The following is a 285,469-nucleotide window of genomic DNA, read 5'->3' as shown; positions in this document are numbered from 1 at the left end:
AATAAGCAAAGTACACTGTCTGATACGGTCTTATAATGGCAAAATTCAAGTTTCAAACTAATGAAGTACAAAAAGTTCTTTGCAATGAAAAAAATATCAAAAGATGAAGTGGATTGAATCATTACACTGCTGATATGTTTGCTGTCTGTTTCAAAAATACTTTCGATTGAAATAGTACATTACTATACCAGGGAAGTAATTTGATATTTCGAGTAAAAGAGTCCGAGTGCTTCAGCCCGAGTTTACTCATCGTGACAGAAAATATCAAATTATTTCCTGAGTGTAGTATACAACGTTTTATCTGCCTAGCACGATAATCTCGATGTTATCCCTCTAGGGCAAATTTGTTTACCTCGATATATCTGTTCTCGGCAGATAAAATAGCGTATGCACATCTGTCATAAATGTTTATTTTGACGATTTGGATTATGTACCACGACTTCGACTCGACACATAACTTCCAAATCTTCGTCATCATAATCAAGTGAACATAAGGTTTAGTTCGTTATTGTTTATGTAAGTGACAGGCGCTTGATTAGACCATGCTTCTCAGACATGCTTCTCAGAGTAACACTGATGGTGTTGGAATCTGTATTACCGTTATTTCCGAGTAAATTTAATATCTAGAATAGAAAAAATATTTACTCGCACCACTCTGTGGAAATTATTCATTATCTGATTATCTTTGCGTTAATTTTCATTTTCGTGGTGCGAATAAGATAGCTTACGTAGTTTTACGTTGTGAACATTATTATTTTGGGATTATAGTCTTTAACTTCGTCGTTGGAACACAAAATTCTGATTACCAAAATAAGAATGTCCTAGCAACTACATAAACGATGCTATTATACGGTAATGCAAAGAAAATCACCACTTCAATTCCTGTCTGTTCCAATACAAAGACGAAGTCAATAGTAGATTACTTTTTCGTTAGGCGGTTTTCGTTTGCCGAATGGGAAATTACAGATCGAGTCGAAGGCGAGGAATTCAACCACACAAGACAAAATACTAATATCTTAACCATTACGTCATATAATAATATTGACTATTGGCAGTCAACTGCGAATAGTATCAATATTGACTGTTGGCAGTTGACTGCGAATAGCATCAATATATTGACTGTTGGCAGTTGACTGCGAATAGCATCAATATATTGACTATTGGCAGTTGACTGCGAATAGCATGTGCCTATTTTAATAGCAAAAACCCACTCGGAGACGAGTTTACCGCTATTTTAATTGAGTTTCTGTTAATTGAGTTAAACGAGTTTCTGGATGGGGACGGCGAGTCAAAATATGAAATTAAAGTTGTTAATTTATCACTTTGTATTTATCGATTTCTTTAAATAATTGTTTGGTTACTCTTTTTGATGGTAGTAATTAATAGTTATTTTCCTAACGCATGGCATTTTTTTTAGCAAATGACAGGTTTCCGGCATGAGCCGGAGGCGAGTTCTGAATCGAATTCACTAAAATAGTATGTTACATACCAAGGATCAAAAAGGTGTGTTTTAGACCCAGGTGGAGCGACGCGAAGCGGAGCGGAGACTAAGGACGTTTTCACCACCGTGGTCTAAAACACACCTTTTTGATCCGTGGTTTGTATACTATTTTTCTTCCTGGAGTACCAAAGTCACATTCCGAACAAAACATAACAACAAAACTGAACAACATACCGGTGCAAAAGCATTCCATATTAATGCCGAAAGTAATCCGTATGAATGCCTAAAGAAGTCCGTTCCGTGTGCATGTATTCTCACAAATGTCGAAAAATAAGCAATCTGTAGGAATGCTGAAAGACATTTGAATGAATGCCGAAAGCAGTCCGTATGAATGCTGAAAGCAATCCTTATGAATGCATTGTCACAAAACACTAAAAACATTACATTCGCGTACATACAACAACTTGACACATTTGGGAAAGAATAAAGATAGGATCGAAAATGACATAAGCGGGAATGAAAATTGAGAGAAAATAGTAGGGGAGAATGTTGCTCTTTCGGTACTAAATTTGGTGAGTGAATGTGACGGTTTTGGTACTACAGGAAGAAAAAATCCCTTTAGCATTTATGTTAGGAAAAACGTTTTTCCTAACCATTGGTGGACATATATGCGATGAAGTTAGGAAAGTAAATTTGAAAATCTGTTGTATAGCTCGCTCCAGTAAGCATGCATATACGTCTATTAGTTGTAAAAATTTTGTTGTCATTAACTATGTGTACAGTTTGATGAAATGATCATTTTAAATTAAACATTTAATTGTAAGCTAACTTTCCTACCGCAACATCAGCAATATATTTGCGATATTTTTTGATAAGTGTTTTATAGATGAAAAAAGAAGAATTAGTTCAGACCACGCGCGTCTCTAGTTTACTTGTTATACTATAAGAAATGTAAATGTGCCAATATAGAGGTGCCAAAATGTATTAGAAATATTGTCCGGCTTGATAGAACTAACTGGATAAATGCCAAATTAAGTAATAGTGAGTTAGCCTGTTAGTCAGAACTTATTCGTAAATAATTAAAAACAATTTTCAAGCTAGATGTGCCACTCGAGCTGAAACTTTAAGTTAATGATGTAGACCAATTTATTACCAATGGAGTGGCTTTTGTATAAGTAAAATGCTAATTTACGAATGGTGAAATTGAATGGATTATGTATTGAATATGGTTATAGGATTAAGACATTTCATTTTAAGTTGTAACGTTTGATACCATGAGATGCTACATTTATGAAAAGTTAAGGATATTACTGTTTAACCAAATTGAAAACAATAAAAAATAAAAAGCCAAAAAATTTCATTGTAAATCTTTACGTCTACAAGAAACACAACGTCATCTGGTAGTGGACAACCACGAAAAAACTAAGCACTATTCCAAAAGCATGAAGAGTTCAGTGATTAGATTATATTGCATTCTGATGCGTTCAAACTTCATATTATGACCGAGGGAAGAAGTACCATCCCCATCCCTCATCTTTCCAGTTTAAATGCAACCATTGAAATAATTCAAAGTTTTACTGATTTCCTTCCGATTAACAGTTTAATGTTTAAGTTTTCCATCATAAAGTTCCATTTGAAAGATTTACCTGTCCAATTCACGACGTCACTTACGATCAGTGATCTGAATGCCATTCAGTGAATGGAGTGAATCCAAGTGAATCGAAGTTCATTCTTGTTACTATGTGTCATCGACAGCCATGACCAAAATATAACATTAGCCTTTTCTTATGTCTTATGATCACACGAAACAACATTGATGTTAAAACTACTGAAGTAATAGATTTTGCATCAATCTCAGAGGCGCGGTGTGCTTTTCATCTGTGAAAGATTAGACGATTTAAGAGAAGATAAAATCGATCCGAAGTATTACCTGGATGGCAACATCTTGTGCAATTGTCTATTGTATTGCAATTCGATTTTAACTGAAGTTTAACTTGTGACAACAATTACTGCCATCGACAATAAATAATTCGCCGAATGTTTTGTTCACGTTGGAATTTTCAGTACATTTCATTACAAATATTCTTTATATTGTAATAGACTATCGTAATTACACCTCCGACAACATACCTCAAATATTTTTGTTCTCAAATTAAATACCTAATTTTATCGTCATGACCGAACGTGTGCATAGCACGGAATGTTTTTATTTTTGCTATTCAACAATTTAAAGATAAACATTATACGAATTGGAATTGTAAATATTATCGTAATTGCATATTTTATTGATGAATGATTTTGTATTTGGGCGCCATCGCACCATGCAAAAAATACATATCCAAGACTGAGATGCAATTTATTTATTTCAAATTTGCAAGAATGTTTTTTTTTTCTTTCTTCTGTTGCTGTAGTCTGTGAATATTATGAGTCTGACTGTTTACGTTAGGGTGCAGTATTTAAAAGAACTAGCTAAAGAAAAAAGTAAAAGTTGATTTATTGTTAGCTTATTTGAGAATTGCGTTGTCTCCACTCCACATCTACATTTCAGATACTCTTGAAAAATAAAACGAACAAAACAAGCAAGTGTAGTCGTTAAAAACTTGTAAGCATTCCAAGGGGTGAAAATTAGAGCAAATGAAGCGGTATTCACGCGACAATGTGATTGCAAACCAAACTACTCCCACCATATAGCTTTTTTCATTCACTGAATTAAATAACATTTTGAGGCTTACTACTTGCTCCCCAAAACTACTATGAATAATGTAGACAATTTGTGCTTTACTATCTCCACGGCGTGGAGTCCACGCTATCCAGGCATATAAAAATGAATTTCTTTCATCTCTTTACACGTCCGATTTTTGTATTGAAAAAAAAAATGGTTCTTAAAGTGGAGCTCTTGGGAAACCCAACAGTGACAATACAACCTTGTTTGGGTCAATATATCTCCAGTAAAAATATGAATTATTAAGTAACACTTCTCAAAAGCCTAAATCGAACGAATTCAGACTTCTCAGTTCTCAGCTTTATACAAAATTTTCCTCACTGAGAGAATTAGAAGGCTGAATTCGATCGATTTAGGCTTTATTAGAACTTCTTTTTTTTTACTCGGGGCGTATTAAATCTAATGAAGTAGAACATGTTGTGGCGAACATCAGAAAGTAGTCTATAAACAACCGAAGTAATAGATTTAATGTATCGCATTACTACGGATGTATGAAAGATTACGTACTAACCTTGTACCAAATGGAATTGTGCTAACGATTATATCACATTGGTAACGTCCTAACCTTGACTTAAGCTTCATAATTTCAGTAGTTGCAGCGTGTTTGGTGACTGCAACGATGTACACACTGAATTGATCGTATGACGTACATTAAAGGCTAGAATATCAATGTAACCAATTTGCTACCAATTTTCTTTGATTGATTCATTTAAATGGAAAAAAATTAGCAGCAAATGCAAGTCTGACATTTTAAGACAATGCGAAAAGAGCTGAAAACAAAAGGAACTTTACATTGCTATCTAAACCAGCAGTTAGACACCACACGAAATGATTGTGCAAAAATTAGCATTGCCAACGCACTTCAAGCAAAAGTGGTACTCTACAGTGTGTCACACAACTGTACAACACTGTAAAAAAAACAATTTCATACAAAATAGTACTCTATTTGGTGGCTGTCGACAATAATCGCTTTTGCTTGAAGTGTGTTTGCATGGCGCATCAGGTGGATTTTGAAAAAAGTCGAGAAAATTAGGGTTTATTGCCATTTTTCATACGTTTTTGTAGAGTGCGTCAAAATGATGAAAATAGTAACAGTTCGGATGGTGTCTGAGAACCAAAGTCAGAAGAGAAATCTGATTCGCAAAAATTACCACATAAAATCGGTTCAGGAACACCGTGACTCAGGACTCCGGAGTGCTAACGTAATTCATGACAAAACCACTTAATTTCGATTAACCTTTCCGAGCTATGAATTTACAATTATAATAACAAATAATCAATTTGTTTAAAGCAATTTGAATCATCCAGCAATAATTTGCGTTTCATGAGCAAAAAAATTTCCAAGTCTGTTGAGTGGCATTAACGAATGATTAGTCGAACGTTGCAATCATAACTTACAACAACATGTCTCCGATTCATAGAAATTTTCTAATATTTTTCTTCTTCTGCAAAATCAAAAATTTCGGTGCACCCTTACCACCGTTACTGTCAGACGACGAACTGGGTACGGTCGTTCTGTACTATAACAGTCCGTAATGTATTTTCATTGCTAACAGTCTGCACTTTCCTATCTTTTCTTTTTGTGCAACGAAACATTTTCAAATTGCAGATTTATCACATCCGAACAAATCATCTCACCAAACGTTTCTCTAGTCAGTTTTGCGCCTGATCTACCCACAAAGTTGATCATTCATGGCTACATAGCGAATAGGTTTCACGGTTCAATAGAACCGGTAAAGAATGCGTATTTGGGTCGAGGTGATGTGAATGTTTTACTGGTCGATTGGGAGCAGCTCGCCCACAAATTGTATGATGAATCAAGGTCCTATGTACGTCAGATTGGTAGTCGAATCGGAAATCTGCTGTCGCATTATATTAGGTAAAATTGTTCGACTAATAAGACATTTTAATCTCCGTATTCGTGACTTTGTTTGAGTGTTTCTAGAAATCAAAATGTAAGTTACAGCGACATACATGTGATTGGTCATTCCTTAGGTAAGATAGTAAGATATTCGCAAGAAACAAGTAGGTGTTTCGCATTTAAAATATTCTACAATTTCACAAGGAGCGCACATCGCTGGTAACGTTGGAAGATATTTCAACGGTCACCTTAGGAGGTAAACATTACTAAACTCTCAAATTGTTTCGACTCTAATTCAAATATTCAAGAATAACGGGCCTGGATCCTGCAGCACCACTTTTTACTAATTCTTCGATTGACGCAATTAAACAGTCCGACGGTCAATTTGTTGATATAATTCACACCTGTGGCTATTCGTTAGGTGAAATTTGGGCGCGGGGGCACATTGACTTTTATCCAAACTCTGGAAAATTTCACCAACCAGGGTGTCGTAAAGATGATTTATTGCAGCTGTGTAAAGTTCACTATTTATTACATTGCATTGGTCAATTGCAGATTTTTTTTAAATTTCTAGTTTCATGTAGTCACTTCCGTGCACCACTATTTTATGCGGAGTCAATCCTATTCCCGTATTCTTTTACAGCAGCCAAGTGTACGTTTAGAGAAATAATGGCCGACTCACCGAATAAGTGCACAAACTCAAACGAAAATGTCTATATGGGAGATATCGTCTCGATGGAGTAAGATACTTTTGGGTTTTCTTTTGGTTTTCTTTTAGAAAAACATTTCGTCAGTGTACAGTCAGAGACAGTGAAATTTCAGCATAAATTTGCTTCACCTGTTTTTCAGCTGATCCACACATAAAGGCGTATAAACAGTTTTGATTGTTTGTCTGGTCAGCTGAAAAACAGCTGAAACAAAATCATGCTGAAATTTCACTGACTCTGACTGTAGCTTTTCCAAATAAATTTTTCACAGAAAATATTTTTCCAAAAAAAACCTCCTATCTTCTTGAAGTCAGAATAGTAATTCTGAATGATTTTCGTAATACAGCTCTCGGGGATTATATTATCTAACCACCAACGAGATGTATCCGTTTGGAAGGGGAAATTACAGTCAATATGGAATCCTCTAAAATGTAGAAGTTCAAAAGTTCAACAAGCTGTTACAAATTGGTTCGTTTAAATAGACATAATGTACTGATAAATACAACTTTTTAAGAACTGAAGTAAAAGATCGATGAGCAATGCTATTAAAAACGGCTTCTATTGTTTCGACAACAAAAATTCTTGATCCCTGGTTCTTGTTCTCTTATATCACAGAATGTAAGTCAAAACAATTTTAGTAAAGGATTTCACATCAAGCAGAAGGTAAATTTGTTCAACAAAAGAAGTAGCAGAAATAATTATTGTGATGGTGTGATGATTTACTTGCCTTGTCAACCTTGATTCGTTATCAGAAATCAGTTCAAGTATAATTCATACATATCTTGTCAAAATGGTATCAAAATGATTGTTATGGTAACAGCGTGATGACCAGTTAGAAATTCGAAAAGAAAATCGAAATTGTCAGACACGATCTTCTAATAATTTATTATTATTTAAGTCGTTCATGTTGAAGAATTCAAGAACTAGAAGTGAAGAACTTTGTTCCAGGCGGTAATATTTTGGTTAAAAATGAAACGAATCCAACTCTTCTGGTTGGTTTCAGGCGCGCTGAATTCTGTACGGCTAATAGGGCACATGCCTCATACGACCATATTCGTATGAGACGTCGGCATATACAATTCATCTGGCTTATTAGTACTTTTTACGTTTCCGAATTTTTCTACAATCGTCACTACAAACATTTGCCCCATACGATCCAACTAAAATTCGGCGCGTCTGGTTCTCAAATTTGAAATGTAGAAATAATGGAAATTATGCTCCTTTCGTACTTTTACATTATTAAACACTCCTTTGATTCAGATCGTCATACTTCCATAATTCTCAAACTAAACCATATCGAGGGTAACATTACTAAAGGGCATATCTCCGATATCTTAGAAAATAGTAAGCCGATTTTGATAAACTTTTTTTTCCTGAAAGGTAATAAAAAGCAATGAAAGTAGATAAGTAGGTATGGCCAGTCCATACAAGTCGGAGCACATACGGATTTGCATGGCGCCACCTCAAACGAACTCATTTCTAGTGGAAATTTGCACTAGAAATGAGTTCGTTTGAGGTGGCGCCATGCAAATCCGTATGTGCTCCGGCTAGAACAAATTTGAACGTTTGGCCATACCTATCTATTTACTTTCATTGGTTTACCCCACGGCTAGTGAGTGCGTTCCATTCGGCGAAGTAGCCTACTGTTTTGCAATTATTTCAACTCAATTGTCAATTTCTCCAAGGTTCTGAAAGAACAGGTTAAGACAACCACGAAGGCGGGTGACACAGAAATCGATAAACGCCCTCAGTCCAGATTGTGTGTGAAATCAACTTGAAGAATATGTTTTTTAGGAAAATTCGGAATTTTGTTTTTGTTACGTTGCCTTTTTCATATAAACTTCGTAGCCCCTGAACTCAATTTGTGTGTCACCGCCTTCGTGATCAACTCAGAGTTGTGTTAACCTGGTTCTTTCAGAACCTTTGTTTTTTTAACAACCAATTTTTAGATTGTTCTTTATGAAGTTTTATTCAAAATTTTATTAAAAAAACAATCTACTGCAAAATCGTCCACAAATAATTTTTGAAAAAAAAAACTTCTTCCAAATTACGGCAGAATTTGTGATGAAACAACAGAATCTACTTTCTCAATAATTTTATTCGTTTATTTTGTTGTATAATAATAATAATTTTCCTTTACATTTTTAAAAACAATTTCAATAAAAGATAAACCAATTCAATAAAGATTTTCACATAAAAATACAAAAATAATTAAAAACAAAAAAAAAGGTTTCTATAAATTCATTTCAATCGCGCAAAGAGTTTTTTTTTATTTCTCACAAACTTTTCGAATTCTAGCTGGATAGTTCGACACAAAACGATCAGATCCGTTTAATTTCATGAACGCACTGAAAAGCTCACGATACGCACAACGGAAAATTGATTATCAGAATTTATAGCGATTTTCATATTCATAAATAACTCTATTGGAAATTCGGGGCGGGCGGTACTGCATTAAAATAATACGAAACAAAAATAAGCAAGAGAACGATTATAGGAAGGTTTTATGTTAGTAAAAAATTGAGTTCGTCACCTCTTATGATTTTCTTCTATTTTTAAAAGAAATGCGGATGTAAATCTCCTCATCCTCCTTTCATTGGGATTTTTTTTTACTAATTTCAACTGAAAATTGACTTCTAGCTATTGACTTCTACGCTGATTTACGCTAATTCATTATATTGTTTTCAAAAGTTTATTGTTTTGTCTTTTTTAAATGCTACAAACGAACATTGCCACAAACACATTGAATCCCGCACCTGTGACTGTCCATCAATTTCTTGATCACAAAAATGAAACAATTGACTTCTTTTATGTCGAAATGAAACGTTTTTTTTTCGATAAGATTTTTTCTTAAAAGATTTTTTTTCTGTATTTTTCCTCTCTTATTTCTCTCCTTTCTCTCTCAAAAACGAAATTGTTTTTCCACTAAATTTGATGTAACTAAACGGCTAAAATTAAAAAAAAAAATATTTTTTTTACCTTCCCATTAACGCACGGCGGTATCGCAACGCTCTAGTTCGATTTTGCGATATGCTACGACACGACGAGTTGTTGTCAACGTTCCGAGGCGGCCACTGTTCACAATCATTCGTTAGCTAGCTGAGCAACGATCGGATTTCTTTATGTAAATAGCAAAGATAGTCAACGTAACTGGGCGCACCATGCGTACCACGGTCCTCGATCAAAAAGTGACGCAGAACACCTTCCAATTTGTCGCGTTGTCGCACCAGAGTTATCTGTGGGAAGAAAATGTTTTATTTTTTTTATCTTTTGTTGAGTTTAAAATGGTCGCAATTGGAGGCTGTGGCTGTTATCGTTATCTCGTCTACTAAGGCAATCTTTATGAACGATACGCCCTAACCTCTACATTTTGAAAGTCAATCATTCGACCAATCGATTCTCAAAAATACCCAGAAACAATCACCGATGCCCAAGATTCCCATTTCAAATATTCGCAAGGCGAGACTGACCTTCGGATGGAACTAGCAAAACAATAAAAACATATTTCTTACCCGCATGGTTCGAGGCCGTTCCGCTTGAATGCTGTCGATAATATCGCGTATCCTTTGCGACAACGGATTATCAAATACCGGCACACCACAACGATCCGTATCAATTTGTTGCGAACTCGGTGCGCCAAATACTGATTGTGTAAATTCGGGTGCCAGCGACAGACCCAGCCAAATGAACATGTGAATACCATTCTCCAAAATGTACGCTCCATCGTCGCACATTTTCTCAATGGTCGTCCGAATGGGCGATGGTACATCCGTATCGTTAACGTCCACATCGTGGATGGGTATCAAACGGGGATAGAAGTACGACACAGACATCGGCAAGTCCATAATCGAAACGAATTGCATCACATACGAACGATCGTCGCATGTCATGTCAGAACCACCGGAAATAGCATCATTTTTCATCAAGCATGATGCATACAATGGCAACAGTTTCATGCATTCGGGAAGAATTAATTGACCGGCAGATGTGGGCGATGCACAATTTTTCCGATAGCAGGCGAGTATTTGCGCACAACGGGCTTCTAAACTGTCTTTTACCGCCTTCGGTGGCGTTTCCACAAGTTTGAATATGATCTGAAAATATGACGAAAGCATGAGTTGGTGCATTACAGTCCGAAACACAGACTCCGAACACTAACCTGTTTGGCAAAGAACAAAACCATCGCGTCCAGGTCACAACACCTAAATAGATCAGCCATTTGCGTACATGTCTTGAGAGCCAGATTTAGAATCCTCAATCGTCGTTGTCCACTGCATGATGTGTACAAAAGTGCCACCTGAATGTAAACATTATCCTCCGGAGCCAATTTATCGTCGTGCTTAACTTCAATTGCGATCGATTTATCACAATCGATGGCTCCGATTTCCATGTCGGTCGTATTCGACATAAAGAAGTGACCGTAGAAATCGGTTGGTCGTACTCCCGTTGACGTTCGAACACGCATCACAGAATCGAATGCAATGGGTCGTGAGATGTTTTTAATCAGATCGTTCACCACCCGATGACCATCCATATCCGCTTGGAAGTAAGTGTATTTGTAGATCTCACCGCCAGTCAATCGGCAAATTTGTCCAATCGTGGCCAGGTCAACGTACGAATTATTGAAAATAAACAAATCAACAGCACAGCCAGCTTGAACACACTCCTGACCGAGGTTATTGTATACGTTGGTCTGTGGCGTCAGAACCGTTTTCTCTTTCTCCGTGCCGAGAACATTTCGATCATCGCGATTTTTCAACTTTCCTGGCGCATCAGCTATCGGCAACGATGAATGTAAAACGATAATTTTGCCGGCACATTCGGACGCTTTCAGCGCTTCCAGGCCAGCTTGTATGGCCGGCAACAAAATTGTTTCCGTTTCACGCGTTTCACCAAACATTGCCGGTATTTGCTCCATCAGCGAATCGATAACCGCACCCGATTCTTCCGGGTCACACAGAAATCCGTCCAACAATGGCATGAACATCTCGTGCACATCACCGACGACCATCATTTGCGGCTGAGCCAAATTCGATTTGCAATTGTAGAAGTGTACGGTGTTGTTGTACGTTATGAAGCCAACTTTCATGGCACTGCGATCCATTCCTTGGTCAATCGGTAGATTTCGTATGATTCGCTTCATTTCACTGCACAGCAGATGCACCAGTCCGGATTTGATGTTGTTGTACGACACATCAATTACGAATATCATTGCCGGTGGATTGGGTGGCTTGTTGTTCTGCGCAATATGAGAACACGGTTAATTGATAATCAGTTTGCACGGAAATATTACACTTCAAACATACCCGACAGTAGTCTTTCGTAGCCACGAATTCGTAGGTGCCCAATACCAATTCAGGTCGCTCATATTTATCCGTTCGTTGTCCAGTATGATCTAAGTGCTGGAAATACTCTTGCGGAACTGCGAAACGACACAAAATCAGTTCAGATCTTCGATTCGACGACAAAATGGTTACCTTCAGTGGTCGCTTTGCATAGCAAACACTGGAATCTACGTCCGGCGTCAATAAACTGCATGTTGGGTGACATATAACCCTTGCAACGAATGCATCGAATCGGACCGACTTCACCGAAATTGACTATTGGCGGAACGATTTCGCCCTCTAAAGTCTTGGCATATGGAGAAATTATTAGCGCAAATGGTACTGCTGTTTGTTTCATCATATCGGCAGTGGCAGGAACATTGTACATGGTCGAACTGAACGAAATAGAAATTTGCTCTTGTTACACACGGCCTCAATTAGTTGCAATATTCCAAAACACAATTACCGAATGAATCGTGGTCCAGAGTTGCCTTGATCTTGTGTTATCGATTTGGTTGTTACCAATGGTGGTACTAATCCTGGCTGACTTGTAACAAATGGCCCAGTCATTGCACGCTGATTTTCAGCCATAACCTGCAACGAGGCATTGAATGTTTAACAATGTAACCAACCGGAAAAATGTCCGGCTTACTCTATGTGACACTTACTTGAATTGGATTTGGCATTTGATCTGGATCGAGCCTACGTTGTTGCTGCTGAGCTTGAGCTTGAGGAAAGTTTCCTGGTGGATTATACATGCCTTGATTGCTATTGAAATTTCGTTGCTGAGGCTGCATGCCTGGATATGCTCCAGGCTGCATTGGTTGCTGTTGCATTCCCATTTGTGGATGCATTCCAGTTTGTGGTGGCATTCCAGGTTGTGGTGGCATTCCAGGTTGTGGTGGCATTCCAGGTTGTGGATACATTCCAGGTTGTGGTGGCATTCCAGTTTGTGGTTGCATTCCAAGCTGTGGAGGCATTCCTGGTTGTTGTTGTTGTTGCATTCCCATTTGTGGATGCATTCCAGGTTGTAGTGGCATTCCAGGTTGTCGATGCATACCAGGTTGTGGAGGCATGCTTGATTGTGGATGCATTCCAGGTTGTGGTTGCATTCCAGGTTGTGGCGGCATTCCATGCTGTGGAGGCATGCCCGGTTGTGGTGGCATTCCTGATTGCGGCTGCATAGCAGATTGTTGATACATACCAGGTTGTGGAGGCATTCCTGGAGGTTGTGGCATGCCAGGTTGTGGACGATTTACTTGTTGTAAAGGTACTCCAGGCTGCGCAACACCACTTGGTGGATTATTTTGGATGAGTGGCTTTGGAGGCATTCCCAGTGGTGGAATTCCAGGTTGTTGTTGTTGCATTCCAGGTTGTTGTTGTTGTTGCATTCCTGGTTGTTGTGGCATTCCTTGTTGTGGTGGAATTCCTTGTTGTGGTGGCATTCCAGATTGTGGAGGCATTCCAGGATTCACAGGCCCAGACTGAGAATTTGGATGCATTGAAGAGCCTGGTGGTGGTGGTTGCTGACCGGGAAATTGCGACCGTTGTTGTTGACCAAGAAATGCATTTGGATTAGGATGTGAATGTTGTTCGCCGATTGATTGCTGCTGAGAATTTGGTGGTAATTGACTTGTAGGATGCGGAGGCATTCCATTGCCTTGATTAGGTTGACTTGGTGGAAATTGTTGTGCCGGTGGCTGCATCTGTTGGTTTTGTATTGGAGGCCTACTTTGTTGCGATTGCAATGGAGGCGTAGGCATCGCATTGTTTTGAAAATTTGGTGTAGCGTTTTGTGGGCCTAATTGTGACGGAAAATTTGGTTGCGGTGTTCGAGACAACTGCGGTGGACCACTCTGACCGTTTACGAGACCTTGCTGTGGTGGTGCATGTTGTTGATGAAGTGCATTGTTGTTTGTGTTGAAGTTGTTGTTTGAACTCAAACCAGCTGGTGGTTGTGCCGCCGGTGGAAGAAATTTATTGTGACTTCCCTGATTAACGCCGAATGGTGCCGGTCGCTCGTTCGAATCGCCCAGATTCATATTGGACATCTGACCGGTCAACTGTAAAATGAAAAAGGGTTACGTCTGAATCGATGGACTAGAAAGTCTCATTGTCCCTACATTGTTTTGCTGATTTCCATTAAGTACTCCTGGAATTTGCTGTTGTGGTGGTTGAGGCCAGCCTTGTTGCGGCGGTCCTGGTTGTTGAAATGAGTTCATCGCTCTACTAACCTTCCTAAAAGAGAGAGACAAAATTAAGTAAAGATGTCACACGGTCTAGCACGGTCAACCAATTTTGACTCGACTTTTACGTCAACAAGTTTCGTCAGACGATGAACACGAAACTAGAATCCTCTTCCTTCTAACGTGTACACTGACAACAAATGGTGATTTGAATAAAACATTTCCCCGTTCTGATTAAATTCATCAAAAAATTTCATTTCTGTTGTTAAACACTTTTCGTGTAGTCAATCGGGTCAATGTAATTGGACTTCAGATGCAATTTATGGTCAAAATCGTAATTACCTTCACGATACGCGGTAAAAACTCGTTCCAGCAAATGCCGTAGTGTTCTTGTATCGATTCAATTCCTGAATTTCGCTCGGCAAATTGTCTTTTTTCCAAAATTATTTATTTTGACCACGTCAGAACAGACAACTATGAAATGGTTTAAAAGATGGTTTTGACTGTTTCGTTCAGTTGACTTGTCAGCCACGTAATGACCGACTGTAATTTAACGATACGAGGAAACCTTTCAACCGATTGAGTTTTGAATTTACGCGGGACGATTCACTTGAAAATGAAAACTTTTTGTTTTTATTTTGTTGAATGAAAATACTTGAATGGGCCATTTTCGTTTAAACTGTCGGCGTACCACGCGTAGCATCACAATATGAGGAAAATAGTGATTCTTTATCTCCGTGTCTAAACACTGTGTTGTCTCTTTTTTGTGATTGTAACGACATTGCAAGGTGAGTACCAGTGACTACACAGTTTGCGAAAAATAGGACCATACAAAACGATTGAAAAATATTGACATAAAATGTATGAGGCATCTGTCAAATATTTTTCAGGCTTGATGTAAACCTGATGCAGTAATATTGTCCCATTCTGAATTCGATTTTAAGAATTTGTTAAATATGAAAGCATCATCGAGGTTCTTTTTAATTAGATATAAGCCATCAGGCTCAAAAGATTGATCCATCCTGCAAAAATGTGAGAAAGGTTGATGGGATTTGTGACCATAAATTCGTTATAGGCAACGTTTATGGAACAGTATTTTGTGGGATAAAGATCAAATCCCACTCAAATTAATCTAACAGATCCAAAACGGTCATGTATCGTGCATCGTGTTACTCAATATTTAACGACCTGACACGAACTTTAGTAACTATAGGTTCTGTAAGCCCGAACTTTGACAACACGAACGGCAACGATTTCATCCACATCAACATAAACCTACGCGATTTTGCATAAAAACGTTGATGAGGTTATGTCTCTATGGATGAAAGTTGACAATTATTTGACAATTCGTATGGCCTTGGAAGAAACCTATAGACTGTTATGACGGAAAAGTGTTTTGAAGGGTTTATTTCATTTGAATAAAGAACTTGCGGGATCTGTCAAATGTTTACACACTCCTTCAAGTTCGAACAAAAGAAAATTTCCCCGTCATAAGAGTCTATTTCAAGCCTTGGTCTATTTGCCGTTCAATTTCTCTTTTGCACAGGTTTCTTCCAAGGCTGTTCAAAATGTCAATCGTCATCCACAGAGAAGCCAATACAACCTATACAACCTCACTTTGAAGTTCTCACGGTCGGTTGTTTTCGGCCTGTCAAACTTCGTTTTTACCGTACGATGGAAAAAACCGTTTCAACCTGTTCACCCTGTTTGACACTTCAAAATTTTTATTTTCATTGTCAAAGAAGACGTTTTTCTGGCTACTCTGCCAGTGTATAGTTTATTATATCGGCGTGTGTTTTACTGATAGAAACTCTGTGTTCATAAGCAATTTCAGCAGTAAATTAAAGTGATTTTAATTGTGCAGAATGTCATTTTCTAATTACATTCTTGGTTTACGATTTTAGTAGAACGGTCAGACGCATATTGACTGCAAAAGCAGAGGCTGTATCTTGTAGAAAACCGATTTTTAAGAAAAAATGGATCGACGTAAGTTCGACTCGAAACGCCATATTTAATTTTGTTGGTTTTTGTTAGACACTTTTTTTCGGTCTTTGATAAAAATTCAAATTTTGTGATGAGATTCCGAGGATCATTCAATTTGGTTTTTGCAATTTAATCGGATCGACAATGACTCATTAAAGTTCATTTACGGGTTCAGTGTTAAAATCAAAAAAAAATGTACATTTTCTTGTACTCTCGATCTGCGCCTCCCCAAAGTGATTAATGTACCACTTCTTACACCTGCAAGACATAATTTTCCTCAAAATATTTTTTGTTTTGAAATTCCGAATGGTTTAGTTAATGTCTCATTGTTTTGTTTACTGTCGTAAAAATGTGTGTAGTTGTAGTGTACAAGTGTACAATTTAAGTGCGAAAATGCATAATCAGATCAAATCGTACGTAAATACCACTTGAAGGCTATAATATTGCAGTCGTGCGTAAACGTTTCCAAATGTGTGACTAAATTTTTGCATAGTTCATTGGAACGTCAGACGAACTTTTATCGGGTAATGAACAGATCTCGCCAGCCATTTAAAATGAAATCACATTTCCGTTCTATATAAATTAAATGGAATGATGGGTCATAGTCGATGGGTTTCACAGTGGCCAAGTGACCAGCATTAATGATGTTTGATAAAATTACATAGCAATATGTCATCCATCCATCGGGCCTAAAAGCTGTTCGCATTAAGACGAATCTAGACATGGCTAAATTGTTGCCTACATTTGGGGGCAAAATTATTATTATTTCGATGATAATTTTGGACTCGCATTCTTTTTGAAAAAAGTACGACCGTTTGGTGGTAAAATGTGTTAGTTTTCAGTGAAAATTTAAATGTTTGTGGTGATGTAACCTCAGTCCGAGAAAACTCACTATTTCACGAAAATTGACACATATTTCGAGTTTTCTCGGGCTGGGGTTACATCACCCTCAACATTTAAATTTTCACTGAAAACTAACACATTTAAACACCAAAGGATGGTCGTACTTTTTCCAAAAAGGATGCCAGTTCAAAATTATCATCGAAATAATAATAATTTTGCCCCCAAATGTAATAATAATGGCAATAATTTGACCATGTCCAGATTCCTCTTAAAGCTTGTTCTACTGTGACTTAAACCGAAACTGTCTAATTTCACAGAACATGTCAACTCGGCTCTGTTGAGTCATCCGTGAAAATCAACTTTCTTTGTTGTCATTTTATCCCCGAAATCGCACCTGAAATGGTCTCACATTCTTGAATTATATTTGGTTTGTCTAAGGTCATTGACTCGAAAACCTGTGAACAATGAATCTCTTCGGTCAATTAAAAAAGATTTTTTGTTCCTTCGTCGGTCTAATTATCGTATCTTGTTTTAAAGGATCACGTAGTCCGGACTCCAGACATCGTCGTCGTGATCATCGCAGACGAAGTCGTTCTAGATCCAGGTAACTTCGCTACTTTACATAGACTATAAACAGTGAATCTAAACTCAACTATTTAGGGATCGTAGCAGGGATCGAAGGCGTCGCTCCCGTTCACGGAGTAGACCAAGGTAAACCTTTTAAATTTATTGTATCAAACAGTATTCTGAGTGATTTGGTTTCCGCTTCTGTAGATATCGTAGAAACAGTCCCGATTTGTACAAGGACCTGATCGATCAAGACTATCAGAATGACAGAGACAGGTAACGTGTTTCGTTTGTGTTCTTAATCGTAAACTTGTGATCGTATTTATTTGTTATCTGTTTTGGCCGATCAGATTTAGAGGAGATCGCGACCGTAGGTATGTGTACACAAAAAAAAAGTGAAACAAAGAAATTTGTTTTCTTTTTCGTCTATCGATTCAGTGGTGTGGTGATAAGGTGGCGATAAGCGATACTTTAACAATTCGTTTTTTTTTTCCTCTATGCAGGGATCGTCATCATAGGCGTCATCAATCAACTGATGAAGCTTATTTGGAGGAGATCAATAGCAATGACAGTTTTGATAGGTACTTACCATCGATTGTGGATTGGAACTGTACGTTTCTTAACTTCAGGTTTTTTTTCCGTTTTAATTACAGTGATCAAGTGAACAGTGAACATTATAGAAATCAGGTACCAAGCAATAAAATAATAATTTTGGGATTAGCTCAACACATCACCGAAACGGACGTAAGTTGATTTTGTTTGTTATTTCTTATCTGCGTCTGCTATCTTTTACGCGAAACTCTCTTAGAAAAACGATTTGTGTTGGAATAGTTTTGTCATCCATCTATCAGTCCAGTGGTTTTAAGGATTAGTGACAGTGAATCGCTCAAAGAAATTAATTGATTTGCACGAGTCTGAGATTTTTAGAAACTTTAAATAGAAGTGCGGGCACTATTTATCATTAGATTTCGCGCTAAGAAGACCTTAGTTGGTCAAATCTTATGTATTCATCAAAAATAACCAATATTTTTGCCAAGATTACACCTCAAGTAAGGAAGCTACAAAATGAAATTTAATTTGTCGGAATCGGCGTTGTTGAAGCTCCTCGAAAATCGAAATTTTCGTTGTCGAGTTAAGAATCTTCGAATTCCATTCTTCATTTTGATGCCAATTTAGATTTTGTGCGATTGCTGAGATTTACACTAGAACTATACTCGTTCTAGCCCTTCTAGCGCTAGATAGCACAAGTCTTACAACAAATGTTTGTCGCATCGGTTCATGTAACAATCCGGTATAGGTTTCAAACCGTGGGCCTTATGAGGAACTCAAAGTGCCACGGGGCACTGGTCAACGATGTTCATAACACATAAAAAAATTGCAAGTCACGAAAGCCATCTTTTAGTTTTTAGCACTCACTCTCTTTGCTTTTTTTTATTTTCTGTCTTTCGTATTACGACGCGTGTACAACTTTGTACATCACGTGGAGAACCACTCGTATGCGTGTGAATTTGTATATCTTGAGAATTACGTTTGCTTACGAATGTGTTGCTTCGCCTTCGACTCGAACAATCGGATGCAATAATTCAATACACTTGAGTGTTCACTCCATGTCTAAAGTACTAACCAAATAAGGCAGAAAACTTCAGTCTGTTCATAAGTTTCCATCAGTGCCAGCTATGTAATTTGCAGTTGAGGTCGAGATTATGGAGTGAAATGGCTGAAGTTTCCAATTCGGCTATTTGACGTGTAGTTTCCAAATCGAATATTTGATGTGTCTGTTGATATTGTAGTACCTCGATGTCATTTCCTTCTTAGCTGTTTTTTTTCCTCGTCTGCATTTAATACTTGCTACGTAATCAACTTGATATCAAGACATTCGACCGACTAATCTCGGAACTTTAACACAAATTGCCTGTCCCTTCTCTCAAAACCTGATTTTCGATTTATTTCTCCCACAGATCAACAATGACCTCATTCACTATGGACTTCAACCTGTATCCATCCGGCTGATAAGAAAACGTAAAACAGGTAAAGACAATGAACATGATTTTGCTATAATTTGTTGTTGTTGTAAACTATCCGTTAGACATTTAAGTTGAGAAAAACCAAACGAATCGAAAAGCTGAACGGGTAAGTATGGACTTGACTTAGCATTTCAAAGCAACGGCACGATCACATAACAAAAATATTTATGTGGTATCGGCTGTATGCTAAGTCAAGATTGAAAGTTGATGAATGACAATATTGGTGCAAATTGAAATTGAAAATAAAAAAATCTCCGGTAAATCCATCACCAAAAAATCAACTAAACCAAAAACAACCAAACTTTGAAAAAATTGATATCGTATATTGTGTTTGCTCTCTTCTAAAATCTAGGTGCTAGCCGCGGTTTTGCTTTTGTCGAGTTTAATACTGAAGAGGAAGCAAGGAGCTGGATGGAATACAAGCAGGTATCATAGTATCTGGGCGCAGTTTATTATTTTATTACAAAAAAAAAAGAAAAATCTAAGCGAAAAATGAATTTTATCAGAATGTGTAAGCTCGAATTTTGCCACTTTTTTTGGCCAGGGCCAAATTGGTTTTTGTTTAGTTTGTTGGGTTGGTACACCGATTTTTTTTGTTGCACTTTCGGGCAATACTGTATTTGTAATTGCGATGCAAAATCACCTCTCATACCACCACCGACATTTATTAACTCAAATACTACAATCGTGAATACAGCCAACGCAGACCACCATTTTAGTGAAGTTGATCATTTAACGACCGCAGAATATAACCCACTTGAAAAACCCAAATGATTGTTAAAGAGACGAAGCTCTCAATGATTTGATTAGTCCTACAGCAAAGGGGACGTCTCCAAAGTCTTCAAAAAATACTGAAAGATTTTACTGAAATATCTCAGCACGCTCAGGTGTGTTATCCTTGAGCGATGTTTAACTTTCCGGTTTTATAATTTCTTTCGATTAATTTTTTGCCGTATAAGCGGGTTCGCCAGCGTATGTAATTTATGTTTTCTTACTATGTGTAACATGCAAATATGGTCATGATCGTAGTTAATTTATTTAACACAGATACCAAATGTCATGTGGAATGCGTGGAACGCGAGTGCTTAAAAAAACAGCGACTGCTACGCAATTGACATCTGATTGTTTTTTTTGTTGATTTGTTGGTTTTGTCGAGTGCTTTTCAATTTTAACATTTTCTTTCGCTTTGGTGTAACAAGGACTGAAACAGCTTCTAGTTTTGTGTTAAAATTGTTTCAAAGTCTTCTAAATTTTATAGGTTTCAGATGTGTTCGTATATAATAAGCCCTAATTAGGCCGTTAAATCGTGAATTTTGCTTTGTGTTTGAGTGATTTGTTTCCGTACAGAACTCATTCTGTTCTTTTCTTTTTTAAAAGAAAAATTTAATTAATTTGATAATACAGTAGGCAAAGTATCTAAATTGATAATTTTCCATTAATTCGTCACAACTTTTAATTCATAATTCAATCCTGAAAATTCGTCAATCTAAAAATACACTGCTCGTCCGCATTCACATCCGCAATCAACAAACGTCAAACGGTTTTCATTGTCTCATTAGATTTTTTTGTGAAAATGTTTTTTGCCTACCTATTAAACCAGAGCTCTCAATATTTCCGAAATTGTTTCATTTATTCGAGTCAATAAATTGTTTACAAGATGATTCAATTGATAATTTTTATAAATTTCGAATAAGGAAAGTGCTCTTAAAATCAACAAATCGAAAACAAAAAACAATGTTTTTATTCTTGGAGTTATTTTCAGGAAATTTATGCTACGCAAGCCTTTGAATCGTCAATTCAATCGACTGTTGTATTTAATTGATGATGCGAAGATCTTTACAGCAAATTGGAATGCATTTTGGGATCGGCAAAAGATTTAGGCAAAGTTTCAGAAAACTATGTACAGTGGGTTCATTTTAGTTCGGAACATATTTGAAATTTTTGAGAGTTCTAAAAGTCATCGATGTTCCCAGTCAATAAAGCGTTTCCAGGTTATGATATTTTGGCACAAAATTTGAAAATCCCATAGCGAATTCAAATTTCGCGCCAAAATTTCATAGACCTGGAAGAACTTAATTGACTGGGAACCTCGATGACTTTTAAAACTCTGATAAATCTGAAATTGTTCTTTCTAAAGATGAACACACTGTAGTTTATGTGGAAAATCAAATAGGAAAAGATTTCTTTTGAAGGTTGTTTTGAAGATTGTGCTTAAAAAGGTGAGGCAACCATGCTGTTTTCGGTCAGTGAATTAGCTTAGCCACACTACAAACCACTTATGCCTCGGAATAGGTAGGTTTTTGACATGAAAATCAAAAACCTGATCTGACCTGACATGTTTTAAATTTAACCTGAAATAACCAGGATTGACCTGATTCATTTGCATATTTCTTGTTAGTTTCCTTTGCCGCGGAGTTCTAAAATCGTAATTTTCGTTTAGTAGTTTCACGGAGGATATTTGCATAATAGAAGTAACAAATTTCTCAAGATATTGTTAAAATAATTTGCGAAATAGGTCTGATACAATTCACTTCAGGTCAGTGTCTGTATTTTCAGGCTCAACTCAAATCAGGTCAAGTCAAAATCTATCAGATCTGATCCAGATCATATCAGGTTTCAGGCTATTCCTATTTCAATGATTTTCGATTACACTCGTGGTGTCCTTCAAATTACTAACGAAAATACAATGAAGATGCGTCTGATGTTTATTGACACATGTTGGATTTTGTTTCTTCGCCGTTGGCTAGATTAAAGTCAAAGCTACAAAACATTTGTAATATGCATGTGGAGAGAAGTTAGTAGTCTTAGCTTCATATTTTTGTTGATTTTCAGTAATGTAATTAGTGGTCAAAAGAGCCTGATGAAGAGCAAAGCCAAAGCTCGAAATATTGCGTAAGCTAACGTCTTTTATTTACAAACCACCGCTATAGTCCAAGAAATCAACCAACTTTAGTTTATTGTCACATAGCACATCCTTCTGACAGAAAAACCAAAGAATATATTTAACGAAAAAAAGTTGAGCTACGGTTAGAGCTTAGAACTTTATTAAGATTTGAGATAAGCCTACGAGGTGTAGTAGTCCAGCCATTTTCTACACTCATATTTTCTGATATTTTTCAATTGTCCAAATTTGTTAATGTTCGACATTTACGCAGCATTTCGGAGATAGAAATATGAGATTTATTACATAATGCCATAGGTGAGGGATATTATTCCCCACTGGATTAATAAATTATCAAGCAGCATTGCAAGGTATTTTTCTAAAAAAAGCAACGAAAAACCAAATAAAGAATGAATTAACTGAAGTAACGTACTTATTTCAGGAAGTTCAATACAAAAACCAGCGCTAAGAGTGCAATAAATTTATCAGATTTATCATTTCGACTAATGGATTTTTTAAATCTTATTAAGAAGGGGTTGCTGAAATAATTCCTCCAAAGTGACTTGATAAGAATTTCTGTAGATACTTAAAGAGAGATTAGGTCAAAATTCAAAGATATTCAGTGAGCCCGGCTAACAGAACCCTCCTATTATTCAATATTAAAATAAAGATCCATTGAAATAGAGCAAAAAAACTTTTGAATCGAAAACATCTGCAACTTATTAGGAATTCCTGATATTTGTTTATTTTCGAGTAGATAAGTAGTCAAAACACATTTTAAATGAGAATGAATTAAAAACAGTATCGAACAAGCGAAGAACAATTTATATAAGTTCTTTAACTGTTTTTGATCAATAAATCTAAGTTTTATTTAAAAAAAATCGATATCCGACACTTGCGGAGCATAACTTTTCTGAAAATAACTCCAAGAATAAAAAACATTGATTTTTGTTTTCGATTTGTTGATTTTAAGAGCACTTTCCTTATTCGAAATGAAACAATTTCGGAAATATTGAGAGCTCTGGTTTAATAGGTAGGCAAAAAACATTTTCACAAAAAAAATCTAATGAGACAATGAAAACCGTTTGACGTTTGTTGATTGCGGATGTGAATGCGGACGAGCAGTGTATTTTTAGATTGACGAATTTTCAGGATTGAATTATGAATTAAAAGTTGTGACGAATTAATGGAAAATTATCAATTTAGATACTTTGCCTACTGTATTATCAAATTAATTAAATTTTTCTTTTAAAAAAGAAAAGAACAGAATGAGTTCTGTACGGAAACAAATCACTCAAACACAAAGCAAAATTCACGATTTAACGGCCTAATTAGGGCTTATTATATACGAACACATCTGAAACCTATAAAATTTAGAAGACTTTGAAACAATTTTAACACAAAACTAGAAGCTGTTTCAGTCCATGTTACACCAAAGCGAAAGAAAATGTTAAAATTGAAAAGCACTCGACAAAACCAACAAATCAACAAAAAAAAACAATCAGATGTCAATTGCGTAGCAGTCGCTTTTTTTTTTAAGCACTCGCGTTCCACGCATTCCACATGACATTTGGTATCTGTGTTAAATAAATTAACTACGATCATGACCATATTTGCATGTTACACATAGTAACGGTTTGCGAGTCAAAATTTCGCGGTAACCACAAACGTAGAAATGACTTCTTGATCCTAATGTTCCTAATGCTACGAACATTTCCGTTGGTTTGTTCAGCTATCATAGGAGTTCCCGGTAACCAAAATTTTTCTTCAAAAACTACCCGATATCCTGGATACCGCGGATCTACAACGCGGGTTGTTTCTCTATTCGTTTCTGCTTCTCTCAAAGAAGCCTTCCATCGCTGGAATATTTTGCTGAAATCGCCAATACAGCCGGACCGCAAGGAAGAAGGCCACTGATCCAATCCTTATAAAATGTCTTTGATGAAATCCAAACTATCGACTCGAACTTATTTCATAAGTCCGGTGATGTAATAGTTGTTTATCGCTCGGTGACATACAACGATTTTCTCAATGAAACCAACGATCACATCGTCACACAGTTGAGAAAATTGATTTTCAATTCGACATAATATTCTGGTAGTAGTAGTTTGTCCAATCAGAGGTCGAAATAATTTCTCGCTCTATTGCGCCGTGTGCTCTGTGAACATCAGAAATTAGGTTTCAATTTGGAAAGTGCCAATTTTGAAATGAAACTCGAAAGTTTACTATTGCGAATCACTGCGTATGAAAGGACTGAGGATTTTATTTTCGTTTTACCTCCAAAAATAAAAGTTCCTATTGACGCATCACCTGACATTTTTATCATTTTACTTTGTATCAGCAACAATTGAAATTTCTAAACATTTTTACAACTAAAAACCAACCAAAATTCTTGCAACTCCTCGAGGAGTTGCTTAAGAATGATATATGAAATGCATCTTTTGGCGAATAAATAATGAGGAGATACGGTCCCCCCATCACTGGAACACACCCGTTCTAATCCGAAATTGTTTTCTATTTTTCATTTTAGGGTGTGTTAATGGTGCAGGACCAGTATCGATCGGTGATGCAGTACAGTGTGTCTCGTGAGCCGCTTGGTAAAGAGAAAGTGGCTACGGATTGGTACTGTGCTAAGGTATGTTGCGGCTCGTTCGGGTGGAGAACCGAACGGAATCAGTTGTGATCTTAATTAAATTTCGTTTCAACAGTGTGGAGTTTTCAACTTCAAAAGGCGAGAGAATTGCTTTAAGTGTTACGCATCACGCGAAGAAAGCGAGAAGGGTGGTGAAGGCAGCGATGAAGTTAGCAATATTTTAACTAAAAGTATGAGCCACTTCCCATTCTCATTTCTTTGCCAAATTGACTGAATTTGATCGTTCGTTTCAGAAATAATGTTACGTAACTTGGACGTCCTTACCAATGAAGAAGGAGTGTTGACCGTCATGCAGGAAGTGGTACCATCATTAGTTTCGAAAATATCCAAAATTCTAATCTGCAAGGATCCATTGACGTGTACATCGCGGGGAATTTGCTATTTATCATTTGAGGTGCGTAAAACAAAATTCAAAATGTTGATGTGCTCGTTGAGTAACAAGCACTCCTTCCCCTTTGCTATAAATTTAAAAAAGCGTGAAAAATTGTTGTAATAAACAAGTTAGACACTGTTGGCCTAGTCAATGATGACGGGTTGATCATCATTATCCGCCTCCTCCATAGTTGAATAAAATTTGTATGAGTCATCGGGGAAGTATCGGATGATTCTCACTCCTGCTGTCACAGTTGCATCAAAAATAAAGTCGTGCAAAATGGATTTGCATTTCTTCGCTACTGACTGGTGAACAGAATTCTCAATAGTCGATCTTCATAATATGAAGTCCATATCCCTGATATCGGTACGTCTTTAAATTGTGACAGAGTCTTGTATGCACATGCCGCCTTAAATTGCCGTAAGGCCACACATTCTTTCACTGGACATCCACCTCCACGCCATTGCCCAAGAATTATTACGGAAAATGAAAGAATTTTTTTTTTGTGTTTTTGTGTGGTTGAACATCAGTATGATTGTTTTTCCTCCAATTTTAATGTACAGATTGACTTAATTATATTAATAATAATTAATTTACAGAATCTAGTCGACTCGATGTCATTTCACAATGCACTGAAGGCCATTGAACCAGCATTGAATATTGAGGATCGTGAAGGTGTTGTCGACAAACGATAAATTTCGAAAGTCCAGTTCATTTATTCGGCAAATTTCTTATTTTCTTTGTATGTGTGGCAGTTCTTGTGTCCTATTGCGTCGACTCCGAAAATAAACAGATTAACAAATCTGTGGCAAGTAAGCCAAGTCATTCGGATGGACCAACCGTGTCATCGTATTCGAATACGCACCAGTACACTTTAGCTGATGTACCACGATTGGCGGAATACAGTGCTAGCGTGTAAGTGTCTCATCAATGATCGTTTGAGTAAATTTTTGTGAAAATTTCAATCCAATTTTAGTTATGCATCGAATTCGGCTGAACACGACCACTACTACAAATACTACACGGACTATTACATTGCCCAAATAACCAACGGACACTACAACAATCTGCCAACAATGGGTGAAACGGCAAATTCCGGAGCTGCAGTAGCTATGTCGGCCATTCAGCGCAAACAGAAACAACAAAACAAAGTCAGCTCATCACAGGCTCCAGTCACTCAACCAATCCAAATTCCCACTGGGCTTGACAATAAGAAATATCGTAAGTGCCTCAACTGAAGGTTTTGTTCTATCTAATGGTTGACACACAAACTTTTTTGCATGATAATCAGCTGCACCAGACGTCTTCCAGTATCAATATGATGAAAGCAGCGGATTCTATTATGATTCGTCCACTGGCCTGTACTACGACTCCAGTTCGCAATATTATTACAATGGTGAAAGCGGTGCTTACCTGTATTGGAATGCTGAAAAGAGTACCTACACGATCGCTGCAACAACGCCAAGTACACCAGCTGAAGCCACAAAGTCTACGAGTGGTCAATCAAAGAACAGCGACCAGAATACCTCGAACCAAACGACAGGCGTTCCAACAGCCGTATCGGATCTGATGAATGACAGCACCACCAAAGCGTCGGAGGATAGGAAGAAGGATCCGAAACAGGACAAAGTTAAAGTGGCGAAAAAAATCGTAAAGGACATGGAAAAGTGGGCAAAACAATTGAATCAAAAGAAAGATTTGAATGTAGTGCAGGCCGCACCAGCTCCCGTACGTCAAGAAGAAGAACCAATCAAAGTCAACCGTACCGGTAATGGTGGATATGCCGATGTTGGATTTTCCATACTGGAAAATAAGGAACGATCGAAAATATCCATGGACATGGGCTCACGTGGAGGTGCTGCATCGATTGGTACTCCTCCGCCACCGCAAATCGCAAAACTAGTTTCCACCTACGGCTCCGATTCGGACAATGAGCAAAACGAGAAGCCGGCGGATGTAATGAGCGAAAAAGATTACATCGATTTCGCCAAACTAACGTGTCTGCTATGCAAACGGGCCTTTTCTGACGCCGAAATCCTCAACAAACATTTGAAAATGTCCAATTTGCACAAGGAGAATTTACAAAAGTACAATTTATTGCATGGAAAGCTGGACGACATCAATGCGTCCGGTTTATCATACCGGGATAGAGCGAAAGAAAGACGACTGAAGTATGGCGAAAGTGATCCACCACCCGTGAATCGAAGCCGGGAACGTTTCGAAAAGGAATTGGAGAAACAGAAAAGTGCCATACAGGTGCAGGCTAGCGGAAATTTAGCATCGCAGCCGATCAGTTCGAATAATGTTGGCAATCGATTACTGCAGAAAATGGGCTGGTCAGAGGGCCAAGGACTGGGCCGTACGAATCAGGGTCGCACCAATATTATCGAGGTAAATGTTTTTATCGGGAAGTGTGGCGGTGATTTAGTTTGATTAATCGATTTGTTCTTATAGGCTGAAAGTCGAGCCCCGACTGCTGGATTGGGAACGAAAACAACAAACTTTGGTCCTGGTGATGATTACAAGTCCTACATAAAGCGGATGATGAAAAGCAGATACGAACAAGTAAACTAAAAAATTTAATTTGTTTTCCATTTTCCCGACATTTTCTTTATTTGTTTTTATCGACTGTATCCGAGCTAATTTTTATCGTTTTTCCCAACTTCCAGCAATAAGAACCTGTTGTTCGATGTGGCTATCTAAGGAGATGTCATTGGCCTTTCGAAAATTGAGAATGCCATGCATTTAAAAGAAAAACCGAAATGAAATTCTTAGAGATTGTAAAGACGTAAATAAAATCATTTTTTAAGAAAAAAACAAATCTTTCAGATGTCTGTGAAAGTTTGTGAGGTGAGGGATTCTTTTGAAAAACCACCTACCGAAATCGGACTCATTTCGTCTGGGATGTAGCATTTGAAAGGTCTTAGCCTGAGGATTGAGGAATTCAAAACAGGCCTCAGATAGTCTCTAGCCACCATGGTTGCTGGCGGTAGGTCTTCAAATATCGTTAAATGGATGTTTCTCCGACTTATTTCACACGACCGTTAAATAAGTGCGATCTGGATGTGAGATTGTTAGTTGGAAAGCTGATGTGACGTACTTTCAGGACATGCCTAGTTTGATAAACATCTACAAATATATCTGTCAAATATATGATAAGATGGAGTTGGGTGAAAGGAGTCAACATCTATGACCAGTTCTTGTCGGTTGTGATGACTGCGAGGGGAAACTACTCGAGGAATTTATTACACACAATCGAAGGAAGTATCCGGTAATTAATGGGAATTGAAGGAAATACTAGAAATTGAAGGAATTACAAGGAATTGACTGGAAATACTAGAATTTGAACGGAAATGAACGAAAGAACTAAGTCTTGGCTATTCGGTTTGTAAAATACAGTTCATTCTCTGATTGTTTCCTTTCAATTCCTCTTCAATTTCGCTCACTTTCTCGTTTTTCCAGTCGATTCCTTGTAACTCCATTAATTCCTTGAATTTCTAGTATTTCCTTCAATTCTTATTATTTACCGGATACTTCGGCAACTACGAAACTGCAGTAATTTCTACGGTTTTCATTAGTTTCCTTTAAATTTATAGTAAAACTTAGAAAATTATCGAAAGAAAGAAAAGTGAAGAAAATTTGTAGAAAATTGTTTCTACAAAGTAGACAAAGTAGTAACAGAAATCGTGGAGTTATTGGAAATTAATAGGAAATGATACAATGAGAAAAAAGATTACGTCTGACACGTATAAAGTGTGGTAAGGAAGTTATACGCTAGACACGTATGCGTGCTAACGTACGTCTTGTATAAAATACGAGTGGCAAGTTTCTTACCGTAGTCATCGTATATTATACAGTGACTATGTATGGAAATACGTGTCGTGTGTAAGTACGCATACGTGACTGGAGTATAACTACCTTACCGCACTGACTTTATACGTGTCAGACGTAATCTTTTTTCTCAGTGTAGAAACAGACGAGCGAATCCGCCAAAACGGAATCAATTATAAATTAATCCGGTAATTGAAGGAATTCAAAGGAATTAAAAATTGATTTGCCACTCTTGTGGCCAGTGGTTTTCCCCCTCGGATGTCTGCTAATGTGCAACTACATGACATGCTCTCGATAACTTACGTTATCCAAGCTTTCCATTGATCGTAAAATGAGTCTAAAAAACACCCATTTATCTACCTTTGAAGATCTGCTACCAGAAATCAATGGTGCCTAGAGACCATCTGAGGCCTGTTTTGAATTCCTCAGGCCAAGACCTTTCAAACGCTATATATATATCCATGCCAGACAAAATGGGTCCGATTTCGGTAGGTGCTTTTTCAAAAGAATCCCTCTGAGTGGAATTGTGTGAAATTGGCATAGCACACAAGAAATAGTGACGCACCATCCTTTAAGGGAATTTTTTCGTTTTTGTTTCTCTTCTCTTTTTGCATTAATATCAATTCCGACGGAAGTGAATATACTTGCTTTGCATTCCAAAACTGATAGCATAATTGTTTTCGTAAATTATCAACGCAGTACAGTTTCAGTTGTCGCACCACTCAAACATGGATCACATCATTCATTCATTAAAAACAATTTCCATTGTCCTGGTCTTCCTCCTCGGCATGGGAGGCAGTGTTTTATCGGAAAAGTATGAAAAAACATCGAAATGCATTTACACAACGGTTGAGGGTGTAGAAACGTTCGAATTCGTTTGTGATCCGAACAAAGCATTCAGAGATTATTTCAAAGATTTCTCTGCGATAGCGTGCGAAAGTGAATACGGTTACTTGTTCTACAAGGAGCGCCGACATCAAATTCAATTCAGAAACTGTTATCGGAAAGAACTTCCTATAATTTTTACGTGGTACAAAGCGTGTCGTTTGTTAAATGTCTCCTCGTTGGGTCTGGAATCATTGCGCAGTAAAGATTTCGAACAAGCAACGAATCTATTAACATTGATCGCATCACATAATCAACTCATCGATATACCATCGTCGTTGTTTTACGGAGCGAAAAAATTAAGCGTTGTGGACATGTCGTACAATAGCATCAGCCAGATCGATCCGTTGGCATTCAACTCTAACAGTAAAATGACTTTGTTGAACCTTTCCCACAATTTGATTGTGGAAATTGACAATCGAACTTTTACACCTTTAACTGGATTAGAAGTCTTGGATTTGAGTTGGAATCGGGTGGCAAACATTTCAACGGGACTGTTTGACGAACTCGTACAGTTGGGGGAACTGAAACTGGGCAACAATCGGCTGAAACAACTGGAATGTTCAGTTTTCACTTATTTGACGAATTTGAAAATGTTGGACCTGAACCAAAATCAATTAACGGTTTTCGATGCAAACTGCGTCCAAAGTGCGACGTCTTTTGTTTTACTGATCGAGGAAAACGAATTGGGTTCTTTGTCATTGACTGGAAATGTGAGCGAAATAAATGTATCAGCGAACAAGATCTCCAAGATCAATATTGACGGCGACCTGGACAACATGACCGTTTTTAACACATCGAAAAATAATATCGAAAATATTGTGGATGTGATAAAACTACTGAATTCGTCGCTAAGAATTCTGGACGTTTCGGACAGTAAAATTGGTAAATTGAACATAACTACGTTCGAAAAGTTCGATAACCTGGAACGCTTATCACTACGAAACACCAAACTATCGAACATACAATACGGTACCTTCCATCACCAGCAGAAGCTACGCTTACTGGATTTGTCAGGCAATGATCTGAAGAAAATCAACTTCGAAATGCTTCACTGGAATTCGGCAAATTTGGAAGAGTTCCATTTGGATGGTAACAATTTGGATGACTTAAGCAATTTAACATCAGCCATGTACCCGTCCTTGCAGTATGTGAGCATCGACGGCAATAAGTTTGACTGCGATGACTTATCAGGAATCCAACGGCATTGGAAACGAGATGGAATCTCTGTCGTTGTTAATCCATACATAATATCAGAAGTTCGGACAACCGATACGCACGTCAATGGCATCACCTGCTACCACAATTTAGAGGCCTCGAAATTTCTGATCGTTGATGACGACAATGTGGAAAGTGCAGAAATTGTTTTGCCTGCAACCAGCACTAACAATTTTGAAGCAATTTCCATGGGGAAAGTAGAATCTCTTTTAATTTGCATTTTCCTTGTGCTCGTGTGTTTACTGGCAATCAGTGTTATTAAGAATGTTGTTCCGATATTCCAGAGAAATATTGAAGTGCGAGACGAAAGATCAACATTAGAGGAGATGTCGCTAATTTAAATAATTAATAAAAATGTTGATGTTTGAGCCATGAGAAAATAATTGGTTTTTCTTTTCAGCAAAAATATTTGGGCAACCAAAAGATTACGTGGCTTTGTTTAAAGAAATTTATGTTCTGTGCGAGTTAAATTTTTTAAGTTAGCTTTATCACTGCAGGAGATTTCAAGTATAACGTTGGCTGAAGACATCTTAAAATGCGAACGGAATTCTATTTCGGAATCGATCAGAGTTTTATTATTCGAAGTGCCTATTTTTGGAAAATTGATTTGCTAGATTTGCGAAGACTTTCCAAAATTTGATAAAACGTTTTTTGAGCAAATTTAAGCAAGTTTTGGAAAATCTTACCAAATATTGGAAAATTTCTGCAAATCAATTTTTGAAAAATTGGCTCGAATCGGGAAAGAACTTTGGCTAACTTCCAAACAAGTGGCAAATATTCATAGAAAATCCTTTGTCAGTCAAAAGAAATTCCTTCTAAATTTTACAAAAGAAAATTCTCAAATTCAGAGAAAATCCTCAAGAAATCCTCAGCAAAATCAAAGAAAATACTTGAAATACAGAAAAATCCATTGTCAAAGAAAATTTAGAATTTTTCGGATATATTTCCTTTAGAAAATGTAGTTAATTGTCGCCGTTTGCATTAATCTGTGACTGAAGCGTTGTAGCTTTTTCTGTAATGTCCCGTTAGGAATATTGTTCACTAAGTCATCCTAAGTCTAGTGTATGTGACAATCGAGAAATAACGTATTTCATCGAGGCGCCGCCAAAAATGAGTAATGAGTTTAGTGTAATTGGGTTTTTCATGCAGGAAAATGTAATATTTAAACAAATGAAAAAAAAAGATTTTGAATTAAGGTCTGCACCTGGGAAATAAAAACACCGGTAAAAAACGGTGAAGCCACAGCACTGCAGAACTGTGGTGAAGCTGAATACCGGTTCTTGGGATTTTCAATACCGGCAACAAAAGTTAAATAGGGACCATGAAAATACTGTATCCCTCAAGAAAGCATAACCTATTGGATTGAAACCTTATATGCCATAGAAATTTACCGGTAAAAACGGTATTATCGATTTTTTTAAAAACGTCGGTAAACGCAATTAAAATGCTTAGATTAATCGGATATTTAAATTCGATAATTCCCTTGACTGAAAGTCATGGGTCTTATGGATGATAAACACCCTAAAATGTTTGTCACACAATGTTTACTACTATGATTGAAAATGCATGAATGTATGACCAAAAACCTAAAATGTAGAAAATGTTTGTCACACTTTGATGATTCCTTGATAACACGATAACTTGACTAATTCTCAACGGATTTCCAAAAACTTTTTTTTAATCGACGGGGAATTGAATTCCTGTGGTTAAGTTTGAAAATGGGCTATGACGGTCGGGTGATCTTAGAGATATTCCCAAAAGAATTCTTGTCTCGTCCCTTGATAACACGATAACTCGAGTAGTTTTCAACGGATTTCCAAAAACTTTTTTTTATTTCACGGGGAATTAAATTCCTCAGGTTAAGTTCGAAGATGGGTCGTAACGGATGGGTGATCTTAGAGATATTCCCAAAAGAATTTCAATCGACGAGGAATTGAATTCCTGAGGTTAAGTTCGAAGATGGACTATAACAGACGGGTGATCTTAGAGATATTCTCAAAAGAATTTTTGTTTTGTCGCTTGATTCCACGATAACTCGAGTAGTTTTCGATGGATTTCCAAAATGTTTTTTTTTAATCGACAGCGAATTAAATTGCTGAGGCTAAGTTCGAAGATAGGTCATAACGGACGGGTGATCTTTGAGATATTCACAAAAGAATTTTTCTCTCGTTCCTAGATAAAACGAAAACTTCACGTAATCCTCAACGGATTTCAAAAACTTTTTTTATTAGACGGGGAATTCCATTCCCGAGGATAAGTTCAAAGATGGGAAATAACATAACAGTCGGGGGATCTGAGAGATATTCCCAAAAGAATTTTTGTATCGTCCCATCATAATACCGTGTTTAAGTTGAGTTATTCTTAATGGTTTTCCACAAAAGAAAATTATAAATACTAACAAAGAAATTTTTGGGTTAAGTTCGTTAATGGAATATACTGGAATAATATTCTAGGATTTATTCCAAAAAAAATTTTTGTGTAATATCTTGGTATCGATGATAAGAAAAAAATTAAGGTTTGGACGAGTGTGAACACGAGTTCCATTTTTATTTAAGAGGTTAGCGAGAAATTCGCCCCTTTCCAGGGTCTGTTAGCAGACAATAAAACTTAAGAGGCATCGGTGGTTAGCTAAAATTGTAGTATTAATCAATATAATGGAAAAACTCGCGCACGTTCGGCTGGGTGTCTCTCTTTTATAAAATAGTCATTTGTGTACCTGTTTTGGACGATTGATTTAAGGCAATTTCGCGGATTGTAGGCCGAACGAAGTGAGGTCTACAAGCGAAAGTGCCTTAAATCAACCGTCCCAAACAGGTGCACATGTGAGTTTTCATGCAGAGGGCCGGAAACCCGAGAAAATTCGAAAAATTGCCCTCATTTTCGGCCCCGAAGCATGAAAAAAAACTTTACATGCTTGCTAAGCGGGGCGAAAAAGAAATGTAAACCCACGGGGCGAAAGCTATCGCTTTCGCCCCTTGAATTTGACATTTCTTACTTTCGCCCTGCTTAGCAAGCATGTAAAACTATATACGTCACTCGGAAAGTATCTCCCTTGTAACGTAATGTACTATACCACCTCTAAAAAAAGTGAGCAGTGTAACGAAATTTTCATAAACTGCTTAGTTTTCTCATGGTTGGTCAAACTGCTACAACCAAACTCTCTCGAGCAAACAAACTACTTTTATTAAGGTGGTAAAAGAATCAAGTAGCCTTTACATGTAAATTACAGCGTAGTTATTCAAAATGTAGAATAGTGTTTGTAAAATACAAAGAAATAAGGTGTGAATTTGACACAGAGAATTGAGAGTTTGGTTGCTAGAGAGAGTTTTATGGTGAAAGCTAACAATTCGTGGTCGTTATTGCAGTCGTACATACTTGAAAAATGATTCTGGTGGAAAGATATCATCAAAAGACAGTATTTAAAAATCACCCAAATGTATACTTTTCAGCAAAGCATCGATGCCTCTGAAGTACTGAAAATACGTATGAGCCATTTTGAAGAACGTGATATGAACGAAGTTTTTTATGTGGATTGAGAATCTGTGGTATTTAAGTAAAGGGAATAAGAATCTCTAAGCTAAACTTTGCTACCGGATGCATACCCTTGTACTTTTATATAACTTTTAGTGATTTTTTTTGCTCGGATTACAAAAATCTTCTTGAAAAAATTAGTCAGTCAGTCAAGGGATCTGACCCATCCAAAAGATGGGGCCTAGTTTATTAGTAGCTACACTGGCCGTTGGCTTTTAAAAGACGTTTTTCCTTTGTTAACCTACAAAATTTTACAAATTTTCTTTTGTCCATGAAAAATGATCCAAATTCTTGTCACTAACCAACTAACCAACTGACAACACTATGTGTAGTGTACTAACGAACCTCCATAGAGCCGGTGTGCATATATGTATGTGTTTAGGTTGGCTCATTCATAATCATCACTCTTGTCATCATGTTGTGTTGTCACAATGACATTTTACTCGAACATCTGATCGATTGACACAACAATGAACACATACAAATCTTCAGAGATAAACAATTTTCTTTTTGTGTGATTCATTTAGTGAAACTCCGTTGTTTCATTGTTAAAATGTTGAATAGTAACATTGTGTAAGAATAATGGGATTTCTTGAGCGACTTTTATAATTCTGTTGATTGAAGCCGCCCATGAATGTGTGCCTTAACTCAGTGAAAAGCATCAGTGAACAAAAAACGATTCCCGAAATGTTAAAACTCATTCTACTCGGCGGTGTTCTACACCTACTATTCCTAGTCTCAATTTTTGTCATATACTTCCAATCACCAATCATTACTGGCCTTCAGCATCAGAAAAAAATCCTTGATCCACCGGCTAGAAGGTACATACCATTGAACTTTCTATACATTCAAATCGAATCATTTATCACTTGCATCACCTGTAGGCTGGTACTATTTTCAGCCGATGGACTGAGGGCTGAATCATTTTACCGAAACGGATGTGCTAACACAAAGTTTTTGAGGAACATTGTATTAAATGAGGGTATTCATGGCATTTCACACACGGGAGTACCAACAGAATCGCGTACCGGACATGTCGCTCTAATTGCAGGTCAGTGTAATGCACAACATTTACTATTAGAATCAATTGATCGAAGCGCGTCTCTATTGTAAATTAGGAATGTACGAAGATCCAAGTGCTCTATTCAAAGGCTGGCAAGAGAATCCGGTCGATTTCGATTCGGTGTTCAATAGAAGTGATGTAAAGTGCTCAAAATACTCAAATTCAATTAGTTCATTCAACTCTATTCACATATTAGACAACCTATGCGTGGGGAAGTCCAGACATTTTAACCATTTTCGAAATGAAATCGAACAATCGGAATATGAGAACGTTTTCTTACGACAAAGTCATGCAAGATTTCTCCGGTAGTCATAGTACAACGGCGCTGGACACCTGGGTATTCGATAATGTTGAACGATTTGTTAACGCTCGTCGGGAGCAATTACAATCGGATAACGAAACGGTTTACTTTCTCCATTTGTTGGGGCTGGATACGGCCGGTCACACACACAAGCCCAATACAAAGTGAGTACGAGAGAGCATTTTATTCCGGCATATGGTACTCAACTGTCTGTAATGACACAAATTTTCAGATTGTTCAATGACAATCTAATAGCTGTCGATCAAGGAGTCGAAAGGATTAACAAATTATTCAATGAGGTCTTTCCTGACGATCGAACTGCATTTATATTTACCGCTGATCACGGAATGACTGACAGAGGTGATTTTTGAGCTTCGATACTCAATAAATAATCGGTAACTATGCTTGATTTTACCAAGGTTCACACGGTGATGGAGATGACTACGAAACACAAACTCCGATAGTTGCTTGGGGAGCAGGCATTCCCAAACATACCGAGAAGCCGACTGCGACTACGGATCAATTACACAGTATTATAGGATCAAATAGAGTTCCGCGTTTTGATATAAATCAAATTGATATTGCTCCATTGATGGCAACATTACTGGGCATACCGGTACCAGTTAACAGTTATGGTCAATTGCCACTGGAATATTTAAATGTATCGGCGGTAAGGATTCGGAGGGCGGATGAATCGGGACTTATAGTACAAAATACAAAATACCTTTTGCTTGTAGTCTTACACAGCAAAAGCAATGTTCCACAACGCTCTACAAATAGCCGAACAATACAAACACTTGAGGAACGAGTTCTTGACGGGCTCGTTAAGCAAGTACTTGAACGACTACCACACATTCGATGGTAGTCATATGACATCGGCAGAGATCCAAATCAATAGGCTTTTAGATGCCGGAAAATATGACGAAGCGGTAAGAAGCTTTGTGCAAGGAAATATTTGAAATTGAATACATTGCTTCCGAACAGATCCAACGAAGTAAACATTTTTTGGAACAATCGCTAAATGGAGTGGAATTTTTCCAGTCCTATTATCAGTATTGGCTGTTAACAGCCGTCGCTCTATCCATGATTGCTTGGATTTGCTATTTGGTGCAAGCACCTCTGCGGACCAGTAGTAAAAACGTCCTTGATGTAAACTTACAGATTAACAGAAGCTACAGCAACGTCGCATTGTTTGGTCTATTCCTCGTGCTAGTGTTCGGTTACTGTTAGTATTTTTATGCTTGGGTCCTAACAGTGAACTCATTCCTCGTCTAACTTCCAGGTCAAAGTCTGTCAATATCAACAGCGCTAATATTCTGTGCCCCATTTGTATGTTGGCTACCGATATCTTTTACATCAATACTGAATGTTGTAAAAGACATTCGAGTTTTCGTTTTAATCGCAGCTGTGGAGTCTTTGGTATAGATTTGCAATTTCCAGTTACTTCTCGAGATTTCGACTCAAATTTTTTGTTTCTGTTTCTACCGTAGGTGTGGACATTTTTCTATCGGCACGTCGTTAGTGTTCTTCTGGTGCTCGTGCCTATCTACATTGTGATTTCAAATGGTTTGTTTAGTTGGATCGTTCAGTGGATGTTGAACTCTGAATTGTTTCGTGATTTTTAGATGATCGAAAACGGTTTTGCCTAGTCAATAAGAAGTGGCTGTTGACGAACATTATTCTGTCCGTGTTTCCTCTGCTACCTATCGTTGGAAACAATGACAATCACAGCACGGAACTTTTGTAAATATTTTTTGTTTCTAAGATTTTTAATAGGCAATTGTGACCACATCCAGATATCTGGAGACTAAATTCGAATTTTTAGAATTTCAGGAATTGTCCTTTGGTCAATAAGATTGTGCCACTCACTGTATCAGAACTACAACTTTTATAAGATGTGCCATCTCATAACATTCACTGCGGCATCATCATGCTTACTTATTGTCCACTTCAGCACCGGTCTGAACATCGTATGCCAGATAGTATCGTGGATATGTCTGAGTAAGTTAGGGACAAAATTTACTTTACGACAAACATCAATTTAAAACTGAATTCCTTACAGTCAGTGCGTTTACATTACCGCTACTACAAACGACTGAGCGTCGACTGGAGGCGGTAATTGATGGACTAAGTATTCCGTATCTGTTGATGTCATTGTCATACGAACCGATATTCCTACTGGTTTTGTCACTGAATTTGGAATATTTCGTTGAAATGCATCAGGGGACGGTCAATGAGAACCAAAGTTTTGTAAGTTTGGATATCTGTGAACGATAAGCCGCCCAATTCATCGAATATTTTTCAGACAAATATGACGAAACGTTCGGAGCCGAACACGTACACGAATGCCTTCACTTTCGTATCCTTTTTATTTCTAACTGTTTGAAGTCCAAGCGTCCCATAAAGAAAACAAAATTTCCTTAACCGAAACCTCTACAGATGCTGTACGTGATGCTGGCATTTTTCGGAACGGGTAATTTCGCCTCGATCAGTTCATTCGATCCGAACAGTGTGCGTTGCTTTGTTGCCGTGTTTGCGAGAGCTCTGATGAGCGTTCTGGTCGTAATTAAATTGGTCATACCATTAATACTGGTCGTTTGTGCATTTACTGGCGTTTATGCAGCGTATAAGGTTGAGACCGCAAATAGAAATCCTCAAAATCACTGACACCATAACAAACTTTCGTCATTCATTTGCAGCTTCCAATGGATCGAATTTTCCTCGCCATATTGTCCATTTGCAACATCATGGGCATCCACTTTTTGTTTCTCGTAACGAATAAAGGTTCCTGGCTGCAAATCGGCACCTCCATATCACATTTTGTGATCATCGAGACCACAACCGTAGCGCTATGTGCGCTACAACTTTTAGCAAAATGGTTGATGGAAACGGAACTGAATTTTGTACGCGCCAAACAACGGTCATCGGTTTACAAATTTGAATAAAATAGGTGTGCGCGCAGCGTCCGTTTACAAATGTATTTTTACTCTTTCGTTTCATTTTTAAATACAAATTTCTTGTCCATCATTTCTCTCACCCGTCGAATTATTAAAAGCTGACTGTCAAAAGAAACTCGACTAATTGCTGCAGTCAAATAATACCAAACATAATGCCCCCTGCCCTGCCCCTTAATATCATTACATGCTATACTGTTCTTCCCGCCTAAAATTAACGTTTTGTAACAATCGAAAGACAAATGAGTGGCTCCGGTGAACTATGAAACGTGATGATGGCCTCGATGAATATATCTACATCATGGGACATTGTGACGACGGATCGCCCATCGGAGGTAACTGTGGCATATCTACGCCAGCATCAACAAGCTCTGCGGGTGGTTGGCCGTAATCGTGAAGCTGAAATGAGAAACATTTAATTATCGCATCTTGTGGATCACGGACACATTTCCTTGGAATGAATGGGAACTTCAGTTTTACCTTTTTCATATTGTCCAGCACTTTTTTGAATCGATCCGATTTCACCTCGGCCGAATCGTTTGGTTTCTCCTGCTCGAGATCGGCGCAAATTACTTTGAACAGTTCCTGCTGCTTCATGTATCTGTGGAGTTCAAGAATTGTGGTCAGCGGCTTTATGCATAGTAGCGATTCAAATGAACGTGGGCACATGACATTCTCAGTTCATCATCGAGATTTACAAATTATCATCATCTACCACTGCTTGAGTCGATAGCACGTAAGATTGGAACACACTCGACTGATTCTATGGAATTGAACCAAAAATCGTAGATCTTCCTCCAATTCGTATACTGATGAAGAACTGAAGAGACCCGTCCGTGCTACTTCAGTGGCTTTCAGACTACCAATAGTTTTAGGCTTACCTCTCCTTATCAGCTGGATCGATCTTGTCACCGTTTTCAGCCAGCCACACGGGATACTTCTCAAGTAATTCGTTTAAACTTGGTAACAACACCTCCGCTGACAATAAACTTTGCATCATACCTTGCACAAACGGTAAAAATGGATTGTCGCCGCCTTCCTACAGTTTGAATTGTGTTAATTTGATTTGCTATTGAAAAAACAACATCGACAGCTTACATCGTTCATTTGTAGTCCCGAGAACATTCCTGCCAAATCGGCCGGTGGCATTGAGGCATTTAAATTCTCTGTACCTTCCCTCAGGCCCTGTTGCAACAGAAATAACAATCACGAACCTGATATGAAAAAATCGTTTTTTTCAACGGATCACTTACTTGAATTGCTTGTGTTATACTGTCCACAAATTGAGGTTCGGCTGTCTCAATACCGTCTCCACTCATCGCCATTGAAGTGGCTTCTGCAAAAGACCGAAAAATTGAAGACAATTTAGTCGAGTTCATTTTTTTAAAACAAAATTTTCGTGTTCAATTAACCTGCTATTTTTTGTAGACCTAAACTGAATTGTTCTGCACTAGGCATGCCATCGTCTGCTGTCGTTCCGAATAAAGAGGCCATATGTTGTTCCAGCAATTGAGCTTGTCTGTAAGGAAAGCAGTGTCATCTTCGTAAATCAAAGGAATTTCTTGGTTAAGTCGAGTTATTTGAAGGTAAAATCTATTATGTACAATGGGGAGAGGGAAAACGGTGAAATTGATAAGGAGATCATAGACCACATGCCTCTGTTTAGAGACTAATACGATTTGTGCTGTGATATTTAGGCTGAGGGCTCATTCATGAAGTATGCCACGTGTGTGGAAGCGATCCAAGATATGGTTGAAAATGTGATAGAACGAGATACAAATAGTCGTCACGCGTGACATACTTTATGAACCATCTCTGAGTAGTTGCTTTAGTTTCGTACTTTAATCGTTGAATAGAGAACGATCTTATGTAACGCACAAGACCGTATTAAAGGTACAGGTAACAAGCCGGCAGACGAAAGAGGATTTTTAGGTCAACACGGCGTAAAAGTGGTCACAAAGTAAATTATTTTTGACGGTCGGCAGGGCATCTATTGCTAATCACAATTAGGATCTGTCGATAATTGGTAGCAAAACAACAAAATGACGCGGCAAAGAATGTTTGAAAAAGGTTTGTGGTTTTCATTCATTCACTTTCTCTTTGATGAATGCAAGTTTAAGGTAAAGGTAAGATGCAAAGGTCACATGCGTGTGTGTAAACCGTACAGTACACACTATTCCAACACACATAACTGTTGTTAAAACAGTGTTGTACTATTTAATCAGTACTTGTCGCGAATGAAGAATCGCGAATCAAAAGGTTGAACAAACTTCTTAGATTAAAAATGATTTCAATTAAACTTACTTCATCATCATTTCATCATTCGGTAAAAGATCTTCATCCGGGACTGATCCAGTAGTAGGAACCGTAACGGTTGCATCTTTAGTTTTATCGAAATCTTCTAGCACACCTAAAAAAATGAATTTCGTTTATTTTTAGCGCAAAAGCGCTTTTCCTCGATGCATTACATAATTTCCTTTTTATTAAAAAATTCTGTGTGTCTCTTCGCTCTAATTTTTTTCAAAAGTAAACACACGAACACTTTTACTTACTGTCTAGCAGATCGTCCAATTCTTTGTCATTTGACTTGGACGCTTGTTTTTCCTTATCAGACGACATTTCGGTGAAATGCTAAATTAAAATTAAATTCCAATAAAATGTAAATTAACTTAAAAAATGAATAGTTTTGTGGAACTAAAAGTAGATTATTAATGTTTAGGTTAAAAGGTAACTCTGATTAGTATGTAATCGCGCGTCTGACAGTTTTGACGTTTCCACCTTTTTTTTAACGAAAAAGAAACGTCTCCCCGGTCTCCCCGCCCCGGTGAAACATCTGTTTTTTGGATGTCGTTCATTTTAACTGTTCGTAGTTCAACGCAAGGTTCTGAAAGGCCAGGTTAAGACCAATGAACGCAATGAACGTCAACACAAGGTATGGTCGAATGTCAAACTTTGTATGGAGCGGATGACATAGCGATTTCATATAAACAAACTCACTTCTCATGAGAGGTGAGTTTGTTTATAAGAAATCGCCATGTCCTTCGGTTTGTTTGAACAGACCATACATGGTTTATACTTTCATTGGTTAAGACACTCACGAAGGCTGGTGAAACACAAATCTTGACAATTCAGACATGTATGTTGTTTGAAAAGTCAACTTGAAAATAATTTTTTTTTGATAAGTTGAAACCATATAAAATTATCCAAACCTAGCTACAGGAAAATTTTGTGTTCACTGCCTCCGTGATCAACTCGAAAGTTTCGTTACCTGTTCTTTCAGAACCTTGGTCCAACCGCAGATATGTTTGAGTAGTTGCAAGAAGTCATCGGTCGATAAACGAGGTTCGTTGAAGAAACTATTTCTTTCAGGGGCGCCGACTTCTAAGGATAAGTGAGGCTTGGGCGTCACTACTCGAAATTTTATTGATACTAGGCACTAGTACTTTTACATCAAAATGAATGAGAAATGTCTCGGTGGCATCATTACTCACTTTGCCTACTCACGACGACGCAAAAGTAACAGATGCGAAATTTGTCTTTTGTTCTTTAACATTTGAAAGTGACATTCACGTCGTTATGTGAAGGCATAGTCACAAATACAAGTCGGCGCCTATGGTTTCTTTGTGAACCAACTTCATTGCTATGACATTTCATGGATATTTTACCAATGAATGTACATACCAGGTACATTTATCTTTTTTATCATTTTATCATTTTATCATTTTTTTTTAAAATAATGTGAAAATGGGTGCGTTTTATATTCATTGTTTTTTACCAGAGTGAAGCTATATCACTAAAAAATGGAGCGCAAAGTACTGAAAAAAAATGTGGCGCCTCCACAGGCCAACCGATGTATCCTCATCATGTGCAGAATATTATTTGATTTCGGAGCTTTTTTCCAAGGTTCTGAAATAACCAGGTTAAGACAACTCTGATTTGATCACGAAGTCACACACAAATTGAGTTCAGCGGCTACGAAGGTTATATGTAAAAGGCAACGTAACAAAAACAAAATTCCGAATTTTCCTAAAAAAACATTTTCTTCAAGTTGATTTCACACAAAATCTGTACCGAGTGCGTTTATCGATTTCGGTGTCACCCGCCCTCGTGGGTGTCTTAACCAAAGTATATAAACACTGAAGGTAATGCAAATCCACAGTTACACACGGATCCAAACTTTCAGGTGAATTTTAGCTCCGTTAAAACTTTTTTTTGATACCAACATCGAAAGTTGATACTTTCGCCCTCGAAATCCGGGGCGAAAGTAAAAAAATGCAAGTTATGTGTTTGAGCGGGGAGAAAGAAAGAATACATAAAGCGAAAGTCAATATACATAATGCGAAAGTCGACTACATAATGTAATAGTCGACTCTTGTCAACAAGTGTACTGCGATCAAAATTGAAATAAAGCGTGCGCCAGTGCGCTTATTGAAATTAACATACGAAGTTGATACTTTTTGTTGCTGAACGATTTGTTAGTTATTTGTTAATTTTTGTGTGTGTTGTTGTTGTGATGGCTAAATAATTAAATTTTTTATATACCAGGGGGCTGCCGCCCCTGGACCCCCGCATTTTCTGGCTAAATGCCTTCATATTTCAACATTTTGTTCTGCTGTTTCCGATACGTATCAACTTTCGATGTTGGTATCAAAAAAAATAGTATGAACGACTCGGGGCAAAAATAAAAAAATTCAACCTGTGCGATTGAGGCCCTTGCCTTCGGCGCGGTCATCAACTCTCGCACACGGTTGAATTTTTTTACTTTCGCCCCTTGTCATTCAATGTACTATTGAAGAAACATTTTAAAGTGAACCCATTCCGTACAGAGATGCGCGTACTAAAAAGTCTGTCAAAATAACCTTCAATTTGTCATTTAAAGGTCAGGACGGGCCGATAATTTTCAGTTGATTTTTTCATACAATTCTCCTATCTGCGAACCGACTTGTCTCATCAGCAATTCTACAAAAAACAATTTTACGATCAGTTAAAATGGCACTCAACAAATTGAGCATCGAAAATGTCGATTTGGCAGGAAAACGTGTACTGATGCGGTAATAATCGAATTTCTCCACTCAATTCAATTGAATAATGTTTCGTCCATTGCATTCGTAGTGTCGATTTCAATGTTCCCATTAAAGATGGCAAAATTACCAGCAATCAACGTATTGTAGCGGCACTGGACAGTGTAAAGTATGCCCTTGACAAGGGCGCGAAATCAGTCGTAAGTGATTTGAAATACGTTCCCAATGTCAATCGCTTGAAAATCATTTTAATTCCCAAATGGTCAGGTATTGTGTTCGCATTTGGGTCGTCCGGATGGAAACAAAAATCCAAAGTACACATTGGCCCCAGTAGCTGCAGAATTGAAGACTCTGTTGAACAAGGACGTTCTGTTCATGAACGATTGCGTTGGTGCCGAAGTGGAAGCTGCATGTAAAGATCCAGCAGCTGGATCCGTTATTCTATTGGAAAATCTACGATTTTATGTAGAAGAAGAGGGTAAAGGAGTGGATGCCAATGGTGGTAAAGTCAAAGCCGATGCAGCCAAAGTGAAAGCTTTCCGAGAGAGTCTACAAAAGCTTGGCGATGTTTACATCAACGATGCATTTGGCACTGCACATCGTGCTCACAGTTCAATGATGGGTGAAGGCTATGCTCAACGTGCAGCTGGTCTCTTGATGAACAAAGAATTGAAATATTTCTCGCAAGCGCTGGATAACCCACCGAAACCGTTTTTGGCCATTTTGGGCGGAGCTAAGGTCGCCGACAAAATTCAGCTGATCGAGAATTTGCTGGACAAAGTCAACGAAATGATTATCGGTGGTGGAATGGCATTCACTTTCCTGAAAGTATTGAATGGTATGGAAATCGGTGGATCGCTGTTTGACGAGGATGGCGCCAAGATTGTTCAGAATTTGGTCGATAAGGCTAAGAAGAACAACGTTCAATTACATTTACCCGTTGACTTTACCACTGGGGACAAATTTGCCGAGAATGCAACCGTAAGAATTTACCTAAGACACCACAAATTAGCAGCAAACAATTTCACTGAGACCCTTTTCTTATAGGTTGGTAACGCGACAGTGCAAGAAGGCATACCAGCTGGTTGGATGGGTCTTGACATTGGTCCAAAATCACGAGAACTTTTCGCTGCTCCAGTGTTGCGCGCTAAATTAATCGTCTGGAATGGTCCACCCGGCGTCTTCGAATTTCCAAATTTCGCCAACGGTACGAAAGGTCTCATGGACAATGTTGTAGCCGCCACGAAGAGCGGATGTGTCACGATCATCGGTGGCGGTGATACTGCTTCGTGCTGTGCAAAGTGGAACACCGAAGCGTTAGTTTCGCACGTTTCGACTGGTGGTGGAGCCTCGTTGGAATTGTTGGAGGGAAAAACATTGCCCGGAGTTGCTGCTCTCAGCGATAAGTAAACGATTTAGTTATAGGTCTGGAAGTTAAAACACGTTACGATAAAAGTGTATGAATTGGATTGGCTGTTAGACATTTCGTGGAAATTATAAATTTTAAGAAATGAAACAATTTTGATTTTTTTATAAGTTTCTTGGCGAAATCTTGGTGAAAAGGGCGCTCGGAATTCGTTAGCTGTCGATCGTTTTTTTCAACATAGTATCTACAAGAGTCGCGACGTTCGCATCTTTACGTCGTTTCTTTCAGAATCCAGTTTATGGCAGGGATTGTCACTGCGAGCTTAATCCTTTCGTTACGGCTCTCTTCAGGGGCGCCGACTTCTAAGGACAAGCGAGGCTCGGGCACCACTACTCGAATGATGAGCACCACTACATCTTTCCAGTTTTACTTGAAAGAGCAACACTACTCCCAGATTCGCTTGTTGTATGAGCACCACTACTCCCAAGCACAAGTCGGCGTCCCTGACTCTCTTGGATGTTAGACTTGTAGAAGCGGACGTCTGTAGTATTCCACTACTTCCATCGATTCAGTCGATTCACTTTGCTGATTTTACTGTGGTTTTTTGGCTCCTCCTCTTCCCATTGGACCGCAGGTAATATCAATTGAATGACTTCATTGTCATTCAATTTCGATAATTTTCTTTTGTTCTTCCCCCATTTTGATGGCAAGGTCTATTGGTTAAAATGACACGGATGTTTTAATTTTATCTTGGCACAAATTGCTCCACGTACACGATGACATAAAACCTTCCATTCAATTTGACGAACAAAATTTATTGGAATAATAAGATTACAAGAAAAAACGTCTTCGGCCTTCCATCGCATGCCGTTTGTTGGTAATCATCCACTCATAGTCACCGCACTTGGTGTCAAAAGTACCTTCCTGCAATGAGCGCAATTTCAAGGTAAATCTTGGTCCCAGTTCACGCAATTTGGCCCGTTTCCCTTCTTTCGTGAACTGGTATCGATGATGCCGGAAGAAGATGTAGTCACGTTGATTGTGGAACGTTACGGCGCGACGCCCCTTGAATTCGGGATCGTGATGGAACAGTGATCCCAGCATACGTCCACAGGTCAGACCCAAACGTGTCGTAAAATTATTTAGAATGACCTCCGGTCGATGCTTCGTGAATTCCTCGTGGCTTCGTTTGATTTCTTTTGTGATTTTCACGTTGCTGAGCTTGAAGTGAGCCGTTGGACCATTCGGTAGGTGAATGATTAGCCTTGAAGATTAAAATTTGATTTTTTTAAAAATTTAATTACGAGAATGTCGTCTATCCGCTGGAACTTACATTCCATTCGGTTCGCGATTGTTTTCGTTGATTACGATTACATCAGTGAAATTAGCGTTAATTGCACTTTTGACCATTTTTTTGATGGACGATCGATTCCGGATCTTTGCCCATGAATTCGGAATTATTCGTGCCAGCTCGACGCCAAATTTTCGTGTTTTTGTTAGCGGATTGTCTGCATAAGTGATCAGCACTTTCGGTTCGATTTCTCGATTGAAATATTCACTAAATTGATCCGTTTCCAATTCGAGTCGCAATTCTTCCTGATCGGAATCTTCAAGATTTTCGACGGTCGTGTGGTCTGTTTCTCTCAAACTTTCAATGGTGTGTCCAGTGCCTGAAAATAAAGTTTTTTGGGTGTGATTCATTGTTGTTCAGCGTAAACATTCGTTTCAACTCACTTCTCGGACCACCGTCTTCCTTCCGTTGTCTTCTGGCTCGTTTTTGCAATTTCTTCTTCTGTTGCTGCTGCTTTTTGTACAATTTCTTCCGAATTTCCTTATTTTTGATGACATTCAATGGATTGATACGAAACTTGGATGAGTTAACCTCACTTTCATCTTGTTCGTTGCCGCTGGATTCATTATTATCATCACTACCGTCTTCGTCACGCTTTCGTTTTAAACTTCGCTTTGGCTTTGAAACTTTTTCAGCTTCCGAATCGCTGCTGTCACTAGCCATTGTAGATATTAATTTAGGATGTCGTGGAGAACGAACTGATGGACTCAGTGCAAATTCAGTAAATGTCACAACAGAAACATGCACGTTTTGTCGAGCTTCTTTTTTCTTTCCAGAAACTGCTGCTTGTTTTCTGAGACCATATGAACTGTAGGTGTTTCTGTTCACTTTTTCTAAATTATGATCAGAGCGAGGAAGCCGAAGACACCGAAGATCAGTTTTTGATAACTTGCCTTGGGGTATTGTCAAAATATTTTTTTCTCTTTCATCATAATGCTTAGTTTCCTCTTACCAAAAAAGTACTCCCGTGAGAGACAAAATTGAATTTTTTGAATTTTTTCTTTGTTTATTTGACAGTTTGCCTTCTCACGGAATACTTTTTGTTGAGTGGAATGGACACTTAATACTCTAGACACTATAATGTCAATGTGTAGATCGGAGTGGATGGAGTGAAATATTTTCATGTGTCGGACCGAAACCGGAGTTTTGCAGTAATTTTCTCGGGTTTTCGGCCCCTTCTTACATGAAAAGTTGTATATGCATCAGTTGATTTTGAGCATTTTCGCTTGTTACTTCATTATTGTACAAATTGCTTAAATATACCGTCCACAACAGATACGTAATAGTTATTTGCGAAATGGCCTAAAATCAATCGTCCAAAACAGATACCCGAAAAAAATTTCATGTAAGGGGTCGAAAACCCGAGAAAAATCTCGAAACTCCCTCATTTTCGGCCCCGACACATGAAAATAACTATTTCATGCTTCGGAGCTGAAAATGAGGACAATTCTAGATTTTTTTTTCATGGATTTTCGGCCCTTTGGATGATAAATTTATGTACCTGTCTTGAACGATAGGCTTGTTCCAGCCAAACGAATTTCATCCAATGAGACATAACCTTATCAATATTTATATGTAAACCGATTTGTATGGATGAAATCGTGTTCGTTCGGCCAGTGAAAATTCGTGGAAATTCATGGAACAAACCTGTTGATTTAAGGTGCTTTAACCTTCGCTTGTATACAACAAGGCTCTGAAAGAACAGGTTAAGACAACTCTGAGTTGATCACGAAGGCGGTGACACATACTTGAATCAACTGCTTCGAAGTTTATATGTAAAATGGAACTTAACAAAAACAAAATTCTGAATTTTCGAGAAACATATTTTCTTCAAGTTGATTTCTCACACTATCTGCTTATAAAATTTGGTGTCAGCCGCCTTCGTGGTTGTCTTAACCTGTTCTTTCAGAACTTTGGTATACAATACACTTCGTTCGGGCTACAACCCGCAAAATTGTCTGCATCAATCGTTCAATCCACATACGTAAATAACTATTGTCAAATTAAAACGAACAACGCGGATATTTTGACAGCTGAGTGGCAGCTACCCTTCTCCTTTTCATTTTCGTTTTGTTGGGACTAATTTTTAGGATAATACTTGTGGCAATTTTGATTAATAGAACTGTAATTCTATAATATTCTATAGGATTATAAAAGAGGGGTGATGGCACAGCACAGAATATTTTTCGAATACAACAGGGCTTTTATCAACCCCTCATTCTCAGTACGTTTCTTTTGATAAAAGGTTACAAAAGGTTCAGTTTTGGTTTGGTGTTAGTGCCCTTCGTGAGTGTTCTTTCAGAACCTATCATCAGAAGGCATAGAATAACTCAAACTCATTATTCTTTGTTATTTAAATTTTGAAATTAGGACAGCTTGGGATGAGGTGATCCTCAGAACAAACAAGGACGAATTATTGCTTTGTATGAAACCATAGAGTGACACAGTGTTCATTTTATATTCTTCGTTCTTTACTTCCCATTAATTCTTTTATGCAAATTATATGGCTTGACATAACCAGACCAAAATTGCGTGCACCGTTAAAGAAGAGTGGGCAATATTTCTTTTGAAAACAACATGGTGGAATGTTGACTATTCGCGAAAAGCTTTTTATCTTTCTTGAAAAATCAAATTTTTAAAATAATTCGCCTACCAAATCGTACTGTGAAATCGTTTATTCCTATCAACGGAATATGAAAATCAATTGTGTCCGCAAATTGCGCACGGAATAGTGGTGCCTGAGACATTTTCCGATAAATTATTAGAAACAAATTAAATCAACGCATTTGATAATTTCCCTTCGGTGCGGTTCCAGTTCCATGTACATCAGTTTATCGGTATAAAAAAAGTGCTAATGCCATTGACTGTGTCGATTGATTAAAGAAATTTGTGAATAATTCAGGCTCTGTTTGCCTGCAAACAACAATGTCAGATATTACCAACCGGAGAGTGCCCAATAGTGATAATGGTCCAAATCTTTAAATGTCAAAACTACAGCTTCAGTTGAATAAAATAGTAAATAAATAGAAACTCAAAATGGGTACGGAAGACTTTAATTCGGTCGAATTTGAACAACGTCTGACGGGATTGAAAGATACCCAGGACAGTATACAAAGCATGTCAGCTTGGTGTTTGAAAAACAGGACAAATCACAAAAAGATTGTGAGCAGTTGGTTGAATGTTCTCAAACAGGGTAAGCATCCACAGCAACTACAGTTAAAATGGTCGTAAGAATCCCCCATGTGGTGTTCGATTATCATTTGCGTGCGACTACGTTATATCAGTTGACATTATTCCATTAATTTTTATGAAACACTTACTGTTGAACATCGAATTGATGGATGTTCTCATACAGTGTTGGTAGTTGTGACACTCCTCAAAGATTTAGGAAGTTCTCCGATTTCGGAGTTGACCACTCTCTTGATGACTTTGTGTGTACAATAAACAAAGCAAAAATTCAAGTCTAGGTCACATGTCAAAGCTTCGACTTTTCTCGTATAATTATCACATCCTCTTTGACCCGGAACAGCTTACCACGAGTTTTTTCAACTCATCTAGAGTGTCACAGTCACTTTTTAGAGCTTTCCCAATGATCAAATTTAATCCCCAATTTGAGTCAGCTCGGCAATTAATGAGGGAAATTTTAGTGGTTCGGAGAGAGTTTTATGAAGTCATTCGAAATTTCGTGCACGTCAAATTGTGCACGTCAAGTATCTAATGCTATAGAATCTTAAAAATAGAGGAACATTGTCGTCTACTATGAATTTTAAGTGTATAAGAAGCTCTTCCATAGATAGGAGATTCTCCTGTGTGTTTTTTCATTATTTATTCTGTCGAAATGTAAACTGCGCAGGCATTTTTATATGACACGAGTTACCTGCTTTAGTAAAACGTGTCTCAAAGATAATTAACGTTTGAATTGTAATTGATATTTTACTCGCAACATTTTTGAATGGCGAGAATATCACCGTTTCCCTCAATTTTCTCTCCGATGATCTCGCAAGCTACACCGTCTCTAAAGGTTAAACTCTAGGACTTTAAAATGAATCCATATTTCCTGATCTGTTCAGCTCATTTAATCCAGCATTTGATGAAACGATTGGTTGCAACCAATCTTACTCTTACCCTGAATCAAATCTCCTTTCTTCTACTTTAAAATCATTTAGTGAAAGTCGAACATCGTCTGACGCTTTTCCACTTGGCGAACGATGTAATACAACATAGCAAACGGAAAAACTACGAATTCGTCGATAGTTGGGGAACAACATTGCAAAAAGCGACGACAATGGTGCGGTATGTAAATTGAAAAGCCGAGCCAAGTTACACAGAAGTTGATCCTGTTAGTGTGCACTAAACAGATCTAATCTGTGTAACGTGGTTCACACAAAGCGTTTTGAACTTCAAAACCACGATAGGTCATTGCACTGAAGTTTCGACAACATGAGTTGAGTATCAACGACTTACTGAAGAAACTGGCGGACAGTCGATGTTTCTTTATTAGCCCACTGGTTCTTCAGTAGGTCGTCGATGCTTTTCGCAGTTTCTACACTTCTTTAATATTTTGTAAAATGAATAATGGTTAGAAACGACGACTTTCTGAAGAAACGGCGAGTTCCTGAAGAAACGTTGAACAAGCGCCATTTCTTCAAGAACTCGCCGTTTCTTCAGGAAGGCACCGATATCTATGTCGTCGAAACTTCAGGGACAAGACGAAGAGTAAAAGTCGATTTCTCAAAGTAAAGTCGCTGGAGGTAAACCTCTAAGACGAACGGAACTTGAAAAGTTCACTTCAATGAATTCCTTTCGAGTCAAATTGTGGTTGTGAAGTCACAAAAGTAATTTTCCAATTGACAAATTCCTAACCAACATTTTCCACGATCGCCTTTAGCGACGAGAAGGTCAAGAATAAAATCATTCGCATCTTTAACATTTGGGAACAGCGTGGCGTTTACAATGAAGAATTTCTCGCTGATCTGAATAATCTGATCAGCGTCAATCCTATCAACCAACGACAGCAACAAGCAGAATCGGACGATGAACAGCAGGCTAGCATCATATCCGAGCATATACGAATTTGTGTACGCAATGAAAAGGAAACCGACAAGAGTTTCAAAGTGTTGTCGAAGGCTCCGTTAACCGATACAGAAAACATTCATTCGTTGAAAGGTAATGGCCGATCGAGCGCATTAAAACCTTTTTGTCGCTTGGCAGTATAGGCATGTCCTTCAATTGCAGATAGAAAACATGTGGAAGATGTGAAGCGTGACATAGACGATCACATGTACAAACTGGAGCACTACATTCGGACGTTGAACACTGAGATAAAAGCCCGAACCATTTTGATTGCCGTTTTGGAGCAGACTGACGCATTTTATCACAATCAGCGGGGGGAAGTGAAAGTTGTGGCTAATGTGAGACTGAATCATTCGCGTGTGTGTGTTGACCAGTGCTAAAGTCAAATGTTTCCTTCCGTTACAGGCATACAGAAACTTCGGTAATCGAATCAAGACAATGAAACGAAAACTGGACGAACTCTGTACGAAATTGCCGAGCCCGATACCATCGCCTGACATTAATGCGCCTTCACCCGAACCAGACAACGATTTTGATTTGCTTGGATTGAGTCAGGTAAATTGTTCGCTTGCTGTCTTTGAAAGAAGATCGTTCCAGTGACAATGCACAGGGCTCGACAGAACTTCTAACATTTCTGTCTCCGATTCCTAGAATTTCCTTAACAAGAACAACAATGGCTTTATGGGATTTGCCGACAGTGGCAACCTACCGTTCAATATAAACGATTTCAAAACGGAAAGTCCAAGGACCGAGGCCCAGCCCATCCAAGTGATCGGATCGAGCTCATTGTCTAAAGATCTCAACGAGTTTAACATTGACGAATTCTTCAAATCGATAATGCCCGACTCATATTCGCCGAATCCTCCACAACCTGTGCCTCCGGTGTCGAACGACTACAGCTTGCCGTCAATGTATGGCGACGGTCCACATCCACGTTTCACATCACCACAACAGCAAATGTCATACCGACAGCCAGCACCTCAAACCGGCTACCGACAATCGATGCCACCAAATAATCCGTACAATTCGTCAGGACCAGCTAGACCACCACCAAATAGTCATTACGGTGTTCCACCAAATCAAAATTTCAATCCATCGTTCAATTCGACCATGAGCAACTATTCGCATCCGCCACGGCCGCGATATCCACTGAATCCGAGCAATTTCAACAATCACATGCCATTGGCACCACCTCCCGTACCGCCAGCATTCGACGGAAATTTGAGTGACGAATATAATCCGGAAAATTGGGATCTGGACATGAGCTGGAACAATTCGCAAGCGGACAATTTCAATCAAACTATCGAAACACCAGTGTCACCGCCGCACTTCGAACGTGAAGGTCGATCTGACTCCGTTGTCGAGTATATCGAACATGGTCACGATTCGGAATCGGTGAATTCTACTAGTGATGTGGATCACAGACAGTTGAGACTACCGAATGTACCAGCCAGTTCGATAAAACCGGACAAAATTCGATCAGTAGATGTGGATCATCGAAATCTGATATCTCTGACAGGCTCACCGCCGATACGAAAAAGCGATGGTGCAACCCTGCCAACGAATTCGTGGAAGGGTGACATGGTGCGTTGTCAGCATTCGGTTTTTTCTTTGTCGACATTTTTTTTGACGAAGTTTTTTTTCAGGATTTTCGAAAGATTATGGAAATCACTGAGAGCTTAACAAAAGACGGTTTCCCATCGATGGATTCCGATTACCGCATCAATCCCAACAGTTGTCCTGATGGGTCAGTAAACAAATCGACCGGAAATGACGGTAACAATTCGAATAAACCGATACCCGAATTTACGAGTCCTCCGCCAACATCACTTCCTCCACCACGTTCAACACCAACTAAAGGTAACACAAGAGGTAAATATCGTTGAACAAAGTCAGATTTGGCAAGACAGTCTGCTGCTTTATTGCGGCCTTATTGCCAGTTCAGACTCGACGTGCATGTGATAGAATGATTGAAATTGCAAGAAATATTTTTGCCTAGGCGGTCATTTTCGTAAAAGTCAGAACGGCAACGACAATGTTGAAAGCATCGACATGGAAATGTCTGACGAAGACTTTGAGGACTTTCCTGATTTTGCAGATCCGTTCGAAGACGGTAAGTCGTTGCGTAAGCAAATTACTTTGCCCAGTATTTTACGGCTCTTTACAGACGATTCTGACAAAAAAGCTGACGAAAATTCTAATAATGCTCGCGAGATGAATGCCACGCCAAACGACAACTCAACTGACCAGAAATGTGAACAGCCATCCAGTCAACAAAACAATGATGATTCAAGTCACAGTCAGAATTCGAACGATCCCAATGCGTCCCTACAATTCCGACCGCTCAACATGTTCAATTCGCCTCCACCAGGTTTCATACGTCCTCCGCCCGGACCACCGCCATTGTTGAGTCCAAACTTCTTTCCGCCGCCAAACAGATTCTGGAATAATGCACCGCCCGGTATGAACATGAATCAAAACAAAGCGATGCAACCACCGTCAAATCGATGGAGTTCGCCGTCCAATTTTGATAGGCAGCGTTTCAATCGGCCACCGCCTGATTTTGCAATGGAATCTCGAACGAACAGGCGAGTCAATGATGATGAGGACAGAGAAGGCAACAGTCGTGACGATGAACCAACGGACGGTGACAACATCGGTGAAGATATGCAAAATTTGGAAGATTCACCTGTGAACGACGATAGTGATGGGGCAACGCAGCCCGATCAATCATCATCCAATCAAAATAACTCAGCAACGAAACGCCAGAATCCATTCAGTCGAAATCCATCGAATGACAACGGTGACTTTACGGTAAATAATACAAACAAACCGAACCTGATCGGTAGACCTGACGATTTGGAACAACAGCCACGATTCAATGCGTTCAATCGACAGGCCTCTGATGGTCCACCAGCGAACAATTCGCCGTTCATTCGAAACAACAACCAACCATTCAACAACCAAAACTTCAGCAATCAAATGGGCCAATTCAATCAGTCACCGACCGGTCCTCAACCACTATTTGCACCACAAAATATGAATTTCAATTCACCGATGCGAGGTAGAGGAGGTGCTGGTCATATGCGTAACGATTCGCCATATTTTCGGCCAAGAGGTCGTGGCGGTCCACCAGGTATGCTAATGAATCGTGGCAATTTCCGGCCGAATTTTCGAGGGAATAATAATCGCGGGAGTTGGTAAAGGAAATGACATTTAAAAAAAATTGATCGAGCGAAATAGAAAGAAAGGGAAAAAATTTGAATCTTTCGTTTAGTCGACTTGTATGCACAGCATGTGTAATGGAAATGTGAAACAGAAAAAAAAAATAGAAAGTTTTATGTCCTTTAACAAATCCTTAGCAGACTGAAAGACTTGTTTTGTTTTTGAAAAATCGTAAAGACTGTATGTCGCTGTCACATCAGATTCTTTTTTCGACTAAGGTCTCAATGAAAAGTTTTAAGTAAATTTGGTTCGGGAGCGGAAACGTTTTCTTTTTGGAAATTTGAGAATTTTTTGTGTGTTTAGGTTTGGGACTTGGTACGTTCAAAAGACTTCATTTTTTTTGACATTTATTGTAACGAGGAAAAAAATTCTTTACATAAAAGTCTCAAAGTCTGCCGAAACAACTGTATCATAGCTATCCTTTTCTGGAAATTGTTTAAAATTATTTTTCTTTTGCATTAAATTTATTGAGAAAAAAAAGAGAATTAAAATAAAAAAGCAGAAGAAGGAAGAAGAACACTGTTTAATGTAAATCACTTTAATGGAAAAATGAAAACTGCATCTATGGAATGGCATTTTTAATTTAATTCGAGTTGCGCAAAACAAATTTTATTTTTAAATTTTAATTTTTTCGATTCGTTTAAAACCAAATTGGAATTTGTAAGACACAGAAAATGTTTTCAATTTTGTTAAACAGTCAAAAAAAAACATTTAGAGGGACTAAAATTTGCAGGACCTCCAACACAATGTCTACTGATCTCGGCTGTCTTCTTTTATTTGAATATTGGTTCTGTGTTGCCTCTTGATGTTTTTCGGCGATCGAAAGGAATACCGGATAGGAGCTTTCATCAATCTAAAAATCGTTCTTTTCACTTCCCAGTCCTCACATCGTCCACCACATTTTTCCACATTCTCAGGTTTCTCGCAGGACGTTCGATAAAAATTAGGCAATAGTGACCGAGACATCTTTCTGAGTCTGAACGTCCAATTGTCTCTGACCATCCATCCTCGTCTGCCGTAAAATTCTGCCCACTTTCCGCTTACTATTCCTGTGATTGTAATTTAAAAACAGCCTCTAGAGACTGGGGTATAATTAGAGAAAATTTCCATCGCGATACCATCGTCTGGAAGAGGGTGTCTCAAGCTTACTATATTCAAAAATGAACAATGTGTGGTCAGCATCTGGAACGTTTGAGTAATTCCTTGATATTGAATTATCATTGTTTTTCGTGACAACTTACATCCAGTACATATATTCTCTCTCCTACTGCAATTCGTTTAGTTTTTTGCCGCTGGTTTTTTTTTCTTAATTTTTGTTCTACTTTTTGTTACGAAGTTTCTGAATCTTCGCTTTTCCCACTGTTATTCAAATTGCTTATTTTTTTGTGCCGGAGGACAATATTCTCTATATCAAACAAACTCTCAGCTCTATGTGTCAAATTCACACCCTATTTCTTTGTATTCTACAAACACTATTCTACATTTTGACTGACCACACTGTAATTTACATGTAAATTCCAAAGGCTACTTGACACTTTCACAACCTCAATGGTTTGTTTGCTAGAGAGAGTATTGCGGATGATCATAATGAGACAAAGCACGAAAGACAAATTTCAGCAGCCGCAATAGTTAATTGTGCACCGTGTCGCTCAAAGTGCTAGTTTTTTTATACGAGCGGAGCGAGCGTATTTCGATACATTGTTGCGGAAGGATGTGTCACAGGACCGATTTCGTGGACTGTTTTACTATTCTTGCAGAAAATATATAGGGTTCATAGTGTTGCACATAGTCGATTTTTGTAGAATTAACTCTGAGTTTTCTATGGGAGCGTGTTGACTTTGTGCATGATATACTTTTTCGGCAGCAAATATTTCGTTGAGTACTAAATCATATATGCAGGATGTAGGACATATAAGTTGGTCAGTGACCCATGGTCACTCTCATTTTGAGCTAGTAAGATGTCAAAATTTTAAGAAGTTGTATATGGGGACTCACCCCACACTACGATCTTCCAGCGTAAAATGTTTTTGTTAAATTTTTAGAACAGTTTCTTAATCTGACATCTGACCTGACACAGAATTAATGATTGGTATGCGGGTTTGCTAACACTCGAGGATTATCCACTTTTTGTTTTAACATCATAGATCTTTTTCACAATTTTGGTTACTTCATCTTGTCGCGTGTGGAAATTTTGTTTTCCGAGTCAAATTTCCCGCTGTCTAAAATCGTAAAATTGATTTTTCCGACTTTTTTTGAAATATCCAAAAAATGTCCAGCAACACCTACGAAATGAAAATCCACTTTCATTTCATTTTTCTTTTAGGAAAATCCTTTATCACTCAAATCTACAGTTAGAGGCAGTGAAATTTTAGCATGAATTTGCTTCCGCTGTTTTTCAGCTGATCAACACAAACATTCTGTACGATTATCCACCACAAAATTGGTTCTGTCAAGACAGCTCTCTAGCAACCGCATAGTTTGGAGAGCTGCATTGGAAAGAACCACACCATTGTTGAAGCAAAATATTACCGCAGGATTTTTCTTCAAACCCTTATAAATCTGACCTCATAAATCTGATACAAAACTTGATTACTAAAATGAAAATGCTGATCAAAACGGAGATCTGTTCACGTTTCGAATTCTTTGCAACGGTGTCCTGAATATAAGCGGTATAATTAACGTTAATTATTGATTTCTGCGTAATGTAAATATTTGTCTAGATTTCATTGCATTTGTTTGCGTTTGCAATTTATTGGCAACTGTTGCATCTCCTTCATTTCCCACCTAGCATCTTCTCGACATATCTACTGCGACAGCTCGTTTGTTTCATCGCCCGATTGCAACCTTTTGAACATATGAAACCTTCATGTTTACTGGGTCAACCGTAATCAATCGTTATTCTAAGCACTAACTCATCCACATGACTTCCTGCTTATGTTTAAGATTGACCTTAGTTTGATTTCGAATCAGAAATTTCGTATTGGAAGTTTCGTTAGAGTTTTAGCACTATTCATTATGTAAATTTCCTTTAGTGGCATTTGGAAGCATAGCGAATTTTATCTTACATTTCATTCCTCTTCCGTATCAGCTTATATTATTCATTCATCTGACTGTGCTCTTTCTGTTCATAAGCTTTAGAATTTCCGCCATTTTCAGCTTCAGACATTGCCTTCGATCTTCAATCAAGTTTTTTGATGGAACATCAGCCGCAGCTCACCGCTAATTTTGTTGTCGTAGTCGATAATAGATGACTAGCAGTAACGCTCTTCAAGCATGAATGGTACTCTTAATAGAGTACTGAAACTGGACAGTGTATCATACGAACGTAGAAACATTTTCGTGTAAAATAGAGTACTTTCTGCAGCTGATCACTCGTGCTTGTTGTTGCTAGCAGCCATTTCAAAAATGTCTCAATTAACTTTAAAACTTAACATTCACTGAATGTCATTCAGAAAGTTTAGCTTTTATTGGATTATTGCTGTAAGCTTATGTAGCTATTTGGTTCAAATGGTGAGTTAGTCTTCTTAAAAAAAAAAATAATGAAATTGAAGGCAGTATTCGTTGTCTGAACCAATATTTTCTTTCCGGTGCTAGGAGAGCATTGTCGGAATTCTAATGAGGTGACCATTTCCATTTTTCTTCTCAAGTAATGTTTAGTTTTCTTACAAGTCACTTATTGGATAGATCTTGCGCGCACTATGTGTGAGCGTAAGATTCATAGCCGAATCTTTTACAATAAATCAGAGCCGTCACACGAACATTTGCGTAGGAGGGTGCAGCAATTTAAATGGCGCTAAATTTCTTGAAGAGTAAGAGATTTAAAACCAATTATTTACTTAAGTGGTCACTACAACCTTTTATTGTTTTCTGCCTTATCCTCTTTCAATATTGGACCTCTCCAAAGTTTTCCAATCTTTTAGGTCCGACGCAACTATATCTTTCCATCTTCTTTTTGTTCTTCCTGGCTTGTGGTTACCATCTAGATGTGTTTATTTAACACCTAGAGGGGTACAAGTTCCTCAACCATTCTTTGTACAATAGGTTTAAACATAGTCTGTAAGACAAAGGCGCAACAATATTTTGATGCCAATGACTCAATAATGTTTCGTCTGATCTTAATTAAATTTAAACTTAATTTTTCTGTATATGAGAACCACGAATCAGTAGTCATCGCTTATTACTTGACATCATAGTTAGCAACATCATTTTTCATAATGAACCATTTCTTCTACCTTCCTTCAGTCTGCTTAAATTTCTTTTTCTAAGTTTTTAGATTGTTCTCTAAAATATTGTTTCCAGAACTAGGTTTAATGTTAATTTAGAAAATCTGTACACATTTCTCAACTTTCCCAAAAGAAACCGAGTCGAATCCTATATTTAAGTTGCTTTATAACATAGAATATTGTAAATTGCATTTTTGTGATATATTTTTAGTTGAACTGAAATTTGATTGTATTGTATAATGTGTAGCCTGTAAGATAACTTTCGTACAAAATAAATTGTAAATATTTGTTTTAAACACTGAAATCGGAATTTTATACTCTCTCAGAAGCGTTCAATCGCTTCTGCATATGACGGCGGTCAATATAAAGTCAAACGGTTAGGATAAAAATCCATAGAGTTTGGTGACATATTTTTGGCCGAGACATTCTGCACAGCAGGTCGTCTCATGTATTAAACGAATGAAGCTGTAACGATTATGTGAACTGTATTATACAGTGTCACACTTGCTGCTTGTAACAGTTACATATTTTCGTATCAGTTTTGCACGGTTGATTTTGGGCAGTTTCATGAGTTGCAAAAGTGTCCAAAATCGACAGTTAAAAAATATATTTATCATGTAAAGGGTCGAAAAAGGCTTTAGAAAACCTCTCATTTTGGGCACAGAAACATGAAAAATGTTTTTCAGAAAGAAATCACTTTCATTTTTTGGAAGAGCAGTCCGTATCTTCCATTGGCACATTTCTTATTGCGTCCAATTAAGGAGTTGTCTCGGGGTGAAGCTGCTCTTCTATACAGCGATTAGTGGGGAGTAGGGAACGGAACATCGACAAAGCAACATTGGACGCAATCATGGTGGATTTTTCCATGTCTGAGCGCAGCACCATAATGATACTGAGCGGATTGCTTCGGTTCGAAGTGTTTAAATTGGCTGTACCGTGCAAAGCGAAAGACGTGGCTGATATGACCGAGTTTGGGCATCCAGATTTCCGCTGGGCTTTACACGCGATAAAACGGTACAGGCTTCGATGAGAACGCGTCAATTGGGCAAAGGTCATTCGATCGTGTTCTGGGCTTCGTACGAGGCCGACGTTCGCATCTGTGTTGGCAGATATCTCTCAGTCTCCGTCTAGAATTCGAAGAAGATGAAATCGTTACCGTGCTACCTTTACTTCCGACGAGACATGATCCAGATGTACAGCCTGAAACAGGAATTCGATCAATTGGTGCAGTTGAAACAGTAGGCGTTCGAGAAGACAAAATCTGTTTAGACGTGCTAAAGGAAACATTCAATCGTATCAATATTGGGCAGCAAATGGCCTGGACCGATCAAATTTTGAATGTGAGCTGTTACTAGACCACTTGCCAATAGGACAATAAGGTAAGGAGATAAAAATCGGTGTATTATCGAGAGATATTGGGGTAGATTAATACTCTAAATCAATGAAAAATTATTCAATTGGCCCATGGAAAAACTAAAGCAAACACCGGCATATTGGTACAAAATTAAATTAGTAACAATCATCTCTCTTCGTTAGTGTAGTGGTTAGGAGAGCTGTGTATTGAACAGGAGTTTCGGGTTCAATTCCCAGATGTAATGGATCACTTTAATTACAGAGGTCTTACCGAGCAATCGTTCGTCATCGCAGAACATTTAAGCTGAGCTCTCGGCTAAGTGTAGCTACGTTTATGAAGTAAATTTAACTCCAATAGACAACTATGAACACATAAATATCTTTTATTCATTTAGACATAAAATACACAAAATTTTTCAGAAAAATGGTTTGTACTGAGATTAATATTCAAATGGATTAAATGTCAGCCAATCCGTCGGGTACATATGATAATTAAAAACCAATTCCCGGTACTTTCGATATTCTTTGTTTCCGTAATGCAACTCATTCCATCCAGGTGGATGCCGTGGATTCGGTCCAATAACAATTTTGTCTTCATTTCGATTCAAATAAGCCGCCCACCAACTGAATGTGCTATTGGCTATTATGTTGTGTTTGCATCTGGACATTATCAAAAAGTCCAACAGGCTGGTCATCGGCTCCCGAGTGTTGTCAACGAAAATCGTATTTTCATAATCTCGCAACGCCGTTCGAGCATAGTCTAAGTCATCGGAGAATATAAAAAATGTTGCGTTTGGAAGTAAGCGATGCATCATTTTCATTGCCTTTTTCTGAAATGTTATGGGTATCGAACGATTCTCATTGGAAGCCATATAATCACCTCGCCTGACATGTACACTGATACTTTCTGTGTTTTCGACATTGGCTAGAATGTGTCGTATTGGATCCTCATCGATATTCAACGTAAACATTTCCTTTATTTCGTCTCGATACTCTTTAAAGTAAACTTCCGAGACACATATATCATCCAACCGTAATACGGCATCTGTCGGCATCGAGTGTTCCCATAGGTGTAACTCCTTAAAATCGAATATGCTTCCCGACCCAAACGCTCTAAAATTCTCTTCGACGACACTTTTGGAGAATGGAATTTTGAAATGATCCATTGAAAAATGCCTCACAGTAGTACCGTGTTTTGCATCTAGAACATGATCGGGCGGCTTCAAAACGTATACGTTTGAGTTACGCTTACGTGCTAATGCATAGACACAAGCAAATTCGAAAAGTTGATTTCCGATTCCGCCCGGGACATTTGTTATTACAGGCAAACCGATGTTCAGTTTATGATCTGTCGTTTCCACTAATAAATACTTTCGAATCGGTTCATCATCCTTGCTCCAAGTAGGAACAAGGTAAATCAATGTGGCGATAAGGGATGTTACTAACACTATGCAAACTACTGCACAAATTCTAGTCGTATGTTTGGTACAGTCCATTTCTTTTTGCTGCCGGCGGTTCTTTGTTCTCTATTCACTCGTGATGCAAAAATTGATGGGATGACCAATTCACCATTCGCCTGCAATGATAAAGATCTCGTTGGTATTTGTATGAAATATTGAAACTGTTGAGCAGTTTGAATAACTTTACTTTAGCAACGCACCAGCATTTGCGCTACACTTGACAATGACACGTATCTTAGTTGCATGAACTTATTTTTAAAATCTAATCTAAGTCGAATGTATGATGGCACTGTGTAAAATCCAGATACGCAAATGCTGTTGAGTTGGCGGAAACATATAACGAAAAACTACCAAGAAATATTATTTGAAGCAGAAGTTTCCAGATTAACATAAAGGCTTCAAATCGGGAGCCAACTTCCCGAATTTATTGCTGATAAAATTGTCTAATACTGATTTCAGTTAATCATTCTTGAATCGATGAGAACTCCTACCGTATCAATGAAATAAACATTTGAATGTGTTTCTCTAGCTACTACCGTCATTAAACTAACTTTCTACAACGACGTTGTTACAATGAATCGATGATATTGTCTAAAAAAAGGTCATGAGACCTTCAACAAATTTGGTTTCAACGCTGTGTTAGTTTGATAAAATGCGTTATACGTATTATATACCTAAGAAATTTATATGTTTCACTTTACTGATTTTGAAATGAAAAGTCATGTTTTGAGTGAGGTCGTCGAAATGATTCACCATTTAGTGAAGGGCCGTGATGCAGGTCCGTTCACTTTGAAAAATGTGACAAAATTTTTTTCCGCAGAACTGAGGATCATGGCCCTACGTTAGTGAAGGGCCGTGACGCAAGTCCGTTCACACTGAAAAATTTGACAAAAATTTTTTCCGCAGGACTTTTTGACTTTTCCCGAGTTAAACGAGCTGTCACACGCCTCATATGGTTAAGATTTCATCAAATTTTCGATTTTCGTCAAATTTTTGAATTTCGTAAAATTTTCTATTTTCGTCAAATGAAAGCTGGAAGGCTCTTTCAAACGGCACTATATGATTGTATATTATCTGCTGCCAAATTCGCAACTTACAAAAGAGCTGATATCGCCCAAGACCACTTACAGCTGAGGTGTGACGCAAGTCCTGTTATCAACTTACAAAAGAACTCATATCGGCGAAGGTGACGCTTACAGAGCAGATGTTGAGTAAGGAAACTTTCTATAATTGCGAAATGTATTGCTTTAAAGAATGGAATTCAAACGGAAGAAAGCCAAATCATCTGCCACTTGTGACGCAATTTTTTTTTGTTATAATTTTCTTCCTAAAAATTTTCTGGTAAGATTTTTGTGAATAAAACGTTTGCGTATTATCCTCATCAGCTGTCATTTGCGACGCATATCTTTTTTGCGTGTCGACTCTGTAAGCGTCACCTACACCGATATCAGTTCTCACCTACACCGATATCAGTTCTCACCTACACCGATATCAGTTCTCACCTACACCGATATCAGTTCTCACCTACACCGATATCAGTTCTCACCTACACCGATATCAGTTCTCACCTACACCGATATCAGTTCTTTTGTAAGTGGATAACAGGACTTGCGTCACACCTCCACTGTAAGTGGTTTTGGGCCATTATACTAAGACGAATGATAGACTTGTCGACATAATTTGGAATTAGGCCGACATTTTTGTATATTAGCCGGTTGTGTTTAGGTGATTATCAAATATTTGCAGATTCTGTTTCTGATCTGGTTGAAATCAATCGATATTCTGAACGATGACAGGATAACTGTTTTATCGTCTGCGCTGTCCATTCAAATGCGTTGAGAAAATCCGTAGAGGAGTCGAAAAAAGTGAATTGAGTTCATAAAAAAAATTCTGGGAAATTTTACGCATAATTATGAGTCAAAAACCACTAACTTTTTAGAATTTTTCAAGGCCGCGGATCAAAAACTTTTTTAACAATTATAAATCAACATTTCAACTTGAGCGAATGACTTCACTCTTGTTCGAACTTACTATTTTGTAGTGCAGTGTATAAAAGTTTGATTCCGTCAGTAGAAGTGCCATCCACTTGATAAGAGAGCTTTCAGTTGGTCGTTTGTTTTTGTTTATGTTTTGGTCATTCACCTAGCTTTTGTTTATATGTGTCAGAGTAAGTAAGTTTCGATTGGAAATAGTACATTACTATACCAGTGAAGTAATTTGATATCTCGTATCCAGATGAGTAAAAGTATCAGAAGGCTTCAGCCCGATGTAATTTTACTCATCGTGATACGAAATATCAAATTACCTCTCGTGTAAAGTATGGCGTTTTACTTTACGAGCGAGGGAAGGGGTATTCACTAGTGAGGGAAAGGCCACATTACCTCACTAGTAAAGTAAAATAAAATATTTTCGTAAGTTTTGTCTTGCAGATGCAGCAATAAGCTGCGAAACGTCTTGCAACAAATTCGTTTATGTTCGTCAAGACCGATAAATCGAGGAAAAATCAAAACCTAATTTTATAAATTACAATAATGGTTGTACCAGCAGTTCTGCCCTTGTTCACAATATTCACGATAATATTTACAGCACTACACTATACATCTGAGCTAAATGAACAACAATCCTTTTTCTGCGGACTTCATTACCAATCACAACGACAGTCGTTACGAATGAAGAAATCGGCGAAAATTTGATTGGAATGTTATGTCTATCACAAAATAACAACTCAACACTTCACGCGACGCAGGTGGTAAGTTTAAACAATAAAGTGATGACAATGATGTCAGTGTTGATTGTACAGTTGATCAATTCAGACTGCCTTGTATTATCTGGAGATGAGTAATGCAATTTCACATTACATTCATAACACGATAGATTCACTCGACTTATCGCATTTGAACGGATTAAGTTTCATGTTGTTTAAGAGGGATATCGCCAAAATTTGAACCAATTCGACAACGATGTGTGTTTTTATGTGATAGCTCAAGATATACATAGACATCGCTTGCCAGGATAGCCGAACCATTGTATTTACTTTCACCAAAATTGGTGCAAGTTTTGGCGATATCACTCTTAAATTCATATTGTGATATTAGATTATTCAAGTATTCAAGTATTAAATTGTAACTTTTGCGTACCTTTCATTATTGATTTCAATTACTGTTCTCGAACATTTACTGCCGAAGCCCTTAACCACTTGAAACTCAGTTCAACTGAATATTAATCCACAATCCCATTTAATTGGTTTTTTCTTTCTGCACGAAAGAAATCCTCTTTAAATTGTTACAAAAAGTATTCAAAGACTTTAAACCTTTTATTAACACCATCCTTGAAGCTCTGGAAAAGTTAGCAGAAGTACTACCATTTGAATCTAACTAAAAAAAGAGCATCATCGCTCGATGTACATTTAGAGACAATGGACATGGTGTGTTTGTTCACGTCTTACGAGCAGTACAAAGTATAGATTACAGGTAAAATTGAAATTTTCATGATTTTTTTTTAATGAACACAGCTTAAGAGTATTGCAGGTAGTGTGTATATAAAAGAACTGCATTTGTCTATTGTTATTATTCAAGCCATATCAAGGAGAATAAAAGTTAGGCTTTATGCTAAACAAGCAATTATTGAAAATCGGTTTCGATACAAAATTTCCTTTGATATGGGTTTTTGTCGCCAGCAAACTATACTATTTTACATGCTACATGCGTCGAAAGTCGTACTTTTCATGTTTCAACGCCCTCAAGAAAAATCAAAAAACTCATAAAAACTAGTTACAATTGCTAAAAGTTTCATATGTGCAGAATAAGCACCAGCTGAATATCACCAGCTGGTGTACAAACAAAAACACTTTATTGTAAACAATTCAAAGACACACACAGTCTACGTTAACGTCATCTATGCGCGCACATAACACGTATGAATGAAGTAAACACATTGTTAAGAATGTGTTTTGATTGTTTATCATACAATAAGTGTGTGTTAGTAGATCAGCTGGTGTTCATTCTGCACATAGGAAACGTTTAACAATTGTATGTAAAGAAAATTTTAATCGAAACAGATTTTCAATGGTGTGTTCAGTATTAACAACCAGTCGACTGCAGATACTCTTGTTAAGATGTTATCAAGTTTCAGTTGTAAACGTTCTTCATTATTGCATTGGTTTCAATGTTGTTCTTTCAATTATCCACATGCTACAAAGAGAAGATTCAAAGTGGTCTAACGAAGTTTGTTAAATATCGGTTCTCCAGCTAGCCCTATGTTTGCGGATTTAGTTTTGGAAATATTAGAAGACGAAAGAAATTAGGCTTCAGCTCAGCATACCATTCCACTGGCGGTTCGTCAACGATATATTAACGGCTGTTCCAGCTGACAAAGTGGATGTTGTTAGAACTGCTGTCAACATGTACAACGAACACATACAATTTACTGCAGAATCATAAAATATCGTTTCTGGAGGTATTATGTATTCGAGTTAACCGAAGCGACAAAACGAATTGTTTTCTCAAAGACAAGGTCTGGCAGATATCTGAATTTTAAATCACACCTTCCAGCAACGTGTACAAACGTAACACCGTCACCTTACTAACGAAGAAGATTTTGCTATTGTCGGAACCCGAATTTCACCAAAAGAATCTGGCATTGTTGAAGATATTGGTAACTAGAAATCTATATCCGCTCAGTTAAAAAAATCGATTTTCAGGAAAAGTAAAAGGTCCAACTCCGAAATTACATTCGCATTTCTTGAAGTTGTGGATATAAACATAAACATCCAACGTCGGCATGAAGAACAACAACCACAGTGCTTTATGCGATCATGGCGATACTAATGACCACACACCATTATGGGACGAGGTCGAAATTATGGTATCGGCGAATCTGGCACACGGTGCCAGAGGAACGCACTTTTAAACTACGTAAAAGGTGAACTCACATACTCAAGTTGGTTGCTGCAAATGTTTTTTAGCCATGTCATCGACTTGTCTTAACAAACTGACACGGACTCAATAATGCTATCTTCAGCGTACAATAACGTTATCTACAGCAAGGCACTTTGGGGAGGTCACGCAGATCGCCATTTATTAGATACGCGTGACCTCCCCAAAGTATACAGTGTGTTCATATTTAAAAAGCACAATTTTAGATTTATCAGAATTGAAAAAGTCATCGATGTTCCTAGTCGATTAAGTTCTTTCCAGTCTATGGTATTTTGGCGTGAAATTAAATTCGCTGAGAGATTTTCAATTTTTGTGCCAAAATATCATAACATGGAAGCAATAAGAAACGACAAGCTCTGACTAATGAGGTCTTATAATAGCAAAAATGAAGCTCAGAACAAATGAAGTAAAAGATTTCTGAAATCAATCTTTGAAAATCTTCGATCAAATGGGTTAAAGTATTATTCTACTGAGCGATTCAGAGTTTATTTTTAACTTTTGTTAAATAGAAACAATATAAATATTTAGATCTGAGAACTATGCTAAATTTGAGCAATATTAAATAATTATGGAATGGAACACACGAATTAGCATAGATTAATAAAATGCGTGAATGACAGAAACAAATACCACGAAATCGTCTCATTGAAGCATTAATAAAAGCATTTTTAGTCATACAAAGAGGCTTTAGATCAAAGCACTTCTTCCTAGAAGTTAGGTGATAAATATTGCGATAATAAAATATGTAGAGAATGCGAGCATATAATGTATATAATGTAGGCTGTAACGATTTTGGGAATGGATTTTTAATCATTTATTTACGAATTAAATAATTTTGAAGTATGAATGGTATTCTGTGAGTACTACTACATTTTTTGACTTCAACCTCAAAGCGTCAGTTTCTGGCAACGAGGCTTTTAATTTTTATCTCGAGTTGTAATGGATTTTAAAACTTTTGAAACCTAATCCAATTTTCTCGTTTTCCCTAGGTATGTAATAAGCCACTTACGACCCAAGGGAAAAGAAAAACATGTAAATAAAATGAATCTACACCTATAAAAATTTTGTCCAGCTCAGCTGTAGTCGATGTACGAATGTACTGTACAAATTCGGGACAGGTACATTATGTTAACGTAGCAGTAATATTTACAGTACAGCTGAATCAATGTACAGTTGGGCGAACATTGGTTGTCTGATCGAAAAATAAAAGTTGTACAGAAAATATTATTCAGAATTCATAAATTTTCATTTTTAAACTAAATAGTACGTTTATTTACGTCAACTTAATTTGAAAAAAAAAAAAAATCGCGGTACATGCGATTCGAACTCGGGACCTCCGACACTTCAATCAACCACCTTACCCATGTCCCAACTCAGTACTTATGTTTGGGTGACATTATGTGAGAGCTATCTTATAATATCGTACGTCTCCGCTGTACTGTCTAGTTGAACATTAATGTTCAGTTGAACAGTATTGTGAAATCGAACTTCAAAAGTTCTCGTATTTTTATACTGTTGTGTGGTAATGTAATTTCCAAATGTTATTGGTTCAAGAAGGAAGTTTTTTTTTCTGCAAATTATTTGTTAGGAAATTGTACGATTTAAAATTTCTTCTCCAATTCATTAATTCTTAGAATAAATATTTTGAAAAACTTATTTGTTGTCTTGCAGTCAGAAAATACGTCATCCTTGCTCAAATTAACCGATTTTAACGCAAATTAGTACTACACATTTGTACGTCAAATCAAGCTTTGTTTGCAAACGTCAGTTTTTTAATTCCATGATTTTGTATGCGAATGAAAACTAAAAGTGAGATATTTTAGTTAGTAAAGGTTTTTTCTTCATTTTTTGAGCAAACTATTTGAAAATGTGTTTAGAATCGATTGGCAGCAACAGATTGTGTACATTATTTTATTAATTTTACTGTGTACATTAATTTTATCAATCGATTCTAAAGACATTTCAAAACGTTTGGTCCAAAAAAATTGAATACAACGTCTTTCCTAGCAAAAATATCTCTATTTTAGTTTTCATTCCCATTCAAAATCATGAAATACGTTTACAAACAAAGGATAACAATGCTCGATTGGACATACAAACGTGTAGCGCTAATTTAATCAGGGGCTTTTTTATCAAAGAATGTGTATATATAGTCCGGTAGCCATGGAAGTGCCCGTGTCCATGAAGGTGCACGGGATGTCTTGCGTGATTTGGATAGTTCTTGGTACCCTGAAGAATGTGTAGAGAATTTTCCAGGGAACAATATTGTAGAACATTTTCTAAACAAAAAATCATTGTTTCCATGTCAAATATGTTAAAAATTGAAAAAGGAGATATTTTGGACCACCCTATGCTGTCCAAAAAAATTGAATTACGGTTTAGGAAATTTAATTCTCTATCGATATCATCCATAAAAATACGAAATATTTTGTTCAGAGTGTTCGAAAATTATTGAAAACTTAAATAGTGCACTCCAGTCTTCCCCCTCCTTTCCCCGAAAACTAACAGGATTTCAGCTTGGCACCCAAACTTTTCCTTCTCAGGATACCACGAGCTATCCAAATCACCCAAGACATCCCTGACACCTTTCATGGACACGGGCACTTCCATGGCTACTGTACTAATAAGACCAACAAACATCGAGGCTGAGTTCTTTCGCCTGCTACATTTAAGACAAAATTCTTGGAATAATGTGTGATAACTTTCGAACAGAAGAGAAAGATTGATATATACGAATGTCAACAAATAGGTTTCTAACGTACCAAAATCATTTACTAAAAATATTTCCTGAGCCTTCGTTATTCAACTAAGCTATTATTAGAAACTTGAATTTCTGAATTTCGAATTTTTCCTGAATTGTCTTGAAAGTTCGTGCGGTGTTTAGTCTCAATTAACATTATGGAAGTTTTCATGACCACTACATTCATACTGGCATTCATTCAGCTATATTGTACATTGCACATCTGAATGGTACTTTGAATCTGTCACAAATCATGTACTGCTCTGCAGTACAAATTCGGGGCAAGTACATTTGTTAGCGTAGCAGTGTATTTGTTGACGTAACTGAACAGTAGTACAGCTTAGCTGTGCACAGTACTGTCATTACGTTCAACATTCAGCAATTGCGTACAATATACAGATAAGCTGAAAACTAATGTTCAGCTGTGTTGTAAAAAGAACTGCACAGTTACCATACCCAAATTTTTTTTTTATAGGTGTATCAGTCAGAAACCCTTACGGAAGGAAATGCATGTTCATGTGCAATGTACTTATTGATATCATTTTCGGTGTGTACAACAAAAACTAGACTCTCAAATTTTTAGAGCGAAAATGTTATGATCTTGTGGGATTCCTTTGAAAAAACCATAATCGGAGCCATTTCATCTGGGATATATATACCGTTTGAAAGTTCTTGGATTGAGGAATTCAAAACAAGACTCGTATAGTCTCTAGCTAACCTTGGTTGCTGGTAGAAGGTCTTCAAAAGACGATAAATGGGTGTTTCTTAGGCTCATTTCACGGCCCCTAAATATGTGCGATCTGGATGTGAGTGGGTTCGTTGCAAAGGTGAGGTCAATTTCTTTCGGGACATGCCTAGTTTGATAAACATCTACTAATATATGTCAGAAAAAAAAATGATAAAATGAAAGTTGGGTACCTATTTGGTACAGAATCGCTCGTCTGATCAAGTTATTTTCCATTTGAAGCTCTGTAATGGCTCTGTAGATTGTACCCAAAACTCCGGACATATGAAAAAATCGAACTCGAGGAGAAACACCAAGAAACAGAACCAGTTTAATGAGCCATAATTCACCTCAAAGTTTTGCCAATTCTCCTGAAATTATTGAAAGAATTCGCGATATTTTTCATATTTTATTACTCTTATTATAGCAATGCAATTCGGCACACATAAATCATAACTTTCTTCCAAACTCTTATACTTTACTGTACACTTCATGAGTTATAGACGTGTCTTCGGCTTTCGCTCAATATGTTTGGAATGTATCAATTAAATGAATCTATTTCAAAATTGTTGCGCTGGCAGAAATTGCATTCACATCTGAGAATCTAATTTATACCAACGACAAACCAATTACTAATTGAAACGATAATTATTTTCATTGATTTAAGATTGAATTCCTTAAATTAATCACAGACACAGACCGGCACAGATTTTGATTCAATGGGGCGATTTAAATTTCAATAAATTTGGGTTGTGGTTTTCGTGTATTTCAGAGAAATATTTATCTTCTTCTTCAATCATTTTCAAAGTTTCGAATATTATGCCACAGATGTATACAACTCGATCTATAGTGGTTATAATATCGCATGTGGTAGTATTATATACACAAGTACAATGTAGAATTATTATTCATAACCGAGCCGAGATGTTCTTTTACGTACAAAAAACCATTGCGAAGGATGTTACCATATAAGATTTCTTAAACAAGGAATTATTCTAAAGTTTAGTTTTTTTGTTGTTGTACTTATTTTGATGGTAGTGACGATGATGAATGAGAAGCATACATCTGGAACAATGTTTTTTTGCTGTTCCTGTATATTATATTACGATAAAGGAAAGCTTTGTGATCTTGATATCATATTTTCTATAGCAACGACAACCCCAGTACTGTAATACAACCCGAGAAATTTTTGTTGTTGTTCCACATTCATCGTAACATGTCAATATCAAAAGTCATATCAGACGGTAAAAAAATGTTTTGTATTTAACGTGTATGTACCACTCATGGCTATGTCATCAAAATGGCAAAAATTTTACGACTCGATATTTTTGTGATTTATGGCAGCGATTTTGTTATTTCATTTGTTGGTGTTTTGGGCGAAATTCCTAAATATAAGTTTATGGTCGGGCTTCGATGATTGTTATTTATGAGAAAATAAACCAATAACGTCGCTTACCATTTTCCCGGAATTCTCTTTCACGTGTTCAAAGTACACATAATTTCGCACCTTACAGTTGATTTACTCATTTTGCGTGCAATGTACATTATGTAAAAAAAATTCGGTTATTGAAAGAAGTTTAACCATTGTATGTCATCTGTATGCCGATAGGGATGACAAAAATAAACCAATTTAGGTCTTATTCACATAGATTGTGTATCAATCTGTTGAAAATACTTCAATTGTTAAGTAAACCGATTATGTTGTCATATCTGTTTCAATACTGTCTGCATTCCTTACAGTCGCGTTAACGCCCAGCCAAAACCTGATCTAATTTAGGTCAGATTCAGGTGCCTAATCTGATCGATAAAGAACGAAACAAAAACCTTAAATGTTATAGGTACACGTCCATTTGTCTACTGTTTTGTGAAAGCACAGACGTGCTGATTTAAGTCTTCCCCAAAACCTGTCCAACGAAATTAAAAATATACTTGCGATACTTGCAATGCAGAAACATTGTACAACAGTCGAATAACAATAAAACATGTCTTTGTATACGTAAAGGTAAGATACGATTTATGTACATTAAATTGCACTTTTATGGCTTCTATAAACCTAAACGGTATAAAGATGAGCAGAAGTGCAGACACAACGCTTTATCTATGGATACAAATGTAATATACATTTTTCTGTTGTTTTATCCCCCTAAGACAACAATAAACTCGGGGAGGTGTTCTACACGTCAGTACTTATACTTATAGAAGGTGGAAAACAAAATTAAGAAAATGGTCATACGCCAACATTAATAGTCACACGAGAGTGGTTTTAAAATTGAGAATTTAACGGGAAAATAAAAATCTGTTTTTCCATGTAGAAGGGACAACACTATACCCTGTTTTCCAATTAAAATCGCAACACCTTTCTGCAATTTAATGTATAGCATTAGACAGAACAAATGCAAAGTAAGAGTTAATGAATGTAACTCTTATGGTGCATTGCTTGGCGTCTGCCACCTAAAATTTAATTAAGAGTTAAAGCTCACGAGGATCATTATAGTTCAAGACTGGTATGTGTAATGTGACCAGGTAAATGAGATATGAATATGAAAAATCTTATGTAATAGATAGGAACAGGGTTTGTTCTTTATTCAGACTTATTACACCGTGAATGGTCGGGGTTTACCATTCACAGACTCAAGCATAACACCAATATATAATTCAATCCTATCATAACTTCTTACGAAATCTTCTACTTCACTGTTTTTAACATAAATTTTGGTACTCATTTAAGACAAGCGTTTACTGTCGTTTATGTTAATAATAGCTTTTATAGCCGTCCGTATAAGAATTACTAGTAAAAATTTCGAGAATTGTCAAATTTGACCACCACTTCTTCAAATTTAATCCATTTAATACATTTAATCCAAGAAATACATGGGATTAAATGGATTTAAATCCATTTAATCTCGAGTGCGTCACCCCTCGCCACCCCTTTTTGATTCGACCTCCATTTTCTGGAATTTAACATTTTACTCAAATATGATCGGCATCTTCTATAACGTTGACTTACTGATAAACGTGACCCAGCATACAAAACAAAATAATTGGTAACCTTAAATTTGGAAGACGTTTCCCCCATCAAAACGTCAACAAAACTCTTAAGCGATATCATCACCTCACTCTCCGCAGTAGTCTAAAATTGTCATATAAATTCAATTTTGTTTATGTTGGTATAGGCCACTGCGTTACGGACGTTCCATAAGAGGCCGAATAATCTGTTCTTGTGCCTGTTATTGGAGTGCGTTGACTCTTTGCCTATCATTAGCCTATCATTTTCCAACAAAAATTCTTCTTCTGTTGATTCTGCTACTGCGTCACACAATATACTAGCCGTTCTAAATAATATTGTAAACACAATCACTATATGCATTTATTGTACTTGCATGCATGTATATACGTATACGATGAACTTGAACCATTTTCTCTTTCCGTTATTCTTCCACAACACTGTTCGGGAGAGAAAATTTCCATCGAGTGCCAAAACATTCTGCATCACATTTTGCTCAATTCAGCATGAATTTTCACTTTGTTGTGCTCTTTCGTAACAAGATTTTCTATTTTACGAATGGGCGATAAACGAATTTTCCTCAGCACTATCATGAATGGGAAAGTCACGCATAAAGCGCAAAAGGCAGTGAATGAATGTTTGCTTTCCGAAATAATGTTAGTCATCTTTTAAACGGTGATCCGATTGCACACCTTCGCGGATTATTAGCTAACGGATATAGTTGAAAACGGTTGAAAATATTCAAAAAGAATAAAGAAAAGTTTGTTCTGCGGAGAGTTATTCTGTTTTGGTGATTTATTATAATAGTGTTTCGGGCGTCAAAAGTGTAAAATTTAATAAAGCAAACAGTTGAAGTGTTAAATATTGAAAGATTGTTGCTTAAAGGCTTCTGTGTGCACACCACAACAGTTGCGGTGTATCTACTTACAAGTGATCTATTTATTTTCACACGTAAATTTATTTATTTATTTGTAATGCGTTAATTGAATGAAAATTAATTTAAATCTGCGAGGAGAGAACACTTTCAAATTTCAACGAATCCATTTTTTCGATTTATTAAATTTTCTCAAATTATACAAACAGCAGCTTTGAAGGCACTGGACCGAAATATTTTTTTTGTATAGAAGCAAGAAATAACAAAAAAAAAAAAACATCAGCGAAACGGTAATCTCTCAGAAACGGTTAGCGATTATTAAAGCAATCGATGGATGTGTAGGAACCTGTATGTTAAAGATAATGAAGTACAAGATTTTTTGATAAAAAACAAACAAAAAAACGCCAGCGACAATTTTATCTACTCTTACAATGTAAATCAGTCAACATTTACCATAAAAAAAATTGTGTGAAATTTGTTGATCCGAGGTGAAGCTGAGGTCAATAAACACACTAATATGAAAGTTTAAATTTTTATCTCGCGTAAATTTTCATTTTGCATGATGAAGACATCAAAAAGTGCTTGAAGTATTAAAAGTACGTTTGTTGGTTCATGTATAATTATCTACTGATTTTACGTAAGCTAAGGAGGTATATAAAAATTTCTTTTTCGCTGGCTTACAAAAATGAAAGAATCTTCAATCTTTCATTTTTGTAAGCCAGCGAAAAAGAAATTTTTATATACCTCCTTAGCTTATGATTTTTTTAAGTAAATCTATCCTAGAATATGATGAAGTATTAGTGATTTCGTGATCTGTGTACAATGAATAAACAAAACGTGACATCGTGTCTTCAATGTGGAGTTACGTTTTTCAGGACTTTATGGCATCTTTAAAATTTTTGAAATTCGAAACGACTTTTTTTAAATTACAAAAGCAAAAATTATAAGAAACCTTGACTTTTGTTGTGCAAACATTGGTCATATTTCTCGAATTTTCGCACAATTTCCCAAATTTTCCAACATTTTTCAAAATATATAACAAAAATTCTTTTTAAAGAAAATTAAAGAAACTATGGAAGCGAAATTTCAAGAAAGTATGGGAACATGTTCTCCCACAAATAATCTATAGAGAAAATTATTTTTCGGTTCTGTTACGTTAACATTTATAACTATTTTATTAGAGGAGTGACTTAAGCAGGTTAAGAGCCACATACGGCTATTCATCTGATATCGATAACGTCGACAAAAATAATGAAAAGCTCTGGGCAATGTACTCTTTCATTTAGTAAAATTCATGTTTAAAAAAATTGAAGTACAAGATTTGACATCATCCATTGAAAAAATATTTAATTTTTTTATAGAAATTATTGAAAAATATTGTTGCCATCCCACTTATTAGAATCTTATTAAGAATCCAATTAGAATGAATTAGAATGGTTAGGACATCCTTTTAGTTTCATTCAACTTACAGCTTTTAAAGTGAGATATAAAATCAAGCAGACATTTTTCAGATATTCTGTACACACTGTTCTGTTCTACAGAATAATAGTCTACATCAATTAAAAATAAATTATTTATACTACACACGGTCTATTGGGTCAAATATTGGTCAAATTCTTGCCGTCTTTAACAGGTTAAACGATAACTTATTCTATATGAATTTCATCTCAATCTCAATGTACCAGACAAGTTAAAATGCGATTCCGCAATATTTCTTTCATTGCGACAATTTATTTTAATTAAATGCGATATATACGTCTTTTTGCATACTTATGACTCTGTAGTAAAAAGAATTAATTTCAATTTTTCTGTTATATATAATTTAGCAGTTCGCAATTCATAATGGCTCTGCTCGTGTGAAAATTTTCCAACTAATAAAAGTGCACTTTTTTGTTACATGGAAAGCTTTCTGGGAATTTTTTTTTTGTTTTAATTTGTGAAAATAAAAGTTTTTTTCAGGAGAATGAAAGCCATTATGTTCAAAAGTCGTTGAGATTTTTAAATCATTTATTATAAGCAGCTGTAAGAACATAATCTGACTTCTGAAATTGTACATTTAAATCGCTAATGATTCTTTAAGCACCAGCACCATACATTGTGCATGGAAAAAAATATATTCAATATGAATTTAACGAATATTTGTGGCAAATATTAAATTAATTTGTCTCAGGCTGAAACTCTCAATTTGGAAGTGGCAGCGCCCGTTTTTTTTTTTACGTTACGCTTTAGCAACGGACTAGCTATTAAAATAATCTAATTAAGTCATGAGAGAAAAATGAAAAATCGAACAGAGCTCTTCGCTCTTCCCTTGAACATGGATCGCGAGCAGCGAAATTGCAGACAAAAAATACTGTTTCGACCTCAAGTGCTAACGGCGGTCAAAGACTAGGGAGGGCTAGTCTTCATCAGTCGTTTCCGTTAGACTCTTCCCGAGACAGTAGTAAATTTTCGGTTGAACAAGCTTTAGAACATTAACAATGTAATCATGCCATCTTCCGATGGAATTGCGGATAAACTCATGAAATACTCAAAGAACAGAGCATACGGTATTTTTTACGTTGCGCTTTAGCAACGGACTATACAAACTCTTATGGTGATCAAAAGACTTCAACAGAACGAACATCGTTCTTCCCGTACCACCACTAATCGTCACGTAAAATGAATTATGATGGAGTTATCCATCGAAAAAGACACTGTTTCGGCTTCAGAGCACGGTGGTGGCCATCTTCAGTTGCTCCACCGGCTCTTTCACAATACAGTAATCGAACGGAACAATTTGAATGAAATGTTTAGTTCCTTCGACACAGAAAGACTGGAAATATCGAAATGGAATACATTCGAGAATCACTGAAGCCCTCCGCATCCCTTCAAAGTGAAAAATGAAACTTAACACCGAACACAATGACAATGAACAAGCTTTGGAAACTAGCACCGCCACAATTACCTTATTATTCTTTTCCATGTTAATCAAACGGCAGATGGAGACTTTCAAAAACAAAAACGACCGGCTAGGTTTAACAAATTACCATTATTAACAAAAAAACGAGGCTCAAAGCTCGAGTCTAAACTGCTTTTTTCACAATAAGCAAAAATACTTAAAAGGGATGTGACACCCCTCTAACTAAAGGTGTTATCGTAAAGCTCCTCAATAGTGTATACTTTCGAACTAATTTATTTCACCGGAAACGTACACACATTTAAACTAAAGCGTTTCCGCTAAAACGTAATTTTTAAGATTACCGCCGACATTTTATTTCTACTGGGTCATCCCTTTTGAACCTCACATCACACCAAACGACAATATTGTTGTTTGTTTACATGATTGGTCACCATAAATTTTTCATAAATTCGTTTGCTTTGATGAATATTTAAAGTAAACCGTTGATTGTAATGTTAAAAAAACACAAAAAGCACATTTCCGCACAAAATCTGATTTAAATCACATCGAAATCACCGAAATTATTACATTTTTCACAACCGACACTAAATTTTTGCTTTGGTGATTTGACGTTTCAAAAACAGTACTCATGTTACGATTAACGACTTTAACGACGATTCTCTTCGTTAAACCATATTCGACTAAGTTCAAGGTGGATGTGATTTGGGTGTGAAATTGAGTGGGAAGTGCTTTTTCAAAGATTTTCTTTTTGTAAAATCTTTTAAATATGACAATATTATGAGAATGCCCGATGTACGACTTTCTTATTTTTCGTATTTCTGCTGATATTTGACAAAAAATCGCGAAAAGAATCGATTAGTTTTTCAAAATCCAGAGCTCACTTAGAAATTATCACACAACCAAAAGACAAGAATTGAAAATCGAAAAAAGGAAAAATGAAAAACGAAAATTGAAAACTGAAAAAAATTAAAGAGAAGAGGGGAAAAGAAGAAAAGAAGAAAAACGTGACCGGAAAAGGCCTTCATAAAAACCGAATACAGGGTCTTCAAAGATCTTCACTGATATTTGCAGCAAACAAGTCTTTTTTTATATTTTATTTCCGTAAGTCAAAAACCAAAGAAGTAAAAGATTTTGTTAACAATAACTTGTATGGAAAGAAGTTGTTATCTCGGTGGCATGCTTGCTGTTCGTAAAATATTAAATGCAAAACATAATCGATAAGTTTAGCATTGTAAATATATTTCCTAAAATAACCGAAATACGAAAAAACACGTGCCACACTAAAATACAGTTGAAATGTCTTCCATTCTCTATCTGTACCATGTACAGATAAATTGGATGTTTCTCGAAACCGCTGTAAAAATCCACAGCAGCTTTACAAGAAAATAATTCAAGCTGACACGTATCACAAAATCTATTTTTCAGGATTTTATGTACACAAAAAATACTGGCAATATACGCCATCACAACCGTACGTTAGGGTATATACCGTGGATTATCCATATATACTATTATAGTATTTACTACTTCATGTCGTACATGTTAAAGCACAATATATCAGAAGTATAGAAATTGTGCTGTAGATTTTTATGTGTTTTTGGTAATGATACTCAAAATTTTATTGCACCATTTATTTTCTATTTAAGAAAAAAACCGCACGCGCTCATGTGTTGCGCTGTAAAATGTTATTCTTTATTTAAGCGATGCTCTACATCAATTAGACGAGAAGAGCCTCTCGACTGTTAATAGGACTACTCGACAATACCATTTTTTTGACTGTTATGTCATCTGTTATAGACAAGACATCAATAAGCGATCAGCTCTCCCTAATGTTGTTTTATGAAGTTGAAAGTATTTCCGTCAATTTGAGTTATAAATATTCGAACGTAAACCCCATGTAAAAAAATCGAGATTTATTCGAAAAAGACGTAACAGACTCAAAGATGTTCCAATTAAATTACAACAGCGATTTTGATAGGAACGTTTCCAACCAAAAAAACCGTTGAGCTCACCCTCGCTGAATAATTCTTAAGTCTCTTCTCAATGGCTTAGGTCCCAATAAAAGAAAGGACATTTTATCGAAGAAAAGCAGCTTCTCCATTGAAACCACTTGAGGAGAGGCTTCATAAGCCCCCGCACTTTGCAAGTATATTTACTCAGCACAAATAACTGCACTGCAATACGAGATGGATATCGACGAGCTTTACGAAATGCAAATAAAACTAACTCATCAGCATCAATAGTGTGCATCACTACACTTGCCAATAAACGTTTATCATGACATTGTGTATATTCGGAATGGAACAGACGATCGTTCGGCTAACCAAACAAAAAAAAGAGGAAAATGCGACTTCAAAGTCATCGGAAAATAAAATGAAACTGAGAAACTTGAAGTTTTATCCGAGGAAAGAGAGATATATTTATGTGCGCCTCGGAATGTGTATGTGCTTAGTGACGTTCGAGTTCTGAAAGTGCCATTATTTTCCATTTCCATCGAGATTTTGTGTAGGCAAAATAAATACATGTACATACGTACTTGATGATAAGTTTTAAATTCGTTTGCTCACATTTCACATGTACATTCCATACTTGTACGGATGCACTTCAACAATTTCCCCGACAAAGTTCACTTTGCAAACAACGAATTCTGTTGCGAATTGTATATGTTTGCAATGTGGAAAAACGAAGATTTTCGCTAATGTTGAATTACAAGAATCTTGATATTTAAACAACAGGAGAAAAAAACTGGTAGTTAAGACTCAGTTAAGAAATGTAGTGCGCCTTTTCCCAACAACTTTTAAGTGGAATAGTTATGTGTTAACCGAGGGGAGAAAATAGGGAATTCTACCAATGCGGCCAGAGCAAAGCGAGGACGACAATTCGCTCAATTTTCTATTCACCCCCCCCCCCCCCAAGGTGAACACAACGTTATTCATGCGAAAATTCGTATTTTGGTCAACTTTGAAGAAAATAAAATGAAATAAAATAGCGTGTTTCGGTATTCCACCATTTTAGGTGAGAAAATGATCATTTTCTCACCCAATATGGCTACCCCGCCATTTTAGGGGACAAATTGATTATTTTCTCACCTAAAATGGCGCCTCTCAGAATGAGAACAAAGGGTTTTTTTACAGTGCTTTATAGGTCTGTCCCATGTGCAACATCGAAATATTCAACATCATCCACAGACGACATAACCAAACAATGTTATTGACAAAGTGTGTGGGAAAGCTTTGAGGTTATGGCTGTATGGATGACGTTTGACAGTAAACTGTACGTTGCATCTGCACTTGGAGATCTATATAGTGGGCAAAATAAGGATTTTCACATCGCTAGCATGAAAAATATTTTTGTCATATGAGAAAAACTAGCGAAAAGTTTAGATTATTTAATTGGAACGGCAGCACAGTATAGAATAATAGTATATGAATGCGTGTTAACTTATTGTATGTGTATATACCATAAGTGTTAGATACTTCAGTTTTTGTCTGGCTAAATACAATCAGTGTATATCATACTACAGCTACACCTTGCTCGGTAATAAAAAGCTAATGAAAGGATAATCAAGTCATTAAAATTCACATCTGCGTAATTTGTGGGGAACATAAATAACAACTGCTGGTAAACAACACAGATAACATAAAAACAACATCAACTGGTACGAAAAGTCAGCGATAAAATTTTCACGAAATTTATATCACAAAAATGCTTTATCAATTAAAATGTGAATGAAGCCATGACGGAAGCTGCATACAGAGCTTGAACATACAGTGTTTCCGGGAACAACAATAAATTAATTAATTCTCATCACTTAAGTAAAGTGTGGCATAAGTGAACAGAAAACAACAAAATGCAACTCCAAGAGAATTTCTTTGTTCTTTTTGCCATTATTGACAGACTTGCTGTAATGGGATGAATTCTGTTTGGCATTGTTTTCTAGTTTCTGCACTTACTTCTGTTGTTTTATTCGAAAGTCTGTGGGCTTTTGTGCTTTATTTTGTTAACTTTGAGAATATGGACCAAAATCTTGATTCAATTGTACAAAATTGTGCACGCTCATCCATAACTTAGCGGGAATGTTGTGCTTTGTGTATTGTCGATACACAACACTATACACAATGTATAGTGTTGCACATCAACGTAAAGACAACAATGAAATTCTTAAATATATTTCTTCCCTCGTTTTGCTTTGAACTATTGACAGTAAGTAATGCGAGGGGATGAATGGAGTCTCGCTTATTTGGCACGATTTTCTGTTTTCATGTGAGTATAGTAAAGTTTCGTTTTGTATGTCTGCATCGAAATATAGAATATTCGTAAAGAAGTCAGCCATATAAAATGCAAATAAGAATTCGGACATCCCAGTGATGTTGGTGGTATATCCACGCTTGAAATTTTAAGATTACTGACACTAATTAATTCATGAATTCGAACACAACAAATCGAACGAGGCTTGTTTTTAGGTCACTGAACAATGAACAGCTTTTCGTAAAAGTCAGGACAAGGGACTTAGTGGCAGAACTACATTAATAATAAATATTCTATTTGAGAAAAGAAAATCTATCCACACACCCCCAACAATATTTTGTTGTCGTCAGTGATTTTTGGTACAATCAATTTTTATTCCAATTCCTATAACAGACACTTTAACAGACAGATAGAGGCAAAGTTAAGAGACATTTATAAAAAAGCAGCGACTCGCTTTCGATTGATTCGTATATTGAATATCAGCTATTTTCATTTTTATTCTGAAAATAACATGCCATTGCCATATAACCACGGTGCGGTTGAATGGAGTTTCATTAACTTGAAGGCATTTTAGATATTTTTTGTTATTGAAGTGTATTAGTGTGCCTATGAACAAGATTCAACAAAATTTTTCTATTTTCAACCACACCATTTGGTGCAGCGGATCCCACGGCACACAAGGCTACAGAGTGAGTGGAAGAAAATCGGCAATCGGCAAAGGTACAAGAAGCGGATCCCATGGGTGCAAAAGAAATTCAGAAATTATGATTCACAACCGATTCACAGTATAACAGTCATTTCCCATCAAATCGTGTGACGTAGACGACCTTCCGAAAATCGTAATTTCTGAACTTCAATGAGTCTCCATCAGCTTCCTTTGTATACATTGGACGTTGTAACATTGTTATCAGAATGACAACCCCTTCCAATTGCAACTCCAATTTCTAATTTTCACTCCAAATCCTTGTATGCCGGGGGATCCAAAGCACCAAATGGTGCAGTTTAAAGAAGAAAAAAAATTGTGGCTCAGAACGGATTTTAATAATATCCAAAAATATCAAAAATCCATTCAAATGTTAATAAAACTTTATTCAACCGCACCGTGCTCTGAGTAACATTCAAACCCTATTGTGGACATAAAATGATTTATTTTGTCGCTTCGTTATTAGCACAATCGACATAGAATTGGCTGAGTTGCATAAAAAAAAAATCAACCCACTGAACTCAATTGCATCAAGTAAATTGCACTGAGCTTTTGTTGTCTGGATTGAATAGAATATTGAACGCAAAACTGTGCTGAATAATAACTTTCGTCGCAAGCTCGTGTGCTTATACAATGAAAATAAATAGATGAACAACACAAATAGAAAGACACCATGTCTATGCATATTTGATTTCCATTGATAGTTGTTTTACATTATCACGGTATTAGGTTAGGGCACTATAGTTACTGACCATCAAGTGAATGTGAATTTGCTACTTAAATCAATTCTTTTATGATTTGGTTAGATAAGCTGGATAACAGTCATGTGGGTCTGAATGGATCCTATATGAAAATTGCTGCATTTCGTTGTGAAATGTTATTTATCGAAAATTACAAATGTTTGGAGTTGCTGATATTCATCAATAAATATCTCCAATATTGAGAAATTAACATCTGTGGCGTCTTGTCGAGAAATCTTTCAACATTTACTCGCCTTTATCTGAGACACGATCGAATATTCATCACACGTGTTAATGAATGTTTAATCTAACAGCCCACGTTCCAATCTCAAATGTCTGCTGCCACATAAAATGTATTTATCTAGGTTTTGTTGAATCAACAACAACAACAACAACAAAATAAGCACAACAGTTACAATATCCGTGCGTCTCTGTTGTTGTAGACGAACATGCTACAATCGTGGAATATATCATTCAATTGAATCAAAATGTTGGTCCATATTTTCAATGGTTTATATGCACGAAAGCCCATCGACGTTCAAACAAAACTGAATGCTGAATGCAGAAACAGTTTTAAAGAAGCTGGGTAAACGAATGTTGATGGCAAAAATAAACCAACTTTCCGCTGTGGCAAAAGTTTCAATCGAATAAAATGATTTCGAAAGTGAAAAGGGTAAAAGTTAACTCGATATTTGCGGAAACTTACGGCTCAATATTCTGTCCACGAAAATTTGTTGTGGTTTTTCTCATTTAAATTTTTTTTCCCCAAACTGACTAAGTCCTCAAATTATTGAGGTTTTTCTCCGGTCGAATTGTTTCGTTTTTATATTCAACCTTTAACCCAAATAAACTGAATTTCTGTATCACATCTCTGATAGGTTCGAAAAGTGTTTCAATTTAAGAGATTTAGATCTCGAAAGGTATAGTACTCACATAGTTGATTAAGAGTCTTAGTTTTGTATGAGTAGATAAGGTCGGGTAAAATTCTACTAATGTATTGGGGATGTTAGAAATTTTCAATTTTAGTGATTAGAGGACACTGATCCTCCATACATTTTGCAGAATTGATGAATGCAAAGGTTTGTGACTTCACGCTGTCAATGTTTAGATAAGAAATTGTTTGTGATTTGATTAGATAGTATCGATGTCATTGTAAATTTCAGCTGTAAATTCTATAAACAATCAAAACTTAGAAAGCCTCTTCCATATGTTGGTCTACTGGAATCATCTCATGACATAGTTTCGTACTCATAAAATTTCAAAATAATCATAGAGAAAATCGGCTTACAATGTGAATTGCTTGTTTGAGTCAACGAACTTCATTCTGTTGCAGCTTGTCCTCAACCTTCTTATCCTCAATCTTGTGACACTATACATTAAAGATGTAAAGAGTGTGTCCCAATTACACCAGAAACGGATTATCATCTGCTATTGACAACTACCACTAAAAAGAACGATTATCTCTGGCTGGGGTTTCTCTTATATGACACTAACCATAGACGAGCGAAAGTAGTTATAGATTTTGCATTTTGCATAATTTTAACAAATGAAGTAGTAGATTCAGTCACTATATGGTGCTACGATTGCCGTAGAGATCTTTAAATGCTTAGTTCTGAAATTAAATTATAAAATAAAAAGAAATTTTCGTGAAGATTAAATGGAAGTGACCTTCCCTTTATTCGAAAATCTTTTCCAGCCGCAGATAATTTAATTTCAATTTTTTCTTCATTAAGAAAATGAAATTTGAAAGTTTTTAATGTGAAAATCCGTTGTCTGTGCATATAAAATTAAATGCTTTGAACGCAGCTGGGGGCCGAGTGACCCCGTTGTTAAATTTTACGGGATAGGCTAAAAATGTATTCAATGACAGCATTTTCTTACGTGTTATTGCGAACAAATAAACACAATTTAAATGCACACGATTTTCGATTTGCATAAATTTTAATATCTTACCAGTGTTTTATCAATACCCCAACGAGCATTATGTATTTACTATCGAAAAGCAAGTGTTGCAAACTAGTGGCTTTGTCTAGACGGTTGAGGCGATGACGTGCTGTTTCCACATAAATATCTTTTTGATGAAACACAAATAACTTGGTGGCTAAAGTAATTAAGATAAAAATTTAATTAAAAATTCGTACAACAAACTATAAATCTTCTTGTTGGGCGAATTTGAGGATTCTACGAAATTAAATCAAACAACAACGTTATTAAGATTCTTTCGTAGAGATGGGACTAAGTGAGAGGGAACAGTCGACTGGTGTTTCGTATTAATGGAATTATCATTTTCAACGATACGAACAAAAAAAAAAGAAAATTTGTGGAAAAACATTGTTTCACTCTGCCATTCCATCATATCTAATTTTACGATTGTTTAGAGTTTAAAAGTTCATCGTAAAGTTTACCAATTAAATTCAACTAAACAAGCAACAGCACGACTGCAACAACTGAGCACACACACATTTTGTCGGTTCATCATTACACGTTGATTAAGTAGTGAATATAAAAGTTAAAAGAAAATGAGAAAATGAAACGACATTTTCATATTTTTTTTACGACTCCGTTCGGTTTACCAGGCAATAAAAAAGTTTTATATCTCAGATGAAGTATGTAAAAACGAATTTTTCTTATAATTATTTATGATGAATGGTGTTTACTATAATAATATCACGCTGACCAAATGGATATATTGCCGACACATTAATTATATTGTTAAGTATACAGTATGGGTTAGTGGGTAGGATGATATTACTAAACATTTTTTTTCCTTCTTCTTTTCTTTTACGACTACCGAGTATATTTGATGTAGTCGTTATTTGTGTATCACCATCGTAATTTGTTGAATTCGATGCTTCATACAATATTTATTTATGGGCACCCGTGTGGTGTATAAGTTATTATATAATCAACTCGTGTGTTGGATATTATTAAATTTATGCGGTTGAACTCTCGTGCAAGAAAAATAACTTATGGCTAAATATTGACACAAATTATTGTTGAAAGTGATTCTGATGCTAAAATATATTTGGCAAAAAAAAGTTATTTTATTATACTCAGTCGCACCAGTCAACGTTGATAATTTGAGGGGATGCGTGGGTTTTGACGGTGTAAATAAATTGTAAAAATAGGGTTGAATTGTCGGGGGGGTTTTCTACAGCAAGTTTATAGTCTGAGCTTAGTACATCAAAAATCGTAAAATTAAAATGTTAGCAGAATGTGTGGAAAATGCAGAAAAGGTCAAACAAAACGTTAGTGACAGCCACACTTCGATAAAAAAGGGATTACTATGCCATATTACAAAGTAAACTTTCATGTCTAATCTGCACCCATGAAAAGGAATTCATGTTCTCGCCAACTATTTGTTTGGTTTGTCTTTATGCCGACTATTTCGGATGGTGTGCTTACTTTTCACTTTAATGAGGCTACCTCTCATTAAAACCATGAATCTTATATTAGTAGGGTCTACACTGCAAACATACCCGTCTGGGTTTTGGATGTAAACAATTCTCGATTAACTGATTTTGTAAATTGAATATTTTTTGAGTTAATCCGAAATTACAACCTTGTCGGACTACAGTCCATGTCCTTCATTTGGAGTTTTATTATCAAAACGTTTACCAAAATTCTAAGAATTCACCGTTAATTTTCATAACTTTTTACTCCCACCGTAGTTATCTTCCGTCTGTGAATTAAACATCATCAATTAACGTTAAAGATGTTCCTTCCTACACTTTCTGTACACAGCAAAAATTTTGTCTGATGATTTCCTGATTAAAAATTAATTACAGCGTACAACGAAGCCGCCGACCATTTCAATCATTATTTTCAGTGAAGTCAATTTCGAAAATAAATCACAAATTTTCTCTCTTTATACAAAATTTTCACTCCCATTTCGAGGAAAATATAGGACAAAAACATAAAACATTTGGGTCAATTATGTTATAAAGATTGATGGTAAAGATTAAGATATAAATAAACCGATTCATTTCCATGTTTACCTCGGTTCGCGCTGCAAACATTTTCCTTTATTTATCGAAAATCATAAGCGCCTTCACTTAACACAATATTCCTGCGTTCGTATTTACCCCCGACCGTATATATTAATTGTGTTAATGTAATCACGGTAAAAGTTAATTAGAAAAACGTCTGATAATTGTGATTTATCTGCTAAATTAAAGCGATGTTTTCTTCGAGCTGTCGAATGATGTGAGTTTAACTGTAAATTGATGTGTTTATTGAGTAAACATATCCCATTCATCCACTTAAAAAGGGTTAACTTGATGAGTTTAATTCATCATCGTATACGTACAGACAATGTGCGTTCTGTATTACATTATATTACGACACATGTTCGAACTAAACGAATTCCATTCTTAAGCAATCCGGTAGATTGTGATGCTGCTTTTCAGTCCGTCTGAGGATTGTGTTTTATGAGCATGCAGCAATAAATAAGTATGATTAATAGCAAGAAAAGACGAGCTATTATTTCCGAAATATATGTTATATGCCAATCTGATTAGGGTCATTTCAAAGCGGCTATCATCGCAGAAAAACACCATATTGACATAATGCGAAACAAAAGATTAATTCAGATCCTTTGTGTTTGGTTATCGTACATTTTTGCTTGCTTGCTTACTTAGCAGAATTCGATGTAATTGGTACAAATATCTTGATGTATTCTTAGAATTGTTTTTCGAAATTTTATTAACGAGGACCGGCAAACAGGCAATTTTACTTCAGTCATAACATTTATTGGAAAATAAAACGAAAATAGAAACATCTCAAAATTAATTGGGGGAATGGATGAACTTTCTAAATGATAGAATTAGGATCCTTCAATAAAAACCATTTACATTGAGCTAAAGATACTAACTAGAGAGATAGTGTGGTTGTCATGTGCAATTCTTTAAGCCATTTTTGCATGTTAAAACAAATGAAGTAAAAGATTTTGTATCAATCTAGCGTATTCACCTCTATCCAAATGCTTATTTAGACACTTGGGGTTATAACATTCGCCTTCGGCTCATGCAATAACTCCCCAAGTGTCTAAATAAAGATGTGGACAGAGGTGAATAATCTACTAAAATCCAAGTGTCTTATGTTTGTCTTATAAAGAGGAATAGTTTCAGCAAATGCTTGTAGCTACATTGTTTACAAACATTTCCAATTAAGGATGTGTAAAATGCGCAATTTGATCTGAAGACTAACAATAACGACGAAAACCAACAATTTGCTAGTTAACTTCTCAACAAGTGAATCTTCCCGCTAGTGGTAAAGTTTGATTTTTTCTTAGTAACGTCTTTTGTTGCATGCATATCCTGTTAGTCTTGTTGGCATTACCTTATGTGGAAGTGGTTTTATGATGTGAAAAACATTCATTGTTCATCGTTTACAATAAGTTGCACGATCTCTTGCCAGAATTATTTATTTTTCTCTCAATATTGCTTTGCGTTTTCCAACGTCCGTCAGCAAATGTTAGATTTCCCTTTATTGAGAGAAAATTTAATGGTCAATCTTTCCACCTAAACTATAAAAATATTTACATGAATAGGACTTCGGTATTTTCAAACGAAAATATTGGTGCTATTTACGCAATCTAGCCCACGCTAGAAGTTTTTATAATTTCGAAATTCACTCGCAAAAGAAAATTTTCCACCCCTATTATTGATCCCAATAAGATATAAATCGAACCCCATCAGGCCTGATAAATTTTACTTTGTGTGCATAGCAACATAACTAGACCGTATGATTGCTGCTGATCTATATTACGAAAAACTTCACACGGAGTACATAACTTACTTCAACGTCGAAAGGGTTCGATAGCCGAAATTGATTTGTATATTGAATAGTTTGTACGAATAATACTGACATTACTAGTGTCCAATCAAATAGATTAATGCGCCCTAAATACCAATACTGAAGACTTTAAACAGACTTTTCACCCATTACATGAATAGAGTAACCCAGATGTCAATAGCTATTAACAAGACTAATCCTCACTACATCCATCCATAAGTATACCCTCATCCTATCAGTATTATACTTCCGGGCATTATACAGTGATCAATTTTAGTTTTTTTTCTATCTTTCTATAGCAAATTCGGCTTTGAAATGGGTTACAGCAATAACCATTGAGGACAGCTCACTAACAATGCAAAGTATTAGGGCTATAAAATTGGTGGGTGTTTTTCAGCCTTATTTGAATGTGCTATCGCTATACACATTTTTGAACAAATCTTCGATATGTATATAAAGTGGGTAATTTGATGTGGGAAAAATGATAAGAACTGGACACATAAGAGACTTTTTTATATTCAAATTTATGTGAGCTTTTCGTGTGTGTGTGTGCGATACCTTTGTGCCTCATTGAACAAGAAAATCGTTTTAAGTGGTTGAAAAGAAACGCCAACGGTGATAGCAATATGTTGTATGACTGTAGACGCTTAGAAAGTGATGCGAAACAAAAAAGGTAAAGGCAAGAGGGCATTTAATACCGATGAGATTATCATCGGGTTCTTTATTTGTTGTTTTATTATTTTTGATAACATAATGCAAGTTGTAGACTTTGAAAACTTAGTGGTAAGACTGGGTGAAGCATAGACAGTACATCGAACTTGTCAATGCATTTAAAAGCTAGGCTCTCCAAACTATTATTGGCTCTCCAGAGTCCTATAGTCTGGAGAGAGTACTTTAAACCTTTGACAGTCCTCAAAAGATATTCCATTCTGTTACTTCTTTCGATCTAAATAACTCATCAACAGATTGATACAAAGTCTTTCACAGCAAAGAAAGAACATCCACAACAAAATCTATGGCAGCAATATAGTTATAGCATATGCTACATAAAGTCCATGTAAGTCAAAGCGTACCTGTTAAACGATATAAATGCTAATTCTTTTATTAGAACGTTGGCAAACTGTTAAACTTTAGCGAATTATGATAAAAATGAAATTTCACTTTTTTTTCGATTAATAAAACACATTTTACTTGCACCGTGTAGCTTTGAGAAGGAAACAAAAATAAATTTTTCTTATAATTCGCTAATATGACATGTCCCGTTTCTGCATTCACCTATTCTAATAGCATTCTACAGATGACAAACATACGAACTTTAATTCCCTTTTTGTATCATCTGAGATTCCATGCAACAAATTTTTACAAATCTTTTACTTCATTAATTTTAACATAAGTTTTGCTGTAAAGACCACGATAGTCAGAGTTTGATGCTTATTTTTGTAGGTGTTTTAGGTAACAGATGAAATTTTGAAAATTCAAGTTCCATTTCGTCGCACTTTTTAGACGAAATGGGACTGAATCGAGTGAGGGTGAAGTGCAGCACTGCGAGGGTGGCTTATCCGATTTTATACCATTCGACTTAATTTGACTCCTCGATAGACTGGTAGAAGGAGAATAACAAAAAATTTCTGCTTTTTGCAGATGAAAGGCAATCTATACTTATAGTCAAAACAGACTGCGAACAATAATTAATCTCGTTCGAGGTGTTTATGTCGCAATTTTTTGTTCGATACTCTGCTTTTATCAGTCTATATAAGTTCTTTGTTCGTCGTGTATAAACTGCTTCCGCTGTTTCCTTGCTCGTAACTAAGTGAATTATGAACAACTACACTTCCGTTCAATGTCATTACCTTTTTTATCGCATATTCCTTTGATATACAAATAACTCTATCTAATCAATTAAATTAATGACTCTTCACAAGCGATATTTCTTGTCTGCATTAGTGTTGTGTTGAAGTAAAACCAAACTGCCTTAAAAAGCATATAATCAACAGCAATCAATCCAACATATAGCTTTAACACGATTGGAATATTTAATGTGCATTGACACATAATAAATTTCGTATTTTCTTTTAATCCACCCAACGAAACACTAATGCCGAAGCTCTGTTTTCGAAGAACCCTCTGCTGTTCAGGTTTTTAGCTCATTCGTTAGCATATTTTATACACGCCAACATATACCAGTTGGTTTTCTCTCGCTACAATAATCCATCCGTTAGGCAAATAGGTACAGTATAAGTACCACCCAATAAATCAGTCAAAACGAATTTAATCCATTTGTTTACATAAGCAAGTTTTACAACTTCCCTGAATGCATAATGATACAATAATGAAGGTAAACGAAACGAAAGCATAAAATCAGGCACGAATGAACTCAATTAAACGGGTTTTTGTGTTTAGTGGAGAGAAAGTATACCTGCGGAACTGTTCTCTGGAAAAGATTTCCAGAACAACGTGAACTGTGAGCCTCAGCAAACAGCTGTAAAGCAAAAAAAAAATATTTCGATTCGGTATAATGTATGAGAACCTGAGGGTATGTACACAGAAGAAAATTATGAGGTAACCGTCATTCGTTCCACTCAATCGGGTTATGAATGAAACGCTACCTAGCTTGAACATTTTCCTTCAATTATACTCTTATTCAATGAAATTCGGTTGGGAATCACAAGAAGTTTTCAATCGAATCGCAATTTTTCCTCAGTATACACCATAATGTCAGGCGTGTTAAAGCTTAGAAAGGGTTTTTCTTAGATCGTAAAACATAAGTTTAAAATCTTCTTTACCTTTTTGTGAGGCACATATACATCAAATCGGACACTTTCATGAAGGTGCTCAAGGATATTTTTACAATTTATTAAGGCTTAAACTTATGACACGTTTTACCAGTAGAATTTTATGCGAAATAAGTGAAGAACTTTATTTCATACTAAAGCAAGCTTAATGGCAGTGTTTCAGGATGGGAATGTTTCTTAAGAAAATTGTAAGATGGTAAGAAAATTTACTGGCGAAAAAAGCTCTCGAGACAAATTTAATCTAGAAAGTATGTTGTGAACCGTGAGGAATACACCTTCTCTCAGGTAAAACATGAGTCGAAGTTACTTTTATTGACTGTTGTTACAGCGACAATGTATCGTGAATGACTAATATATTTGGTCTAACAAAACCAAGTAATGATTTGAGTCGAAGCTTTAAGTGTTGGCTATAAAGTGCAAGTGGTCGTAAAAATGTTTGTTTTTCTTCTGGAATATTCGAAGGGATGCAGTTAAAGAGATAAAAAACAGTTTCGTTTAATTAGTTTAAAACAGATCGGTATAACAAGACTTTAAGTTGATGGCTTTATCGTTCGTTACGTTCACACAGAAGTGTCTCTATAAAAATCCTACAAAATCGTTTTAAAATAAATGAAACGAAAATTTATGATTTTCGTTAGACGAAACATTTTGTTTTTTTTATTATTTTTATCATCTCATTTTAATGATTTATCGTGTGCTGAAAATGCTGAAGCATTCTTGAGAGAAGAAAAAGAAGAACAAGAAAATTAAACTCAAAAAGAAAAATAAACAAGAATGTTGCAAGAGAACTTAAAAAATGTTAACGATGTGACCACATTATGATTGTCATTATTTGAAACTTGTTCCATGTTTTCAGTGAATAAAAACAGAATGAAAAATACGACATAAATTATGGACATTTCAATCTTACATTCACATTCTTTTGTATACGATGGAATTTATATGACTTCATAAATTAGCACTCATCCTCTCCATGGGTGGTATTTCCTCCAGAATGATCATCTAACTGATAGACTTGGCTGTTATTAAATAAGAAAATAGCCAGTATTTTTTACATGTCTTCCCAGCTGTATGTTCAGGAGTTAGATCTACCTTACCTGATAATACTAGACCCTTTCTTAACACGAACCATGATAAATTTCAACTCGACCTGAATTGATCTGAATACTGATCTAGATCAGATCAATCTAAACTTTCATGGTAAACTGATGTTCGACCTTCCATATTTTCACCTCGGGGAGTGCATTTATCTCTAGTCCGACACTCGCCGACAGTGAGTAAAAAGATTTTGTAAGATCACCTGCTCGGCATATAACTCATCTTGTTACTGAATCAATATGAAAAATTTATATGGAAACCAGTTAAGCCCAAGGACTTGATCACAGTGCTGCCCTGTTACACACATACAGAGGGTGTTTAGTTCTGAACATACTTGAGGATTTTTTAGAGTTGTAAAAATCATGGATGTGTTCAGTCAATAAAGTAGGTCCAGGTTCTGATATTTTGGTACAAAATTTGAAAATTTTGCGCCAAAATATCATATACTGGGAATCACTTTATTAACTGGGAACATCGATGACTCTTCTGATATATCTAAAATTGTGTGTACTAAAGGTAAACAGACAGTAAGGAATAAACGCTGCAAAGACAATAAACTGTCACGAGACACCTATCTAACCTATAAAAATTTTAAATCAATAATTCTGACAGACAGGCTTGTGTGAAAATCCAACATAACAAAAGCAAACAAAAATGGGTTTTCACACAAACCTGTCTGTTAAAATTTATTTATTTTCGTCAGCATTTGAACGGATATTACAATATTTGGCATTCATACAAACTACGTCAGTATATAAAAAATCTCATCCATCTTATCATTAGAGCGGAAAGTGCCCATGACTGCCGCCGCATTTCCTCTCTGAATCGCAATGCTCAGCCTTTGTCGTAGAAACGTGCCGGACCTCGGTTCGTGTGTTTTCATCGCGACTTTCTTCGACAACTCATCGAAGAACCGTATGGCTTCCGCACATCACGGGCCCATTGTCTCGACGGCGAATGGTACGAAGAGATAGCCTTGATTGATCAGTGAGCTGTATTTCGTCACCTTTCTATTCGCTTTGTCTTCCGCTGCCTTGCCCGCCTTTTTCGTGCTGAAACGTAGGTTACTAGGTGCGAAAGTGTCGGTACAAGTTGCGTCCCAAATTAAAGTGCTGCCACGTGACCAGGGAATCAATGTTATTGCATCCACTCTTTTGCCGTCGGATCTGCATAAGCCAACTGGTTCAAGTCTAGCGGGAACGTCGGCTGACACGAGGTATCGTTTGATGATGTTGTTCAATTCGGCATGGGTTGCGTAACGGTCAGCCTTCTGTCGGCACTTGAGACCATGACGTCCCTTTTTATCAACTTGTTGACCGCAGCGACATATATGTTAAAATTATATCTACAATAGTACATTTCGTACCAAGGACTAAAAGTCTTTTTTTGCGTGTGAGAAGTTTCCAAACAGAGCCGAAGGCGAGGTCTGGAATCGAATACGCTAAAAAAAGACTTTTAGTCCGTGGTACGAATAGTATTTTTCATATTGCACGGAAAAGTCGCACTTTTCGGGTCCTAGGTATTAAAATATATTTTACCACATCTGCCTACCACACCATCGAAGCCTTCCCGGGCTCAGTTCGCTATTCTGTAATTCTTTTACTCCCATCATTTGTCTACACAACAATCCTAATTCCATTCCTATCTGGATCCTATCTAATCCTTGATTCCCGCCTCAATGTCGTTTTTTCGGTTCTTAGCCCCAATGTTTGGTTATGGATATATATTGTGCACTTTATATTTACCGACTCATGATTTATACTCATTAGACTTATCTCGCAATTTCCTTGCTAAATGTCTGGCTGGATATTTCGTTTTCGATCCTGTAAATTTAACTCATAACTAGTAGTCAACAACCTCAACCACAGTGAATAAACTTTAAAAGATTTATTTCCCCCTGTCTTTGAAATCACGTATCACGAAATCTGTTATCGACCTTTGCGATTTCAACATCAACGACTTTAACAGAGGAAAATGATTTATGGGTGTAGCTGATGTGAAATAATAAATAATAAATCCAACAGTCGAAATACATACTTCACTTGCACTGTTATGTGAACACCCATAAGTATGGAAAAAGAGAAGAAGAATTGTATACATCATGCCTCTCGGAAAGGTGTCGTTAATTTAGATAATATTTTTCTTCTGCTGAGTTTATCTTTCATATTCAAGGACAAAGAAAAATTTTGATAAATGTAGCTTCAGTTTCACCGTCAGAATATTTCTCATCGTCTGTGGATAAAAAGGTATATATGCCGGTAAGTCATGCGTATTTATTGAAAATATGCTTGGAATTCGATTTTTTTTTCATGGACGTGTTGTCATGGTAGTGTTACAAGTCCAGTAACTTCTCTCAATTCAGTTGGAATTGCAATAAAATTTCATGTCAAAATTCCGACAAACAAATTTTACAATTATTATCTTCTATCATTACTTTCCAAAGCATCCTCTAGATCTTCTCTATTAACTGTGAAACTTCACTTACGCTTGTTGGATTTTCCGATAGATTGCAGTTGTTCAATTAACTTTGAGTTAAATAGAAGTTTATCAAAACCGAATGAACGAACCAGCGTGAAATTTTCTCCATGTTGAAAACACATTTCATAAATTCATTTTTCACGGTTCCGTTATGTTCGTTGTCTGGATAGTATAAATTGACTCTAAAATGTAAATTCTCATTTTTTAGACCCGTACGAAGTACTGGGGTCTTATAGGTTTACGCATACGTTTGTAACACGTCGAATTGGACTCCCTGAGTAAGGGGAAACCTATTGTGGTTGTCTAGAGATGCCAAATCCGCGAAAAAAAAAAATGTCCGTCTGTCCGTCTGTCTGTCTGCACGATAACTTGAGTAAAACGCATCCGATTTTGAAAATTCTTTTTTTTCCCGTTTGGTAATGTCAAAAGACAGGCTAAGTTCGAAAATGAGTGATTTTGGATCGACCCCTCCCGAGCTGTGGCCCAATAAGTGCTTTACGGTTTTTCGAAGATATCTCCGGACATTTAAACGTTAAACTTGTAAGTGATACGTCAAATAAAAGGTATTTACAATACCGATCGACAAAAAAAAAGTTTATGGAAATCGGATGACCGACTCGTGAGTTAGACCCCTTGGTGTGGAACAGGCACAGGGCGGCAAGCAGTTTTTGCTTGTAGGTCGGCCACATTTGAACATATTTCGTTCGTTTTAGCTTTATTAGATAGGTAAAATTTTTTATGAAATTATGTTCTCCGGAGCGTGAGCTAGGTCTTTTGGAGTGAGCTCTTATCTGGCTACTCGGCCGTACAGTGAACGTGGTGTATTTTGACAATATCTCGAGTAAATTTTGACCGAATTTCATGAATTTTTTTTTGTTTGAAAGGTATTAACGAATGTAAAGCGTCGGTACTATTTCCGGTCTCCTAATAAAATGGCTGCCGGCGGCCATATTGCATTTTATTAAAAGTGATATATCTTGGGAAAAATGGTACTTAGAGAGTTTCTGTTAACATGGAAATAATTTGTTATGTGTGTGGGGTGTTTCAGGGATTCCATATATGGACATCTATATATACCTATATACAGCTATATTGAGCTATATAATAGCATATTTATCTGTGAAATGTTTATTTATAGGAAAATATAGGTAAATATAGCGGTATATAGCTGTTTAAATAGGAATTTATGAAATTTGTCTTCGTACGGGGCTGTCTATATTGCCTCCGGCAATTTAGTTATATATGATAACAAGGCAAAGAGTGGATAATGTAAGTGATTTTAAAGGGCGAATAGTTTTTCAGCAGAGAAGAAAATGAAGTAAGAGAAATGAAGAGTTTCACATTAAAGGCTTTTGATACGAATAGGTGTTTCGTACGGGTCGGCGTTAGCTATGTTTTTGTAGTACATTTTCGTGTGTTATAAATTTTCGAAATGTAGATGACGATGCTCGATGATATTTTGCTGATTTTTTGGTAATGCATATAATGGCAGCATAAATCATCTTATCTCTTCTGCCACTAATTCGGCGTAAATATTATCTCGAACGTTTTATAGAAAAATAACTGAAAATTTTTTATTTTTAAACTCAAAATAAATAAATCAAAATTAAGTACAAAAACAATGAAAATTCAGGACACAAAATATGGTGTTGACAAAGCAACCGACTTTTTATAGCACCGCATCCACAGCATGTATTCGAATCTATCAATGCATTTCAAGCATAATTGTCATTTTAAATAGAGTTCTGAAACTCGACAGTGTATCGAACAATTTTTAGCACTGTAAAAAAATTTCTTTATCACGAAGAATGACGACGAATGAGGGCAAAGGCCGTTTAAAAATAATATCTATCATGTGGACTTACTTTGGCAAAACACCCAGCGTAGTAACAGTGTATTTGGTGTGTCAAAATATTGCTTTATTTAATACCATTAGTACCACTAATGGTATTGACGATAATCAATGGAGGTGTATTTTGACACAACAAATACTCCGTTACTATGGTGGGTGCTTTGCCATTATACAAACTATGCATACAACCCCCACCTGCTCTCAAGACCTTTGGAGAGGTATATTAGTGAAATGAAATATCATAATAACATGAGCTGCAATTTGATATCTCGTACATTTTTACATTTAATATTCACTTTTGCATTCTTCTCATTCAGTTCAATTAATTTTTTTTTAAATATTGCGAAAACAGTAGAAACGATTCACAGTTACACGAAAGAGGCGGCCAGTTGTCGCTCGTATGTATATGACAATTAAAACGACATTAATTCAAACGATTTAGTTTCGCCTTACGGTCTGTTGTCTCACTTGACATGATAATTTATTTAATTTTCTTTTGAGAATTTTTTATTATGTATTTTCCCAAGGAATTTTTTTTAAATTTTTTGACTGATTTACATTGCAAATTGCTGAATACTTTAACCGGAAAGTCTGTGTTTTGGACATGCATCTCTACTTCATAGGCAAAACATTGTACATAATTAAAGACCCATAGAACTAGGTATATCTTTGGGTGAGACCATCGATAAAATATACTGTAGATAATGAGACACGAAGAACGAAATTTCGGAAATATAGCACACATACAAGTGTAAAAAATACGAATCACAACACAAAACGACGAGAAAAAGAAAATTGAGAAATGCCGAGTTTCTACCCTATATTATATCGATGGGTTGACATTCTACAAATCTATATTTACCATGAGCCCGTAATGACTCAACTTTGTGCTAATGTACAAAAATGTAGATCATGGTCTCTTCTACATTTCCTTTTTTTTACATTCAATGGGTCTTTGAAATTGAAAAATTACCTCGAGAAACTATAACTTTTATCCACATTGGTTAGAACTTCGTAATTAAAAATAAAACGAAGTGGAAAAAAGTAGTCCCACTGGAAACGCTTTTGTAAGAGCAACACAAAAGCGTCAGAATTTTTTTTCTTTTTTCTAAAAAACAGTGTCAAAGGAACAACTACCTACACCAAAACCTCGTTTTCTTTTTTATAGTAATTGCAACACTTTCTGTTTCCACATTGAATGGGACAATAGACGCCACAGTCACACTTTCATGTTGAATAACTAGATTAACCTAAGTGTAGCATACACACAGCCATAAACTAAACAAATTGACATTCTTTTAGTATTAGGGGAACGGAATTACAACCCTTTGATACACCGTCACATGTGTGTGAGTGTGTGCGAAATTAACACACGATTTTAACATAAAAGGAAAACAAGTGGTCGTTTGTGCATATTTATTAAAGTGTCGTAACTGGTAATAAAAACGTGCTTAAGCACCAACATAAAGTATTCATAAATCTTTGCTTGTGATAATAAAAAATAGTATATTGGACCTGTGATTCAAAAATATTGCCGGATACACCTGCAATGAAGATTTGTGATATAGTAAAAGAGTAAATCATTATAGCGACATGTCGGTGAATGATCAAGTGAATTTTGTCAACGGACAGCTTTTGTTAGCCAATTACAATACGAGCGTCGGTCATAGTAATGGTTATGGTAATGGAACGGTGGTCAATTTAGCCAACGACAGTACATTCATGACCAATTTGTCATCGGCAAATGAATCGCAAAAACGGGACTTTGTTTTCGATCGGACTGATGTTAGAGTGCTGTTCATCACCCTATATTCGCTGGTATTTTGTTGCTGTTTTTTTGGTAAGTGTGCTACATTCGAGGTAACATTGCAATTATTTCCATCTTACAATTAAAACTAAAAAAGAAAAGAAAATTTATATAAAAAAGAGCTGTGGAATTTTCAGTAACATGAAGGGGACATTTATTATTTTTATACTACGTAGAGAGGAACTCTTTCATTTCTGCGAACAAGATTAATTTAAAGAGAAAAAACAAAATCCCATTAGCATCACTTTACAGATGATTCACTTTTGAGACAAAAGAAATTTAAAATTAGTTTCAAGCAAATTATACGAACGAAATTTAAACCAGACAAACAGGTCGTCAAGACGTAACAGCCGTAGAAGGTGTGTCAACGGCGGCAATTAAAATATGTTGTGCGTAATAGTACGCTCGCTTCGCTTGAAGTCGCAAAATGATGAAATATTTCTCTGGCAACCCGTGTAAGTTAGTTTTTTAAGTTGAACTCACTCGAAATTCATTAAACTAGATCTTCGAGAATCATAGGCTAAACTTTCCGCTAACTCTACATGACAAATGATAATTAATCAAAATCTAATAACTCAGTCAGGCTTATTATCTCTATAACTTAGCAATCTTTAGCAATCATACATTTAAATACTTTATTCGGGATCTAAATTTATTTTTCCGAAACGACTATATCGTGGAAACGGCGTTCGGACAAAATAACCCCGGACGAAATAAATCCGGACATAATGTCCCCTGGACAAAATAACCCCGGACAAAATAACCCGGACAAAATAACTCCGGACAGAATAACTCCCAAATAAAAAAAACGATATAGTTACTCGAATATTTTCAATACACTCAATATATTCGAATATTCATGAGTACATGGTCGATATGTTCGAATATAGTCGAGTACATAGTGGATGTATTCGAATATATTCGAGTATCTTGTCGAATATATTTGATATATGCGAATATAGTCGATATATTCGAATATAATCGATCATGTTTGCTATATGCGAATATAGGCGATACATACATACTAGTATGTAGTCGATATATTCGAATATAGTCTAGTTCTTAGTCGATATATTCGAATATAGTGGAGTGGAGTACTTAGTTGACATATTCGAATATAGTCGTTTATATTTGATATATGCGAATATAGTCGGTATATTCGAATGTAATCGGGTATATAGTCGATATGTTCGATGATAGTCTAGTACGTAGTCGATATATTCGAATATAGTCTAGTTCTTAGTCGATATATTCGAATATAGTGGAGTGGAGTACTTAGTTGACATATTCGAATATAGTCGTTTATATTTGATATATGCGAATATAGTCGGTATATTCGAATGTAATCGGGTATATAGTCGATATGTTCGATGATAGTCTAGTACGTAGTCGATATATTCGAATATAGTCTAGTTCTTAGTCGATATATTTGAATATAGTGGAGTGGAGTACTTAGTTGATATATTCGAACATAGTCGTTTATATTTGATATATGCGAATATAGTCGGTATATTCGAATGTAATCGGGTATATAGTCGATATGTTCGATGATAGTCTAGTATGTAGTCGATATATTCGAATATAGTCTAGTTCTTAGTCGATATATTTGAATATAGTGGAGTGGAGTACTTAGTTGATATATTCGAATATAGTCGTTTATATTTGATATATGCGAATATAGTCGGTATATTCGAATGAAATCGAGTATATAGTCGATATGTTCGATGATAGTCTAGTATGTAGTCGATATATTCGAGTATAGTCTAGTTCTTAGTCGACATATTCGACGATAGTCTAGTATATAGTCAACATATTCGAATATAGTCGAGTACATAGTTGTAGTCCATATATTCGATGATAGTAGACATATTCGAGTATAGAGTCAATATATTCAAATTAATAGTCGATATATTAGAATGTACTTGAGTATATAGTCGATATGTTCGAATATACTCAAGTATATAATTGATATAATTTAATAGATTATATGCTGCGCCGCAGGCCGTGGAAAATAAAAAAAAAATAAAAAAGCGGGGTCGAGGGGCGGCAGCCCCCGCAGAGGGGGGTGAAGGGGGGAGTATCCCCCCTTCAATGTCGTCATCATTTAGTCCAGGGGTTATTTTGTCCTGACCTGATCGGGGTTATTTTGACCGGGGTTATTTTGTCCGGGTTATTTTGTCCGGAGTTATTTTGTCCGGGGTTAATAAGTCCTAGAGCCCGTGGAAACGGTAGACGTGGAAATTATTCTTAACGGCTACGGCTGTCATCTGTTATCGACAACGGCATCAAGAATAAACGACAAGCTTTGACTAATGACGTCTTATATAGCAAAAAGCATGCTCAAAACAAATGAAGTAACAGATTTCAGTAAAACTGTTAAAATATGCTTTTAGTCTGTGACAGGTAAAATATTCCTGATTAACTACTGCCTCAAGTCTTAATGACAAATAACTATGTTAAGGATGTTAATCATTCTTAAGATCACCACTAATACAGCTGGAACAATTCTAAATTCATAAGACCCAATTCCTTTTCGTATTCTAAACATGACGAGTCAATTTAATTATTCTTAAAAACATCCGCGCAGATTACACTTTAAACCTAAGTTTTTTTTGTGAAATTTCCGTAAAAGTTTTGAAATTGCACAATTCTCGTTGGCCCTCAATTAAAATAATCTAGATCCAAATTACTGAAGACCGTATATAACACCCAGACATCTACAATTAGTACAAAAACCCCGACAACTGTGAAATACAAAACGAACGAATCAAAATTGTTTTGCCTAGCTTTCCGCAATAAAAACTTTTCCGTAATTTTCACGATTTTCTCTAAAAAGAAATCCTGCGTGAAAGGTAGTAAGAAGTGATGAATTTTAAGCCCAACATAAATTTCAACAAAATTAGCATTTTTCGTCGTATTCTTTAGAGGCTTTTTAGCTGTTTCGACAATATCTTTCGAATATTTTTGTTATTAATCTCGCCTTCGGCTCGGATATGCAAACTCTACACTTGTCAAAATAACCGTTTCCAAAGCTTGTTGCTTAAAACCACACTTGTGAGTTCGGCTCGTATCACAAAATTGATCCCTCATGTAATGAACTACCTCCGCAGCATCCAATGTGATCTACTATTACGCATACGATATGTTGTCAACCTCCGTCTCGTCTCGGGACTGACCATTTCCACATCTATTGAAAACTGCTACTAAAATCTTGTTGCTTAAAACAGTGTCTTTCGCAAATCTGAATAACTTCACATTGAGTATTGGATCGGTTTTCAAAACTTTAAACTCCTCCTGGCTTAGATTAGATAAGGCAAGCGCATATGACAGTGTTTTCATCAAATCGGTTACTTTCTTTGTTTAGCCATTAATTTTAATGTAATAGTATGAGACAACATTAAACGTAGATTAGACGTGGTAGTTGCTGTAGATAACAGATGGTTAACCGTTGATTTCTTGATTGAATCATGAAAAATTGCAGAAAAAATCAGGCACAGCTCGTACAAAAAAATGTCAACAGCGGCTTTCACGCTTGAAATATGCGAACGAATAAAAAGTAATTCCATTTTTTTTTATTGTTTTCTAGGTTTACGTAAAATGTGTCTGTAGGATTCACTCGGTCGTAAACAACAATTCATTTGATTATTAATTTCTATAATGAGATTTCTGCGGAAAACAAAGAGTCACATTTAAAAAATTCATTTTTGTTTACATAGCCAGTAGAGGTTTCGTTATAAATCTCAGGTTTTTAATTAAATTGCGTTCAGTCTCTCATCGCATTTTTTATATTTGTTGTAGTAGATGTGAGGTCGTATACTATTATCCTAATTTGCTATGTTCGTTTTCGCAACGTTAAAAATATTGGAATGGTTGTTTGTTAAGCCAATAAACACAACCCTAATCCTTTCCGTTTTTCCATAATTTATCCCTGAACATTTTTTGCGTCCACTTAAAAGCATTTTCCTAAAATCTACTTAAGATCTTAGCTTGGAAAGTAATTTTTCCTCTGTCAGATGTCAGGATTTACCCCATTCTGTCTTAATAAATCGATTACGATTTATGTTAGCAACATTGACATTTACCTTTGAACATACAGATAATAATAGAACTTTCACTTTAAATTAGAGTAAATAACTCTGTGTTTCCTCGAATGCAAGTTCGTGGGTTCGTGTCCTTAATAATTTCTGATCCCACATCAAATTATCATGGCTTGTTAGTAAATGTAGAGGTTCTTTGGCGGACATATCATGCTTTGTGTTTAGTTTATTAAATTATAGTTATCATGTCCATTTGGCTGGCTTGGATAAAAGTAGGTTAAATTTTCGTTATTATGTTCTTAATTCAAGCATTCAGAGGCAGAATAGCGAAATACAATTTCTACAATACGGCACCATTCAAAGTATTATCTGTCTCTTTCATCAACTGTTTTGGAAATGCGTGTATTTAAATCCCTCATAAACAATCTAATTTTAAAGGAGAGAGTATTTGATGAGAGATATCAATGTAGACAGATTTCGATTCATTACTGTTACTTCATTTGATCGTGAGATTGATATAAATCTTTCATTTCATTTGCTTTAACATCTATTTTACTGTATAAGACGTTAGCTCGAGATCACTATTTATTTTGTTTGTTGTTGACGATAGAAGATAATATAATCGTCAATAGCATCGGCATCTAGGAAATTTGGATTATCTCATTAGACGAGAAGACAATTTGAAAGACTTAACGTAAAATTGGTTGATTTGAGGATATCCCAAAGTCAATAAACATTTATGTATACGAAAGGACAAGGATCATTGTTACCCCATACCATATCGTATATATTTTTCGTCCTTGCGGTGAAGAAGATGGCATTTTTTGACACTATCTCTGATGACAGTTCAGGTGAGAAAATTTGTTTTTTCTCACCTTTAGTTTTTCCGCACGGCTGAAAAATTATGTGTTCACCTCGGAAATAAATATGAAATTCCTACTCTAGCGGAAGGCACAAACTTTCGATCATCTTCTAATATCCCATTTTCTCCCCTTGGTAAACAAATAACTTTTAATATCTTTTATAGCGAAAGTTTACGCACAAACGAACGTCATTAACATTTTTGTAGTGCCATTCGATTTGTTGTTCTATTCTAATTATTTAGTTCAAAATGTGCTTAACTCGATACAAGGTCAATTTAATGTATTACCGAATTCCACAGTTATCTCATGTTTTATTTTTATAATGTGTTAAAGTTGATGTATCCATTACTTTTATCTTGTGCACAATACTTGGCAAATTTTCAACATTTTAGACTCGTACCAGGCACTGAGGGATTTATATGTTAATTCCCACGTTTGTTAAATAATATAAATATATTAATATATATATAAATATATATATTCATAAATCAATTCACTTCTAGTGTCATTTTTCGAGCTCCTAAACGTCTAAACGGTCTTTAAAACCTTCATCTGTTACAGACGGCAAGCATATGACCTGACCAGTATTATTATCGGGTCTATTACTTCCATTGATAAATAGTATATTACTTCCGAGGTTCCAAGTTGTGTATTTGATAAGTGGGGTGTTACAGCCCTCCCCTTCGGGTCGGGCCCACTTGTCAAATAACAACTTGGAACCTCGTAAGTACAATGCTTTACGTGATTAGGCAATGTAAATGAAAATGAAACATGCCGTAACACGTAAAGTATTTTTAATGTGTTAATGTCAAATCTTGTACTTCAATTTTTTAACATGTATTTTACTATATAAAGGTATTTTTGTCCGTTATCGATAACAGATGAATAGCCGTATGTGACAGGTGGCTGCTGCTATCGCACAGAGCAGCTACGTCTGATTTTCATGATTATGATTCAAGGTGTTGCTTTGTGTGGAATAGACGACACTTTCACGTTGTCAATATTAAAATTGTAATTGACGCCCCGCGATAATGAACCAGTTATTGCTGGTATCAAATAATCAATCAATTTTGTTTAACGTTGCAATTGATGAACGATATCCCATTCAAATTCGAAATCGTTAATCAGCTTCTGCCGACCCGAGTGCTAGTTAAATGCGCACTTTGACGTCGGTTGTGATTTTTCAACTATTTTGTTATGAAAAATTGGTACTCTAACGCGATGTTCTGGTTTCTGTACATTAATTTAATTACACAAACACTTTGTCTATGCTTATGTACGTGAAATATGAAAAAATTGAATGGAATTAATTAATCAATTTTTTGAATGCTTTTCCTATATACCACCACGAATGTCCGATAATAAATCTATTTATAGGTCTTAAAAGTAAAACGTGCCTGATGTGTATCACCGCCAAATCGGAAAACAACATCAAATATTGAATATTGAACAGAAAATATATTATGTTAAATGGGCTCAATGAAAACTTATCCAAAGTTTAATGGAGTTTTACCGCATTGGTATTACGGTATTACTGTGCTCTTCACTCGAATTTTCTAATTAAATCTCGTCAAAGAATTTCTGTGTGTACTTTGAAGCGATATGTGTCTGATGCTATTAAAATTCAACCATAAAATATGAGATCGGTATTAAAAGTGACTTTGTATTAAATGTAACATCAGATTTTGCCAAGCTATTTACTGTATCAATATCGGTGCCAACTCTCATTTATTATGAAGTTCGTTAAATTAAATTCCAGCCATCAAAAACAACATCTCAATAAGCCACAAAAAGATACTTCCTATCACTTAGTAAGAGATACTTCAAAAGAATCACCGGCATCCTCACAAGCCACCGCTTCTTAAGCAAACACGCTCACACAATCGGACTGCACAGTAATCGCTACTGTAACAAATGCGGACACAAAGAATAATTTGAATGCCTAGCGTACATCACTGGAAGAGCCAAATGCCTACATAACATCATATGGAGCAACTAGCCTAATCATGATACTAGATTGCCTCAACAAAAACAAAAGTTGCAGCGGCTCTGTCCCGCCCATCCATACTAAACTTAACTAAACACTAAACACGTTTATGGTATTAAGTGAGGATTTGCAGCTTCCGCTAAATTTTCATGAATTCGAGATTTTGTTCTACTCTTTGGTGCAGTCGTTAAATGCTAATGTTGTGCATAAAATACGCAGTTCAGCTTAAACTGGCCGCCAATAATATGATTTTTTAGTCAACATTCGTGCCGAAACCTCAAGAGCTCCAGGTGATTTAAATTAATCCACCTTCCAGTTTATGATGGAATTTAAATTTATCCTTAATTCCTACATTTCCTACAAAAACGTTTCGTATACTATTTGATAAATCTAAACCAATTTGCATTTCGTTTTGAGTGCATTCCATAGCAAATGTAATTCGTAAACTTTTCTCTAATTTATCGTTTCTACCGTTGTGAAACATATCGTTGGTTTCGGTACTCCAATCAACCTTGTGTAAACCGCATAGCCCATCCAATACAGTATTAGCATAGCCTTACCAAAATAAGTTATGTTTTTGGTTAAAGCAACTCCACAAATTGTGAAAGTTGTCGGTAGAAGTGTAGGCATAAAATGTATGAACAACTGGTAAAAGTAATTCAAATTGCATGCGTTCGGAATATAATTCTCTTTTTAGTGAGGAGAGAGTGTGCTGCTCACTAAAGTACTTCTAAAAAAATCCACGGAGATTATCATATGTCACTCGAAAAAATCCTTTGTAAAGCATTTGAAATGCGGGTAATAGCATGTTACATGACGAAAATGATGAAAACCAAAGACATGACAAATTGTATTTTTTCTAATTCTAAGCAGTGATGGCTAGGCTCATACATATAAAAAAAATGCTTAAAACGTCTTTGTCATATAATTCTACAAACGCCATTATAAATAGACCACGGTAGATTGAATCTACCAACGTTAGTGATAGTGGAGAACTTAACCGGTGGCATCTAACGATGGTGTAGTACTTTACCTTTAGAAGTACTTCGATAAAGTACTTCACTATCACCATCAGAATGTAAAGATTTTAAGATTTTGCTACCGAAATTGATATCATACACAACAAACACAACTTACCGAGTGCTGATGGAAAAATATATTTTTAGCACAAATCACGAGATAAATGTAAGCGAACTCAAACTTATCAAACCAGTCCGACAAATGTGAAAAACTTAACTTCAGCGATGACACTGTGAAATCCAGTGCCGCATCTTCATAGAGACCGATTCGACTATGGTACAGGGCGCTGGAATATGATCGAAGGTAAAGTAAACACGCAAAAACTTGCCTACTTTTGCCGGTAAAAAAAGACTCAAATGGTACAAGACGCTACATATGCTAGATGCGGCACTGGTGAGATCACCACCTATTCAATTTGTTTCTAATAATAATAATAGAACATTAAGTGGATGAGACTATAGTCGATCTTACGGAAGATGCGTGTTATTCGATTCTGAACGTTTTTTTTAGGATTGAAGTTTCTCAGTGGACTTTAGGAATATAGAGAGACTTTTTGGTCATTTGGTTTTAGAACGTCGTATGATAAACAACAGCAGCTAATGTTGTCTTTTGACTATGTGATTTTAATGTTTAATGGTTTATCGATCGATTTTTATTTATTTATTTTCTCTCGGTAAGCTTTTGATGCGATTGTTTTTTTTGCTTTGAGAAAATAATTGTTTTTTATCGACTTTCTGGAAAACTTGTACGGGTAGAACTCAGGGCCTATTTTAAGGGAATTAAGTCCTCCAGACTTGAAACTTGGCATAAGGGCATTTGTTGAAATTGGAGTAGTTTCAGATGGAATTTGAGGAAATTTTCCATAAATTTGACCATGTTTTGTAGCGATTCATATAGCGCTGTAGCGCACCTAAAATAAAATAAAATAACGAGGAAAAGTTAGGAAGAAACGTGCGAATTTTTTTCTTCACTTTTATGTGTTATTCGACGCACAAGCTTTTATTAATCATTTATTTTTGGCCGAGAAATATTCCGAGCAAAGCCAGGTACTACACTAGTGAAGTATATAAATCGGGCAAGCCCTCGTGTCTCGATATATACTTCATAACATACTATTTCGGTCGCAAGCACCTCTTTTTGAGGCCCGTGTATATTGAGTGTTGGAATACATCGAGTTTTTTAAATGTAGAATTTGCAATACATCCCAAAACTTGGTATATGTAAAAGATAAGCTTATCGAGGCTGTGTCATAATCTACTACTTTCAAAGTTCAACGAATAAAAAATATTTAATAAATTATTGGGCCCATAACTCACAATATTTTTACAAGTATCTACGCAATGCGTACATTCTATCCTCGTAGATAACAATAATTTATGTGCTAAACATTATGGGGCGGGCGGTCTAAATTTAAATGGAAAAATTACTTTTTCCTGTCGAAATGAGTTTATTGTTTGTATAATAATTTCTGTTTGTATTTTTTTTAATAACACTATAAATAAGATATACTCCGCTTCTTGGAAATATTTACACTAAATGATCGTTAAAACAATCATCCGTTAAAATTTTACATGAAAGATATGAGCGAAAAACTTTTATTTTACCAAACACCGCACAAAAAATTCATATTTATCGTATAAACATCGGAGCAAAGTTTTGTGTGCTACGAAAGTGTTTATAGCATCAATTTTGTAGTTATAACTTTCCGAGAGAAAAAAAACCCACCGTCATGGATACAGACTTTTTCCATTTGTATTCCATTTAGTCAGTTCCACTGACTTTCACAGGAGATTTTCGTTTATATAAAGGAATTATGTGACTGGAAATGTGTCCAAATATTTTATTTCGCAAATAATAATAAACAAACAAGATGTTGGTTGCCAACGAAGTTCGAATTGGAAATTTTGAAAGTTTTATGGATATGGGTTAGCCAATAACGATTTTCGGAAAAGCTTTTTTGTTTTTGTTGTGGCATTTTTAGTACTGTTAACAGCCCTGGTTCAGACTTAGTTTATAATGGGAATTTTAAGAACATTTTCTAGTTACTAGAATTGCTGTCTAGTAAATCTTCATAAAAATACGTTTCATCTAATGATTCAATCCATTACTTCTGCATTTTAAAACTATTTTTAACTTCTGAATAAAAAACTTTCCTTTATTTTCTTTCACAAATCACTCTTAGGTATTGTGCTATGATATCGCGAACATCACGCTCATCGCTTTCAACGTTAAACGTTAATAAACATTCTCATTTTTATGATAAAATTCTAAAAACTCGCAATCTGCTCAAATATTAGATATATTTACAAAACTTTCGCATCCTCCATTTCTCCATACAAAAATACTAAAATCTTTCATAGAATTAGTACCAGCGCCACTATAATAGTTATTTATGCAATTGAGGTGCAAAGTACTTTATTAGGCTCTAGATGCGCAATTATGACACGGCAGAGTAAAATAAAACAGGCTGGAGCGGTTCATTTTTGAAACGTCAAATAGGTGACCTAATACACTGTATGCAAATGAACTCAAAAGAACACTTACATAAATTGAATACAATCGCTAAACCGAACTGGTGTGCATACGTTATTTTGCACCAGCTGGTCACATACAATTCCAAATGGGACCAGCTGGTGCAAAATAACGTATGCACACCAGTTCGGTTTAGCGATTGTATATTTATTGGCAAAAAATAATTCTACTAGATAATTCAGGTCCCTAGTCAAATCCAGCTCTCCAGCCTGGTTTAAATTATTCTTCCGTGGACTAATTATTTAATTAGATGTAGAACAAACAGAACTGCAGAACGATCAGTACGAAAAAACTTTATTTGAGATATTTTTCTATTCAAATCACAAATTTTGAGTGAACTGACAAATTCTACAAATTTTTCTTTTAAAATGAAAATGAATCAAATCAGCAAACACATCAATTCACCAAACCTAATGGCTCAACATAGTTCCACCTACTTTTTTTTGGCTTTGAAACATGGTATTCCGAAAAGCTCTACGTTTATTCTGCGACGAGCGAAATGAAAATTTTCGCTTTGTGAATAATTTAGCCATTTAAATAGACGATAAATATTTGTCATGGTAATTGGCGAGTCATTTAACGTGAATGTGCATTACGTCTTCTAAAACGTTTATGTTTTAATTAACATTTTCATTGAATTCATTTGATTAATTTTCATATTTGTTTGCCATACCATCTTCTGTCGTGCTTTAGATGGTATGTTAAAGTCTCATAATGGAATTGATATCAAAAGATATTGACTTAAGTGGAGGAAAACCTAATTGGACTTTCAAATTAATCAACATAGAATCAGAACGTTGTTGGGTGAGTTTCTAAATATTTCTAAGGAATATTCGCAATTTCATGATTTCCTTTACAATTTTGTCAGTTTCATCTACTCTGTTGTCGTAATATTAAATTTTCGATCAAATACTGCAGTCACGTACCCAACAATACCGATATTCGATTCACCTTTGACGGATAACGAAATTATAAAATTGGATTTGTAAGACAATTGTATTCGTTCCAGACCTGACCAAGTACCAATGAAAGCTGGACATTGAATTGAGTTTCGGAACTTTTGAAATTCTCTATGTAATTTTCGAATTGGTTTTCATTTCTTCTGAATTATAAGTATCTGATATAAAAGGTGACATGCGGAAGGTAGAAATGGGAGAATTTCTTTTGGGTGTATGTAGCCGAAAACAATGACAGTGATACCACAGGGCGTCGATTCTAGTAGCGTTCGTAACTTTAAGAATTCGTAACTTGACAGCTCTTATGGGATTTTATACACGCAACTTCGAAAATACGCGAATCGTCGCTCAGGTCTGAAAAATTATTTCACGGGAATTCGCAGTTATGTGAAAAAAATCATGGTAAGGCCGGACACAAATGTTTTATAACTATTTTTGCACATATTTCCAGCAGCATTTTCTGTGAGATTGATCCCTGAAACAACTACTCATCTGTTATAGACAACAGTGAGTAAAGTAACTGAAAAGTTCAGGCGAGTGCCTCTAATATAGCAAAATTTATAAGCTCAAACAAATGAAGTAAAAGATTATAAACCAAAATTTAAAACGAAAGAATAAAGAAGAACCAGATTCAATGATTGCATGATTCAATTTGCATCGCGATACGTTTTTTACCGTATCTTGAAGGGTTGAGTCAAAGCATTCTCAAGCACCACTTCGGTGCTTCTTCTAATTAATTGATGTCAAAGTCAGCTTCGGTGCTTGACAGTGCTACGATTGAGACCCTCCTGAAGTTGTTGCAAAAGAAGTTGCAAAATTTGTAAAAGGAAAATGTTTCTTGCAACAACTTTCGCAACTACTTCGAAAGGCTGGGAGCCGGCTAAAGTAGTTGCAAAAGTATTTGCAAAATCTGTAAAAGGAAAATGTTTCTTGCAACAACTTTTGCAACTACTTCTAAAGGCCACGATTGAGTGCATGAAAATGAACGGTATCGTGTCTGTAAATATTCATAAATAAAAAATTGAGTGAATGCTTCGAGAGTTCATTTTACTTCGATTTTCTCTGCTAATCTGTCACAGTTATATTTCGAGCGCAACAACTATAACTATTTGAATATTATATAATATCAATCGAGGGTGTATAGTATACGCTAATCTACTATTATTTCAAACAACTTATGTTTCACACTGATACCGACAACGAACTACACATAAAACATTCCTGAAGTAATACGAAAATAGTCATCTCAGTGGTGCATAGTGTTGTGTTAATATGTAAAATTATGTAAAGATAACTTTCGAAATTCGTTGAAACGGATCCATATTCACATACGTTCAACTTCATCCTGTCTGTAAAATTTTACCTGGGATAGTTTTAGTTACACACGAAAGTTATGGTGCGACACGAAACTTCAGAATGTTGATGTTGATACTCATAACAGAAAATTGCGCCATTTTTCAATCGTAAAATAAATATTTTAAGACTGGAAACGGAAGTGGCATATTTCCCTCGAATATTTTTCCATTCTTTTACAGTGGTATTACGATGATAGTTTGCTGTGCATAGAATCGTGTCGATTTGATCTGATTTAAATTTAAATTTTTAATAATTTCTTGATGTTTCTTGAAAATACAGTGCAAATGATTTTGAATAAATCATTGTGACCATGACTCTAATGCTACACTGTAGGGTTCAACATAATACAATCCATTCAAGTCAGTGGAACACCTCAGAATAAATATGAAGCATATACGATATGGCTGAATGTGATACTTATGTACATTGTACACAAAATCCTCCCCGTTCTAAGTGACACATTCTTTAGGTATATTTCATTTGAAATCTTTCATTTCATTCGCAGACATCGTCTAGTAAAAAATATCTGAAGGATGCCTCGTTTGTATACAATTTTATTCATTCGGAGCGAAAAGGCTTGTAATTTCATTATGGACTATCCGAAATCTATTCTTACGATTTCTTGTTGATTTTACTAATGTGAATTGAACGACATACCCTTAAGAAACGGCTAAAATCTGTTATCGACAACGATAACAAAAATGAGCTTTGGCTAGTGTTCTCTTATGGATAACAAAACGTATATTGAAATGGTAGAAGTAGAAGATTTGATACCATGTTACGAATTCTTAAAGTAACGAACGCTACGAGAATCTTCGCCCGACCCTACACATTTTCCATATTCGGCTTTACTTATGCTTGTGCAGAGTTCAGAATATATTTTATATTTTATGTTATTCAAAATCATAACAAACCAGTGAACCACGAAACGAAAATTGTGTCAAATGCTTTCCATGTGGAAACCAATTTTAGTTGGAAAAATTTAAACCGCAGACTCAAAAGATTCTTTTGTGTTTTTAATCGCATTTGCTAGCAAAATTATTTGTCCTATTTATTGAAAATTCCAATTATAGTTTCATCACTACGTCTTTGTCGTATCCCATTATTGGATGTTCACAGCGTGCATGGGAAAAACAATTTTCTTAAATTGGAAAATGTTTCCTTATTTAGTGAAAAGAGTATCGATTTAAGAGATCTTGGCACAAAAACATGTTTGCTTTGGAAGAAAAAAAAAATCAAAATTATATAATGTTTGATTTTTGAGAAAACTTCCTTTAATTTTCCCTTCTTAAGTTGACCATACTTCTGTTACAGAATACTTCTTTTAATGAAATATTTATGGTTGAAAAATTCACATAGTAAGATAAACAGAACTAACAAGATTTTTTAAATGTAATGCTAAGTTTAAATAATTAATATAAAATACAGTGAGAATCAACAATAAGCATACGCTTTTATGCTTTTGCTTCAGGTTGTCCTTTCGTTATTTTCATACACATAAACGTCTTTCTCTCTACACAGTGTACACTGTACACATTGATACATGAAAACAGATCACAACAGAGAAAGTTTGGCGCTAATGTTGAATCTCACTATAGTTGTTTGTTGATGAAGGAAAACAAATGGGAACGCTGGCTGCCGAGAAAAAACATTTTGTCCCCTCCGCTGAAACTTTCGTAATCTTTTGTTGTCACCGGGTGAATAAATAACTATTTCACAACAAAGAAGCCCAAAGTTTTATCTGAGCTGAGAATATAGATGTTTTCTCACCTATCTCACCATTTTGAGAGTTTTCGTCGCTTTGCATGAAAAATGTCATACGTACCTGGACTTCGCCGATTGATTTTTAGACACTTTCTCGTCAAAATCAATCGTCCAAGACATACATGCATCAAAAAACTATTTAATTCTAATCTAATCTAATTCTAACCTTCGGAAAATTATCAAACATGAAAAAAGTGGCATAATTGGAAATTAAAACGAATGCTGTCACTTTACGTTCAGAATGCATTTTGAAACAAATTCTTATATATATGCCAGGCACTACTCAGAGATTCCGTTGCTTAATCATCTCAATTTTATTGTTTTTTTTTCAGGAAATCTACTCGTCATATTAGTTGTGACGCTGTCGAGAAGACTGAGATCTATTACAAATTTCTTTTTGGCGAATTTAGCTGTGGCTGATTTATGTGTAGGAGTTTTTTGTGTTATGCAAAATTTGTCAATTTATTTGATTGACAGGTAAGTGAAATCTAACATTTTCGCTTTTTTTGTATTTGTAACAAATAATAACATTTTGAAAAGGTGGCTGAATTTAACTGTTGATTCTTTGGCCTCTAGGGTCTGTTTCTTATATAGGAAATTTAACAACTTTGCAGAATTTGTAACAGTCGCTTAGGGAGAAGTAGGTATCAAGTGATGTTTTGGTGTCACGCCAAGGCAAGACATCAAGGCCTTCATAACTTCCAGAAATTCGATGAAAAATATTATTTACCGCTCGAAGGCAACTGTTATCTGTTGTACAGAAAATGAAGATTTCGATCATTAAAATCTTAAATTGAGTGTTTCTGACTAAACAAATGCCAAAATTGAACCTCTTGTGGTTAACGTGCTATTGTACATAAGAATGTAAATCATTCCGGATAAAAAGGAAAGTCCTAAAAGTTCGAAATGGATAATCGGTTGTCTTTGACACCTTGAGGCTCTCATGTCAAACTGTTGAAACTTTCATTTTCCACTGAGATAAGCCTTATAATGTTGCTACTATATCAATTGTTGATAGTCCTTAAATTTCAACAAACAAGAAAATTCCATAAAATGAGAATATCGACGAAATTCTTGAATTCAAACTGTAAAACTTTATGGTTTAGTTGATTGCTTATCGAATTCAATTATAGTTGGAAGAGAAAGTTTCTATCCCCTTGCGGTTAACCCAATTTTCACTTGTTTGTTCTAATTTATAGCAACAGTCTCAGTGAGAAATTATCGATTTTCAAAAAAAAATCTCACATTTTTTTGTACTAAAAAATTATTTGTTTGTTTTTCAAACAATAAACCGTCATAAACAACTAATCAACACAATGCGATTCGCACATCGTAACATTTTATGGATGATTGCGAGAAAGGTTTATTAAAATCGAATGCAATATTTGTACACAAGCAACGGAATATGAGAGCGTGTGAGGAATTAATTCCGTGTTGATCTATTTAATGGTCTCATTATCTTCATTTGAAAAGTTAAAGATTATTGCTTTTGAATCGAAATAGAAATATTAGTTTGCTCTCCTTATTACCTAGTTAAAGAAGTTAAAGATTACTGGAATATTACGGAAATCCAGTTCTTTATACGATGTATTTTCCGAAGAAATGTTTCGCCCAATTTATTTCCTTTCTACATTCGCATCGAAGTGATACTAATGTGTTGTTTGAGAGATGTTGGCACATTTATGGCACAATCGAGACAAAAAAAATGTTTGACGAATACAGACGAAAATCATTTCAAATTGCTTATTCCCAAATGATTCACAGAGACATACTGTCCGTACAATATTGATGAAATTTTTCTTTTCAAATTACTTGCCCTGTTAGTGCAATGGGATTAGGATTTCCGTCACGTATTCAATATCTGTAAGAAGAGATTTACTGTCTGTTCTTTGGGGCTTTTAAGTGATGAAATTATCGTAATACATGCACATATTGAATTGAATATATCGACTTGAAAGGCTCTGTTATATTGTTCAGATACTGTACCTTGAGGTCTTGTAACATTCACAATCGCCATAGCGTGAACTCTCTTTTAAATCTGTGGGCTGCCTGTTTTTTTTCGAAATTATCGCCAGTTATCTGTAACGACTTCATAAATAATAATGGGCCAACAAGTTCATGTGGTCTAGTACAGTAACACACATGTTGAAACTAATGAAATACGAGATCTTATTTCAATTGGTCGAAAATACTTAATTTAGATCAATTTAACTAACACATCCAATAGCAGAACTGTTCAAATGCTTGCTGTCTGTGAAAGATTAAACAAGCGACTGTAAAAATAAATAAAAGAAACCACTGCTGATGGGGTCTTTATAACAGAATGCATGTGGAAACTAATGAAGTACAAGATTTGTATAAAATTATTAAGATCTCCTTGTATGTGTTTACTATGTAGGTGGAAGCACAAGGTTTCAGGAAGTTTAAAAATTTAATTTCTTCCATTTTGTAGATATTGCAGTGTCAAATACTGTCCAAGGTCTTAAATTTGTGCAAGGTGAAGTCCTTTTTCACCATACGTAACCTTCCTATAACAACATTGAATTTGACAAAAGCACGCCTGACACACGTGTCAAAAACAGAAATCAAGACCCCCTCAAAACCGGTGGCAATCCACTTGTCAAACGGTCACTACATGCACAAATTCCATAATCTATTGGTTGATAATTCGTAGATCTGAAATCTGTGATCGTTGCTAATTTGCTCCAACGCTCTCTGCTACATTAGGAAATTATTCGAAAGTATCAAGGCGAAGAATGTCAATTTTGACTCTACAAAGTCAGAAAGCTATTATTCTCTCAGTATGTCGCCCAATACTCCCCATCATATCTATAGATCGAGTATGTACAATTAATTGTTGTCAACTACATTCAATCACACAGCTATTCTATGAAACTGAACCGAAATCGAACTCGATAACTATACATTAAATTTCTATTATATTATTTCTTTCCAGCTGGGTCTTTGGCGAATTTCTCTGCAAAATGTACCAGTTTGTACATTCATTGAGTTACACAGCATCCATTTTTATATTAGTTGTTATCTGTATGGAGAGATACTTTGCAATTATCCATCCAATCACATGCAAACAGATTTTAACGCCGAAAAGATTAAGGGTAAGTCAAATATTGAATTACTGTTTTGAATTACTGTTTTAAAGTACGAATCTTCAGAATGAACATTAAAATTTGTTTTACTGTGCCGCGTTCAACTGTGCCATATCGATAGTGACGACAATAATGAGTCTGATCTGAGAGGTGTGATATCAATACAACTATTGAAGTAAAAGATTTTGTCCGAATCCATTGAAAATATTTGCTTCACAAAAGAAGTAAAGGACTCGATGCTTCTAGTGGAAATATGTTTATCGTCTCTGTCACAAAAAAAAAGAACATTTATCCCTTTATATACTCTGTGAAAGCCTATACGTACATTCATTTACAGCAAAAAACAGACTAAAATATTTTGATGGTAGACTTTCGCAGAAAGAAACTTTCCAGACAAAGTGGTCGCTAAGCGATTTCTTGTGTGAAAAATGTTCCACTTATCACTTGCTTAAGTGAAACAATTAATTTTCCCACAACCATCGCAATTTCGACAAAGTGACAAATAATTGATTAGACTGTGAGAAAGCACATGTGATGTACGTTCGATAATGGGAATATTATTTTTCGCTTTTAAATCTCGAGGATAAAAATTGTGGAGTGTCGTTTTTCACTGTTTCAAATACTTATTCAATAAATTCCAGCCCAGAAATGAAGGTTTCGAAAGTTAAAATGTAAACACACCCAATTGATATGTAATGTATTGGTCTTAATTTGTTATCGATAACAACGACAAAAAATAACAATGAGCACTGGCCAACCTGACCTTATATTTCAAAATACATATTCAAACAAATGAAGTACAAGATTTAGCATGTCTCGAAAATGGTTACATAAAAAGAAGTAATAGAACCCAGACCTATTTTAAGGAAATCAATCAATCAATTTAAGGAAAGTGGAGCTGAGGAACTGTTTTGGGACTTGTATTCCACTTTTTACTTACAGTATTGTAACATTGCTCTCACCAAAGGCATAATGATTTACAGCGAAAAATTCTCTTAATTTAATTCAATGAAATTCATTGTATTATTCTGCACCGACGCCTACATTTATGTAAATAAAATACAGCAGAGTTTTCCGAATGTTTATATAAAGTACATTCATAAAACAAATTCATTTTAAATTTATTCATTCACATCGATATCAACAATTTGAAATTACTCGAATATGTTTCATTCAAACAAATCCATCACCACTATCAATTTCCATCAATTGCATTAACGCTCTCAATTACAATTTTCCCGTATGTATTTTACATGGACACCTCCTTATTTAAAACATAATGCCTCTACTCTATCTACTACAAGGTTTAAACAGATACAACAAAAAAAAATATTTTTTAAATCGAAAAATTGTTTTTCCACTTTCAGTAACGTAAACACCATTTTTTTCGATTTCGGACAAATAATTATTTTAAAATTAAAAACGGGAGATTTTCTTTTTATTTTCATCTCGTTTCAATATTCAAATACCACAGCTGGATACAGAAGAGAAAAAAAATATTAGAAAATACAAAATTAAATATAACAGGAAGACTGCGAATGGACGGAATTTGTTATTATTTTTCATGCGTTTATTTTTACACCGCAAACTCTTTATTATTATTTAAAAAAAATAGTTTTTCAATTTAAAAATATTTCTCCAACACACAAAATTTACTATCAAATGCCTGACTATTACATCGCTCTTAAATAAATAGTACAAATGGACATGCCCAATGCCCTATACACATTCCAATTCTTTTCAAGTCCATTTCGATATTCCAGTTGAGATCACACACTTTCCGAACCGACAAAGACAATAATTTAACAATTAGGTTGTACGAACCATATTTCATATTACGAAATTTTTTCGGTAAACAATTTACTGAATTCTTTTCATATAAACAGATGAGATGATACATCCGCCCATCGGCATATTTAAAATGGAAAAATTTTCAGAATCAATTTCTTTGAAGGTAATTTTAAAATATGCCAGTCGTTCAGAAAAATAGAGGAAATCCTTTGAAACGAATTAGTAACAACTGTGCCATCAATCAATCCATTATGCAGTAATGATGATTGTTTGGAGCGAGGTTTTATATTCTTAACGAGACTCTGAACATACTTTTCTTACGGATCGAATCAAATATTTTCTTGGTGAAATAGGGGTCAATGATATCAATATAAAATGAACGATTCTGAGAATTTTTAGTTTATGGTAATAACAAGTTGACAGACTTACATAGCGATCATTTGAACTGTGTTTGTAACATTTTAAGGGTTTATTCGCGACGTACGTCTAAATTTGTTTTCGTATCACGATACGCTGAAAATCCCCAGAATCATTGATTTTAATTTGGTTTCAATTTATTTTCTGCATCCCAGAGACTAGATGTTCTAAACTATTTTTTTGTCGAATTAACCAATGAAATTTAAATGTTTTCAACATTGTTTAAAGCGACCATGTAGTCTTTAAATCTGCTACCTGTTTCAAGTGTGGCCTAATGTTTAATACAAAATCTTTTACTTCATTTGTTTTAACATCCATTTTGATACAAAAGATCACGTTAACCAGAGCCCAGCGCTGTTTCATTGAATTTTTAACTAATTTACACACACACTCCTCATCTTAAGGCCGAACGTCTTTTATGAACATTGTCGTAGATTTTTTCAGAAGACACTTTGTTTGAATGTGAGTTGAATTAAGACATTGTGAATGTCAGGTTTGTCTTGCAGATCTTTGGAATATTAGAAGAATAAAGTAATATAAAAAAAATATCCCGAAGAGCTTCAAATTTTGATATAATTTTTTCATAATCATGATATATGCAGATTACTCACTGAAATACTTCTCTATTTCAAAATTCCTCCCGGAGAATAATCTTTTGAATCGACAAAGGGCAATATTTTAGGACAAATTCTGACTAACGTTCCATTGGTGAAGTCCCAACTCTTAACTTTTACGATAACAAACGAAAAGACGGTATTGCACTCTCCACGTGTCTGGTATAAAACGAATGTAATGCCCTCAGACAGATTAATGTCAGTCGCCTGTTTATTCTGCAATGGAAATCAAAGTTTACTTTCTTTACATGAATTATGCAGTTTTTCACTAGCGACTTCATTAAACACATCGTAACGGGTACGGTACACCCACATGTCATTTACTTAATATCTTATGTCTGAACGGAATCGAAATTAAACTAATTTATCTTAAAAGAAAAATAAACAAAGAATAAATCTGACTGTACCGATGGATGGTTTAGTGTAACTATTATAATAATAACAGCCCGACGGTGTACATTTGAATTTTATAAAATTGAAAACGATTTTTTCTTCGCTTTCCTAATTATTTTTCTTTTTATAAATTTCATTACAGCTTGTAATTGTCGTGGTATGGATAAAATCAGCAGTGTATTCGACGCCGAAATTTATTTTTAGTCGAACTATAACCAATATACATACGAGCAACGAAATCAGCGAGGAAATCTGTGTACTGGATCGCAATCAATTCAATTCGAAGTTGCTTGATTTCATCAATTTTGCATTGCTGTACGTACTACCACTGCTGGTTATGACGGTAAGCAGAGTGTTTATAATTGAATATTCATTTTGTACATAACCTTCGTCGTCAGGTTTTGAGTGTGAAACATATGGTGGTTTTTAGGTGACTTAACCACCACGATTTTACTGACTAATATAAATCTTGATATGACGTTAAATGTGTTTCCGAAATGGAAAAAGCTGTACCTACCGATACCTAAATTCTAATCAACTTTTATTATTGAAATGAATCTATTGATACATTCAATCGATGCACTTAACAACACCGATAACATTAATGCACTCAACCATATGCGATTCGCTTGCCAAATCTATCCAGTCGACAACAAACCACATCGTTTGGTTACATTTTCGGTGAGTGGAATTCAGAGTTTCCACACCTCTCTGTATTTCCTACATTCACATGGAATTTGTCGTATCCCCATAAAACATGACACTAAAAACTCGTAAAAAATGTACTTCTTGCATTTCATGGAAAATGGGAAGCCATTAAAATCGTGGGAGTTCTGTAAATTGTCCTTATCGCTATAATACGGCTAAAGATAGGTAGGTGTTATATAGCAGCTATTTACATGGTATTATAACACTCAAAGTAAGCTCTTTAATTACTTGGGGTAAACGGAGCTGTAATTTATGTGTGGTGGCTTTCGTCATATTTTCTATTTTCGGATTTTGGATTCAAATTTCTGGTTTCGCTTTTACTGTGTAAATATTTATTTGTTTGCACAAAAACAGTGTTGCGGTAACACATTCCAGTCCAGTTTAGTCATTACATGTTGCCGGTTTATTTTCAAGGAAAGAGATTGTGAAATGTTGTTTTACACCTGTACGAATATATGTGAGGGCTGGTGAGGGTAATTATTCGTTTGCAACATTCGGAATTTGTATTTTCAAATAGGTTGCAAACTGAAGTTAGTAAAGAAACCGCATATGAGGGTTGATAGATGTAATATGCATAACGATAAGAGGTTCGAATCTCGGTTGGGGTAAGAATTTTTATTTCAAGTTAGATAAAATTAAGTCGAGCTTGTTACCGCGGTTCTTGCAACGGTTCTAACAAATTTGGCTCAATTTTTTTGAATCTTTAAGCGTGACGGATGGAGGGGACGAAAATTTTGTAAAATATCGTGAGATCATTTGTGAGCGACGACCGCTAGTGTTACCCAACTTAAGATTGCCAACGAAAAAGCAAAATTCCTCTGAAGTTAGGAGGTTAATATAAAATTGTAAAAAGACCTGCGTCTTCGACGTCTAAAGAATGGATGTTATATTTGGGACAAGTTCACATTTTCTATGAATGTTTTCTATAGTAAAATCCAATCAGTAAACATCCTGAATGCAGTTGTTTTGACTTTTTGATACAATATCAATGTAATATCGTCGTTTGTGGAAAATAATTGGCTCTGTAGATAACATAATTATAGCATTTTGCTGAATGCAACAATGCAATTGAAGTGCAAGCCATGAGCATAGAAGTATTTCACTAGTAATATTATCAAATGTTTTACGTCTTTAGAAAATCTGGTACTTCGTTAGTTTTAACATACTAGAAAAGACCGCATCTGGAGCTCATTTATAACACATTACGTTACCTGTATTTCTTCTGTAATAATAATCTACTAATTATGATTATGATGATTCACAGAATCGGAAAAGATTCGCCGTTACAATTTAAAGTGCCTCAATCGCAATCGGTTCATTTTAAAATTAGAAATCTAGCCATTCGTAAAAGATGAAAAACAATCGCTTTCTGTATAACATTGAAACAGCACCGCATCCAAACAAACCAAAAGTTTTGATCACTTAAACCATTTGTCATCCTCCGACATAAAATACACATAAAAATAAAAAGGAAAAACGACCATTTACAGTCGATGTTTTGCCGCTTTTATGATAAAGTGTTATTTTGTAGCCGACATGTTGTGTTAGATGGTATAATCTAAGCACAACCGAATGCTCGAAGACATACGTCTCATTTTATTGTTTTTCATAAAATTGTCGGCTGATTTATGATACAACTTTGCGGACGGGTGAAATTTCTTTTTTCGATACACGAAATTTGAAATTCGGATGGGAAGAGAAAAGGGCTGAAAATGTGTCGGCCGAGTTTATTTTAAACAAAACATTCAAATATCAAAATTAATCTTCAATTAAAAGATGTTGCCCAAACTGAAACTTTGAATCAAATCTCATCTTGGTTGAGGCTGTTAACGAGGACATGTAAAAGGAAAATGAAATCTCCCACTCCAGACGTTTTTGCAATTATGTCAGCTATAGCACGCCTTAACTTAGCTAAAAATAATTTCTCATTTAGTTTAAAAGAAACTCCATAATTGCATGATAAACGGCCTCACATCTACGTTTCAAACACAAGGCTAAGTAGACATGCAAGGCTTTGTACTATCTATCAGTGTTTAGCCTCAAGTTGTAAACGTTTAACACTGGGGAAATTACAATATGTCAGGGCCTTTGCAGAGATTTTACGAACAACTTTGTCATCTGCTTTATGTTATGTGCTCTAAATGGCGTCTTGTACAGATACATGTACTCTGAACTCAGCTTTTCTTTTTACAAATTAAATTTTACCGGAAGAATTTATTCGTTGAAAATGTGCTCTCACACACTCTCTAACTCCTAATTATAGTACTGAAGTCAGTCAAACATAAATGCTATATCCACACACCATCATTTCATATGTTACACTACAGAAATGCTGAATACTCGATATACGTCGTATGTACAGTACAAGTCAAATACATTGAATTGAATGCCAAAATTTTAAATTTACAGCTGAAGGGGTTCTTGCCAGACATTAAGTGTAACTAGGTTGCAGACAAGATCAATCCAAATCGACGTTTATTGAATTACAGCAAGTTTGACTTCAATTTTCCCGAAGAAAATTTAATTACCAGCCAAGAGTCGAACTCGATTATTGCAAAAATAATGGAAATAACTTTTCCAAGGAAAATTCAATTTTATTTAATGTGTAACCTCAATTCAGTTTCAACATTTTCTTTTTGCAAAATGGAAACGAAAAAAAGAAAAAAGCAAAAAGAACAAAAATATTCTTCTTTTATCTTCCCGGTCGGTGTGTTCTGTACGGTGTAGTACAATCTACATATTTTAGGTAATTACGAGATTCCTGCGTATGTACGTATACGTAACTCGCAGTATTAATTCAATGAAAAGTAAAAAATGGAACCAGCACCATATCCTCAATTAAATAAAAAGAAGAACTGAATGGAAGCAGAAAATTATGAAAATTCCTCCGGAGAATTAATTCATAACTTTTTCTGGGTGAACTTTACATTCCTTCTGGGTATAATGCTAAATTATTTACATTGCTTTTTTTATAACATGGAAGTCTTTAAATTCGCCTCTAGGACGACATAAAATATGCGAAATAAAAAAAAATTTGGTGGTCTCTTAGCATGAATATGTAATACGATGTAGTGACAAACCGAAACTAATTTAATTTAATGTTGAATTATTTTGCACATCAAACAGAATAGCGCCAAAAACGCCCGTTCTTTTTTTTCCACAGTCAAAACTGAATTCTCTTTTTTTTTGGGCAGGTCATGACGGTTTTTTTTTGGATATTTGATATTAAAACCTTTGTGTGTCCGACCTTTGTAAAATCAAATTTATCATGTCAAAAGTGACAAATATTTCGAATTTGAATCTCGTTTAAATTAATAATTTACTTTTAGGATGAAAATATTGTATTTATTGCCGAGGCGTTGATCCATCGTATACCTACTCGAATTTATATTTTAACAGCATCACATTCAATCTCACATACTAAAAATGTTTTATTTTTTCGTCTATTTATTCTGGTATACAACCCGTGCGGGTATGTCGGTCTAGGATCATGGATTATAATTCTGTAACCTATAATAGCATCGTTAAATGGAGAGCACAATGGGCCCATAGATTTTAGACAGTTTCATTTGTTGTAGTACGCGAGAAGCGAAGTATACAAGATACAACCCGCAAGTACCTAATTCTATTTCACTAATAGAATCGAGGAGAATTAGTAAACATTTTGAGACTAATTCGCATATTTATTTTATTTTGAAGGTCACAAATTTATGAATTCAAGCGTTTAGCGCTTCCGTTCAGAATTTGAATTTTGGGTGAATCAGTGGATGAACAAATGAATGGAAAAATAAAGCACCTTAGCACTTAAATGTCAAAGCCCTACATATTCTTATGATTTTTAGCAGTGACGCTATGACGTTTCACGAATAAAAACCGATTTAAAAAATTTGTAGGGCAAAAATTGGCAAAAGTGCTAAGGTTCTTTCAACACACTCTGATATGAAAATATCGCGAATCACTCATATAAATACGACGCTGCGTTTGATTTGTGTTTGACACTTTTAATTTTGAATTTTCAGCGGCGTGAATGATCCCAATATCAGTCATCCAAGACATTTATAATAGCATATAAATTACGGGAAAAACACGACACATAATCTAATTATTTTCATAACCCCTGAAAATGGGTCATTGATTTTATAAAAAAGAAATATAAAAGAATATCAAAACGTGACGTGTTCCAATTTCCGGTGCAAAAACATTTTCGCGAATTTCCATGAATTTTCGCTATATTTGCTCAATCATGATTATAGGATAGGCTTTGCCACGAAGAATGCTATTTTTTTTTAAAAAAGTTCTTTATTATCACTACTTTTTACGAGCTTTTTACACTAGTGTGAAATACAAAAATGAATGTGATGAAAATATTTTGTATTAAATACAGCCGTTCTATCAAGTAGAACTCGCACGGGCCTAACTAAGCCACACTTTTTAAAGATTGCAAAGGTGAAGTTAATGTCTGTGAAAAGACAGAAAATTGTTTGAGCTGTTTTTCACCATCACTAGCGTGCGTGTAACTATTTCATCTGTATATAGTCATAGGCGTACTTTTGTTTGTATGAGTGGACCAGCTAAAATATATAAATTTCAATGACATCGACTGTAGTTTTTCCAGTGTTAACAGCTCCGTAAAACTTAGGTTTTTTTCCGTTAAACATCTTTCCCAGTCTGTTTGGACATTCACTAATTCCGCGTGAATGTTTTTTCTCGTAAGTTTTTTGTAGCTTTAAAAACAGATTAATCTTGATTTAGTCACATAAAACGCTTAAATTAAGGTCTAGGTCCCTGACCGTGACTTGCGGACGTAAAATAAATTAAACTACAAATCACGATTCTCTTGGACTTTGATTGTACCGCAAGACGTTTTGGAATACCACCAAATAGCGGTCTATATGTAAGTTCATATGAAATACCACAAATCACGGCACCATAACGCAAACCTTGATCATTAAACATAATTTAAGAAATTCATTGAATTTTAATTAATTACGAAGCCCAAGAAAATGACGTTACAAAGTTAAAAATTGTCACGATACCACAAATCACGGTCAGGGGACCTTACACACAAAAACTAAAAGTAGAGTTGTACTTAACCCAACGAATTTATTAAAAATAAAACAGAACACAGGCAACTAACTTTTCCTGACATTTTTTCCTTGTAGATTCTTTATAGTCGCATCGCGATAGCGCTGTGGAAAAGCTCCCGAGGACTTGATCGGCACATTGCTATGCAAAATACATCAACTAGTTCGCCATCAAACCATTTTGTACGACATCCGAGCAGCAAATATGAAAAACGTGCGGCTGGCGTTACGGAAAGCCAGGTAAAATATATTCATTTTTCCACATAATTCATTTCGATTGTTTCGATCATATCAGTTGTTTCGTGTAATTGAATTTTATCTGAAATTTAACCATGTTGCTCAGTCGTTTCGAGTTATAAAAAATGTGTCTGCGGAATGTAAATTGAAAATATATTGCATTTGAATGGACTGATTGACGCAGTGTGTTATCAACAGCTAGAACGAAATGAGAAAATAGTTCTCTACAAAAAAAAAGGAAAACTATTTGCCTATACCGTTGCATTTAGGAGCGTGGGATATCCAGACCAGATGCGCGTGTTATACAATATCGGCTACATTGTATTGTAAACATTAAATATTTAAACTTCCTACCTCGTTCATGAAATGTAGTAGTAGAGAAAATCGTATATTCTGAGCTGGAATGAACATTAGAAAGAAAAGTTTGCTGTCGAAGTGAATTGGAAAAAGAAAAATGTTCAGTCGCCAGCTTTGCTGACTTGAATATAAAGATTTGGGGTAATGCCTGAAAGAAACGAATAGCACAAAGAGGACTGCGAACAGGTAAAGAGAAACATATGTCACTGTGAAACTAATAACACCACTTGTAGAAACAATAAAAACTCTTCAGAACGTTCGTACCTAATACATTTAGAAGGAGTTTGTATTACGGAATAGGATATAGCGATAGGAACCCATAAATTTGTTTCAACAGTATTTCATTCGAATTAGAAATGGAGACAATACTGCCGGTTTCTTTTTATTAGTTTTCATTTACTCCAATGAATTGAGCATGTCCCTCGGCATGTCCCTTAAAATTACGGTTGGCGTTTGATTGTTTCAATACGTACATTTGCTGAACAAATTACATAATTAACTACCTCTAAAGGATATGCATAATCTATTGCAAAGCCTTCTTCAATAATAAATTAGAAGTGGGCGGAAGTTGCGCTATTAATGTAAAAGTTTGGTTAACGTAATGGACATGGAGGAGTTTTTTTTAATAAGCAGTTAAACTTAATCCAAGCGTTTTGTGTTATTTTGTTAGAAAGTCAATCCTTTTAAGAACACTCATTCTTTCGCATCGCAGATCTCAATCAGTATTCTGTTTTCTTAGTTTTTTAATGTAAAATTTAACTGTAAAAGATTGGACTTAAAAAACAAGATTGGATCGAGCTAGCTTGTCGTGACATTCATAAAGTTAATTTTTGTATAGCTAGAAACGGTGCCCACCTCAGGTGAGGCATAATTTCCAAGGTTCTGAAAGAACAGGTTATGACAACCCTTGAGTTGATCACGAAGGCGATGGCACACAATTGCGTTACGGCCGCGAAGTTTATATGAAAAATGCAACTTAACAAAAACAAAATTCTGAATTTCAAAAAAAAAATATTTTCTTCAAGTTGATTTCTCAAACTATCTGTAGTTAGAGCATTTATAAAATTTGGTGTCACCCGCCTCCGTGGTTGTCTCAACCTGTTTTTTCATAACTTTGATAATATCATCAATTCTCTTTCTTTTTTTCTGTGTCAACTCTACCGATAGAGTACGTTTCAATATTTCACTGAAAGATGTCACTGCAACATAGCCAATGTCAACAGAGTAATGATTAAGTTTTTCTCGATGGATTTTAGTCAAATAAAATGTCGTCGTATAGCACATGAACATGACTTCAGGACTCCGGAGTAGTAATCAGTTTTCCTTCTTTCTCCTCACGGTTCAAATAACTTGCCAAATAACTCTATCAAAGGTTAGCATTGTCCTCATTTTTTCTATTTCTATTTTTCAATCAGCATGAATAAACTATGCGTCCAAACGGTATGCTAGAGAATACAAAAAGTTTATTAAAACATTTCTCATTTCAAGTTGCTTTCCTTTGATTGAGTCCTAATTTGATTCGCAAGATTTCTACCCCAGTGAGACACACATAAAAAGCGATTCGTCTGATATTCCTCCGGAGGCTACCGATAAATGAAGTTTTCTTTTTCTGAATAGACAAAAGACATCAAGACATTTTGTGTGTGTTTTATTAAAGAAAATTGCAATAACCGAAAGTAAAATCGAATACATTTCACCAGTCCAGGTGTTTCTCTTTACGATTCAAACGATTTCTCTTTACATGTATCTCATTTTATCCCAGGTGCATCAAATTACAGAAGCAGCGCCGCTATGTGTACATGAAGAAAAAGAATAATCAGTGGAATGAATTGCACAGTAGGGTTCATACTCATTTTCATGATTACATTACCAGTTGAAATGAAAATGGCACAAGTTTTCTGTTCATTACATTAGTTTCGTCGTTATTGCAGTGGTAATTTCAAAGGAAATTCCTTCAAAAAACTTATTTAATCGAAGTTAAATGAAACATACCACACCACAGTCTTACCCCGTCAAAATCGGTATCCTTGAAACATTTTTATTAAGCTAATTGCATTAATATAAACTTGTAAACGAGGAAACTTTAACTCGTTCCGTAAAATCTGAAGTGCTGTTAATTTATAGCGAAATGCTGACGAGAAAGTTTATTCTAAAAATGCAATATTTTCCAATCAACAGGTCTCTGTTGATTCAGACAAAGTTGTGGTGACAACCACTTGGCGAACGCAGAGCTTTCATCAACGGCATGGCACTCAACTGGCTCAAATATCCCATTCGTCAAACAATGTGCTGCGAGCTCGACGAGGTGTCATCCGAATGCTAATCATCGTCGTCTTGACCTTTGCTCTGTGCAACCTACCGTATCACGCACGGAAGATGTGGCAATATTGGTGAGTCATATTATTTTTGATTGTTTCAATGAATGCATGTAATTTGTACAAATTTAGCACTTTTATTGCACACTAAATGGCTTATTAAGACCTGCATTGGGGTAAATTTTTCCCCTAAACATTATTCTGATGGAATGAAAAATCTCAGTTTATTCCAAATACTGTAAGTTCTGTTGCTGGCTTTTTCAGAAAACAATGTATAAGTTTAGACACTTACATCGAATCCAAAGGTCATCAAATTTTCGTAGCCTCACCTCAAAATATTTAGCGCCGAAAGTTTGCTTGTCACTCATATCAATACATCGTTCTTGTATTGCATGTAAAGTTAAACGTTTCGGTGAAACATTTATGGTTATCGGGAAGAAGTAGTGTCATGTCTAAAGCGACCTGTGCTTTATAAATGAAAATCTATACAATTGACTGTTTCATTTATGCATTAGATTGCTTTTTCCAATTTGAAATGCATTTGGGCTCCGTTCATAAAATACGTAACACAAAAATCGACGATCTCGAGACTTATAGACTCTGTCACATGATAATTCCGGAAAAAAGGGTGCGAACAGTTATGGAAGCGTGATATCCCCACCCAAGCTAGATATAGAGTGAAGGTAATACCCAAGGTAGATTATATGGGCGGAGGTAATGCCATATATAAGCGAGAGATGGCGTTTGTATCTAACTTTCGTGCCGCTGCACATCTGATTCGGTTATATATGGTGTTACCTCCACAGTATATTTACCTTACACCTTACACTCTCTCCACGTGCGCTAGGTAATTTACGAACAACGACCTATTTAAATCCAATAAATAAATCAAACACATTTTCGAATTGGAACGAATCGTCGTCGCACAGAAAAGCAGATGGCTTGGTGCAATCGTATTGTTTCAGTAACAGAAATTTCAATAAATTATTATTTTTTTGGTACAAAATGTGTACGTTTTTCGGTTACTCTTGTGTGTACTAATGTCGGTATAACTGTAGTTCACCCTTGTGTTTACCAGGGCTATCGTGCCAGTTTGTTGAAACAACAGAAACGGTTTTCCTCTCTGATATTTGACAGTATCAGGGCCAGGGTCTTACAAAAAAGTTCACAGTGATTGAAAATGTACGAAATGGTATGAAACACGTGGGTTAAATGTGGGTAACAGTTCATCGTTGAGGACACGATAACTTGTGTAATTCTCAACCAATTTGGATGAATCTTTTTTTTAAATGTGTGGAATTAAAATCCCGAGGAAGTTCGAAGATGGGCTATGTGGGACGAAGGATTGGAAGCTATCCCAGAAAAACAGAATTTTACTCTGTCGATTACAGCCTCAATCGAAAAACATTACTTTGATGAAATTTGATTTTGTTGCGTAGTGTGTGTAAATCGTATAATCAGAGTTAAAGAGCAAGTGGAAAGAACAATTTCATCAGTTGATGTCCAGCTTTTAACCGGTAAACATCTCCTGCTAGCCAACTATCTTGATAGTCAACTATCAAGTTGATAGTCAACTGTCAAGTTGTCTGTGAACTATCAAATTAACTATCAAGTAGGTAGTTTTTTACTTCCTTTGCAACCATGCCTTACGCCATAAAAATGCCTCTTATCAGATGATATTCTTTGCAGGCTTTATTCCAACAATCAACAAAATATTTTACAACTTCCACGAGTGTGAAGTTTGCGTAATTCACACGTGTCGTGATATTTTCCAGGATTGAAGGTTTTGTGAATGTAGTAAGTACAGAGGGACTTCCTTTTTTGTACAAAAGAGTAAGAGAAGAACGTCTATCGCACTTTTCTATTTTGTGAACGAAGGCAATCAAAAAGATTAATAGACAGTTCATACGAGTGGGAAGTCGCTTCGCTCTGGACGTAATTCACACGAGTCATATTTTATTTATGATTTACAGTTGATTGAAAGTCTTACTGAAAATTTAAAAAAAAACATTAGGAACTCAAGGAGTGGTCAAATATCATTACTTCTTATATGGGAAATTATATTCGAGGGATTCTTTTTCCCCGGTCTACCTACCCTTCTTATATTCGACGGTTTCCAAAGATTTTTTTTTTAAGTTTTATTGCTATTGACTTTACGCAGTCAATTTGCGGTTAAATTTGACAATTTTTTATAACTGAAACAAGCTGGAATAAGTAGGCTTTTGTATTAAGAGTGATATCGCCAAGACTTCAGGTGATTGGGGAACAAGTGGTCTCCGATTTTAATGAGTGATAGCTCATTCGATTCGTCGTTAATTCTAGCGAAAAAAAAATACTTTCTGTGAAAAAGTGAGGACATGTCAGAGGGTAACGAAAACAGTTTTTTGGCAATAACTCAAGAAACAATTATTTTAAATTATGTTCGGAGAGTCCGCCTTCTCTGCAGCTTCTATGTTCCGCGGAACTGAGTATGGGATGTTGTAGCTGGCCTCACCCACTATCGTCCCACATATAAATAAAACCAGTACTTTTGTGCTGCAAGCCTACCGAAGTCTTGTAAAAAAAGTTGGTGCCAAAATGCAGATTTTTTCCTTTTTTCTGTGGGCCCAACTGCTGGAACAGCGTCTGGAACGCTTCTACGGGAGTAATTTCATATCATCTACTATTCTGTTACCTTATACGCTTCGCTATGTCGCGAACATATATCGTTACAAAATATCCAGTGTTAGTAATATCAAGAGAAAAATTATTAAATTTTTCTCGGCGGATTTTACTCAAATAAAGTGTTAGCGTGTAGGGCATGATCTCAGGACTCTGGAACAATAATTAGTTTTTTACGTGGAATAATATTTGCTACGCGTTCCAGACGCTGTTTCAGCAGTTGGGCGTACAGAAAGAAGGAAAAAATCTGCATTTTGGCACCAACTTTTTTTACAAGACTTCGGTAGGTTTGCAGCACAAAAGTACTGGGTTCATTTATATGTGGGACGATAGTGGGTGAGGCCAGCTACAACACCCCATACTCAGTTCCGCGGAACATCGAAGCCGCAGAGAAGGCGGACTCTCTGATCATTCACTATATTTTTAATAATAAATCTCGCGGATCTACTCGCACCAAGCCGTGCGTATACTCTACCTGTAGGTCTTTCCAAGGCCGACATTCGTACAACATTACAATAATTTAAAATAATTTTTTCTTGAGTTATTGTCGAAAAACTGTTTTCGGTACCCTCTGACATGTGTTCACTTTCGAACACTTTTCACAGAAAGTAAATTTTTTTTCGAAAAAGTGAGAGATACGTGTTTCCTAGAATTAAAAGGCGAATCCAACGAGCCATCACTCATTAAAATCGGAGACCGCTTGTTCCCAAAGTTACAAAAATCACCTGAAGTTTTGGCGATATCACTCTTAAATACAACGAAATTGTTCAAAAATATATTGAGAAAATTGTCAGTCAATGGATCTGACCCGCCCAAAATATGGGACCTAGTGGATAGTTTCGTAATCAAATTCTGCGTGACTCTAATCTAAACAACCTTTTCGGATAAATCGCTCATTATTTTGTAAGGGCTGTATAATGACCATTGAGGTGAAATACTAACATAATGACGAAAAATCATAAAGTGTGCAATCGACTGACACGGTAATAGGGGTTATTTCAGTGAAATAAGTTGTTTTTACTCAACAACGCGAAGTAAACTTCAATTAATTGACTTCACGATTGAAAAAGAAAACTTTACATTGCGTTTTGTAGTGAAATGTGGGACAAAAGCTTCAAAGGGCTTCTCACCCATTCATTATTCATTCGTATGTCGATGATTTGATTGTTGTATAGGTATTGAAAAACATAACTAGATCGATAAAAGTTGCGTCGAGTGCATTCAAGAACCTCTTTCAAGAAGCATTACTTTCAACATTTGTCCGTAGATATGCCCCGTACAATTATTATTATGTTAGTGAACTAAATATGGATCTCAAGATCATGCAACATGCACTTGGAACACCTCCACATTATAAGCTCTACTTTGCACGTGAATTTTTTGAAATTTATTGAATTTATTGAATTTATGAAAATTAGTAAAGTAACAAGGCCATTAACATTATCCAATGCCAACAATTAATTTTCCATTTCATTTCTTTTTTTCGTGATTCAGGTCCCATACATACAAAGGCGACTCAAACTATTCGGCACTGTTTACACCACTCACATTTCTGGTTACATATTTCAATTCCGGTGTGAATCCACTACTCTATGCATTTCTGAGCCGAAACTTTCGCAAGGGCATGAGAGAGTTGATAATGTGCACATTCAAAAAGGGCAAAAATAAATCTTCTCAGCAACGAATTCCGCTACATGTAAGTAAATCACTTTTTTGACGTCCAGACGTGCTGACTGCAATCGGCAAATGGTTTTTTGCCATATGCAAACTTTAGTGTCTAAAAATTTCGTAAGATTTAACATACCTTTTATCGGATGCGACAACAACGTATTTGCTATGTTAAGTTGTGAAGTGCAGTAAATTACAAAACTTGAACGTGTTACGAATATGTTATATATGGGTGGGGCGGGTTATCGTTGGGTGGATTACAAGACGGTTGTGGGACATTCGGATTTGAAAACTTTAAACTTATTTTTTGTTTAAACATGAGACAATTGAAAATCATACAAAGTTTTCCATTATCTGTATATAGAACCATTCTTTACCGACCGACACCACTCATGTAGGAAATCATCTGTGATGCTGTTAGATTTGTTCGTATGCTCCATGGAGGGTGATCCCCTATATTGATGAAGTGTTGTGACGGCCGATTGATTGGTGACTGATTGGACTAAAGTTATTTAAAAAAAAATTGAGGAAATTTTTTTAAGCATTTTGTGCAAAATGTAAAATTTTGGAATAAAAACCAAATTTTTTGAATTTTGGGGGAGAAGCAGAATTTTGCAATGAACTCTTTTTACTACAGTGATAATTAGTAGAAGTTAAGTTGTAAGTTTATTGATGCTCAGATGAGAATAAAACCAAAAATTGTCTGTAAAAAATATTTAGCCCAGAATTGCTACAATAAAACAACAAGTAAACAAGTAACAAGGGCTTAAAAGTCTTCAAAATAAATATTTTAAGATTGAATTATATTGAAAATTGAAAACCACAGAAAAGCATCCTAAACATACAAAACAGTATTATATCCATGAGAAGTATTAGACGACCAAAAATAATATTGATGAAAATAGCTCAATAGTCATTTTGGCAGAAGAACTTTTTTAGGTTTTATAGAAGGTTTTACAAAAAGTTTCCGAAAGGATTGACAGAGACTCTTTTAGTATGTTTATGATGCTTTCACCGAAGTGGTCGAAACGATCATTGCATCTCCGACTCTTGAGATTCGCCACTCCAATAGAAAAGCCCCTTACGTGCTTCCACAGTTCCAAAGTATCCCCAAAAAAATCATTCAATCTGTTATTTGCTCTGGATGTTACAGAATCATCTCACATGCGTCCACATCTCTGCTTTTCCATCTATGTTTTTGAACGCCCTGCCCTTGCGTTCACATTTCTATATATTCAAGCCTTCTTATCCCCTAGGTCTTCTTATCTTTTTCAACTAATCGTTTCCAGTTTATTCGAAATTCTCTCGGTTTCGCGTCGTTATGGCAAGGAAAATTGAACTTTTCATCACTCCATACAAAATGTTTTATTTTTGTCAACGTTTTTTCTGGCACATAGTGTAGTACTTGTACAAGTAGATGCAAAGTCAACGAAGTCAGACAGTCACTTTTGAAAAAAATTTCGCGTTTCGAGCGTTTGAAGCGCTTGAATTAATTTTTTATAAATCTGTCGCAAGTTATGGATGTTCTGAAAATTAAATCAGTTTAGGTGATTTTGAATTTTTCTTCAATCAGAATGGAGTGACGAACAATCGGAGATGCAGTGAATATCGATTAGAATATTTAAATATCGTGAAATATTCTCTCAATAAAATCTATATTTTATATTAACTTAAAAATAAATCTAAAAATTTATCTTAAAAATATAAAAATTTAAAAAAAACTTAAGCGTAAATGTAAGTGAGTTAAGATAACAGAGTTTATGTACAGTTTGTTAAGACTATATAAATTAAGTGCTTTTTACAAATTTCGTTTTGTAAAAGATAATTTTTATATTACTTTCGGCAAAAAAAATTGTCAGGGTCAGGGGCCGACGAAATAAATTTCTTGAAATAAGCCCTGCAATAAGTACAGTCATTAAACAGTTTGGTATACAATTTACGTATGTTGGATATTTATATAATTTTGTTAATTTTATGATCATCAAAGTCTATTTAACTACTGTTTTCACATTCATATTCTATTCTCTAAAGATAATTTTTCATCGCACAAAGTGCAACCGAGACCATCTAGTTATTCTTGGTAATAGTTTTAATTCACCTTCGTTAACCATACAAAATTACCAGCTTCCGCCATGGAGAGTTTATTCATGTCTATATTACCTTCCTCGGTCGTACAACAGAAAAGTAAATATGCTTTCGTTGTCGTCGTTCCTTCTAAGAATCAACTTTGTCACTGCACATCGTTGCTCAAATATGTAACCTTTTAGAAAGGGCAAACGTCGCGATTCAATCTGTTTCTTCTTATTTTTTAAGTATTTATTCAATGCAAAAACATTTACTTCATTTAACACTTCATTCACGACAATTTTTATCATCATTCACACTAACAGATGATTAGCCGTTTATGAAAGGTGTTTATAAAGTCATATTTCTGAACAGTCAAATCTTTCCCTCTCTATCTGTCTTCCTACATCTTTATAATTTCCTTAAGTTTGTTACAGTTACCAACTTGCTCACTCATTTGAACACACTGTTTTAAACGGCTTTTTACGGTTTAATAGTTATGCGTATGAGTGTGGTAATGGTGTGACCGTAAAAGCAAGCATCAGCACTTGCTTAAACAGCTGAAACGAATTTAGTTAGACACAAATTTGGCTGACATTGACTGTATAACAGTCACTTTATTTCACTGAGGTAGTTACGCAAATATGCCCGTAAGTCATCTTATGCCAAAAATACAGCAAAACTGTTCCAGTGATCTTCGTATAAACTTCGCATTGTGTAGAAGTATAAAAGAGTTCATCTTTTATTTTATTTTTTTAAATATTATATTTGAGAAAAGGAAAAGTCATGGGGTAGGGTTCGTTGGTATAGTTATGCGTCATTTATAAAAAAAATATTTCGTTATCTCCACATAGTTTTTACAGTCATCTACAGATAGAATCATTTTTTCTCATTAGCCTGTCCAAAAAGATTGAAACAAAAACTTCAATTCTCGAAATTTGGCACCGAATTATATATTATGTCAGTAGGACCAAACAGTCACATTCCAAAACAAAAATTTACAGAACTTAGACGAAAAAGTGGTAAATACTGTTTTCGTGTTGGCTGTCTATCTGGTGAGAGAATGTGGCGTTTTTCGTCCGCCTGAATATAAAAATGTTTTGTGATCAATAGAGCAGTCGGAGCTCATTAGTCTCTTAGTATACTAAATGAATATCACAAATCAATGAATTAAAAATTCTAGTACTTCAACTTCCCCCAAACTGGACAAAAGCCAAGATCAATCAATAACTGTAGAGAAAAAGCCCATCAGAAACTGGCGCTCACTATTTTTAGATGACTGTACCATCCCTATTTTAAAGTTTAAGCTATTTTGTGCTGTAATCTCTTTAATTTATTTCATTTTAATTAATGTTCAATTATAACAGTGCCAAAGAATTTTGTATATTAGAATTTTAAGCGAATTACAAAATGTGTTTATGCATTCAAGTAATTTGTATTTGTTTACTGCTTCGTAGCCGAAAAATAAATCGTGTGGAAAGCTTTTTACACAATACAGGTGAGTGCGTCGGATAAGTTATGTCGACGATTTTTCCATTTGCTGTAATGTACACTAACTGTGTGCTGAAAACATCACTCGCCAGCTTCACACATATACTCCAAGCCATAATTGTCTACAAATTTTCAATTGCAAAACTTTTTAAATTGAAAATGCTCATCACCTCGTCTTGGTACACCACTCAACCGATATAATTACTCACATCATCTAAAAACCATTTTCGCATTATCCATCTGCAATACAATAAATCGTTCAATCCACCTCGGCAACAGGAAAAAAAACACGTGTTGGACATTGACTCAGAGCACACACACAAAAAAATAAAATAAAATCGGTGTACCAGACATTACGGTCGGTGGCACAGCTAAATTCATTTGTGGTACTGAACATTACTTTTTTTCGTTGCTTCAGTTCGCATTTTTTTTCTTTCAGAGACACGCTTTTTATTGCTGTACGGCGGGTGTCACTTTATCATCGGTATTTATTAATTAGACCAGACATTGTATCAGACAATTAGATTTTACAGTTGGACGTTTCAGGGAGATATGTTTCAGTTTCACTAAACACTGATTGATGGCAATAAATTCTGAAAAGCGACAAAAGTGTTGTGCAAGGTGCGAGTGGACTTCAGTTGATTTTAATGACCTTGGTGAGATGAGAGCGTATGATTTACATTGTGTAATTGTTGTACTTACCAAGGGACAAATGACGGAAATGGTCCTTCTTGTGTGAAAACACTCCGTGAAGTAAAGTTAACGAAATTACGGTAAACAATTTCATTTTAAAATTAAAAAAGTTTCGTCTCTCATTTTTTTTTCTCTTCTCTTTTAATGCATTATTGTAAATATGCACGATCCAACGCAGGTATAAACGGCGCATTATTTTTAAACTTTTAAACTTTAATATGATTCCATAAAGCAATTCATCGTTTCACTCCTGTGCTTTACAGGTTCTGTAAATTAGTTTTTAGAGCAAAAAATTCCAATGAAAACCACTCATTGATGTCCAGCCAGGCCATCTCAACTGTTATTGAAAGCTTCGGTCGGCTTGTAGAGACGCCACAATTGTTTTCAGTACTTCATCCTTTATGCATTATTTTCAGGTGTTATAACTTCTCTCTGATAAAATAGCCATGAAATGTCATAGCTGTGAAGTTGGTTCGCAAAAAATAGAACGCTGTCATTAGTAATTTTATGACAAAATGTACTAGAATCATACGAAAATCTATTACATTTGAGTTTCAGTTTCCAAACAGCATTTTCATATACAGCGACGACAAAATGTATGTCAGAACTAGTGAAGTAAAAGATTTTGTATCGATTAATTGAAAATACATGTACCGTCTGTCTGTGGTAAATATTGATAAACGACACCCTGAGATAATATATTCTACACAACATCGAATTTACAATCTCGTTTTGATTATTTCGCCACTGGCAAGATAACATTAAAAAGAAATTTAAGACATCTCTGTGCGAGTCTCTACAACATTCCAAACGACAATTTCCATATTCCACATTTTATTTGCTCGCAATTTCCATTCGGTACGCTTACGAATTTATTTGCATAAAAGGTATGTTCTCCTGATGGGTTTTCATTTCGAAAAATTTAAAATAAAATGCAACCACGAGGTGCAACATAAAAATGAATTCTATATTTTCCCGTAGTGGAGGAACGCTTTACATGAATTGGTAACCGGTTTGGGAACGGAGCTAAAAAAATAATTTAAAATGAAATGAAACTTTATGATTCCCAAATGGGATATTTTTGAATAAATTTCGTTTTGAAGACATTTAATTTCAACTTTAAATTTTCTGAGAATTTTTATCGTTCGTCTGCTTATGCTTTCATGATACGCTCAGCGATTATTTACTTTAAGTTTCCTTTTTCTCATTGCATTCGAAATTATATCAATTTGCAAGTTTTTGTGTAAAATGGAACTAACTTTGTGTAGCAGGTAGAACAGTTTGTTTTCATTAAATCGTTTAATTTCCTCCTGGAACAGGTTACCGCTTCTGGTTTCACCTACAACTGTTATATAACGATGTCATGTTACACATAGAGAACTTACTGAAATAATAACCATGACTGCAATGTATAGCGCATTGGTTAATATAATGCTCTCGAGTTTTACAAACAATATTAAGTTCAAAGTGAAACTCTTTAATTTTGTGGTATGCATAAAATCAGTAGTATAGCATCCAATAAGCAGCTAATAAACACATCGTGTTTTTATTATTTTTAGTTGTTGGAAGTGGCCCTTTAGATCCCGACGATTTTCATTCATGGATGATACTAAACCTAGTACACACTTCGATACCAATTCATTCTATGTGGATAATGTTTCTGGGTTAAAGAAACAGAAAACCGAATCGAAGTAGATAAATGTTTCTAAGCTAGAACGAGCCAAAATAATTTTAACTTGTAGGTGACGTTACAGAACAATATAATAGAACACTAAATTAATCATTAAATGCTTACTATCTTAATAATTTTTTTCGCAATTCCGGTCCATAATCATCACCTTTCCATGCATCCACTTAATGTCGTTTTGAAGGTATTTATTTCACTGTATTTCTGGACACAGTGCGATATTAACTTTTTTTCGCACGCTAAAGAACCTATTACCTTCAACAAAGGCTAAATGTTTATAAATAAAAATCTTGCATTGACCAGAAATCGAACCCCCGACACCCAAAGGTTTTTGAACACAAAGCAGCGACTACAGCCATTCGGCTATAGAGTCACACAATTATACCGAACGTATTGTTGAAGCGTATATACTAAGCATTGACTACTCGATTTCATTCAACGCGTCTCTTTACATCACATAGCAATGTAGGACATGTTTTGCATTGGAAAGGTGATTATGGCCCGAAATTGCGAAAAACGTTGTATCTACCACGGTAGGTATGCCGGTATTTTTTCGCACTAGATGTCGATTGTCGACCCGAGGCGAAGCCGAGGTCGACAAGACGTCGTGTGCTAAAAAATACCGGCATACCTACCTTGGTAAACTATTACCTAACAATATATACATAGATATGGTCTACTAAATGCGCTATTAAACGAATGCTTTTATGACATTACACTTGTAGCACTGCTGGGTTCACAATGTTACATTGACAGTAAACTTTCAACCGTTCCAACTTGAAGTAGTTGTTTTGTCTGAATTTCAGTGTTCATCAATACCTGGTTTTTTATCGGGGATATTTTGTCGTTTTTTTTTGTCTGGGGATATTTCATCTCAATGCCCAAGAATACAATTATTTAAAAAAAAAATCATATTTCGAGGGAACCCTCTAATAATCTACTGCTATCGATATTTTTTGACATAGACTTAAACTGATAGCCTCAAATATTCTCCAAAAAGAAAAGGAAATATGACTGCATTTTTAACTGAAACATGACGTCACAGGAAAACGTCTCCCCTCGGTAATTAAAGAATTTCAAACTTGCGAAAGCTACACAGTTTTGATGATTGAAATGAATCAATTGACCAAATTGCTCAGCTTTCGCAAGTTTGACATTTCAAAACAATTGGAAAAGGCTCGAAAACAAAAGAGTTTTATGTCAAACTCGCGTTGCTATGTGTATCTACAGTTACGCTTCTTGACTTTGTCGAATCATTTCATCAATGATGTGTGTGTAATTGTTTTACCTCACCCTTCAATTGTGACTAACTGATGTGTCGCAATCCTATTTCAATGTGAAGAAGCCCATTTTGACTCATTTTTAAATTTAACCTTTTTATGGGTTTTATCTGTTCCATTTGCTCCACACTTTTCACTTTACATTCATTGTACAGTGTAAAAGTTAGCATTGACAACAACTTTGAAAACAATGAGTCCGGGAAACGAATAAACTTGTGGCACGGCAGAGTAAAATAAACCAGGCAGCAGCGGTCCATTTTTGAAACGTGAAATAACGGACCCAATACACTGTAGGAAAATGAAACCAAATGAACAATGGCATAATTTGAATGAATTTGATAAGCAAAACTTTGTGTCTACTAGATAATTCAGGTCCGTAGCCAAATCTAGCATTGCTGCCTGGTTTACTTTACACTGCCGTGCTTGTGGGAAATCAAAAACAAGAAAAGTTAAGTCGAGCTTATAACTTCATACGCTACACTTGTGATGCAACATTTCACCACAACATAATGCCAACGTAATAGTCTCTGTATTTAACATTCAATGGTTTTGTTATGAGCTTTATTTACCTTTGTGCTTTGTATTTAAAACTTAAGCTTCGGTGTTGTTCGAAAGCTTGTTTATATCTAGTTATTTGTTGACGAACATTATGAGTTTGTAATCTAGTTTTTTGAGTGCTATCATGGAGTCAGACAAAATTTAAAGCAAAAAGGTACTTTTGTGATAGAATTGCTACTTTTTTCATTATTGTTGAGCTTGTCATAAAAGTGGCAAAAGCAATTGATGTTCATTAGTTTAAATGTGAAACATATTAATGTTCCAGTATGGAACTTCCAGAAACATGCAGATTATTAAGGGACATGGCTATCCGTTATATGCTTGCGATGAAAAGCGAATAATCGAACGTGAAACTTCAAGTAGTACTAACCACGAGTATATATTTTGTAAGGAAATTTTAATAATTGAAACGATTTTCAAACTTTTATTTCATGAAACATGCAATTGTTGATGCACCATTACCATCAACAATTGTTTTTTTTTTTCATTGTCATTCCTCACCAAAAAATCGCTAACACTTATTCAATACGCGAATATCACCACATTCACAAGTGGCATAAGGCCAGCCCAATATCTTTTCCAACGCTGTCATTCCACAAGCGACAGGTAAACCTAAAGAATTAAGTTTGTTGCTAAGAGCTCTAAATTCATCCATTTGACATGTCTGCACGACAACCGCTTTAAACAAGTCCCCTTTAACTGTGTCGATGGCAATCCGGACGACTTCATTTTGCTCGATCAGTTCGTTGAATTTCGCCTGCCATTCGTTCAGCGGCAAAATGTCGACAATATCGTGCAGTAGACCCATTACGCCAGGTCTAGGACGGTGGTCAGACTTTGGTGTGCTCGGATCAATCGGAATCACTTTGAATAGATCGCCAATGACTTTCAAGTAGAAGTTTACATTGAATTGTAAATCGTCACAAAATATATCGGTTATCTGAATGGAGAAGGAAGGAAGAGCTAATTAGGATCAATAACAGTTGATCGGTATATTACCTCAACCCATTCGTCTATGTTCCCAATTTTGTTAAGGAGATTGTTGAAATCATCAGTCAGTAGCAACGAGAGAACTTGTACAACTTCTTCATCGTCGGTCAGTGCTTCGAGAAATGTTCCCAGAAATTCAAACGTTGGAAATGTCTCCGAAAATTCATTGAATACTGCAGTTAAACCATCAGGCTTTAGTTCATCTTCTCCACATTCACCTTCCGGTAGTGGTGGAACTGTAAAAGGGTAATTTTATTGGTATAACATAGTTTAGTGTCCTGTTATCAAAATATTTAATATTATTGCGGGTACTGTAAGTTAGTTTCTGTCAAAAAGTTGTCTTTTTGTATTACGTTAATAGGCCGTTATACAATCGAACCATTAGACATCTTGCAGTTGCTGTTAACTTTACTTTTTCATGTTCACTAGCAAATATATTCTGGATGTCCTTAAAGTAGAATAACAGATGAAAACACCAGTACAATTATCGACTCTTTTAGTTCGTGTGATCTAACAGTTTTCAATGTTACTTGCGTCACTGCCTTTCACTAACGTACGGTGATAGGTGATAGTGTATTACATACGTAGGCTTGGAGATTTTCATTTTGACTTGACGAGTGTCGTATTTGCAGCTCGAGATATTGCAATCTTTTTTTGGTAGACTCTTTAAAACGACCTAACTTTTGGGAGGTGCTGTCAGTAAAATCTTTTCCTTCGTTCGTTGCAACACACATTTTTCTATATACTAGAACTCCTAAAATAGTGAGAACACGTTGTTATCCGAAGGTTAGGCCGGAATGACCATATGTAGTAATTTGTCAGAAAACGTGAAGGGCCGCACAAGTGCGCCTTTTGGTAGCAAATCCGGCCCTGACCTGACAAAAGTGTACGTGTTAGACGACAAGTTATCGTTTAAAAAAACGTAAGCGTTGTTAGGAGAACGAATTTTGTGCAATTTTGTGTGTGGTCGAAGTCAGCGAATCATGTTAACATATTCTGGCTTTTTGTGAATTATGAACCTTACAATGTGTGGCTATCATCAATATGTTATAGTATCTTGTTACCAAAACTTTATTTTATTCAACTGAGCATAACGTGATTCAAATAAAAGACACAAGTAAAACAACAGTTCCATTTTGCATAGTCCAATGTGGTGAATATGCACAGAGATGTTTCTTTTCCATTTTTTTTTCTACTTCTTTCTCAAAAAAATAAGAAGAAAATTCATGGAGAAAATTCTTTAAATTTTCACGTACATAAGTGATTTTGTGCACGTACAACGTATGTTTCTGCAAGGACTAATCCAATCGAAAAGAACACACTCACAACTTTCATTCTCACTTTGTTCCACTTCTATGGTAAACTGAATTCAAAATGAATTGAAGTGAAACGTTTTTTTTCTTCTTCGCCGAACCGAATGCCATGTTACAAATAATAATACAATTAAATGAATGTAAGTGAATGCAAAGAGTATAACAACCAGACCGAATTATAAGTAACAGACCAAGGCGATGAACGAAACAGGAAATTTAATTTAACTAAATCGGTTTGAATTGAGCGTTGTCACGGGACTTATTGATATCAGTTGGTAATGATATCCAGTTTTCGTTGGAGAGTTCTGGGGATTGTTAAAAAATCTTTTTTTTAAAAAGTTTCACGAAAATAACCGAAATTTGTACAGTTTAACGGTTTGTTCCTTATTGCAATATACAGGGAGTGATGCAGAGTCCAGACATCAGTCAGTTAATATATTTAATGGTTTGACGAGGAACTATGAACTATGATTAAAAAATTAATAGGAATCAATGGAGGAGGAACCGATCTGTGCACTTGTTTTTGAAGAAGAAGTTCATTAGGAATTTCTTATCCGTCTAGAGTCAATAAACTCCATTTAATAAACCATTTAATAAGCCTCCGAATATTTCTTATGTACATGCTAGAAGCAGAGCTGTGGAAAACTCGCCAGTAACTGTCGAATGAACTCATACATTCATAAAACGACTGTAGCGTGTAGTGGCCGTAATTTTAATATATGAAAAACACATATAACCAAAATACTCTGGCGGAAGTAAAGAGTAATGGAAGATGGAAAGTAGTCTTTCACAGCTAACCATCTGTTATCGACAATAACGTCAAAATAAGTGATCAGCTTCGCTGTCTATGAAGTTTTATATTGCAAAATACATGTTGAAACGATTGAAGTACAAGATTTTCTATGAAACATGAGGTTATGACTTAAACAAAGTAAGTCACAGACTTGTTTATTATATCCAGTTGCATTACTCGCAATCAGAAACAGGTTAAGGCCAGTTCATGGCTCTTTACATATTTGCGATGCATAAGACCATGAACTGGCCTTAACGCTTTTGAATTGAGAAATTAAAATAAAGAGAATTTGAGACGATAACTTTCTCAAGTGTAAGTATTACTAACTGTACAATGTTCATTCCTCTTAAGAAATGTCCAGCCATCTGATCTCCACAAAATACAAGCGATAAAGTAAAAGTTATCCAGAATGTTTGTTTACTCTCTGGATCAATTCATGTCACCTTTATGTCGGGAAATCCATCGTTGGCTGGTTTATAATCTCAACGAGATTCCCACACTGAATGTACATGAACATGAACATAGTACATTGCATTTAATCGTTCAATTGAAATTATTTTATGTAATTCTTATGTGGGTAGATGATTGAAAAATTAATGCATAAACTGACACATAAAGCGATCGCTTTGACACATTGAGAAGATCACATGTTGGTGGAGGAGTTTGCATTTGTTTAAAACTTTCTTATCAAATAAATCACATTTTTGAATCGATATTTTCCAAAATAAGACTGAAAACTTAGACATAATTGAAGAGGCCTTGAGCGAATTTACGTCCTGCAAAATCTATCATCTTCAAGATATAGTACTTTTAGACGTAGCCTCACTTACGTTTCTTTAAATGTTTCGTTCATTATTCATTCATTTGTATGAGATTTTTTTAAACGTTAGGACCTGGATGGCATTTCAAACGGCCTTGAAGATGATCTAAACACAAAATCTAGCAATTATTTCAGCTTACTCTAAACGGTCAAGTGTTTACACTGTTTGCAAAAACAATGTTGGAATCTCGTGTGCTTCCTTTGGAGACGTCCAGTTAACCATTTTGAGTACAACGAAGATGCTATCGTTTTTGGTCGTGGCATTTAACCGTTTGTAGATTGCATCCTAGCTATTAAGACCTACCTAGACTGACAAGTGAAAAAATGTAGAATTTCTGATTTTCTTAAATGTATTAACGACACTCATCAGAATAACTTCCCGTTCAGTGTATCATCTACGATCTAAATTGTAATTGATAAGGTCAAAGTTAATGCAAAAATTTTACAATATAATCTGCAAAGTATAGGAAGCGTATTGCGTGCTGCTATATAAGCACAGTACAAGTTCGAAATGTTGTTTATCAAGTTAGTTGAGTTGTGGCTTTAAATAGGAGTAAAACATTTAGATTAATCGGTTAGCAAATATGGTGCGCTCTCATCTGTTTCTTGCGTTGGCAATTTTACTTGGTGTGCTTCAGGTATTGATCATTTAATAGAGTTTTGATCAATTAATTTGATCTAAACAAATGGTTAAGGTGTGTACGTGCAATCCGATTGCTCCTGGAGAAGAGCAAGATGTGACGAAAATATTTACAGCCGATGAGCTGCAACGTGCAAGAAGTGTTGGAATCAAAGATCGAGAACTACTCAATGGAAAATCGCGAGGCGTTTCCGTAGACGAAATGGTTAAATTGAGCGTCTTACAAAAGACCGAAGTGTCCAGAATCGTTGATTTTAACGATACCACACCATTGACAATCACCTTCGAGGAAACGGTTTGAATTGCAACTACCAATAGTAAAGTGTCGTCGTTCATTATTTTACCCTGTTTTTTAAGCCTCAATTGTGCGAGATTTTTGTTCCTGAACACAAAACGGCAGCAAAACATACAAGCGCTCAGGGGGATCGATTAAACGAGCTGTTTGGTGCGCTTGATGACTTTCCACGCAACATTCAATTTCTTTTTCTTGTAATTACTCATTACATTTTCCGTGGCAGCCTGTAACCGAACTTTTCGTTTTTAGCGAAATTCGATTTGTGCTTACGCGAGTGAACCCTCTAAGCTCGACAAATCTGCCGACACTTTCGGCTCAAAATTTTTACCATTTATGAGATTTCGTTTTTGGATACTGAAAAGTAAAAATTCTACGAGCGTAGAGCGCGTTGGTGCTGTTGTGAGTACAGTTTGCATTTCTTTGACAAAAATCTTGATTTTGAGATTCTTTAATGTAAAATTCTTCCTCGAAAAAATAATTTTTCTTTAGAAACAAGTGTGTTGCGCATACAACGGTCAATATAACAAAGAAGTAACGGAAATGAAGGTTGCATCAACTACATTCACTTTGTCGAATGAACAAATTACCAATTACGACAAACTATGGAATGAGTTTGAAGCCACAAACACATCGCAGTCATTCGTAAGTGAGGGATTCTTTTGAAAAACAGCCTACCGAAATCGGACGCATTTTCTATTGGAATTTTTTATATGTGCCTAGAAAGGACTTCGACCCTAGTGGCCAAAACCACTTTCAAAAAAATTCTTCGAAGTTTGTGTGGCTGGTCAAAGGTGAGCAAAAGCCGAAAAATTGCAATTTTCTTACAAAAATTGCTCCAGTTACACGAGCCGTACAGGGTCGTGTGGGGTGTCATTAGAAAGGTAATCACATGTACTATTGAGCCGAATAGGGTATTATTGGGTTTAGAATTCATCCACACTGAAATATGTGCAGATAAAGTTTTTAACCGAATACGTACACTGTTCTTACTGAAATTTCTCGAGGTACACAAAATGTACATGGTCGTGTGGGGTATCATTTGAAAGGTAATTTTATGTGCTTTTGAGCCAAATAGAGACTAATGTGGTTTGGATGCATCTATGATGAAATATGGACACTTAAACATTTCAACTTCTTTTTCATCGCATATGTATCCAAACCACATTAGTCTCTATTTGGCTCAAAAGCACATAAAATTACCTTTCAAATGATACCCCACACGACCATGTACATTTTGTGTACCTCGAGAAATTTCAGTAAGAACAGTGTACGTATTCGGTTAAAAACTTTATCTGCACATATTTCAGTGTGGATGAATTCTAAACCCAATAAGACCCTATTCGGCTCAATAGTACATGTGATTACCTTTCTAATGACACCCCACACGACCCTGTACGGCTCGTGTAACTGGAGCAATTTTTGTAAGAAAATTGCAATTTTTCGGCTTTTGCTCACCTTTGACCAGCCACACAAACTTCGAAGAATTTTTTTGAAAGTGGTTTTGGCCACTAGGGTCGAAGTCCTTTCTAGGCACATATAAAAATTTCCAATAGAAAATGCGTCCGATTTCGGTAGGCTGTTTTTCAAAAGAATCCCTCAAGTATATTTTGTTTCCGGGTAAAAGCGTCCGGTTGGAACAGAGCGAAAATATCCATATTCAGGGTCAATCTAGTGAAACTCTTCTCACATTGCAGGGAAGGCCAAAAATATTCATTTTGATCATGGCGAGATAAATGTGTGGCATTTTCTGGCCGCAAGCACATAATGTTCACAGAAATCATTACGTTTGTACACAAAAATTTTGATTTTGTATACAAAATGTAGCTTTTGTACCATGATAGTGAACACAATACTGGTCCAGTATTACTGTAGATACAATAATTACCTTATCCAATATACGGCGTGATATAATCAAAATTTTCCTTATCTACACGCGCGATAGATTCAATACTTCCTTATCCAAGATACGGCGCGATAGATTCAATACTTCCTTATCCAAGATACTGCGCGATAAAATTAATAGAGAGTTTGCGCAAATGACGTATACCTTATAAGTCAACTTATAAATTCAGGTTTATAAGTTGACTTATAAGTTATACGTCATTTTCGCAAACTCTCTAATACTTTCTTTATCCAGGATATTCTACGGTGTACACAAACCGTTTTCTTTGTAAAAATTAAATATTCCTTGCGAACAGAACATTGTTTTTGAGTACAAACAACGCACTTCAAGCAAGAGTTCTTCGAGTGACAGCTGTCAAATAGAGTACTATTTTGTATGAAAAATGTTTCCAAATTTCTTTACAGTGTTTAAATTTGTTTGATACACTGTCCTGTTTCAGTACTATATTTACTAAATTATTTAGAGTACCTTGAAGTGCGTTGCGTGTAAACATGACGGTTAAGTTAGCTCAAAAGTTTTCTCAAAATTTTTGGCGATATCGCTAACCTTGAACGATTTAGCACTATTTAGTAGCGCTAAATAAGTTTTTATAAATCTTCAATCATTTGGTGAAAACTTTTGTGATATCTACAGTCATATGGTATTTTGGGAAATCTATGGTCGTTTGGTCTTTCGAGAAAAATTCGAAGCTTAGGGAAATTTACGTATTTTGGTAAATTTTAAATTTTTACTTTTTTTTAGGATCAAGTTTGCAATTTCCTTCGTACAACCAAGCCATCCGACAAATGCTGATTAAACTATTGCTATTAAAACCTGTAACTAATTAAGATGCCATTTACTTAGTTTGTATTCTTAGTTGTGCTTTGCTTGAATAAAATTACTTTGAAATGTGAGTGAACTTTTCCATTTTCGATTCCATGCATTGAATGGCAACAAAGTTTGTTTTTAAATTGCGGATAGTTGGACGAATATTTTCCGTTAAGAAATTAATTTTACCTTTTGCTCTTTGTTCGCCAACTTTCCTTCCTCGCTCTGAACCATCCAACAATTTTCAATTTTCTTGACAATTTTACAGTGAGAAAGGGACTTCAGCAATGAGAAAAGGGTTGAAAATTCTTAATTTGTTGATTAGTCGCTTGTCTAGATACTTTTCGTTTTAATTTTTACAAATAATTATGCCTGCAGCAATATTTTGCCTGATTTTGTTATATATGTTGCCGATGTGTATATCGAATTGCCGTAACGTTGTATATAACTGACAATACCTACCAATACCCATTTCATCCACTACCATCTCTACAACATCATTTAGTCTGAAAATGGAAATCGTTTTAAAATGTTTCTTTCTTAAAATGTTCTCTACGATTTAAATCCTTTCCTTAAGGGTTTTACAAATCTGTTTAGGAACTGTAAATGATGCTTGATTTGAATAAAATCTCTGGAGAGGTGGGTCTCTGTTAAAGGGAAAATAAAATATTTTGAATAATCAAGAGTTCACAATTTGTCGTGGTTTATTGATCCCTACAATGAGTGTGGAGTGTTGACGAAATTGTATATTATGAAGGCACAGGTCAAACGAGGTTGTTAGACGTTTCGATGTAATTGGATCGTTACGTTAATTGAAGCGCATTATAAAAACGGCTACCTAAACTACCTAGCAGAATGTGACGGAAAGATCTTAACGTTATGCATTTTCATGCAGAGTGCAATGAGCTATAATGAGCTTATCGGTTGATTGATTAAGGAAAGAATTTATAATTCAAACACAATGCTAGTAAACGGAGGAAACTCTTGAATGTATTTTATGTACAGTGGAAAATATAATTTGAGATGAAAACAAACAGTTTTTTCATAAAAAGTGAACAATCAAAACTTAGGGTAAACATTGTTACGTAGACGCTGATGCATAAGTGTTTTGATTGATTTTACACACAAGGAATGTGCGTTTGTGGACTGGCTGAACGAAAAAGCTGCTATGCCAGGCCAGGGCCTATAATTTGTGAAAATTAACGAAATATTGCGAACTCACCTCAAAGGTATGTAGCCGCACTAAATACCTTCGGACGGATTTAGTATTTAAAAAAAAAACCTATCCAATGATTATAGACTGATAATCAGTAAATATCCGACAGAACATTGAGCTGCACTCCGTTACCCTCACCGTACCTCTATGACTTTTGGTAATGTAAAAGGCTTGGACTCAATCTTTCATAAATGATGTCTAGCACTAGATTGTAGTTAATGATGTCGATGATATGCTTTCCGTTTATGAACGAGTTGACATTACTGATTATGCAGTCTAAAAATAAACTCTGCGATTTAAGTACCGAATATGTTTGTGTGGAGACATAAATAAACCGTCGCGTCCATTAAAAAGTTACTTTAGTTCAAATGATAGCCATAAATATGTAGCATTAAATAATCTTTATCTTAAAATAAAATTTTGCAATAGAAAACGCGCTCGTATTTCGGAATTATAATGTAGAATGTTATTGCATCTTGCATCGCATCGATCGGTTAAATTGCAAAGTGCAATTTCGAAAGTAATTAAATTATAAATGTAGAAGACAGTTGGCTACTTCTGCTTGATGCTGTTCTACAAATCTACAAAAAATAAAATTGAAATTGCTTTTTGCATAGACAGTCTGTAAGATGCACTTACTGTAGCTGTCAGCAGGGAAGTAAATTAATTTTACATTCCTGTCATTACGTCACTGGTGCTGGTCTGATTTTGACGTCTATATAACGTCAATATAAATGTTATAGTAGATCATGTATCTATAGGAGAAATGATGAATTTGAGGGTGATTGTGTAACCGAGCCCTTGAGCAATACCTTCACCCGAGTAATCATAACCCCATAGATGCGTATGCTATTTTACTCAACAAAACCAATTTTGACAGCATGAAATAAAGTCCTATTTGCCCCAGCGAAACACAGCGTTGAGTAATAGTATATTGCTTCCGAGGTTCCAAGTTGTGTATTTGCTTAGTGGGGTGTTCCCCACTTGTCAAATAACAACTTGGAACCTCGTAAGTACAATGCTTTACGTGATTAGGCAATGTAAATGAAAATGAAACAGGTCGTAACACGTAAAGTTAGTTAATTAGTTAACTGCGTCGGTAAAATTCATAATAACGCAAAAATTAAACTTCACCTTGGATTGGTATTACATTTCGCTCTAGACTCGCAAAATAACGGACGAAAAGCACCGATCCAAAATTTCAATGATTTTTTTTCGTGCCACAGAGATGCAACGTAAACTGTAAAGCATTTTTTATTGTATGAGGTTTATTACGTTTGGTATATTTATAGTGGATAGTTAGTATTTGAACATTGCCCTTGAACATTTTATATTTCATTAAATTAGAATTAATTCAGTGCATGAAAATAGAATTATTTTCAGAAATCAGAGATAGAACATTTAATTTAATTTTCATTTTATTCATCAGTATATACTTACCATATTAGTGGATCGAATTTAGCTTTTATTATAGTGAAGCACTATGGTGAAACGTAATCAACGTAATACAAGCTCTAAGCTCAACAAGCTGAATTTTCTAACCGATGAACCATTTTCTAAAGATTGATTTCAAATCTTTCACTTCACTCTTTGTTAACAACATAAGACCGCATTAATCAGAGCTTGTCGTTTTTTCCCGAAGTCGTTATGGATGATAACAGTCCGTTTAAAAAAAAAATAGTTTCGAAAATCCTACTGGTTACAAATGAATTTGTGCGTAGGTTTTCATTAGGTCTTTAGTAACCATCAGTGAAACGATAACTTATTTAAACGTGATGTCGTATACATAATGATGATGGTGGCGGACAAATGGATTTGCAGAAATGTCGTAAAAAAGTTTATAAAAGCAAATGTAAAAATAAGATGAAAAGATACGCCAAAATTAATGGATGACAATAAATTCACTTAACTAAAGAAAATTGAATTAAAAAAGGATTCTGATGTCATTTAGAGCTTGCTGTGTAAACGAGTAGCGTCTATAAATTCTAAGAGATATCGGATAAGGACATAAAAATGTGTACCAGAGGATATAACATCAACTTGTTGAAATATCGATTCTCCGGATATCTTATTTCTTATTTCTGTCTGTGTTATATTAAATGAAAATTATTGTTGAACGAGTACCAGGACTTACGGATATTTCTTTTGTTTGTGAAAGCGGATGTAGGAAGAAAATTTTGCAGCTTATTTTGTTGTGTAATATTAAATTGAGTAGAAGGTGTTTTTTCTGCTGTAACTTTCTTAGCTTCCGAACGCCTACCTACATTTTATTTCAGAATATGCCTTTTGTAGCATAATGCCAAGAACTTGTATTGTCTGACCAATTCTTTTATACCTTTCCTTTTCTTTCTCACTTGTTGTAGACAGCCATATCATCTGTTTTACTCGCCCAGCTACGGTAATAACATGCAATGAGCTGCAGTTTTACTGCTGTCTTATGTGGCAGAAAATGTTGGAATAATGAAGTAATAGATTTTACTGGTAGCACCATGCGAAAATTAAATTTTTGCAAGGAGCGCACCGTTGACTTTTGCGGTAATTTTCATTTTAGCAGGGCTTCAGCTCGAGCTTCCGGCAAAATAAAAATCTCCTAACAAGGACGGGGCATAACATACTCTGAACTTGAGTTTTCCCAATTGGTGCAAAAATCAACCAAATTGTAAGTGAATCTCTATAACATTTTTGCCATTGACATTTTCAATCTTTCAATAAGTTCGAACTTATTCTTAGTTACGTAAATATGCCGCGTGTCTGTTTGTGTGCTTTTCTTGTTGGGTAAAACAGCTATATTGAAAAAGTTCTGACATTATGCCACTTGTAATATTGTCATGAACTTTCTCTCAACTCTTCCCAATCGAAACGTAAACTTAACATGAATTTAAATGAGACGCTCTGCATACATCAATTTTCCTCTTACATTTCTTCTGGTTTCAAATTGAATTTCTTTTGGCAATAAAGTTGATTCGCTTTATTATTTCCGGTAACAAGCAGACATTATCATCTGTGTCGAACATTGAAATAGCATAGCACCGATGAAGTTGATAATTTTCATTTTGAAGTTGCAGCCAGGAAATCAATTTTCTTTTACATTTAATACACGGCATTGCTTGACGGGGAAGCGAATGAATTATCGAAACTGATTAGAGAGTCTGTTTGTATGTCAAAAAATAGTTTGTTCAGCTCGTTCAACCCTCAGGATGGATTCATAAAGAATGTTGTGCGATAGGAAGTGACGTTTTAACAAATGTTACGTAACGTAGCACTTCTTCTAGCAAGAACACTCATTTTTCCAACGTCAAAAAGCCTCCAAATTATCAAATGCTTTTGTTTTGGGTCTTTGTTCACACCAAGTTATGAATCGTATCTTTACGAGAAAATTCAGGGCCTATTTTGATTGCATAAGCCTCCGAACATTTCTTATGTTCATGCTAGGAGCAGAGCTGTGTGAGTAGTTATATTCATTTTATATGTCGCTTCGTTCGAGTACGATCATTATTGCTCGTTTGATAACCTTTTGTAGGGTGCGACGCGTATCGGAAAGATTTTTCTAATGGAAGGTGGCGACAAATCTTTTTGTGAAAAAAATTTGAACATGTCCGACATTCAAATATTTCAATATAGAAAATAGTGTCATCTGTTGACCGTGAAAATCTCGAGTAGATCTGAAATCGTGAATTCGTCAACAACAATTTCAGAATGATTGTGTGAAAATGTAATAATAAAATGCATAACAGAGAACATCCTATTTCTCTGTTTTATATTACAGTCAGATTGAACTTTTTTTTTGTTGCAGAATCCAATCAAACTTTCTTACCATCTCGACGAAATATTTTCGTAATTTTTCATTTTTGTCTTCGAGGCAAATCACAAAGAAGGATGTGATGGAGGAACATCGTCTTTTTCTGTCGGTATTTTTTAGCTGTGTTAAATTTTGCAACTTCATCACATATTATTAAAGATTTTTTCTAAGTTTGTGTTTCGTCATTTCTGAAACTTCAGGTCGAACGAAAGCAAAATTTAAGACACAAAAATTCAGTACTAAAAGTGAATGTTTTTGATTTAATTTCCGATTTGAGAGGTTCCGAGCGTACAGTTATGACACACACCAAAGACATGTAATGCCACGTAGTATTAACGATTTGTTTGACTAATATGAAAGTGGACAACTCTCCCAGTAACCTCTGCATTTTTATGAATTCATTATTTTTATTGGATTAAAACCAACCAATTGGCCAATAATTTATAAAATTTCTGTTTATTATTTAGTAAACGAAAGATACATCTTTAAAACAAAAGTGGTTTCTTAAAACATAGTTCCATAATCGCGGAAAAATTTTAGTTGAAATTGTAGACTTGTCAATTTAGTACAACTCTCCACTGCTTACCTAAATCAGATAAACAAAAATGATACAAAATCAGTAACATTCATCCAAGTCTCTGATTATTTCCTAGTTCGCAGTCTAGAATGTCATCAGATATTACGAATATTTTCAGAAATATCTGTTTTTAATTCAATAAGCAAAGTTGAAGCATGCAGAACCATAAATAACCTCTATTCTCCAGATAAAACTGGATAAAAATGGCTTGCGAGCGAAAAAAGTTGCAAATGGTTCCTCTCTCGATGGCAGAATAGCAGCTTCACAACTTCTATATTAACCTGTCACAGACGGCAAGCATATTAACAGTTTTACTATGTTTTACTATTACTTCGTTTGATCGAAGATTTTCAGAAATCTCTTACTTCATTTGTTTTGAACATACTTTTTGCTATATAAGACCTAATTTGTCGGAGCTTGTAGCTATTATTGCTGTAGTTGTCGATAACATATGACAGCAACGCACTTCAAGCAAAAGTGCTATTAATGACAGCTGCCAAATAGAGTACTATTTTGTATGAAATTTTATCCCCACTCTTTTTACAGTGTAAAATTTTGTATGGAGCACTGTCAAGTTTCAGTACCCTATTTAGAGTACCACTTTTGCTTGAAGTGCGTTGATGACAGCCGTCTGTAACCGGTTATTTGAAAATCTCTGAAATCGTTATTGTTATTGGGAAATGCATTCATATCGTCGCCATCGAATCAGTGACAAAAAAACGACACTCAATCACAGCTATTTAACGTAGTTAATGTGAGAACTACCGACAGCACTGAAGTAAAGCTACATAGAGGTTAAAAATTCTAATTAGCTACACCAATAACAATAAGAGATTCTCAAAACAAAGAATCATCGAATACACGAAGCGCGTCCGCCAATGTTATAATAGCGTCGTCCACCACTTGTCGCATACTTCCTCTTTTTCTCGTAAAAGCAGCCTCCACACTTCTATCAACTTTGTTCAAAACTTGGTAATATTCGCATTGATCCATCTTGAACTGAGTACGTTCCCATTCTTCCAATCCCGGATTATTTTTGATAAAATTAGTCTCAGCAATACGGTACCGTCTGTTCATGTCCTCTCGATGAAAATTCCAAAAATTTCCCAACAAAACTTTTTTTCCTTTGGAATAAATTAAAATCAAGACGCGACGTGCACATATAACAAAAATATTCTTGACGCTCTGTCTCGTGTAAATTGCTAAGAGTAACTAATCTACTGGACATATGATCGATTGTTTTTTTGCTGTTGGTAATATTGACTTTTAATCTACCTTTTTGCGAACGCATCCACCTGCGAACAAAGTCAGGTGTTACTGCAGTTACCACAAATCTGTTAGATACAAATTTTGACCACCGCACCGGCGCAGCGTGGCGATCGACTGTATTTTCTTTTCGTGTAGGTTAAGGTGACAGACGTCAAATTACAAATTCTTAAAGGAGAATCGTCCACAATTTTTTTTAACGTAAAACTACAATATCGAAGAGAATTTAACTTTAGGTAAAAAAAATCAGCTTACGCAGACGGTCATATTTTTTGTAGCTGTTTACACAAATCATGAAATTTGACTTGTTAACCTTCTTCACATGACATCAATGAATGATGCATATATGAACAAGTACGACAACTTTACGAACTAAAATGTTCACCTTTGCTACCAGTGATCTGAGATGTCAATAACATTTCTCCTCTCCACAGGAAAACACTGTTTGGAATCTAATACTCAATTGTAATAGATTTTTGTATTACTTTATGATATTTTCAATGCATTTGATTTCGTTTCGCCATAAAATTACTAATTCCAGAGCTCTTTTTTGTGAACCATCTTTATTGCTATGTAGAATAGTAGGTTCACACTACCTTCGTAATGATAATAAATTAAAGAGTTAACAACGTTAAAAATATCCTGTTTTTGTGTCTCATTCGCTCAAATGGATTTTAGTTAACGCCAAACATTTCGTCTGCACATCGCAGACATTATCAATGACTAGAAATAACAAAGGCACATAAGCTTACATGTAGTTACACATAAATTAGGGCAATTTTTACCTAAATTTATTGAATTCTGATAAGAATTACGTCTAAAAAAAATTATTAAATTGCACGGTCCGTTTTGTTTACTAAACAAACTTCAATGTCAATGACACATCATCACAGCTGTCTGAATTCACCATGATAAAAAGATCATTCTGCAGACTACATATCGCATATGGAACAAGTGGTTTGGCCTGTAGAGGCGTCACATTTTTTTATATTACTTCATTCTCTACGGCTTATTTTCATGTGAACCAACTTCACATTTGTCATTACAGAACAAATGTCACCAACACCATATGAAGTTGGTTCACATGGAAATAAGCGCAGTGACAGCAGTAATTTTATGACAGAATGTACTCTATTACAAGGTTCTGAAAGAACAGGTTAATACACTTTCGAGTTGATCACGAAGGCGGTGTGATCAAAATTTTCCTGAGGCGCCAACTAGGTTTGGAAAATTTTACATGACGATTTCAACTTAACAAAAAAAAAATCAAGTTGACTTTTCAGACATATAGATTTGTCAAGATTTGTGTTTCACCCGCCTTCGTAAGTGTCCTTTCAGAACGTTGCTCTATTATACATTTCTTCTCAGTTTCTAAACATCATTCTCCTAAACAGCCTTGGTTAAATCAAGTTAAAGTTTCTCGCACCTAACAGACATGTACCAATGATGACAATTCGCGAAATGATCTGTAAAAACTTTTACTAATCTGTCAACAACACTCAAATATTTCATTTTTCTCAAGTTGATTTTTTTTTTAAATACCAACGTCACCAATGTTCTTGAAGTATTATGCGGTTGGCTACACTGGTAATTTCTGTATAATCTGACAGGCAGGTTTGTTTGAAAATCCAACATAAAAAAAAAATCGTTCAATTGTTAAAAAAATTCAACCGTATGCAAGTTCGAATCAATATGAAGATAAATGGATGTCTCGCATGGCGCCATGATAAATATTACCTGATGCAATTGGATGCAAAATGCAATTACCATGGATGTTATTTATTAATGAAGCATATTTTAGTTTATTCGAAGCCCCATGGCGACTGATTCTCGTATCAGAAAGCAATATATATACGAACCGCGCCATGATGCAATAAATAATTATTTAATATTCAAATCCTTCTCTCCATTCAATTGAAACAATCAAATGAATTACATTTTCAATTATCATATCCTCTCTGCAATTATATAGAAATTAATGATTTGCATAAAATGTTAATATTTTTAGCGAACGGGACAGTATTAAATAAACAAAAATGAAAATATTTTAATCCCATACCGTCAACGTAATGAAAAAATGTAATGAAACCCCCACTGAATCAATGGTTACAATATAAACTTATTAGATTTACAAAATATCATCCCCCATCTCAACATTTTTCATGTTTGGCGTAGTACTTTTTTCTTCTACTTTTTTATGCAAGAAAAAACCCCGAAAATGCCGTTGTGTTTTCCTTCATCCTTATAGGTATTGTATATCCTTGTAAAATGTTAATTTCAAATTTTCCGTACGGAAAAAAGGGGCCAATCATTTGCGTACGGTCGGGTCGGATAAAATCCCTTTTTAGGCATAATAATATGCATAGTAAAATTTTCATGGTATTTACCTGATGGTGGAGGAGTTTTTTTCTTCTTCTTCATTTTGGTGTTTGAACGAAGCTTTTTGTGTATTTAGAAAATTGAGCCAACTTCACCATTTCAAATACGTTTAGCACTCTCATTGTGTCTCAATGTTACTTTATATTTTGATTGGGTGGTTAAATTAGTAAAGTTTACGGAATTTTTTTTTCCAACCAAGAGAATCGTTTGGATTACTTTTAAATGACAATGATGTATTCAAATTGTTTTTGTGTAGGGCTGGGACGTTGGGTGGTCGACGATATTATTGGATGAAATTAATAATGTTGTAATAAGTAAAGGTTGTAATGAAAGAAACGGAAAACACCTTAACGACAAGGATTGTGCCGATATTATACCGTTGTTTTATTATCGAAAATAATTAGATCCGCTCGGATTTAAAATGAATTTTGGTGGTGCGACCTGAAGAAGGTTTAATTGTTCAATGGAAACTTTTTGATTAAATTAAGAATTTATTGTTTAATGCACGATTTGAGCAGTGGTATCGATTCCTCATTTTAATCACACTAATCCGCGGGAAAGTTTTGATGACTTCAATTGAATGATCTTACTTTTAAAAACAAAAGGACTAATTTTTTTAAATTCTTTCATCATTATCATGCAACGCGCTTCAAAGACAGATATTAAATGCACTTTTCAGGGTATTAAATCTGACATGAATTTTATTTTATGCAATATGACGTCAGGTCTTTATTTTTCGTGATTTTATAGATCACTAAAATGACCGCTGGCGTGACGATCGACGGTTCGGTTTTGGGTGCAAACTAATGACAACCAACTTTGCTTCTATGGGAATTCCCCGTATTTAGTTCATTTGCATTGATTTCAAAGAATTGGACGCACTCACTTATTCATTACTATGTGAAATTGTGAAGTTGGTTTCGATTAGTTTGCACACTTTTTCCCCACCATTCCTCATGTTTCCGTCATCAGTTTCACCAAACGAAGAGATCTATAAATTCAAAAATAAATCTGAAATAATTCAGCCATTACGCATTCGTTCAGTTCACTTTTTGATTCGTTTTCGCTTACACAAGCAGCATTATTTGAATATGAGAAAGGAATTTTCATCGAATAAACTTTTTTTTCTCCACTCAAATGCGGTGAGTGGATGGCGTTTTGTTGACACTCTCTGTGATGACAGTTCAGGTGAGAAATTTTTTATTTTCTCAACTCTTGTTTTTCCCATGGGAAGTTAAGTGTCCATTCCACTCAACAAAAAGCACTTCGTGAGAGAGCCGATAGAGAGTAAACTGTCAAATAAACAGGAGGGATTTTTTTGAAAGTGGACCAGGCTCCGTCGGAGCTATTTTTTTGCGACGGTTTGTTCATATGCCCAGATAACCCTTGGTCCCAATAGTCCAAAACCGCAGTCGTTTAATTTTCATGTTTGCGTCTTGGCTGGTGGTGAAGGTGCAAAAGTCGAAAAAAGGGTGTTTTTATACGTGATTTACTGCCGCTACAGACAATGGACACACAAGTGTGGCGGCTCGTTGGATAGGTACTGTCCAGGAGAACCGAGGCAAGCATAGATATCTTACATGTTCTGTGCCATTGTTCGAAAATAACAAAAATATTGTGTCAGTCAAAGGCCGTAAATTTTGATGAACTTCAAAAGGTGATATCTCGCACCTGGAGAATGTTTATGGTTAGATCATTGGATGCAGACATCAAAAACAGCATAATTCGTGTATTTTTCTAAAATCAACATTTTGCTTTCGAGTGTAGGAAGACATTTGCTTTATACCCAAAAAAGTATCCTGAAACCTTTCACTTCTATGGCAATTGAGGTATAATTGTAGAGCTGGGTTAAGCCTCTATCAGGGCAACCACTGATCTGTACAATAACAGTCACCAGGTACAAAATATCACCTAATAAAGCTTATCAAAATTTTCGGCCTTTGACTGATACATACTTTTTGTTATTTTTGAACAGTGCTTGAGTACACATTTGATATCTGTCTTTGCCCCGGGTCTCCTGGAAAGTGCCTATCCAACGAGCCGCCACACATGTGTGTCCATCGTCTGCAGCGGCAGTAAATCACGTATAAAAAACATCCTTTTTCTACTTTTGCACCTTCACCACCAGCCAAGACGCAAACATGAAAATTAAACGACTGCGGTTTTGGACTATTGGGACCAAGGGCTATCTGGGCATATGAACAAACCGCCGCGAAAAAATAGCTCCGACGGAGCCTGGTCCACTTTCAAAAAAATCCCTCCAGAGAAAAAATTGAAAAAATTCAATTTTGTCTCTCACACGGAGTACTTTTTTGGTAAGAGGAAACTAGACATTAGTCTGCCAGGAGAAGTACTCTTCAATGTTCAATGTCAAATTTGTTTGCCTGTCACTGTCCAAGAAATTCCGCAGCCAAAAACCAGTACTGATTTTCGATTTCTAGAATCTAGAGTTTCCATACAAAGCCGCGCCTTTGTAATCACTACAAACCTCTTCACACTTCCAAATAAATCGGGTTTTTATTGACGATTGAATTTTCAGTTCATAATTTAATTTTATTTACCATACGACATGAGTCTACTTTAGCAACTCTACTGTCAAATCCAAAGTGACAACTAAAAAAAGATGGTCGACATAATTGTCAGGGCAGTCTAACGATTCTATAATTGAGCCAAATCTGTGGATTCTCTAACTTGAGTAAAACGCATTGGATTTTCAAAATTGTTTTTTCCTCGTTTGGTAATGTCAAAAGAAAGCCTAAGGTGGGTGATTTTGGGTCGACCCCTCCCAAGCTGGGCCAGTACTTTACACTACATTTGTTAGTGATACGAAAATCGGTTTGTGGTTGATAACTTATGAGGGATTTTTTTGAAAGTGGACCAGGCTCCGTCGGAGCTATTTTTTCGCGGCGGTTTGTTCATATGCCCAGATAGCCCTTGGTCCCAATAGTCCAAAACCGCAGTCGTTTAATTTTCATGTTTGCGTCTTGGCTGGTGGTGAAGGTGCAAAAGTCGAAAAAGGGTGTTTTTTATACGTGATTTACTGCCGCTGCAGACGATGGACACACATGTGTGGCGGCTCGTTGGATAGGTACTGTCCAGGAGACCCGGGGCAAAGACAGATATCAAATGTGTACTCAAGCTCTATTCAAAATTAACAAAAAGTATGTATCAGTCAAAGGCCGGAAATTTTGATGAGCTTTATTAGGTGATATTTTGTACCTGGTGACTGTTGTTGTACAGATCAGTGGTTGCCCTGATAGAGGCTTAACCCAGCTCTACAATTATACCTCAATTGCCATGGAAGTGAAAGGTTTCAGGATACTTTTTTGGGTATAAAGCCAATGTCTTCCTACACTCGAAAGCAAAATGTTGATTTTAGAAAAATACACGAGTTATGCTGTTTTTGATGTCTGCATCCAATGATCTAACCATAAACATTCTCCAGGTGCGAGATATCACCTTTTGAAGTTCATCAAAATTTACGGCCTTTGACTGACACAATATTTTTGTTATTTTCGAACAATGGCACAGAACATGTAAGATATCTATGCTTGCCCCGGTTCTCCTGGACAGTAACTATCTAACGAGCCGCCACACTTGTGTGTCCATTGTCTGTAGCGGCAGTAAATCACGTATAAAAACACCCTTTTTTCGACTTTTGCACCTTCACCACCAGCCAAGACGCAAACATGAAAATTGAACGACTGCGGTTTTGGACTATTGGGACCAAGGGTTATCTGGGCATATGAACAAACCGTCGCAAAAAAATAGCTCCGACGGAGCCTGGTCCACTTTCAAAAAAATCCCTCTATCCCACTTCGCAGATTGTGTAAACTGCACAGTAAGTTAAGTTATGACACACAAACCAATTTTTTCTTTAAAAACACATTGTTGCGTGCTTTTTCAAACAAAAAATTTTGGTTCAGAGAGATCATCAAAAAACAAATATTTTCCTCCTAAATGTAGACTACAATTTTGCAAAGGGTTAATTGCTCTTATCATAGAAGTATTTGGTTACATGTGTTGGTCGTTTCAGGCATTCCATATGGACATCTCTATATAATATATAACATCTATATAATATTTATCCGATAAATGTTTATTTATAGTGATATCAAGGTAAATATATATAATTTGACTTCGTACAGGACTGTCGATATTGCCTCCGACAATTTCTTTGTACAAGATAGCAAGAACAAGAGTGGGTAATATGATTTTAAAGGACTCTGCTTTTGTCAGCAGAGAAGAGAATGAATTGAGATAGATGAAGAGGTTCACATTAAAGGCTTTTGATAGGAATAGGTGTTTCGTACGGGTCGACGTTAGCTTACGTTCTATTTAAGTTTCATTCAGTATCTTCTTTCTTGATTATGGCTTATAAAAGAAAAACTAAAAAAAATAATTTCGTAAAATGAATAAAGAAAGTCTTCGAACAAATATTTACCTTCAGAAATGTGAGCTTCGATCGGAAGCAGAACAAAAGTGATGTTATCGATTTTCTGAATATATTTTTTAAGTAATTTGCATTCACTGCATTATGTGCACGGTGTATACTTCAAAATGACTGAGAGCAATTTTCTTTATGAAGAATATTTACCAAAGTCTTTGATGTGTAAATAATTTCGGTATTCTGGCTGGAAAATTGTGTTCATTTCATGTTATTGTTTTTCTTTCTTTCGTTGCAAAGTGCAGCTTCATTAGTTAAATTAAATTCGAAAATAGCAATTATCTACCTTGCGGCTGAATGAAACTTTGAACGAGCTTAAATTATATATGAACAAGTGCTTCTACTCCTTATAAAGTGCCAAGGTATATGAATATGTCTCTTGACGGTGTGCATTCAAAATACCAAGCAAAATACAGTATGCATACTAAATGAAAGAATGTCTCCTTTCAAGCGACTGCATCTATGGAGAGGAAACACTTCCTCTTCAAAGGCAATGTACCTACTTAAATATAAATATCTCTTCTAAAGCTAAGCTATATTCTATTTATTTCGAGAATTTCGAGTATTTTCAGTAATTTTGGGAATATTACCAGAATTTCTGAGAAACCTGTCTCAGAAGACAACATGATCCACATTTTTCACCATTTGGGCAAAAATGTGCCATTATGGCTTCACGGTTAAAAATCGATGCGGACTTAATGGCGTGAATTTTAGGTGAACATGCACGTTTCTACGCTTCTTTTGCTTACCCGCAATTACTTATAATTTCGTTACTTCCCTGAGTGCCAGAGAAATGGTAATGACAGCTAGCTTCTGCAAAGAAGAACGTGTGTGTGATGACAACTGCAACCTATCCAAAGTTTGCAGTATTGGACTACTGGACATATGTGCTCTTACTAACTCAGCTGCAAGCACTGTTAATAACTCAGCCGTCATTCACACGCTCGCTCTAGTCCAGATGTCAGTCACATGCACATGCGAAGGGATTTTTTTTTTTGTATGATCAAAGGTCGTGTGCACCAGGCTTGATTGTGTCAGGCCAGGTCAGGTCAAAGGCAATGAAGGATTTTTTTTACAAATTTTACTCATACAAAGCCCGAAGGACTTTTCCGAGCCCTGTGTACGTTTCATATCGTTTTATTACGTTTTTGATCCCTTAAAATAATCAAAATCCAAATACCACATAGCCGGTCACACATTTTCTGTCATCCTCCCACTTATCCTTAAACGATGACGTGACCTCTAAGCTGATAATAAATTACATTTTAAAAGTAGCGCCAAATAACAAATAACCTAGATCTCTTCTACTTACGTTTGCACCTTTCAGGAAAGTTTGGTGTTAAAATTTTCTAATTAAATTCAAGAAGTAGGATCACCATATACCGACATGTAAGTTCTATTATTACATTTTCTTTTCTTTAATTAATACTCACGTTACAATTCTACAGTAAAGAACATGGCAGAATAAAGTAAACCAGGCAGTAGCACTTGATTCGACTGGTGACCTGAATTAGCCATATTTTTCGATTTTTTTTCTTTCAATTTATGTCAGAGTTCATTTGTGTTCATTTTCACAATGAATGTACAAACCAGGTATGGTCTGTCCTAAACAGCCTCGATGAAGCTTCATTGAGGCTGTTTTACCTAATAGAGTATTCATTCATTGCATTTTCATACAGTGTATTAGGTCTCTTAGAATGAACCGCTCCTGCCTGGTTTATTTTACTCTGTCGTGGTAAAGAAACTTCAATTTAAATTTATACTTTTTAAACTTCCATTTTAATGTAAGAAGTTCATATGGGGCGCAATTTCAATCCGTTCCAGCGTTCATTGTTTGCATTATTGCAGAGCAGCCTCGAGAGCAGAAACTTTGCCATATTACCTACGACTCTGCATTTAACAGAGTAAAATTTAAAGTTTATTGTTAGTTCTTTTGAAGATAACACTACACACTGTACACTACACATAACACAACATGTTTAAACACTGTTCATATTTGTAATCGGAACTGCAGTTCTTTGTGTAAAGACGCAAATTAAAATTGAAATTGGAGTACTAACAAGTGCACCAGGAAATTGGATTTCATTTTCTGACATTGTATGTTTTGCGTTATTTTTTCAACAAACTCTCTTTTCGATAGATTTGACTTGATTTGCAATCAAGAAACCTCACAGTGGAAACACAAATTTTGTTTGCATTGTATGTATGTTTTAACTCATACTATACAACGAAAACACTGTTAATGCTAGGACCAGTGTTATGCCCAAGTACATCGCTCATTGATAACCGAAAGCTGTCTCAGAAAGAACACCTGTCCAGTTAGAACTTCTAACTTAGAAGGGACTCTAATAAAAGCTTCAAAATGCCACATATTTGTGGTTCGTATGAGATGAATTTATTGGAAAATATTTCGCAGTATTTTAACAATGTTTTGTTATAAATTGGAAATTTCATCCATTTTTATGCCATCGGATTATTCACCACTGAAATTATGCCGAATGACTAAATATACTTTTTAAGACAGAATAGAAATTATCCATGTGTGATACAGCTTTTCAAATTCGCAGCGACCTAGAATGAATCATTGAATCATTTTGTTTCATAAAAGATGCTTGCTGTTAGTCATGAATATCGTGTTTGGTATCGCTGTAAAGCTTAGACCTCAGGCTAAACCGCAACTATATTTTTGTGATCAAACGAGTCACTAGGGTCCAAACATTCTTCGAATCTTGTCGTAGGTCCCAAAAAAACGAAAAATCGATCTACACTTAAAAAAATTTACTTTATATCACATTTTCATTTTCAACAGATTCTACATAATTTCTAGATCCACAGATTTGACAGTCTTGATATTGAATGGTTTTTTGGTTTGTATCCCAGTAAACTGGTCGTTACATGTGTGCGACAAAAATTTCGACTGGGAAAAAATTCAAATATTTCATTCAATATAACAGCTGTCAGAGTCTGTGGGACTAGAAATATCAGATCCTACATAAAACAAAATTAACTAATTTTTGATAGCTGTAATTAAAAATTTTCCCATCCAAATATTTTCTTGTTATGTTATTCTTACTCGTGGTTCTACAAAAACCACTAAAAACATTTCATGTGCACGAGAGGTCAAATTATTTTTTTTTGAAACTCACCTGAGAACGTAAAGTAAAAAAAAAGACTTTGAGTAAGAGAGAAATGAAATCGTTTCTGCAAGATATCCCTGATCGTCTGGCAGATTCGGAACGTGACCTGCCGATGTCATTGGCACCGAGGTGGCGCTAAACGCGTGGATTGAAAATTTACCTCCCTAAATATAGTTTATTACCAAATTTAAATCCACACCATGGACGGAGTTTATAATTTTTGAACGGATTGTTGCATAGCTTGTGGTCGCTGACAATGTTCCAACTTTTATTTTAAAACATGTTGCGACAGGCTAAAGAAGACTATAATTGTTATCCTGCTCTCCAATAGAAACGAGTTTGACGTAAGCTTTCTGTTAAGCCCATTTGGCCCCTTTCGAATTAGTCTCCTCATAATATAAAGGCAATCAATAAATATCATCTGCTAATTTATCTAATTGCAAAACGGTCCGTATTAAATCAAATCCCCATATGTTCTACACGCGTAAAGTGGACAGCACACAAATTGGGCGGACAAAAAATATGTAAACTTTTTCCCTTCCTGAATTGCAAGCAATTGTGGCTACTTTTGCCATTACTCTATTCATCCATTTCATTGTAAAGGAAAAGCACATTAACTTGTCATGCGAAATTTATGAACATGGCCAGGTTGAATCAAACAAAAGAAAAACATAAATTAATCTGACAATATGTGCTTTGACCCAATATATTGCGAACTGAGCGGGGTCATACCATTAGAAACGTATGTGTGGCTGTGTACAAAAAGGATACATTTCCAAGAGCTTTATGTTTTTTTTGTACTTATAAATGTTCGTTTTTGTACGAGCACGCAAACAAACGAGTGTTTAATCTTACTTTAGTTATCTGGTTCCGTGAATGAGTTGAGAGTTCTGCCGTATAAAATTTAGCATTTTGAGGATTCATAGTAACTTATGGATTTCTATTTTTTAATCAATTACATCTTTCGTTTGAAATTTCGCTTAGTTACAAAGTCTACTACTTCATTAGTTTTAATAAATATTTTGCTATATATGAATAACACCTAGAGTTGATCGATTATTTTGGTCGTCGTTGTCGATTACAGATGACTAGCAAAGTAACAATGTTGTTTGTTTCCATTAGTACAGCGTAAACGGCGAGTAAACAGAGGAGAGGGTATACAGTCTTGTATGGGAGGGTATACACAGGCCCTAAGATTGGGGAATTCATTTGGGAACTTTGGGAATTCATTTGGGAATTTTGGGAATTTTTGGGAATTTTGGGAATTTTTGGGAATTCTGGGAATTTTTGGGAATTTTGGGAATTTTTGGTAATTTTGGGAATTTTTGGAAATTCTGGGAATTTTTAGGAATTTTTGTGAATTTTTGAGAATTTTGGGAATTAATTACCCAATCTTAATGAGATATTTACTTTTTTCTTACTACAATCGCTAAACCGAACTGGTGTGCATACGTTATTTTGCACCAGCTGGTCACATACAATTCCAAATGGGACCAGCTGGTGCAAAATAACGCATGCACACCAGTTCGGTTTAGCGATTGTAGTTCAAACAAAATCACTTCAGTTGGTCATTATTATTGTTTGCTGAAATAACCATAAACGACACGAAAATAAAGGGTGTAAACATCTTTAAGTTATAAGACCCGGAGCAAGTATTAATCAGATTAGTCGATATTTTCTGAATTACATTTCTTGTGACTTGTATGACTTGTGTGATTCGATATATTTTTACTAAACCACAACCAATATCAGCAACCCTTTTTCACTGAAAGTAAAGATATGGTAGAGATATGAAAAAAAAATCGAATTCTGATGTTGTTATCAGTGTTCGACCAATTGTGCTTATATGCATGTGTTGCACCTTCACTAACATTTATAAGAAAGTCTTTAAGACTACATCCTAGAGAGGTCCCGCTCTGAAGATGATCGCACGCGAAAAAGAATTGCAACTGAGTTGCCCGACTAATAACGAACTAGTGACACCTCGAGTGACACTAGTCTGCGTTAATTTGCTGGTGAAACAATTTAATTTTATAACTATCGAATAATACTGAAATAACATACATCCGATGAAACTAAAATTTTGTTCGATCTAAAATTGGGTGGTCTCCGTTGCGATGCAAAAATTAAGATTTGCACAATTTAGTTTGGTTAATAATAATGTTGACCTAAAAAACGAGAAAGTAGCTATTTTTTCGCCTCATGCTTTTGTTTCGGGGAGAAAAACGTTAAATCAAACCTTACAGACATGAAAAACGTTGTGCTAGCCTCGGGGAGAAAATAGGAAATTCCAACACGGGAGAATTGCGGCCATCGCTTCGCTCAAGTCGAAAGCTTCGCCTTAGTTGGAATTTCCTATTTTCTTCCCTTGGTTAACGAATAACTAGTTCAACCTTTTCAACCTTTTTCGATTTCATTTTTATCACTCATGACAAAATATGATTTTCGCCTTCAGCTCTGTCTGGAAACTTCTCACACGCTAAAGAAGACTTTTAGTCCTAGGTACGAAATGTACTATTTCAAATAAAAAAAGACGGGGATTAAGACGGTTGGAATGAAAAAAAAACTACAATTTTCTCACCAATCATTAGGGCTCGCTGATAAAGATACACTGAGTTCAATAAAAATCATAAGATTGGATTAATGTGAAGAGAAATTGTGTAGCAATTTTTCGCAATCGAACTTCTTCGTTTGCATTTGTAAAAAATATTGAAAAAGCTTTGTTCTCTCTTTTGATTGAACGGCTGTGAAGGGTTGATAGGAAAACTCAATTTGTATAATCTTTCAACTAAAATCTTTCTTTTCCAAATTTCTTTATCTTGGGAACTATTTTAACAAGTCTTTTTTAACAATTGACAGGTAAAATGCGAATCTTCAGTCTAATTTATTTTAAGACCAGTAAACTATTGACTGATCTATGTTTTTGACACATGATATAGAAAGAACAAAATAAAACTCACTCACCCCACCAGGCCACGCACGGATCATCTCACTCGCTTCCACACAAAATTCACTCGCTTCCACACAAAATTCACTTGCGTTCACACAAAAACCACTCAAATTTCACACAAAACCAGAAACCGCAAAAACACACAAACCAAAAACATTGACACTGACACTAACAAAACTGCACGTTAACTAATCCAAACATAGCTAACGCCGACCCGTACGAAACACCTATTCGTATCAAAAGCCTTTAATGTGAAACTCTTCATTTCTCTTACTTCATTTTCTTCTCTGCTGAAAAACTATTCTCCCTTTAAAATCACTTACATTATCCACTCTTTGCCTTGTTATCATATACAACTAAATTGCCGGAGGCAATATAGACAGCCCCGTACGAAGACAAATTTCATAAATTCCTATTTAAACAGCTATATACCGCTATATTTACCTATATTTCACTATAAATAAACATTTCACAGATAAATATATGCTATTATATAGCTCTATATGCCTGTATATAGCTCAATATAGCTGTATATAGGTATATATAGATGTCCGTATATGGAATCCCTGAAACCCCACACACATAACAAATTATTTCCATGTTAACAGAAACTCTCTAAGTATCATTTTTCCCAAGATATTTCTATTTTACTAAAATCCAATATGGCCGCCGGCAGCCATTTTGTTGGGAGACCGGAAATAGTACCGACGCTTTACATTCGTTAATACCTTTCAAACAAAAAAAAATTCATGAAATTCGGTCAAAATTTACTCGAGATATTGTCAAAATACACCACGTTCACTGTACTTCCGAGTAGCCAGATAAGAGCTCACTCCAAGAGACCTAGCTCACTCTCCGGAGAACATAATTTCATAAAAAAAAATCCCTGATTGGTACGGTCAATACCTATCTAATAAAGCTAAAACAGACGAAATATGTTCAGATGTGGCCGACCTACAAGCAAAAACTGCTTGCCGCCCTGTGCCTGTTCCACACCAAGGGGTCTAACTCACGAGTCGGTCATCCGATTTCCATAAACTTTTTTTTTGTCGATCGGTATTGTAAATATCTTTTATTCGATGTATCACTTACAAGTTGAACGTTTAAATGTCCGGAGATATCTTCGAAAAACCGTAAAGCACTTATTGGGCCACAGCTCGGGAGGGGTCGATCCAAAATCACTCATCTTCGAACTTAGCCTGTCTTTTGACATTACCAAACGGGAAAAAAAAAGAATTTTCAAAATCGGATGCGTTTTACTCAAGTTATTGTGCAGACAGACAGACGGACAGACGGACTTTTTTTTTCGCGGATTTGGCATCTCTAGACAACCACAATAGGTTTCCCCTTACTCAGGGAGTCCAATTCGACTTGTTACAAACGTATGCGTAAACCTATAAGACCCCAGTACTTCGTACGGGTCTAAAAAGAAGGAAACCCGACGCAACGAAAAACCAAAAAGAAAGAAAAAATCAAAAAAGAAAAACGAAAACAGAAAGAAAAACGACGTGTAACGGACCAGTGGAAACGACTGAAGATGGTAAGACCACGCTAACCTCTGACCGCCACTGTATCCGGAGGTCGAAACAGCATTTTATCTCCACTTTTGCTTCACGCGATCCATGGGAAAGGGAAGAGTAATTATGCTCTGTTTGTTTGTTTTGGTGTTTGTTCTGCATAATAGATAACGCCACCCCTGGAATTAGTATGTTTTCCAGGTAAAATAAAGTTTTGTACCATTGGTCGATTACAATTGAAATATTTTCATGAAAACCGACCTTCCTAATAATTTATAGACGGGGAGGGCCCACGTACATATCAATATGCGATATTAATGCACCATCTTAGAAGAAAAATCGCAAACATCGTTTAACTATTTTACAACCGAGCAAACATAAAACCGAGCCTAATACATGCATCTACTCGTTGAACCCATTGCAAACATTTGTTTTTTCATCAAACTTTAAATGTAGTCAAAACACCATTAGCCGTTTCGGTGCGAACGTGTTTATAAGTTTACCAATTGTATATTAGAACTTAATCGAGTAATGTATGGTACCGTAAGTGCTATTCATACAATCAAACATGTTCGTCAAAGTTTACCTTTAAAAATATTATTTTTTTGTTATTTTTTAATACACAAAAGCAAATATGATTTTTCAGCAGCCATTACTCGTGTATGTATACATACCCCGTCGAGTCAGCATTGTACATGTTATACACGTTATACACGTCCTTCAGAGTAGACATTTACAATGTAGATTTTATATTCTCCCATTTTCTTGACTGTATCATAAAAACATTTTTTTTTTCAATTTTCATTTTGCGGCACAGATGTGAAGCTAGGTAGTATACCAACAAATTCTGAACCAATTCAGACCAATTGAACATTACAGTCTCATATAAGCCCATCATACTTCGAAAGCATATTACAGTTGTAGTACCCTTACATAAAGCTGTATGGCCTCATATCATATTATACGTCTCGCATAAATAATGCCACAGGTTAATGCGTATGATCCCCGACCAAACGGCTTTATGATATAATTTTTAACATTTTTATCCTTTAGAAATTTCCAAACAAACGTTCTACATGCAGACATTCTACGCTCGGGACATAGACATTCATACGATCGGGATGGGGATACACTTATATACCTTCACGGTGAAAGAGAGCAATCGAAGATTTTATTTCTGAATATAAATCTTATTGTAAGGTGCAATAAAAAACAGTTTTACTCATGTCGACGAAATTCAATGAAACGGTACGCTAAATATTGAATTGGATTGTGGGTTTTATAACAGAAATGCGAAAAACGGACAATATTTTTGCTTTTATAGGTTCGAGGAGGACGGTATTTGTCTAAATGTGATTCTTTTTAATCGAAGTTGCTTTTTTGATCGGATCTTGCATTTTATTGTCGTTCTATACTCAATACATTCCACGGGATCGTTAACTCTTATCGCGCTGTAAATCGTTAAATCTTCTACTTCTTTTGATCAAAGCATCGAATAGTTTTTTATTACAAAATCTTTTACTTCGTTAATGTTAACACACATTTTATACTATATATAGGTGGTGAACGACAGCGAACAAGAGCTTTCATTGTCCTTGTTGTCGATAGCATATGAGTAACGTACCATCTAATGTGATTGAGTTCTCTTTGGAATTTTGAAACCGAATTAAATTTGAAAGACTCGGAGTCTTTATTATTATTCGATTCGAGGATCAAAATAGAAAAATTCTAACTTCTGTTCCAGTCTCTAGTCCTCCAGTATGAGGTCTGTCTTCTGCTCTCGACGGCTATTTTTCTACATATATTGACGACATAATGAAACGATCTTAAAAGGTAAATGTTTGTTATGGTTTGTTTGTCTGTTGGATTCTAAACCAAAAGTCCTAGAAACATGGCATATTGAGGAAGTTTCACATGTTTGACGCACAATCTTTTCTTTGTCTGTTTAACTTAGTTTCATTTCATCCACCAGAATTAAAATTATGTTTTTTTTATTTATTTTAGAATTGCACTGAACGGCTCAGGCAGCGGACTGCTAGGCATCTTCATTGTTGTCTTGTCTTAACCTACATGTTCTTCTAAAACATAAGGTCCCAGTCAGAAAATAAGAGCACATAACCTTCGAAGATGCGAATACAAAAAATCTGCAATAGTAAAACATATCAAGCGAAAAAAAGGTCACAGCATAAACTGGGACAGTTCTAAAATATTCATGACAGAACGCAAATTCCATTTGCGAAAAATCAAAGAAGGTTTATTCATCCAACAATCGATAACACCAACAATGAACACGGACAACGGATATAAACTAAGCAATGCATGGAACCCAATTATTCCAATTTTAACAAGAAAGCTTTGAAACAAAATTTTCATTTATAGTTTTACCCTGATGATGACAACAGGTGATTGTCGAAAGCTTGGTTAATAAAAAACGTTCAACACTAAACCACTGATCCAATTATTCAAAAATCATAAGGTATTACTCACTTTAAAGCACCACAACAATAGTTTTAACATAATATTGCGTAAAACCACGGCAGAGTAAAATAAACCAGGCAAGAGCGGTTTATTTTCGAAACGTCAAATAAGTGACCTAATACACTCTATGAAAATGAACTCAAATGAACACTGACATAAATTGAAAAATTTTATTCGCAAAAAATATAGCGCTCCTGCCTGGTTACCTTTACTCTGTCGTGGTAAAACCCAACAAATCACTTAAACCCAATGTTTGTCTTTGCTGAGGATAGCAACAGAAACCAGCGATTTTTCACTTTAATGTTCTTCCATATAGATTTCCCTTTGAAACCTGCTGGTATACCTGTCGTACCAGCTTGCATCCCTTGCATCTTTGCTGCATCTTTGAGGCATCTTGCCCATGATGCTGCATCTTTACTTTAAAAAAAGTCTGAGGCCCGCCTCAATAGGGATTCCAAGGCCGTACGGATTGTCAAATTTTAAGTCAAATTTCATCCATTATAGACATAACCTCATCAAATTTATATGAAAACCGATCTCAATGGATGAAATCGTGTTTATTCGGCCAGTGAAAATTCATGTTGATAGTTACTTGGAAGAAACCTATTAAAGCTAAGTATTTGTTCAGTCGTTTATTTAATTTTGACAGAAAACGTATGGACTATCTGTCATTTATTCACTGTTAACGAAAGCAGTACAGTGAATTTCATTTCATGGCCTGTATACTGTATACTAAGCTTAAGGCTTATTTAGGAGTGACATCTCTTCACATTTCTTATACAGGCTTTAACATTTCAAATGTCTCACTGTCATTTTTTTCAAAGAATGTCATTGTGAATTCGCAATGACACAATGAAATTCTCAGAAAAATTTGACAGTGAGACATTTGAAATGTCAAAGACTGTAGTAAAAGGAGGATGCAAAACAAATTCTCAACAAAATATTTACCTGGCAACAGTATCTTGCGGAGCTGCTTCATTCGAAATATGTTTTTTTGTTTTCCATACACAAATATAGCCGATAATACAAATATCTGTAGCAAAAAAAAAAAATAAGTTGAGGATGATCTGAATTCGAATGTTTTTATTGGGTTGACACGAAGCAAATATTTACAACGACGACATGAATGTTTTCCTTCAATTCTACAATAAATTTTTGAAGCACCTTGAGTTCGACATTATTCTTTCTAAAAATTAGCTGGAAACGTTTGAAAAATAATTTTTGTCCATATTTTGATCATATTTAATTAAATATCTTTGTACAAAATGGTCTCGAAAGTGATTGCTTTGTTGCTGATTTCGTTGGTATTACTTCAGTGTGCAACAGTTATAGGTGAGTGGGAGACAAGTTGACTAAATGCCGAGAAAAAATCATTGTCAAATAATTTTTGGAACATTCTATCAGACATCGGCAGTAGAATTACCAGGATCGATTACTCCTTGTGATCTAACAATATTTTATTAAGACGTTGACGTGAAATCATTTACTTCATTTGTTTTAACATCCACTTGGCTATTTAATAACGCGTTCATGGGGCCTTCCCGTTTATTTTTGTAGTCTTTGTCAATAACAGATGACACATTTTCTATTTTGCGTTTTATAAAATGTGCCAGCTTTTAGTCTTCCGTGCTACATGCGTCGAAAACCGTACTTTTCATGTTTCAAACACTACTTACGACGCTTTCAGTATGTAATAGTAGATTACATTGGATGCTGCGGAGGTAGTTCATTACATGAGGGATCAATTTTGTGATACGAGCCGAACTCACAAGTGTGGTTTTAAGCAACTCGCTTTGGAAACGGTTATTTTGACCGTTTGAAGGCGAGGTATGCAACTACACGAGTCATCTTGCCCAGCCGCGGTTTTGAACACGGGACCTCTCGATTGTGAGTGCGATGCGATCGCATGCCAAAAATTGTGTGCAAACTAAACACAGCCAACTTCGCAAAGAGTGGAAGTTTTTGAAAAAATAAAAATTAGGAAAACAGTTAACATAGAAAATGTTAATAGAAAATTGATTTAAGCACTTTTAGTAACCGTGAAAAGTTTATATTTGAAGTCAAGGAAAATGAAAGCGTTGAATTGCTGTAATCTAATCACTAATCTATATACATGAAGTTATATTATATCTCACATGCGTGATCCATAATCAAAGCCTACGACATTCTCAATTTAATTGCTTTCGATGTTATCAGCACGGGAAAGTATAGTACATCGAATGACAAGGGGCGAAAGTAAAAAAATTCAACCGTGTGCGAGAGTTGGAGCCCGCGCCGAAGGCAAGGGCTCTAATCGCACAGGTTGAATTTTTTTACTTTTGCCCCGAGTCGTTCATACTATTTTTTTTGATACCAACATTGAAAATTGATACGTATCGCAAACATCGCAACAAAATGTTGAAATAAAAAGGCATTTAGCCAGAAAATGCGGGGGTCTAGGGGGCGGCAGCCCCCTGGTATATGAAAAATGTTATAATTTAGCCATCACAACAATAACACACACAAAAATTAACAAATAACTAACAAATCATTCAGTAACAAAAAGTATCAACTTTGTATGCTAATTTCAATAAGAACACTGGAGCACAGTGTTTTACAATTTTGATCAAAGTATTCTGCATAATATGAGCGGATTTTGTTGACAACTCGACTCATTTCTCTCATTTTCTGTGACGTCAGTCACTTTCGCTGTTCGTTCAGCTGCGTTCGCTCTTCGTTAAGTACTTTCTCCCCGTGGGATGCATTTTTTTACTTTCGCCCCTCATATGCGGGGCGAAAGTATCATTTTTCAATGTTGGTATCAAAAATAGTACATTGAATGACAAGGGGCGAAAGTAAAAAAATTCAACCGTGTGCGAGAGTTGGAGCCCGCGCCGAAGGCAAGGGCTCTAATCGCACAGGTTGAATTTTTTTACTTTTGGCCCGAGTCGTTCATACTATTTTTTTTGATACCAACATTGAAAATTGATACGTATCGCAAACATCGCAACAAAATGTTGAAATAAAAAGGCATTTAGCCAGAAAATGCGGGGGTCTAGGGGGCGGCAGCCCCCTGGTATATGAAAAATTTAATAATTTAGCCATCACAACAATAACACACACAAAAATTAAGATATAACTAACAAATCATTCAGTAACAAAAAGTATCAACTTTGTATGCTAATTTCAATAAGAACACTGGCGCACAGTGTTTTACAATTTTGATCAAAGTATTCTGCATAATATGAGCGGATTTTGTTGACAACTCGACTCATTTCTCTCATTTTCTGTGACGTCAGTCACTTTCGCTGTTCGTTCAGTTGCGTTCGCTCTTCGTTAAGTACTTTCTCCCCGTGGGATGCATTTTTTTACTTTCGCCCCTCATATGCGGGGCGAAAGTATCATTTTTCAATGTTGGTATCAAAAAAAATATTTTTTTTATTTCAGAATGTATTTTGGAGCAGTGCTTCTATGAATTGGGTGTCTGTGTCTCGGCGGCGGCATGCGAAGGAATAGGATTTGATAACAGGCGAAGATTCATTTACGGGGAATGTGATAGGCCCAGACCAGGATTTATTTGTTGCATCAATTTTTGAGTGAAAAATAAATAAATTTGATGATACAAACATACTAAGCATGAATTTTTCTATTTTGACCGAATGCTGCGGTTAGATTGCAGACCTTTCAGCTTAACATAACAGCTTTTTACTTATGCGATATGGCTTTTGTTGTATAGTAACAAATTTTATTCGATTATAAAGTTTGTATTTAAATAGCATCCATTTAATTGAATTATTTAGTTCGATTGATTCTATAGTCGAAATTCTGGTGTCTTTACGACGTTTTATAAATAAAGTTTTCTCTTATGTTTTTTGTGTGTTTTCCTGCTGTAACATATATAAACTATACCTTGATGTCTTTTGATTCCAAGGTTTCGAAAACGACGATATAGGTTTCGTGAGCTCATATTAATTCAATTTAGGAATTTTTCAAAGCTGCAATATAACATATGCATTTGCATTGCACTCAAAATAGACTATGCCAATCATATTTAACCGATGATGCCATTTTAAAGGTCATCAATAGTGGTGACTTTATCACCATTTTATTTTACCGGAAACATGCACACATTCAAATAAAAGCATTTCCGCAAAAAAAATCATTTTTTAAATTAACGGACAAAAAAATTTCAGTTCTGTGGTGTCACTTACGACTAACTTCACAACAGACATGTCAAGAATTTTGTTTACCTGAATGGCAACATATTTTTGTATGTTTTCTTCACATTTTACCGACTGAATTAGCACGAAACGTATTGCAGGCAATTTCTAGGCACATAAAATTAAGGAATTGAACACTGAATGGCACAATTCACACCAATTTACTTTTAAAAATGAGATTTTCACAACACCCACAATGTTTGACCAAATTAATTTGTCTTTAAAATTATTTCGGAGAATTTGTCCTAAATTCTGTTTAAGACACTAGCATGAGCACACTCGGAACTATTTTCTGTGCGAAATTTAAACTGAATCACTTTGTTTTACGCGAAATACTACAAATTTTCGACACAAACTTGTTTGAGATTTAAAATTTACTGTCCCGATTTGACATTTCATCAAAACAAAATTCAGTGAATCAGTCAAAACTGGATGAACTGAGTGAACAATACTACTCATACTACTGTAATTGCAAAGTGGCAAACTTAAGACCTTATGTGGAATTTGGGTGGAAAATGGCGCAATTCACATATTTCAGGAATTTATAAAGTGAAAAATCTTTCCGGTTTCAAGTTTTTTCGTGAAAAGACGAGACACGGGTATCTTTATTTTCAATTTTTAGCTGCTTTATGTAAAAAAATTAAGAAAAAAAATCATTTTGGCGTAGTCTATTTTAGTCTTAGGTGGGGCTGTACTTAAGAATGACATAGTATGCAAAAAAAAACGTATCGTCACTTGGGTGGTAAGCAATTAGAACCATCTACTACGATCTCACCAAGGCAGCTCTCTAGCTATATCACACCAATTGTTTACAAAATTAGGAGGCCAAAAATCGTACAGTGACGAAATTTACAAGCGGACACTGTACGATTTTTGGCCTCCTAATTTTGTAAACAATTGGTGTGATATTGCTAGAGAGCCTTGATTTCACCCATGATCCTGAAGCTAATAAAAGTACTTTTTTCGGAAGTTATGGTTGCTGCTACGGTTTCCTTAAAAAAACGACATGATTGCGTGAGGTTTTGTATCTGAGTAAATCAGCGTATCACAAATGTAGCAATTCCTGTTAGGCATGGACGATAATAATTTTGATTATCGACAGCAAGATATCGATATTTCGATACATCAATAAAAATAGTTACAAAATTGTAATTCTAGTGTGTCCGCTAAGGGAAAAGATCGTGCAAATTGAGGTAAAATTGATTTTATGATTTTATTATGATCTGTAAAATTCCAAAATCATCAGAGGCAACTCCAGCAGCTCACTCGTTCCGCTGGGAGCGGCCATTATGTCACTTTGGCTTCACTGAATTTTCATGCCAATTTCCAAACAGATATCGATTTTAAAAATTGTAAAATTGTAAAATATTCTTAAATGTTAAAGTTTTTTTAGAATATTTTTTTTGTTGACAAAATTTCTTCGGAAAGTTTGTAGCCAATTCAAAATCCTTTAAAAAATTTAAATCTGTCAAAAACTTCAAGAGATATTCCGCCTAGAGTGTACTTTTTCATAGGGTTTTTCAAAAGTGTCCATTTTTTTTTGGTTGTTTTGTTTTTAAATGATGTGTAATGGTAAAATAAGTAAATCCCCCAAACTTTTTTTTATTTTCGAAAAAGATTTGGGTACTCAGAATACGAATAGACCGAAATATCTCGGCGAACTTTGTGGCACCCTGTAGCGCATTCAGTTTATTTTACTGTCAAAAATTTAATTTTATCTGAAACTGTATTTCATCACCTTTGCAACGATACCATTCACGACGTATTTGAACAAGAATTGGATTTTTGGCTGAGCCTGAAACGACCCAGAGTCGTGCTACTCGAAAGGAGAAAGCACCTCAATAGTATGTAATCCTTGCTGAATACGAAATAACTGTTCAAAAATGTGCAGTTTTTTTTATTGTTTTGAAGGAATCGGATTAGGCTGTAAGAAAAATGAAAAAAAAAAGTTGTTGAGTGATCAATTCAGGGCGGCACAGGGGACTTGGGTACAATTTTGATTTCATGAATCCTCAAAAAGAATGTACCTGAGCTGTGGAAAATACAGCACATACGGAATCGAGTTTCTAGTGAACATGAAGGACCAGACTAGGTAATAGGGACCTTAATTCTGGGTCTATTGGAACAGTATCATACTTCATACAGTAAAGTGTCTGAAAACTTAATTGACATTGTTACATTACGAACGAAAACACGAGCAAGATGATGTCATGGATAAAGCCTAGTAAAATCGAACTTCAATTATTCAAAGTTCTGACTAATGACCTAAAATTGGCTCAAAGTATCAGCTATGAGCATGAAAAATTTTGGCTGAACGATGAATGCTGATGATAATAATTTATTGAACGAAAAGAATTGCAGTTGAGTACAGTAAAAGTTTTAAAAAAATTTAAAAAAATATTTTGTGTATCGAAAACGACAATCTGCCATCATTTTGTTCATTATTAAATTACAAAGTATTCAGATCGTCGTACGTTGCCACCTGAAGATGAACCAGACCTGGGTGCTTATCATTTTTATTACGTCCTCTTCCCACCAAAGGACATTTCATGCCAATTGTATCATTATCCGCTGGACTGGCAATGACAGCACACCCGAGAAATGTGTCACGTAACACTTTCTTCTCCCACAGCTGTAACAGTGTCCGTTGATGAGTCAAACATCAGAATTTCAATTATATCGACTGTAGCCTCATACCTCGACGAAGATTGGTTTTGTGACATTATATCGAAAGAAGACGCCAGACAGATTCCACTCTGGTTCTTGTGAATTATAAACCACTTCTGATGTCAGGGTTTCACCTTCTACTTTTATGAGGCAATAAGTGTTTTCACCTGCGGAAGAGTTATTTTCGTTGAAAACTTACGCGTTGCGCTTCAATTGAACAATTTTACTGTGGGCCAGTTGAGAGGCTTTCGTAACCGTTATGCTTGTAACACAAGTTGGCATGCTGCAAAATGGAGCACACAGCCACATCGGTTTCGGATGATCTTCAGTTAGTTCATCGACATCAATGTAATCTTCCGAGAAGATTCGTAAAACGAATTCGGTTTCTATATTCGGCTCGAAGGTTGTCGGTAACAAGGCATGGCGACCCTTTTTCAATGTCCCTTGGAAATAGACACTCCTTGTGTTCACATAGTCGGACGTGATTACCTTCTTCCTTTTGGTGTGTATTCGATAGGCTCGATTTTCTTCTACTCTCATTATATGGAAGCCGATGCTGTGTGTTGTTGGTACATGAAATTCGGTAAGTGAATTTTTCTTTGGGAGATATCGGTTAACATGCATAGGCAAAAAGCATTCACCTATTATATGTCTCAGCAATGCCACGTCGATCCGCTTGAACAATCTGCACTATAATTTCCATGTCGTCTTTTGGTACCGTGAAGACGTACTGGGGATTCTTTAAAAATGAATCATGATTTGGACAGCCACCAGCAAGGTCTGGTCGTTTCCACTCTCCCTAGAAGCAATGAAATTGTTATTGGGAAAAATCTTCGGAATTATTCTGTCCGCCGAGGTAAATTTATCTTATGTATGCAAGTAGTGTTGGACTCAGTTATAACCCTCACCTTGATCATAGTTTCGCGCCAAGTTTTCCTCCAAGTGAAGAACGAAGTATTTATCAAATGGCAAATCGATAACTCTGTAAATTCCGCTACAAAGTCATCAAAGTGCATCCTATACACAAAAGAAATAGAATCTTCAGAGGTTCAACTGAACAATTGTCGTATCGCTACAGTTCAGCAGTTTATTGCTTACCAAAATTCGCCATCTTCTTCAAAGGTTAGACCGAGTTTTTCCTGTTCACTCAATGCAATACGCTTCCATTCCGGTGAACTGGAAATAAAAATCAGAAACGAAAATTTTGAACTTTAAAAGAATGAACTTTCCAGGTGACGATTTACGCTAATCGAAATAGCAAATCAACAAGACAATTGTTTTTACTCTCTTTTCTTGGCAAGTATTATCAGTGTTTAGTTTGAATTGGTAAGACATTTCAGGTACAGAAAAGGATCGAGCGTTTTTTTGAAGCAAGAAGAGGCTTTAAGGCTTTCATACTTTTGTCCAGGTCCAAATTGACCCCACTTCAAGGTCAATGAAAGGCTTTTTACAAAATTTCCCCATACAACTCCCGAAGGGCTTTTTCGAACCAATTCAGCCCTGCTTTTCTCAGACTTGTTATTGTCACTCAAAGGCTCAGGGCGGCAAGAACTTGGCCAAGGTCTGTCACTACTTCTCTTCTCTTTAATTTGACTATACGTTTCTCAATACACGAGGACAATAGTCTGATATCATTGCTCATACGTAACTAGGACTATTGTTTAACATTAACTAAGTCCTGTCCATAAAAGTATGTTCCGTATATTCCAAGACCTAACTTACCCATCGGAAAATGGTCCGTTCCATTCTTTAGCGCCCCAAGGATTTCTGAGCCTCAACAAAGTCAATTTGTCCCCACCTCTGATTGAATATAATAATTTGTATTAGTCAATCGTAAGTCCATTGATACGGCCATCAATACACGCCAAGTCATACTTAAAAAAGGAGAGCAGTCCTGCGGTACCTAAATTAATGTCACGAACGGCTGTAATACCATACGCATGTCCAATAACAAGGCCCGTCTTTGTTCTGACTTCAAATTCTGATGAGTCTCTGGCCTTAAACGAAAAATTATAATAGGAAATTGACACAATGTCATTTAAGGAGTGTTTTCATTCAAGTTACAGATATGGCACAGCACATCAGGGCATGTTCTTCATGTTTGCGTAAAAGTTGCTTTCGTAGTTTATGCTTTGCGATCACATCGGTCTTGTATCCGTTTTCTTTCAGTTCTATTACTTCTGACAATCCGCTGGTAAAGTCCACAAGGGCATCACATAAATTTCCACCGTGCAGAACACCGTACGATCCACACAATCTGGGGAAAATAGCGAAAATTTAATCGAACCAATGTAATACATAAATTGACATCGAAGACTTACTTGGCATAGGCCTTCTCCAGCAGAGCACTCCAAAATTCATTTTCAGTCGTCGAATGACAGAACAGAAGTTGGTTACCGATAGTGGGCAATTTATCGTCAACACAGATGTCGATCCAGTTTCCCCCGCGCCAGAATCGAAAATGAAATATCCCAGCGTATTGCTCTGGCTGTGTGTCGTCCCATTCCTGTAATTTATAATCAGGCACAACCTCTGCGAAATTGAGATTCAGAGAGAACTGGAGTTGACCTCTTGCGTAATGTAAATCTTATCTATAATCACCTTTCCACAGAGGCTTCACCGTAGCTAGAGCTGAACAAGCCGCCACAAACCAACAGTTGCCAAGACTTCCTTGGGTCACATCCTTGGAGCTTGCTTTCTCCACAAACAATTTGGGATTGGTGCACAGTTCCTTTGGTAGATTTTCTTGGTGAAATTTCGATCGAATTTGATTTCCTTCAGAAACGAAATGGGACTTACCGAAGGTCGCTTCCACACGACATTTGAATAACTAGATTTGGTCAATGCTAGAGAATTATCATTCGGTGGAAATAACGGATCATCCCACAATTTACCAGCGGTCACGCATTGCTTTTTGATTTTGCGGTAACTTTGTTTCTTCCACTTTTCGACACCCATCGTTTGGTAGGTTTTTAATTAAATCTTTTGTAGTAGAATACAGTCATTAGCTGGTAAGCGTTTCCAGTTTCAAATTAGCACAAGTATTGTTTTAGTGTATCTATCTACTTTAGTCTATCTACTTTTGTTCTACTCTGGGACATATATTTGACCATCAAGTTGTGTCGAAACAATTTGAGAAATGCGACAGATCATTTGTGATCGGTAACGGTGTCAACATTAAGAGCAAAGTGTTGACTATAAGGTTATCTTATATGGTTAAGTGCAAAGAACTAATGAAGTGAAGTAGCAGATTTATTTCATGTGAAAATGTTTTGATCAAAAGAAGCGAAAGATTATTCGATAAATAATAGTTTACTGCTAAAGCGCTTGTGGAAGGCTAACATTTATCATTATACCTTATTCAATGATCATCAAGATCATCTTCAATAAAACCAGTGGATTATCACGATTCTTGTACAATCAGCTCAAGATTGAGTGAGTTCGCATACTTGATTTTGTTTTAAATTAGAATTGACTTGATTTTGTTTTCGATTGCTATTTACTCTACCTACAGCCACAACATGAATAAATTCACAATTTAGAGGTGTAGGCTTGTCCGAAACGCAAATGATCAACGAAAGTATTTTTAAAGTTCAAGATCGACCTTGAGAATAACACATTTTTAAATTAATTAAAATTTTCTGTTTAACCCGAGTTCAGCAAGAATTTGATATACTCTTTCACACACACACACACACTCAGCCACTAACGCTTAATAGGTCACTTAATCACAACAAAAACACGGAGAATGATTGAAATTGTATAGAAGATTCTCTATTATTAAACTATAATTCACATCTACAACGAAACCATTCAATTGCAAAGTATTTTGAATGTTGACGATGATGATGTCACTTCTCACTTATTCGATCATATCGAAAACAATGTGTAATGCACATACGCAAGCCCCTATTTACTTTATGATAATGCAATTAATTTGCATTATTATCAATGATGAATCATTGACAAATGCTGTAAATGTAAATGCACACACAAAACTGAATGGAATTGAATTTGCAAAATCAAAATAAACCCACACCCGGCACCGAAAACGCTTGAGTGTATTTATGGCACAAACCTCTCGCGTTTGAATTGTTGAACAAGACTGAAAACTGTTAATGATTCTCTCAATGAATTATAAATAATTCAATGTGGCTATGGAGAAGTATACCTAACCAAAAGTTCATTGACGAATTTCGGTTGATTTTTTTTGAATAAATTCTCTCTCCCAATCGATCGAGAATTATATTTTGTGCGGAGTGAGAGAGAAGAGAGCAGGTAGAAAAGCTCGATCGGGATCGTGAGAATGTAATTGGAAGACAAGAATTTTTTATTTTGTGTTAAGTGTTTAGACTAGAAGATTTAGTTAATTAATTGGGTTAAAGTAATTTATCTGACTAGAATTTCATCGTAGGCTGTTGGTTCATGAGATGCAGTCATTCGATAATGATGATTTTCGTTGTATAGTTTCGGAACTCCGTTTTTAATAATCTGTTGATCAAAAATTAAGAGAGGCGACCGAGGTCTCACCGTCTCTCAAAGCTGAGCAAAAAGCTATTTCCATACAATTTCGTCGCAACGTAAGAAACTTACAATATCTTTGTTTAAACTCTTTTTAGGGAGTCGTGGGAATGTTTCACGCTGACTTGAAAAGCTTCGTCCTGTAAATTTCGTATGCAACCCAACCTTGAGTTCTGATAAATACAATTTTCTATTTTCAACATCCTCGTCTGATAAATTACGTTATGCGGCCCCATAACATTTTTATTCCAGGAATATGTCACCAGACATACTTGGTACGTGATCATGTTTACTGTAGAATGAATTGGAATATAGTTTACCCTCTTTGTCTTTGTACTTAGAACAGACCAAATACTGCACCATTTCAAATATTTCATGCGTTTAGGTAAACATCAACAAAGAATGATTTACTGTTGTAACAGACGCACATCATACAGAATATATATACTCACCATTCGGTCTGCAAATATTTTGGAGACAAAAATAATTCCCATTTCGTTCACTGAACTACACAGTTAGTTTATTATGGATTGTTATTGTCTTTAATTGTGGTTTTATTATTTAATTACCTTTTTCATCACATACGAATGGCTGTGAAACATATGTTAGGACACTAGAAGTTCAATATAATTTCACTTGAAGAGAAACCATACAATTTACGGCCACAGTAAACAGAAGAGTTAAATCATTCAAAATTGCTCACTTTACACGCTTTTATTGGGTGCTATATTAATGTAGTTCATCGTACGAAGGCACCGTGTGTTGTGTTGTTATTATATTAGCTTTGAAAAGCTTTTGTGAGAGATGTTTACAATCTGCAAAATATGGGGTTACTCCACTGTCCATAATGTCGATACCAACATTATGAGAACTGGTGACAGTGGCAAAGATCCAAGTAACTACTATTCTCATGGCTTGTTTATTAAACTTGTACAGACAGCAAGTAGTTACAAATCTGTTACTTCTTTCATTCACAGTATTTTCAACAGATTGAAGCTAAATCTATTACTTCGAAACTTTGACGTAAAAGCTCAACGTAGCAGGTCATCTCGTATTGAGGAATGTTGAATAAATATATTTAAATGTTTGCTCTTTGCGTCTTTCCATTCAAAAAATTAAATATTTGATTTTAATTCTGGCTAACGATAGAATACTTATCTGTGACGCAACCGTTTTAGACACAGTAGCTGATTAGTATGTCGACAAAACTTCAAGGGCGGTGACCATGAATGTCGAACACATGAATTATGCTCAGCTCATTTGAAGGTATCCAATCACATATTTGTCCTGGTCGCACTGGAGTCTTTTGGTCCGTGGGCCGAGTGAGCCAAAGATGTTATCAGTGTCATTGGCACTCGGCTCAACAATCTGACAGGGTCAAGAACGTCATTGCAGCAGCGAATTTCTTTAGCGATACAAGGCCTCATGTAGTATGAAACGATTGCGGCATAACATCCGCCGGATGAAATCTTTTCTAATATCGGTCGTTTATATAATTCTGGTTTTTGTTACAGACGGCGATCATATGACCAACATTATTATCAGGTCTATTACTTACATCGAACAAAGTTTTTTTAATCGGCTGATTTGAAATCTTGTACTTCAATTTTTCTAACATTCATTTTACTATATGAAAGAACCTATTACCTATAGCTTGTCATTTTTTTTGTCGTTATCGATAACAGATGAATGAATGTGACAGGTTCAATACAAAAATTTTAAAAATGAAAAAGTTTTGATCATCGTTTTTTGAATTTCAGTAAGACTTAAGCATAATGGAACCGTACAGTTACGAAGTGCGAGTATAATCAAGCGTATAATCATCGTCTGCCTTAGCACTCATTTAATAAAACAGAGATTTAAGTATATGTGGAGATGAAAATGTTTCATTGCCAAAGTAAAAGTAATATTCTGGTATTGTACCCTAGCGCATCGTTAAGAATTCAAAAATTAAATTTTTATTAAATTGAAAAATGAAAAATTAGATTCAGTCAACGTCCACTAAATTACCACTGAATGGATGTGGTAGTAGAGGGAGGCTGCATAATATGACTGAATATGCAAAGACTGAATAATTATGTGAGATGAACACATTATTATTGACTGCAGTTAATAGAGTTTAATAATGAAGCTCGAAGAATGAATAATGAAGCTGATGCATTGGAGAATCCCTATTCGCCTATTCGTTCAGCGTAAATTATTTGGTTTGACTTCCCACATTAAGATTTAAACTTTATCTATACGGATAGCGTCCACAAATCATGACTAAGAAATTGTGTCACCTATCCGGATATGTAGTCTGATGGATGCGAGGTCACTCTTTTAAATTAGTTTCCTTGCAAACTTGTGTAAGATCCCATTTGTAGCCAGTTGTGGATCATACAACTTCTACATTACATACTGAGGGTGCGAAAGTTAATGGTTTTTCAATTTTCTTCTCGAGATTTGGTACCCGGGTGCAGTAGTTGCAAAAGAAGCAAAATTCGTAAAAGGGAAATATGTTTTGCATTAACTTTTCAACTACCTTAAAATGCTGCTTTCTGCTTTCAATATGTATCTACATTTCATAATTGATTTCCGCTTGCACCAAGCAAAATGTTTAAAATCCCAGACACGCACGTAAATAACTAATGTGCTACAAAAGTCACCATTATTTTCAGTATTGAAAGACTAACGTAGTAGCATGAACTCTTTAAGTACTATTTGCAAGCAGGAAAATTTTCAATTCAATTCTCTTCTAATAAAATCTTGTCAATTCACCGAAACATTTGTATCACATTCTGCCCACTTATCCATCGTCAATAAGAAGCTGCATTTTACCCATTGAAAAAATGTGTATGGTGGAAAACTTAACGAAATCATCTTCGCAATCTCATCGAGATGAAAGTTTTCGCGTAGTTTCTAACAATACGACAATTGATAAGTTCTCCATTGTGCTATATTCAAGTGGCATTGAAAGTCTTTTTCCATGAATCCTGATAATGTGCCGCAGCCGGTAAAGCCAGAAAAAAAGTCAATTGAATGAAAAAAGCGCTGATTAAATCGAGTGAAAATTTTCTTTATTTGTTAAAATATGTTGTTTGATGCATGAAAATTAAACTTTTTGTTTTAGAAAAAAATGTGATTCAAAAGACAAACAATACGCAGACACAAATACATTTTTTTTAAGATCTTACACAAATATTCTTTGGCATACACTGTACTAAGTTAAAACGATTTAAATTTCTGATTTTGAACTTTTTTTTACAAAATGTTTGTTTTTATCTTTTATTAAATAAAAAAATGTTTCTAATCTTAAATTAGTTTTTGAATGTACAAAATTGATTTTGGTTAATTCGCATTTTTTTCTTCTTCTTCATTTTCTTCGTTTAATAATATCTATCAAATCAAGTTGATGATTCTACCTCATTGCCGTGTTATTATTAGTGTAATATCTTTTTAATCTTTAGTAGAATTGATGTCTTAATCTGTTTTGCTATTTTGTACTTTTTTCACTTCTTCATTTTATTTATTTCGCTCTTTTTCTTTATAATACACCAGCTGCCTAATAAATTGATATCTTTGGAATTTTAATTCCAAATTGTTGGTATGAGAGAAAAAGAGGCGATTACAATATTAAATATAATTACGTACGATGTGCTGTTTCATACATTGAATGCTTGAATTTATTTTTGATGCGAAACAATACCACATTAAATTTGCGAAAACTACATTTTTGGTGTATTCGTTTCTTCTTGTTATTAAACTACAAAGTTGAGAAATCATTGCGTGTTTTTAGGTCGAGAACGGTTAGGCTGGCTTGTTATTGATTTTATTGTTGCTGAGCGCTTTGTTACAGGCTAGAATTTGTAGAAATGTTTGATGAAATTTGGGTCACATTTTGATAAACTCTACTTCGTGATGACGTCCGATTCTTTTAAAATATGGTCGTAAAGATCAAAAAAGTTCGGAACAGTTTTCCGCATTGTTTATAGGAAAGTTTTTTGAGAAATTGAAAATTTATAAAAATCAAGGAAAATCTAGTAAAGTCGGAGCATTATAATATGATCGATTCTACTCATTTAATTCATTTTTAAATAATTGTAGTTTTCGAAGAAATCATTTCGAAAACATTACAGTATAAAAGCTTTGACACGTGCATTTGAACGGATTACCCGCAGGTATACCGCGAGTAAACAGCTCTAATGCGCATGTATAAGCTTTTATACTGTAATGTTTTCGAAATGATTTATTGAAAAACTACAATTATTTTAAAATGAATAGAATCGATCAAATTATAATGCTTCGACTTTAGTTCAAGAAAAATCGGGAAAATTAAGAAATTCAAGAAAATTCAGGAAAATCTGGAAAATTTCTAAAGAAAATCTAGAAAAACTTGCTTGATTTTTTCACATTTCTTCGTTTTCTTGAATTCGAGAAAATACTTGAAAAATCATTAAATTTAAGAAAATTCGAGAAAATCGAGAAAAATATTCTGAATTGAGCATGGGTGCAATGTAAAGAAAGTTGATCCTCATGCCACAGCCCAATTATAGAGGCTGGAGGGTCTTTCATCCCCCAAGTTCAATTTTACAGAAGTCATCACTCTCAGAACAGTTACGCCTTCTAGAGGAGATGATAAATACATCATAGGTACATCAAAAATTTGGAGTTCACTGTAATAATAGTATCCAAAAGAAATAAAACTTTTACTCCAGAAGAGTGTTCGAAGCTCTACAGATGCAACCGACATTTTCCTTAGAGAGATCCTGTAGATTTTCCTTTAGAAAATCTAAAGACCAAGCTAAGGCGGTCTCTCTTGCACTAATTTCTTATGACAAATTTTAACCCTGACGCTCTCCGACCAAAACGCAAAAATATGTTTTTCTTTGAATATAAAAACGGAAATCTGTTCAACCGAAAAAGAGGACGCAAATAGTTTGCGATCACTTAACACATCTGTACATCGAGAGGTTATATTCTGCCACACAAATACATTTTAAACGACCGTTTATAGTTTACACATTTTGAAATGATGACTAGCTCCTGGTTTACATTTTCAATAATAATTTATATTTTTAATTTAACGCTTATACGTGTCGTCAAAACCGATTATTTAATTTAATTTCATAAAAAAATTCATTTCCGAATGATAAAAGCATTCCGTGCGAACGCAGAGAAGAATACTAAATGTAAATGAAGCTACCGAATCCCTTAGCTGGATTATTATTCACGGCTTCTCGGACGACAGTACTCTTATTGCTATTACTTATCAAAACGCCCGTACCCGATCGTTCCACTTCCAATAATTTCTTGTCGATTCCGAGCGACGAAAATGAATTGCAAACGGTTCGTATTTCGCGGATATTGTAGACTGGATTGTACGATAATGAATTTTTACTGATTGGTGTATATTGAATGCTAATACTTCCGACGCTTCCGATACTGGAGCGGGTACTCAATTTGTTTGCAGCATTTTTATTGCAAAATTCGCACGACTTAAAGTTATTTTTACACATTTTGCATAATTCATCCGTGAACGAATGGTTCGATTGTGTGGTGGTGATATTATTATTGTTGTTGTTGTTGTTGCATGTCTGATGTCCAGTTTGTACACACAATTTACATGATGATGAGGTGCATTGTGATGCGGTTGCGTTTAGTGAATGTGTAGAAGATGATTGTTCGATGATGGGTGGTAAAATTTGTTTCCGACGCGGGTAGTGTGGATTTTTCCGAACGAGAAAGTGACACTGTTCGCCTTTTTGTGTTCGTTGAATTTGAGCCCGTAGTGGTAGATCGTCCGGATGCAATTTACGTTGATATTCCTGACCGGGACAGACCTACAAAAATGCAAGAGAAATGTTTTTAATTAATTCTGCATTCTGATACCATCGAAATGTAGAGAAAAGAATTTTCAAACATCAGCTGTAGTACATGTAGCAGGTACACATATTTTCACGATATTTGCGACATAAAATAATCCAAAAATATTGAAAGTCGATGAAAATGTGGAAAAATCTATGAAATTTTTGGGAAATGTGCGAAAATCTAATCAAGTAAGATGCTGGAAAGTCTAGTAAATTGTGTAAAAATCTAGAAAGTAAAGTCTAGGAAAATGGTGGAAAATCTTGGAAAATGTGGGATAATCTTCTCCCACTTCTACATAGTGACAATGATACGAATTCCTCCTGCTTTGACTCTTTGACGCTTTGAATCTTAATAATTATGAATCAAACAAATGAAACAAGGAACAAACGACATGCCTTTCAACTTCCATCCACATGCATTGAATATCGTTCGCATAATTAGCAGCTTTGTTCAACAAAATACCAAACAAAGTACAACAACAAATATATGCTATTAAGACTCGTCCATGCAAGAAGGCTATTGACTTCTCGTTGTTCAATTTCTCTGATCGGAACTGGTTACATAAGGATTTAGAACTTGCAGATTCTGTCACAAAGCTCTTGAATTAAAATTGTGCTCAGTTTGGCTTTGGCCTCCAAAGAGTTTACAAAAATAGGATAAGCGCAACGCGTGATCAGATCAGATTGCCTCGATTTCGTTAATGGAAGTTTCGAGTAGAAGACTTGCATCATGAAGAAATTATTAAAGCGACAGACTTTATAAATACAAACTTACTTTCGGTCTGTGAAGCTATTTTAATTAAAATGTTTAAATAGTCCCGCGTCAGTAGAAAATAATGAAGATGACAAAATTGTCGACAGGAAGTGTCCGAGCTTTAATCAAGTAAAATCGAGAACAACTCGAAATCGCCGAATCATTCGTGCGAGCTTTAAAAGCTTCCAGCTCAACGAAGTAATCCTGAATGGCATTGTGAAAAACTTTGTGTACTTTTAATCCTGCGGCTGTATGATGCATGCATGCAATATGCACACACTGTGCATACAAAAAAGGATTAAAACTTACTTCAAACAATGATGAACGCTGATCATTATTCGCCGTAATAATGGTGAACGAATAAGACAGAAAGCCTCAAAACAGTATTACGCATTACATAATGTTTACGTAATGTGCGGATTGTTTGCAATGGAAATTAATTTCCAATAATTGCATCCAAACAATTATATTTGATCATTCGTTCAGTAATAGTTTTAGTTTCGGCAAAGTTTGTAAGTCCACAGAGAGATGGGTTCCAAAATTCTTGAGTTAAATAAATTTAGTTTGGAAAGTTCATCACCGCAGAATGACGTCATCACATTAATTATCTCTCTAGTCATTGTTCGTAATTATATTTGGAGCTCTAGATTTATACGGAACAGACTGTAGAGAAGGTAATGGGAATTCGTCTTCAAATTTTATATTACCGACAGATAAATTTTGTGATAATGAAATCCGAAATGCTTGCTTGTGAATCGAAATGAAAATATAAATTTAGTACAAAGGATGCACTTGTGAAGTATAAAAACAGAATACGAAAAAAACGAGCGAGCGGCACTCAAACGTGACCACCAGTCAATGCATTTTTAAGGACATCTCTTGACAACGAAATGACCGTTTTTCTTTGCGGTGCACTCTTTTACGATTGTTCAAACCATGCTCTGCAGTTTATGCAACACGAAGTCCGAACAATCCAGCTACGCTTGAACTTTCAAACTTTCATGACCATAGATATTCCTAGCTATGAATTTCAACGTTGCCCTAATATAATACCATGAAATAATGACGTCCGTTTATTTAGTTCATAGTTGCACGATGCCTCTAATGGATGACTAGATAATTATGTACTCATATACATCGCACCCATATTTTCTGCTTTACGTAATCGTCGATGCATGCATATTTGCAATATTAAAATATTGTAATATTGTAATATTTCCACTTACCTCGTACAAAGAAAATTGTTCAACAGGTTCGCTTGAATTGTATGAAGACAGCAATAACGATAAAAGTTCATCTGAAGTGGTTTCTTCGGATATTACAAGACTTTTGTATTGAGAAGTTGGTTGAAGAGCCGAAGTATGCACTCGAATGAGTCCTCCAGGTTTAAGTTGCAAATAAAATCTGTTGTAACGGAATGGGATATAAGTTTGAATGAAGTTCACTTTCCTTCCTGACATTGCCGGTTATTAAATCAAAATTGCATTTTATGCAAGAGATAACGTCATTTCGCTTATAAAATTACTACGGAAACAACTTACTTTGAATCTCCTTTCGGATGGCATGCTTGTAGAATAGCTGGACGTGCCTCATCGTCCAATACCAAAACCGTACGAACGCTAGCACGTCGGACGGTTACTTCCATTGATAGATAAAATAAACGAGGATCTCTCTGTCGCATTTTGCATCTACGTAAAGAAGAAGAAGAATTTTTAATTTTGTTGTTAGGTTGAAACATTCCTGGGTTAATAATTTACAATTTTATCGCGTGAGCTTACATCACGTGCGGTAAATAATTTTTAGAAAGCTTCCCGTACCTACAGAGATTGGTTACGATAAATATGTACGATGTACAAGAAAGTAAAAATTTGATTTCTTTTCCGCATATAATTTACGTGCAAACAAAAAAAATAATTTAAAAATTTAGACTGAAAATATTAATGCCAAAAACCAGAAATCTCTTCTTTATTCACTCCCAAAATAATCTACTTTCACGAAAATTTCAGAGTTTATGGGGCTGTTTTCGCAGAATGACCTAAAGTCATTGTAGTCGAGTTCTTTTTTTATTACCATTGTACATACGCGAAAGGACTTCATTGCTTCAGTAAAAAAAGGCTGAAGTGCTGTTTTTAATGGACACTTTACAGCATTATGGGATTACGGGCTGAAAAATTGAGGCATCACATTTATTGCTGTGATATAACAATGGTTATGGTGACGAGCGTAAAACGCAATTTCTGCTGAAAGTGAAAACAAACTTTTTATTTGGGTGCGGATTGAATCAAATAGAAGAAGCCCCGTTGACATAACGCTTTATTGTCAATTATTCCAATTGTTGTGAACGCTTAAGCGTGCTTAATGCTATGACTTTATTATTATACTACACTGCATTTGAATGTGAACAGGGAAAAGAATTTGTAAATAAATTATTGGTTCTTACGTTCACAATGTCTAATGGAAAATTGGTTCCAACTGACAGAAAAAAAACTTTTTTTACTTTTTGAAGTTCACCCTGGGAGAAAGTTTTTTCCATCCCCTTCTCCTCCACTCCACGTCCACACACAAAATATATTCGAAGATTCACCGACAAATGGTTGGTTCGGAAATGTCATGAAAGTGTGAGGTGTGAGAGCGACAATATAATTTAAGAATTCAAATTCGTTCAATTTGTACTTTCGAAAAATAAACGAAAAAAAAAAATGAATTCCACGTGTCTTGGTGGAAGAGCTTACCTTCTTAGAAGCTGTGCCACCACTTCCTTGCTAGTTGTGTCCCATTGTATTCCGAGTGTTTTATATTCAATGTCTAGACGCAAACAGCCGGTAAACACTTTAATTGTTGTCTGTTGGAAATGAAAACAAAGGGGAATTAGATAAATTTGAATATTTTTTTATCGCTAAATCGTACGAATTAAAAGTTTAAAAGATAAGTGGCAATGATGGTTGTGTTTGCGGTAGCTACATGACCGTAAGAAAAAAAAACTTTGCAGGTTGCAATTGACAATAAAAAGTTCGGTTGATGAAGGTATGGGTGAATGGTAGCGAATTTCATGGATTCAGGGATAAGTAAATTGTTATTCAAGTTAAGTTAAACATTCGAACTAGTATTTAACCTGTCACATACGGCTATTCACCTGTTGGTGATAACGACGACAAAAATAATGAAAAAAGCTCTGGGTAATATTGTCTTTTATATAGTAAAATGCATGTTAAAAAAGTTGAAGTACAAGATTTGAAATCAACAGATTAAAAATACATTGATCGATGGAAGTAATAGACCCGATAATAATACTAGTCATATGCTTGCCGTGTGTAACAAGTTAAATGCTGAGTGATTAAAATATAAATTAAACAAATGAAGTAAAAGATTTCGTATCAAACACTAAGTGATGCTTTGAGCAAAAGAAGTAATAGATTCAATAAAAATGACCATATGCTTGAAGTGAACGTCAAGAAATTGGTTTTCAAAACGTATTCAATGGTTTGTGACTCGTAAGAGAGCCCGTAAATATAAACTAGGGTAGGGGTATTTACCGAAACTTAAAACAACTCGATAAACATTCGACTGAACTATCGTCAAATATCTTAAAAATGTTCGTCTCGTCCTCTCAAACAAACTATTTCATGTTTCAATGAACCTGGTTTTATCTTTCCCCTACGTTTGTGAACACAGCCAGTGTTTGATTATTTTCCATATCTGTAGACTCGGTTGAGAAAATGGCTTTCATTCTATTCGGTACATTATTATATGAAATTGATGCCAACAGCAAGAAGTGTTAAATTGATGGATTGATTGATTTTAATCGGTTGATTCTATACCCCAAGGGGTTGCTAACCGATTTCAATATTGGATGAAGTACACAAAATTTCCCAGCAAAATCAATATTTGACGTGATTCACACAGCCCATTATGATATCCGATTATACATTCATATTAATCTCATTGACAACATCACGCAAAACAGCAATAAATTGCATTCATCTCAACATATATTCGCTTTAATTCATAGTTTATTCTATACAAAATGTTATTCATATCGGATCGACAATAGCGACAGTCAATTTATGTTCTCCAAAATGTTTGAATAAATTTTTTTATTGATTTACTATAGATGGAACGGTGTGTGTTGTACCCATATCACAGCACACACAAAAAAGAAACATGCTGCTTTTCGTGTGTGCCGAGCTATTTTGCTTATATGTTTACTGTAACATAAGCTTTAAAATAAAATGGAAAATTTATTGTCACAAGACGGAAAATGTCAGAACGGGTTGATATACCCATTTATCCATTTATGGTGTCTGAAACGTTATTATTATCAAAAATGAAATTGCGTGTGCGTCTTTTTCGCTCTCTCTTTCATTCCTCTTGTATTATTCAAAATATTTTCATTTCCGACTTTCCAAGCGAGTTAGAGATCCATATGTAACGAGGAATGTTGATAAAATTATTCCGTCAAATTCTTTGATGTCTCTTCAGTTGACACGTTAACCTTTTAGCAGCATAAACATGTTGGTTATGGTGACAAAAAAAAATTGTTTGGATTTTCTACTAAAAAAGGTGAAATTGTTATTGTTTAAAGATTGAGGTATGCAGACAGCGCCGCACAGTACAGGTGTTGAATTGATGTGAAGAGAGAGCTCGCTTGGAATGGAAATAAAAGGTTTGTTTTGAAACAATCTGAGTTAAAATGAGGATTCTCAAAGGAACAAAAATAATTACTTTCCCCAATCATTCATCACGTCTGCATACTGTCTGCGTATAGTATCAATGTATCGATGAACAACAATAAACTTAATGTTTACTCACAAATTGCAATGCATCCCATCCGTTGAACCGTTGCACTTTCGAAATTTCGAAAAGCTCCAAATAGATTTCTATTTAATGCCAGTGCTACATGTGACACATACAAAGTTCTGAGTTTCTGAATAAGTATCTAATGAATGGATTTTGTAATAATCATGGTAGGATATTATGCGCCTTGATGGAACGAACGAAGATCTTACTTTTGAATAGTTGTATAGTTTCAGCAGTACAAAAACAATAACTTGAATTTATAATCCTATGCTTTATCTCTCGTTGATTTAGTTTCATTGTTTGGCTGGAGTGCAATAATATAAATATTTTTGAATGACGTTGGGTATGGGTATATTTAATTAAGGATGAATATGAACGGAAGAATGTGCAATACGACGAAAGGGATGTCAAACCATTTTGTGAATATTAACGAAAATATATTCGGCGAGATTGTCTCGTTGTCATGCTGAGGAGATTATGGGAACTTGTTGATGATATCTGCAGCTTTTCGTTACAAATTTTGTTTTGTTTTAATTTGATTGTAATCGGCTTTTCGATCCCAGGTCACAGGGATAAATGACAATCTATGTAATCTGATGAATGATATAATCTTGGTATAGACTTCGTAATAATGATTTCTGCATTAACTTTAGACTGAAAACATATCACCGGTGTAGCTTTCGACTCTGCTACTTCTTTTGATGAAGAGGTTACGAAGAAATCTTTTACTTCCTTAGTTTTGACATACATTTTCCTATATAAGGTCAGGACTGACTAATAGTGTCCATCGTTTCCTATTTTTCTTGTCACTGTCGTTAACAGATAAACAGATGTATATGGTCCGTTAGGGTGATTCTTTCATTTCCAAGCTTCCCAAGTCTGCTCTAATGACATATAGTCATTATTAACTTGACCATTAGTCAATGACAGCTATTGTTATTTCAGCTTTGACCCGGAAATCTGAATCTAAATTCAGAATCCTACAGTTTCCAAAGCATCCATCAAATCAATCGATGCGAATATCGTTAGGCTTTAGGTATAATTACCATTCATTGAATGTATTACAATAGAGCGTAGAAATCAAACTGGTACCCAGAATAACTTGATCAAATTAATCATTATCTACCTATGGACTTTCTATTAATAGAAGAAATACGAAAAAAAATCTGTCACTTAAGATCAGAGCTACGATTTGTGTCATTTGTGACCTAAACTTGTAAAAGATTGTGCGCAAAATTGAAGCAAATTAAATAAATTAACTCATTACAAAGGTATTTTCTATAAAATTACATTCCGTGACGTACCGAACCATCAAAGTTACTCTGAATTGATTCTCTCGTTTTTTTTTCATTCTTTTTTTTTTCCGAACCTCATCAATCCATCTATAACGTTAATTGACACGATTTACAACAAATAAAAAAAAAAAGTTTGCTCCGGATTTCCTGTGAATTTTACATTATTTTTTTTTCTTCTTCTCCTCTCTCGATATAAATATAATGTTTAGCTGGGTTAGCTGCTGTATTGTTTAATAACATCAGCGTATGGCACGTTGATCCGTCGAGCCGTACAACTCTATGGTTGGACTATAAACATGCAACCATTACAATTTTTTTTTTTCGTGTGGATGTGAACGAGCGTACTAAATAAAGGTTCATTTTTCTAAATGGGCGACACGAAACGAAACAAAAACCATTGAATGTACGGTCAAAATGATTTATAATTATGGCATATATGGTCGTTGACTAAAACACATGTGGCACTCCATAGCAGCTTAATTGGTGTTAATTGAGTAGAAGTTGATTGAATTTTGTACAGTTCATTGCGTTTTGAGTTTGTCGTTACCGCTTGGTATGTGATTTTTTTTTCCTTCTTTCTTTTTGTTGTTGTTGCTGTTTTTCTTGTCGACCCGGTTGAAATTTGTTTCCTTTTGTTTGATTTTTCGGCCGAAGATCAAATCATTTTCGATGACAGTCAAACATCAAAAAAATAAATTTTATGTAATAAAATAGGGAAACGCTGTTGGGAAACTAAAATGTAATAGATTTTCGTATAACTCTATTACATTTCTAGTTCATTACTTCATAAAATTGCAAATGTCAGCGCTTTATTGACTGTTATGATCAGAGCGAGAGAACCGAAGACTAGTCAATTAAAACTTGCCTTGGGGTACTTGTCAAAATATTGTTTTCTCTTTCAACATGATACGTTGAGAGCGAGAGGACCGAAGACCAGTCTATCATAAGTTGTCTTGGGGTACTTGTCAAAATATTTCTTTCTCTTTCATCATAACTTCAACTTGACAGTTATGACTTTTAAATCTCATTCAAAGTCGTACAATTAGAGTAAACTCTATTTTGGAAATGTTCTATCACTATAACAGGACCTTGGGAATGATTGAAAAATTGAGATTGAAAAATCGGAAATAATAATCTTTTACAGAGCTGAGTTGATAAATCTCAAGTGATATCTCCTATCGCCCATTATAAAAAGCGATTTACTCTGTGTACTGATGTCATATATATAGACAAAAATGTGTGTGAAACAAACGAAGTAAAAGATTTTCTGTGAATTTGTTGAAAATACTTCGATCGAAAGAAGTTAAAGATTCGGTTGTCAATTAGCTGACAAAAGGAAGAGAAAATTTTTTACCTGTATCGTCGGCCAAACGAAGTTTATTTACTAATTAAAAACTTCTATGCAACGTAAAGAAGACTCTATCAATTTAATCATGTTTCCAATTAGTCTTTCGAAGTGAAGCAACGAAAATTGTTTCTAAGAATTAATTAATTAATTTGAAGATTCTTAGATGTTCCAATCAACGGTGAGAAGCTATTTTAGTATTTTAGTCTGTCGGCAGCACTCTGCTTCTAGAATTCTGAGAATTTATTGTCAAACTGATATTTATTATGGAGGAAACGTGTAGTTTGTTAAAGAAGGAGGTTCATTTCAAATATGTAATTAGAAAGTCTGTCCAGCACATTCTCTGCTTATGTAATTTTATTGTTGTTACCATGATTATGGTTGGTGACCTAATGGAAGGATGGACCATCAGGGAATGAACAATTAAAACAAGTTGATAAACAAAGTTTTTTCCGCTACGCTTGGAGGGTGTACAAGCAAATCAAGTTGGTGTATGGCTTATTTTACCAGTAAGCTGCAACAGCCGCTTTAGATGACCATGGTATGACGAATGATAATTTTGTGCTTAAAAAGTGTGTTTCCCACTTTCTCAGTCAATATTCTCATCAATTTAATTGACGACCCCTTCCTTATTTATTCACAACACTTCCGTTCAAAAAACGAAATCTGAAAATTGTTACGATTGAAGTGGTGTCTGTTTAAATATTTGTGAAAAATACTCGAAAACGACTTCGATTGTTTTGGCCTGGATTCAATATACGCTCAATATCGCAGACTTTCCATTCAAGAAAATAATAACAAAAAATAGAAGAAATCGCTCCATTCATAAACGTTCGCTTGATGTGACTTAATGTGACTTGGGTGTATGTATAGCACTTGCTACAGCATTTTCTTATTCCGATAAATGAATATTTATGAAAATGTTTTTTCAGGCGCTGCTATCACATTCAGCAGACGTAAAGGACGTAAATATATACCAACCATCAGAATAAATTCATTCAAAATTTGGTACAAAGCCGCCATTGTCGGAATATCATGTGTCACATTAATATTGGTGTTGTACAGCCCTTTTGTTAACGGTATAAAACTTTACGTAATAATCTTGAAAGTTGAGTGAATTTATGTCAGTTTTTGAGCTGTATCTCTACTATCTACGTTTCAATTAAAAGTACAAATGTTAAATAGCTAAAAGCGGAATACGAACGCCACAGTGGAAATTTAAATTTGCTTATGGAAAAGCACATATACTACAACCCTTCTGGTTCCATTAAATTAAATTTGTTTTATATTCGCAAATGAATATGAACTGCTTAAAATGTTGTTTCGACATACAGATGGTAATGTATTTTGGTTGGAATTCATCGAAGGAAGGTCGTTTACCTTTTATTGTGCGAAAAATTACTTTAATCGACAATTTATAACATTGGTTGCGGTCTTGATCCTTTATTGAAAATCCTTAGATAATGTTATGCTCTGTTGTCAGTGCTCATTTTTCAGAATTAGAAGAAACGGTTTATCCAATACTCCCTCTAGCAAACAAACTCTCAGCTCTCTGTGTCAGATTCACAACTTATTTCTTTGTGTTCTACAAAGACTATTCTACATTTTGACAGACTACGCTGTAATTTACATGTAATTTCCAAAGGCTTCTTGCACTTTAACAACATTAAAAAAAGTAGTTTGATTGCTAGAGAGAGTAATCTCGTCGTTCGCTTCAGACATTATTGTTTTCAAGTGAATAGTGACAAAAGACAACAGTATAATACTGAATGAATTAAGGATTTCATTCTAAACTTTCCACGGTGTTCGTCAATTTTAAAATCCCTCCTCTTTCATGAGAATTTGCCGAATTTGCTTTAATAAAGTATAGAGTGGAATGTGACGTCTATCTGTCCCTCATGACACACTAAATTGCTCATTTATGATGGTTTGAAGGCAATCATTAAAAACCAAATTTACGACAAAACAAAAAAAAACGAAATGGTCAAGCATTGGGGTTATATCAACAATGTACTGTCCCTTATCGTTTAACTAATGAGTATTCCCTTCGATAAAATCCTATACAGCACACATGTACGCGCTCTAAATCAAGCCGTTCACTGATGAACAACGTGGGAATTATGTTTGCTTCAGTTTTTTTTCCGTTTTTCTCGTAATAAAAAACGAAGTAGAAAAAATAACCAAATCGTTGATATTGACTCCTGAATATTGTTATCAACAATGTTCAAACATCAACAATGTTTACATTTACCATTTTTAACGATAAATATTAATATTCTTCTCAAAATAATAATTAAACAACGTACATACCTACTAGCATATATTTCCATGTCGATGTGGTAAGTAATATTGTAACAGAAAAACCTTAATTAATACAAAGTTCAGAATTCGACTCGACATCCTGTGTGTGTCGGTTAAATGACTGAAAAGAAGGCATCCCATTTAAAAACATAATATAAATTAAGAAATCAACATAACATCCGTTTTCCATTTGAGATTTCGTTTATTTTCTTTCTTTTTTTTCGTTTAGAGAAAATAACATACCGAACGACAACAAGAAAAAAGAGTGATCCTATAAAAACAATAGGCGCATAACGTCTATACCAGTAGAGCATTCTAAACACCACCATAGACAATAATAATTACCTCCGATGTGATGAATAAAAAAAGGGATGAATGAAGATTATGCGGTGTTATGTTGGAATTAAAATGGTTTGTTAGTGTACTACCACTACGACACGACATAGAATAGATAAATAGAGATCAGAGTTCCGTTTCGGTCTTTGTATATTTACGGATTATTTGTACGAAACCCATAGTAGCAACTCTGGAGAGGAATTACGGCTGCATTTCTCTATTCTCTACTCTACCTGGTAGAGAAATATTGTGCACATTCTGTGCACAGAATATGCTCAATATGTGTACTAAATGTGTACTATATATTATGTGCACATTACATACACATTTTGTACATTTTCTGTGCACAGAATGTGCACAATATTTCTCTACCAGGTAGAGTAGAGAATAGAGAAATGCAGCCGTAATTCCTCTCCTGATTATTTTTAAAAATCATTTCACTGTTATTGACCATTTTCGTGGGAAGAAAAGGGTTGTTTAAAAATTTATGCTTGACGACTTCTAATTCGGAAGCTGTTTTTTTTTACAAAAGAAAATCACGTGCAAAAACCTTTTATAACCGGCTAATCATATGTTATTGATACGTCGTCAATCTAATGAACGGTGATATCTAGCTAGGTTTGTCTTACATAGTAAAATCTATAATGCAACTAAAGAAGTACAAGATTTGGAATAGACAAAACTTGATACTTAAATCAGAACATGTTCCATATTGTAGCATTGTATGTCGATCCGTTTGTTGTTTTTAAAAGTAAACTACTGTACCAATGATACCAATGATATCTTGTGTCCAGATGAGTAAAAGAAACCGAGGGATTTGGCCCGAGGTGCTTTTACTCATCGTGATACGAGAAATCACATTATTTCACGGGTATATTACATCGTTTCACGGCCTCAAGTGGAGGAAAAGGCATTTTCCCTCCCTAGTAAAGTGAAAGGGTTTAAAAGGTTTATTTTATTATTACATTAGAAGCCAGACCTATCTTATGGCGTGAATACATTTCGGCAATCGGCAATAATCTACTTTTCGCGAGATATTCTGTTCCGGTAGTGTGACAGCAGCTCTACAATATTGACGAACACTGACCGAAGTTAAACTGAGCATTAAATGTTAGTTGGTATTAAGGGTATTTGGAGTTTTGTACCCACAATTACTTGCTAGTCTTCCAATTGACAGAGTTATCTTTTACTTCCATAATCCATGAACGTATCACCGATAAAGTTAACCTTTGACTTTCAAGGATTATTTAACACAATTGGGTGAAATAACCGAATCAGTGTGATAACAACAAAAATGTCGCCGAAAAAAAAAAATTAAATGAAAAATAACTCGAGAGCAATGAAAAACTTGATAACCATGGCAAGACCGAGAAAATTGAAAATGTCATGAAAATACATGGAATGCGTACACACCTAGGTACCAGTACATTTTATCGGCACCTTTCAATCACCACTTTCCTTTCTCATAAACGGCCTGATGGAAAAAAGAACGAATGAAAGATAGAGGGAGAGAGACAAACACACAGAAAAATTTAAATTGATTTTAAATACATAGAAAAGGCGCCATGACAATGCGACTTCCTGTCAACTTTTTTTTAATACTTCGCTCGTGGCTTTTTTTCATATAATATTATCATCAACTGTGCTGTATAGAACCTTTATCAATCATCCGATAATTATTCATCAATTTAACTCTTTCAACGTATATATACGCCGCACACATTATCGAGATACATAACATTGTTTACAATTTACGGATAGATAATTCTCAGAACTTTTAATTTCAAAAAAGTAAAAAGCAAACGGCGATTGTTTTTCAGATTTTTCATCGTTAATTCCCTTTCATACATACGAAACAAAGAGCTTCAATATGCAGAAACTTTGATGCGTTTAAACATCATTTTATGCCAATTTATTTCAGAATAAAAGAATTACATTAAAACGTAGCAACGGGTATTACGTTAAGTAGATGTACGAAAGGTACACACATAAATGCAAACTGTACACAATTTGTTAGTACATACTTTGATTGAGCAGTTCCGTTTCATTGAACGAGGATATTTCCATTTTTCTCTTGTATTTAAAATATTATTTAGCGCTGTATTCACCTATGTTGTTATATGTGTGGCAATATATAATGTAATACTTGAGAGCACAAACATTATCATCACATTACGTACAATCATCTCTGGTGATTTTCTTTTATTCAGAAACGTGTGAATGAAAGTTGACTTTACTTCACGGAGCCAAATTTTTACCTCAAGTTTTTGAATAAAATACCTTACTTGGCAATGGGGTAAATCATATAAATGGTACCACTTGTGTTTACCGACCTCGACTACGCCTCGATCGGTAAATTTCACACAAGAAGTACCATTTCCATCATATACCCCATTGGTAGGTAATGTACTATTTCTGTACAGAAAATGAAGAAGCAATAGCATTCATCGCGTAATAATATCTCTGATATTTTATTTGTTATTTAAAGTGTACATAAATATACGTAACAACACCCGCAATATAGCTGTATGTATATGCAATGCATAATGTGTATGTACATAAATTATACTTGAAGTGATAATAAATCTTCGGTGATTGTTTTCCCTTGTTTGAGGAACAAATAAATATGTGGAAGAAAACGATTATTGTATGTTTTTCGAATACATATTCGATATCCTTCTATGCATACCAAGTTAGACAAAATTCATATGGTAATTCTCGAGATATTTCATTCTTTTTATGTACAAAAAATAATGTCTTGGGTCTGTGTACATTCTACGCAGAGTTCTCCGGTATAAGAATTATAATTTTTACGTAAAATTGAATGCAAATTTGGCAAATATATTTTGAAGTAAGAATGAAAACTGAATTTGAATGAAGGACCTTCATTGAAGGTGTTTATCTTTGGAATTAATAATAACGAGAGCGTAACTATCAGGATTAAGTGTGTAAGGACGATATTGTCACCGGTATATACCAGCTACAACATTTCTATCAAGCATTTTCGACAAACTTTAATCGAAAGTCATAAGTTTTGGCATGATACTTGATGGCTTTCTTGCGACACAGACAGAGGTCAACTTTTACATTGTTGTAAATGACATATGACATAGTCGTCTGTGGAAGGTTAATAAAGTTCTGATCACCGCAAGGAGTCAATTAAGGTCGACCGGTTCTTTATTTTCGGTGGCGGCAGACTTTATTTTCGTGAGAATAAATTGAAAAACTTTTATTTCACTGATTTCATTAAATTATTGTCGCACTCATACCCGTTGGTATTATTGTTTTCGCCAATCAAATCGACCACATTCTCTTAACTTTTCATAAGTTTTTTTTCTCTCAAAATCTTTAAAACGAAAGGACAAAAATTTGCCAGCACTTTAAGGTAGAAAGACAAAGAGTATTATGGCAAACGTATTATGGCAATGTTGCATATGGTACTGACATTTAGTGATGCACTGTGCTCGTATTATGCATATTAGTTCCACATCCTAATTTCCTTTCACACTTTGCTGTTTGCTGTTATATTGCCGCCTATGTTCTATACAATGTACCATGTGACCATGAGTAGCTATTGTGTTAAATCAATAAGAGAGTCACTGAATGCACAGGCATTCGGTTGAGTGACACTGTTTGAAGCAAAATGCATTCACGTTAAGTTGTGCATCAAACATATATGAATTTCAGGACACGAATTAATTAAACTGCAATGTGTGTGTTACAGGCCCGAGCTGGTCATATGGGGCGACAGCGCTGTGTCCGCTAGGATTTTTCAATTTTTGTATGAAATTTTCAAATTTCTGCGGGCTTTTTGAAATTTATTTTATACATTGCCCGGTGGGCGTTTTGGTAGACAGTCCGGGCCTGTAAGTGTGTAGACGGTATTGAGACAATTCATATTTCAGTACTGTCGATTCATAATCCTTCGTTATTTACTAAAGAGATGAAAGCGATTTTGCACAGACATATTATTGAAAAAGCGTTTAACATATGCGTTACAATATGATTTGAATAACACGTATATAAATGTATCCATTTAACTTGTTCTATCAACAGGCATATTAAGTGAATTTTAATTATTCCCATCAAAAGCATATTATAATCCCCCAAAAATATGACAAGTACGCTTCCGATCCTCGAAAATATTCTCGTCAGATGTCAAATTATGAATTTCTTCAAATATTTTAGCGAAAATCGTTTCGGTTTAAAGTTCCTGTTACGGAGAATCTGTTTAACGAGTTTCGTCTGTGTGTACGATGTTTGAACGTAAATCATATAAGTACAATTTCAAACACCATGTGTCGTCCCACATGCTCTTCATTAATACATTTAGTGAGAAGGTCTATATATAGACAAACAGACGATTAAAGAACAATTTAGAATTAAGAGTTTAGCTCCGTAATCTCGGTGCCGTATAGAGTCGAAACAGAAGTTTGAATTTCAGAAGACACATACGGAGCGTCGTTATAACATAATCTTTATAGTGTGGAATGAAAATGAAATTTGTTTGGAAGTTTTTCTTTTTGTCAGAGGAGAGAGAGACATGCAGCAGCATTCAAATAATGATTCAAATGTTAGAACAATTTCCAATTGTTAAAGTAGATGTAATGTGACACTTCCTGTTGTTTTAACAAATAAATACTACGTTCTATGGAACGGGCTGAAGCGAACCAAAGCAAAAAAAAATATTTTAATTTAAAAAAGGAAATGAACACGTGCTGCATCACATTGTTTGGTAGAGTGAAAAGGTTGTTTTTTCATTGAATTTATTTTCTTACCAAACACATTTTTGACGCTATAATATAGCTACCTAGCCGCACATATGTTATACGTTTAATGACTAGTACGGTCCATATACCTTTTACAGAATCAATAGGAACACCCGTTGCATCATAACAATATTTATGCACAGCGCAAAAAAAGAGTTTATGAATATTATTACGATAAAATGATCATTGTTTTACAACAAAAAAAACATTTCTAGAAAGGAAACAGATTGTACGTTCAGGTGTGGTGTTGAATAGATTTGTGTAGACTCGTGATGAAAAAAAAAACTGGCCAATAATTACCTGTGGTATAGCATCGTTTAAACTACAATAGCTGGATGCTCTTGATGTTGCTCTCAATTGTTCCGATGGTGGTTCGGGGCTTCCACATAATGACGATGCACAGGATGTTGTGGAACGTATCGATAGCGAATCGGATCGATTTCTCAGAGGCGATATTTGCACGTGTTTCAGCATCTGTAAAACGAAACAATAAACCTGGTTAATGGGATAAGTATGGATCGTTCAATGGTTTTTATGGTGTGGTGGCAATTATTGTTGTAAGTGAAATTTGTATTGTTTGCGCACATAAAACGTTGCATTTAAATAGATTATGCAAATTGGTCACGACTTTGTGCAAGTAAAATTCATATGAGAGTAAGAAGTGATTGCCGTTGATGGCCTTAAGAATATTTCATTTCATTCATACTTCCTATGGATTCATATCAAAATGTATTAATCAAATTTATCGTCAAACACTTGGATTACAGTATAAAACACATCCTTTCGGCGGATTTATCTATCTGACTTCAGCCCAAAAAAAAAATCTTTGCAAAAACTCACACTTTTCCACATTGATTCGGATATGGATTTATTGCAAATTATATTCAAAATCCGTCGTTGGAAGCACGTGTGTACGATGGATAAAAGCCCATAACATATCGTTACTTCGCGTAGACGTGACATTGTTTTAACCGAAAAAAAATATTGCAGAATCAAGACAACATGACTCTATTCTTGGCTCTATATTGTTCTTACTTAGGCATATGATCCGTGAATAAATAACAGTGAACGCTTTGGTTATAAGGTGTTTTCGGCACTTATCGAAACGAAAATTCCATCGAAAATATGAGAACAGGTAGGAGCACTACTAAAACAGACAGAGATTTTAAATCAGTAGCTACGGTTTCGCTTCTTTGCTCGTTGGTTTTTTGTGACAAATGAATCGACCTAAATAACTAGCGATCGGAACCGTGATTTAAATTAGTACATTGGTGCTATTGCCGACCGTTTATGGTTAAGCGAATTAAAATACGCCCTGAGCAGCAGCCCCATCGCATTCATTTCAATGCATTCAATAGTATTGTACTTTAAAGCATCTCCTCTCATTATAATTCGAGTGCATTTTAAGGACGGATCAATCGCTATTGTTCAATATCCGGTTCGACTCAATAAATACGTTTTATATACCGGATATTCTCTCTCATTTAACATGCAATTGAAAATAATTCAACTTAAACTATTTATTATTATTATTATTATCTTCCAACACCGACATCCACAGACAGTGTTGTATATATGCATTATGTGGGCATCCGTACCAAATTCAACAAAATCACATGACAAGGTAGATGCATGCATCTATTCAGAACACAAGTACTCACTCATGTCATTTATCTAATAATATTTTATCGTGTTGTTGTATATAGTTCACCAAACAGAATGCTAAAAGCTATTCAACATTATATATGTTGCGACAATTTGTCATGGGTGTTCATATACAAAATGTAGTTAGATCGAAGGAAGAGAAAATATCTGAAATATGTCTGGATTTTGTATGTTAACATTTTTTAGCAAGCATGCGGATATACACATTGCAATGGCAACAGTGGCTGAAACAGGTAAGATAAGGTGCCCTCTTTTTTTCGTGTGTGTGAACGCATTATAAGTCTATTGTGGTGTGGAAAATTGAAGAATTGAAGTCAATAATCGAAAATTGATGAAAGAATGCCGTAAATTGTAAAATCGAAAAAAACATATCACAGAACCGTTTATTACGGTGAAGTGAAGAAGGAGATAGAAAGAGGTGTACAACAACGGTTAATTTGGATAAATATTGAAATGAATAGGAATCCGATCCATGCCTGTGTAATATTACATTATATACAAGCGACATTGTTGTGTTATTGTCATACCCAAAACATTTGTCTACGTTTTTGCCCTAACTTTTTATTTATGTCCGAACAAAAAAATAAAGAATCGAAAAGTTTCTAAGCTCTTTTCGATTAAAATGGAAACAGTAAAGAATCTAACTTCACCGGCATTGACATTTCAAATCAACAAAAAAAAAATTGTTTAGAAAATTATTGTTGTTGGGTCGTTGTCAAGTCGGGTTCTTATCATATTAGAGGTAATTGGAATAATATGACAGCATTTGGGATAGACCTATAGTATCGATGACATTTTCTGCTCGTCAGTTGGACTACATCAGTACGTCATATGTTATCGACATCAACGAGAAAAATTAATGATGAGCTCTGGTGAGAGTTTTCTTATAGAGCAAATAATTTATTACAACTAATGAAGTAAAAGATTTTGTATCAATCACCTCCCAGACTACGCTTTCAACAATAGAAGTAGCAGATTTAATGATATTGATTGATAATTTCATTATTGTTTCGAGTCAACCTTTTTTCGGTTCTGTTTGAAGTTAAAATTATTAATCAATTCATTGTCACTTCACTGCAAAGCAGGGACTAAAGTAAGGATTTTTTGCAGTGTCGCCGCATCTTGTCAGGGGCCCATATTTTTGCACTCAAGGGTCCAAAGTCAAAACAAAACCTAAAACGAGTGTTCTTGGGTGAATAAAAGAGTTATCACAGACTTTATTTTAATTAAGTTCCCTCCCTGGAATCCCTTGTTCGAAGATTTGACCAACGAATTTTCTTGTTTGGAGATATCATTCCATAGTCTGTCACAATGCGAGTCGTTTTTATATTTACTTCAAATTTTTAAGATTAGCTCAACTTTCAGAATTTTTCCGGCTATAATTCCTAGTAACATATAAGCCTCACATTCTCTATTTTAAACTTCAATTTCTTCATTGGTTCATGTTCACGACCGATCCTGAATCAAACAAATCTTGCAAATACCATTTCTTTATTAAAATTATAGTTCAAACAGTTACCGTTTATACAGTAGTTTCCTTTCTAAAGAACTTCCTCGTAAAATCATGTGTTTGGTATATTTCTATGTCGGCTGGTCGAAATCGACGTTCCGTTTTGTCAAGGAATCCTGTTACTGCTGGCCGTGGATCAAAATATGCCGTCCCAACACAATTTAATGAAATATTTAATCGTTGAGATACACGATCGAGCTCGTAGTTTTCTTGGTGAATCGTTTTATTTTTGTTAAAATGACTCACCGCTCGCTCAGTATTCATACTATGGGGCGATGTGACCGCAAAAGCACCAAGTAGCCATTGGAGTTCACCTCGTGATTTTACAAACATTTGGCGTAATCGAACGCTGTAGCAGAGACCAATATCAGAAGTTTCCAATCGTGGAATAATCTCCAGTACTGGCCATTGTTCACAGATGTCATTCACCAGAGCATTTACTTTTTCTTCATCGTCTTTGCGAATAAATAACTTCAAAGCATTGACAGAATGATGAATGAAAGTGGCGCACGTTTTAGCAGAGAGTACATTTTTCATCAGTTGAATGGAGTTTTCTTGATCTACGTTCAGACGTTGTGATAAGTAGTCTCTGGATGACCGAGCAACCTTATCTCGAATTTCATAAAATTCTGACCTCTTATTTGACGACGAAGAGAAACAACTACTCAAAACCATAGCATTTTTTTCTGAAATTGTTTTCAATGCTTTCTCCTCCTCTCCTCCAGGGAATGGTCCTTTGATAATAACATCGAACTTTCTCAAAGCACCGTCTCGTAGTGTTAGAATGTCGGGCAAAACTAAATACGATTTTTGTAAACCCTTCTGCAAACTAGTGAACACATCGTAAATGTCGTACATAAACGCCGTCAGTTTATATTGAACAGAATCGACCTTCCATGTATTGAGAAAGGTGGAAGCTTTCAATCTATCTTTTCGTGTGTAATCATATGATGAAGATTCTGCTATCTTCGACCACACTTTTCTGCATGCGGCTAAATTTCGGATGATGGCTTTCAGTAGACTCTTACCATGCTCGGCGAATCGTATTTCGTTATGTGCTGGAAATGCTAGGGAATCGATACCAATGGCTTTTGCACATTCTTCAAGAAGCTTAGTGCGATTTTTCGATGTACGAAAGTATGTTGCGCAAGCTATGATATTTGACTTCCACAACGTAATTCCAGAAACCTCGTCTTCCATATCCTCTAAAGCCAGATCTGATCGGTGACAAGTACACCACATTGTGAGAATTTTACGTCCCAGTTCGTCTTCCAACAATTTCCACAACCCTTCTGCTGGGCCCGAATTAGCAGATTCACCATCTGTTGTGACCGATACTAAATTCTCTCGAATAAGTTTCTTTATCGCTGATAGCACTGCTTCCAGTAAACCGTGAGCGCCATTCTGTGTTGGTGACGATACTTCAAGGAAAATGCTCTGAATGCTACCATCACGTTCAATGAAGCGTAAAGTAGTGAATTTGTTGTCGCTATGAGTTCTATCGACACTGCCATCGATTTGGATTGAGTAGCAGACACTTTTGTTTATGCGTTCAATAATTTTAGCCATTTCAATGTTCGCGATAATTTTCAACATCTCGTTGTATCCACTTGGGTTACGATACCGTAGAATTTTGTCAGTTATTTCAAAAGGAGGTAGGTCGACGTCAAATCCTACAATGAGATTATTTTAGTTCGATCAAAAGGCGTAGTTGTGAAATTCACTTCTCACCCTTTTCACTGAAATGTTTCACAAGATGTTCACCTCTTTTGCATGCTAGGGATCTACTGGCCCAATTAAAGCATGGAAGCGTACCATGTAGAGCGTCATTGTATACATCGACAGCCATCTTCGTCAGTTCTTGAATCAAATATTCATTCTCCTTAGTCAAATATCTTCTCCATTCGTGTCGTTCGCTGCGAGCTTCCCACAATTCCCGGTTACGTTTTGCTAAGGTTGCTTCTCTATGCTGAGCAGATTCCAAATGGTCAACAACTCGTTCCAGTTTTTTTTGACAATCCACTACGATACCAGTTGCGAATGGAACCAACTGATTTGATGAATGTTTCCTAGCGACATCTTCAAAATCTCTGCAAACTTTGCAGAGAATAAACTGCCTCTTCCGTCCTGATGCATTTTTAGTAAAAGACTCCAGGCAGTCATTATTCGCTAATAGGACTGGCAGTGACAACTTCTCATGAGCTTCGTTTGCTTCGTGGCGAATACTTTCAGCTGCACCGTCAAATGGTGGATGTTCGATCTCTTCGCTCCCATTAGACGTACTTACTGAATCTACGATTGAGAGACGAAGACGAATGGCAATGTAAAAACATTCACATTGACAAAGAAAGGCTAAATCAGCGACTGAAGTTACCTTTGTTCGAATCATCCGTGACATTGTCATTAGTATTTGATTCCACCGAATTGGAATCATCTGGCGTGAGTGTACCGTTTCCAGTAAACGAACCTTGTGCTAAATCTACAATTGAGAGACGAAGACGAATGACATTGTGAAAACGTTCCCAAATGACAAAGGAAGGCTAAATCAGCGACTGAAGTTACCTTCGTTCGAATCATCCGTGACATTGTCATTGGTATTTGATTCCACCGAATTGGAATGATCTGGCGTGAGTGTACCGTTTCCAGTAAACGAACCTTGTGCTAAATCTACAATTGAGAGACGAAGACGAATGACATTGTGAAAACGTTCCCAAATGACAAAGGAAGGCTAAATCAGCGACTGAAGTTACCTTCGTTCGAATCATCCGTGACATTGTCATTGGTATTTGATTCCACCGAATTGGAACCTGGTACAAAGCTTTCCTTAAACCAATTAGAAATTTTCAACTGGCCAGGACGATCTGCCAAATTACTTCGAAACTTTTCTTCAGTTTCTTTTCTTTTTTGATGACCGCTTTTACGTTTATTTACCATTTTTCAGGAATGACACACAAAAAATACTCGCTCACGTTCAATCAACATCAACCATTGTTAGAAAGACCATTGTTTGAAATACTTAATTGAAACAACGACTGTCGAGATCGGATAGAATGAGTGTGTTTATTGTCTATTATGTCCGCAGCCAGCAAATATTCGACAAGTTCAAATTTTGGCGTTAGAATTCAAACTTTCTGACTCATTTTACCGAGAAATTTCGGTGGTGGCAAATGTCGATCGCAGTGTAGCCATTTTGAGGGGCACTGTCGCCAATTGCCTACAGGCTTGTTCCTTACTTTAGTCCCTGCTGCAAAGAAGAACAATGCGAAGCAGCAACGTTGAATGGTTGAATAAACAATCAAGATAAGATGTATTCGTAATTCAATTCCTTGTTCGTTTTGTTGTTGTGCCATTTAAATAAATAAGAATTAAGAAAACATAACAATTTGAATATTATATCAAATGCACGCGCGTCTTATATTGAGTAATCAAAGAAAAATATATTTACAAATTAAGTGGGCAGATTGGTTTCAGATATCATAACAAACGAAACGGTCAATATATCATTTCTACACGAGAATAATAAGTTGAACGAAACGATTAATTAAATAAAATTAAATATGCACCGAACAGTGCCTACACACACTTGCTTATCGAGTGTAGTGATTTTGATTAATCTTTTTGAATATTCATGTTAAAATATTGACTTTGTCTGGTGCATTCAATTTGTTGGTCGGTCATCATAACAACATTTGTTTTTATCAAAGTGCATGCGTCGGCATACTAATTAATAGTGTTGATTAATAATCATTAGAACTTTGAAACTTTGGAATACAAATGTTCGGAAATTTTTAAATTTCTTTGAAAGAAACATTTCTGCATAAATTAACGACAGAACTGTTGGATAAACATTTTAATGAGAGAAGTGATCATCAGAACAATAATTAACAGAGAGACACCCACACTATCTAATAAAATTAAGACTTTTGTCTATTCCTTATCGTTTATTTATTTACAAGCATTTATATCTGAGATATTTGTAGAGTCTTCACCTCGCCACCTAATTTAATCACCACAAGTATTCGATCACGTACACTGAACCTCGTATCGAACCCGCTTTTATCTTGTATGCTCTACTTAACAACTATTCGCAAAACTGTCTCAATTTATTGCTTTATTTACATTAACACATTAAATGTACGAATAAATAAACAAACAGGATACCGTGAATATGCCAAACAATTGACTTATTTTCTGTGCAGTTCAAACAAACTTTTCATTGTGCCACCACACAATCGTTCCTTTTTCAAAGTTAGACGGAGGAATACAAAAATTACCTCGAATTGTGGCTGCAATAAATTCAGTGATTGCGACAGCCAACAACCAACAATCTTATCAGAAATTATTTAAATTCGAGTTAGTTTCAAATTTCCACTAAATTGAATTCATTCAGATGCGCACACAGAGCGGACAGAGGGAACGTACTGACAACAAAAAAATAGAACAACATCTAACTGGAAAGATTTGTTTAGAGTAGTTTAATGTTGATACGACAAAATGTGTATATCAAATCCTCTATGGCGATAAGAAAACAAGATAAAATGACTATGTTCGCATGAAGTAATAGCAAACAACTCGGTTTTATGCAAATAATATCATTCTGTTTGGATATGTATTTGAACGTACAGTGAACAGAGAATAGTAGTTTTAAGTAGTAGTAGCAGCATGTAATGATGTTCTCGGTTATGGAAATGGAGAATGGATTCTATTCACTAATAGTTGGTTGCTATTCTGGATAGTGTGAAATGTGTACAATACGGAAATAAATTGATTGCAACGCTATTAAAGCCGTAATATGCTTGCCTCATTGTTTTGTATCGAATTCAATGTATATCATTGCAACAAATGTGTTTAGGAGTATAATCCTCAGACGGAGGTCTGGATATAAATCAATTTTGTCATTATAACTCAGTGGTTCACATAAATGGTGTTAATTAAACAGTATTCGAAATAATTATGCAAAACATTAACGGATATATATATATCGGCGCAATAAAAGGAGGTCGATTATGCAAAAAAGTGTTTGTATGTTGAACGTTCTGCTGATAAAGCGCATTTAATGTGAATAATTGTTGGACACATTCGTATTCGCATTTCAGTCTTGTTTCGAATTTCAAACATTTGAAATTCGATCATCACAAGTGATGAAGAGTTCTCGATGTAAATTGCATTTTAGATTACTTGACTGAACAAACCGTCGCTCAGTAACTGGGCACTAATTTATAACATTTGAATGTTCACTGATGAATGATGATGGACACAACGATTTAAGTGGAGGCTCGATGCCTTGAGTATGAAACATATCTCTATTTTCTGTGAAAATCACGATGAGATTCTGCACTGCTGTAGCCACTTTAAACAAAAACAATAGAAAGGGGATGTGATTGGGGTTGTTTTCCGTGTATTAGGTCAATTCCGTCGGTCTCTATCAAGTATCGTTAATTCAATATCAAAGGAAGGCAAAATTAGCCTCGAAATTAGCTGCAGAAAAGAAATGTTCGGGACAGATTCGGGTAGAACCAGATCGGGTTCGGGTCCGGTTCGGGTAGAACCAGATCGGGTTCGGGTCCGGTTCGGGTTGAACTCGAAATCAAAAATTTCAGCTTCGGGTAAATTTCGGGTTGAACCTGAAATTTTAGTTCAGCTTCGGATTAAAATCCGGTTCGGGTCAACCTGAATTGAAACCAGACAAACCCGAAACTTTTCCGAGCCTTGTAGAAGACTATGCCCCAGAATGAGTAAATAAAACCGGTGCTGTATCTAATAAAACTTCTCATGTCCCTTCAGATAAAATACTCTCAATTTTTATAGGACTTCCGCTTGTCAAATGCATTAGATTCCTTGCTATTGATCTCCCGTATTTATTTACGTATCAACAACTTTCCCATTCGAAGTTTGATTTTCGTTTTATGTTGTCTATAAAATTCATAAACCCAGTTTGATTGATATGTCCCGGTTGGCCTGGTTTACGTGAACAAACGTCCCATCAGTTCTTTTTACATTAACATTAATATTCCACATTAAAAGTTAACTATTTTCGATAACATATTTCCCGATTGTTCCGTGTCAATACTGAACTGAAATCATTTTTCATTACCCGCGGCGCCACACATATTATGTAATACATAATACGTCAACGCCTATCCGTAATTTGTCGGTGGTGATGATGAACAAAATTAATTGGAAACCACACCATTTTGGTTGTCAGTTGTCACTCGACTTATATAACTTGGTTAACTAGTCCTATTCAGAATGGTTATGTTCTCTCAATTTTTGTTTCCCAACGCACTGCATTTAATTGCATGCTTTATTGAATTTTACCAGCAGTGACAATGACATATTTTTATCGGAATTTTTTTATTTTTCATTTTTAACATCGAAATTTAAATCAATGCGGAAAAATACCACGGAAAATATGAACGAAAAAAAAGAAGAAAAATTTGTTATGAAATTCAATCATAATAACAGTTTCACCCGCATTCGAGTGTATAATTACCTTCTAAATTTACTGTTTCTTCTAGGTGGTATGTATAGACCACACAAGACCATTCACAAAAAAATAAAAATAAATAATTTTGATTAAATAGATTAACTCAATAGTTTAGACTCGATAGTCTCCAAAAATGATTACGATGATCATAAAATAATTGTAAAAGATATCTCTACCTAAACGTTCTTTACCCACCAAACAGGATGTGCATTATATACAAGTTTTTTGTCGATAAAAAATGCGACAGGAATTTGATCTGTGTTCAACCTATTAAAGGGAATGAAAAAGCCCTTTTCTACAAAAACTGATGAATGGGATAGTTAGATAGAATTGCTTGGTTTCTACTCATAGATGGGTATTAATGGAAACGACCTTTTCCGTATTTAAGTTTCCTTAACAATATTTCTTCAGTGTTAATAATCTGCCGTTCATTCAATGTTCGAATTTTATGTAATGGCTCGTGGGCAGACGTGGTACATTTAAAAAAATATTAAATTTTTTCTCAAATATAGGCACGCACACTTCCCATCCATATTTGATATGTAGTAAAATATTACACTTTTATGGTTTAAATTCCCTGCCATAGTGGGTGTATAATATGACCATAGACTCAAAAAATAATCATAATAATTTCTGTGTAGGATTTATGCGCAAGCTAGTTTCAAAACTATGTTCACTGTTTGTGTACGTAAATGGATCTTGTAAAAGATTTTTTTTTTCTTCTTTTTAAATTAGCTGAAATTCGTCAATTTTTTTTTTCTTTTTTTCAAGAAAAACGCCCATGCACAAAAACCGGTGTGTATGCTTATTAAAGACCACGCGTTCGCGCGCGCCGTTCACAACATCCAGTGAGATTATAATTTTTAACAATATGTTTACCTTGTATGTTATTGATTAGATATGTATATTATACCTTTTACTTATCAAAAACGCTTTTGAAAAATGAGAATAAGAAAAAAATGAAACTTGTGAACTCGTTTAAGATTTGAATTATTGTTTTGTGTGTTTCGCTGTATTTATTTACATTTGAATATACACTTTTAACATGTGCCGATAATGAGGTGGATGCAGCCTACATGAACACGGTATTTATTTATTTTTTTTGTTGACTTCTCAAATATTTCTTGAAGGTAAAAAGAAACATCATGTGAATAAATTTCGAAATCAAAAAAAAATGGAATGACACAAAAATTAATTGCAGCCAATGCTGTTTATGTCATGTAACTTTTACCGAGACGTTCTTCTTGCGTAATTCATGATCGGGGGAGTTTAATTTTGATTGATAAAATTTACTAGGCCCCACCTCTTGGGTGGGTCATGTCCATTGACTGGCTATTTTTTTTCTATAATTCCAGTCTTAGTTTTCTAACCATTTTTAAATGAGGTGGTGTTTTTGAGATCACAAAATTAAAGTCACATGAAAAGGTGATGTCTCTTTTATTCAGAAAACAGCAGTCATCACATGCTTCATTTTACTCATATTTATTTAATTTCCTGAAGAAACAAAAAGAGCTATGAGTTGAAGGTCCAGCGAGCGATGTCTTACTCCTAATATGAGTCTCCTACATAGTCTACTAAAAGCGTTGAACAGGTGGCACATTTCTTGCCTACCTCTTGAAAAAAAAACTCATGTGAATTACGGCCCTCGCTTCGCTCTGGCAAAATTCACACTCGTGCAAACACTTTAGGAACGAAAAAATTTCTTTTAAGAACACGATTTCACGCAAAAATTGTATATCGCAGATTACCAGTCCAATAAAGTCCAATGTTCGAATTTAACCACATGAATTACGATGCTGGTCGAAAACAATTAATATTTTCAAATCTGCGATTTTTGAAGCCTCTGAGAATTACTCGAGTTATCGTGTTATCAAGCAAGCAAGATTGTTCTAGACTTCTAGATTGTTCGACCAGAAATCCAGATTCACTTGCTCGTCGAATTTTTTCTGGAACCTCACTACTCCAATATTATCCATCTACGACCTTAAAATCGGGTAAAAATTACTTAAGTTATCACGATAACAAGGATCATCGTCTGAGTATAATTTCTGCCATATCTTGTAACAACGATCACAAAATTATATTCACATGAAAAATCAATGTCTCTTTTATTTAGAAAACAGCAGCCATCACATGCTTCATTTTACTCAAATTTAATTTAATTTTCTGCAGAAACAAAAAGAGCTATGAGTTGCTGGCCTAGCGAGCGATGTTTTACTCTATTACGAGTCTCCTATATTGTCTCCTAAAAAGCTCTATGAGTGTCAAATAACAGAAAACATACGCTATGAATGGAAGGTCCAGCGAGGTACGTTTAATACCTAATATGAGTCTCCATATAGTCAACTAAATGAGCTGAAAAGGTGGCGTATTTCCTGCCTATCTCTTGAAAAAATATAACTCGTGTGAATTACGGCCCTCGCTTCGCTCTGGCCGCAAAGTTCACACTCGTTCAAACATTTTAGGACCGAAAAAAAATCTTTTAAGAATACGGATTTCACTCAAAAATGGTCGTATATCCCAGATTACTAGTACAATTAAATTCCAATGTTCGACCACATGAACTACTAGTCGAAATTGATTTTTGAAGCCTCTGAGAATTACTCGAGCTATCGGTAAGCAAGCAAAAACTCTTTTGGGAAGTACTTCTTAATTGTTAGACCAGAAATCCAGAATTTCTGACAATATGTTTACAATTACTCCAAACTCACTACTCCAATATCATTATCTGTCAATTAAAACAAAAAATTTGAAAATCGGGTAAAAATTACTCAAGTTATCGCGCGGTAACAAGAGAAAGCGCCTGTGTAGAATTTATCCCATCTCGTTGTTCGAACATTATCCATCTACAAACTCAGCCTCAAGAGTTTCAATCTTCGTCGATTAATACAAAATCTTTGAAAATCGGATACGAATTATGGAAGTTATCGCGGTAACAAGTAAAAAAATCTCTTGAGAATTACTCCCATCTCATTATTCCAATATTGCCCATCTACGAACTTAACCTCATGATTTTCATTCTCCGTCGATTAGAACCAAAATTTTGAAAATCGGTAAAGAATTACTCGAGTTATCGAGTCCACAAAGAAAAGCGTCTGTGTAGAATTTCTCCCATCTCGTTGTTCTAACATTATCCATCTGCAAACTCAACCTCAAGAATTTCAATCTTCGTCGAATAACACAAAAAATTTGAAAATCGGATAAGAATTAGGGAAGTTATCGCGGTAACAAGGAATAAAATTCTCTTGAGAATTACTCCCATCTCATTACTCCAATATTGCCCATCTACGAACTTAACCTCATGATTTTCATTCTCCGTCGATTAAAACCAAAATTTTGCAAATCAGTAAAGAATTACTCGAGTTATCGAGTCCACAAGTGTACGGACGTTTTCTGTATTTAACGTTTTTTGCCAATGTAGAACATTTTCAAAATATCAAAGTGAACTTAGCGTTACGGACATTTAAGGGTATTTTCTTTCATAAGACCCTGACTTTCAGTCAAGGGAATTATTCCGAAGTATTCACTTCGTTCAAATGAGTACAAGTACATTTAATAGAAGGTTTGACCATACAAAGTGTCCACTTTTGATTTCAATTCGATGTTTTCATCAAAAAAAAAAAATTAAAAAAACGGAAACAAGCAAAAAAAAAGTTTAAATTTACATCAACCAAACCGAGAACAAAACAAAAATTTGATTTTTATCAAAATTTATTCTAGCATTCGTTCTGTACACAGAATATGCATAGCCTCATCTAATGCATTGTGTTTTATTACCGGAAACATTGAATAATTTTGTGTTTTGATACCTGAATTGGTTTTCTGATCAACAAACCATAACACACCATGTAACATTACACACACCATATACATTGTTGAACGTTAAAGTTTATCGTGTGGCCATACGCCATATATATTCACGGTCTCGGGTATCTAATGTATAAAACATTGTTCGACCAATGTGCAATACACAACAAATTTGAAGAGTTTGCTAACATGGCGACATTGTTCTGCTCACTAATTTTTATTCATGCCTGCGAGTTTGAAATTTAGATGAAGGGATGTCAGGGACGTACAATTTTTAATTGCTCGCCTGTGTTTTTGCGAAGCAGCTACATTCTAAAATGTTTTTAATGAAAATTTTTTTACAAAGAAGTGAAATGCCTACACAGACCCCGTACGGCACCGGAATATAAAGGTATTCACTGACTTATGGGCGAGACATTCTTTAAATTATTTTTTTACCATGAAGCCAGGATGGCTCTTTTTTGTTCAAATGAAGCCAACATGATCTACATTTTTGTAGATTCTGTTTTCATGGTAAAAATTGATTTTAAGAATGTTTGGTCCAAAAATATGTCTTACTCTTACTCCTCGCAAAGTTGACGGACCCACATCCTCATTCTTCAAACTCGAAAAAGCCCTTAGACCCTTACACCCTTATTTTAAAAACGCCACATGTCCCCATACCTTTACACTGCACACGAGGCTAAAAACAATCTGACTGTGAAAATGAACAGTTGATACTCAACATAGAACAATAAATTCGTTTTTGTATCCAATAAACAAGCGTGTGTGATGATGATGTTGATGAATGGCATGACTACTTCAGAAGACGACTTTGTCCATTTGTTTCCAAATTAACGATGGCATTCATCATCACTATATCAAACATTGCACTGATTATTGCGCATTGAATTGTGATCGTTCCTTTATACTTTAAATAAATTGTCGCTTTAATAAACATTATGGACACACCATTAGCACTACATAAATTATATGACACCAACTCAAAACCACACGCTTAATATAATCATTAGATTGTCCGCATCCACATCCATATTTACATTATAATATACGTTGCATAAACATTAAACCATACATGAAGCATTAGCTTAGCAGCCGTGTTCGTCGGATGGCCAGCTCTGGTACAATGTTGTTTATTGTTCAAACAGTACTTACAAACGTATATGGCGACTTATGGACATATATGAACGTTGAACATAATACTTTTCAAATACAAATCGTCGTCTTCGGTTACATCTTTATTATTTGCTGATTACGGTTGTTATCTCCTTATGGTGATGGAATGATGTCGGTTAACAGAGTCATTAGCCTATGAATTTTTGTCAATAAACGTTTAACGTGCTATCTGTCCAGAATATATAAACTGAACATCGACAAAAATTCCATTCGCATCGTCTGGTAGACACACACTCTTTTGATGTACACTTTCATCGCATCAGCTGACAATAAAATCATTTCAATATTCTACTCTCATCCATTTTTCCGACCCGTCGGACGGAGTAAGGAGTACACATACACAAAGTAGAAAATATCTCTATCGAGACGTAACGAACAAAAATTCGGTTTAAGCGCTGTTTGATGAACAGAGTTAATTTATTATGTGCCTTCAGTTTGGCGCAAATAAACACATTTATTGACCACATGGGACCAGAGCAATTAGGTTTTCTAAATAACTATAATGGTACCAGCGGACTATAAATATAAAAGTTGGTAAAACAAATTTTGAGGAAAAAAAAGCCGAGATCGTAAATTGTGTGATGTGACGAGAGGTGGTTCATCATCTGTCACCCATTAACCAAGCTATATTGCAGCATATATATGGAGAGAGAGAAGACTGACACGAGCTTTCATATTTCTAGGTTGGGCGGACTTTAAGTCACTATGTGGTAGTTAGTAGACAAGCAATTTATTTCAGATGGTTATGATGATGAACCGTTTCCAGTATAATGGGAAAAATATTCAACGACTAAACGACTACCGTTGGTAACTTCATTTTAGAACGGAATTGTGACTATTAAACAAGAGTCAATGTGTCGACAAGATGTTGGTAGACATCATTACCAAGAAAGATTGATAAAAAAAATTGCTGCTCCAATTATAAAAGGACATACTTCATTTTCGTTTGCTGTACACTCTGCAGAACGTTCAACTGAACATTGCATTCGAGACACGTTTATTGGTTTCAGTACAATTATAACCAATAACTTCTGGAAATATTCGATTATTGCTTGGTATTCCAAAACACCTCCAACAACCGCTCCTATACCAAATGTGGATATCGGATATTAATTGAAAACGTTTAAATATTCCTTTCTCTTTTGATTGTAAATGCTGGTATCCGGTGTCGAAAATGTATTATGTTCACGATCACAGATTGTTTGTAGTTTTGTTAAGTTCACATTCGTTCAAGCGTAAATCAATAATTTTATTAAGCTTTTCCACACATTATTGCATCGCAGAGAGGAAGTGAATTGAAAACGACACTATTTAAAGAATGCAGCACCTCGAGTGGTGTGTCGAGTATTGACAAAAAAAAATCAGGAAACTTAATTTGCTGGAAAATGACTCTTCTTTTCAATCAATCCGTTATTGATTTTGAATTATCATGGCAGCTTGTATTCTTTCGAATGAATTATGTGCGTGTTCAACATCAAAAGAGTCGAAAGCGATTCAATTTGTCACAAAAATCCATGAATTTTTAACGTAACACAGTCGCGGCTTAAGAGTGACAATATTTTCAATTTCATTGTATGTTAATCTCACTGTATCCCACAAATTTAAATCTTATCATGACACAGGGTTGAAGAGAATGGGAACTGGAAAAGCAATATCGTGCAAAAATTCACAAAAAAAATGATGGAAAATGAAATGGGAAATTTTCCTCTCGATTAATCGACTTTGTATGCTATGATGTCGTATTTCGTATTCCTAGGCTCGTACGAAATGCCAGGACGTTGATTTTTTTTTGTTGATCCCAGAAGCGATAACAATCGAACAATTGTCAACTTTGTTGGTCATCTTCTATCGACGACGGACACAAAAATGAACGATGAGCTCCTGCAAGCGGTCTATATTATTTCAAGGCGTAATAAAGACTATCAAGTCAAACACTAGACCATAGTATCAACAAAGGAAGTAGCAGATTTAGTTTTGAGAGGATTTTGGTCTTCCTCTGAAGTTATGGTAGATGACGTGATAGTAAACCATTTACAAAAGTTTCTGAGCAGAATTTCTTAGTTCCAATAATTAGACGCGGGCAGTTTGAGTCGTTTCAAACATTCAGACTTATGCTACAGAATCTTGTGGGTCTTTTGCTGCAATTTTATTTTTAAATCGACATTATATTCAACCTGTTAAATTGGTTAATAACATCGTCTGAGAGACGATTATCAGAATGCTTTTGTTATTCCAATTTTTTTTTTGTTCGTCTTGTATAATATTAAAATCTACGTCTCGAATTAACATAAAATCAATTTCTTCCTCTAAAGCACATTAAAGCTATAATAGAAGCGCAGAGGAAGTCATAGAGGCGTGCTGAATAGAATATACATTTGGTTTCCCTTTTACGAAACGACATAAAGAATAATGGAAGATTTCGAGTTATACAAAAAGAACACCATTAACCATTACCATGTGATTACTTTTGTATTATGACGGTGAATATATTCTCAGTCTGCATTACGTACACTTTTAATATTATGCACGACATATTAAAGCTGTAATTTTGTCACATTTAGTGTCAGTTTTTAGCGCTACCTTATCTTTCAGGTAGTTGAACTCTTCAGGTAGAAACAACCTTTTACCTTTTCGCCTCAGTGTTGCTATTAGTTTTGCAATAAACAGGAAATTCGTTTGAGAAGATTTGTGAACAGGTGTCGATTCGCAGTGGGATCTATTTCAAGTGCTTATGTAACCCCAAAACCTTTTCTATGTGAACTATAGAAACGGTCAATTTTGCATCCCACACAATTTTAATGTACTTTCGTGCTCTTCAGCTGGACAATGGATTGACTGAATGCTGTCTTTTGTATGTACTAAAACGGAAATCCATTCATCGGTCATTCAGTCATGCTGTTAGCCAATAAAATACAAACATTTTAACCTTTCACTCTGGGAAGCAGAGATCAATTTAATTTTAATAGAAAATCGGAAAAATTAAATTTTTAATTTTTAAATAGTCTCCGTCAATGACTGTCTGTCTCGAAAGCCATCCATATCGTCATGTACTCTATGTTTAAAACATCAATTTAAAGTATTTTGAACCCGAAAAGTGTACACTATTCCAATGAAAATGAATGTTTTCTTCACTTCAACAAATTGAATACAAATATAGTGCTGTGCATTCGCTAGCGAGAGTTGAGAGACAGTGCCTGTATTAAAAGAACTAATCTTTTATTTATGGACGTTGTTACATATATTATGAATTCAATGCAGCGTGGTAATCTTTGACATTTTCTCTCTCAATTAAATTGGGTTCTATCAAATAATGATCTTCTGCCGCCTTATAGTTAATGAAAATATTTTTTTTTTCGTTTCGTTTTTAAATTAATTTACGATCTTATCCACGCCATATATTACGAAGTGTTTTGTATATACCAATTACAATCACAACCAACGCTATATGGCATTTCATAGGAACACATTCCCAAATTCAAATCCTATATAATTTTGAGTATAATATATTAAGGAAATTGAATTTATTCCACTCCAAAACAAAGTTCAAACGAATTTTGTCGTACTTTTTTTTGTCGAGTGTGTGTGTTGATTGTTAGAATTTAAAGAATTTTTTAAACGTTTTCAATGGGATTCTTTCGTAACTCGTTTCATATTTTTTTCATCTCTACATTGTCGAAAAGGTATTTTCTTTGACATGTAAATGATTATGGTATCATAATGTTGAAACTAAAGGAATTCAGTTCTCATTACATTCGTATTTTGTTTCCATCATACTCTTGTCCATTGTTATTAGAGAAAATGTGTAATTTGAACTTTAATGGTTAGCTGTGCTTCATAATACGAACGTGTAAAGATATGTGTGTTAGATGGATGGTATGCAATGAATTTTTAACATCGAAAATATTATCTAATGATTTCTTCAACATAAAGGAACTGTCTTACCGTTGTCAGTCTAACTGTAGTGGTGGTAGAAGTGGAAAATTGGATCTCAGAAGTGGTTCTACGGGTTCTACATCAATTTTGAAATCCGTTTTTCTGTAATTATCATTTTAATGGGACAAAACATTGATCTTGTGATTGTGGTTAAGATAGTTAAGTAAAGAAGACACGGATATGATTAGGACTTAAAAACATAGAGGACAGACGGACAATTAAATAGTTGAACTGTATACTATGTTAGAACAGAAACTCAATGACAGATCAACGAAACGAAATCATCATTGGAACAGAGCTTGGTAAGGGAACATAGCATAGATAAGATATTACCGATGGACAGTGGAAATTATGTGGTGTCATCCACCAGCTAAACCGATGGATATTAAAGATAGTCAATCGCAAGGCAATCCATAATAGAGATCGTGAAAATTACTTAAATCAATTCCAAGTTAAGTGATGGAAATTATCAACGATACTCAACTCCATTGATGAAGAATTGATGATATATATATTTGTGAACACTATCTATACATTGAACAGCTAACCATCTGAACAAAAGTTTAGTTAAATATATATGCTCCACAAACTCGCAGACGTTTCAGCCTGGAATTGTCCGAGTTCTTCTCGGTCAATTGAAAAATTTCATCAAAATCTCAGTCAATTGGAAATGATTTGCTTTCGGAACAAGAAAATTTGAACTCATTAAAACGAAACGAGCTATAAACAACGATTTTAATCATTTCCTTCCTTCCTAATAAATACACCGACACGTGTTCGGTTCGCAGTGAAGTTCAAAACAAAACGAATCAGAAAAAAACAAAGGCAAAAAACCTAAAGCAAAGTATTTTTTATCTAAACCCGGGAACCCCTCATTCTCTCTATAAATACGTTCAAATTCAACTCAATAACATCCGCAATAAATGTACCAAACCGTGCAGTGAATATCCTTTCGAATAACATTTATTTCCGTTATTGGGCGTATTATTGCATAAAGTAGGTGCTCGCATACACATCATTTACACAAAATGATATACAATACATGTGGGTACTTTAAATCAGAACTGTTCTCGCATAAGAATTTATAGAATGGCATATTATACCCCATGTTAAAAGTACATTTATTTTGATGGTAATATTATGTTATGCTTGTGTGAATTTTATGTCAGTCAGCAATTTAAGCAACTTTTTAATTGTTTGTAGAACGCAAAAGTTGTTGGTTTTGTGGTTGAACAAATTCAGTGAAACAGAACTGAAAAATACTCGTCGACAGGAGTTCATTGGTTCTGGTATTCCAGTGTTATAAAGAAGCCATACATACAACAGCAGATTGTTGAATTCATTTGGCTAATATCAAAAGTTTTTTTTTAAATTTATTTTAAAGCACCGAAAAGTTGACCCAATAATGAACTTCAGTCATAAATTAGCTCTTGCGGTTGGCCCATTAATTGGGAACTTGTCCACGACAAACCAACCCATTTAATGTAAAACGTTTTAATTTTTATTACTCTGAATTTGGAAAATTGCACGACAATAAATTCCTGTGACGACTCAAAGGGGCCGTTCATAAATTACGTAACGCTAGAGGGGGGAGGGGGGGGGGTATGAGGCAAGCGTTACGGTTCTAACAAAATTGGGTCAAACTTGACCCTTTTAGCGTTACAGACCCGGGGGGGGGTCTGAAAAATGTTGATTTTTGCGTTACGTAATTTATGAACGGCCCCAAAAGAGCTAAATGTGAAAATTACTCAAATATTTGGCTGTTCGGAGGACTGGGTGAGTAAAAACAAAAAACAACATTTAATGAATATTGAGATCAAGTGCATTTGTGTGGTAATGGATTTCTACACAGCTTTAAAATGGTAAGATTTTACACGAGAATCACTTCATCAATGACAACGGTATCAATTTCAATTCAACGATAAATCCATTAATTTACGTTTATATGGAGAGTTGCAGTAATGCACAGGTCTTTGCTACATCGTCACTATTAGACCGAAAGTGATATATGTGCCCTTTTACTTTTCTGCTAACTATAGTCCAAAGACCAATGTAAGAAAATATCGAACTGTTTGGTCGTACAAAAAATAAAGTGACCAGAGACTACTTTGTCTATCTACATTTAAACTAATGAAGTAACAGATTCAGCATCAATTAATCATCATTTGGAAATACATTTATCAAAAGAAGTAGCAGATTCGATAATTATAAGCTTGTTGTAAGCAAAACATTAATAAATATTAAAAAACAAAAACTTCAGTGGAAGAATTGATCATGCTCAATACGAAAGGCACTCATAAGATTCTCCGCTGTAATTAGTATTCAAAAAAACAAAGAAACGTAACAACGTTTTTCAAATTTGAGATATTCAACAACAGAAAGAGATATTATCAGTTTTTGTTTGTCCATGAACGATGATAATGAACACTCTATTAAACGATGAAAGCAAAAAGTAATTCCCGACCGAATATTTAAATGTAATTTAATAGAAGCTGAAGAAGGTTCTGGTTGTGGTTACTATGATACCAACCTGAGACATCAATGTCAATGATATCTTTATGCATTCAAAATTTGTGTGATACGAAACACCAGCCACAACAAAACCCTTACGATAAAACCGCAGGAATTTTGCTGAGAAAAGCAAAATGATAATTGTAATGGGAACATAAATAAAATGAACCTTCAATTTTGTCGGCAACATATTTTTGCGCAAAATGTTGGTTAGTGCCAAAAAAAATTGTTTTTATATAGTTGTTGGCTGTGGCTGATATATTTTATGGATATTGATTTTTTTACATGCATATGATGTGAATGGAATATGCAATTAGGCTTTTAATTAAAAGCAATTCAGGGAAATTCTTTTACAACACTTTACTACAGGCCGTTGTTTGGATCGTTCGGTCGTATCGTGCAGATGAGTTCATTAAATAGGGAAATGGGTTAAAGAATTGTAAACATTTATTTAATGCTATTTATCGTGGAATGGTTCGCTGCGACGACATATTCTGCGTTATTCATAAAATTTAATTAAATAAATTTTTGGATGCATCTATTCAGCGGGCGGAAAAATAATCAAATTTTGGGATTTCATAATTTGAGATAGCCATTAGAGTCGCATGTTTAGGAAAATTATTTATATAACATTTTTGACTAGCCACCAAACAGCTAATGCTAATTGACAATTTTGGCGTCTATTATATTAATACAAATTGAAAATTGAATCTCATGCATGGCATAACTAACGGATATGACTAGTAATAGTTTGGTGGTAATGGTTTAAAGGAACAATTTATAATTAAAGATCGATTAGCCGGGTGTTAAATTAGGTGAACAAATTTAAACGTAAATTATTTTAGCAGATTATCCGGTACAGCACAATATTACAGTAGTTTGGGGCTGCAGCGTTTGTAAATTTAAATCACCCAGAGGTGATAACGAATTTATATTGCTAATGGAACAGAATTTAATTTAATTTCTTCTATCAAAAGGAACTCCGTCAGCGCCAGATTTATTAATCAATTTTTTCCATCTTTCCACTTACCGATTGTACACGGGTCATAAAACTTATACTTTCAGTATGACTTTTATGAGTCAGAATGGCCTTAAAGAATAATGTACATGCATTATACTACAATGCACATGCTTCAGATTTCATTCGGAAATAAAAATGAACAAACTTCTATTCAGACTATTATGTCCCATGCGCAGCCACACGCGGCTTTCATTGAAGTAGTAAAACGAGAAATTTAAAAATATCACGGAGATAATTTAAGGCAACTTATCATAGAGCTTCATTAATGAAATATCTCTGTCACTTTTATACGTTTAATCACATTTTCCTACTGGCTCGTGCACGAGTTACCACTTAGGAGTGATGGATTCATATCTGCTTATTAATAGGAAACAATTTATTTAAGCAAATTTCTCCAGTTTTGGTTCTCATCCTTCGATTTCTTAATATTATTCTCGAGGATATAAAGACTTACGTACTGGAAATTAACGATCGATTCAATGCACTTGAAGTAAATGGTAAGAAAAATATAAATCAACAAAAAAAAGTGATTATTGTCACGTTTCAAGACTTAAAAAATATTATTTTCGATGGGTTGTTTTACCTTCACACCCATACCAAACCAAAATTCAACATCAAGTATATAAACAACAAGAGTGTTTTGTATTGGCAACACCTTGATGCAGAAGTGAAAAAAAAAATTTTTTTTGAAGAAGAAGTATACCTAAACCCCCGCAATAAAAAAAAAAGTTCTCACGTCGTACTGAGAAACAGAGATAATATTTTAACACTGCAAGCATTGTTCTGTTGATAATGGTTTGCACAACTTCTATTGAAGTGTTTCGGTATTAAATAACCGAATTTCAGGTTCAACTATTGCAGGTAGATGGGTTCGGTTGTTGTTGTCGCTTTTTTTTCTTTCTCACAATATGCGATGTTTTAGACAGAATTACATTTTTATAACCACTCATATCGGCCGACAAAAATGTCAACTATCTCTACTTGATATTCCAAGGCAGTGTTCTGAGGCGTTAGTAATTGAATTTAATGTTCTTTACGCGATTCGATGACGAGAAAATCGTTTAACAAACCGAAGTATCTTTTTTTATAATTCAATCTCTTTTTTATGCGTACACAGGGAGTATAAATAAACGAGAGAAAGAACAAAAAAAAAAAGAATTATGTAAATCGCTTCCGATGTTGCAAGAATACAACAAGAACAACAAATCAAGACAGAAATAGAGGCGCTTTTAGCTATATCGAGCTACAATAATAAATGAAAGACGTTGGAATTATAAATTCAATGTAAGCAATAAAGCCCAGTAGAAATGGAAGGTCACAATCAGCCAGGCGTTACAGATCGCATTGTCGACAATCTGTACGAAGAGATTTTTTTTATTCGTTGTATAATATGAAACGGAATGGATAAAAAAAAAGAAATATTAATAATGAAGTAAATTGATACCTTGGATATGCGTTCGATACGTTGGGTATACATACATAATGGACATTAAGAAAAATTGTTGTAAATATCATCATCGAACATTGATACATCGGTTACCGATCATCGGGAGTAAAAGTAGTAGTCATATTACGTCGCCGCACACACACAGTACGGAATGTGTGTAATTTGATTGAGTAAAGCCAGATTGATGATAAATTCTTTCTTTTCATTCATTCATCGGATTCATTCATGAAACTCGTTCTGATCAGAACTATATTAATGCGGAGATTAATGGGCTTTTTTCTCTCTCCTCATATTTTTTTATAAGATTTCGATTATATCCATTGAATGTGCATAAAAAAAAGTAGACAGGTAGGTTTGCTGTACATGGTACAATGGAACAAAAATGTGATATGCACCGAAATAGATTATTTCCCATGTAACGTTTTTGTTGTGAAAGAATTCACCTGTTTTTCTAACATTGCGTTGATACGTTTTTGGTATTGTCAGCGCAACGCATTCCTTCACAAAGTCTAATTAATGAATTTTGTAATTATTTATCGATCTGATGTGAGAGCAATTTGAATGGTAGATAAAAAAAACGTGTAACGGAAGGACAAAAATGCTTGGGTAATGGCTTTGTCGTCGATAAAATCAATTGAAAGACATCAATAGTTCGCGCAATTCTTTTCTTTCTTATAATTCCTGTCCATCACAGAGCTATGCCATCATTTCCGGTGATTTGACAATGTTATAATGCTATACACCCCACACCGAAAATGAATTCAAACAACAAAGATTCGTCTAAATTCATGCTAATCAATGTTTATCGGTCGTTCCCCTTATCGATTACAACTTACAACAACCGAATTATTTCTGTTTCCTAATCACTATAATGGATTACTCATTCCACTCGGGTCTGTGTGCTTGTGCGGCGCAACGTAAACAGCCAAATGAAATTTAGTGGAGCGAGAGACAGAACCGTGCCTAAATCCAAATACTGTGCATCAATTCATCAAACAAAAATAAACAACGAACGCCAGTTTCAATTCTCCGCCGAGAACCACACCCTTGACAGATTAAACATTTATATTCATGTGCATTTAACGATGGCGAGTGCGTAATTATTAAGCCGAACCCATAAAATTTTCGATGAAAAATTCACCGTACACCCAACGAAATAAATGGAACTATAGCCGAAATTAATAGGGGGAGCTTTGTTTTGGGATTTGTCATAATATTGCATAGTTCACTAGCGAAGTGAATAAGTAATATCGTGTTGCATTGTTGGATTTCGTGTCTACAAACCATTCTAGAGACTCTCTTTATTTAATAATGAAAGTATTTCGTTTACCCATCAAAATAAAAGGGAGTTCCAATATGCACTGTCTTCTGGGAGTTCCCGACGAAACAGGAAATTGTAATATGTACAAGCACATTAGCAGCTAGATGATCATCATATAAATATTTCTATTAAGACAACAGACGGATAAACAGAATGAAATTAGAATCGATTGGATACTGACACATTAGTTGATGAAATCATCAATGAATAATTGAAAAATTTTCTACCATACGCAGTATCATAATGCTATCGATAAGTGATGAAACTACAGTCAACAGTACTAGCTTAGAAGCATTGTTTTTGTTTCTTCAACCCACAAGCATTATCCACAAAAAATGTGCAGGCCTCAAAGAACGCAAAGTACTCTATGTAAAATGCCAAATCAAGTACTTCAAAGTTTACGAAACATAATGTGAGTTAAACTCATTTGGGAAAACATTTTTCCCAAATGAAAAAAATTTGGGAAAATGACTTTCCCAAAACAGTTCTTTTCCCAAAACAGTTCTTTTCCCAAAACAGTTCTTGGTTAAATTTCTGGAATTTGTTAAAAAGGAGAAAGGGAACTGTCTACAAAAAAAAATTTTCCTACCTGCTGTCCAAAAATTATACTTGATAAGAATCAGAGAATGATTTATCGTTGAGTATCTCCGTTGAATTTCTCCTTATTGATAAAATCAACAGCTACGGGACTACGTTGGATATGGAAATACTAAAATTGTTTGCTTTCTTATACAACAACACACTGGCGCCATCAGCGATAATCGCTTAAAGAATGGAGTTTGGTTGTGTGAAATTCTGATAATGCCACTGTGTACTTAACAATTTAGCTCGCCATTCTTTGTGGTATTTAAATACGAAATTGTGTTGAGTGAACACATAAATTTGAGATATTTTTTCAAATAATATACGAAATTCTCAGAACTCGCATTCATTTATGGTAATTGCATTATAATCTTCGCGACTCATTTACCGCTGCTCGTCTAAGATAACGCTTTTATCTGACATAACTGCAACCCAGGTCAAAAAATAACAATGCAATTTTCGAATCAGCACTTACACAATAATGGAAACAATTTCCATTGTAATTTTCCTCATTCAAATCACCATCCATCAAGAGATGCTACGAGACAGTTTGAAACTGAGTCAAAAACCAGAAGAACTAGATAATTACTTCATTTCAATTGCAATTTAATTCGAAAATCTTTTTTTTTCTTAAATGTACATGTGCGTTTCGAAGTCCGCATTCTCAGCCTACATTTCATTAAAAGCACTGATGTGATATGAAAATAATAATAATTTTTTTTAGGAAAAAAAGGCAAAAACGATTTTTATAAAATGTATAAAAACGATGGATATACAGATATACGTATAAGTATGTTCAAGATTGCCGCGTAACAGAAAATTTCCCATGAAAATCATCGTCATATAGTACACTAGAGAGAACCCAGATGAGCAAACGAATATGTATGTATATTTCGGTGTTTATCTGAATACAGTCGCATAAGGCACATCACCACTTTATTTTAATCATCCCACAGAAAAACGAAACGATAAATATTCAGAACCAAAGCAGAGAGAAGATTTTTTGGAAGGTTTTTTTCTATATAGGCTCTTCTTCGTCTCGTAATGTGTGGTGCGATGTTGATGGAAAGAAATGTTGTTCTTCGTCGTTCTGCTTTTTTTTGGGTTCTTTCTTTCACTGATTAAATATTAAACAATATGGATTTTTTTCGGTTTTCTTTTCATTTAAACGTGAATTCAGCGCTTCAGATTATGAGAATATAATTGATGGTTTGTTGTTTAGAACGAATTCTTTCGTATACAACGAACCGTTTTCATTCTTTACTTCGTTGTTGGGGTTTTTTTTATTCGACCATTGTATAACTGGGAGACCAAAAAAAAGGTATAACGAGACCTATTAAGTATGAATGAATGTTCGGTATTACGTTACCCCAATTGCCAGCTTCTTAATTCTAGTTCGTTGGTTTTTTTTTATGATTTAACTTTCACGGAATTTGTGACTTCTTAATGGTTTATTGTACTTTCACAGTTTGTGTGTTCGCACATTTTGGTACACTTAACGATTTAAGACAATAGACTTGGAACATGGAACAATGGGAGCTTAATGTTTAAAATGCATGCTCAATTGAATTATGTACAATAAAGAGTGTGTACAATCGAATCAGAAACAGTGCTAATCAACCTACATCTAAGATGTAGGTTTTGATGTGTACGAACAATTTTTGCAGGGAAATTATACTGAATAACTTTTCGTTGGTTTTTTATTTTTTTGTATCATCCGAAGTAGTGGAACGATAAATAATAAAAATTTTAATTGAATTTAATTTGATCCATAGATATATTTACACTGCAAAATGTACGAAACAGAATTTCTTTTCTGTTACGCCAATCAGACGTTCTTAATTTCAACCTTCAATTAGCGGTGAAGTTCAGAGATTCGTTTCTTTTACTTTGTAGCAATTACGCTGAAGATAAACCACAGTAACGCATTTGTTGGCTACATGTAGAAGTAGTCGATACTTATAGCGGATCAGATACGAATGAAATACTTTTGGCAAGCAGACAATGTCTATGATTCTAAATGAAGCATACACGTCAATCTAAATGCATTTTTTCTTGCCAATCAGTGATGAACTTCGAAAGTAATTTCGGAATTTTATGCTTTGTTTGATTGCCAATTGGCATTCTTGCTCATCCAGACCAATTCTCCTGTCATGGTCTAATTGTACTGCTGTCAGTACTACAAAGAAAAAGGATTCAAGGAGAGGATGTGAGATTATTTTTAAATAAACCACAGATTTATTTGAGATAGCCAGCACTGTTTGTTCATGTTTACAACGTAGTCTATTAACTCTAACTAATTGGAATTTTTGGAACTGAAAACTCCAAACGTACAGCAATATTTGTGTGTTCTGATTAACAGAGTCGGGTTTTTTTGCCGATGGATTAATCTAACTAATTTGTGCAGGGAACTGGAAATACAATGAGACAAGTGGGAGCCATGGTGATTAGTGAATTCATCAAAAAAAAATTGAATGATTACTCAAGGATAAATGAGAAACCTACAATCAGAAGTTGGGAGCCATGGTAATCAATAAATACATTCGTATTGCGGTTGGAAAAGTAAAAAATTCAACTATTAAGATCGATTTCCAAAATAATTGGTTATTTGCCAGTATAGTCAGTTCAGCTTTGGATGGTTCTAATTTAATTAAATTGATAAAACGAAAATCGAAAATTAAGAATTCACTTTTCGCCCAATCTGTAATAACGAAAGTAATTCACTGAGTCTCTAGAATGTTATCATCTCTTCTATCGCTTTATCTCATTTGATTGCTTCAATTACATAACCCGCTAGCATTATATATATTATCCTCACAGAATATAAGAGGAAACGATATATTTTCAGGGAATCTCCAGATTATTTTAACAACGAAATGCAAAATCATAGCATGTTATATAACATCGCTGGAGGCACAACGAAATGCGAGTAGGAAAATATTTCTGGCTTTTTTTTCGTTTTGTTGTTTCGTTTTTCATCGAAAATGCTTCCTCATTATAATAAGGTTTGTTTGTTGGTTTCGTTGTAACGTTTGTGATAATGAAGGGATTGTTGACGATGGAATGAATGATTTTTTTTTTGGTTTCAGTGTAACAGAAAGAATTGGATTGGATATTGTTTCAATTTTGATTTAGTATTGGATTTCGGATTCCGAAAGTCGGAACGTGTTATTTGAAAACCTGTATCTGATGCTTCTGATGGTGCTTATCAAATCATAAAACCTAACGATAGACACGTTTCAATTGTGAAACATTGAAAAGGAACAAAACGGAACACTGAGAATTTAATGAACCCAGACCTTCCCATCGTTCCTGTGTCCTCTTTAAAAATCTTTATTTATTCGAGAGAGGTTCATAACAGCTTTCCAAATCAGTTGATCAATGAAAATCAGTCCAGTCTGCGATTTATATGCTGTTAAAACTCATATAGCACTCTTAATCTACCTTTATATACTAAAACGACGCGACTACTTGTTTGTCTACCTGACCAATTTATAGTTTCAACATATTTTATTAGATTCGCACACTTTGGATCATTCAACAATCATCTAATGTCTCAAATAATTGTTTGATAAATTCATCTCGTAGAGAATACAATTTGCCACATCTATAAAATGTTCGTGGGATATAAATACATAATTTCGGCTTGTCAAAAACAACATAAAGGTCAATCTACTGTATAGCATTTATGACACAAAATAGACATTTTGTTTGCGAATATCTGACAACTTAATGTATAATAGAGATTGAGTCATTTGTCAGACAATGTATCGGTATAATCAAACCGCTGTGAAAAGTGAAATCACGGCATCGCTTACACACTGGTCCATCATCCGCCAATTGGCTCAGTTTTATTTTTCGGTTGTCCCCAATGCACTCCGAGTTAGAATGTAACAAATGGTGCGGAAGAATATGGTAAATTTTTCAATTTATACATCCAATATCTTGGTATCAAAAAAGTTTTTTTTTGCCGAATAACTTGTTCCACATAAGAAAACACCAAGCACGTGAACGCCACACAAAACACAAACGGCATAAATCGTGATTTACATATTTATAGCCTTTTCTGGAAAAGTTAAATATTTCATCTTGCTAAAGCTCCTTGAAAATCATGAATCTTTTGTGCTGAATATTTGAGCGCATGTTAACAACCCAATTTTTTCTAATTTTTTTTTTTTGTGTGTGTTCTCATTGTCTTACTTTGCTACGCAACACTGTTTGATGTTTCAGAAAATATTACTCGCAAAAAAAAACAACTTACGGCTCATTCAATTATTTTCACTTCATGGAAAAATGTGTACAATCGCACTGCCACAAGTCACATATCTTTATCAGAATTGTGATGTAACAGAGTTTTTATACCATTCCGAGAATTTATTTTTCGTATTTTATGCAAACGAGGCACAAATTTCGTTTTATTTTTGTATTCGGAAAAAAAAGCGGAATGATCGGGTAAGGTGGACAATTATTTAACACACCGTACCCCTCAGCAAAAAATTGTTTAAGTTTGATACATTTTCCGGAAAATTGTTTATTTTCCGTAATTTGTCTCTTTCTCTTTTATCCGTGTCATCTGCGTAGAATAGATGTTTAAAATTTTCTTCCACAATAGTCTTGTGACAAGACGACAACCGTGGAGTCAGTTTCGTCGTGATATGTTGTGTCAGTGCTACTTTAATACTATTTTAATGAATATGCATTTTTGACGTCAACAGCTTTTGTGATGACTTCCCTTTGAATGCAATTAAGTTTTTAAAATGTTTCTTGAGTAGGGAACATTATGAAAATTATTCTTGTCCTTGCATACTTTTCAGATAAATATGTGGAATATGTATGCTAATTACTAGAGGGAGATTGGGATTTTCACTTAAAATTATAATTTTATGTAAAACTTGAAAATTGCGATAATTACAGTGCGAGAAAATAAACCAGTCACATTTTACAAGGAACATAATCCCGTTGATATTGTTGTTTGAAAGTTTTGCGCAAAAATCAGATTTGATGTTATTTTCTATCATCAGTGTTTAGAGTTGGAAAAGGTTGAAGAAGTCAAACAATTTCCTAGTTTTACAACTAGTTATCGAGACGCAACTTCTTTGTAAGAATTTATTTTAGATAAACTTGAATTCAGATGCATAACTTTGGCAAATTTTAAGAACTTTGTGGAATTTTTGGAGAATTTTTCGGGAATTAATTCTCCAAATTTAAAACCTGGTCACCAATAGCGATATCAGATAGTTTGTAAGTGAAGACAGAAGACATAAGGTCGCGCGTCACCTTTATCCTTCAATGTTTTTTTTTACTGATTCCTACTACTCCTATTACTACAATTTACTATTATTACATCTCTATGTTATAAGCCAACAATATGCCATCAATGAATGATTCTACACTTCTAACGCGTTTCAAATATAATTGATGAATATTGACTGACGTGTTTGGTACTAAAAATATTTTTAATTAAAAGCAAATTATAAATTGAAACTCGCCCACGCACATATTACATAATCAAACAATATGCCTGCCTGTTTGATAGATGTGTCGTGCCAGGGTGCATATCAAAGCTTATTAAATTGGAATATTTATTCAACTCCGATTTACGAATAAGAACATGTTCCTACTACAGGCAATTAAAAGTTTCGTTCGAATGTCTCGAAATAAAATTCTTAATTATCCTTTTACTCAATAAGAGCAGAAACAACTTTTACGTAATCGAAACGTAAGCAGTGAAGTTATTTATAAATCCTTGTGATGAGACCGAACTTTATTCTAAAAACAGCGAAAGATGTGTAAGAGCGGTTCAATAATTGTCAAATAGGATTTATTTCACTATAAACTGACTGAAACGAAACATTTTCATTTGCTAAAATGCATCGTTAGTGAACGGAAACTTAACCACACTCAATTTCCAATACACTGAGCTACAATTTCCCAATTTCCCACACGAGATATAAATTGAAAGTTCGCAGGCAGTAGTTTTGAAATTGTTTCTGGAACAATGTCTTGGGTATGGTGAAAACGAAATACCATATCTCTATGTTGTATGGGTATAAGGCATACACGGTATACACAGAACATAACATTTTCAAAATTTATACAATTTTGTTACAGAAAATATTTTCTGTATAAGCTAAGTCCAATAAAAAAAAAACTTCTTTTAAAGTAGACTAGATACGGACACACGTGTCGGATGGTTTTTCTTTGCTTTGATTACAAAATTCTATATTCGTTAGTCGAAATTGTTTAGTGTCCGGTCACAGCATGATGTATTGGAGAATTTTCCGGCATATTTTATACTAGACTGAATGCAGTACCACGTTCAACATAGAGAACATAATCTCACAATTAATTAATAGCTCTGCACAAACAGAAGAAACATCTTCCCATTTTGATAAGAATTAATTTGTGAAACGTTTGCAAACTACAAATCAAATAATGTGGTGTGGCAATGTATTATACGTAAACGATAATATTTGATTGATGTTTATACGTATTACTTATAGCTAAGTACGCATGATATGTGCCATTGATCGTCCCAGTCACGTTTCGCTAATATATAATTCGCTTCATTTGTGGTGTATCATCCGAATGGATTTCATTTTACGTAATCTTTGTTATTACAAAACCATATGTGCAACAGAAAAACAAAAATATGCTCACCAACCACTGTGACGGCATTAATATTAAACCATATGAATAACCGTCCTCATAATCGACCGTATTAAATATCTGATTGTTGATTAAATTTCACAGCAAAATTCTTTTTCGACGAATTGATGCCAATTTTATCATCACTGCAAATGTTAATCAATAATTGTGTGCGAAATGCATAATGAAATTCGTGGAAAAATTGATTTTTTTAAAAATTATATCGAGTTGTGTCTATCGATGTTGTTTTTGCCATAATTTATTAACAATCCACATGAACGAAGACAAAATATTGACAGAAATAAAGTTAAATATTTATCGATTGGAATTGCTGATTGTTCCAACTATGCATTTCGCAAAATTTTCTCCGAACTGTAAATGAATATGAGCTGAGTATACTAACTATGACGTTCAATTTGTTGGGTGTGTTGGCTAATAATCAATTGGCAGCATTCAAAGAACCACTAAAATTCTACAATTGCTGATCAAGTTCTGTTCCAAACACTTGTTGTTATCAGCTCGAAAAGATTGAACTTCGACGCCCATTCAGCATACTTGAATGGCACCAATGTCTCGCATTACGTGCACCCAAGTTTTGCATTACACATTTTATTATGAACTCATTATACGTATGTACCTATATAGCCACACGACGATCGTATTTTATGCAAACAAAACTCATGTTATACCACTGAAAGCACTCAAGTTGACAATGAGTGTGTTGTGTACCTTTAAACAACTTCTTGGAACGTTAAGAAGCCATTAACATGTTATTAAGTCAGCTCTTCAATAATATAATGAAATAATAAGCTCGTGTAATGCGACAACAATTGTGAAGTGGAATGTGTTTAATATTTGGATTAGAATATTATTGACAAAGGGCATTTAGAGATGATGTTAAACCCATTAAATTCAAATGTCATGCATCTTAATCATTGTATGTATGTATGTATGATGCTAGATATACAGTACATGTATATAGTACACCCCGGTTGCATATATCAAAAGTTATTAATTGTTGCAAATGTTCTTCACTTGAGCACATCAAAGACGAGATTTATTGTCGCTTTGGAGCGCTAAGGGCCTTTGAATATGCTCTTGCGAAATGGTTCAGCCATCAAACAGAAGGCAAGCAATCACATAAATATGTCGCTTCTGATTCCCATACTGGGTTTTTCTGTTCACACAAAAGCAAAAGCAAAAAAACGAAATACAAAAAAGAAATATTACAATTCTGTGGAGACGATATGAATATTATGGCAAAGAAAATGAAAACTTATATTGTATGGAAAAGCAAAGATTGTATCCATCTATTTTGACGCACTCACTTGAAACAGTTATGCTTGAAAAATTATTTATAATTTTGTTGTTGCTGTATGTGATGTAAGAAACACACAAAAAAAAATATTTTCAGAGGCAAAATATGGGTTTGTCTCAAGAGACTGTTGATGAAGAGGAAGACGAAGAAAAATGCTTATTGTTTGTTGTGACGAGTTGTGCATAATATACCGAAAGTTATGAATTTTTAATTCGTAATGCTAAAAACAACAAAATTTTTAAGAAGATTTTCTATTTATGGAACAAAGGGAATCTGATTTATTATAAAATAAAATAAAACGGCCGACATTGTGTAATATGTTTAGTTTATAGGATCCCACTTGTTACGGAAAGGGTGTTAGAGATTTCTGTAAACACCCAGAGCACACACAAATGGTTTACACGCGATCTGAATATGGTACACTTTGTCAGTTTATTGGGTGCTAAATAACCCATTAAACGGTCACTACCACATAAATCATAAAAAATTTAACAGTTTATGTTACAACAAAGAAAAATCCGTTCAAATTGAAACATTTTCAACAGCATAAAATTGTTGAAGTGTGTAGATAGCATCATGTTCAATATTCAATGACGTCTTAACGAACGGTTATTAATCTGCAGTGAACTTTCAATTTTTAATTCTCAGAAAAAAAAAGTAAACGTCTGCATACGATGAAGACACTTGGGTATCACCACCACCTTTACTTGCGTCATGTGCAACTTTGGAATAATTATGCGGAACCGAAAAGTTTGTATGAAAAACTAAAGTTTGCCAATATCATTCTAACAGAGGGTTATGGCATCACCGCAATAGGTAAATAATCGTAGTAGTGTTATAAGACAGAGTAGTGGGTAGCAACAAAAAATATTATCAAAGTAAAGAACAAAGGTGTGTGTAGTAAAATTGTCGATTGATTGTGGGTGGTAATCTTAATCGTAGGAAGTTCGTGGGCTATTGTGGCGATAATTGTTCAAGATTTATAACATCTGCATGTTCGTTTGAATGTCAATTTAACCAGACGGTTATCATCTGTTATTGACAACGAATTCCTGAATAAACAAAATGGTGTGGCCAACGCAGTCATACATAGCAAAAAGCATGTTTAAAAAATGAAGGAAAAGATTTGAAATCAATCTCTTAATATTGTTATTAAATGAAGTAATTGATATGATATGGATATATTTGCCGTCCTGTGAAAGATTAAAGTAAAGAAATACCTTTTAGAAACGGCTAATCATCTGTTTTCGACAGCATTGATAGAAATGAGCGATAACTTTCGCAAAATGTGGTTTTTTATAAAAAAAGTTAATGTTAAAAGAAATGAAGTAAAAGATTTTGGTATCGAACGTTTAACAAAACAAGTAGCAGATTTAAGGATTTTATCGCGATACTTTAATGGTTCAATAAATTTGCAGATTGGATTCTCTTTGAGAATATCAAATGTTCTTGCTTCTTGATTCCAATACTTAAAGAATTTTACTGTTCATCAGTCAGATTCAATGTCTTATTGACGAGATAATTCACATATTCCAATTCGGTCATAATTGTATGCTAAATTAATGTCCAAATTCAAATTTATTTGGTTAAAATAATCGCCATTTTATGTAAAACTTGTAAATGTGACCTTTGGATTTAATCGGAAAATTAATATGTAAACTGCATTTTAACTGGAATAAGTGCGACATTTAAAAAAAATTATTGGAATTTCCGAATCGATATAAAATTATCGCCTTAGTAATTCCAGTTTGTAATGGACGACGTGGTGTGACAACACACAGCGATAAAAGTAATAAATAAAAAAAGATCAAATGAACGACTTGACCATGTATCGATAGAATTCTAAGCTAAAGTCTTCATCAGTTCGTTTTTTTTTTTTTAAATATCACACGAAACTCGTATTAAGAGCAACGGAAGTGACTGAAGAAAATAAAATTGAAAAACAACATCATTCCAAGTCACAACTTGTACATTAATAAATAATATTTTCTCACTCAAACGGCGACCCAAGTATACATACATACGTTTCCCAACTTGATTGCACAAAAATAAAACAACAAAAAAGTGAAATAGAATCATTTCTGCCTTCAGGCAAGGCAACATAAAAGAGTCTTGGAATAAAAAAAAAATTGTTTAAGGGGAGAACATCTCGTATGCATATAAATAAACACATCGAGGATACAAAAATAGTTGAACTTGTTTGCAAACATCATATCACTCCAGAGTAATTCGAAACCAACCAATATCCAGATACCATATTCTATACGAACAGATGGCAGAGAGACTGAATTCTAGTGATTCCAAATATTTGGTTTATTTACCTATAGACAACAGTGAACCATTATGTTTGTGTCATCCGGCAGACAGGTGACATAGAATCAACCCATCAAATATCAATCAGTCATTTATTGCGTATATTATTGTTAGTTTCTCTCTGATGATGGCCGAAATTTTGTTAAATTTAGCTGACGACCGAACGTTGAAATATTAGCTTTCAAAGAAATACAACGGCAATACTGAGTGACAATGAGACGCAATTAATGTTTTTTGTTTTAAATTTAGTTTTGTCCCACAATTCGATTTCTAATTATATGAAGCTCTCTTCTCGCGTCAATATTTGTACAAAACTTATTCGAATGAGCCACGTGCGTAATTGAAAATATCGCAAAATATTTACACGTTGTGGTCATCATACTTAAAATCCACATCCAGTATCAAGCAATACAATATTCGAATGATTAATGGTTGGGGGGAAGAGAAAAATCGGTATCGATAGATATAGATTGATAGATCGCGAATAGGAGGAATATTGCACAATAAATAATAAATTTCGGTTCATTGAAAACTGAAGCGCCTTTTGTTATACATCGGATGAATTTAGAGCGTGGGATGATTTTTGCAATTTTTCAAATAAAATTGAAAATTGCAGAGGGAAAACTGTACGTTATATTGATTACATCGCTTTAAGTTTAGAGGAAATGAATGTGTAAGACGAAATTTCATTTTTAAAGTATAAGTTTGGATGGAGATCAACAACAATTTACAACACAAAGACTTAATATTTGTAAAATGTATCAGCATTTATACGGTACATAGTTCTGAGCTTTTATGTTTATATTAAAGATACAATTTTGCACAAAGATAAGCCATTTTTCGCTTAAGTTTCAACAGCTTACAAACTGACCGAGGGGAAAACTACTAGACAAAATCGAGTTCCACATATTCAATGTCTACAATTCCCCTTTCTTGTCTTGTCTTACGTATCTCCTATGGTCTACTTTGCCGACAATTTCGTCTACCCAACCGATGGCGGGGGTTTGATCTATTTTACAGACGTTTTGATTGAATATATTTGATTAATCAATTGCCCATTTGTTTAGCAAGTAGATAAAGCCTATCCCATCATCTAATCTGTATGAATTCTCCTCTGAACTGTCGCAATTATACACTGTGCAACACAGGCATCTGGTATCCATAAAAAATATGTAGAAATGAAGACTGAAAAAATGTGCTCTACTCCATTGAACAGAGTAAAAACATCGGAATAAATTAAATTTTCAATAACAAGGATGATTAAGAAAAGCTGAGAAAAAGTTAATTCGACGTCGTTTATGTCGAAATACAATCAAGTGCAGAAAAAAAAGTCGCATAAAAAACAGATTCAAACCTATATTTCAGCATCGGCGGTGCTAAGCCGACAAAAAAAGGTTTAAATTCCGTAATTCTCTGATTGACGTATAATTAAAGCAAACGAAATCGACGGATAGATTTATTGTTTTAAAAATTGTTATCTCAGTGTTGGTCTGGTCGGACTTTATATGTATGGCTTCACACTGATATTTAACTAAAGATTATCACCTGGCTTAACGTTCATTAAATCCCCGGAAAAAAAATTGTTTTCGAATTGCAGCAGAAGTGAAATTCAAATATTTCAATTAAATTTGGAGACTAAGAGAGACTAAAATCAAAGTCTTCTCAGTCAAATCCAATTAACATTTTTAGTGCGGGATCAATTAAACACCCGAGATGGCAAAGTAAATTCGATGTAGAAATAATTTGAATAAGAAAAGTGAAAGGAGAAATTGGGCATTGCGAATCGGAAAACGATTACTTGCAGAATCGACAAAAAAAGTACAAATCTCATTTACCTGGAAGTCAGTACAATTCAGCAAAAATAGTTAATGACTTCATCAAACACCATGACTAATCTCAATCTGAGAATTTTTTTCGTTGTTGTTGTTGTTGTATGATCGAATCTAAGGTACTTTTTTCGCATTCCAACAAATATTTTAATTTTTCTTCTCATTTTTTGTGTGCTAATTTTTCAATTTTCTGCTTAAATCCGATATTAAGATTTTTATTGTATTTACCTTAAGAAATACCCAGAGACATTAACGATTTAATTATGCAATTATTTATTGACGTTATTTACATGTTATCGAATATTTTACGTGTGTGTTGTGCATATAACGTTCCTCGTGGCGTTAGTCATTCACATGTTAATATAAGTGAACAAGTTATGTCTCGTTGTATCATACATGACAAACAAACAAAAAATACTTGCAACAAGCATGACGGTATGTACTGAGACATTTTACACAATTCCTCTAACGTGGAATACGTGCAATGAAAATTTTCATTGACAAAATTTCAGCTTCCATTGACAAAAAACGGCATAGAGATACGTAAATTTTTATAATACACACACCAGACATCAAGTGTGTGGTATTCCAACGATCAACTACCTGTTTTTTATGTAAATTCGATATTAAACTTTAGAGCAAACAAACCACAAGCCACAAGCTTGTATTTGTCACCGGATGAAATTCGAAGAATTTATTTATGATGTCGTTGTGGATGACGTTGTGAGTGGATAAATTCCACTTAACTGTACCAGAGTTCATCTTGGATTTTTGCCAATGCAGTTGGGAAATTGGGTATTTGTAAAATTACCATGTGAGAAATTACGAGAAGAGTTCGCATCGCGAGCTCCATAGGAAAACTAGGGTGCTAGAGGTGCGTGAATTCGTTTAATTGAACATATTCTAAATTCAACAACAACAAAAATTCACGAAATCTTTCTACTAATACAACCATGAGCGTCTGTTCTCCTTCAAATTCTAGTCCCTGGATACATACACAAGAGACATTTCTCCTATCATTTAAAGGTGAGTAGAACCGAACACTAGCTCATTTGGTAAACCTTAGCCACTAAACCCGTTTCCAAAACGTTTCATTCGTATCATCACTATTTGTTGAACAACTTGCTGAAACTGCATTCCGTAAATATTCCTCGATGAATATTCCTATCGAGACAATTCTCTCAAAACACAGGCTTGTGGTATACATCTGGATTCTAATAATCCACATGCCGGACACACTAGTGTGTAGTAATATGCACTGGTGTGATTGCTTAATTCGATTTTCAATTTTAATTTACAAATCTAATGAATATGTATTCAAAGCCCCGAGTTCAGATAAATTAAAAATGGAATTCTTTGTATTCCATTACCCATGAACGAATCGACTTTGTCATTAATTTATACAAAAAAGAAACATTATGCTAATTAATTAAGCAATTAGGCGCTGCTGATTTTGATCCGTTTGTGAATAAAATTTGAATTTTGTTACAACTGAATACGATTGTAACTTTGTATGCATGCTGAGAGAGTTCTGTTTTGATGGTGGTGTATAAGCATGCACCGGAGTATTATATACAGATTTGGTATAAATTTTGCTTAATTACAGCACACAAAAAAAAACAATTTAGTTGAGTGACCTTGATGTTTGTGAACAGATAAATCCAATTGATCCATCCAGTAAAAAAAAATCGCATGGGTAATCACAAAAATATAAAAATTTAATCGAAATAGCATACATCATAACACTGCGGAAAGATGATGACTAAACAAGTTATGGTTGAAGACATACTGAATCGAATATCATGATAAAGTTATTGCTAAGCAAAAAAAAATTCTATTTGTGTCATATCATCATCAGCAGAAGCTTGGCAGAAGAAATTGGAATTTTTCTTATAAAAAAGTGTTCGGATGACTCTATTCTATATGAAAGACGACTTTTAACTCTGATTTTTCAGAATGTTTCACAACAGAGTGTAGTTTATTGAAGAAAAAGAAAATGGGGACATTTGCAATGAAGATATCGAAGTGAACTTTTCGGGGATCTTAACTAACATAATAAAATTAAAATCAAAACTCTTCCGATTGAAATAAATGTTTAATCAGTTGAAGTTTTCAAATGCAATTTATTTTTGGCAAAGTTTTCTTTTCGGGAATGAAAATAACAAAAAAAAACTTTCGGAATACAAAATTTTATCAAGATATTAGGACGATGTTTTACATTACAGTATCACAATTGACTTACATATATTATGCTGAATACTGTTCGTGTGTATCTGTTTCGATAAAAACCGTTTTTGTTATAATCTTCTGAGTACTATTAGATTTAGATTAGATCTGTGAGGTTGGGATGGTCTGATGAAACATCCTTTCTTTGTTGTTTCTATTCTCTACTCATTTTGGAGAAGGAACTTTGTTGACCGTCTCGATTGTGTCGATAGGTAAAAAGACCGTTGATCTATTACGGCTCTTCCTATACTACAAATAAGTTACATGTTCGGTCTATGTAATGCAAAGCATCACCTCATTCATAGTTTTATTGTCAAATATAAACTGCCCAACCCAAAAATGACAAACGAATACATCAATTTTGGCATATAAAGTTTATAGAACTTTTAAGTCGATAGCAAACATCGCCTTGATTATTTGCAGTCAAACAAAAAGTCCAACGACTCCAAAATTTATCGATTAACAAATTCCATTAGCCAGAAGATATATTTATACTCACATCTCACACACATTTCGTACAGTGAACGAATAACGATATAATAAAATGAAAGTGTCCCAATTCGTTTCTTTTCAAACAGAAGTGCTTAATTGTTTGACATGTTGGACAGAGATATTAAACTTTAAAAAAGTAACTTTGGTTGCACTAATCGCAACCGAAAAACAAAACAAAAAATTGAAGGGCCGATTGCTTAATCGAAAACCTTTAAAACATGTTTGACTTCTGACCGGAAAAAAACAGTGGTATGCGTCGACAAGAACTTTACCAATTTACCATGACTTGAGCTTTACGTATTTACTTACGGAACCGCTATAATGCGAACCGAGTGGTAGAGTCATATTCACGATTGAGATTAGATAAAGAAAGAGAAATAATAAGAAAAAAAATAAACTTGATAGACACACTGGGAGACCGAAATTGTTTAATGTGCGATTAAGTTTTGTCGGATACATTCAAGATAATTAAATTTATTAATCCATCAGAAAGTATATTTGGTGTTTAATTTAGAAAACGTAGTTTTCGGAAACTTTCAAAATCGAATTATGTTTGATAGTTACACGATGGATCGTTTAGCAATTTACAATATTGCTTACATTACACATTAATTCACCAAACCATTTGATTATAGGTTTTCATAAAAAAGTTTGCAAGTGCAAGTGTTAATAGTTACCCATCGAAATCATCGAATTTCATTGTGGTAAAGGCGATACTGGTCATTATCGATGTTTTAAGCTTTTAATTTTGGATTTAGTGCTAATTTGGAGTAGAAGATGTTGAAATCGAATTAAAAGAAAATGGAAAGTCTAAAAAACACACATTGTGTCTGGTTAGGTGAAACATTCATTCAAATAAAATTAGAACGTGGACAAGCTAGTTCATGGTTATATTCTACCTACATCTACCTGAAAATGACTGAAGTTACTATAATTGAAATCCTTTTATCCACACAGTGATTATCGTACTCGTCGTTCAGAAGCAACCCATGTTATTGCTTCCAAATTGTCGATTTTACTAGCGCTGTTTGATGTTATAGCCATAGCCTACGGCTGCGACTTCTGCAACAACGTTCTCATTAGTCACAAGAACTAATTCGAATCAAATATTTAGCTTGACAGCTTTTCTGATTGTGATGTTGTTTGTGAACATCACTAGCGAAGGTAATTAAGCCTGCCAACAATTTTCTGATTAAAATTTTGTGAAAAATGCGATTTTTGATCTGAATGTATCACTTAGCTCAGGTATATGTGGACGATGGAGTTATGTTTTACAATTCAATTACAGTGTTGTAGAACGGTAAAATTCCCATAATTAAAACTTTGTTCATGGTATCATTAGCGACAAATGAATTGTTATTGTAAAACATGCAAAGTAACAAACCCGCATTGAATAGTACAGAACAGTACAAATAACTGAAGCTTTGAATTGAATAGTTTCGAGATTCTATTACATTAAAATGATATTTGTTCCGACAATATAATGGCAGTGTCCATATATGAGTTGAAACTAAAACTTTTATTCCGGTAATAAAGTAGAAGATGAGTTGACAGTTAAACGACATGGGACTGTAAAAACACATTCGTGCGTTCTAATTAATTGTAACAATTGACAAGACAAACGACATTACGTCGTGGACCAAATGTATTTGATATGTAATGTTGGAAAGAGCACAAACGACGTTATTCTACCATTGAGTTGATCAGGCAGATATATACATTCAACAATGTAAAAAAGAATCAACATCAAACCAAACAATCGTGCTGACATAAAATATGAATGGCTTTTTATATCGAATGGTACAATCTACCATAGAATATTGTCGTCCTTTCTGTGCATAGTACGATATCGGTATTCTGTTACCTTATATACACAGACTTCGACATACGATTTGGCTGCCTGTTGAATCGTGGAAATACGAATAAATAAAAGAAGAATTCCTTTTTCGGGCCACATGATGATTAATGTCTTACATCAGTAATAAACCGAAAATGTTATGGTCCTGATAAAAATGGTAAACATTTTTAACCGAACATCATAACACACGTCCTCTATATTCAATTCATCAGACGGTTATTTTTGTTTTGTTTATTTTTGGAAAATATATTTTTCATAAAAATTTTTTTTTTTTGGTAAAGAAACACCAATTACTTAATTATTTTCTACCTTTTGATTCTCTCTACTCCACTCTAAGGCTTTTCATAAAAAAATGATTGTACTATATACTCTGTCATGCTAGAAAATACCAAAATAAAATGTTTTTGTTTACATCCAATTCCATTAAACTTGACTTGATTTCGACTTTAAAAGGCCTATGCATTAAAAACATGATTTGTGTTTATTTTTGTGTTATACTTTTCTTGTCGGTTTACTTTACTTTTACTTTGTCGCCATGAATTAATATTTTTGTATACCTTTCAGCTCCTCTGCAATAAACTTCTAAAGTAAACAGTAAACATTGTCAATGTAACAATTTTTTATTTTCTTCTTTCCTTCGTTTAATTGATTTTAATTTATTAAAGATGTTGTCTACGATAAACCGATAAATGTTGGGCGCTATTATGGATTGGATAATTGTGTGGTTGAGGCTTTTTTTATCAGCAGAATTAAAAATAAATTTATAAAGACGATAAAAAGACACTACAAAAAAAAAGTTGACTTCGGAATCCGGTGACCCGGACAAAAACATAATTCAAAAATAATCGAGCGTTTAGTATAATGATTTCGTTTTCAAATTATCTAAAGGATATTGTTTTTCGAATTGAAGGTCAGCGATCAAATTTAAGCGCTATGTAATCATGGTAGTGTTACATCATATTGCTTTTAGAAGAGATGATAAATAAATTTTATGTTCAATTATACTTAAACTTAAATTAAATTTAAAAATGAGCAACACGAACCTTTGTTTTTTCGAAGATAAATTGTTATAATCCAAAATAGATATCCAACTTGAATGACGAACAATATGCACACACAAAAAATAAACTTCTCAATAATTGGAATGTTGTGTATCAAAACTCAAAACATTGCTGTCAAATGCCGATCAGATCTTCGATTAAATTTCTTTTTGCAACAAATTTAAGCAAAATCTCACTCTATTCAAACTCAATTCAATTAAATTTCTCACTCAATTTTATTTCGAAAAACAAAATTTTAAATCACTCAATTAATCAACGTACGGAATTTCTATACGACAAAACATCGTTCGAAAGCGATCTACGCGCACATTCGGTACACGGTACTCGACAAGACTAAAATGTGCGCAACACTATCGGTTTGAGTTGGTGCTTAAAAACGGAACCAAGAAGAATGAACAAGCAAGAAATACAATAAATCCCTTCCCATGTATGCATTCGATGTGTTCGGTTGTTTGTTGAACCGAATTAGTGAAATGAACATATATACGGTAGAATGAGATGGCTATTTTAATAAGCGATATATGCGATGAAAATGCAATTTTTGAACCACATGTTTTAGTTTATTGTTGTTCAGAGATAATTTTAATTTTTTAGATTTTTGTTGTTGTTATTGTTGTTTTATGAATGAGGATCAGACATAAATTTGTATCCTCCGAAAACATGTGTTTTGTTACCTTTTTATTATACCAAATATTTCCAATTTATAAGATTAACATCGACTTTTATGAATACAACATCACCGTACACCGCTTTGAAATTCGATGATAAATTTTGATTTGACTGTTTTGATGTTAGAGATAATCTCGATCGACCCAAGAATAAATTAGGACATGGATACTCGCACATTGAATTATTTTGATTTTTCATCGTTTCGCAGAAGGAAGAACGTCAGTGTTGTTAGAGAATCTGTTACTCTCTTTGACCTAAGTATTTTCAACATATTGAAGCAAAATCTTGTACTTCATCAGTTGAAACATATTTGCTATATTTAAATGGTTATTTTCCTAACGAATGCTGAAAGGTTTATTTTTAGTGAATGAGAGGTTTTGTAGCACGAGCGGGAGGCGAGATCTGGATTCGATTTCGCTAAAAAAAAGTCTTTCAAAAGGTTTTTCCTAGACGATGGAGACGATGTCGGAAAAATATAGGATCAGAATATTTCACAACTCAATACGTAATTTTATCCAATGGGGACACAACAACGGAAAATCCTGTCCCACCATTCGAATTCGAATGACATTTGCTCATATTTTCCTTTCATTCGCTCATATTTACGGTTCATTCGCTCATATTTTCCTGCATTCGCTCATATTTTCCCTTTATTCGACCACATTTTCCAGACATTCGATCATAATTTGTGCTCGTTCGTTCCACTCATTCGCTCATTTTTCCCTACATTCCAATGACAAATGCAGCCTGTCCCACCATTCGCTTTTGTTGTTTTCCCCTCGGTATGATCCATTTCATTCAAAAAACAAAACTCTCACTCGCAAGGCGAGGAAAGCAACCATCATCATCATCATCATCATCATCATCATCACAATAACAACAAAGAGACTACTCGAACATTGAGCGAATATCCACCTTCCAATAAATTAATTGATATCCGAAGAAATTTCAGAAATAAATGCGTTCCCCATGCGAATAGAGCGAATACGTGTTGAGGCACTTTTCTCACCCATGTCAACACAACTTATCGAAAATTGATAAATGATGAAAATTCGTTTTGAAATTGCTAATGTTCCGTGAGAGATTTACAGAAGTTTAAGTATCAACGATTTAGTGCAGAGGCGCAACGTTTCTTCAAAATATCCGCTTGAAATTAAAATCTTCGACAAATGATATCATGTGTTAATAAAACATCTTTGTGTGCGCATTATATGCATTTTTTCTGACCGACTTGTGCTGATTAATTTGTATGGTTGAAAGGTCACGAAGATAATTTGTTTTATTTACATACTGTGGAGAGTATTTACAATTTATCACTTTAACAAATTAATACGAAACCAAACGGCAATTTTATACTACGAGTACTGTTAAGACTCATTTATCGTATCAGGTTTGGTTTGTAAGACAAGTGAAGTCTTATCATTATCACACAAAACTGCTGGCAATTATTAGGTAGTTTTTAGACTTTTTAGTCTCCATCAATACACTCTCTAGCAAACAAACTCCGTTTTGTCGCTGTCAAAATACCACCTTATTCCTTTGTTTTTAGATGAATACACTGTTGACTCAGTTCTAATTTTACATGTACAATGCAAAGGCTACGTTGCATTTTTACCACCTTAATAAATATAGTTAGTTTGCTAGTTTGCTAGAGAAATGTTTCATGACCACTATTTAACTATATAATCCAAGGTATAAGCACACTTCAATGTCTTAATTAAATCAGTACTGAACTTTCAAAGGGATCATCATCAATTACATTGAAGTTTATATAACTAATAGACAGTCCAACGATGGACTCTATTTACCCCCAATTGAGTGGACACTTCCTTGAATAATTAATTTCAATTAAGTCTGTAATCACCCATGTACCATACTTGTATGCATGTTATGTAAACGAATAAATTAAATGTTAACAAAATGCATGTTCAAAAGCATCTTCAACATGAACTCGAAATGATAAGAGTGTATGCATCTGGTGAGATAACAATTTCCTATACGAAAATGGCTGGTATAATATTTTTCCAGCAAACAATTTGAGCATTAACCCCCCCGTCCAATATCTCGTCAATTTTCATTATCTTATCACGAAAATTGAATCAATAAAAATTTAATAATAAGTAAAAATTGTTTCCAATAATCGGAAATAAATATTTATTTACTGAACATACGAATCAAACTTGTATATCAATTCAGTCCACAATACTGTACGAGTATACTACATGAGCTTGTTATATGGATGTTTGATTTCGGCATCGTTAATTGAACCGTATCAAATTGGTCGTGGTATCGTGAACATTAATGTTCTGTTGAATACTATTTGAAGCTGGAAGTAATAAAACGAATCCAACATTAAAGAGAAGAAAAAAGAAAATCAAACAACGGTGTGCTATGAACGATTGTTACATTAATTTGAAGGAAAGTAGGAAAATTAAACAAGGATTGTTATGGTAGAAGAGTTTGAGTTGTATCGTTGTTGTGAATAAATAGAAAGTTTGGCAAACTTCTATAGTTTCTGTGAAATACATTTAGTTGGTTCACTTTGACATGAACTCAAGGAAACAATTTGGAGGTAATTCACGTTAGTTTACATGCTATCTAAGTCGCAAGTCGTTCTTTCATTCGACACTTTTCAGCATGTAAAAGTTTTATCATAACTCGGAATGAAAATGAAAATTAACATTTAAGGTACCTGACCGTGATTTGTGGTATTGTGACAATTTTTAACTTTGTACGTCGTTTTCTTGAAATCCTTTGACATCCAGGAGTAAACTTTATAATGAAGATTGAACATTTGGCTTCGCAATTAATCAAAAATTAATCGATACTGTGAACGACATCTCAAATGTCTCACTGTCAAATTTTTCTGAGAATTTTATTGTGTCATTGCAAATAGGTTTGTTCCAAGGCCATATGAATTGTCAAATTTCATCCATATAACCATAACCTCAATAATACCTCTGTGTAAATCGCGTAGGCGACGTTGGTCGATTTGTATGAAATATCACGTAAGCGACGTTGCTATGGATGAAATTGTCGTTGTTCGGGTTGTCGAAGTTCGTGTTTACAGTTACTTGGAACAAACCTATTCACAATGACATTCTCTGAAAAAAATTACAGTGAGACATTTGAGATGTCGTTCAGGTTGCTAGGAATCTCGCGCCGCGTCATTCACAATAATTCACATTTTGACACATTTTGTATAAGGAAGATGTCACTTTGTGAAATATTGTGAATGACGCGGCGCGAGATTCCCTAACACCGTCGTTCAGGTGTTGAGGAATTTCGCGCCGTGTCATTCACAATAACCCCCAAAGTGACATTTTCCTTATACAAACTGTGTCATTTTGTCAATTATTGTGAATTATGCGGCGCGAAATTCCTAGCAGCCGTCGTTCACTGTATTTAAAGAATTTCTTTAACCTGTGACAGACGGCGAGCATATCACTAGTACAAAGATCGAATCTGTGACTTCCAATCGTCAAATATTTTCAAGAAATTTTTGCAAAATCTTCTACTTCATTTGTTAAAACATAAGTTTTGCTATATAAGAATGCATTAGTCAGAGCTAATCATTTACTGTTGTTGTCGTTGTAGATAACAGATGAATAGCCGTCCGTAACAGGTTAACTAAGTTTAATTTTTTAATTGGATCGAGATTTGCGTTATGGTGTCCGTGATTTGTGGTATTTTATATGAAATTCAACAGAGACCGATATATTTGGAGGTATCTACAGCGTCATACAAATTATACCGCAAATCAAGATCCAACATAACCGTGATTTGCGGTATATTTTATTTCACATTTTCGCATCCGCACATCACGGTCAGGGACCTTACATGTGTTTACTGACCTACACCTCCGATTAATTAAATTGACACTAACGTGACAACTGAACTTTTCAATTTGCAAATTTTGACTTTTGACTTGAACTTTTCAACTTTTTATACCTAGTTATGTTACATTATGTAAAGGGAAATATTTAAACTGATCATAAGGAAAACGTAAATTGATCACAGAGAAAATTTTCTTTTTACAAAGAACTTGACTTAAAAACTTGACAAGCAGTTCCTACAATCCTGTGACCAGAGAAGTATTTCCTTTTACAAAATTATTGAGAAAGCGAAATTTTCTTTCTCCTGCGATCAAATTCTATTTTTCTTGCGATCATTTTGTTGGTTTTCTGCTGATGATGACAGGAAGCATCGACCTTTCACACACGGAAAGCATACCACGGGAATAAATATTGAATCTGTTTCTTCAGCCAAGTGCTTGATACGAAATCTTTTACTTCACGTTGTACCAGATTAACCAGAGCTTCTTACTTACTTTTTGTCTGTGCTGCCGATAATAATTTATGACTAGCGCTGAAAATTGATTTTCCAATTTGAGAATACGACCTGATGTCAAAGGTGAAGTAAATGATTGGTATAAGGCATAGTGTTATAGTATTTCCTCCTCGACAAACTAGATAGCCAACAATTTTTCACTTTAAATAGTTTCATTATGAAACCCGACCGTTTCTATTAAAAAATTTTTAACTCGCGATAACTCGAAAACTGGTCGGGATTTTAGCAAGTTTGGGTAATCTGCTCATCTCTATATTTAAATCTCGTTCACGTACGAAAGTCTTTTCATTTTACGAGAATTCTACTCAACTTACTGACTTAAATTTATTCATAATTCGGATATTTTATATATCGATGAGAAAGCTTAACGTGCATAGTGCAAGCGTGCAACATCTCGATAACATATTTTTAAATTAAAACCGAAGCTTTAGTTACTAAAGGAGAAATCGTAAGACAATCGTAAATTTGAATTTCATCTATTTTCCGACGATTTTCTTTCTTTTTCTTTTAAATTTATCGAATTTTAGGACATTTTCGTGAAATATTCTTTTTAGTCTTTCAGGAAATCGTTAATGGGTCTCTTACGTTCAGTGATATTTCCCGAATAGCTAGAAATTTCCAATGTTACTCTTCACACCAAACTTTTTGCATTATGGAAATTTGATCATTTTCGTACAATTCAAGGGATTATCTAAAATTTATTTATCAATTTTGTTACTAACAAGATTTGATATTATCGCCAGTTATGTTCGTATTATACAAATTTTAACCGAAACTTCATTCCAACTGAGCTAACACAAACTTTGAGATTAAATTCGAATTCGGTATGCACCATGTGAAGCACCACATTTACATATCCGATGAAGACATATCAAACGGATTTACTATATGAATCTGCCTAAATCATGTGTACAAATGGGTGTATAATATTTTATGTGCAGCACAACGCTTCGGTATATGATGAGGCCGGATGTGATATAAATGAGGCAATAAAATGTGTAGATCGGTTATTCGTTTCTTTATGATGTTAACTGTGATTTATCAAAATATGATTTATGATTTATTTACTTTGATTTATGTGTGAACGGACACACATCTACACACACACAAATTGAAGCTTTATGCTTGTCACTTTTCTTGACCTCAACATATAGACATATTTATTACTTCGACAGGGTTGATATTGATATTTTCAGGTCGAAGAATAAACAATTCGCAAAATAATAAAATCCTAAAGGGGAATAAACTTGTTATATTTACAACAAACCAGAAATGACGAGCAAAAAAGGATGATGATGGCGCTATTTTCATCATCTCCTTCGTCACCTTACAGAACGAAACCAAAATTAGTTTTTCATTTCCTATGCTATTCAACTCCCTGAGTTGTTGACTTTGTAAATTTTGAACCATTCAGGGATGCCAGACGATTCGCCAATGTTAAAAATTAATTCAGATGAAAAATATTTAATTTAAATCACGGCTACGCAGGAAGGAGTGGCTGATTTACCGAAGGATCTTTAATTCAGATGTAGACTAAGATTTTGGAAAGTGAGAGCTGAGAGTAAATGTTAACAAACAATATATTTCAGAGGTAAGATCAGCAAGCACCAAGCCCCTATCTAGGTCCCTAATTTGCCTTTTGAAAAATGAACCGCTACTGCATGTTAACTTTACTATGTTGAATTTAAACCAGCGCCCATATCAGATCAGAGGAATAAAATTCCTGAAAATTCCTTCGTATCTCTAAAACAATAATAGATCGAGGTGCCTCCGTTGTTATATGGCCTTTTCAATTGTTTAGTTGCTACATTCGGTATGTAAGAGAAACCAGACTTCAGGAATTTTCGGGAATTTTAAAGAATTTTTGAAATGTTTCGGGAATGTAATTTTCTGGTTTCAACACATCATCATCGGCACTGACAAACCGTTACAGATCTTACCTGCTGTAGGTAACTTTGCAACCAGGTAATCTATGTTATCCTATACAGCTGTATTTGTTGTATGGAGAGCTACAGCTGTAAATAGCCTCAATACGAACAACACACACTCTACGGATAATAGCGGCAGAGTCAAAATGACCCAAAATTATATCGGCTAAATTTGAAGTTTTTGGACAAAATGATATATGGACGACTTGTTCATTATCAAAAATAAGGGGCACCTTACATACATCACTTTTCGATTGGACCACGGGTACCACCTGGAACCACTTGCAAAAATCAAGCAAAATTTCGACTCTGCCGCTATTATCCGTAGAGTGTGTTGTTTGTATTGAAGCTATTTATACAGCTGTTGTAGCTGTTGTAGATTACCTGGCGACTAAGTTACCTACAACAGGTAAGATTCTCAATAGTTTTTGTCAGTGTAAGAATGATAGAACTTGAAGAAATTGAAGCAAATGTCATCTGTTGTCGATTACAATGAGCAAAATAGACGACTAACTTTAGTCAAAGTTATCTTATACAATAGATAATGGTAAAATAACGTTCAAATTACTGAAGTTAAAGATTTAACATAAACCAGTTGAATCTCAAGATCAAAAGAAGTAATAGATTCGATTGATTATGGCTTGTTACTTGCTGTCAGTACAAGTATACAAGGACAAGGTTCAAAATATTTCGAGACATATCACTGCTTCTAGCAATAACATATTTGTAGGGACATGGTATCAGAAAAGGCTTTGAATTCCTTCCGTACATACAGGAGTTATTTCTTCGTGTGAGGTAAAAAACAGCACATTCAAGTGAACACGCATACATGTCTACGACTGCATAACCCATTAAGGCTTTTGGAATGCCTTGAACGGAATGCCTTGATATGAACTTATAATAGGAAAACCGAAAAAGCGTGTTAAAACCCTCTACAAAATTCATTCTATTTTCTAATTAATATGACTGCTATATTAACCTGTATTTATTGCATAAAACGAGTGACTATTTCGCTAACAAAAAAAATATTTAAGCTACACATTACGTACACACATTTTCGAAACATCAACCACCCTCACCATTCATTGCCACATAATTTTGCGTAGGTTGGGTTCAGTGAAGTTTACGTGTAATATGTAAATATTCATAAAATTATAATCCACTAACTTTCTGTAGCGACTATTAAGCCATGGATTTATTTTGATATGGTTCCAAATAATTTGCATTTTCATGGTATACTGATTAAACCACAAAAATTCAAAAATTACAAGTGCTAATGCCCATATATTTCATCTTCAATTAATACTTTGGGACATGCATGATTCCAACAATTTTGCATGTTTAATTGAAGCTTGTTTTTGTGCAGAGTCCTGTCATGGTATTATAGACCCAAATATGTTAAATCACTCTAGTCTAGTGATCTGTCCGAATCGCTTAAAACTTATACTTTTGTTACATTTTATTAGCTTTAGCTTAGTTTTTTGAAAATCCTGTGTTTCGCTCTAAAATTGGAGGGCGATAATAATATTAGCGCTACTTTATTCGAGCGCAATCACAATGTGTTCAAGTCATTTTATCAATAAAAACAAACAATTATTTTGATTTTCGATGAAAATACTCTCATTAGAGGTTATCTGTTATCGACAACAATGACCGACCAATAAGCAATGACCTCTAGCAGAAGTCGTGTTATACAGCAAAATGGTTGCTAAAACAAATGAAGTAATAGTACTTTATTTCATATGTAGTAGGATCCTCGAGCGACAGCGAGAATCCTACTACATATGAAATACAATGCTTTATTGCATGAGCGAAAACGAGACAACAACATATGACTGTTTTGACAGCAACCTATTAATGTATGAATTAGCGCTCTAGATAAGTAATTTTTCGGGGAATCACACCGCGAATGCAATAAAAGATTTTTTTCAATCTGTTGGTTGACAAAATTAAACGAACCGACACTATGGAATACGTATGAACATTTAATTAATTGTTCGAACCGAGATGTTTATCAGTCGAACCGAGCATAATTTGGTTAGCAGTACATAGTTCAACAACGTTTTATTTAACTCAGTGATGCAAGACTTTTTAGTCCAATCATATAGTTACTTTTTAAGCATTTTGCAGATATCTTACAACCTCACCTTTATCCAATTCACCTCACCTACCTCGTTCACATCAAAAAAAATGTATCTGATTGCTTCCATCGACGTTTCCATTAAAATAGCCATCGTAAAATCACGAATCTGCTTAACATTTTAAAAGTTTTTCATCTCCTAATTTAAAATTATTTTCTTCATAAGATAAAATAGGTACTATAATATTGTCGAAATAGATACACTGTGTATACGTCGGTGTCTATAAACCAGAGGATACAAATAAATCACCATCAAAAACGAGCAGGTCAAAATTGCACCCGTAACCATATTTCCTGGATACGGGTGTTAATATTGATTTTTTTCTCTTCTGCTGTCCATTCACATTTCGTTTAAGAGGAAGCATATGGCTCTGAGAGGTATGAGTTTGGTAGAAATTTTAGAAAATATTTCGAAAATGTTTTTGCTTTGGATCTTCGATATGAAAAATATTGCTTGTAAAGGAATGTGTTGTTTGCAGTCTGAATTTTTAAACTCATAACAGCATCCGAATCGGAATATAAGATGTCTGATCTATTGGTTATGTTTGGTCGACTAAATTCCGATATTTTCATTCTGTGGAAATTGATTTCGTATTAGGGTATTTGCTGGCATTTAGTTCTTTAAAAAAAATCCGGATCTTTGAGGTGCTGCACTTTAATAAATTAATTAATAAATGGAACTGGACAGTGGATCCAAGCCCCGTTCAAAGTACAGGAGGCTATTTTAGATTCAAAGTAGCGTTTGCAGTTCGTAGCGGGAGTAGAGAGGGATTCCTTTGAAAACGTACGTGTGTTCCTAGTGCCAGGTGATCGAACACCAAAAACATGCACTTTTCTTATTTTTTTCTTCTCTCATATGCATTTATTTCTAACATTTATGTAAATCAAGGATAATTGATTGCTTCGACCGTGCCAATTAGAGAATGCAGTACCGGGCCGGTTCTTTGGAACCGGTTCTCGGTACTGAAATTGGGTAACCAGTAAATTTTTTTACATTTTTAAGGGAGTTTCAACATGTTTCATACTGAAAAATACGATTTTGTGACTTCTCCCTCTCTGAACGCCTATTTTTGCCTCTTGTCTGGCCGGATTATTAAATGTCGAAATAATTGGCAAGTTTTTAAAATTATTCGGAACGGAACGGTACCCACTCAATAGTTATTCTCATGCTTCAATGCTTCATGCCGATCAATTAGCGAAATTGCTTAAAATCAATCAGGTATACCTGTATACACAAACAATTATTATATGACAAGGGATAAAAAGATGAAAAGTAGAGTTTTCGCGTAAATTTTGTAGGCCCGAGGCGGAGCTGAAGTCATTAAACACAAGGAAATTAGACTTTTCAACTTTAATCCAGAGATTTGTAATGGATTAAAAGTTTTTCTTGTTAACGTTTCGTTGCTTTCCATGTTTTATTACTATTTAAGTGTTTGAAGAGCTTCTGTCACGCATGGAGACAGCTACCGAACAGGAAAAGTGCTTATTTATAGGAACCGGTTCCAGATTAAAAAGAACCGTGTTACGGTTCTCGAAGGACCGGTTCTGGTACCGGTTCTGCATTCTCTATAGATAGGGATGATATACGAATGCTACATAGTAGTGCAGGGTGTCAATGGCAAGATAATTATACGTACTTTCGGATGCATAAGAATAGGGTTCCCATTCGTCCTCTTTTTAGAGGACATGTCCTCTTTTTTCGTCTCGTTCTTCTTTTTTACAAAAATTCTAAGAACATCACTTTTTTGATGAAAACGTCCTCTTTGTCTTCTTTTTTCAGGTCTTCTTCTTTTTTAAGTAAATTTAATACTTAAAAAACGAAAAATTTTCGCTGCGCGGCATTAACTAATAATCTTCTCTGTCAGATAATACAACAAACTCTTCACATAAAAAAAAAATTTCGCTCGCTCCGCTCGCATTCTTTACCTAATCCTTTCCTTACATTAAAACAAAAGTTAGTAATTTTACAAGAAAGAAAATAGTGTAACGTTTGTGAAATACCAAAGATCACGCAATGATAAGGTAAAACGAATTCTGTATTCAGATAATATGGAGTGGATGTTATCACTGAGAAGGAATCGAAAAGAATATCAGGACTATTTCAGTGCATTTTTGAATTTTTTGTTTTCAGCATATGAACTGTGGTTGTGGTGTAAATTACACATTGCACAAAGTGAATGTACAGTCGTTGTAATTCCGCGTCAGAAATTCACTTTTCGTCCTCTTTTTTGAATGTGAAAGCGTCCTCTTTTTGTCCTCTTTTTTGACGCCGAAATGTCCTCTTTTTCAAAATTGAAAAATGGGAACCCTACATAAGAACCATTAGAAGTTCGTCCAAAGTATTCAAATTTTTACTACTTTGTCAACCCAATCAGACTTTATCGACGACTATGTAGCGTGCGTGTATCTGGAGGTTATTTCTTTAGAAAAATGCATGTTTTTGGTTTTTGATGACCACACAAGCATTGACGAATTTTTTTGACGGTGGCTTTGACCAATACCTTTCAGGGCACATACGAAAAAGTCCACTGGAAAATGCGTCTGATTTCGGTTGCCTCCTTTTCGAGTTATATCGGCTTTAGAAGGATAAATATGTCAAACCAGTGCGCTGAAACAAGTTTCAATATAGTAGAAACCTCATGAGACATAATTTTGTTATAATTTAGTAGTTAAAAGTGAATATCGATCCAGTGATGAACTTGTTCAAACGAAATGTTATATTTATAAGTTTGCACACCATCAATTTTAAATAAGCCATTAACCTCTCTTGCCAATCTTATCCCTTATCACAGTAATAAATTATCGCAGTGCCAACTTAAGACTATCGGAAATATATGTATTCCATTTCTGGGTGCATGTTAAATGAAAACACAATTTTCCGAGTCAAATGAATAACATATCGTATCTATAGGCATATAATGCCTAATTTAAACTATTTCAATCACACACACCCAAAATTAACCAACAGCAGCCACATATTACCAACCAAAACATTTTCGCTATCCCCTAAGGGTGAGTTGTTTTGTTGAGTTTATTTTGTGCGGTATCAGCGAGAAGTAATACAGTTTTACACCTCATTTTGTATATAAACACATATCATTTCGTATTAAAGCGCTCTTGGGGTTGAATCTATTAATTTATAATAAATTCAAAATTATTTGATTTCAATACGGATTTGGGATGTTTGGTATACACTCATGGTTTGTGTTTTATGCAAATTTTCTATCGCTTTCATCGCTTTTCGTTGTGAATTAATTTGAAATACAAACATAATAACTTTGGGAAATTATATAAATTTACGTGTAAAGGTAAACACTGCATACTACTGTCACACATTCAACCCAAAATTTATAGAATTTTTGGTCCAGTGGGTACAATTTTAAATAATGTCGCAGTATGTACAATAATATGTAAGCGAAAGCGTCGCAAAAATAGTTTTGTAATTCATAATGTCAGATCTACCGTAAAGGCCCTCCCAGCGTTTTTGGCAACCAGCCTAAAAAACAAAGCTCCACCGTCGATAAATGTTTATTGAAGTTCAACCAGTTTAACACTGCCGTCAGTTTTATATTTCATTGAAAAACGAAAATGCCAAAAATTTTACTCGGTACCGCTGTAGAATTGTATTAAAAAAACGATCCATTAGGCAGGGCCGAACTGGCTACCCTACGACTGCTCGGACAATGCTGTGCATCTTCTTGCGGTCAGCGGTCAATCGGACGACGCCCGATTGCCCAGTATGGCCAGTCCGGACCTGCCAGAAAGGAACATATGCTACCAAAACCTGTTCGTATATCCTTAACATTTAACGTATCTTCCTATAGATAGACTTTTAAAGTCTATCCATTGTAGGAGTTATAATACACAATGAATGGATTTGAAAAGTCTTTGTCATGAATATTCAAGTCTAAAAAGAAAGTTATTTGTCTCCCCGCTGTAAACATCGGTGAATTTATTCGTGTCTTTTGTGATTTTTCGTTCCGTTAATTTCATTTTCAAACTTTAGATGAAAATTGAAATCGTGATCGGAAAATTAAAAAACAAAACAAAAATTTGGTAAAGAAATTACGTTTTGTAACGATTTTGTTACAAACATTTTTAACTTATAATCAACCATTATTTTTGAGGCGTAAATTCAGGCCACCTGTAAAGTTAAAAATCGAATAATTGAAGGACATTCAGTCTACGAATTTTTGTTAAAAGTTCCAACCATTGGTTTTCTGTTGACGTTTTTTTTATATATTTTCAAAGCATGGATCATGACGCCAAAGAACAATGAAGCTAAAACTACGGAATTTAGTTTTCCGACTTTCTTGGCAGTGAATTTTAAACAGAAAAGTTTCATGAGAATTTGAGACCAATGAAAGACATGAAGTCATATGAATAATTTCGAGTTCAGATTTCGTTTCTTTTATGTTTTGGTTTTTTGTCCTCTTGTCGAGTTCCCTGTGATCTGTTTCTTCACAGAATTCACTTAGTTTTATTAGGATTTATGATCTTATAGGAAAAGGATGATCAAACTTTTTTTTTTTTTTTAATTTTAATTTATTTATTAATCGTAGGATATGTTTTATTTGACAAGGAAAGGTGGTCAGGCTTAGCCGTCATTCCGACCTGTAAAACCTTGTATCTTTTTAAAGTACAGATAACAAATTACAAATAAAAAATTTCTTCCAAAGGCTTTTCTGCGGAGATGGTTCCAATTATGCAACTGGCGTTGTATCGTTGTATGGCCATAGAAATTTTTTGTATCAGATATGATTTTGATTTTTTATCTCCGCTAATCTCTTGTAATTTTGATCCAATTTTTTCTATGAAATTTTTTGATTCTGTACTCCATGGGCCCATGGTTTCTACCGCGAAAGCTAGTAGAATATAATTATTAGTAGAAGTTAAATTAGAATAATGTTTATGTTTGTTAAATGCTGCAGTATTAGCGAGTTCTCCAGCCTTTTTAGATGTTTTCGATAGATAAGAGTCGGCAAAGGTGTCTACACAAGTAGCGTCCCAAACGAGGGGTTTTCCTTTGAACCAAGGTGTTAACGTCACGCCATGCCATCTGGTCTTTTACCGTCATTTCTAGATAAACCTATTGGTTCTAATTTGTTAGGAACATGCAATGATAAAAGAGCACGACTAATTATATCATTAAGCTCTGCGTGACGTTGATATCTTCCGGCGCTTTTCTGGCAGCTGAGGCCGTGTAAGCCTTTTGGAGACACCAGAGATCCGCATATGCAATGATGTACTGAACATATGTTACATCCTAGACGCAACCCAATACAAATTCTGAGAGAATTATTGTCCATGAAAGTTCCAATATTCGAAGAAGGAATTGAATGTAGCCAGGCGTTAGATTCTTTACATTGTAAAGCCTGAAAACGTGCTAAATCAACCTTAGAGGTAAATTTTAAATTCGTTTTGATTATTCGTTGAATGTTGATAAGATCCCAAGCCTTTTGTGAGGACTTCAAAGAAGGTTCATGAACATTGAAACCTTTCCATTTCTCTAAAGCTTCATCGAATCTAATGGAAAAGGCCTCGTCGTGAGAATTTACGATACGAGAGACGAGGCCCTTAACACCAAATGAAGAGCTGAGGAAAGCCGGTAAGGAAATGTCCTGTAGTCTTCTTATTCCGAGACCACCAAAGTTAATAGGCAAAGTAGCTTGTGTCCACTGTTTGTTATCTAAATCAACGTTCAGAATCGTTTCCAAAAGTTCTTTGACTTCGCCATCATAAGCTGAAAGGAAATCAGCAAATTTCCAAGCAGGAGACGTTCTCACTAAATAAGTTAATTTCGGAATAGCAAAACAGTTACGTAAAAGGTATAATGACGTATGTGAATTCAAAATTTTTAAGCGTTCAAACATAACCCTCAATTTACTCAATACTTTTCCCGCAAACTTGAAAAAACCTTCTTCGAAAATTGGCGCACCGAGCAGATTCAAATCCTCCTTAGTTACAATGCGAATGCCAGGACAAAGATCATTGAATTTCGAAACAATTTCTTCGTCAACTGAGCCTGAACAAACTAGTGTGATAAAAGATTTTACCCCATCAGGCCCGAACTGGCCATAGGGCCCAGTAGTGCAGGTCCATAAAAAATTGTGGAACAAATTTTTTTTCCGGAAAATAGAAAATCGTTTTTCCGGCCATTCATATGAAAACCTTCAAAGTCGAATATATCCGAAAATACAATATTTTTTTGAAAAATTTCTTCTGTTCTAGTAAGTATGGCTCATTACCGATATTTCATGGAAGAACTTTTTTTTTTTGAAGGAGGCGGAATGGAGTCGGTATTAGGGTTCTCCTAAAAAGTCCAGGAAAATTTAGCAACTGACGATTTTTCTTGTTTCTGTCTGAATTCTCTCGATGGTTAAGGTAATAGCATAAGAAAAAAGCAGGAGAGAACCAGAAAAATCGTCAGAATTCCTTGCAGTTCTATAGTTCTAGGATTTGGAAGGCAGTGGACCATAAAGACGTCACTTATTTTTAGGAACTGACCTTTGGTGACTTCAAACTTGTTAAAAGTCCAAATGTTAGACGAAAAGGAAGTGCTAGAAACGTCGGGATTCGACATTATTTTGGATGGGTTACTCCATAAACAGTCACAAAAAAAAAATTCCATCTTGGAACGGGACCAAAAAAATAGTTTTGTCACACGAAAAATTTGCAACGGTGTTTGACAACCGTCGCCTGCACTATTCCTCCTAATATGTACACACAGTGTACGTGTACAGCAATGTGTATTTTAACCTTTTATAAACGATTGAGGCAGTTACTTCATTCGTATCAAGTATAGGTCCGTTGATATCAACTCTTCTTTACTTATTCAATTTTACTATTTTATGTGTCATCGTTGTCGATAACAGATGACAAGCCCTTTTAATTTTTTTTTTAAATATCATTGTCATTCATCGGAACTCTGAAATGATGTATAAGTAAATTCTTCCTAAGGGAAAAGCTTAAAGAAAAATCAACAAACCACAAAAATGATCTGTCCTAAAAGACCCTCATATTGGTAATCTGTATTTGAAATTCGGCTTTTTCCTATTACTTTTAAGTGGTTATAAGGAAAGAGTTTATAAGACAATTGTTGTAGCTTTAAATAAAAAGAATTTGAGTTGATCTTCTTTCCATTATACGGTCAAAAGTTTATCGTCCGAAAAATTCTTCTTGGCATGAAATATAAACAGAAAATGGTTTCGACCTGTCGATTTAATATGAATTGACTATTAAGAATTTAATGTTGGATTACATTGAATAAAAACGAAAACGCCCACACAAAAGTCTTATCTCTAAATCGGTTCATCGGTGAATAAAATAACGGAAAATAAAAATATCTCCACTTAATTACTAACAACATGAATCGTTATCATCGTCTTTTGCCATCGAATCAGAATAAGATTTCCAGTGAAAACGAAAGCAAAATAAATAACTCGCTTTATGTTTAAACACAAAACAACAACAAAGAATTTTTGCTTTTGATTTTCGTTTTAAAATATTCTCTCTCTCTCTCACACACACACTTTGGAACTTTATACTTTGAAATTGTTTTTCTTGCGTTGAATGGCTTCTGTTTTGATTACTTCTCTGTATTTGATATAGATAAATTGTCTTCAATCAGAAATTAATGTACAACAATAAACCGTCTGTTTAAGGTTTTTCAATGAAGATGAATGGCACCGAAATGAATTTTTGCTTAAATCGTATTTTATAAAAATTGAGAGAGAAGAATGAGGAAAATTAAAGTAGTGACAGTCTCAAATGTACAGCTGTGCAGAGCTTATGAAATATCTACTGTGAAGAGGAGGATTAGCTATAAGGGAGCGTCAATATATTACGGAAGCACTTGAGTGGGTGGTTCCGAAAAACGAACAAAAGAGTTGCTTAGGTTTCCCGTTGTGCCGGGATCAACGAACTTACATAGGCTAATATAGACTTTATGTTGATTTCGCATTTTTTGTCAATATTCACCTGCTATCAGTATAATAAAACTTCTTTGGCATGACTCCTAAAGGTGACCGTAGGCCAAGCATGCTTATATAAACGTTCCCCAATTTCAAAAATGTCTTTGTTTTGAACTTAAGGGATCATTGCTAACAACAGCTTTGAAGGGATATTTTTGAAATGTGTCTAATATTTCGTTTCACTGGCATTACAATTAGATTTTGAAATTGTGTTTAAATTATGAAACGAGACCACAGCTCACCAATAAACCGACTATTGGCGAATATTGGCCTAATTGACCTAGTATAGAAACGGGCAATCATATCGCGATAATGTTCTAATATAAAGGTAAATCAAAATAAAATGATCAATTCTAAGGATTTTCAGTGCATCATGATTCGAAAACAAGTATAGATTTTACATGGCTAACATGTAAACTGTTCTATGACATTTGCAGGGTTTATTCTGTAAAAAAAAACTCAATGGCTCGAATAACCGGCATAAACGTGTGCTTGAACATTTGACTAAGCCGACCACATCGCTAATTTTTGTCATATTATTAAAGCTTTGTTCATGTAATTCATGTGCAATAATAGACCTAAGTCGACAAGTTAGTTTAGCTAGATGCTAAAGAAGATAAAATGGAACTTGTTAACCAACAGTAGGGTTAAAAGAAGAAAAAAACAATAAAAGAAAAAGTTTCTCAATGATGGGGGAAGGTGAAACGAACGCTGTAATTCACCCTTATTGGCATTTCTCATTTATCCCCCAGGTAGAGACAGAGCACAGCATAGCAGAGCTTTGAGAGAAGCAACTGAATATAATTGTTGAAAATTCCTTTAACTTTTCACAGACCCACGGCATCCGATACTTATACAGTCGATAACGGATGAGCCGTCCTGCAAAAGATTACCTTGCGCTGTAAACCATTTCAATTGACACATGTCATGTTATTAAGCTCTCAGCAATAACCCGATACTATGCCCACACTTATGCGCAGTCATTTGTTAAAAGCCTTTCCAAGGGTAAACTTGAGTTTTGTTTCGTTTTGTTGCAAATATTTTCGTTAGTTTTCTTTATTGTTTCAATAAAAATGGAAAGTGCAGCTCATACAACACGCGGTTAGTTCAATTTGAAATTAAACTAAAAAAAAACTTTTTGTTTTTGTTGGCGTAGAGTAGAAGTTCTCCATTGATCTTCGTATTTTCCTTTCCGTTTCAGTAACTAAATCAAAAAGAGCGGGAACTGTAATTCCTGTCGCCCGTATCGAAAGAAAGTTTCGCAAAGGGCATTACGCAAAACGCATTAGTACAACCAGTGCCGTATATACGGCCGCAGTTTTAGAGTATCTTTGTGCTGAAATTCTCGAATCGGCTGGAGACATTACCTCTGAAAGCAAAAGAGTTCGCATCACTCCGCGGCACATAATGCTGGCCATTGAAAATGACGAAGAGTTGAAGGAGTTACTGAAGGACGTGCAAATCCCGGAAGCGGGCGTATTGTCGAATATTCATCCGGTTCTATTGAGAGCACAATCCGAAAATTCAGCTCATCCGGCTGCATTGAGCCAGGAGTTGTAGTTGTCAAAAAGTGTCGAATTTTTGGTTTTCTTTTCTATTTTCCATCATTGCTGAGCAGTGCAGTTTAAGTTTTTTGTTGAATCGTTGAATATATTGTTAATGTAATCAGCAATCAAAATTTACAAGTTTAAAATAAATTATTTTTCTTGCATCCTTTACGAAATGTGTATAAATTTTAACCGGTCCATTCGATTAAAACAGAATTAGTCGGCAGCGGTCAAAACTCACGTGTATGGTCTCATTATAAGGTAAATGCAGAGAGCAACAGAGAATGAACTAAAAACGAGCCATCAGAACAGTCGGAGCGTTTGCTGCGACTGAGCCCCGTACAAACCCGTATATCTATTGCGTACGTGACCCTAGTGCGTCTGTCACCCTACTTTGACCGTAAGCCTATTGCGCCGGTTAATGTAGTTAAAGTAAAATTATTATGTAATGTGTACATCTTACAAATTGCGCATAGCGCAATTACGAAGCCCCGTACGACGTTCCTTTCAAATGAAACAAAAATTTCAAATCGCCCTAAAATTTTATTTTTTTGAAGGGCCTAGTATCGGCCTCAGTCCGAGGACCCAAATTTAAAATTTTTTTCAACTAAATTCTATTCGGCCTTTGATTACCTTCCAAATGAAACAAAAATTACGAAAAACAGATGAAATTTGCTCGAGTTATATGTAAAATACACATAGGGCCCTAGTAGCGGCCTTAGGCCAAGGACCCAAATTTAATTTTTTTTTCAACAACATTCTATTCGGCATTCGATTACCTTCCAAATCAAACAAAAATTACGAAAAACGAATGAAATTTACTCGAGTTCTATGTAAAATACACATAGGGCCCTAGTAGCATTTCACTTCTAAGGCCCTAAATCACGGTCCACTCACCCGATTTTAAAAAACTTTTTTTTCCTGGATTGGTATTGACAATACCTATCATTTGCCGTGTCATTTACATTTCCATCGTTTATTTTGCCATAAATATCACCAAAAGACCTTAAATCACTTAGGTGGCCCTAACTCACAAAGGGCCTACCCGAATATGCCCATCTTCGAACTTAGCCTCACTATTTCGACTATCTTTCAGGGAAAACATTTTTTGAAATCGGATTTGATTTACTCAAGATATCGACGTGACAGACGGACAGACGGACAGACAAAATTTTTATTGCAGATTCGTCATCTATGAACATAGGCAAACACTTTGCCCTTACCGTTTGCTTCGAATTCCATCAATTACACACGGCATCGTAATCCCATAAGCCCCTTTGTACGTCGTACGGGGCTAAAAATGGCAGTGGTATTATGTGCGAGAGCAGAGGTTCAATCAATCAGACGATGACATGCCTCATTTAAGTGAATTAATTTCCGAATTGAGTAAGTAGCTCTAGGCACTAGTTCACTGAAAAGATCATCAATCGATAATAGGGTGGGTCAATTTTATCATCTTTAAAATCTACATCCAGTGGCTTGGTTAGCTGGAAGAAAATGAACTTGTGGCATCATTACTTTTTCGTTTCTGCACACTTTTGAGTATCCCACATTCATTTGAAAATCTGATTTTTTCATATGGAAAATCGATTTTTCATACGAACTTTATTCATCCGTGGGAGTGAGTGGAAACGAAAAAGTATTGATGCGACAAGTTTATTTTCTTCCAGCTACACAAGCCACTCGATGCGGACTTTAAAGTTGGTAAAATTGAACCACCCTAATTCATAAATATGATGAATACATATATGATGATATCGAGTTTAAGAAAATATCGATAATCGATCCTGAAAAAATAATCGATATTATATCAATGGAACGAATTATCGAGCATGCCTGGAGTAACATTAAGCGGCAGATGGAAACGGGATGTCTCTCCGACCTTACACTAATAATTTCCAGATCTATGATTCGTCAGTACTTATAATTCCTCGAGTCGTTTAAGTCTTTCTGAGTACATTTTTTAGAGTTATGGGCCTTCAAAAGTAACCAATTCCTCCGAGATGACAAAAAAAAAATTCCACGTGAAGACATCAGACCTTCATCATTACAAGAATGGCTCACTTTAACATTCAACCGTGACACACCATCAGAAGTGTTAAAAGTAGGACCTGTCGCGCTTGACAAGGCTTAGTAGAGATAGGGAGGTGCACGTGATTTGGATGATGAACGGGAAGGAAACGAAGGATCAGCAGATCTGTGTTTCGTCCCAAACTGATAAATCTAAAAAAAATCAACCATTTAAACGATCTCATAGAAGAAACAGAATTTATTTGAAACATCGGTAAAGAACAAACATCTTGGCAAACAGAAAATCTCATTCATCTGAATCGTAAGCGTCCGTGTCATCACCGTCGACAACATCGTCGAATGCATTTCTGAATTTCCGATAGATTTTATAATCTCCAACTGTCTTACCATCCTCCAGCAGTTGATTGTAGAAGAAGATTTTCAGATTGATTTTCTTCAGTTTTCTTTTCTGCTCAATCAATCGATTCAGATTCTTTCGGGCTTTGTAGTACGATACGTGTACGTGTTTGTGTTCATCCAGATGCAATTCACGTAAACCGGTCAATTGAACCAATATCCGAACGAAAAGCGAGTGTGGACTGCTCGTCCTGAACACTTCAACATTTTCGAATTCTTCCATATTTCGAGGCACAGATTGGATCTGAAGCTCTTTGATCGACTGGGTGTGTACGAAATGGATCGTACCTAAGTCTTCCTCACAACCGAAAATCTCCAATTTCGGACAATCAACCGTTAAGCCTCTTCGCGAACCAGTCGAGTAAATGTAGAGAATGCGAAGGACTGGCAGTGATATTGTCGTGTTTTTCGGATTCACCACTGGCAGTTCGAGATGTTCCAATGCAGTTAATGTGTTGAGGATGCTTAAATCCACCTTCGCCTTACTTCCCCAACGGAAAATCAGCACACCCTCCAGTTTCAGACGAGTCAACGAATCCAATCTCAACGGAATGTTCTGGATCAGCTTTAGATCCGAGTTACGGAACATAATGTCTTTATCAATGGGTTTGTCTATGTAGAAAAATGTGTCCACCATCACACCGCATTCATCTTCATCATTGTAAATAACCAGTTCGTTGACCCGGTACCGAGGCATGTACTCGTCAATTGCAGATTTCCACCGTTTGTTCACCTGAAAAAACAGTCATTCATTTGAGTCAAATTGCTGATGGTGTGCATCGCAAGGCACAACAAATTCGTGCAGCAAAATTCGAAATTTTCTCAACTGTCAAGTCAAAGCGCGAAAAACACTTCCATCAAAATGAAATAACAACGAAAAACATGTTTAGCATACCCGTCTACATCTCATGAACGTCTTGATGGCCAAGTGTTTGAATATTTCATTCAACACGTCGTTTGGTAGGTCGTCAATATGCTTCTGCTTAACATCAATCTTTCGCTTTTTGGTTTTACTCGCCATGGTGCTGATAATTAACTGTGATTTAAGACGTTAATTTGACTGCGTAAAATGTTCGATGTCTCAATTGTTTACATCAGTCTTCACAACCGATTTTAGATAAATAATCGTGGTTGTCACAGCAATAGATGAATAGAATCAGTCAATGTTACTCTGTCCAACATTAATTCGCGTGTTTGCGGAGTCAAATAATTCACTGGGCTGTATCAAATTAATCGTGTACGATTACTACGCACTACATGCGACAACTACATCGCAACACAATAAACAAAATGTTTGTTTAGCTGTCACAATTGACAACACAGAAATCCTTTATTTTTAACACACACACGCACTCAACACAATATTCGTACGCATGTGTGATCGGCCGTGAAGAGGACGCGAACCGCTTGTTTATTTAATAAAACGCGCAAAACTTTGACATTTAAATTTTGTACGTGTTACGACAATGTAAATGATGCTTCGCTCATATGAAATATGCATTTACATTGCCTAATCACGAAAAGCACAGTACGTTTGTGGGTCCGAATTTTTATTTAAGGCAGCCTTGGCAGGTGTACAGCCTTGGAAAATTCTACAGACGAATGCGTGGTCATACTGGACACGACACGTTCTTTCGATCCGAAAACATGTCTCTATTTATTTTCATTGATCATAAATCTAAGCATGACGAAAAATAAATAAGAAAAAATCGTTGAAGCTATCAACAACAACAACAAAATACTCTGCATAAATTTTGAAAATCAAATCATATTATCAACCGCAACATTAATAATATTTTCATGAAAATGTCAGTTTATACAGAGCTTTTTGCAAATGGTAGTAGTAGCGCACTATAAATAGAAATGAAAATTATGAAAACACAAACGGAGTCATTTATTATCGTAGATATTTCATTATTTAATTTTAGTCTGGATAGATAATCGAAATTAATGATTGCATGTCTCATATTACCGCGATATCCCATGCATATTTTCGTAATGAAGTATAGAATTTGTTCAGTAACTTTTTAAAAGCTTAAATTGTTCACAAATTTTATGCAGTAATGTTAAACAGATTGGGGTAATATTTCACTTGATATACCCTCTATTCGTCTAAAGACATTCATTCGCCTCTGGTAAATAGTTACAAACGGCTAGCAATAAATATCAACCATTTTTCACAGTTTCGATTCTGATTATCCTGGCTGGTGACTGGGATGGACGTAATGTACTAGACACGTGGCGGGACCGTTCATTAGTTTCATATTTCATCAGGAAAAAAGGAGAAGCTGAGGGTGTACTAAAAAAAAGAAGATTTCTGAGCTGGGAAATTAACGAACGGTCTCTACGTTTAAGAGTCGTCAACTATGTCAGAATATTTTAGAGGTAAGCCATTATGGTTTGTAAAGTTTCGTACACTTTTGACATAAATTATATGGTAGAAATGTCAAAATTTCATCAAATAAGGAATGTTACCCACCCCTAACTAACGGTGTTATCGTAAAGTTCCTCAAAAGTGATTGCTTTCGCACTAATTTATTTTCGGTTGTAAATACGGAAATTTGGTTCATGCAATTTGCGCCCCTTGAGCTTTTCGTCTCAGGTTAAGCAAAATTGGTATGTACGAAAAAAATCGATTATTCCCTTCTATTCCTTATTGCCATACTTACGAATTTTTGCTGGTACCACTCGTAGCTAAAATGATTCTGTGCAATCTAATTCAGTGATTGTCAATTCGTTACTAATCCCATATCCAGTTCAGCTGAGCCCCTGTATACTTTTACTTACTTACAGTATTTGACAAACTTAAAGTCCAAAGGAATGCCAGTCGCGTTTTCAAAACATTTTAGATACTTAGCCCTCAAAACTCTATTTTATAGACTACTTTCATTGAGATTTACAGTAATAATTGCTCGAACAACGTACTTCAAGCAAACTTGACGTGAGATGTCATAGTCGACAGCTGTCAAAGAGAGTGACTATTTTGTGTGGAATGATTTTTTTACAGTGTTTTACAGTTTTGTGACACAAGGCCAAGTGTCAGTACCCTATTATTTGTTGTTTGTAGTACCTCTCATGCCTAAAGTGTGTTGGCTCGAAACTAAAATGCAGAATTTTTCGCTCGAATCTAATTTACAAAAACACTAAGCAAAAAGGATATAAAGAAAGTTTTTGTATCGTTAAATATTAGTTATTTATCTACCAAGGTAGGTATGAAGGTATTTTTTCACATGCAAACATGAATTCATTTGAACGATCAAGCAACCTGTTCTATATACACATTGCAATGTGATGTATAGAGACGCGCTAATAAAATCAAGTAGTCAATGCTTAGTATGTACGCTTCAACAATACGTTCTGTATAATTGTGTGACTCTGTAGCCGAATGGCTATGGTCGTTGCTTGGTGTTTGGAAGAATTTTGGTGTTGGATGTTCAAATCCTGGTCTGTGCAAAGTTTTTATTTATAAAATTTAGGCTTTCTTAAAGGTACTGAGCTATGTAGCGTGCGAAAAAAAATGTGAAAAAGCCCAAGTGCGAAAAAATAATCAAAAACGCACTGTGAAAAATACCTTCAAAACGACATTAAATTGATGCATGGAAAGGTGATGATTATGGACCGGAATTGCGAAAAAGGATTTATCGTACCCTCTAAACTTCGTACCATTATCTAATTTTCTCGCATGAGATACAAAAAGCTTCATTTTTCGTTTTAACATGTCATCACGAGTATGAATGCAAGTATTTTACCTATATCATAAATGTATGTTATGTTATCCAAAATGACGAGAACACTATAATGAGCTCTTGTGAACGTTGTCGTATATTGCAGATCCAAGGGCAGATAATCGTGTATTTCGAGTTCAAAATGATCTTATGAACGAAAACCCTCAAAGGATTTTTAAGGATATTTTACTGATATTATGGCATTCGAAAGAATTTTTGCCTATTTCAAAGGAATTTCAAGCATTATTTACGATTTTTAAGAATTTTCTGTTGATTTTCAAGGAATTTCTTAAAATTGGAAGGATTTTTTTTGGCGTGCGTCAGTGAATTTAAGTTTCTTTTGAGTGCAAAATGACTTTCTATCTGCTCTTCGGCAAATGAAAGATTTTAACTCAAATAGGTACTTATAGAACAAGAGTCTGTGTAAGGTTAACAAACATATTCCGTGGATCATAAATGTAAAACTCAGAGACTCATCCGAGTTAGAAAACTACAATATTGAAAACATTTTTGTAATAAAATTCTGTCCCAATAATTTGCTTGAAATGTCGTTCAAGTTGTAAAACGATATTACAATTTTCTTTAAATTAATGTCGTACTGGAAGAGAGGTTTTGTTTTTTGGAACTCTTGACGTCTGGCGTATTCAAAACAGAAACATCATAATAATTCCGAGAACAATTCTACATATATCCCATGATTTTTATTATAAATTGAAAATGTTCGTGTATCCATCGCAACATGATACAATGGGCTGGGTAGAGTATATAATACGCAATTTGCAATCTAACGAATTCGCATTTAAGGATTTTAATTTGACAAGGGATAATTATTTGAATAATTTCGGTGGCACTTTGTTTTTGGTGAAATCATTTGTTTAGCTGGTGTGAAAAATATTTTGAATATTGTACAAGGGAAAATTGTTTCAACACCTCATATTCTAGCATTTTCAGAAATTATATAGAACTTATCCTTAATGAGAAAAGTTTTTCAATAAATTTACAATTATTGCGGATGGGTATCTCGCTCTATATATATATATATCTACCTCTCTCTCTCTCTCCATTTCTCTTAGCATTTAAATTATTAGATTTTCGTGGCGGAATCCCATATGATGATGAATTTAATAGCGCTAATATTTCAGAAAGTTAAGCATAAGCATATAACGAGCTCCTGAAAATAAGTTGTTCTACATTTTCTACAATAACATTTCTGATTGTAAAGTAGGTATTTTGGATGCATTATTAAAAGGTTTCACTTACAGAGATCTGCAATGAAAACTAGGCAGCGAACAGTAACAATTTATTGCATTTTGAAAGTTTTGTGTAAACCGTGTAAACTCTTGACTTGACCGAGTTTAAGGTAAATTTTAGCAGCTACTAGTGAGTCGTAAATTAACGAGTACCAACATTGTCACAGAATATGTTGAAACGAAGGGGTACAAGGCTAGGAAATGGCTTTCTTTTCTTCATCCACCATGTTTGATTGACTCTCGTCAATTCTCGTTGGATTCATCATAAAACCAAGGCTGTAAAATTTGGGGAGGTGACACAGATCTTTATTATAATAGATTGGCGGGAACACACTACTTCTGACGATTTTAAATATGAAAAGATTCACCACGAAAACCAACTCACCATCAATCGAAGATAATGCCTCTTTGTTATACATACACAATGTTCTAAACTAAAAATTCACCACCCCATACAAATAGTTCATGTAAGAAAAAATGGCTACATTCGCCAAAAATGTACTGAAAATGTTGATTTTCGAAAAATATAATTTCTTCCACAACTTTTCATTTCCAATCATGTACGATAACTGAAAAGCGAAAGCGAGCGGATTGACACAGGGGACCCGACTAAAATTCGATTTTGGTGAGTTTTTTTTAATGGAGTCCGCGTATTTAATAAAATCAATTTTCACATCTATAGCGTAAAATTTCCATCGAGACACATGTTATACCTATTTTGTTGACCTTATTTTCATGAAAAAGAAATTCGATAATTCAACATTGACAAAGTCTGATATCAATCAATAAAACAGATAATTTTAATTTGCGGATGTAATTGAAACATACAGTACCTACGTTGTGTGGTTGTGTGCCTACCTAATTTGCACTTAAATTAGGACATTCAATTAGTAGGATGTACCCTAGATGTTCATGCATGAAACGATTTATTGGTATCGAAAATACGCAATTTATTTCAAAATTCTATTGTCCCCAGTGTTCGACGAGCTTGTTGTATAGTTCTACCAATTCATGCCGTAAGTGCGGTCGAAATTCAAAATCTTTCTCACGGAAGTCTTTCTAACGCAGCGTCATTTTCATACAAGGAAGCGTTGAAATGTATTTTTCGGTTCACTTTTTCATCGGCTCGTTCACTTGAAATTCAAATTTTAGTCACACTTACGGCATGAATACCCTTTCTAGCAACCAAACTTCGTTTTGACGCAGTCAAAATACCACCTTATTTTGACAAATGTGACACTGACTTTTTTGTAATAGAGTTGCCGTGCCGCCCTCTTTTTTAAAGCAATAACGACGTCACACGAAAAAGAGAGATTTTAAATTTCATTTCATTTTTGCACACCAAAATGACGGAGCAACACACAAAAAAATACGTCAAAATCACAAATTATTTATTTTCGAACACCGAAATGGTAACAGAAGACCTAATCGCCCAAAACCACTTGCAGTGGAGGTGTGACGCAAGTCCTGTTATCCACTTACAAAAGAACTGATATCGGTGTAGGTGAAAGTGGCAGATGATTCGGCTTTCTTCCGTTTGAATTCCATTTTTAGGAATATATTTCACAATTTTTAAAATTTTCCTTCCTCAACATCTGCCACTTGTGACGCAAACTTTTTTATTATAATTTTCTTCCTAAAATTTTTCTGGTAAATTTTTGTTGATAAAACTTTCGCGTACTTTCCTCATCAGCTGCCATTTGTGACGCATACCTTTTTGCGTGTCGAACCTGTAAGCGTCACCTACACCGATATCAGTTCATTTGTAAGTGGATAACAGGACTTGCGTCACACCTCCACTGCAAGTGGTTTTGGGCGATATCAGCTCTTTTGTAAGTTGTGCTTTTTTAGAATTTGGTCGCAGATAATAGACAATCATATTGTGCAGTTTGAACGAAAATATTCTTCTTACATAATTGTATAACTTTCTCTTTGATAAAAATAGAAAATTTGACGAAAATCGAAAATTTGACGCACTTAAAACGCTCATAGCTCCCAAATAGTCGACTTTTTAGGAAAACCATGAAACACGTATCGACTAGAATCTAAAACTCTATAACTTTGTCTTTTACACGAGGTTTCTATCTGCAGTATTTTCCGAGTTATGGCTGACATAGCTCGCACTTAAAACGCTCATAGCTCCCAAATAGTCGACTTTTTAGGAAAACCATGAAACACGTATCGACTAGAATCTAAAACTCTATAACTTTGTCTTTTACACGAGGTTTCTATCTGCAGTATTTTCCGAGTTATGGCTGACATAGCTCGCACTTAAAACGCTCATAGCTCCCAAATAGACGACTTTTTAGGAAAACCATGAAACACGTATCGACTAGAATCTAAAACTCTATAATTTTGTCTTTTACACGAGGTTTCTATCTGCCGTATTTTCCGAGTTATGGCTGACATAGCTAGCACTTAAAACGCTCATAGCTCCCAAATAGACGACTTTTTAGGAAAACCATGAAACACGTGTCAAATGAAATCTGAAACTATATAAATTTGTCTTTTAAACGAACTTTCTATCTGCCATATTTTCCGAGTTATAGGTCCCATAGCTCAATAGGTTAACACGCTCATAAATTCGCTCCGAAATTATAAGCTTTTATAAAAATTCCTTCAAATTAGTTTCTTAGAATTACGTCCTTAACATACCCTGAAAATTTCAGCCAAATTCACCGGTAAATTCAAAAGTTTCGTTGTAACAAAGTAACAAAGTAACAAAGTAACAAAGTAACAAAGTAACAAAGTAACAAAGTAACAAAGTAACAAAGTAACAAAGTAACAAAGGTAGGTAAAATTCATCAATTTCAAAATGTATGAAAATTAATTTCTTCATACAAATTTCTGCAAATTTCCAAGTTTTGAAATGTAATATCTCGGCCAAATCTTAACCCTATGAGGCGTGTGATAGCTCGTTGAACTCGTATGGACGCCCAGATTACGAATAAAATACTTTGGGGGTAGTAGGAGCAAAGGGGGAAAAGTCAAAAAGTTCGTGTATATATGTTCCTCAGTCCTGCGGAAAAAATTTTTTGTCAAATTTTTCAGTGTGAACGGACTTGCGTCACGGCCCTTCACTAACGTAGGGCCATGATATTCTCAACACAAAAAAAGGACATCGCTGCTCATACTTCATTTAATTTATTTTTTTAAATTTAAAATTTTCTATAACAGAATACACTGTACAGTTTTACCACCTTAATTTTCCTAGTTTGGTTGCTAGAGAGGGTATTGGTTCTACCATACCAAATGCAATAGTGTGGTCCAATCGATTTATCTGTGGTGGACTCTGTAAAAATATTATTGTCTTATGTTGGAATCATTTGGTTGTATGGGTTCCTACTGGCCGGTTTCCTTCTTCCTCTTCACGGCAACATGTTCAAATCCCATCAAACGAACTAAACAACATATTACATAATTAGAGTGCTATTCAAAATGTAAGGTTGATGATTTGTTGTTCGAATCCTGTTTTTTATCATTTTTTTTAAATAAATTGAAATTATTGCCATCGATAAACGAACGAGCATTTATAATACATCATACTGTGTGTTGTATATGTACTAAGTTACCCAAATAGATCGCAATACAAACATTTATTCAAACAATGAACACTTGTATTTGCTTAAACGTAAATGTCGAGTATAGATAAGTCACACACAGCAATTAAGACTAGAACAATGAATTTATACAATATGCAAAAGGTGGTAGTGGTAAAAAAAGTAAAACCGGAGAACAATTAAAGTCAACCACGGACAGATCTGTGGTCAGTTCAAATTGGGTCCCGCTTACCTTCAGTCCAGTTTTGATCAGCTCAAGGAAACAGCGAATTTCAATTAGCATTATGGAGGGAATTGGCAAAATTTTCTTTCTGATTTCAATTTTAACTGTAATCCACCAAACATCGGCGTCAGACATGCCGTCAGTGTTGATACTATCGGTAGATATAAAAGCTTTAATGGATTAACCCGTCCCGAATGTAACAAATTATTTAAATTGTCTTTAACAGCAAAACAGCTGGTTCACATTTCAATCGGCAAAGAAGAATTGTATGTTGACTGACGGCCAAAACAAAGACAACAACGGCAAATTAGTTATGTGGGGCGAATGTTTCACCAATACAAAAAATGCGTGGTGGAAAGCAGTCAATGTATGAAAATATTTGCGAAATTTAATATTTAAAGATCAAAAAAATGGATCCGAGACATGCTGAAAACTCAATCAATTTCTTAGAGCCCCAACGACCCCAACCATTTCACATTACAAAACAGAGATTCTGGCTTGTGCTTGTCGGTGGGTACAGACCTGACCGACACTGGGAATGATGTACGTGTTAAACAGTATGCATGTCAAAGTAGTCGACCAGCTACTCAACTTTGGTCGGTGGACATAATTACGGTACTAACGAAAACAGTTATTTCTTCAAAAGATTTTTTTTTAACTTCTGTCGCTGATCCTTTCATCTAGGACGATAGTCATCAACACTGGATACGTTTGAAGGGTAGTGGCGGTCGATGCCTTAGTTTCGATCCGGCCAACAATGAAATTAGAGGCGAGATGTACATGTATGACTGTGGATGCTGTGATCGATATACGAATCAGTACTTCAAGCTAGACTTTTACGGATTCAGAGACTAAATTAAGCAGATTTTCATTGAACCCAATTCGAATCAAAAAGGCGTCGGTTCAATATTTAAGGCTGTGACATAAACGACAATTTGTAAGTTTCATTCATCTAACAAAATTTGATTTCTTTCTTTGAAAATAAAATATTAACAAATTAAGAACGACTGGCTAACTACTACCTGAGTTTGTAATACTTGAAGAGTATCCAAAATAATTGAACTAAAGCTTGGATCAGACAGCGCTAGTTCTACGTATGTACATTTGAATTTTTTCGTTGGTCGCACCCATAAGCGTTTTGACTTCATTCGCATCTAGAATACCAGTAACTATTGACACTGCGTTCATTCTAGAAATATCATAGCACTGCTTCCAGCATGAACATAGAAAATATTCGTCGGCATTGCCGCGCCTAGAATGTCATAGTAGATTTAAATGAGGTAAGATACGTTTAGTCATGAAAGGAAGACTCCACCATCAAAAAGAATTTATGAGAAACTAGTTCCGGTGGCGTCTCTATGCTACTGAATGAAGACAATCAATTGACGCCGTAATTGCGGTCGAAATTCAAAATTGAAAGTGCGTAATACTTTCTAACGGAGCGTCATTTTCTTACAAGGAAACGTTGAAATTTACTTTTCGGTTCACTTTTTCATCAAATCGTCACTTGAAATTTAAATTTAAGGCACACTTCCAGTGTGAATTTGATGTTCATTTGGGAAGGTACCGAAGCAGTGCAGCTAATGAGGAATAGATTGTGTCGATTTCAATTTTTATTTTTAGAGATTCCGGATTACGACCTACCGCGAAAAAAAATCTTCAGATGATTTTGCAGAGTTTTCACTCTGTACGGCATCTAGATGGTCTACTAGAACATACAAAAAAAAAAAAAAAACATGTTTTACGGTCGTTTTGGTATAGCACCAAGCACATCCAGCAGACGTACAGTTTCGATAGGTAAATTAAAATATTTTTTGGTTTCGCTGTTGGAAGTCCCAAAAATGGGGTCTTTTTTCGAGTATGGAGACAATTAACATTTTAAATACAGCGAGTAAATGAAAATTTTTGACAGAAATTCAAATATTATTCATGAGTAACACATTTAAAAGCTCAAAATAGTAAAACTTAGTTTTTTAAGAGAAGCCAATTTGTTATATTTTCGAAAATACTCGAAAAAGGCCCCATTTTGGGACTTCCAACAGCGAAACCAAAAAATATTTTAATTTACCTATCGAAACTGTACGTTTGCTGGATGCGCTATTGAAATACCTACAAAATGAGCTATCACAACAATAGCTTGAAAAAAATTCACCCAAAAGAAATGACTTTTTCACTAATAAAATTCTTGAAAATTGCACCTCGGTAAAACTTGGTGCTATACCAAAACGACGGTAATACATTTTTTAACTTTTTTTAATTTTTGTATGTTTTAGTAGACCCTCTAGATGCCGTACATAGTGAGAACTCTGCAAAAGCATCTGTAGATTTTTTTTTGGTTTGGACCCACAATCCAGCTACCTCGTTTAGCTAGAATTTTTTTTTAAAAAAAGCAGCGGTGCAAGCTTATTTTGACTTATAAAAAAAACTTTTTGCTGATTATTATTGCTATTGCGATGGTGAATCGCAGTAGGTCGGAATCCGGAATCTCTAAAAATAAAAATTAAAATCGACACATCCTAATGAGGACGTATTATCAGGTAATAGATGGATGATTGTTATTGATTTGATGATTTATCGCTAAAATTAAAATTACTGAAAGCATAAAGTAGAAAGTCTAGTGATGGTGGTTTTTCTGTTGGCGCGTAATCAATAATTTTTCCGAGAATTTTTCTTGATTTGGGCATAAATTACAGAAATTTTCTCGTAATTTGCGCCCTCGGAATAAAAAAGTTGTATACACCCAAGTAAAAAAAAGTTCTCACAAATGTCTAAATCTGTCGAAATCAGATATCTCAATTCTCATTGAGTCTAAGAAGACAATAGATTTTGAGACTTGTGATATCTGATTTCGACAGATTTAGACTTTGAGATATCTCACTTCAAAATTTTTTTCACTCGGGCATCTGTTCTGTTGTGGACGGTAGATTTTAGGCACTTTCTCATGTCGCCCTCACTTCGTTAGAAATTGCCTAAAACCTACCATCCACAACAGATACGTAAATAACTATTGCTAAGCGAACAGGCTGTGTCTGTTTAATAAACCAAACATACGACAATTTGATCATTTCCAATTTCAATACGCTGCTAGCACAAACTAATATTTATCATCTAATCCATTCATTAGCGCTTTTTGTTTGATACCTGCAAACACCAGAAGCGACAAAAAACAAGTTAATTCCGACAGCTTTTTTTAATTAAATTCACTTCAGAAACAATGCACTGTGGATTTAGATAACTCTCACTTTTTTCTCTGTCTCAGATTGATTCAAATTACAATTTCACATCCGTATGAAATGAAAATGTAAGTTGGATTTACGATGTTATTGAATTGAAATGAACTATTGTGTTGCATGCTGTGATTGGAAACAATTTTATACTCTGAGATTCTGATGTCTTTGGTTTCATCTTGTTTAACCGTCAACGAAATATTTCCAGAAATTTAAGATCTGAGTTAGTTCAGAACGGTTAACTGCTATTCAAAGGATCTTATTTTCAATTGCGAATAAAATAGAAATTAACAACGTAAGAAATAAAAAGTGAAGTAAAATTTACATATCTCCCTGCTACGAAATGAACTTTAGTAGAGCGAGCGAACCTTCGAAAATAGAGGAGGAAAAGCTACTGTATTTGCAACTCTTTTCTTTCGCTAGCAATTAGTTTTCAAATCCTTAATGTGATTACATTTCATAGAGTTACACTCTGGAGATGAAAAGCTGACGCTGATGTCATTTCAACATGTTTTTCTTGTTTGTTCACAATTATTACAACGTGACAAAAATAAAAGACGGAAAAATATACACCAAAGATAGAAATAGAAGACAAAATAGGAAGAAACAAAAATGTTCATGAAAAGTTAAGAACACCACAATGTAATTTAACTCATATAATGCTCCGAATGAATTTACCATATTCAGTATTCAGACGGACCTGTAACAGGTAGCTTCGTCTCTAAGTAACCTACATTTTCGGCACAAAAAATACAGCTGTGGTTGTACATAATGTTAGATTACCTGGAGACAAAGTTGCCTGCTGCAGACAGAGAAATGATAAGTTGGTAAGCCTGTGGCGAGATAGAAGTTCAGGCCTCTCACTCTAAATTTGGACTCCTTATTAAGGAATTAAGGAGATTTTAGCACAAAAATAAGGAGAAATAAGGAAATTGTTAGTTGAAATTAAGGAAAAATGAGGAGAATTTTTTCGATGAAAATCGAAATTATTCTAAGATACAGCAATTAACATCGGAAGTCCGCCTCAACTTTAAAATAAAACGCATAATTGTTTATTTTGACGTATCGTTTTTGTAAAATTGTATCGTAAAATTTACTTTTATCACGATGAAAATTTGAATATTTTGGGAGTGTTTAAGGCTTGAATTACATTCTTAGCAAAGCTTAGCTTTACCAATTATCCACTGTAAATGCGATGTAGATGCGACAAAATTTTTGAAATTTAAGACATACTTACGGCGTAAATTCTTACTTGACCCCACCCTTAAGTTTCAAAACTTGCTGGATTAGATTTTGATCTCGTTAACTGCAAAAGCTGTTGTTTGTTATCCCGTTCGAATTTCGAAAAAATAATAAATTGGTGAAGGTATAAAAGTACAAATTTGAAAAAAGTAAGTGTAAATAAGGCTAAAACCTTGAATTGTTTGTAATAAGGACGCATGTCTGAGACAATGTTAAGGATGATTTACATGTTAAATCAAATAGTTCCACTCGAGACTCACGAGCCAAGAGGCGGAGTGGAACCACAAAAATATATGTAAAGCCAGTCATGTTCGAATGATCATGAGCTACGACACCACCTTTTTATTAGAGTTCTTTGTGGTAAATTATAAAAAATTGTATTTTTGCCGCGCAGCGAATTTTTTTTCTTAATTTTGATTTCCGTTGATGAAATTTGCGAAAAATAAGGATTTTTTAATAAAATAAGGAGGAATAAGGAGCTTTTTATAAAAATAAGAAAAAATAAGGAGGTGTGAGAGGCCTGTAGAAGGAAGTTCCTTCTAATCTCGCCACAGGCGTACCAACTTATCATTTCTGTCTGCAGATAGAATTTTTGAATCAATTTGTCAGTAGTAAACAGCCTCGATGAAGCTTCATCGAGGCTGTTTAGTCAGTAGTAGAACCTCCGATTATCAAATTAACAAAGTTGTTTCGATTTACATGTGAGCAGTCTGGGATAATTAGTATGTTCAACAGAATCGTACAGTATTGTAAGAGTTGTGACATACGGTTCCGCCTCGGACGACGAATATGCACTTGATTATTTGTGTTTGCAAGTAAAACTTAAAACAACATGTGGGAGTTTCCGTACATATGATACAACAAGACGAAGAAGAAGTTGTTTGCATTTAATGTGTACTTAATGTCAGGGCCTATTATCCCTAATTTCTTGGTAGCATCCTTGAATTTGTCGAAATTCTTGTTAATTTTCTTGAATTTATCAATTTTCTTCATTTTTTTTGTTTCGAGAAAGTCGGGAAAATCAAGAAAATTGAGAGCTTTTCAGAAACTGATTTATAGAAAATAGGCCCGGCGTCACATGTAATGCAAATAAACAACTGCATACAACATCGTTTCCACAAGAGCTGAGTTTCTCCAATTAGTTTTATCTACAAAACACTACCTGCCTCCCCCTTGTACACATAATATCATGTACAACCGCATCTTCTAATGAATATATTACGTCTCAGTTGGTAAAGGAATAAGAGGCTTTTACCCAATTTTGATACGAGATATGCATTAACAGCTCCTCGGTACGTTAATGAAAATATTCGCACAATCAGGTGTAATTTGAAACACACTCTACCAACTTTGTTTTCTACCAACTCTATTTTCTACTCTACGAACTTAAATTATGATGCATACATAACTACTCATACACGTATGAGTTATAGTTCAGTATCAGCTCATATGTGTGTGCAGGAAGATTGCGAGAAGATTGTTGAAAATAGATGAATTTCAATTTGTCTCTTTTGGGGGCACCTTTTTGCTGTAAAGAAGCTGGTATTTTGTAGGGCAAATGCTGTGAACAAACTAAATTGCTTCTAGAATCAGAATCGCCTAGTAGGTTCGTTAAGTCTACGGTTTTTGTGATATACCTCGGGGTGTCGGTCGCAATTATTTTTGATTTTCAATTTGAATTGAAACAATTCGTCATTCTTCCTTCCCAATAGTTATTTCCATTTCGCATCTCTGTGTGATGCTCGATTTATGTTGCTTTTAGTTCAAATCAACATCACGAACCGTTTTTTACGTATATTTTATACGTGCGGCGTATTTCGCGAATTTTATCATTCTGATACTCTTAAACTGTTGGAGCACTTTGTATTCACAGAAATATGCCAACCCAGAAGGAAGTGGAACGATATGTAATGTAATGGAATCCTTATTTATTGTGTTAATGTATGATGTGGTTGAATAGGCTTTTTATTTCACCGATACACGTTAAAGATCTGTAATGTGTACAGGATGAGTTGCTCAGTTTTCCCACCATTTAGCCCTTTGTTAAATGTGTACCTCATTTTCAACCCTGAAATGTGTGTTTTATGCTTCTTTTCAATTGAATCAAGTACTTATAATTTTGTCAAATATAAAGGTCTGGGTGTAGTTCAGAAACCTCTATTTCTAAATTGCAAGCTTAAAGTAATCGCTTTAGAAAATCGTGTGGGAATTTATTTTAATGGTGCCAACAACACATATACAGGCTTTTCATGAATTTTAATTTAATTGAATTTAAGGAAGTTTTCGGTCTAATTTTCACTTTAACCACTTTGGGTAATTTAAAGAAAGGCATTCGGTATTATTCAAGCGTTCTTCACTCATTTTGTTCTAAGGTGAACGCTAAACATTTCAATCTGATGTTGGCAGAGCTGACGGAAATTGTTAAGAAATTCGTATTCCGACGAGAAAAGTAGGTCAAAATTTATTTACTTATTTAGCCGGAGATTAAACTCCAATTATTCTACAGTGAATTTTCCCACAGTTGTTACGAGTAATAAAATGGCTGTGTAAGAAATCAAAACCTTTTCAAATGAGATGAGACGAATTAATTACCTCAATTTAATTTTCTCATTAATCACACACCTGTTACATAAAATTGAATCAATTAATTTTCGCCGCCACGGAACGTTGAATGCCAAATCGAAAGTTGACTTTATCGTCCCGAAATCGGAATATTGTATCAGCGACACAGAGTGTTTGTGGGAGTGAAAATTGGTTGGGGTATATAATCAAAAAGCTGTTTGTTATATCATTAACCGTCTTCACGACTCTTCATTCCATTGCATTGACTCTACACATTTATCTTAGCATTAGATAGGTACACATAATACGCCCGTCATTAAATGAAGTGAGTATCGTGTTATGTACACACCAAACACTTTATTGATTACTAATGATGGACGTTCGACTGATTTAAATTACTTATGGATTATTTTTAAAGTGCTTTCTATACATCCCAATAATAATATTTGAGCTACCAACAAAATATTTTTTAATTTGTTCCGATGGAGAAACGAACATCAAAAAAAAAAACAATGAAAAAATGTTAATTGGA

The 285,469-nt window shown here is 35.1% G+C and overlaps 17 protein-coding genes and 2 long non-coding RNA genes across 28 annotated transcripts; 11 read left to right on the top strand and 8 right to left on the bottom strand.

The window, feature by feature from the left end:
* The first annotated feature begins 5,526 nt into the window (after positions 1-5,526).
* On the top strand, positions 5,527-7,254 carry LOC119066068 (pancreatic triacylglycerol lipase-like). Of its 5 annotated transcripts, XM_037168298.1 has the most exons (8): positions 5,528-5,695; positions 5,773-6,042; positions 6,109-6,158; positions 6,229-6,280; positions 6,333-6,538; positions 6,599-6,604; positions 6,668-6,764; positions 7,078-7,254. In XM_037168298.1, the coding sequence occupies exons 1-8, from the start codon at positions 5,568-5,570 to the stop codon at positions 7,157-7,159; spliced, it is 891 nt and encodes a 296-aa protein (XP_037024193.1). In that variant the 5' UTR covers positions 5,528-5,567; the 3' UTR covers positions 7,160-7,254. The 5 variants fall into 5 exon arrangements, 4 of the variants coding, with proteins under 4 accessions (XP_037024194.1, XP_037024193.1, XP_037024192.1 ...); XM_037168297.1 differs by having other exon boundaries at positions 6,109-6,166; positions 6,356-6,538; positions 6,599-6,764; XM_037168296.1 differs by having other exon boundaries at positions 5,529-5,695; positions 6,599-6,764.
* LOC119066070 lies at positions 7,054-28,455 on the bottom strand. The gene is made up of 4 exons (XR_005085690.1): positions 28,445-28,455; positions 26,931-26,935; positions 14,359-14,362; positions 7,054-7,186 (listed from the first exon to the last, which is right to left on the bottom strand). It is a non-coding gene; the product is annotated as an uncharacterized LOC119066070 (long non-coding RNA).
* LOC119066066 (protein transport protein Sec24C) lies at positions 9,118-14,751 on the bottom strand. Its single transcript, XM_037168292.1, has 9 exons — positions 14,584-14,751; positions 14,179-14,293; positions 12,724-14,118; positions 12,522-12,649; positions 12,209-12,450; positions 12,038-12,153; positions 10,891-11,970; positions 10,244-10,825; positions 9,118-9,967 (listed from the first exon to the last, which is right to left on the bottom strand). The coding sequence occupies exons 2-9, from the start codon at positions 14,275-14,277 to the stop codon at positions 9,827-9,829; spliced, it is 3,783 nt and encodes a 1,260-aa protein (XP_037024187.1). The 5' UTR covers positions 14,278-14,293; positions 14,584-14,751; the 3' UTR covers positions 9,118-9,826.
* On the top strand, positions 15,979-28,386 carry LOC119066067 (RNA-binding protein 5-B-like). Of its 3 annotated transcripts, XM_037168294.1 has the most exons (19): positions 15,991-16,077; positions 16,146-16,227; positions 17,605-17,671; positions 17,728-17,778; positions 17,842-17,910; positions 17,985-18,008; positions 18,138-18,215; positions 18,288-18,378; positions 19,593-19,662; positions 20,011-20,084; positions 25,070-25,174; positions 25,248-25,362; positions 25,426-25,586; positions 26,165-26,240; positions 26,321-26,480; positions 26,542-26,786; positions 26,857-27,956; positions 28,020-28,130; positions 28,235-28,386. In XM_037168294.1, exons 2-19 carry the CDS (start codon positions 16,218-16,220, stop codon positions 28,238-28,240), a joined length of 2,613 nt encoding a protein of 870 aa, XP_037024189.1. In that variant the 5' UTR covers positions 15,991-16,077; positions 16,146-16,217; the 3' UTR covers positions 28,241-28,386. The 3 variants fall into 3 exon arrangements, with proteins under 3 accessions (XP_037024190.1, XP_037024189.1, XP_037024188.1); XM_037168295.1 differs by lacking the exon at positions 17,985-18,008 and having other exon boundaries at positions 15,979-16,077; XM_037168293.1 differs by lacking the exon at positions 28,235-28,386 and having other exon boundaries at positions 15,991-16,227; positions 28,020-28,187.
* A 1,602-nt stretch (positions 28,456-30,057) lies between the features above and the next one.
* LOC119085952 (protein artichoke-like) lies at positions 30,058-31,879 on the top strand. The gene has a single exon (XM_037196503.1). The coding sequence runs from the start codon at positions 30,125-30,127 to the stop codon at positions 31,838-31,840; it is 1,716 nt and encodes a 571-aa protein (XP_037052398.1). The 5' UTR covers positions 30,058-30,124; the 3' UTR covers positions 31,841-31,879.
* A 3,593-nt stretch (positions 31,880-35,472) lies between these two features.
* On the top strand, positions 35,473-39,366 carry LOC119085938 (GPI ethanolamine phosphate transferase 1). The gene is made up of 16 exons (XM_037196491.1): positions 35,473-35,851; positions 35,915-36,081; positions 36,149-36,231; positions 36,290-36,558; positions 36,627-36,754; positions 36,814-37,064; positions 37,132-37,323; positions 37,379-37,619; positions 37,677-37,813; positions 37,885-37,960; positions 38,020-38,137; positions 38,220-38,395; positions 38,457-38,644; positions 38,700-38,753; positions 38,834-39,025; positions 39,094-39,366. Exons 1-16 carry the CDS (start codon positions 35,661-35,663, stop codon positions 39,337-39,339), a joined length of 2,709 nt encoding a protein of 902 aa, XP_037052386.1. The 5' UTR covers positions 35,473-35,660; the 3' UTR covers positions 39,340-39,366.
* Positions 39,362-42,124, bottom strand: LOC119085940 (peroxisomal biogenesis factor 19). The gene is made up of 8 exons (XM_037196493.1): positions 41,901-42,124; positions 41,653-41,758; positions 40,761-40,867; positions 40,602-40,684; positions 40,447-40,533; positions 40,230-40,387; positions 39,829-39,949; positions 39,362-39,747 (listed from the first exon to the last, which is right to left on the bottom strand). Exons 1-8 carry the CDS (start codon positions 41,965-41,967, stop codon positions 39,643-39,645), a joined length of 834 nt encoding a protein of 277 aa, XP_037052388.1. The 5' UTR covers positions 41,968-42,124; the 3' UTR covers positions 39,362-39,642.
* A 2,074-nt stretch (positions 42,125-44,198) lies between these two features.
* Positions 44,199-45,881, top strand: LOC119085939 (phosphoglycerate kinase). The gene is made up of 4 exons (XM_037196492.1): positions 44,199-44,399; positions 44,461-44,569; positions 44,637-45,350; positions 45,417-45,881. Exons 1-4 carry the CDS (start codon positions 44,338-44,340, stop codon positions 45,777-45,779), a joined length of 1,248 nt encoding a protein of 415 aa, XP_037052387.1. The 5' UTR covers positions 44,199-44,337; the 3' UTR covers positions 45,780-45,881.
* Positions 45,882-46,529: 648 nt separating this feature from the next.
* Positions 46,530-47,913, bottom strand: LOC119085937 (probable ribosome production factor 1). The gene is made up of 3 exons (XM_037196490.1): positions 47,470-47,913; positions 47,069-47,405; positions 46,530-46,999 (listed from the first exon to the last, which is right to left on the bottom strand). The coding sequence occupies exons 1-3, from the start codon at positions 47,747-47,749 to the stop codon at positions 46,567-46,569; spliced, it is 1,050 nt and encodes a 349-aa protein (XP_037052385.1). The 5' UTR covers positions 47,750-47,913; the 3' UTR covers positions 46,530-46,566.
* A 1,731-nt stretch (positions 47,914-49,644) lies between these two features.
* On the top strand, positions 49,645-55,954 carry LOC119085936 (regulation of nuclear pre-mRNA domain-containing protein 2). The gene is made up of 9 exons (XM_037196489.1): positions 49,645-50,279; positions 51,253-51,379; positions 51,975-52,252; positions 52,322-52,497; positions 52,565-52,714; positions 52,811-53,743; positions 53,806-54,031; positions 54,159-54,272; positions 54,327-55,954. The coding sequence occupies exons 1-9, from the start codon at positions 50,123-50,125 to the stop codon at positions 55,361-55,363; spliced, it is 3,198 nt and encodes a 1,065-aa protein (XP_037052384.1). The 5' UTR covers positions 49,645-50,122; the 3' UTR covers positions 55,364-55,954.
* An 18,523-nt stretch (positions 55,955-74,477) lies between these two features.
* LOC119085935 (trissin receptor) lies at positions 74,478-134,892 on the top strand. Its single transcript, XM_037196488.1, has 9 exons — positions 74,478-74,773; positions 98,611-99,142; positions 113,957-114,101; positions 116,581-116,740; positions 120,089-120,289; positions 125,817-125,978; positions 128,511-128,722; positions 132,803-133,004; positions 133,341-134,892. The coding sequence occupies exons 2-9, from the start codon at positions 98,896-98,898 to the stop codon at positions 133,386-133,388; spliced, it is 1,377 nt and encodes a 458-aa protein (XP_037052383.1). The 5' UTR covers positions 74,478-74,773; positions 98,611-98,895; the 3' UTR covers positions 133,389-134,892.
* A 6,279-nt stretch (positions 134,893-141,171) lies between these two features.
* On the bottom strand, positions 141,172-143,173 carry LOC119085934. Its single transcript, XM_037196486.1, has 3 exons — positions 142,996-143,173; positions 141,749-141,975; positions 141,172-141,689 (listed from the first exon to the last, which is right to left on the bottom strand). The coding sequence occupies exons 1-3, from the start codon at positions 143,072-143,074 to the stop codon at positions 141,261-141,263; spliced, it is 735 nt and encodes a 244-aa protein (XP_037052381.1). The 5' UTR covers positions 143,075-143,173; the 3' UTR covers positions 141,172-141,260.
* A 1,989-nt stretch (positions 143,174-145,162) lies between these two features.
* LOC119085933 lies at positions 145,163-163,573 on the top strand. Of its 2 annotated transcripts, none has more exons than XM_037196484.1 (7): positions 145,163-145,303; positions 145,361-145,600; positions 145,663-145,794; positions 145,850-145,999; positions 146,090-146,242; positions 148,245-148,330; positions 163,534-163,573. In XM_037196484.1, exons 1-6 carry the CDS (start codon positions 145,250-145,252, stop codon positions 148,293-148,295), a joined length of 780 nt encoding a protein of 259 aa, XP_037052379.1. In that variant the 5' UTR covers positions 145,163-145,249; the 3' UTR covers positions 148,296-148,330; positions 163,534-163,573. The 2 variants fall into 2 exon arrangements, with proteins under 2 accessions (XP_037052379.1, XP_037052380.1); XM_037196485.1 differs by having other exon boundaries at positions 148,245-148,322; positions 163,530-163,563.
* A 9,685-nt stretch (positions 163,574-173,258) lies between these two features.
* On the top strand, positions 173,259-194,295 carry LOC119085931. 2 transcript variants are annotated; one of them, XR_005089369.1, is made up of 4 exons: positions 173,259-173,408; positions 175,503-175,651; positions 177,295-177,299; positions 194,284-194,295. It is a non-coding gene; the product is annotated as an uncharacterized LOC119085931 (long non-coding RNA). The 2 variants fall into 2 exon arrangements; XR_005089370.1 differs by lacking the exons at positions 177,295-177,299; positions 194,284-194,295 and adding exons at positions 178,167-178,177; positions 190,616-190,628.
* On the bottom strand, positions 178,604-182,051 carry LOC119085929 (calpain-5-like). Its single transcript, XM_037196481.1, has 12 exons — positions 181,742-182,051; positions 181,544-181,673; positions 181,264-181,474; positions 181,007-181,199; positions 180,818-180,939; positions 180,665-180,742; positions 180,041-180,118; positions 179,851-179,959; positions 179,584-179,741; positions 179,170-179,498; positions 178,973-179,109; positions 178,604-178,907 (listed from the first exon to the last, which is right to left on the bottom strand). The coding sequence occupies exons 1-12, from the start codon at positions 181,898-181,900 to the stop codon at positions 178,725-178,727; spliced, it is 1,887 nt and encodes a 628-aa protein (XP_037052376.1). The 5' UTR covers positions 181,901-182,051; the 3' UTR covers positions 178,604-178,724.
* LOC119085930 (putative uncharacterized protein DDB_G0288043) lies at positions 188,585-248,461 on the bottom strand. 2 transcript variants are annotated; one of them, XM_037196482.1, is made up of 6 exons: positions 248,097-248,461; positions 205,210-205,383; positions 192,799-192,908; positions 191,608-191,754; positions 191,293-191,470; positions 188,585-189,285 (listed from the first exon to the last, which is right to left on the bottom strand). In XM_037196482.1, the coding sequence occupies exons 2-6, from the start codon at positions 205,381-205,383 to the stop codon at positions 188,629-188,631; spliced, it is 1,266 nt and encodes a 421-aa protein (XP_037052377.1). In that variant the 5' UTR covers positions 248,097-248,461; the 3' UTR covers positions 188,585-188,628. The 2 variants fall into 2 exon arrangements, with proteins under 2 accessions (XP_037052377.1, XP_037052378.1); XM_037196483.1 differs by lacking the exon at positions 248,097-248,461 and adding an exon at positions 212,359-212,506.
* Positions 248,462-266,134: 17,673 nt separating this feature from the next.
* LOC119085928 (histone H2A-beta, sperm-like) lies at positions 266,135-266,892 on the top strand. Its single transcript, XM_037196480.1, has 2 exons — positions 266,135-266,275; positions 266,376-266,892. The coding sequence occupies exons 1-2, from the start codon at positions 266,248-266,250 to the stop codon at positions 266,732-266,734; spliced, it is 387 nt and encodes a 128-aa protein (XP_037052375.1). The 5' UTR covers positions 266,135-266,247; the 3' UTR covers positions 266,735-266,892.
* Positions 266,893-268,972: 2,080 nt separating this feature from the next.
* Positions 268,973-270,447, bottom strand: LOC119085927. The gene is made up of 2 exons (XM_037196479.1): positions 270,044-270,447; positions 268,973-269,881 (listed from the first exon to the last, which is right to left on the bottom strand). Exons 1-2 carry the CDS (start codon positions 270,167-270,169, stop codon positions 269,039-269,041), a joined length of 969 nt encoding a protein of 322 aa, XP_037052374.1. The 5' UTR covers positions 270,170-270,447; the 3' UTR covers positions 268,973-269,038.
* A 7,277-nt stretch (positions 270,448-277,724) lies between these two features.
* On the top strand, positions 277,725-278,916 carry LOC119085926. Its single transcript, XM_037196478.1, has 4 exons — positions 277,725-278,063; positions 278,133-278,273; positions 278,357-278,521; positions 278,591-278,916. Exons 1-4 carry the CDS (start codon positions 277,968-277,970, stop codon positions 278,759-278,761), a joined length of 573 nt encoding a protein of 190 aa, XP_037052373.1. The 5' UTR covers positions 277,725-277,967; the 3' UTR covers positions 278,762-278,916.
* The last annotated feature ends 6,553 nt before the right edge of the window (positions 278,917-285,469 follow it).

Source organism: Bradysia coprophila, chromosome IV, assembly GCF_014529535.1.
Source record: "Bradysia coprophila strain Holo2 chromosome IV, BU_Bcop_v1, whole genome shotgun sequence".
Lineage (NCBI taxonomy): Eukaryota > Metazoa > Arthropoda > Insecta > Diptera > Sciaridae > Bradysia > Bradysia coprophila.
Note: the sequence above shows the minus strand (reverse complement) of the source record. Positions and strands in the feature narration are given on the sequence as shown.

Coding starts and splice junctions, on each gene's coding strand:
- LOC119085933 (XM_037196484.1), top strand. CDS start 145,250: ATGGTGCGCTCTCATCTGTTTCTTGCGTTGGCAATTTTACTTGGTGTG. Junction 145,304..145,360: donor TTTTACTTGGTGTGCTTCAG/GTATTGATCATT, acceptor CAAATGGTTAAG/GTGTGTACGTGCAATCCGAT. Junction 145,601..145,662: donor CAATCACCTTCGAGGAAACG/GTTTGAATTGCA, acceptor CTGTTTTTTAAG/CCTCAATTGTGCGAGATTTT.
- LOC119085952 (XM_037196503.1), top strand. CDS start 30,125: ATGGATCACATCATTCATTCATTAAAAACAATTTCCATTGTCCTGGTC.
- LOC119085939 (XM_037196492.1), top strand. CDS start 44,338: ATGGCACTCAACAAATTGAGCATCGAAAATGTCGATTTGGCAGGAAAA. Junction 44,400..44,460: donor GGAAAACGTGTACTGATGCG/GTAATAATCGAA, acceptor TTGCATTCGTAG/TGTCGATTTCAATGTTCCCA. Junction 45,351..45,416: donor AATTTGCCGAGAATGCAACC/GTAAGAATTTAC, acceptor CTTTTCTTATAG/GTTGGTAACGCGACAGTGCA.
- LOC119085935 (XM_037196488.1), top strand. CDS start 98,896: ATGTCGGTGAATGATCAAGTGAATTTTGTCAACGGACAGCTTTTGTTA. Junction 116,741..120,088: donor TAACGCCGAAAAGATTAAGG/GTAAGTCAAATA, acceptor ATTTCATTACAG/CTTGTAATTGTCGTGGTATG. Junction 133,005..133,340: donor AGCAACGAATTCCGCTACAT/GTAAGTAAATCA, acceptor ATCTGTATATAG/AACCATTCTTTACCGACCGA.
- LOC119085934 (XM_037196486.1), bottom strand. CDS start 143,074: ATGAAAGTTGTGAGTGTGTTCTTTTCGATTGGATTAGTCCTTGCAGAA. Junction 141,976..142,995: donor ACGTGCACAAAATCACTTAT/GTACGTGAAAAT, acceptor ACCCTTTTACAG/TTCCACCACTACCGGAAGGT. Junction 141,690..141,748: donor ACATAGACGAATGGGTTGAG/GTAATATACCGA, acceptor TTCTCCATTCAG/ATAACCGATATATTTTGTGA.
- LOC119085929 (XM_037196481.1), bottom strand. CDS start 181,900: ATGGGTGTCGAAAAGTGGAAGAAACAAAGTTACCGCAAAATCAAAAAG. Junction 179,110..179,169: donor AGCCTCTCAACTGGCCCACA/GTAAAATTGTTC, acceptor ACTCTTCCGCAG/GTGAAAACACTTATTGCCTC. Junction 178,908..178,972: donor CAAAACCAATCTTCGTCGAG/GTATGAGGCTAC, acceptor ACACTGTTACAG/CTGTGGGAGAAGAAAGTGTT.
- LOC119066067 (XM_037168293.1), top strand. Junction 17,911..17,984: donor TATCAGAATGACAGAGACAG/GTAACGTGTTTC, acceptor TTGGCCGATCAG/ATTTAGAGGAGATCGCGACC. Junction 20,085..25,069: donor GCTGGATGGAATACAAGCAG/GTATCATAGTAT, acceptor TTTTCATTTTAG/GGTGTGTTAATGGTGCAGGA.
- LOC119066068 (XM_037168296.1), top strand. CDS start 5,568: ATGTCTCCGATTCATAGAAATTTTCTAATATTTTTCTTCTTCTGCAAA. Junction 6,281..6,332: donor TTCAACGGTCACCTTAGGAG/GTAAACATTACT, acceptor CAAATATTCAAG/AATAACGGGCCTGGATCCTG. Junction 6,539..6,598: donor AGATGATTTATTGCAGCTGT/GTAAAGTTCACT, acceptor TTAAATTTCTAG/TTTCATGTAGTCACTTCCGT.
- LOC119085936 (XM_037196489.1), top strand. CDS start 50,123: ATGGGTACGGAAGACTTTAATTCGGTCGAATTTGAACAACGTCTGACG. Junction 52,253..52,321: donor AAACATTCATTCGTTGAAAG/GTAATGGCCGAT, acceptor CTTCAATTGCAG/ATAGAAAACATGTGGAAGAT. Junction 54,273..54,326: donor TGCAGATCCGTTCGAAGACG/GTAAGTCGTTGC, acceptor GGCTCTTTACAG/ACGATTCTGACAAAAAAGCT.
- LOC119085940 (XM_037196493.1), bottom strand. CDS start 41,967: ATGTCGTCTGATAAGGAAAAACAAGCGTCCAAGTCAAATGACAAAGAA. Junction 41,759..41,900: donor ATTGGACGATCTGCTAGACA/GTAAGTAAAAGT, acceptor TCATTTTTTTAG/GTGTGCTAGAAGATTTCGAT. Junction 40,388..40,446: donor CGGGACTACAAATGAACGAT/GTAAGCTGTCGA, acceptor TTCAAACTGTAG/GAAGGCGGCGACAATCCATT.
- LOC119085937 (XM_037196490.1), bottom strand. CDS start 47,749: ATGGCTAGTGACAGCAGCGATTCGGAAGCTGAAAAAGTTTCAAAGCCA. Junction 47,406..47,469: donor GGAAGACGGTGGTCCGAGAA/GTGAGTTGAAAC, acceptor CTTTATTTTCAG/GCACTGGACACACCATTGAA. Junction 47,000..47,068: donor AATCGCGAACCGAATGGAAT/GTAAGTTCCAGC, acceptor TTAATCTTCAAG/GCTAATCATTCACCTACCGA.
- LOC119085927 (XM_037196479.1), bottom strand. CDS start 270,169: ATGGCGAGTAAAACCAAAAAGCGAAAGATTGATGTTAAGCAGAAGCAT. Junction 269,882..270,043: donor CGTTCATGAGATGTAGACGG/GTATGCTAAACA, acceptor CTGTTTTTTCAG/GTGAACAAACGGTGGAAATC.
- LOC119085938 (XM_037196491.1), top strand. CDS start 35,661: ATGAATGTGTGCCTTAACTCAGTGAAAAGCATCAGTGAACAAAAAACG. Junction 36,082..36,148: donor ACATGTCGCTCTAATTGCAG/GTCAGTGTAATG, acceptor ATTGTAAATTAG/GAATGTACGAAGATCCAAGT. Junction 36,755..36,813: donor TCACGGAATGACTGACAGAG/GTGATTTTTGAG, acceptor GATTTTACCAAG/GTTCACACGGTGATGGAGAT.
- LOC119085926 (XM_037196478.1), top strand. CDS start 277,968: ATGGAGGGAATTGGCAAAATTTTCTTTCTGATTTCAATTTTAACTGTA. Junction 278,064..278,132: donor CGTCAGTGTTGATACTATCG/GTAGATATAAAA, acceptor TGTCTTTAACAG/CAAAACAGCTGGTTCACATT. Junction 278,274..278,356: donor CGTGGTGGAAAGCAGTCAAT/GTATGAAAATAT, acceptor TCAATTTCTTAG/AGCCCCAACGACCCCAACCA.
- LOC119085930 (XM_037196482.1), bottom strand. CDS start 205,383: ATGCTGAAACACGTGCAAATATCGCCTCTGAGAAATCGATCCGATTCG. Junction 191,471..191,607: donor CATCCGAAAGGAGATTCAAA/GTAAGTTGTTTC, acceptor CCGTTACAACAG/ATTTTATTTGCAACTTAAAC. Junction 189,286..191,292: donor AACAATTTTCTTTGTACGAG/GTAAGTGGAAAT, acceptor GCATTTTTGTAG/GTCTGTCCCGGTCAGGAATA.
- LOC119085928 (XM_037196480.1), top strand. CDS start 266,248: ATGGAAAGTGCAGCTCATACAACACGCG. Junction 266,276..266,375: donor TGCAGCTCATACAACACGCG/GTTAGTTCAATT, acceptor TTTCCGTTTCAG/TAACTAAATCAAAAAGAGCG.
- LOC119066066 (XM_037168292.1), bottom strand. CDS start 14,277: ATGAACTCATTTCAACAACCAGGACCGCCGCAACAAGGCTGGCCTCAA. Junction 14,119..14,178: donor ATGGAAATCAGCAAAACAAT/GTAGGGACAATG, acceptor TTCATTTTACAG/TTGACCGGTCAGATGTCCAA. Junction 12,154..12,208: donor ATGCAAAGCGACCACTGAAG/GTAACCATTTTG, acceptor GTCGTTTCGCAG/TTCCGCAAGAGTATTTCCAG.